Source organism: Calonectris borealis, chromosome Z (genome assembly GCF_964195595.1).
Source record: "Calonectris borealis chromosome Z, bCalBor7.hap1.2, whole genome shotgun sequence".
NCBI lineage: Eukaryota > Metazoa > Chordata > Aves > Procellariiformes > Procellariidae > Calonectris > Calonectris borealis.
In genome coordinates, this window is record NC_134352.1 from 60,295,299 (window position 1) to 60,583,656 (window position 288,358).

At 42.8% G+C, this 288,358-nt stretch overlaps 6 protein-coding genes across 7 annotated transcripts; 5 read left to right on the top strand and 1 right to left on the bottom strand.

The window, feature by feature from the left end:
• Positions 1 to 17,826: 17,826 nt before the first annotated feature.
• Positions 17,827 to 148,221, top strand: IQGAP2 (IQ motif containing GTPase activating protein 2). Of its 2 annotated transcripts, XM_075137934.1 has the most exons (38): positions 17,827 to 18,003; positions 39,697 to 39,796; positions 83,647 to 83,803; positions 84,999 to 85,076; positions 86,625 to 86,701; positions 91,817 to 91,884; positions 92,248 to 92,361; positions 97,765 to 97,943; positions 98,612 to 98,699; positions 99,239 to 99,402; positions 99,927 to 100,014; positions 102,474 to 102,637; positions 103,190 to 103,350; positions 105,682 to 105,806; positions 107,957 to 108,120; positions 116,581 to 116,671; positions 121,402 to 121,563; positions 122,793 to 122,935; positions 123,910 to 124,080; positions 125,646 to 125,729; positions 126,433 to 126,504; positions 126,669 to 126,738; positions 127,059 to 127,267; positions 128,015 to 128,164; positions 128,957 to 129,120; positions 129,753 to 129,977; positions 130,583 to 130,723; positions 131,063 to 131,147; positions 132,458 to 132,690; positions 134,821 to 134,953; positions 137,604 to 137,706; positions 138,608 to 138,749; positions 142,103 to 142,190; positions 143,048 to 143,260; positions 144,627 to 144,787; positions 145,633 to 145,776; positions 146,687 to 146,795; positions 147,275 to 148,221. In XM_075137934.1, the coding sequence occupies exons 1-38, from the start codon at positions 17,958 to 17,960 to the stop codon at positions 147,386 to 147,388; spliced, it is 4,980 nt and encodes a 1,659-aa protein (XP_074994035.1). In that variant the 5' UTR covers positions 17,827 to 17,957; the 3' UTR covers positions 147,389 to 148,221. The 2 variants fall into 2 exon arrangements, with proteins under 2 accessions (XP_074994035.1, XP_074994036.1); XM_075137935.1 differs by lacking the exons at positions 99,239 to 99,402; positions 99,927 to 100,014; positions 102,474 to 102,637; positions 103,190 to 103,350; positions 105,682 to 105,806.
• On the bottom strand, positions 111,501 to 114,544 carry F2RL2 (coagulation factor II thrombin receptor like 2). Its single transcript, XM_075137937.1, has 2 exons — positions 114,396 to 114,544; positions 111,501 to 112,689 (listed from the first exon to the last, which is right to left on the bottom strand). The coding sequence occupies exons 1-2, from the start codon at positions 114,451 to 114,453 to the stop codon at positions 111,602 to 111,604; spliced, it is 1,146 nt and encodes a 381-aa protein (XP_074994038.1). The 5' UTR covers positions 114,454 to 114,544; the 3' UTR covers positions 111,501 to 111,601.
• Positions 148,222 to 152,356: 4,135 nt separating the features above from the next.
• Positions 152,357 to 159,336, top strand: F2R (coagulation factor II thrombin receptor). Its single transcript, XM_075136290.1, has 2 exons — positions 152,357 to 152,587; positions 157,878 to 159,336. Exons 1-2 carry the CDS (start codon positions 152,500 to 152,502, stop codon positions 159,071 to 159,073), a joined length of 1,284 nt encoding a protein of 427 aa, XP_074992391.1. The 5' UTR covers positions 152,357 to 152,499; the 3' UTR covers positions 159,074 to 159,336.
• Positions 159,337 to 192,913: 33,577 nt separating this feature from the next.
• F2RL1 (F2R like trypsin receptor 1) lies at positions 192,914 to 199,591 on the top strand. Its single transcript, XM_075136595.1, has 2 exons — positions 192,914 to 193,509; positions 197,677 to 199,591. Exons 1-2 carry the CDS (start codon positions 193,440 to 193,442, stop codon positions 198,777 to 198,779), a joined length of 1,173 nt encoding a protein of 390 aa, XP_074992696.1. The 5' UTR covers positions 192,914 to 193,439; the 3' UTR covers positions 198,780 to 199,591.
• A 29,004-nt stretch (positions 199,592 to 228,595) lies between these two features.
• Positions 228,596 to 230,225, top strand: S100Z (S100 calcium binding protein Z). Its single transcript, XM_075136796.1, has 2 exons — positions 228,596 to 228,889; positions 230,067 to 230,225. Exons 1-2 carry the CDS (start codon positions 228,596 to 228,598, stop codon positions 230,223 to 230,225), a joined length of 453 nt encoding a protein of 150 aa, XP_074992897.1.
• A 15,521-nt stretch (positions 230,226 to 245,746) lies between these two features.
• On the top strand, positions 245,747 to 254,842 carry CRHBP (corticotropin releasing hormone binding protein). The gene is made up of 7 exons (XM_075136666.1): positions 245,747 to 245,898; positions 246,320 to 246,413; positions 247,062 to 247,219; positions 249,311 to 249,521; positions 250,860 to 251,008; positions 252,358 to 252,475; positions 253,952 to 254,842. The coding sequence occupies exons 1-7, from the start codon at positions 245,818 to 245,820 to the stop codon at positions 254,107 to 254,109; spliced, it is 969 nt and encodes a 322-aa protein (XP_074992767.1). The 5' UTR covers positions 245,747 to 245,817; the 3' UTR covers positions 254,110 to 254,842.
• The last annotated feature ends 33,516 nt before the right edge of the window (positions 254,843 to 288,358 follow it).

Here is a 288,358-nt window from a genome sequence, read left to right on the forward strand (position 1 = left end):
GGTAGGAAAGGAGAGAAAATGTAAATGGAAGAGATGAACAAAGAAAAAAACCCACAAACATTTCCAACATATTAACCAAAACCTAAAGCTAGAATCTCCCTAACTGGTGAGCCAGTTGGCTCAACAGATTTGGAGTAGTGCACAAGTCAGCATCAAAGCTGTTTGAACAATCAATTGTTTGGGCTTGAGTGCAGTAAAGATTTACCTCATAAAGACAAAAGAATTGAATGCAATGTCAGGCTATGAGTACTTGGTTAGATAGGTACAATCCACAGGCTGGAACAGAAATACTTACTCTATGGAGATCTGGACACAAATGTTACCATTATAAGCAAAAGTGGTTTGGCTCGACTTTAGTGAACGTGTCTTTTTTTGCAGCTTCCAAAGCAATCTCAGGTAATAAATATTGGACAGTAGGAACTGCACTTCCTTTCTGTGTCTATTCACTTATATCCCACACAAAGAATCACTTAGTGGCCTGTTTAGATCCCTGATACACCACAGAGAACCGAACTTGATAACATTTGTGTATCAGAGCTATCAAACACACATAATCAAAACAGCTTATTTGTCTGTTTTGGTCACTGAACTGACTGAACACTAATGAAAACTCATTTCAGTCTAAATTAAAGTAGGATATAAGGTCTAGTACTCTTCTTTTGTAAAGCTGAAAGGCTCATCCCAATGACAGCAATGACGAAAAGTACCATGGCTCCTGAAGGCAGAGAAGACTGACATCATTTAGAATAGTATTAACCATGATGGTCAACTACTTTAAAATTTGAAAACTGTCCACAAAAGAGACCACATGTTTTCATTTTTGGCAAAGAAATTTTATTTTTATTAGTTTTACTCCTTACAGGTTGCCTGATAGTAGAGCATGACTTAGCAGACTCCTATTTCTTGAAAGTATCTTATTATTTGTGTTTGTACATTTTAAGCAGAATGGCTATATTCATGTTAGCACCTTATTGCTTGGAAGCATGCACTACAACATTTGGTATGCATTGCATTGATTGCTGAGTACAGACTCCTAGCAAGGGAACCAGGACTAGGTGTTCACAGTTTCTGGAGTGCTGAAGGGGATTGCTAATGAATGATATATTGGGAGCCTTCTTCCTCTATGCTTGATTTTAACCAAGGACCTTCCAGAGGTGTATACTACAAAATTTTTCGACACAGGTGGAGAAGTGTTAGCCCTCCTTCCTGATAGCTCCAGTAGTCTACTCTTTGTTCATCATCTTAGAAAAGTGGGGCAAAGACAGCTAACTAAAGCTCTGCTCTCTTTCTCTTCATGCCATTCCATTCATTCCATCCCAAATCGCTTTTCTTACAGAGGCCCAATCTTAAAGAAAATCAAAACTCACTGCTCCTGCTCTCACTTGCTTCTGACTTCATAGTAACATTCAGTAAGAAGGTTTGCCACATATGTTTTGCAATTTGGCCATCCCTTTTTAAACCAAGATGGAAAGCGAACTCAAAAGTCCTTCAGACAACCTCACCCTTTTATGGCAGCCAGACTCCACATTTCCCTACATATCCAGAAGGCTGACCTAATACAAGGAGGGGTCTCTTCTCAGAGTGGTCGTTGTTGGGTTCCTTCTGCTGTGGGTGCAGATATGGGGGAATCGCCTCGTCTGTACACCTAGCTCAACTCCATTTGGAGGAAATGTTATTCTCTGTTCTTGTTTTCTTTTTCTACCACTTTGGAGCCTTATCTTCATGTAACTGCTCTTGAGGCACAACTGCTGATTCCAATTCTTAGCAATATAATATAGTCCTCAGCCCCTCATATGGACAGCTTCTGTGTGCTGGGCTTTAGCTCTCTTCCCCATTGTGAGTTTAAAATGATCTTCATCAGTCAGAGAAAGATGTTTGCATCCAGTCACACCTCTTTACCTAAACAAGATGATATCATGCTAATACAACCTACAAGCCATGTCTCTGTTTAATAACCTGGAAATGCAATTGAAATTTCAATCACAATGTTAAAAAATGAATCCTTGCACTCAGGGGGTCAAAGAAACAAGAAGTGAAAACAGAAATGCTTCGTTCCTCTGGAGTCTTGAAAGAAAACACGTTTGGTAATCATATTCCAGAAGAAAACACGTCTGAGAGACTGCTTTTCCTCTGCATTTCCTGCCTTCTTGTTCATTAAACTCACTGTAAAATATTAGGTATTTGTCAGAATTAGTACTTTCCAATATTGCTACTTCAGGAAACGCAGCATGGGAAGACAGATTTTTGCCTGCTGTTTGGAGGCAAGAGGGGGATCAGGCAGTGATGTGGAATTAGCAGGGACATGTTAGCCAGAAAATCTGGAACTCAGTTCAGAACCTGAATTAAATAGAAAGCACCAATTTATAATTCTACTTGCTGATCTTCCTTACCATTACTTACCCTCATCTAGTCTACAAGTAGTCCATATGCTGAAATCATCATTATTTGCTTTCTTCGAACTTTGATAATTTCAACCAAGGGATGCAAAATATTTTTGGATCCATTATCGTTATCTGCATTCTTTGTTTTTGTTGCAGTGGTGAATACCCTACTTATTCTTGCAAAGGAAGGATCCTTCAATATTTAGTCCTACTCTAGATGTGTAAGATTATTATACAGAACTTCACCCACATTCAGGACCTTTCTTTGATGCAGTGACTTAGCATGTCAGAAACAGGAAAAAGACAAAATGGGCCTGATTGATTTACTTTTCTTACTTCATAGTAGGTTGAATTATCTCCAAAGACGCTGGCCTGTAATATGTAGCCATGCTTTCTAGCCCTTGGAGTACATCCTGTCCAACTAAAAATGAATAAAGCAGTAATTATTGGCAGTCTCCTCCCACAACATACATACAAGCTACATTTACTGGGACCAAAATACTTTGGAAAAAATGGGGAAAAATACAGGTGTAATTGCTTCCTGGGGTAAACGATCTTCCCTGCTTGACAAAGATCTAGAACATATTGCTCACTTCTGACCAGTAAACAGTCCAATAACCAAAGTTTCGAGATTTCTTAAGAACAAAAGTATTTGGATGAGGATGACCTGACATAAAAGTATTGTCCTTTCTACCCAGAGTATTAATGAATATGTATTTTAATGTCACATAACCGAGAAGATTTGTAGAGATCTTGCCCCTACTCTGGCCATCAACACTTCTGAGCTGTAGCCAGATACATCAGTCTGCAAGTGAGAACGAGAAATTGCTGGCAGGCTGGCTTTCATCACTCTCTCCACAGCTAGTCACCTAAGCTCATTTCTTTTGGATCCTAAGGATCTGCTTTTTTGCTCAGCCTCCTATTTTCTAATTTTGGACATCTACCACCTGCCACTCTGTTTTTATCAATAGTCCTGACCAAGCAAGTTAAAGCTACTTGCTGCTAATGGACAGCGCTCATAACTCATCGCAAGCACAGAACTCTGCAAGAGTCTGATGTCTTATGTGTTGTTTCCAGTTTCATCTGTTGTCTAGATCTAGAGTTGCCATGTAGCATTTCTCTCTGATAATACTGCATGTTTTCTAACCTATAATACATGTCTTCTACGCTCTTAATATCTGCCTTGTAAATATATGCGTGTTGCCCACTGGCTATGTGAAAAAAGCAATTTGTGAACCTCATGTAGGCCTGTCTTACCCAGTTAAAAGATGATCGTTCAAAAGAAGAGGGTTGGGAAAAAATAATGAAATGGAATCAAATTAAGTGCAAATCATGAAGAATAAGTTTTCAAGGCCCAGGGTTCAATTACTTTTATTTTTGTCAGCTGTTTTCCTTAAATACTAGCTGGCAGCTATGTAATACTGTATACTGTAAAGAAGAAGTATTACACAGTTAGAGGTGAATACATATACAGACACACGTGTGGGTGAGTATACACACATATATACACACACACCTCCCTATAACACAGGTGAATGTAAGACTTACAAACTGTATTCTCATCTCGCTCTCCATGATACTAAGTGTTACTTTCTGCATTATGCATTATGCTTTGAACACACATAACATCCTGCTCTGTTCCTTGTGCAGAACCCTTTACTTATTCATGCACAAAATTTTTTGGATGCCAAGATTCATCTTAACTGGCCATTAGCTTTCAATCATTGGAAGGGAACTCCTGAAATGGTCTGAAAAATGAGTTCTGACTTAGCTGTAGCCTTCCCCCGCCTGCTGCCAAACAGCAAAATAGCACATTGTGCAAAGGCCATGTTCCAGTGACTAGGAGACACAGCACTCTCGGATACGTAAAATCCTAAAAGCTACGAATTTTGTCTTATTCAGCTATAAGTCCTTCAAAATGTTCCATGTGGATTTCAACATGTTAAGTTCTGTGTAACGTATGACAAAATGTCTGTGTCTTCCTGTGTTGTATGTTTTTCATTGTTTCTGCATACATAGCTGCTGTTGTTCTAATAATGTGGCTAAACAATTGTTTGCTGCTGTTCTTTTCAGCAATCTTTGACCAGCCTGAAACAGAGCCATTGCCAGGGTGCCTTTCAATCAATGATTAACATCTATGAAGATCTTCTACAGGAATTAGTGCTGTATAAATTAATTGCATCCATAATTTGAGCAAATCCAGGGTGAAAATAGCAGCACACACACACAGAGCAGTGAGGGTGGAGAGAACTCTTTCAAAAGCTCTGGCAGCCGCTACACTTCACTTTCCCTTTTTGCAGGACGTCCACTCCTTCCAGTGTGCTTCCTCTGGTGGGGGACATGCACACATGCTACAGAACTAAGAAATCAACAGAAGAAAGGGTGTATTCCTTCCACAGGACTTAATTATGCATATTTACTATAGGAAAGCCAACTCTATACTAAGATTAAAACAAACAAACAAACAAACTCCAGCAGCCTGCAATTCTTTTTTTTTCCCCATGTGTTCTATGAATGGGTAAACTGAATACCAGTTTAAAACAAATCTTTGGGAGGACACTATGAATGGGTAGCAATGCTTATGTAATAGTACTTCTGCAAAGTAGTAGGTCTTCCCAAAAGGAAAACATACTCACTGAGTGAGACTGTAGCATATAGTTTCTAAGTGTGATCATGAATAGACAGTTTGAAGTAGAAAATTGCCATTCAGATTCAAAGTAGCAGTAGATAATACTATCTTCTATTTGGAAATTTGTAAACATAAACCAAAACCAATAGTTTAGAAGGAAAAAGAGAATATTAAATTTTGGAGAGCGATCTTACAAAACACAACCTCCCATCATTTTTGGACAAACCTTACAGCTCTTTCATGTTTCTTCTTGCCACAGATCCCTTCTGATATGGTGACTGATTTCATTAGTACTTCACTAATGAAATGAAAGGTTTTATTGACATGTGCAACAAAAATGAGAGCAGGCATGAAATTAGTGCTGTAGGAAAGCTAGCTCATTTATAAAGAGTTTAAAAAAAATGTGCCAAGCTGCTAGTGACTGTATTTATTGTCTTCCTAGTGGTTTAGTGTCCTAAAAAGTGTTACATGAAACTAGTATTGTTGAGTAAACTGATCCCTGTTTGAATCAGTGAAGCAATTTGCAGGATTGGGATCTTAGCTTTCTCTTTCAAAAATATTAAATACATGATTGTATATACTGTCATGCTGGAATTGCTGGTGTGAAAGAAACATGTTCATTTAGCTCTTCTTTTTAACATGAATAATTTTAGCCTGGCTTTTTCCTATGAAAGTAACGTTCCCCAAACAGTAAAAGGATTTTTAATAGCATCCCATGCTGCTAATGAATCAACTGACAGATCTTAGCCATTTTCTATAGAATATTGTATTTTAAATCCCAATTAAAACTTTCAAAAAAATTGCTCTATTACCCTCAGCTGCATAACATTCTGACAATAAATTGTATCTCATACTTGGCCTCAAATATATGTGGCAATGTACTATACATAATTAGATTTTTTTTTTTAAGTGGGCAGTTTCCTTTGCAGTGTAATGGCGTATGTGCAGAAGTCAGGCATCAAGGATGAGATACTGAAGGCAGAGCTTTTTGCCTTCACTGTAATTTATTGGCATTGTCAGGTTACTGGTTTTCTTAAAAGCTTGTTAGCATTTTCCAATGCTGAGCAACAGAAGGAAAACATATTCTTTGCTAGTTTTTTGTGAGCTATTTTCTGTTCCTGGTTTCTCCTACTAAGCTTCCACTCAAATTGCCAACTGTTCTAAGCCAACCAAGAGTACTATTTTCCAAACTGTCTTTAGTGTACAAAAGTGCAGGTGTGTTAGTGTGCATATGTTGTCAAGAAAATCATAACCATTTCTGACAGTCTCCATTTCTTAATGTGAGGAAACATGTACATATTGTATATACAGTAATGAGCTACTTTGAAGTCGAATTCCCATTTATATATGTTTACTTCCATGTCTGCTAATCTGCAACAAGATCTTGGCAATGGTCCTGACCTCTCTGTTTCTTTCTTTGTTTTCTTTACTGCAGTGTGTGATCTCCTGTAAAGCAGGTTACAGTCATCACTATTGCATATATGTGTTTGCATGTGTATGCCTTGATAAATTCTCTCTTTTGGAGCTCTGAATTTTTCATTTCAAGTCCAGCTGGTACAATTGTGAACTCATCTTTCCAGTATGCTCCTCTGTGTCAGATTGCCAACTTCCAAAATGTTTGACCAAGTGTTTTGATTAAGTCCCCTAAGGAAAGCTGTCTGTATACTTGTGAAAGGGCATGCTCTGTATAGGATGACTGTGTACAGTATAAATCTATAAAACGTGGAAGTGTTTATAAATTTATCTGCCAAATATTTATCATCCATGTAACAAATGCAAAGCTATTTAGTGTACATCAGATTAATAAAGGGGCATTTTTTGCTCCACTATATTCAAATAAAGATTTGTTCTCTGCAGTGAATGCACATCAGGTGTGATGATAGCTGGAACATCATTCTTCACTACCCACAAAATACTGAAAACAGTTTTACCTTAATTAGTTCTTTTACAAAGGCTCTCTATGTATCTCATCTTTAGTGCTTGTAATAGAGGTTGAACACGTATTAAATGAAAACATGGAACAAGTTAATAAAGTTAAAGAAATGTAAACAACCATAAAAAAGACAAAGTAAAAGTTACTATGGTTGCAAAAAAAAAAGTTCTTTAGCTAACCAATTCATATTTTTATGGTACGTAATTGCACAAAATAGACATCTGGCCTTTCACTACATAACTGCACTGCACGGGTATGTTATCACCCAAAGGGTCTAATCTAACTCTGTGTGAAAAGCATATTGCTGCAAGGTATGATGATCTACGTATCTGAAAGGCCAATGGGAATTTATACAATAAACTATGGTTCCATAAGAACTTGGTATTCACAAAAAAAAAAAAAACCCAAACCCAAAAAACCGAAGCAGCACTGCAAAAACATTAGTAGTTCATTGCATTTGTGCACTAAGGGCCTCCAAAAAGCTTCAACAGATCAAATGTGGTAGCTTTAAAATAACAAGAAACTGCTGAGTTATTTATATCCTGCCATCTCCATGGCTGGATCGGAAATACGTTTCCAAATATAGGTTATTCCAAACAGATGATGGACTAAACAAAACACATGAGCCTCTTCAGCTGTGTCACCAATAGGGAAAAGTTAAGCTACACATGAATTGAAGTGTTGTTCAGCTCAGGCAAGAGCACCATCTGCAAAACCCAACAACCAAGGACAAAATTCACGTTGCCCAGAGAGGTGGTAGATGCCCCATCTCTGGAAACATTCAAGGTCAGGCTGGACAGGACTCTGAGAAACCTGGTCTAGTTGAAGATGTCCCTGCCCACGGCAGGGGGGGTTGCACTAGATGACTTTTAAAGGTCCCTTCCAACCCAAACTGTTCTATGATTCTATGATTCTATGTATGATTTTGTGACTGTTCTTTGGCAACTGGAGTTTTTTGTGGTACAGTACAGAAGAAACTTTCTCCATTTATTAAGTACAACCAACAGAAGTACTAATCCATATTTTAAATGCCCTTAAATGTACACCCTCACCTACCTGCCTTTGAAGGGGATCGGTAATATAACTACACTGCTCTCGTCCTTTAGTGGAGACGAAGCTTTTATGCATGTGTCTCCTGGCCTCATTCTGGGAAGAAATCAACCTCTTCTGTGCAGAAGATAACAATCCAAAAGGGAGTGTGGGAGAAGATTTGCACATATTATTCACAGCTACCTTTCAGAAACTTCACCTAATCTCCAGAAAACCTTCAGTAACAGGGAATCTTGTACTGGACCACATCATCCTGCAAAAAGGACGTTTCAGCTTGTAGGACTGCATTTTTCCGAAGAATTTTGCAAGCTTACGTATATATACTCCTGGCTGACACAGTTATGCTAGCAAAAAGGTGATGCTTAATTCAGAGTAGTGTGTGTGTGTCTATACATTGTGTGAGACAAGACAAGTACATAGAGTCTGTGGATGCAAATGTAAAAGGAGGTGGCTTTTTGTGGTATCCAGCACTGTGTACACCTGAGACCAAATGTTAAAATAGATCATGTGCATCCTCCGTATGCTTTGGTTTCCACTAGGATGCCAACTATGCTATGATTATTATTTAGTCCATTGCAATTGTGAAGTTACGCACTTGATACATTAGGCTGATGTGAGATCAGTATCTAACCTGAACTGCTCCCCATCCCGTTTAGTCATCTGTGGAACTTTTTTATAGTGCTTTACATTGACAGCAGAGAAAAGAAACATTGACTTAAAGTTCCTCATAGACTTTCCTGAAAATATTAAGCTGAACTGAAAATCATACCATCCTATATGTTTTCTGGTGGCACCATATGGAAACTTTCACAGCATACAGGTGAATCCACGCTTTCTGCAGAAAACATACTTTCACATCATGTTACTTCTGGCTCTCAGAGTGGACCTAACTGGTCTGATTAGGACTGCAGTAATGATTTTGTGTTACTATAGCAGTCTAAAGCTCTATGTGCAAAATAGCTTGGGAAGACACCAAAAGCCATGTTACAGGAGAGGAGGATGGAGAGCAGGGTAGAGCTTGAAGAGGGATGGAGGGGAGGGTAGAGCTTGAAGTAAGGGCCTGACCACACCGGTTGCTGAATTATGCAAACACAAAAGTCTGTCAGCTGTGATCCGTGTGCCACTATAGACCACACTAGGGTACACTGCCATCTTCAAAGTGCTGTATGACCTCCGCTCAGAAAGCCAAATGCTGTCCCTACATTTAAATCCAGAGGCAGAAGCTGCAGCTGCTGCCAGCAGTGGTACTGCCTGAACAAACTACATCTGGAAATGCCTACACTAATCCATCCAGGTAATGTTTCCAGCTTTGAAAATGAGAAGACAAACCAGTGTCAGCCTTATCAATCCTTGAGTAACTTCTGTTATCCTTCAGAAAAACCAGACTGTGGCACTTCTAGCCACAGCATGGGAAATTGTCAAAGTATTCCTCAAACACACTGTCCAATGCTGAAAAAAAATAGGTACTTAAGAATCGTTAGCTACAAGAATGAAGTGTGAAATGCCTGCTGTAACCACTTAAAATGTTGGTTGGATATCCAGATAGTTTGGCTGAAGTCTGATCAGATACAGCCTAGGCTACAGATCTAATCTCAATTCTCCCACAGGCAAACGGCACTTTAATTAAAAAAGTTTCATGATAATGCACGGAGTTGGACTATTTCAGAACAACGGTCGTTTTGTCAGTGGTTACAACAGCTCGGAATTGTGCATTTTACAACAGGTTGTATCATAATGTATTTAATTATGTTGTGTGCCCATAAAGACTGCAAACCTCTTAACCCCAGGAATCTCAATTCCTGACTTTAAATAAAAACATCCTTTCCTTTGCAGTCAGACTGGACTTTACAGAGACTAGGAATGAGAAATCAGACAAAACTCAGAGTAATGCACCTCCTCCAGCGTCCTGGAAGTGAAGCCATTAGTGGACTCTGATATTTGCTACATCATTTAGCTTTGAGCGGCTGTCCTTGCACACAATTCACCCACGGACTCCCTTGCAAACTCCAGATTCTGCCTACAAACAGCATTGAAGCGTTGGTGGTAGAGCTAGACTATCTGAAAGGCAATCCTCCTGGTATGTAGGATTACATAGCAGTTAGGATCTTCTTTCCCAGGTTTATTTTTCATCCAGCAGGTCTGAGCCCTTAGTGAACTGCTGTCTGAACCTTAGTGAACATGAATATGTTTGCCCCTCTCTCCCATTCTGTCCATGAGGAGTTATAGAAATGATTGTTTTATTACTATCCAGTAAAATTATATGGAAAATAAGCTCAGGCTCCTTGAGAACAATGACTCAGCAGCCCAGTTCTCAGGGCTGGATGAGTTTGACTTTGTCCTTTCAGTCTTTAGCTAAAATCAGAGCTTTTTAAATTTGAATAAAATGGTGAATCTGTTCAGAAAAAAAGAGGTAATTAGTTATTAGTAAAGATATTGGAGTAGGACCGAGGAACAGAGAGATATTGTTATACCCTTGAGTTATATCCGTATTACACTGCTAGTGTGAACTCTAACCGGTCTTTTAGTAGGGCTGTCATACTGTGTTTTGTGAGCTAAAATACATATAAAATACGTAATTGCTAAAGACTGGAATATATGGGCATATGGAACCCAATTCCCAGGGAAAAACTCTGGACTTTGCTTGGCAAAAGCATATCAGAACTATTGACTAACCATAAACCGAAAGAAAAAAAGGTGGATAAGAGCACACATCTGTTTAAGAAGTCATCTGTAATTAAATATGTTACTTCGCATTGTTATTGTTACATGAATGTTCAAACCAAGGAAGAATATCTGTTCACTACGACACAGGACCCTCCCTATGTGGAAACACTAACGCTGGCCATATATTTTACTGCCAATAATCTGGTTATAGAAAATAAGCAGGCCCACGTTGAAACAGTGCAATTGCCAATCTGACCTACAGGTGGAGTAGGAAAAATAGCTGATGGAAAGGATCGGGAAAGACCTTGTTATATAAAGCTCGCACAGAGTTTCGGCTATCATTGCCCAGCAGCAGGCTGAGATCCTTCTCAGCGGGTAGACCCACTGCCCAAGTACCACGAGATGGGTGAGTGAAGTGTCCTGAGCTGGGGACTGGCTCACCTCTGCCACACGTTTTGGTGGGACAAGTCTCGAGCGGAGGGTAGTTCCGGGCCTCTCCGCAAGCTGTGCTGCCATAAACCCAATGAACTAGCATCAGGATCCCAGCGCTCCCCAACCTACACAGGCTTCTAGTTCATTTTTACCTGGAGTTTCACATACTGATTTTAATGCTAGAGCCGTAATTGATTTGGGATCTGGTTATCTGAGGCATACCCTTTTTTCTTAGAAAAACAACAAAACTGCTTCCAGGAACGTAATCCAAATTGAAGCCATTTTGATTTAAATAAGAGGAGGCTGCTGACACTGCGTTTCCCGTGAAGGGTCCTGCATGCTGGAATTAGCTCTCCTCGCCAAGCCTCCCGGAGCCTGAATTTGCCAGTCTTTTAGACATGTTCTTCATTTTTTTACACTAATGTGAATAATGAGGAGCTTTTCAAAAGGCTGGAGCCGTGCCAGTGGAAAAGTGGTGGAAATAAGAAAACCAGAATTAGTCTAATGGGAATCCATGGGAGTTCAGCCTGTGCTTTATCTGTGGGGCAACAGTTGGCAGGCAAGAAATAGTTGTAGAGTTGCCTTAGCTGTCACTTGGTACGCTGTAAATGTAAAGCTCCTAGTGCTCTGCCTCGAGAGTAATAAATAAATAATACATTAATGGGTGAATAATGCATAGACTTTTAGCAGAGTGGAAATATTACTAAGCTCATGCAATCACAAGGAAGCACACAGATGCTGTATTACAAAACCAAAAATCCCCCACCCCAAAACCCCAAAAAATCGCCCCCGAAAAGAAACACTGCCACAAGCAGACCACTTACAGCTTGTGGATAACATGTGAGAAAACAATCAACATTTTACTTTTGCTACATCCAACCCGATAAAGAATGCTTTTCTGCTGAATCTGCAAGCTGCAGCCGGGCACAGATGTTCCCTGCTTTCAAACAGTTCTGAATTCATTTTTATGGTCATTCATTATGTCTAGACAAGGAGGGTCACTCCACTCCGAAGTACTCTGTTAAATGAATAAATATTTATTCCAACAGACAAATCGAAAAAGCTCTTTTCTGGCAGAGTTCTTGCAGAAAGATTTCCACCTCTGTCTTGCTAAACTCTTGCCACTTTTGCAGGAACCAGGGCATTCGTCCAAGACATTTTGAACAAATACTTCTTTTTTTTAAAACTTGTTCAAGCAGAGAAACTGGTTTCTTAGGTACCTTGGCAGGCACGATTTAACCACATCTTGCCAGGATGGGAAAAGCGGAGGGACCCCTCACCTGATAGGAAAGGACATACAAAAGTACACCTTAGAAATGCACCTTAGGCAAGGCTAGAATGCGAAACATGAAGCAATTAGAGGTAGACACAGCAAGGTATGGTGTAACTTGGTATTCCCACCCCACCACTGCTTCTCACTTTCAGCACAGGACACATCACTGCCCCTTCTTTTATACTTAGGCAGCTCTTTGGGAGTTGAGCTGGCTTCTGAAAAATATCCCAGCTTTTGTGTAGGGAAGAGGAACATTAAGTCAGCTCAGTCCCATGATTGAGATGATGATGTGACCCTGCAGATAGCCCCAGGAGCACAACAGCTTTTCCCTCAAAACACAAGGTTTAGAAAGGCTCTTTTCCTCAGAACAACTTAAGTGCAGGTGCTTAAGCACCTTCTTACTTCGGTAGCTGCAGCTTTAAGGCAAACAACATGAGATTTGCAAGTGGTAGAAAGATGACAGATTTCTGACACTGAAGTAATTTCTCTGATCATGTTCTTTTTCAGGTGTCAGTGCTTTACAAAACCAGTCATTTGTGCACATTTCAAAACCTATATTCTGGTTTCTTTCTCTAAAACTTTGGCTCAAAGTTACCCACTTCTTTGTTTTCCTTCCATCCCACAAACTATTTATTTTGCTTTTAAAAACTGGGTTTTCAATTTCAAGATAAATAACAACATAATTATTATTTTTTATTTAGATTGATGCCCAACAGAGCTCAGTTAGCTGTATTTCCAATTACCTTGGCTCACTCCAGCAGCCGTTATAAAATCTGAGGAACACTTTGGTATTCAGTGTTGCCTCCGACTGTACACCAGGACAGTTCAGAAGTTAAAATCACTTCCTCAATGTGAAGGAACTGTTGCTGCTGAGACAGAAAAGTGCTTCAGCACTTCTGTTCTGTGTCTCCATTTTACCCGCCCATTCAGTTTGCCACAGTATTTTGAATTTGTGAAATCTCACATTCCTTTAGGATGCTTTGACTGACATAGCTCCAGTCTAGCTTGAGATTAATATATTTTTTTAATTAGGGTTTCTGCTGTGACCACAGGCCCTCACTTGTGGGAAGGGAAGGGCTGAGAGGGGAGTTGGGGAAGGTGAGCACTGGGTTGCACCGTCGCCTTTCCCCTCCAGGAGCACAAGGCAGGGAGTAGAGGCAAGCGATGTCTCTTGCTTGCTTTTCCCGAGCAGGGGAGTTACAGCCTCCCCACTGATGTTAGCTGTGTTTTTTCAGGGACCCCTGTGGCCAATTATGTGATGACGTGTTTGTTTACTTACCTCACGACAATAAATAATGCATAACACAAATACCATGCTGAGGGGGAGACTGTAACCCAGCCCGGTTCCCAGTGCTGATCCCTGCAGCTGATCCCCTTCCCTGTGGAGGCGGCCGCTTGCAAGACCTGCGGCAGACCGTAGAGGCAGCCGCGCTGGGGGGGCACTTCCCGATTTCGTGTTTCCTAACATTGCCTTGAGCGCCTCTTGACCTTTGGGTTGGATTCATAAACACAGCAGTCGTGGCCTTTTCACTGCAATTTATGCAAAATTATTAATCTGGGTTCACCTGGCGTTTCTGCTGAAGTCCTCATCAGCGTGCAAGGTGACCAGCTCTGCCACCATGGCCCCCATGAGTCACGGTCCCTTTGGCCACCTCTGATGTCCACCAGGACTGAGGGGGCCCTCCTGTCATGCGGGGTCCTGTCAGGGAAAGATCTGCTGGCCGCACAGGGAGCATAAAGGACGTCCGGATGTTTTTGGTTACGACACACTGTTATTGGGTCTGCATAAGTGCCAGTGTGGCAAGTCCAGCTTGAGCTTGTCAGCCTTTAATTAGCTGCATGAAGGAAACAATCAAAAAGGTCCTTGCGGTAACTGGGAGCCTGCCTGGAGCTAATCTCCTTCCTTATAGTGCTGCACAGATTCAGACTGACCCACCCAAGGAGCAGCTCCCCACTCCTGCTTACCGGGGCGATCTCTCCAGGCAAGGCTTTCTCTCCTGTGAAAAAAAAAGAGGATATTGTCTTTTTCTGCAATACCTGATAGAAAAAAAAACCCTCTTTTAAACTAGCATATGCAGTTTTCCTTTCTGTAGGACAAATGCAGACAGCCAAGGCATACAATTTACCAATAAAATAAAGGTATTGTCACAGAAAAAGTGACATTAAAGCTGCTGTTTCCAACAAAAAGCCTAGTGTCTCTAATTAACTGCATGTATTTGCGTCACTGCTCCATAAGCCACCCAAGAATTTCAAATATCAATATCCTTCACCATGTAAAATCCCTTTGTACACAACAGGACTGTCAGGAAACATGAAGTAGCAGAGGCTTCTGAAGTTTTTTTGATCCAAGTGGAGGCAATGAGGTGTAGGAAGGGTACATTTTCATCCCTTCCTCCTCTCAGTTTTCCGTCACCTTGTTTCCCTGTTACATCTGGAGCAGTCCATAGCTGCCTCTGAAAAGACAGTCGGTGTATTTAAATACAGCCCATTCACCCCGAGCTTGCTCCCACCTTCACTCCCTTTGGGGGCGTGTTGCTTCACCCACGGGCAGGTGCGGAGGCTGGGGCTGGACTGTCAGCAAGAATGCAGTGAGAAACACGTTATCCACAGCATGATGTCCTTGGTAATATGGTGAGGACATTGATCTTAAGCTCCATTAAAGGACCCAGAGTGTGAACAGGAAATGTTCACATTCAAACATTTACTCTAGATAGCTGACTACACTGATTTCTTAAGCCCGTGATTCTTAGTAACTACAAAAGCGACGCGCTTGAGTACTTAAAAGAGAATAAGGTCCATAGCCTTAGGTCTGGTGTAGGCTGACTAAATGTCTGTGGTTGATTTTACATCATTTACTGCAATCAGGTTCCCATAAGACGGTGGGAGAATGCACGGTGTGCTGCCTTTCTTGGAGGGAAACTTTCCGGCCAGCCGAGCAGGCGGAGAGGGAAGAAGGAGGAAGGAAAGGAGGGCGGTGCAGAAGGGCTGCTCCCCTGCCTGACATGCAGCACCGGCAGCTTGCAGGGGCAGGCTGCCACACCTCTGCCTGGTTCCTGCCAGAGGTGTCCAAATCTTCACGCCACGAACAGGTGATGGAGCTTGCCTTTCAAGTCAGAAAACCAGGGATTAACAAATCTAATGCAAAAGGTCGTGAGCAGACCCGCGTGGCTGCTGCTTGTTACTCCAATATTCTTTTACCTGTCTCATCTCCCGCTGAAAGCATTTGGTTCCTGTCGTGCCTGTTGTTCTGTGAGCATTACGGTCTGCCAAAAAACTGCTCTCACTTCTGCCTATGGTGGCCTTTCATTTCTCCCCCCAGGCTTCCCCCTGCTCTATGCTGGCACTAGCATTCAAGAGGCAGCTGGGTGAAAGTGATGGAGGAACTGCTAAGAACTAAGAAATAACCCTACCAAAAGAAAAAAGTTAGTTTTTAATTTGGATCAGTTAGCTGAGTCCCCATGGGCTGACAAAAACGCTGGTGCCAGTCCAGGGTAAGGGGACAGACCATGGGGCAGAGGAGGGAGAGGACATGTTGCAGGTACGGAGGCTGAGAGACAAGGATGAACATTTTCTCAGCAGCAGGGTCAATGTATGTGCACGTGACGCCACGGTTGCACACACCCTCATCTTTCCAACCACAGCGAGTGAGAAAACACACCAGAAACTGGCACCATCTTGCAGAGACCCTCCAGAGCTTTGTCAGATTGTTCCTCCAGGACAGAGACGTCCGGCCACCATGTCTCACCGCATCTACGCACACCCTGCAGGCCAGGCTGAGCACTTTTCAAGAGAGAAGGGTTGTCAGTTAAAATGTGATGCAGGTCTGTCAAAAATAAGCTTTTTAGGGGGACAAGAGCACTCGATTTTAGTCAGAAAAAATATTTTAAAGAAAACTTTGAAGTCTGATTTGACTAAAGAATAAAAGAAATGAAGGGGGAAAGTGTTCTTCAATATTTTCTTGACTTAGGCTAAGTATAACAGTATAAAGGCTGTAAAAATGGTTATTTAAAGCTTATGTAATGTTTTCAAACAACTCAAATGCACTTTAAACTGTGGAAGCCAATTTCTTCATTTCCATGTTGGATTTGGTCACACACTTTCTTTCTTTTATAAGAGGACAAGCAAGTAAATGGTTGATTGTTTAAAATTCAAGAAAGGATTCAGAAAGCCGAGGGTGGACTGCGGTTCTACCTGCCTCACACACCTTTACAGTAAGTCATCATCCCTGAGCTCTGGAGATGGAGGAAAAGGGAGCAGAGAAAATCAAAATGACCTCAAGAAAAGTAACAGTGTTTCCTGCTGGGCGTCATTTTTCTCCTGTACCCTTTCAGTTCTTTCCTCCAGAATAATCTATGTTTTAATTACTCTTCAGGAGTGTCTTCCCCCCCTCCCAGCATGTTTTCAACCTGTGAGCCATACCCAGCACAGCCAGAGACAGAGAATGAGCAAAAAGAAGGCCTTGCAAACAACCTACAGATATCCTCAAACCTGTGGAAAACCACAGAGGAGACTCCATAGATCCAGCATTGTTTTATTTTGAAACAGAAATGACTGAAATCTTCCAGACAATCTGCAAACACCCATTGAGAGTCACCTGGCACCTGGCTATGCATTAAACCACAAGCATGCTCAGCTGTGTTGTGTCCCATGGGCTCTGCGAGGCAAGTTGTGGCTGTGCACACTGTTTCACTCTCCATCTTCCAGCAAACTTCATGCCAGAGGTTTAGAGACTGCCAGGAAGATATGGTGCTGCCCTATAATACACCTCCATTTGAGAAACCCCTGTCCCTGCCCATCTCCAGGTGCATTTCAGATGTCACCTGGGAGCCTGTGGCCACAAAGCATGAACCTTTGACCCATGGATTTGTTGCTCTGCTGTCCAAAATCAAGCTCTCTCTGAGGATACCAGGGATGCCCTGCAGGGAAGCCACGAACACAGGCACATGCACCGCGCCCTCGCAAAACCCCTTAGAAAGGGGCACCAACGTGGGACAAGCCTGTGCAGGTGCACTCCACTCCAAAGATGCCCTGCAGATTGCAGCAGGCTTCCTGGCCCAGCAAAAACGCTGCTTGTGGAGGGTGAGATTTTTTCAAAAGAGTAAAATGGCAGGTGGGAGTCCTGGGCTTGTTTTTTCACTCCTCTTCACAAACTTGCACTGTCAAAACGCCAGAGGGGAGGCGCCTTGGCCTTTCCCATTGTGCAGCTGGGTTTTTTTTGTTGCTTTATTTATTTTGCCTTTTTTTTAGGGGGGGAGGAGACTTTTTTTTTTTGCTTTTTGGGGTTTTCGCTCTCTTTTGCCTTTTTCTTGCTTTTTGCTTTTTTGCCTCTTTTTTTTTTTTTTCTTTCTTTCTTCCCTTTTTCTTTGTTTTTCTCCCCTTCTTTTTCTGTTTCTCCCGGCCGTACCTCGCCCGCGGCACACGCGCGTCTCCCGGTCGGCGGCGCCCCGCGGCCCTGCGCGGAGCCGCCCCGGGTGGCCTCGGCCCCGCGCGGGGCGGTGGCGGCCGCGGGCGGCAGCAAATCAGCGGGGCCCGGGCCGCGCATAAGAAGGGCGGGCGGCGGCCGGCCCCGTCCCTCCCGGCGGCGGCGGCGGCAGGATGCACCATGAGGAGCTGGCGCCCCTGCAGCGGCCCCGCTATGGCTGTGAGTGGGGTCGGGGGGAGCGCTTCAGGCCTTCTTCTTTCTTTTTGTCCCCCTCCCCTGCCGGCTTTCTCGGTTTAATATTAAAAGAGGGACTCGAGGGAAAATAAAACCCGCCCGGCAGACGCTGTTGCAGCGCGCAGCGGCTTGCTTTAGGTTAGCTCGCAGCGAGCTCCGGCTGGGTTTTGAACAGGTTTTCATGGGGCTGGGTTTTGTTCCGAAACTTTCTGCATGGATTGTAGCTGCAATTCCGCGTTGCAACTTGGGAGTTTTAGGTTAGAGCTAGAGCCTTTAACTTTACAACTTTGTGTTACAGGTATCGCTTTGGGCTGTAACTTCACAGCTTGAGATTGTGACTATAGCGTCGGGTTGTAATTTTGTAACCTTTGGATTATCACTTCGGAATTTCGGATTATAAAATTAAAACTTTGCTTTCTAATTTTGTAGCTTTGGCTTAGAACTTTGTAACTTTAATTAATAACTGGGGTGAGGCGAGAAGCAGTGCAGGTACCAGGCATCTCTTTCCAGAGGAGGTGTATTTGCTTCCCAAACCTGTATTTAAGAAAAGACCTGAAGCACTTTCCCTCCTCCTGCTGCAGGGCTCTCTCGGCATTGCTGTGCTGTGCTGGGATCCTGCACCGGGCTATGCTTTCTCCCGGTTCCTGTGAGCAGAGCAGCACAAGCCCTTGGCTTTGGCACCCCTACAACAAACACCTCTGATATTTCAGACATCGCAAAATGTGAACATGCAAATTATTTGCAAAGCTCACAACAACCCTGGCATCCTGTGGTCTGATGAGCAGCTTCCCAGGTCTTAGAATAGCAGCTTTGTTTAAAACCGGTTCTGAAACATCTTTTTTTGAAAGAAGCACAAAAACCCTTGACAGTTAGGGGTCACCTCACTTCCAGCCAGGGCGGACAGAAAAGGTGGTGCTTGGCAGCGAGACCTTCAGCTTGGAGGATGCTGTCTATTGATGCCTGCCAGTTGGGGCAATCTGTGGACCCTGCCTGTAGGTTTCGTTTCATATTTGCACTACCTAGTAGGTGGATGAGAGACTTTTGAAGGTGTATTCACAGTTGTCAGTACTGATAGCATTTTTTGGAGTGGTTGGTTACTAGAGACGTAGGCTGGGTGCCCATGCTAGCGTGTTAGCAAAGGTGAATATTTTGCTTGTGAAGCGAGTCTCCCAGTCATCTCAGCTTGCTGTGCCATTGCCTGCATGGTAAGGCAGTGTCTGGGTAGCCTGCCGCATGGTGCTTCAGCCCCAGGTTGGCGCTTTGTCCACTTGCCTGACATGCAGAAACTCCTCAAATGTACGTGGTATGCCCATCATGCCCCCAGCAACAGGGGCTTTCCTGTTCAGATCTGGTCTGGCTGGTATCGGAACATGTGAGTCTGGACACATGGTACTAGCTGGTCTGCCATAAAGTCCAATATGATCAAAGATGAGGCTTTGACTTAAAGCAAAGGGCTTATCCTTTGTGCCTTGGTTCCTGCCTGGGCGCTAAGGATGATTTATTTACCTTATTGCCAGAGCTGCCTTGAGTATTTTAAGAATCTCAGGCCTTATTTATTGTGGGAAAAGAATGACCACACTAAGGATGCTGAATATAGTTTTGAAGATGTGGTCTGTCCTTTCAATATTTATGCTTTGCTATGATAGTTCAGAGCTTTTTGCTGCAGGGAGAAGTTGGTGTTTTGAGTTGTAGCCACTCTCCTGGTGTTTCGTCTTCTGTCCCAGGGACAGAAGTGGAGGAGAGCATCCTTCTTGACTTTTCTGATGCCACCTCCCCTCTGACCGATGCTACCTGCTTGCTCAGCTCCAGTGGCTATTCTGTCCTTCCCTGAGCAAGAGACTGTGGCTGCTGTACTGCACTGCATCCTGGTTTTTTTTAGGTTTGATTGGTTTGTTTTTTTTTTTAATGCAGGGACCTTTGAGATAACATTCCTTTCAAGGGACTGGCAAAGGCTCCTCAAATATGCCAGGTTGATGCCTATGCCTATAGTTTTTAAAAAATACACCAAAGAACTCCACAGAGAACTCCATACACCAGAGAACAAACTATGGCCTTGTCTGTAGTGCTATCACAAGCATGGGTGCATGTTTGGTTTTTTTAGCCTGTGTCTAGAAAACCAAATATGCTTTATCTACACTGTATTTGCCTGCCATTTTGGGAGGGGGAGAGAAGCAGCATCTTAAAAAGCCAAAAAAAGAACAGGCTCCCTAACTAGAAAACTTTCACCAGCATTATCTGAGCTCTTACGAAGCCCATCATAAGTTGTAGGTTCTCTGTATAACTAAAAGTGCACTTTGGATCACTGGCAAACAGTTCCCTATGTTGAACACCACATCTATGCTGGATTTCCTAGAAGAGTTAATAAGTTGTCCAAGATAGGCTATCAAATTGCTAAGACTCCTTGCTTTAGCGACCTAGTACTGTTTTAAACATTTAACTTAACTTGGACTTTTGACTTTGGCTTCAGGCTCCTGGCAGAGTTTATGTGTTGCTCTGAAGAAGGTTAGCATTTTACCGTGATAATTCTTTGCTAGAAAATATATGAACCAGTGCATGGTTATCAGTAGCATTTCATTTTGATAGTTAGAGAGGAAGACATATGCAAATCTTGGCTACATTTTGTAGCCTCATGGATAACACTGGGGAAAAAAGTGTCCCTGGGCATAAGACCTTGTAGCACAAAGTGAGTAACTGGGAAGACTTATGCCTAATTTAAAACTAGATTTGCATTACAAGTTTTGCTGATGTAGTAACTCAGAGATACGCATCTAGAAAAAATTCTTAGAGATGATTATTTTCATCTCTAAAGTCAGGAAATAGCTGAATGAAACCAAACAAGAGGATGCCTTTCTGGGTGGGTGCTAGTGCAGGATGAACACGGTTCATGGGAGAAACAGGAGCTCAGAGCAAAGTCTTTGAGCCTTCTCTTAGCCTGGTAGGGCCAAAGCCTTGTGGCTTCCTGGACCACTTATTGAAACTCTTTAAGTCAATAGCTTAAAAAAGATACAGAAGAAATTTCTGTTGGTGCTCCATTGAGTCTTTCAGATATTCATGGCCAGCACCAACTCAAGTGAGATCACACAAGTACAGGGAAGCAGCATATACAACAGAAACCATGTTAACAGGCACACTGCAACTGAATTTACATAGCTGGTTTCCAGTCTGGCTACAGCTGTTGCCTGGTTTATTTCTCAATCCCAGCACAATCAGATGCAGAGGTTCATAGAATTGCAGAGAATTGGGACTTGTAATACAACTCGAGGTATGAGCCATTTTTATGACACATGCTTGGTGCTGTTGAAGGTTACGAAGAGAAAAACTATAAATCTTGGATATGCCTCACAGATTAAATGTGAAGTTTTGAACATAGGAAGATAGCAAATCAGGCAGTGGTGTATCTTTGAGAACGCCTTTTTCCTAACACTCTCAGGTCCTTTATAGCTAGGTCTCCCTGAAACCTGTGTGCAGAAATGAATACTTAAGTTTTGTAAGAAATGTCTGAATGGCTTCACCACACTTCCAGGAATGTCATAAAGCTACACTGAGTGAGGCCATGAGTGTCTGGATTTGCAAAGGATTTCAGGTATTTCCATGCTCAGAGTAGCTGAATTAACGTACGCCCCAGGTCCCTGTATACAGAGTGGGAGAGAAACTAGAGGCTTCAGCATCATCAAACACATTCCTTGGAGACAAGCAGCTAAAGAAGTCGTCTTCTTTCCTGCCAAAGCTGGAAAGCCAGCTTCACTGGGCATAGATGGGTAAATATGGGAGAAACTTGACTTTGGTATCCAGTAATAAGGGCGTTACTTGTGCTTCTGGTCCTGGCTCCCAGGACTGCTTCTGGAGTTAGGAGACAAGAAAAATAAGCAGCATGAAGCTTTGTGAGGGAGAGCTGAGGCAAACCTAAAGAGAAACAGCCTATGCCTCTCTATGAAACTGCACCTAGCTTCTTACTTCGGCAGGATGTGAAAGCTTGCAAACCGGTGGCTTTTCAAAAAGTGTTTAACTTCAGAAACTATAAATTTGTCTGCATGTCTATTAAGCGCAGGGAAACAAATGGCTATTTTTCAATTGAAGAGGGAAAAAAAAATCTTTTGGTAAAAGTTCCATAGGATTTTTCTAAGTGAAAACAGATGGGGTTTTTAAAGCTAAAAAAAAAAAAGCTTAACTGTATCCTATGCATATATATTCTTTTGGGTGTATACGTTTTTGTAGTACTTGTGGCTTATGAGAACACTTTTCTTCTTTTTTATTGATGGGTGTAATTTGGCAACCAAATACACTGTTTATCTCTTCCACCCTTTTGTAGGTTGCTAATAATTAATCTGCTGAATGAGAACTTGAAAAGTTTAACTGCTTTGTTTAACCAAGTGCACATAATTCATCTGGTAGGAGTGGTTCTCTGTGTGCCTTTTGTACAAAGCAGGCTCATCTCCCCTGAAGTCTCTTGGTAAAGAAAGGACAGAGCTATGTTACAGCATGCTTAAAGCTACTTGAACACTGTTGAAACAGGAAATGTTAATATTGTGCTAGAAATGTGATTTATAGCATATGTGAGTGTGCTAGATCTAGTCCAATACTCGAGGCAGGGAATAGGAAATATGCAGATTTGCCAGTCGCCTCTTCTGTTAAATGGTGTTTCAGTTACGTAGTCGTTCTAGTTCAAGATTTGCTTGATACTGTTGCTGATTCAAGCTGACTATGATTTACTAGGAATAATCTTACATGTAAGGTGGAAAAAAAAATGCCTGGCAGTGATAGGCAGGACCGGTGGGTCATATTTCAGTAGGATGATAAGCGAGTGTGGTCTCCTGTGCTCCGCTCCTTGCAGGAAATGATTAACCTGCTGTGTTTGCTTCACTTGTTCAGGCTGTTTCAGTGTTTTTTTGGAATTGGGTATCCTTGAACTGCCGCATGTTGTGGAATGAAAGCGCAGGTGCTGGACAGGGGAGAAGCGATGCCCACCCTGTCCTGGGGAGCAGGGTCAGTGAGGGCAGGGGCCGGGTGCCCACACCCTGGGGAGGGGAGGCAAGTGGGGAGGAGTGCCTGCTGTGGGCACCTCGTTTGCTGATGCTTGATGAGATGGGCTGGGAGACAAGCTGGGCCCTGCACTGCTCATTCATGGGTCAGCACTTCCTGCACCTCAGCACTTGCGTCATTCACCTTCAGAAAACAACGACATCCTCTTCAGCCTGGTGCCAGTTGGGCTTTGAAGAGGGTCGTCTGCAGGATGTATACTGCCTTACCTTCACAGCTGGGGAGAGGAGGGGCCTGCTGAGTGCCTGGCAAAAGGGCAGGTTTGTGCTGGTGATGAACACCTTGCCCCTGGCACTGCTCCAGTTGTGTTTTGCCAGCTGCTATAGCACTGGCCAAGGGTACCCTGGTCCATGGTGGTGATGGGCTGGTGGGGCAGGCAATGCCTACAAGGTGCTGTGTGGTGGTCAAGGGCCTTGGTAGGGTGTTGCGGTGGACCATGTGGCAGAAGATGGAGGGGACGGGGCCACGGTCCTCGCATGGAGGTTGTTAGAGCGGAGAAAGGGGATGCTTCAGTTTGGAGATCAACTTCCCTGCCACCCATCAAGGGACATACTGAATCAGGTGGTGTTCATACAAACTCTGCATGGCTCCTAAATACCTTTTGAAATGTGTAAGCAAATAAACAGCTATTAAGAACTGGTGCTCATGGCCAATTTCAGTGTTAAATTACTGTTTTGTTCAAATGAGTATGCACTAGCAAGAAACACTTACCTGGAGGAATTATGTCAGTTCTTTGTTGTCACTTATTGCCCAAGTTAAGAGGTCAGCCAGGTATAAATTCTTCAGGAGTAAGAATCAAGGAGCACTTCACAGCTCTAATTCACAACTGCTGGCAAACCGCTGCCAGCCCCTAAGGACCTGCTGCCTCAAGGTGTGGTGCCTGCCCTGCCTGCCAACCAGGCTCCAAAGCTGGCAGAAACTACTGTTCTCACCCCAGGTGCTTCTCTTGGCTTGGGTGTATCAGGCTAAGAAGTCTGTGGCTTCAGCTAAGTGGGTGATGAAGGATGTGGTCTCTGCCAGTCCTCCCCTGTGGACTCTGACCTGCTTCTTTCAAAGTGCAGTAAAAGCTCTCGTGGCACCTAGCAAGGTATTTACACCGATTCTTACCAGGCTCCAAAGTCTGCTGGGAAATATGTAGTCATGCATGCTATCCATCCTCTACTAGCTGTTCCTCCTGAAAATTAAGGGTATCCTCCTGCATTTGTGCTTGATTCATAAAGCTGCTCAGTACACTGGTTATATTTGCAGGATCAGAGCCTCACATCTTCTAGGAGCACAACACAGATTAATCCAGGGACAGTTGTGATGGGAAATGCCCAAACTCTGCACAGCAATGTGCTTCCACTCTTTCACAGGGTTGTAATGTCAAACTATAGGCCAGTAAATGTTTTACTTGTGTTTTTAAAGGCGTGTTTCAAAGGTGTTTGGGGGAATCATAGATAAGTACAGGGGATATCTGTGTCTAATAGTCTCATTGAAGTGACTAGAAACAAGGTAAAAAGCTTGAGAACTAAACAAGGACACAGGTTTCCTTTGCTGAAAACATGATCCTGTATCTAGAGTCATCTTCTTTCATGAGAGAAGCTGCTGTTTTTAACTGATGTTAATTACATTGGGATCCCAGCTCCCCCCTTGCTGCAGACTGTTGCAACTGGTGAGGTTTCAGCAGTCTGAACTTGCCAAGGTGGCTTCAGCTGCTCCATCAGGCTGCTGTGGTCTTCACCTCTTGCTCACACAATGGCATGGAGACCTAATCTGCCAGGAAGCTAATCTCTCCTTGCAGAGCTGATTTGCATTGCTGGATTTGCAGTCACTTCAGGCCTCTGCAGGGGCTGGCTGCAGATGTCACAGCTGTGTCTCCGGCTTGAGGCGGAGGGGTGTGTGTGTGGACTTTCTGGCCAGGTGGGACTGTGGCAGCCAGAATTTAAATGTGTTTAAATTGCTCTGGAACCGCACCCTGAAGCTGCGGTTTCGCATGTGCTTTCAGTCAGCTCTGCTGGTGGAAGAAGCAACCTCGACTCCTTCCATGGGATTATTTTTGGCTGGATTAGGTCCCCGGTCTGGCTTGCAGCACAAACCCACAGGCAGGTCTGCCAACATGATGTAGTAGCTGGAGCAGGGATGAGCACAAGCAGTTGGGGGAACGGCAGGTCAAGTTGATTTGTGTTACTGCTGCACACACAAGCGTCTGTGCGGTGGGGTAGCAAAATGTGCAGGCAGCAAGGGAGTGTGGACTGGGGCACAGGGGAAGGAGCAGTGTATGTCACCATGGTGTCCCCCCGCGTGCCTCTGCTGCGGTGCCGCTGCCACCCCAGTGCCCTGCTGCCTGCCAGGGCTGGGGCTGCTCTCAGCTTTCCTGCCACCCAGGGAGTTTTGAGTTACAGAAATGTTTTTGAGGGAATTTCGTCTCTAGCGCTGTAGTTTCATAGAGCCATAAGTGTCAGTAAAGGCACTGCAGTGTTTGCCAGGCAATGCCGCAGTGGTAAAGAAATTGTAAGAAACTGTCTAAATACTAGACTACTTGAACAAGAAAGAAAAAGAAATGATGTTTGTACATAAAGTAAGATTCAATATGCTTTCCCAACACTTTTCTGCTGGTAAGATTACTCTTGACTTGCAGGGCCTCAAAACTGTAGGGATGAGATGTGACTTGTGGTATGTGCTGCTTATTTCTGGGATTTTTAGTTTTTCAAGCCCAACTGATTTACCCAATCAATAGCTGACTGGCCTCTGTTCAGTGGTAAACAAGTCTTAAATTCCATATGTTCTCAATACAGTATAGCAGAATAAATAATGCATTGAAATATCAGCATGGATATGTGGTGGTGTAACTGAAAAGGAACACGAAGGAGTCCTGGGGAGAGCAGGGATTAGATTAATCTAAATTAATGTTTAGACTAATCTGGGACAGAGCTTTTACCAAGGAGAAATGGTCAGCTGTTTTTACAAAACCAAGCACACAGTAAACGTGATTTCACTACATCTGAGCTCAGAAGTTGTTTTGAATACTGGTTTTCAGGTCACACCAGAGCACAGATTTCTTCACTGTGATTTAGTGGAGGCTGGGAGATGAACCAGCCTTGGTTTGGCATTTGAAGTTGCATGGCAGCTGACTACTGAAGGTGGATAGACAGCTTACCTGCAAGGATTGGATGTGACTGCCTGTGGCTTTCAGTTTACATCACCTCTGACTATGGCAATGATGTTTAACAAATGGGTTAGAATGCTCCAGAAAACATACAGATTTTATCACATGTAAAGCAAGCTCCTTGCTTGTGCTCCCATTTCTGTCTTCATACAGATCACGAGAAGTAAGACCACATGGTTTTGCTGAAGATTTCACTGATGTGAGTTATTTTAGAAAAAAATGAATCAAATTTCTTAGTATTGTGGGTAGTAGCAGGCAAAACAAGGGCTGGTGTTTCCTGTAATGCTGAACCATGGCAATAACACCCAGCAGTTTCCCCTATTTTTTGCCACACTTAAACAAAATTAAGTAGCTCCATAAACGTTTACAGGGGTTTCTGCTAAAAACAGAGGCAGATTTCTGCAACATTCATATGTACCCTTTTTCCTAAAACTGTGGGAGCGTGCTGACTGGTAGGCTGGTTCTGTCCAGGCTGCAAATGCTGCCCATTGACAGGCCTACCTGGACTCCCCAAAAGGATGAAGAAACGAGCAGTTGGGATTTTTGGGTTCCTTCAGCAGTAGCAGAATTGGTCTGCACTAGATTCTTGGGCACGTTTGAGATGCAAATTTACATCCAATCAAGTTATTTCAATTTAGTTTCCTCAAGTTATAAAGTATAGACTTTCTTGGAAGTTGACCATTTGCATGAAAACTGTTACCAATTAGGTAGGAGTATTTTACTTGTGCTCACTCTTGACAGCCTTCAGTGTGCAGGCCAGGAGAAGCAGAAATACTGCTGATGAACAAAGCTTGTTGTGACGCTGGGTCTCTACAGAAATAGTTCCCATATAGAACAGGAATGGCAGAGACTCACCTGGGCGAGATACTGCTGATGGAGTAGCTATATTTTCAGACTGCTCTGCTCCCTACAGCAACTGTAAATGCCTTATCATAAGGAGGCTGACCATAAGGCGTGAGCTGGAAAGCAGGACAAACCTCTTCTAGAGGAAGAACCATTACAAGTCCTAGCAAAAGTCTTGATTTTTTGAAGTAGTGTTTCAACAAAGGAAACAGACTGCAGCTATGCAGAAGATGATAAAAGTCAGCCCTTGAGGATGTGAATTTCCGTGTTGGGTACAGACTTCAAAACTTGCAAACACATAGCTTAATTTGATGTTAAGTTCATGCGTGTTGCTTGTACTATGGTTGCCATAACAGTGATTGAAAGCTAGTTATGCTTCTTTTGTTTTAGTGTTCTTGGTATTGCTATTTCAGGCGGAATGCTTGTTTTGAGGTGTTTACACAATGCTTCTGATATGCTCCTGATATTTTATTCATGATTGATATTTAGCGTTGTCACTGCAGTGCTTTCGTTAGTGGAAATGGATTCAAGGCAGCGAGGAGGCTGTCCTGTGGTCAGTATTTGCTGCATTAATCCAAACTTTATTTTTTGGAGTGGGCTATGGAGCAGACACAAGCAAGTAACCTGAAAAATTAAGTTCTTCAGGATGAGATTGATGAAGTTTTGTGTCAGTTTAGAGGAAATATGAATTTAGTAGAACTAATACAGTTATACTTAGAAACTCTTGAGTGTATGATTTGAGTGAAAACTTATCTTCTGTGTACAGCTGTCAGTGAGTTGTTCTGGAAATGGAAGTACTCGGTTTATTGATAAGTTAGGAGGAACATCTGCCTCACTCCGTATCTGATGATTTTGTAGTGATATGTACAATAGTAGATGTGTCCTTGTCACTCAGAGCAGTTTTGACTCTCAGTATTTAGGTACTGGATGTACTGAGTGAAAGGGTGGGGTTTGTCTGCTCTTTTCAAACCTAGCTCAAAGGTCTGTGATCAGAGACTTAAATCTTTTGTGCTTTTGTTCTCTCCTATGGTTTTAACTCCTGATGATGAAGGAAAAAGTAATTCTTACTACTGGGTATGTTTGTAAATGAGAAATAAGGGCCGGAGTTGTCCAGAAGCAGTGTGGACAATTGCCCCGCAAACAATGTCTGCCTGCCTGTGCGGTGTGCTCCCGAAGTGACCTAGCAAGGAGCGCTGGGAGGAGGTTACCCTGGTGCCAATGGTGCCAGCTCCAATAACTCTGCAAGCACTTGCTTGCCTACTGTGGAGTGGAGGCAGCCAAGATGGCTTCAGGTAATAACTGAGGTCATTGTTGACGTGGGACCACCTCTGAACTAGTTACCTGCATTGATACACTGAGTTTGCCGCCTTTCTGCAAGAACATATCCCCTCACCCATGAAGCAGGAACAAAGAAGGTGCACCTCCATCCCCGGTGCCTTTCTGCGCCTGTGTGGACCAGCACAGTTGGCAAGGCCAAGAGGTTGTAGGGCGAGATCCTAGCTTGTGAACCTGATGCTGCATCTCCATCCTTTTTTTGCGGTTCCTGCTTGTGCTGGGCCATCTCAGTTGCAGAAACAGCTGCTGAGTGCACAGCGGCTTTGGGATTTGTTTCACAAGCAATTCGGCTGCCTTCCCAGGGGAGCTGGGAATGTTGGAGGAAGGGCAGGAACTGCCATGGCTCTGTTCAGTCTCTGCCTCTGGGTGCCCAGGGGTCCTGCTCATCACCTAAACTTACCATAACTATATGTTGATGTTCTGCATCATACAGCATTTCTTTATGTTCTTGTGAATTTTAAGCCATTTTTTGTATTAAAATTGTTCAATCTCTTTCTATGGGTCTGTAGGTGCAAACTAAATTTTCAGAAAAAAATCCTTAAGTTTTTTTTTCCCCACTAAGATTAAAAAAAAACCACTGTGCCTGTAAATCAAAACTTGAATTACAAACTTCAAAAATATTGTGACTGTAATAATTATTTAGGAACAAAACGCAAGGCAGTCAGAGGGAAATGTGTTCTCCAAGTTGAAGGCTGCAAACCTCATGGCGTGCATACTTTTCTTTTTTATTCACATGCTTGTGTTTGTATCTTGAAGAAAAAATGTGCTGCAAGGTTTCAGACGTTTTCTAGAGCTCCTTTCAGAGTATGGAGAGAATGAAGCAGATTATTTGTTCGGACCTTGGTAGAAGGACTCTGCAACAAACTGGCTGGTGAAGGAGCAGGGCATGATGAATTGTCAAAGGAAGAATTAAGACCAGATGTCAGGGCTGAGGGTTTCTACACTGCAGACTTTCTCATGGTGATTTCAAATTTACTCAGTACTTAAGTGATGCTCTTGCTTATGGCTTTTCCTAGACAGGTGTTTCTGTCCTCTTAAGTCTTATGGTTCAGACCCTGAGACTCATGTAGCTCTTGTCTGAGTTACTCAATGGCATTCAGACACAGCTTTCTCCTCAGGTTCTTTTTGTCTTTCACTCCAGTGTTCCTGCTTGTCATCCTCCCTTTCTGTTCTTTAAGCTACACCTTACCACATTTCTTCCAGCTGTTTACTGTACTGTGAGTTTGCTGGTAGGAAGCATTTTGATGTCAGCCTCCCAATGATCTGAATATTGAATCCATTTGGCAACTGTTCCCTTGCAAACAGAATATCATTCTGGACTTCTTTCAGGAGGTGTGAGAGGCTATTCCCTTCCCGTCTCTCTCATTCCCCCTGCCCCTGTTGTTCTTGTCTTCCTCCTTTCTCACAGCCAAGAGTAGCCTCCAGGTAGTAGGGGTTTACTACGAGTGTATTTATAAATCACTGTTCTGGTCTCAGACTGTAATGCACATGAGCTTTTTGACACTTTCAAGACTGAAAAAGAAATCAGTCAAGGTTCTGATTTGGCCAAAAATCCCATGCAGCATTTGCAGGCTGTTATCTTAATTGGTTACTGTTTAAATGGCGATCAGTCTTTTGTATTTCTACCAAAGAGTAACGACAGTGACCAAAAAGCTTAGTGTTATGCTATTCCTTGTGGACTTCAACTAATTTGCCTTTTGGTGAAGCATCAGTGGCTCTTGTTAGACATGCTTAGCTTCTTCAGTCCCTAGGGTCCCCCTTTGCCACAGTAAGTCTTGTACTTCATTCTGGTCCTGCCTGTTGGCTAAGATGTCTCAAACAACTTAATTAGGGTGATCTTAGCTGCTGTTTGCACAGCAGAGTATCTAAATTGGCAGCAGTAGGAGTGCAACAGAGCCGTGGGTCAACACCAACATCTGCAAACAGATCGGGGGCGGACAAACCTGAATTTGGGTTTCATGCTGCCACCGTGATGAGTTCAGTCTGTGCCCTACCCTTCCTCCCAATGGTTTCCAGCCCCTGTTTCCTGTTCTTCTACTCTGCTTCTGCAGTGGCTTTCTTCTGCAGTGGCTTTCTGCCCCGTACTTGATCCACAAATGTTTATGGGTGGGGTTGTGGCCACAGGCAGCGGCGGTGGTGGTGTGACTACATATAATGAAAGTTGCCTTTGGGGTTCAGCAGAAGGCTGCAGGCACATCTCCTTTTGCTGTTAACTTGTTGTGCCTCCACTTCCAGCTTCTTGCATAGACATGAATGCCTTTCAGATGAGCTTTTCACGCATTTTGGGTGATCTTCGAAGTATTTTACTCTCCACAAGTCACTCCTCCTTTTATGTAGGTGTGCATATGCATTTAACTTATCGATATACTTGCGATTCTTTTCAGAGAAAAATGGAATATAAACTTTCTAATGCTAGAAACAGATTTGATGGCATTTGTAGGCAAGAGACTTAGCATTTTTCTTCTCACTTAACCCAATTACAGGATTGATACTGAGGCATGCTGTAGACGCTAACATTTTTTTATGTCTTTCATAGCTGAGTAGTGTATTTTACTAGCCTGGCAATATTAAACTGTCCTTTTCATTATTTCGTTTAGATTCTGCTTGTGTTAAGTTGAACTGAGGTCACAGTAAGTAAAATGTAAGGAAATGGAATCCATATGGTAGAATTTTTGGCTCTTTTATTGAAGATTGTTAATGTATATTGCTAATAAAAAGCAAACAGGTTAAAGTAATTCCAGTGAAATGAATGGAGCAAATGGTAAATGTGTCAAAATACATGGAATTCAAATCACAAGTTCTTTATTTAAGAAAGCTGACAGAGGAACGTTTCACGCTTTACTATTTGTTTCCTCATGCATTAACCTCTGGAGAAGGAAAGACTGTTGGGAATTCCTGCTGGAATGTGCAATATTATTTTGAATGCCTCAAGCCTCCAGTGATGTGCTAATCTGACCAACCAGCCTTTGCAAAAAATTGCTTTTTTTAAAGCCCACATGAAAAATGTCATCCTTGCCATAAGCCTGTGGAAACTAAGCAAACCTTCCAACCAGACCGACTACTTACCAGTGTAGCCTTTTCCAAGCTGCCTTCAAGCTTGGCCGTGTTAATGGCTTTTGGACTAGGCAAGTGGAGGTAGGATGGCCTGTAAGGGAAAGAAATAGCTTGTAATTGGTCTTCACTGCCTCTTCAGGATCCATCAGTCTGACTGCTTCCTTAGGCTTGCAACTTTTTTAGGAACACAGACTGAGGCTTTATTAGCAAAGAGTTTTAAGGTCAACTGGGTAGTTCATAGAAAGGAGCTAGAATTTTATAGGTGTTCTTTGAGCACCTGAATCTTGGTGAAACCTGTTGTGCCTTGAGGTGACCAGCTAGCAAAGTATGCAAAGATAAAGAGATACAATTTTATTAAGGAGTTACCTGAAGTATTGCTGGAAACAGTGAGACTGGCAGTTAAATGTAGGTGGAAGTGGTTGGGCAATAGGCTGATAAATTGCATTTCACGTTTGTAATCGTAGATGGCAATACCTGAAGCTAAGTGAAATTGTTTGGAGTTGGATTTTCATATACTTCCTTCAACTCCATTATTCTGTCTCCTTGTTCTTCCAAACATACAGAAAAATTATACGGAAGTTAAGATAAAATGAACCATGTTATTTTTCTGCACAAGGTTAAAGAACTCTACCAGAAAAGAGGTGGTCACGCTCTGGTATCATTATAGAATAAGATAATGTCAGAACTACTTAATGTCTCTTAATTTATTGCCTCTACTAAAGTCTCACTTGGTGGTACTGTAGAAAGCCTGAGATTTAAAAGTAGAATAAAGGACGTGCATACTTATAAGCAGAAAAATGAATGTTAAACATCTTGGCAGTGCATGTGGTTACTTGCTGAATGCCAAAGCTATCTTTTGTCTGTGTGGTTAAATGAGACTTTTTCTAAACTTTGTGGGAATTCAAGTATCTTGAGACACATCTGAGGAGTCCTACAGTCTTCTGCCAGTGTTGGCACTTGACAGACTGTGAAATCAAGCAGTTTTGACACTTGGCTCAAGGAGCATGGGCTGTGGTTGCTGTTGCATCACTGTCCCCTCAGTATGATAGTCCTAAGGTCCATGTATTATAATAGTGCTTGGTCTCTGTAAATGGATGTGGTTGCACTTTTGGTAGCAGATACATAAGACTGAAATAAGACCTTTTTCAAGGAAATGGGGGGAGGAATAATCAGCAAAGTAAATGCACAGGAATGAGGCTCTATGAGAAAGCTCAAGGGAAAGACTGGTTTAGCAAACATTTTTAATTTTACATCAGGATGTCTTTTTACTGGACTTCTGTTGTCAACACTCCCATGCTAATGGTGTTTGTTTGTTTTCCCTGTTCGTGCAGTGTCTGGCAGTGAGATCTGGTCCAGAACAGTGGCCCTGTAGATCCTGTGTGATTCTTGTGAGAGCAGTTAATGTCTCTGCTGGCCAGAAAATGTGTGTGTATTTCTGTATGAAAATCTGAGTCTGCATGCTTCGGACAAAGTAACAACCAGATTAGGAGAGACATAGCCATTTTTAAGGGAGGGGGAGAATAGTTCAATGTCGGAAAGATTTGAAAAATGCCATATTGAAGAGCCTTATAATATAATAAAGTGCATTAGTCTACTATCTCAAGTGAATCTGCCCTCCAAGTTCACAGCTGTGGTAGGTTTTTGAGTGCTTGCAGTGTTTGCCTTTGTCCAGAGCCCTTTCTTGGAGCAAATGTTCAGCGAATGGACTGAATTCCCTTAACTGGAGCCATAGAAAAAGGCTCAGGCCATCTGGTTTTATTGTTGTGGGACATGCGCTAGCTGCTTGTGACTGTGCTCTTTGACAGAGGAAGTCTATAGAAACCTGTTTTGATCAGAGCCTTAAATTTTTCATCCAAAGATAAATGTCTTCCAGCATAACAATAGACCTGTATGTACTAAATACCTTAATAACAGAACACCTGTAATAGGTGTGTGGCGCTGTAAAGCCATTTTTTCTTAGTAGCCTACTGAATGATTTCTGTTCACATAGTTAAAGTTGGTATGTTTTCTTCTGCATATTTAATAGACTGTTGCATTAGATATCTGCGAGTCGATATTGGGAGTGGAGGCTCCAGAGGGAACTCCTTCTGCCTCTGTAGCTTTGAGCAGTGTTTTTCTGACACGTGTACATGTAATCCTGCCCACCTATTTTCCAGCTGCCTGGCCGTGCCGTAAGCTTCTGCCCCAATTGCAGTGAGGGCAGCTCAGGTAGCAGTGAGCCTGGCTCAGAGCGTTGCCAGCTCAGACCTGCTCCAGTTATGGGGGTTGGCTGGTGCTGCGTTGGTGCAGTAGCAGCATGTTGGATTGCCAACCTAGGAGTGACCGCAGCGCTGAACTGCCCTGGGCAGGCATTACTGGAATGCTGGGTAGCTGAAAGTACAAATTTTACTAAGAATAATATACGGCACTGAATTTACTGGCCTCTTTCACACTAGGACAAAATAGTTATATGCTCTCATATAATCTACAGTTTTAAGTCACCTTGACCATTTTCTTGAAACCACAGCACTGAAGTGTGATGGCAAATGCTTCATGTTCGCAGGTCATACTCATGGTACAGGCAGATATAAATGGGATGCTGCCTAGAGCCTGTTGTACTGGGCTCAGCTTTCACCGGGGCTGGCTATGGCCAGCAAAGTGTCCGTCAGGAGTTTTTGTGCAGAAGGGGCTTGGCTTTTGTTTTTGTGTTTTCAGCTGTTACAGCATGTCCCTGTTAAATGCTTTTCAGTGCGCTAATACTGGGGATGCGGGGATGGGCTCGGGTGGAGGAGGCAGGAGGGGGGGGAAGGGGTATTTGCAGAATTTGCAGAATTTCTCACCAGTGAACCAGAGCACTGCATGGCCAGGACAGCACACAGCTGGGACTGCCAAATGTGGTTTAGCTAATATTTAATTCAAATACTCTAGCGAAAAACTTTTATTCCAGCATTTTACAGTATTTGCTCATGTATGTTTTTTATTCTCCCTCAATCCTGACTTTACAAATTCTTTTCTGTCACCGTAAGAGGATTTTGTTCTTTCCGTCCTCTGTTATGTCCTGTGTATTGAGCTTCCCTGTTGTAGTGCCAAAAGAGCTGCCCTCCTCCTTGCTCACGTCTCACTTTCCATGGGAAAAAGTCTCTGGTGGCAGGAAATTGAGGGGGATTGGCCCTGGTAAATAAAAGCCTCTGTTCCTTTCTTTACTTTCTTCAGTATAAGAAGTCTTTTGGTATGACTGTGGCAAACACCTTATTAAAGAGTCTGCCTGCTAGAAGCAGCCACGTGCTGTTCTTGAGCTATTGCAGATAGTCATATGTCTTGAGTGCAAATGGATGACCAGGAAGCCTTAAATGTTGCTATAGGTTTTGCAGGTTTTTTTCCCAGCCTCAGTTTTCTAAGATCACAAAAACTGTCTGTTTGGGGAATTGTTATCCCTGAGTAACTTAGAATTATGCCTTGTAAAGTGTTCTATAAGTTTGCATTAAGAAATTAAAACAAAAGTTATTTTTCCTTGCATGGTCTTTGGTTATGTATTATAGAAGTTTCAAGTTTAGCTTCATTTAAAAATACAATCCATGGATCCAGGGGCTCATTTGAAAACTGTTGCAAATTAGACCCGTAAAGCACCTCTTATTTAATGTCATCTCAAATATAAACATACTAATGGGAGAGATCGGGTAAGCTCAGTGTTGATGTGGATTATCTCTGTGACCCTGGGACCTCCAAAATCCTTGCCATGGTTGTAGTAAGAAGGTTAACCCTGAACCTGGGCAACATTTACACAGCCAGCACTTGTTCTTAAAACTCTTGTGTAAACTGAACATATCTTTTGTGAACCTGAAGTTTTGAATCTCTTTTTCAGATGCTGTTAGTAAGGTCCTGGCTCCAGTGGCTCTTGCACACCTGGGCTGATTACTAGTTTCAGTAATTATATTGCAGCTTCAGAAGTGGTGGCCCTATTTCTGAAAACTTACTCAAATCCAGAAGGTTGAAATGCTTTTGTGTTGCCTACCAATGCTGAGTCAGACTCAGTAAATGCTGCTTGTGCCATGTTGACTGTAGGCACATAGAGCACCTTGGGTTGCATTGGTAGCCCTGTGGTCAGCAGCTGACAGAGCTCCAAGTATTTGCCAACAACTGGAGTGGCTGTCTTGGATCAGGGCACATCAGAAAGTTTTTGCAATCCATAACCAAACCCCAAACATCCACTAGTCCTAGCTACTGCCTTGCCTGTTCTTCTGCTTCTTCTGTGATGGTGGTACACTGGACAAATATTTCAGACAAAGATGAGGGTGGATGTAAGTGTGATACATCAGCTGGTGGAAGATGCTCAAGTCTCTCAATTTATGAATAGTCCCTGGTAAACAGACTTATTTTTGTAAGAAATACGTGGAACAAGAATATGTAGTAAGTTCCTAGTAGAATGTGACTTTATTTCCACTGAATCAATTGTGGGAAGAATTTACTTAGACAGTTGTTGCATCATACTGCGTGCCAGAATAAGTCTGTTCTCGTGTTTGTTCAAAATTAGGTATGGCAATTTAAGCTTTACTACTGCTCACTGCTCCATGCAGTGTTTCCTACATACTCTTCCTTTAGTGTTTTTCCATGAAGGAATTTCTACAAAGCAGAAACTTGGTCTCTTAGCACACATGCTTTGTATGTATTGACTGTTGGCTAACAGGGTGGCAACATCTAAAATGAATTGAAATGGAGAGCTTTTAGGCTAGCTACACTGGCATTTTTATTAGTTCTTTAGTAGTCCAGTCTTAACATTCCCTCTTTGAGGGAATATTTAATATTTTTTTCCTCTTAATACCAAAACAATAGTCACAAAATTGATGAATTGAATCGTAAGATATTATTTTAGATGCCTTTTTTTTCCTGTGTAACTTCTGTGTAGTGTGCATGTGCCTCGTTCTGTGGCATTTGGATCTTTTCAGCTGCAACACTTTGTGTCTGCCTGGATCCTGCTTGGCCTTAGCAGTGGGCTGGAGGTCTTCAGGTGAAGCCCAGCCCTGCTTATTCTGCCCCGTAACATCCTTTATTGCAGCACTCTCTTCCCTCGTGAGTTGAGCACTATCAAGAAGTTACTGATATAGCAGAGATGTGTTTATTCTTTCATCAATCTCCCAGTCTTCTAACTAACACTCATCCTGTTAGGCAGAAAAACTGGGCTTTCTGTCTTCAAACCAAGTTTGTTTGTGTGTTGAACTTGGAGTGGCTGGATTGATGGATACACTCACAGGGCGTTTGTCTGAAGTTGTGGAAAGCTGTATGCAGGGCCCTAGTCAAACACTGAAGCCTTTGCCAAAATGTATTATAGTAGACTAGACTTTAAGGACCCAAGTCTTCAAAGTAGTTTCCTCTGCAGCTCAGTCCTGGGGCCACCTCTATCCTGCAGGTTGTCATTGCTGTTTCTAAAAGTGTCTGTAACCACTTATGTGATGTGATAGCACTGTCGCTTTGAAGCCGGTACGTGCTGGAGACGGAAAGCATGTAATCAGTCTTATCGGAAGCTGATGTTGCAAGAAACTTGTCTCAGCATAAGCACTGTAAGTGTTGGCACTCCCTGTGCTCTGTCGTTTCGGTGCTTGGATATTCAGCCCAGAAACAGCTGCTTTGGCCCTGGCAGGAAAGAAGCCTAACCTCCTATCTGTGAGCTGCTGATTCAGTATCTCTTCTAGAAAGGGTCTGGGTTTTCCACTTTTCAGTGTCTACAAGTTACTTGTTCTTACATCTTGCCCTTTTCCCTCATTATTGGAGGGTTTCCTAAAATAGGTATTACAATCCCACGATATCTGTCAGTGCCTTCATCCACCCTCTGAACTGATCTTTGCAAATAATTTTAATGAAGGATTTGAGGCTGGCCAGGGCTGCTTGATCTGGGATGTTCTTGTTGAGGATGGGAAGGCCCTGTGGATGTGTAGATCCAGGACTAGATTGTAAAGCATTAGTGTTATTCAGGTAAATTCCTAGACTGATACTTATCAAATGGGTTATGTGGTTTTCTTACTCCTACTTTCAGACAAGCTGCCTTCTTTGTTGCTTTGCTTATGGCTGTTGTGAGTTGTGTTTGGAGGGCAGGAGTAAATGGCTATTTAATAAGCTAAAAGGAGCAGGGCATGGGAGCTGTGTCATGGGGGACAAAGGCTTGGTCTGGTATCGGCTGTCCCATCCTGGCTGACAGGGCCATAGCACACTAGGGTGGTCAACTAGGCTCCTCTGATGGCACTTGTCTTCATCTGTGGGGCTCTCATAGCTGAGGGAGAGCTATGATGTTTGAAAAGTGGCCCTAGAACACAATGTCACAAGTAATGAAGTGATATATTAAATTCCAGCGTGATGGCTCATCGATACTTCTCCCTTGCTGTGGGGAGCCAGGACCCCTCCGCAGCAGAGGAGCCGTGATAGGGAGCGGGAGCATCCTGTCCTGGACGTGCTGACAGTGGTGTGGGCAAGAGCAGCAGTAGAGCAGCCTCCACAGCCAGTTTGCCAGGCTGTGTTTTACCACCTCCATCTCATGTTTACCTCCAAACTAATGTTTTGGTTCATAGCAAGTGATGCCCTAATTACAGTATCTGAGAGCTCATTTTAGAGTGAGTCATGCTTGTTGGAGCTACCAGACTTAAAAGGGACTTGGAGCAAGACATGTATTTGTTTTATTGGTGTATGAAACTTCTGGGTAATTAGGAAGAGGCATCTTAAAAACAAAGGAAGATGAGAGATATCAATGCTTGTGGTGATTAAAACTGAAACTACAAAGCTTAAAGTAGCTATATGATACGTTAACAAATGTGTGGTAACATTAGTCCAAAACATGCGTGAGTGTTGTAATTTCTTTTGTGTCCTCAGTAAACGTATGTGAGATCATTTCTGTATTGTTTTTTTTTTTTTGAGGTACAGCCTTGAAAGTATGCATGTATTTGTAAAGCCCAGGTTCTTGCTTTACTATAGTGCCTTTTACTTGAGTTGTCTGTATCAGCCTCTGGAAGATGTTTACCCACTACGTGAGGCAGCTGCGACATAAGAAATGCTGAAAACTTGCTTGTGGCATGCGCAATCCATGTGGCAGTTGAACTAAAAAAGCATCTCGGTGCATTTGAGGAGGAGAGGGGCTTGTGTTTTTTTTACCGAGGATGCATCTTGATGTTCTCGCTAACTGGCTTGTGGGGTGCCGCAGAAAATGGTTGGCCCAGCCCTTCATTTTTGCCCCCTCCCTTATGCCTGCACCAGTGTGCCCGTGGGTGCACAGCCGCTCAGATCAGGGACCTGATCTTCCTAAAAGCGGGTCTTTCATAGCCATTGCTCTTCGGTGAGGGTTGCCCCTTGTTCTGGTTCCCTGACACAGCTGCAGGATTGCCAGCTCTGACACAAGAGGTGACAGGAGTACGTGGCCGTGAGGGAGGGCAGCTGTTAGCACAAATAGGGTGTCATTTTCATAACTGGTTTATGCTGAAGGCCATTTCCAAAAGCCTCACATGCTGTGATTGAAACTTAGGCAGAAGTTAGCACTACTGTATGGTCCTTCAGATTCATTGCTAGAAACAGTTGGAAGAATTGCAGATTTGCTCACAGAGGCCCTCTGTACCCTACAAAGAGACGGAGACCAGTCATGGGGTAGTAGCAGCTGGAAATGTGCACAGAGTTGTCCTTAACAGGCTGGGAGAGTGGTTTTATGGGAGATGGTGTGGCTGCAGCAGTAAGTAGGGGTGTGAATACCACAAATTTTTCATTTGATTACAGCCCTTATCAGCCCCATCAGTGGGAGGCAGCTCTGTCTGTTGCAGTCTTACAGGTTGCTAAAGCTGCAGCTGGTTCCCAAGTTGCCCTTGAGAAAGGTCTGCAGAGCGTTGTTGTCTTCAATTCTACTGCTGAGGGTCTGCTTAGCACGGGTCCGCTCCATCTGCTGCTTGCTTTGAGCTTCCACATGGGAATCCTCAGACTCCTCTGAGGATGTGTAAGCTGAAACTCTGCTGGCTCCCAACTTCAGCCCCACATGTTTGAGTACTCCATCTTGCCCCCAAACCAGGCGATGGACAGAGAGCAACACATGCTTGGTTTTGAACAAGTGAAACTTGAGGAATTCACCGAATACAGCGAACAGCATCTTCTTAGTGATCTAAATATCTTTGTGCACCACATTATAAAAGGCCACTTTTGAGGAGGAGGGATAACTATTTTAATTTCTCTTCTGCAGTAATTTGCCTAGGTTCTCAGTAAAATTGCTCTAAGAATCACCCCTGACTTGTGTGTAACTTGATATGGATTTCTGTTTGCAGCTATTGTGGACGATGAAAGGCTTTCAGCAGAGGAAATGGATGAGAGGAGGCGTCAGAACATTGCTTACGAGTATCTGTGCCACTTAGAAGAAGCAAAAAGGTAAGTAAATGAAAGCATACTTATACCTGGCCTTTAAATACAGAAGTTCAGGCCTGTTGTGTTCTTGAGCATTGTAACCTTTAATTTAACTTCTTGAAGTACTTAGATTAACTTAATGTTGGAATTTTATAGCATTCAGTATGAGAAACTAATGCGCAATGTGAAAAGTTTAATTCAAAGAAGGATTTAGAAATCATCAAGACAATCTCCTCAGAGTTACTGCGGTGACCATCTTCAATGAAAGTAGGGGCCGGGTACTAAAACCTAAGGCTGTGGTTTTATGAGAAGCTGATTCAGGCCTATGCGACTAACTGGGGAAAGTCTTTTGTTCCTGGCTGCATGGTCGTGCTCCCTTCTTGGTGCTAGTGCTTGTGCAGTGGCTCAGATTGCTAAGATGGCAGAAAATCACCTGGGCTCTTACTGGGTTAATGATCCATATCATCTCAGTGTTTCAATTGTTGCAATAAGATAACCTGGACTCTGCTCTTCTCATCTCTTGAAGTGACAGCCTGTGATGAAGCACTGATCTGCAAGTGCACAGGGATTTTTTTCACCTTTGTGCAAATGTACTGTGCTATGTACACTTCATTCTCAAAACAAACATTCAACAATATTTTCATAATTACTGAGCAAGGAAACAAGGTGCAATACCCTTGTGCCTTTGGAGTAGCTTGAAGTGCTGCTATTATTGTATGTAAAAGCATATTTTACATTCAATCTGGTCAGAATTTTTCAAAGATGCCTGTTGTACTCAATTTATTGCCCTGGGCATCAGTGGTAAGTGTCTTGCTGCTTCTCGGTATTTGTTGATGATGGTAGTTTTAGTCCTAAACTTTAGTTGGATGACTTTCCTAGGAATTTCTGTAGAGAAAAGGAAACTCTGATTAGTAGTGCAAGCTAGCAAACCTCATGCGATGACAAACCATAGGATCTTTAGAATGGAGTAACCCAGCGTACTTCAGCCAGGAATCAATCAGAACAGTGCCCTGGGCTTTGTTTCCACACCGTTCCCTTTGCCATCACTGCGTGGCACTGAGGGTTACCTATTTAGCAGTCGCGGGGCAGCTAGCTGCCAATGATCTTGTACTAGGCGGGGTGTTATAAAAATCAGCCATTCTTACTTCCTGTTCACTGTGCTGTCCCATTTGCTGTAGCAAACGTTGCCTCCTTTGCTCTTTCTTCCTCTTTCCACTGCAGGGTGGTTCCCCAGTCACATATTTAAGATGGCAAGTGTCTTGCTGCTCCCAGAGAGGACTGTCCTGCTCCGCACACTCCTGTTGCCTCCATTGTGCAGTTGCAAGAGATTGCCCTTGGTCAGCTGAGTCAGCTTGCTACGCTGGCAGGAAATCCGTAGCGCTCTTGCTGAGTTAGTTTTCCAGTGGTTTAGTGAGCTGACTAGTCTGATCAAGGGGTCAGAGGAGAATCAGTGCTGGCAAGAGGAAGGGGATGGGGTGCAGTCACACACTTGAGAGAGGGGAGGGAGCAGGTCTCCACCTCACTTGCTGAGAGGTTAGATCAGCTTCACCATCTCAGGAAACCTCAGTGAGTCAAGCTTTGATTTTACTCAAGGTTCCTCCTTGGTTTGTTGCAACTCGTCTGGCCTGCTGGTTTCTGTCAAGATAGGAATAACAATTAGGATCCAAATCCAGCCTTTTTTCCTCTATTACAATTGTTACTAAATTATCTTCCTTGCTTTTTTCACCCTCCCCACTTCCCAGGGCTACTTGTCACTTTGAACTCAAGTCCTCTAGTTTGTTTGAAGCATCTCCCTTGATATTTCACAAGGAAATGTGAAGTTATTTTTACAATTAATGACTTAAATTAGCATCTGCTATGAGTAACCCCCTCCCCTTCCTTGTATTTGTTTTTATATGGGTTCATGCCATTAGCAGTTTTCTTGAAGAAACACTCCTTTAGCTCTGCCAGCAGGTGATGGGACTTTGCAGCCAGAACAGTCACTCCCAGGAGTGTTAGGTACCTGGAAGCATTTCTGGATCTCAGGTTGGAAAATTGGTATTTCCTGGTAATGTTCATGGCCAATGCTTGCTACTGCATGAGGGTGGGGTTGAGTGCTGCGGTGTAAGGAGCCTTGTGCTTCCCCCCGCCAAGGGGTTGGGTTGTCGTGGGTGGAGCTGATTGGCAGCCCAGAGCTGCTGAATGTCCTCCTCCTGGGCGTCAGCGTGCCGGCCCCAGCGCTCGTTAGGGGGGACAGGGTGGTGAAGGCTCTGGGGGTGCTCTCAGGTGGACAGAGCTGCTGTGGGGGAAAAGAGAGGACGAGGGAAACTTCTCCCTTCACAGAGAACTGTTGGGATAATTCAGTTGCAGAGAATTTGCCCCAAGACAGATTCTTACTAATATGAAAACATAGAAAAAAACTTGCAGAAACAAGCAGAAATATCTGTGTCTAATAGCTGTGTAGCCCCTAGTCCTGCTTCTGCAGGAGGTAAGTAATGCCATCCAGGGGGGCCCGGCTAGCGGCAGGGGCAGACTGGGGTAGCGAAGGTGCACAGCTGCATCTTCCCCAGCCCCAACCTGGTGAAACAGCAGCATGAGAAAATGCTGTACCTCTTCTCACTGCAGAGTTATCACCCTCTCTGTGTACTTGATTAAGGGTGAAACACGTTGGCATGTGGTCTCTGTTCTGTACTCGCACAGTCATAGCATTTTCTTTGTTGCAACAGAGCCTGACCAAAACCGGGAACTCTGGAAAGTGAGATAGCAGCCTCAGAGGGAGCAACAGGGTCGTAATTCAAACTGTGGAAAAATGAGACCAGCGCAAGCTTGGGAGGCTAGGGTGTAGGGTGCAGGCTACCTTGACAGCACACGGCGAGTCCTGCCCTTCAGCCGTGCGGGAGGTGCAGTTTCACAGGCGGTGCCAGCTAATGGACTGGCTTTTGCTGCTGCTGAATGGAGGGGTCCCAGCTGGGCGCTCGCCCCTGCACCCCTGATGCACAAGCCCCCCCTCCCCAGCTGTGCTTGTGGTGGTGGGCTGGGTTGGAGGAGGCAGGATGGTGCCTTTAGCCCCGGTGCTGCAGCCAGTTGTAAAACCGCCCAGAGCTGCGGCTGCTGTCTGCTTGTTCCCAGCAGTGCAAAACCTGGGAGTGGGAACAGCCTCTCTGACATACTTGATTTCTGTTTACTGTTGCAAGCTTTTTTTACTCCTATAAAACCTGAATGCGTGGAAAGGATTTTCTTAGTATTCAGGACACTACAGATAGCAATGACAATAAATAGACTGAAATGAGTAAAGCAAGGTGGGTTTTTTCATTCAGTTGGCAGCTGCTGAAATGACAGCAAATAGTGTTTCAGCTAATCAGCAGTGTGCAAACACTATGTGTTTTGGCCCATACTGAAGAGTAAGAAATACTGAAATAAGCAGTGAACAGCAAAAGATTGTGCAGAGCGTGGGCTTTATATACAGTACTATGGCAGGAGTTATGTTTTTTCTCACCATATTTGTAATCAAAATATTATTTTATAGCAGCTCTGCATTTTGAAATGCCAGAGTAAATTAAAAGAGTGAAGAATGTATACTTTCAGCTGCTTTTCAGACCACTGTTTGCACATTTACTTCCTGTAGCCCAGCTTTAATAAAAACTTTCCAAGATTAACATGAAAGAAGAATCCTGTTGCTGGTAGCTGATGCTTCTGCAAATACCTTCTGTGCTAGGCACAGTGCCTGTTATAAGTATACAGCTTAGGAAATTGTTTTTTAAATACAGTGAGCAGGCTTGTAATATCTGCAGAGGTCAGTGATGTTTGAATAAGGTGTTATATTTAACAATGGAGAAAAAACATTTTGTTCTCTTCAATTGCTGGTCCCTTTCTCCCCAAAATCACACATCTGATAAATTGAGTTTCTGGTTGCTTATATGTAATTTGGTTTATTACTTTTGTCTTTAAGGAAAGTTTATTGCATATTAAAAAAAAAAGTAGAGAAAAATGGATAGTCTCCAGTATCCTTGAACTCCTTAGAAGAATAAAATCAAGAACAATCAATTAGGAGTAGGGATTTACTCATTTCAAGCACTGTAACCATGGGTGCCTGGAATAGAAGCTCTCCAGAGATTACATGAATACATTTCCAGTATCGCTTGGGAAATTCTTCTGTTAAATAACAAAGGCTTAAGGTGGGCATGAACAGCTGTGTCAGAAGCCCTAATGTCTTATTGGTTAGGTTAATTTTAACAGATAAAATTTACCACAAAATTCTCCTTTCCAAATATTATCTTTGTAATACCCAGAACATCAGATTCTGCCTTGAGTTTGGCTTTTGCTGTTGCTTGTGTCTTTGCAGATGTGCTATTAGTTCACTGTAAATGATAATACAGATTTGAGGGGTTTTGAACTGTGATTGAAGCTTTGGCATTTAACACAAATCAAGTTTATAGTAAATTTGTTGTGGCTGGCTAGGGTTATAATCATCCATAATTAAGCAGGTACTATTTCTCTTTGCTTCTTGGAAATTATACCTTCTTATACTAAGCTTGAATTTGAACAATGGGAGGCCTCATTTTACTAACCTTGTCTCTCTCTGCATGAAATGAATACACTTTGTTTCACAATGTGTATGCTGCAATTTCATAACCAGAACTGCCAGCATTTGTCTTATTTCTTTTTACTTTCCTTACTTAGCTGTTCAATAGGATAGGAACTTGTGTGAAACACTGAAGCTTTAGCTTCAATATTTGGACAATGAAGACACAGTGAAGGAAAGCTATCCAGGAAATTTCTTTTGAGAAGCCATTTTTATTTTGAAAATGTAAATCCTCATTCTTTTCCAATTTCTTTACAATAGAAAATCAAACAATCCATTTTAGGTTCCAAAACCTGCCTCCTTTATTATATTGCGTTTTATTAAATTGCTTTGTAATGGCTAGTTGCAGTATTGGTCACTGATGAGATCACAGTTGGAAGCTGCTGTGTAAAAATGTATATGCAGTTTAATATACTTAAAAGGTCAAGCTCTGAAGTGCTTAATTGGCTTCAGTTAAAGCTAACAGTTTTGCAGTACCATAGCACCATAGAAAGCTCAAGTTGCTCCAGTTGTCAGGACTGTGAGACCATGGAGGGTTGCTCTGGAGCCCACCCCATTCCTGGAGGGGTACTGAGGTCCTACAAAGACTTGATACAAGTGAATTCTGCAAGGCTGTGTGCTGCTGTTTCTCCATGAGCAAAGTTGTGGTAACCATGCAGCCCTGGCAGCTCATGAATGAATTAATGCTACTCAAACGCTCTATTTTAAGTCCATTTCTTTCAGTCTACAGGAAATCTTTAAAGCATTGTGCTTAGAGGTAAATGCATAAAATTATAAGACAGCTGTACAACTAGTTGACTATAAGCAGAAAATGTTAAGATACTTCTTGGTAACCTGTTTTGTATGGGTTTGTCAAAAAAATAATTCTGGGAGTGGAGTCTACTGACACATTACAGACTCTGAACTTGAGCTCATCTCCCACCTCTGTCCGCCTTAAGCCTAATAAAGCGCCACTGAACATGTCTGGCAGCAGCTCTGTAAAGGCTAAATGTTCGAAATTAAAATGCTTCAAGAGATAAAATTCTTGGAAGAATCCTACTTAGCCAGGATATACCCGTCCTTGAAGTAGCTCAGTCTGCACAGAGGTATTGATCAGCAAGTATACTCGTTTCATGTTTTGATCCTCAAGAGTACTTACCTAGCAGACAGACTGCCAGCTATTGAGTTGAACAGTTTTTTGTTCCAGTATTGTGCAAGTATGCCAGAGTTTTCATATGCAAGTGTCAGTGATATCAATCAATCCAATAATTGCTTGGATAGCAGTATTTGCATATGGAAAGTCTTAATAGTAGGATCTGAAGGAGAGAGAAACCTTTGTGCTACTATGAGAGAACTCCTGTTTCTGTACAGGATGCATTGACCTGCTCACTGGGATGTTGAGGTAATTTGTGCGCATGTTATGGGTCATTGCTCAGTGTGTATAGTTGCTGGATAATGCTGCTGAGTAATGATGGATGTGACCTTTGTTTTTTGGAGACTAAACCATATGGCACTTATCCCATAGCATGCACTGAAGCTAACAGTACAGTCACTTCAGAGCGGTTCTCTTTCCCAAAGTTTTCCACCTTTGTTTTAGGCATCACCCTCTTGTGATTTTTTTGTAATAGAAGAGCGACAAATTTGAAGCTAGTTCATACTCTAATGCCCTCATATTGGTGTAGTTTGTAGGTTCAGCTTCACCAAGAGAGCGCACAGCATTTTCATTTCTCCTTCACTTTCCCCTTTGCAACTTGGATTATCTGTGGTGTAACTCGAAAGCCTGTTTGACTTTATACTCCACCTATAAGACTAGCTGCTTGTCAGATTAAACTGATGGTTTTATTTTGCACCCTGAGTAGCTCCTAGTTAACAATTAAGTGTAACCCGAGGTGACCTCACTAAGGTATCAGTAGTAGCTGAGTCACTACGGTACCGTCTGGAGCACACCAAGGAGTAGGGAAGTAGGCTGTGCGGGGAGGCTGGCAGGGATTCTTGCACATGACTGACCAAAACTTACACATCTGGAAGGATCGTAAAGGAAAGCTTGAGCCTGAGATGTGCAGGGTGGAACACAGCTGTGGGTATTAGAGGTAGCAGATGGACTTGAAGTTTGGACCTTGCCTAAGGTATTCATATGAAGTTGCTGTTGGGAAGAACCTGTGGCAGTAACTGTGGGATGGAAGGGCACTGTTTTATCCTTTGCTTAGTGTTGAAGGGCTTAACTGTTGCTCTTAACCTTTGGGTAGGTCCTTCTGCACTGTTTGGACTCTGCTCAGTAAGTCAGGGTGTAGTTCCTATTCATCTGAGAGCAGCCAAGGCCTTTGCTTCCCTGCATGTTAATGATGGAATAAATCGCAGCATGTGTGCCAGGGCATGTGTGCTGTATGCCTATGCCAGGCTGTGGGTTGTGATGGTTGCATGCTGCACTGCTGACCAACAAGTGGTGCATTCTGCCTGGCACGTATCCCATTGTGCTGCAACCCTAGTGTAGCATTCAAAAAGCTTTGTTATGTGGTTGTGTGTCTGTTTGCTTTGGACCAGAGGAGGAAATTACCTGGGCTGATGGAATCTGCTTTTTAAACAGCTCCCTTGCAGGAGCGTACTTCTCACACGCTGAGATCCTCCCTCCCCAACTGCCATGACCTGGAGAGCTGTTGATCTTTGGAAGAAGTGTTTATTCAGGCTCTGGCAGAAACTGCTGTGGGGAGATGTTAATAACTCTTCATAGATGAGAAGAGGTGAGGCAGCAACTTTACCTGGTGACCTTTATAGCACCACTTTGAGTAGCCCACTGCTGCTGGTGAGGAGTCCACAGGTGGGATGTCACTGTATTGGAAACAAGAAATTGAGTGTTCACAAGAAACATGCTTCTAGAGCAAGAGGGTTTTGCTATAGCTTTGTGGGTGCTAGAAATCCAGGTCCCTACAACCTGCTTAGCTACAGCTTTGGGACTGGAGATCATAAAATTCATGCAGTAATTGTGGAGATTTGTAAAAGAACCAATGTGCCACTATACCTCCAGTACTAGATTGGAAAAACAACCCAGAGAGTGTAAGGGTCAGTGCTCACTGAATGTGTAGGTGTGACTTTGCACCTGGATTTTGTCTTCCAGCTACTGCAGGCAAACACTTTATGGGGTAAGGCAGCTGCTGAGCATTATAGGTCTGGGTTACCTTAAAAAATCACTTTTGGTGCAAATATCTCAATTCACTGTGACAGTTTGTACCTACTATTTTAGGCATGGAGTGATGCTAGAACGTGCTTTGGCTGTTGATGTTGCTCACTACAGATTACGTGAATCCTATGTTAGTAGATACAGCTATTGCAAACCTTACAGTGTTCCCCACTATGAGATGAGTGGCAGTCCTCTGTGAGAGACTAGGTTGCTGACTGTTATGACTTGGGAAGATGCTTTTCAAAGCAACACATGGTCAGACTTATAACCAAGTTGGTTAAGCAGTGGGGTTGTGTGGCTTACTGTATGTACTGTCTGGTGCTTTTGATTGCTATTTGTCTCAGTGTTTCACATGCTTTAAGAAAGATGGCTTTCTACTCACCTGCATTTAAATTCAAGGATCTATTAAGAGGTGAGGCATAGCAGTGCCCCAGGGTTGCTAAGAGCACATGCGCACCTTGCAGGAGCTCCGATATTTGAGACCTTCTCTTCTTCTCTTTAGTGGACCCACTGTCATTTGAAGCTGACAGTGTGGCAGCCTCCCATTATTGCTTTTTTTGTTGATGTAGAGATAAGTATGTGCAGGCTTCTGTGCAGGGCCAAGCTAAACCTTCAAGTTCTCTTAGCTTGTTTTCCAGCTGCCCACACTTCTTCCAATTGCTTATGCACAGGAGAAAATATTTCAGGGTAATCTCTTCAATCCCAGATCTAACACTGACGGGGAAAAGGTTCTTTATGCCAAGCCACTCTTTGGAAAATTTAAGTGATGTATCTGTTTTTCAACCAAATTCAGGAACTGGCATGCATTCTTGAATTAGTACAACTTATTCAATCGTGTGTGCAAAGGAATGTTTTCTTTAAAACCCAAACAAAAAATATTCCTTGCCAAGGTTTTTATTTTGCAGTTCCAAATCACATAAGGTAGTCAGGGGACCTCTTAAAGGCCGGTGCATGTGTAGGTGAGAAAACAATCTATGGAGTTATCTGTTTCTATTTGTTAAAAGAGAAATGGTGGCCTGAAACATCGTTGCTGTAATTGCCCACAGTATATGCGTTTAGTATTAGCCTTGTGTTAGCTGCAAAATGAAGAAGTAAGATAGTGGTTGTCTGTTTCTGCAGTGGCAGCAGGACATGGCCTTGAACAGTTAATGTATTCCACTGTTTCTACTGTATGCTAGCATCATTCTTGACAACTAAGGCCTGAAATTGGTTTCAGAAGTAGAGATTGAGAGCTGTGAATGGGTTTTGAGCCTGACAAATTTCAGCCTGGGGCAAGGGCTGTGAATGAATCCTCTCAAGTGAATGAATTGAGCTGCTCTTGAGCTTTAACTGCTAGGAAGGATTTCACATGGCTTCCAGTAGCTATAAATGCTAGGCAGGTCTCCTGGCTTGGAAGCAGAGAACTCCACTAGTTGCAAGTGTAACAGCTCTACCAGCTTGAAGGGAAGAGAATCTTGCAGGATTTTGTTTTTATTCGAGTTGAGTTGAGAATTGTTGACAAGTGAGTTGTTATTGTGGCATTGAGTACAGATTTATTCTGGCAGGATGATGGTTAACAGCATGCATAATTTTCCAACTACCCAGAGGACAAACAGCTAGCCTGCCCTGGGATGAAAGCTCATAGATTTGCAACTGTAAAGATGTGCTATAAGTGCCTTCAGTGCAGGAGTACCCTCCTTGTATTGTTTTGTGTGGCAGCAGAGATGAAAGTCTGAATTCTGATCCTGGCTCTTATTGCTCCCACCTCAGTTAAAACTTTCAGGCCATTGGTGATGCATTCGCCCTGCAAGGGAACTGATAAAGCTAGTCTGACAACTTGAGCTCTTCTACCATTTGTAGCACCTTAACCATTGCGAGTATTATAAAATTTGGTGCAGTAAGTAGGAGTCTAAGAGGAACTCTTGTAAGGCAATGTCATTCATTAAAAACAATGCTTTTCATGACCTCTATCGTTCTGCTCCCTAACAGTCTGCCTGTTGTAGGGTCAAAGGCAGAATTTGTGCATGAAGGCGATAAAAGCTACAGTGGTTCCTGCAGGCAAGCACCCTTCACTGCACAGGAATTGCCCTGCTACGGCGTAGTTACGCTCAGGGCACCGGTGTGTGTGTTTCCCAGTGTGGGGAATAGGGAGAAGCAGTGGGAGCAAGGGAAGGGGAATGGTGCACTGGAGTTGTGCAAGAAGTACCCAGACTGGAGGCTTAAAAGTGGGAGGAATTTGTGGAGGGCCACTGAATGCAGGGTACAGATCCTGCCTGCTGCTCCTAGACTGCAAGGCTGGGTGGGTGCTTGGAGCATGCCGCTGCCTACCCAGTCATGTTTACCCACAGGGCACCCTGGTCTTACGGAAAGCATCAGAGCATCAAATGAAACACAAGTCATAACTCTGTGGCAGGACTGTCTTTAAAGCCTGGCTGTCAAACAGGCTCCTCTAAGGTGGGTAAATATTATGATTTACATCAAACATCTATCTACTTGTTGTGCCAAACCTCTTTTTTCCCTGTTAAAGAAAAAAAACAATGGAATAATGTGGCATCAGTGAACATTAAAAGCTGGAACATCTTCCTTTCCAGGCAGCTGCCAAGCTGCAGATTGCATCACCTCCCTTGTCATGGCCCAAGGAAAGCTCAGTGCTTTTTACTCAAGCGTGCCTGCACTTACATGATGTACAGACTTGGTCATGTGGGATTCACTTTGCAGCATGTTTGAGGGAGTGTCAGCCTTGGTCTCAGCTGCACTCTCTTTGCTGGAACAGAGTTCAATGGGATTCATAACTAAAGTTGGGTTTTAGGGCTTCCTGTTTTTCTGATTAACATCTACAGGGAAGAGTCAACTTGATACACCCAGTAACTCTCGAGTCGCACTTTCTTCAGTGCTTTCAAAAACAGAAATCAAAACTTCTTTGTTGAACATGAGCTGTTGGGAGAGGGTTTTTTATAAAGTATTGATGGCACTGAAAGAGCTGTGTGTTTGCAGGTTTTCAGACTTTTAATAGCATATTTTTACAGTATTTTCACATCTTCTGTTCGTGTCCCTTTCCCCTAATTTTCCTCCTCAAGAGAACTGATCTAATTTTGTGATTAACTTAATACTTTATACTGGGATGGCTACTATCGGTTTTTGGGAGAGCTTATACTTTAATTGAAGTCCTGGTAAATGCAAGAGTAAAGAATTGAACGGTATTGGCATATTTCTGTGTTCAGTTTATAAAACTGGCGGATACTTTTTTAATATTCCTGCTGCTTTCTGTCCCCACAGAGAGAGACCTTGATATGCTGCTGCTAAATAAATATACTTCTGTTGTGATTCCAATTTCAACATTTTCTCTACTTCCTCAAGGTCAAAGTGGTATCACATGATGGTTAGTAACACATACTGCCTTTCTTAGTGAGAAGTAATAGGAGAGAACATACTTTAAAACAGTATTTTTCTAGCATCTTGTTTCCTTTTAAAAGCTGTTCATCATCAGAGAAGACTATAACTAAGAAAGATAGGGTCTGCTTGAGTTTTCAGTGCCTGAAACTGGTAGGAACTAACCCATTTGCTGTGGTGGTTACTGGCTGAGATTGCAACAGTATTCTGAATGTCAACAGTAATTATTTTGTTTCTTAGAAAAGCATATTAAACAGCATTTTCAGACCTTTGTAAAGGTGGCTAACAAAAGGTTGAACTTGCTCATTGCAGTGCAAAAAAAGTATAGGAAAGCAGGGGTAACTGGAGGATTTAACAAGACTTTAATAACCTGAGATACCAATGAAGAGGCAATAGACTGCAGCTGCTGAATTGAGACCTCTTCTGAAATCTGGAAAGGGCTCCTGATGTACTGAGCATTCACTGGGGTCAGCAAAGCTGTTATTTATATTTACTCGGCTATCTGAAAGTGAAGCCAAAATCTGTATGTTGGCAAAAGATTGTATTTGATGCAGTTTTTATTTGGATTCTGCTATAGTGCAGAAAGAATTGGATGTCTCCATCTCTAAGGTCTTTTCCTTTCTTGTGGCTTGTCATTAGATTTAAAAATATACAGTTGAACTCTGCTGTGGCTTCACAGGCTTCCTAAAAACTTTGACACTTACATTGCAGTGCAGAATTTTATTAATCCTTTAGTTTCCGGCAAGTTCAGAGATGAAACATGCATGCAGTACTTCTGATTTGAACCGGTGTCAGGATCCATGTGTTGCAAAAGAAGCAACTTTCTCAGGGCAGAGTTCACAGGGTTCTCCAGTTATTGTGTTTCTGTGCTGTCTGTGAACTGGGTGTCACTGGAGGAATCATATCTTCTGTGAAGATCCTGCTTAGCTGGTACACTTTGATAACATGATTAGATTAATAATAAATGCTGAGTGTGCTGTGTGGCCTTTCATGTAACCCAGTATGTGAATAAGCAGGTGACCATTATTAAAAATTGTCTCTGCCTGCAGCATATCAAAGGCTTTGATTCATCAGCAACAAAAAAAGCATAACAAGAAATTTGTAGAATGTTTTGGTTTTACCTGACTCTCTAACTTTCTCTTGCTTACAGGAATGGCAGGGAGTAAGGCTGAGAGAAAGTGTGAGGACCATTGGGGAGTTTTCAAGGAACAGCAAATTCCTTTTGGCACCTGTAGTTCCCCTCTCCCTCCCCTGGTTGCTCTGCAATTGATGAAAATAAAACTGGTACAAAAATGGCTTTCTGGCCTTCCAGAAACCTTTAAGAACAGCATGCAAAATAGTCCCCCTTTTTTTTTTTAACCAAAGGAGTGACAGTATAAGATGAAACAAACATTTAATTTTTGTAAACTAAATGCTATGACAGCTTCTTGTGCTTTTGGCAGGCATGAAAACCCATCCAGTTCTTTGGAGAAAAAAATTTTGAGCTCTTGGCTGATGTTTGTGCTAAGAAAGCACTGAAGGAATGACTTCCTTTTGGTTTTAGGTCTCCCACTTCTCTGTTTCATTTTAAAAGATGGGTGAACAACGTTCCTGACCTTTCTCTGCTGGTCACTTTCTTTTTTTTTTTGTTTTAGCTATTTGTTTCAGGCCAGAGAATTGTGCTGGGACATGCGGCAGTACGATGGAGTGGGCACCTTGCAGGGGTCGCACTGGTTTTCTTGAGCATCTGTAGCAGAGCAGCGGAAGCAGATATAGCAGAAGAAGTTGCAGCTGGGGTTTTCCTCCTCCTGCTACAGAAGAGGAACATCTGTTCTTCTCAAGACTGGTTGAGCAAGGATTTGGGAAAAGAATGTCAAATTTGATAGCTGAACTAGGCATCCAAATATTTAACATGAGGCATTCAGATTTTTGAGTGCCACTATTAAAATAAACATGTATCTAGTGTAAAATGGCTATCACCTTGATGCAGTGAATCCTTTCACATGGCTGACTACTAGTAAAACTTCCGTCTGGGGAGCATTAGAGCATGCAAGCAAAACAAGAATACTGCTTTGTTTAGAAGTACAGCTTTGGTAATGTCTGATAAAGCACTTTCTAAAATAACAGTTGTTAGAGCTTTTGCACAATACCGTTTTCATCCACATCTGACATTTAAACGTTGAAATACTATTGAGTCAGTATTGCAGAATGTTTTCATGATGACCGTATTACTCCGAGGAGTCTGATCAAAGAGCCAAAAAACTGAATAACCTCAAGCATTTTTTCTCCTGCTGCATCATCTATTGGAAAGTTTCTCTCAAGGCGCACATTCAGAAATCGTGATGAAGTACCCTGACATAGTATGGAAAGACTAGAAAGTGACTTAATGAGTTTAAAGTGTAATCCTGACTTGAATAGAGGTCATGTTTTATAGGTCAAAAGTGCTCAAGCTGGTGATAAAAATGAGCCTTTGTTGTAATTCACTTCTGTTAGCTGTGCTGGCTTATGGTGCTACAAGGGAACTGTACTGGGTTTTCTTAGAGGTAAAACTTCAAACTACAATTTATTAATTGATGTAAACCTGTCAAGGCAGATTCAAGACTTATGACTTGATCTGCAGAAGTGTTTTTATAACAGCTGCAAATAATAGGTGAAATAGCTTGAATCCCATGGTGGATTTTCAAGGTTGGAGACTGGAAGAAGTGTTTTGAATTATAAACTTGGCATACCTGCGTGGGAGTCGAAGATGGACTCCTGCCACTTTCCTGAGCGAAACCGTGTGAGAAACACTCAGTAGGTGCTTTGTACTGAACCCGACCTGTTCTTCTGTCGCCCTGGGAAAGCACCAGGATATGTGAGAGGGGACATGACTTGTTCATGTATTCAGCGGGCCTGACAGTTTTCCATGATGTGAATGGTAAAGAAACATGCACCCAAGTTGCTAAGGAGACTGTTAACAGCTTTTTTCCTAAAACTTAAAAAATGCAGTCTTATACGTTCAACTCTGTGCCTGCCCTGTTCGAGTCAGCAGCAGTTCCATTCTTCCGGTGTGGAAGAATTACAGCTGGCAAATCTTTACCCCGATTGTGTGTATTGGAGGGACTAAAATGCTTTTAAGGCTACAGACCTGATGCTAGCTGCCAAAATATTTCACGATCTTTTTTTCTGCCACTTCTTTCCTTTCACTCTCATTAGGTCTCATATTGGAAAAGTGCTTCACTAATAAGGTATTACAACTGAAGATATAAATCTATAGATCATGGAGGTTAAAGGTTCAGACTTTGATATAGTCATTGCATTGATTAAATTTGCTTTTTTATAGGTAGTCACATTGATTGAGGCTTGTCTTTGTCATGCTTTTTCTGAGTACTCAAGAAAATACTGTATTCCAGATATCCTGTCTGGCAGTGGTGTGTGCAACACTGAACTTTGAGTGACCTAATTGAATAGATTAGGGATGAATACAGCGAATATCCTGTCTCAGTATCTATAAAAGACATTGCACAGTAAGTATGGCGCTGCTGTAATGCACATGGCTTTCTGCTTGCTAGCGGAGAATGAAAACTTTTGAATACGGTGCAGTACAGATGTTTTACTGCTGTCATTGTATGTGTCAAAGCATAAGATTTGGAGAAGGAAAAAGCAATACTTAGACTGGACGTGCATTGGTAAAAGAAACAGGTGAAAGACGTTTGGATGTTCCCCCTGATATTGCAACCAAATGGTTTCGCCAACAGTGAAGGAGGAAAGAAAGATGAAGCGCTCTGTTCTGGGTGTGAGGCTTGATCGGGCCCTCTTGTCCCATCAGCTGGATCTGAGGGTTAGGGACAGAGTCAGGGGTTGCAGTTCCCCAGCCACTGCTGATAAACCTGTTCCTGAGTTTGAAGAAGGTGTGTCTTGCTGTTCATCTGCTTTAGCCTCAGAGTATATCCTGGGAAAATCAGCTGGCAAAGTCGTGAATGGTCTTTATGGCAGAAATTAGACCAGGATGATGTCAGACAAACTGAAGTGTGAGCTTGAAGGAGAGGAAACAGATGAAGAGCAGAGGCAAACATGCGGCCTGATGGTGTGTGGGGGTAGGGGTGGCCCACGCAGGGAGCAGAACAACTATTCAGCAAAGTCCGCAAGTCTCTCCCAAGAGCCTGTCAAACAGTCCAAGAAGCTGGAAAAACAGTGAAGGAGGGGCTGGGAGCCTGAGTTTGGATGAGGCAAGAAGCTGCCTCAGAGGATGAAAATAGATTGTTCCTTCTCTGCCTTAAAAAGGCAGGCAGGAGGGGGATAGACAGGAGTGCAAGGCTGTGCTGTGGAGGAGTGGGCAGAAAGGGTTGGTGTTCAGTGTTATGAGACTTGTCATCTTTCTCCACCTGGTCTGGTTGGAGCTGCCACGAAAGGGATGGATAAGCACTCAGGGTGTAACATGGTGTGCAGGGAGATGGCAGCCTGGAGGGCTGTCAGGTGAAGCAGAGACTTGCCCTATGGTGGGCTTCCGGTGGTTGCCAGCACATAGTCTTACCGGAACCTTCTCTCAGTTTAGTAGCTGGGGTGTGAACATTTTATGTAATGCTATACAGCGATATTAGTCTTGATTTTTTTTTTTAAATTCTTTCCAATTTTGGAAATTCTGAATTCAGAACAAGTGCTAATGAGTGCTCTTTTCTGTACAGATGAGAAAGTCTTTGTTCTGCTCCACCGAAATGTTAAGCTGTAAACTTTGTCTACTCACGCTGTAAACAATGATTTGCATCTAATGATGAACTGCTAAAGCACACTGTGTTCCTTGCTTTTTAAAAGTAGCTTAGATGTACTTTAACTATCAGCATATCTATGCTAGCTATGTACTTGTTAGAAGACTTAGCTACGGAAAGGGGAACAAAGGTCCATCCTTGGCAGTGGGTCTCTAGCTTGCATCTCTTGGGGTGCATAAGACCTGATAGTCACTGACCCCTAGATTAAACAACTTCTGAATGTGTTAGATCATAAACAGTTTCTATAATCAAGATACCTGACAATCAAATGGTAATTTGCTACAGTAATTCTGACAGTTAAAAACATGGTGTTAATGCACTTAATGTAAATGTGTTTTCTGGCAGTGTTTTTTGTTTTGAAGATGTGCATTATACTTATAGTCAAGGATTGAATAGCCAAGACACTTAAAGCAAACACAACAAAATACCTACCAAAATAGCGCTTGAAAGACAGAGACTTGTGCTGCTTATAGAAGCACAGTTAAAAAGCCATCAAACCAATGAAGTAGTCTGGGAATGGGGAGAGAAGACAAAACCTAAGGAGTCATCAAAACTTGGGATGAGGATCATTCTTGGGTTGAATGGAGTCTGCTTGGCCAGTATTTTGTATTGTCCTGGTAAAATCTGTGACCTGTGAATTTTCTAAAAAGAAAACTCAGCCAGACAAAGGCTCATATGATGTATTCCCTGGGTCAGCTGTTCAGGATCACTCACTGCCTCTTGCTTAACTTTGAATCTGCTCCTGTCTTGCTATTTGTCATCTATGAGAAGTGAATGTGAAACTTATGTTCCAATTCTTGTACTGTGGTTTTTGTCTTCCCTTATTTTGACTTTGCATGGGAGGAAAACTTTAAGCATTCGGCTTACTGCAGATACATCTTGTGCAAACTCAAGCAATATTTCCTGAGTAAAATATAGGAAGTGTGTGTCTTCTTCCTGATTATAGCAGTTATTCTTATCACTGAGAAGCAGAAATATAATCTGTGCAAGAATATTGAGCATTTCTTTATGCTGTTTCTATTTTGCTATGTTTTCATTTTTTAAGAAATCCTAAAACCCAAGAGCTCTGTTTCTTACCTGCCATCTACTAACTGATGCAGAGTTTTACTCCCCAGTAAGCACAGCATTGCCTGCGGTATCCCTGCTTCAAAGGTTTTCCCTAGCTGCTGTCTTTCCCATCTGCCTCAAATCGGTATGCCTGATCTGAAGCAAGCTGAAAATCCTTGACTATTTGGGTAGTCTGAGCAATATTTAAAAAGCTGCTTGCTAGCCAGTGGCAAGCACGAAAATTAAAGTGTGCTCAGGGAAGCATCCTTTTAAGAAGTATGCCTCATCTGTGGGAAAGAAGATCCTGCGTTTTTCAACAGGTCTTGTTCCTGAAATCTAGGTAGTGTATTTCTATTTTTTTGGAGGGAAAAAAAGCAAAATCCAAACCTGAATTTTTGCAACTCCTGTTCTGCCTCCTCATCTTTGGTTTTAGAAAGAAGAGGTTTTCTTCTGGCTCCCCTCATACTATTCTGTCTTACAGTCACACCCAGTTCTTCCTGCTGTTGCATCTTCCTCAGCCTTTGCATTTGGGGTGGTTAAGAGACTTGCTACCTCTATATAACGGACTGTTAGCCTCCACCCTTTACTGATGTTCCCTGCTTTGCCCCAAACAGGTATGGGTTGGTCTTTATCCTGAACATCAGAAGCAAAAGTGTACAGAATCAATATAATCTCCCTGGTTTTGTAAAGACAGTAAATGGTGACTAAAGCATTTAGCAGTCTGTTTGCATGCTCAGAAAGTTGTGATGCTTTTAAGTTACGTTGCCTTCACATTTTTAAGCTTTTCGCTGTAATGAGAAACAGTAACTATATATTTTAATGAGATCTTAAATTCTAGGAAAGTTCATTCCCCCAGGTCAAACTTCTTGTTTGCAAGGGATGGAGGTTTGCCAACATGCTGTGCTTGAAAGGAATCATTGTGCAATATTTGTCCTTTTAAGCCATCCTACCCCATAACTGCATGCTATCAAATCGAGAATGCAGCTTTTTACATGAGAACAAGCATAATGACATGGAAAACAGATCTGCATCTGTTGATTCTCACTTGATGCTCAGACTGGGGCTTAATAGGTGCAAAATTTGTTAAAATAAATCACCTAGACATTCAGTTTATTTATTAATAAGCATGTGTCTACACCTTGGTGTAGTCTGTTTGCATGAGGTTTCTTTTTCATGCAAATCACGCTTGCTACAGCCTAAGTTTCCCTGGCCTGAGTAGCTTTCCTCCTCTTTCAGAGGTGAACCCCAGCAGCTGTGATGCAACCTGGGAGAGGTTTTCACCTCCCTGCTCCAACCGCTGGGTTCTGGGGAAGGAAGCGGTGGCCGTGGCACTGCTGCAGCTCCTGTGCCGTGCTCCTTGGTGGCTGACGTTGTTTACCCTTGGAAAAAAGAATCGATTTGGTTTCAGCACAGCTGTTCGTTATTTTGTGCAGGGCAGATACTATTGCTGTGGTGGTAGCAATATATTCTGGCAAGGAAAACCCTTGCTGAAATGAAGGTGTAAGCCATATGCAGGTCTCCTTACAATAGAGATGCATGCTAGGTTCACTTCTGTTTGCACAATTCCTGTTTCCCCCATTCCTGCTGCAGGCAGTCTTGTTGAGGAGGGATAAGAGATCTGTTGCTAGTTACCTGGAATTTATTTTTAGCTAGGAAGTCATCCTGAAATGGAAATCCGGGGTCAAATTACATCTGCTCTTTGCTCTTTGTTGCTCCAATGCTCCTTTATATCTGTCCTGTGGATTGTTAATCTGTGCAACACCTTTTGGCCCTACTGTGGAGAGCAGAAGGGAAGTATTATTGATGACTGATTTTTTCCAATTGCTGTACTTGAAGGTAGAAACACCAGATACTTTTGGTTCAGCTAATGTTCTCCTCTGAGCCTCAAAGAGCAATTTGATGGTAGCCAGATGTTAGTCATTGTTAATCTTCATCCCACACGTTCCAGGCATTAAAACAATGATTGCCTTTTATCCTTGAATTTGGAAGCTATTGCAATTCACTTGGTATTTCAGTTTAGCATTTGATGTAGGAATGGTGAATGGTGCAATACAGTCAGTGTGCTGGGCAGTGAAGAAAAGTAGTGCTGGCTTTCATTTCATCTAGAAATCAAATTAACATTCAATATTTCTAGGCTGTGGTCCCATCTGATTCTCCTCATGAGTGCACGAATGCTTAAGTCCACATACCCATCATTGACTTGCTGATAAGATGTCACAATTAAGTAGGAAGTGTCTAAATAAATCCCAGTATTTGTGGCCTAACTATTATTATTCATAAGTGCTATCTCAAATAATGAAAGGAGGTGTTTGGCTTCCCTTTTACTGGGAAACTCTGGTACAGTGGAGGTCAGTACTAGAAATGACAGTAGTGAGTCAAAGGCTGGTTTTAATATGTGGAAAAGCAATAATGAAACTTTATGAAATAACCTTCTGCTGGATGGCCAAGGTTTCTACTTAGGTGCTAATCACTTGTTCAAGGTTATTGCTGCTTCTATCAAGGTACTTGTGGAGATCTGGAGGTATCTTAGCAATTGTAGTAGCCTGTTCTGGATCAGAATGTTTCGTTGCTTTAGTTTGGTTGAGTAACCACACTTGGTTAGAGACAGTTGCCAAGCTCCTTTCTATCCAAGATCCATTTCCTCTGAAATGGATATATTAAAGAAGCCCTCTTTGTAAGCACTACTAGGCAGATGAAAATTTATCTTGAAGGGTTTATTTTGGGGCTTTGAAAGGAGGCAAAAAACCCACCCATATTCTCCTTTTCAGTCTTAAATTATTCCAAAGCATCAGCTTTCGGTTCTTAATAAAATAATTCTTGTTCTTTTAAAATTATTCCCATCCAGGATGCAATTAAATACCACTTAGTTACAAGAAAAAAGGTTTAAATACAGGTTAAGTATAAAAAGAGCAATATATCTGGTGTGTTCAGTGATAATGCTGAGCCATTTTATTGGAAAGCAGCCTTTGCAGATCAGTGTGCTTGTCACTTGAAAGGGTAGTGACAGGGGGACACAGCCTTTCCGTACTTGTTCTCACTGCTGAAAGTGGATGGGTTACACAGCTGTAGCATCTAACTTGCTGCGTCCAGATGGTCAACTTCAGATGCTGTGTATGTGGCATCACTTTCTTGTTAATAGTCCAGATATGGCTCATAAATTCCAGGCTAGGAATTCAGGCAAGAATGTAAACTTACCTTGAGCTGCACAACAGCTTAGCTGGCTCTGGCCATTTGTGCCTTGAGGGCAGAGTAAAGCATTTCCAGGTTATCATTACCACTGTTCTCAGACTCATGGCAATGCCTAGGTTTGTAGAGGAGATGCTAATAGCAAGCATACATAGAACAAGTATTCAAATCAGGTAAAACAGTTGATTTGTGAATATATCCCCTAATGAAACACACTGACCTCTTTAACAAAGAGCAAGCATGTAAATCTTCTTTAAGATGTTGGTGTAATGACCTATAATTTGGTGACAGCCTTTGTTTTCTGTGGAGCTGAGGAGTTCTCATCTGTTGCACTAGCCAAAAAAACTGAGCAGCAGCTGAGGAGAGCAACTCAACTCTCCTAAGGATAATTAGACTAGTCCCTCTTAGTCGTTTGTACATTCCACGTAAATGCAGGGAAAAACGTCTAGACGTATTTATAAAAAAAAATTATTGACTGAATTTCAGCCTGAAGTGGCTCTGTAAGTGCTGTGTTTCAAAGCCTTTAGAAGTAACCAAGTAACTTTGAGCCTTCAGTCCTTGGGAATGCTGCTTTTCTTGTGCACCATCTGCACACACCTGTGCGTTCTCAGAGTGCAACTGCTGGAATAAATGACTGTGCTCTCTAACAGCTGTTTGAATGGTGTCCAATACTGTTTGCGTGCAAAGAAGCCTGAATTGTTATACCTTAAATTTAGGGCTAATGGTACTCGGAACTGAAGCTAGTTACAAACCTGCTGCATTTCTTCAAGCTCTGGTATGCCTGCATCCACAAGTTGTCCATAGGTCTTATGAGCTGATCTTCTGAAGTAGGTAGTTCGGACAAACAACATGTTTAAAGAAAAAAAAAAAAATTGCTCTGTTAAGTTCTAAGAAATTGAGACTCAGAAGGTTTTGAGACTAATTCGTAAACATATTTGCACATCTTTGGGTTGAACATGCTGGGGGGCAACGTATAGAGCTATATATTGCTGGATCTGTTGTCCAGCCTGGGTAACTGTCAGTCACATTTATATTCTCTGGCATATTTCTGATATTCAGGCTGTTTTTCATTACAAAGCTTGAAACTGACACAAACATATCCCATTCAGAAGGCAACCTTTTAGACACAGGACTGAAATTGTCTTAAACTATTTGTTTTGAGTCTCCTGGCGGTGTACCTGCCTTGTCCTGATGGCAGGAGGAAATTGCATTGCATTGGATTGCTTTGTAAAATGTGCAATTAACTTTCACTTTTGGATACTGAGAGCCCAATACACTTGATCATGATGACAAATCCTTCTCTGAGAGTGACTTAAGAAGAATGTGAAATTAAGATACTTGCTCACGTACGTAGACGAGAACCTGCTCCTAAAAGTAACAGTATCAGATGTAGTCAGACAAAAAGTGCTTTTGTAAGTATTTGGAGAGGATTTAACAAAGCAGGCAACAGATCTGGCTAGTCCAGTGGTTTGACTTGAGTATCGGCCTTTGAGTATAAGAATAAGCAGTACATATAAAACTCTGCAACATTTTATTCTGGTTGACAAAACCCAAAATTGTGCTGCTGTCTAGCTTTTCTAGATCTCCAGTTTTTCATCAAAAATACCATGATTTCCTCTTGTGGTTTTAACTTGCATGTAGGTATGATAGATTTGACTGATTAGACTCAACTGACCCAGGTGGGCATTGGTTATTGCTCCTTTTTCAGCTAGCAGGCAACCTGTGGGACAGTTGCTTTTCAATCAAAGACCTGATCTGCCTAGTAAGAGCAGGAGTGCTTGCTGCACCCAGATTCAGGGAGCACAGGAATTAGACAAAGTCTTTCCTCCACTCCTTTGAGAGCCGTGCTCCTCTCATCTTCTACCATCTTCACAGGTGTGGAGAAGACCCATTTTTCCACCTTTTTGAAAAGTTATAAGGTCTATCTGACTTTGCTTTTAGCTTACCATGCAATTTTAGTGTGTTGGGGTGTAGCCACAGGCAGTGGTGTTCCATTTCAGAAAAGCAGATAGAAAACAAACCCTCAATTTGACTGTCTTGAAGGATTTGCTTTGAATAATTTGATATAAAATACAGGAACCAGTAGGGTTTCCTGGCATCAAAATGGTTAATGTTCAGAAATCCTCATTTACATTTTTGTTAAAAGGCAAACGGTGCGTTGGTAAGCCTGTTCCACCCCTGCATAAAAACACACCATAATGGTTTGATGGAATAATTTTTTTACTAAGGTTCAGAAACAGAGCTTTAAAGCACCTAAACGTATAGAACAGCTTAGCTCAGGGAGCCTTCCTAGCGACTATTTTTTAAAAGGAATTTATTGCTACTATAGCATTCCATGAGCGTAGCAAAAACCAAGAGGTGGAACTGAGGGGGTTTTTTGAACATGGTTGAACATGGTACAAAAACCAAAATGTGATGAAGGCCTCTGTGCTTTCAGTGACTAAATGTGAAGCGATGTTATAGCCAGTGGGGACGTTGGGCTGCTGGTCCCATTGCGATGTGGCAGCTTTGCACTTCTTCAGAGTAGTGCTGTGATTGATGTGACAGCTTGGCACATGTGAGTTTTCGCTTGTATATAGGTCTAAAGGCACAGATGATGAAGCCCCTCCACTGGTCTTCTGCTGTCAGAGGCACAGCTGCAGTGGAGGGGAGAGGTTGAGACTGTCTAGATGATGTCTCAGTGAGTGGTGTAGACTGACTCAGGGTAGGGTGGAGATGGTACAGGGCAGAGCTGGCTTAGCACCAGCTTTGCTCCGTACTATTCTTCTGCTGAGGACTTCTTGGCCCATGGAGGGCATCTGGTACATGTGTCTGAATACTGATCGAGCACTGTCTCTACAGGAGAAATCAGTATGTTCCATGCCTGGAGCCCAAAATACTTCAAGATGCTGTGCTCTCTGCTAGACTTGAAAGAATACAGTGTAGCTTTGGCCTCTTCTTGACTAGAGGTCAGAAAGGTGAAGTAGCAGATGACTTAAAAGAAAGTAGAGCGCACTATACGATGCTGTAACACGGGGGTGGCTTTTTTAACGGTAATTGTGTTGGTTTGTTAACCTCGTGAAGAGCAGAAACACATGCAAAGTACGTAAGTTGGACATAAATTGTCAAAATTGTGATTAATTTTAAGCAGTCGTTGCTACCTCTGGTCACTAAAGTAGTAACTTCTCAGTTTTTGGTGTCACGTGAAGGAGATGTACACGTGCATCAAACTCAGTCACAGCATTTCTGGCATTTTCAGGTATCCCATTATTTGGGGGCAGAGAAATGGTGGTTTGAGTCTGAAGTAGGGAGACATCAGTATGGCAAACCTGTATCTTGCTCCTGTATGCACCACTGCCTTCAGTGAACAGTGCTCCTTCTTTCTTGGAGTAGCTGTCTCCTAAATTTCCCAAACTTAAGCAATTAATAAATCCATCGTTTGCATAGCTTAGCATTTAAAGTGACTGATTCAGTGTGCAGTTAGCCTTCTTGGTTAGTGAATACTTTAAATGAGACCCTGCAATTGTGCAAGATCAGATGTTTCCAATATACCTCAAAAAGAGTTAGTGTCAGATCTTACCTAAGCTACAAAATAAAAGCAAAAAGGAAAATAATGTATGTTAATGTGCCCCATCCTTTTATGTATGGACAATGTTTCTAGTGTCTTTGTCAGCTGTAGAGAGGCATTTTAATCTTCTGCCTCCATAGTACCCTGGTCCCCAAACTGTCTCAGACTTTGAAACAAAGATTGGCTTTACAAACAAGATCCAATTAGTGACTAAAGAGGAAACATTCTTCTCGGGGTCGATAAGTGTCTGGATTCAGTGAAGAACTGGAAACACTTCTGTGATAATTAGCATTATTCCTCAAGACAGCCTGTAATGAGAAATTGTTTCCATAGTCTTTTGGGTCTCTTTCCATCTATTTCTCAGATTGATTAATTGAAGGGTTGGACAGGGTTGAGTAGAGAAGGCTTGTTGTAGTCCTGTGGCCCTGCCTTGTGCACAGGGTTAGTGAAACTGCTGTTTACAGCTGTGGAAACTCTCAGCTGGCAAATGCAGGTAAAGTAACTTGCAGCAGAATGTGTGCTCGCATACCTGCTGTGCATTGACCATTAATAAACCAATACATCCAAGCATGTGATCACACAGCTCCGGTTTTTGGGACTGTACAATAGTATCTGCCTGTTCGCTTCTTTAAGATGCTCCTTTTCATTTAAGTCCATAGTGTGTTTGTTAGCTGCTCTTCTGTACTGAGCAGTGACTGGACTTGCATGGACGCCACAGTCCACTAGAACAATACAAACCTTTGAATTGCGCGTTCTTCCCCAGTGTGGCTCTCCCCTCATTTTGGAAAGTGACTCACAGGCTAGGCTTGCCATAGTTGCCAGAAAATGATGTAATTGGGATAATGTAATGTCCCACATACAAACCAAAGGCTATTTAGAAATTGGGCTGACAAGAACAAAAAGGAAATAGCTGCATATCAGATACATATCTCAATTTTTAAATCAGTGTAATTGTGTGTGCGCTTATTAAATGCAGAGATAGTGCAAAAGGCATAAAGAAAGCTGCAGTGTTCCTTGAACCATGTTTTCAGATGACTGCAGGGTGGGTAATCCTGTCCTGCTGTCTGCCTTGTGCCAGCAGTAGTTCATGCAGCCAAGCTGTGTCAGACCAGGAAATTGATCTGGTCAAGCACTAACATATGTATCTTGTAGTCTTGCATTAGTTCTCGGCAGGATCAGTTCCCTGGTCCCTCTCTCCCCACAGCCCCTGGGGCACTGGTGTGGCCAAAAAGTGGAGGGAAAATACAGGCAAGAAAGAGCAGCGGAGAATGGGAAGAGAAGGGGGGGAAGCATGTTAACTTGTCTGGTGGCCACCTTAAAGCAACCCTGAAATAATGGCCTTAGCCTCATTAGAGTGGCTTGACATAATTTCAGATGCAAATGTCTAATGTATTGACATGGGATGTTTCTTCACATCCCCTTGCCCACCCTGCTACGTGGTCCGAAAAGCCGATATTTGCTGATGGCCGTTGCTCTGTTGGTAGGACCCAAGGAAGGGCTGCTCTGGGGAGTAACTTGCCATCCCCAAGACTCCTTTGCCGCAGCAGCTCAGGGTGGTCTAGCCCCGACACACAGCGGATGGGGCTCCTGGCCAGTGCCCGGCATGGGCGCGTGAAAAGCGGTGAACCTGCATCGAATAAGACTAAGGTCAAAGCCTTCTCCCTTATAATATGGCAAAGGCAAAAGAGGCCAACAGGTAAGATTTGGTGGGAAAATAAACAATCTTATAAGCTCTATTTTTTCCTTCTCCTTTTGTTCCTCTCCTATCACTGGCAGATGTATCAACTTGAATTCTGCTGCTTTGGGAATTAGGTGGAATTTCATTTGCTACTAACCATCATGCTTTCAGATACCTGACCCTGGCCTGAAAATATAGTATACAGTGTATCCCCAAGACAAATGAACTGAGCAGCATGTTTCTTAGTACTTCATCTCTGTCTCTGTAATCTGTATTAAAAACTAATCAGTGAATAAAAACTGGCGTGTAAACTGACCCACCTGTATTAAGCACAGCCTAAGCAGATAAGTGTACATGTTCAGCCTTGTGCACTTCATTTCCCTGTGTGATACAGTGCTGGCTCTGCCTCTTAGAGCACTGTGCTTTGCTGCTCCTGATTATTGCAACCAGAATACAAACAGATGTTCCTGGTAAGACCATTAAATATAGCGTTGAACAAATTCATCAAAATTTAAAACTGTTTCTGAAAGAGGTCTTTGCCCTTTGACTCTCTCTAACCCAGATCACATCTTGGACCTGTAACTTAAAAGGAGGTAGAGGGGGTCATTATTTGACTGCCTTCCACTTCTGGAGCAGGATTTCCCATTTACATACTGATGTGACAGGTACCATCAGAAAAGATTACTCTTCCACCAGTCTGTAACTAAAGAGCATTGAACATTGGATATCGTTCATCCTGATGCAGATAATTGCTCTTCAGAGGTCAGGTGTGCATTGCCCAAGAGGTGTCCACAGTGCATGGTTTTAAATAGGCGTTAAAAAAACAAAAACAAAAACAAAACAAAAACCAAACAAACAAAAACCCCAACCAAACAAACAAAAAACAACCAACCAACCAAACAACCCCCGCAAAAAAACCCCAAAACAAAAAAACCCACCAAGCCATATATCAAAAGTGTTAGGCATTAGGACTGAACTACTTGATACAATTTCTGCAAAACTAAAATGGGTTGCAATGCATTCCTCTTCTCAGTCATTTATTTCAAGCTCTGCCCTTGAGTTGCATCCATGTTACTTCAATATTTCTAGATGCTTTTGAGTGTCAGTAAACACTCTTCTTTCCCTTGACATGTGTAGTCTCCTCTCTGAAAACTCTGGCAATGAAAACTCTGGCAATGAAAACTCACATGTGTTGAACAGAGCTGAAACAATTCCAACACTTAGATGGAGCTTCACTGTGACAAGACTTGTGGATCTAAAACTGGGTAACTGCAGGGCTATTGGGCAGCCTTATGCATGTGCTTCTAAGCATACGTACTACTAATAGAAGTTACTGCAATACTATAAATTTATTTTTAGTCTTGGTAAAATAGCAATAGACTGAGTCAAAAATTCTGTAAAAATGAAACTTTTCTAGCTCTTTGAGAAGATGCAAGATGAAGGCAGTGGCAATTGCTGAAAACGAAGAGAACAAATAGGATTAAGATTTGTCGTGCAGGTATTTTGTCACAGAAAATTAAGTCACTCACAGAGGACTAAGGAGAGACAGAAAAAGACTTCCTTACACCAAAGAACTACAATTCTTTACAGGTTAGTTTTTGTTCTTACATGCAGTGCTGCTGATTCATCTAAATAGCAGAAATGGATACAATAAAAATAATACAAAAGCAGTGTTTGAATTCTGGCCACTGTTGAATGGCGGTAATTGGCAATATGAAAACAGTGTTTCAGTTTTGTTCATCATTTTCTAATAAAAATTCTAAAAGTAAAGGCAGACATATGGTTACTGCTATATAGCAATTACTCCAATGTATGGTGCTGCCCCTGAAGTAAGCAGATATCTTCACCTTAATTAAAAAAAAATTGTGCATCTAAAGTTTGTTTGATTAGGAGCCCCATAGAAATGATGCAAAAATTTGCATATAGGAAGGTCTAATTAACTATAACACCCAACATGAGAGAGATTGGGAGTTGATCATTTGTCAGTAAGCACTGCCAGTAGTGGAATATACTTCTACTGAAATCAGTTGAAAAATGCAATGTGTGAAAAATAACCCGAAAACTTTCTGAAAAATCTAACTTTAGTTTCCCTCTAAATCTAGAGTTTCCTTGACTCTGTTTCTTGCTCCACACAGTTGGTGTTTCTCCATTCAGTTGCGGTAAATACTCCAGCCTGAAATGTGGTATGCTCGTCGTACAGTGTTCAGTGGCAAGAGTATTTTTTTCAAAGCAAGCCAGAATGGAGCAGAGAGGCAGTGTTTATGTAAAGTAAGCTGTGTGAAAGGAGTGTGCTATAATTCAAAAATAACGTATATATTTATAAATGTATAATTAAGTTACTCAGGATTTTGCTAACAAGCTGTTTGTATCTTAAGGCTACGTCTGCCACCAGAGCGGTATTGAAAAGGACAGCCTATCTTTCGTTTAACGTGTTCGTAAAAGAATCAATTGGCAAAGAAAAAAAGAATTATTTCTGAAGGATAAATGCTTATGCTCTTTCCTTGGCCAGCCATACTGGACACAAAGCACTTTTGTGTAGGAATCTAGAAAAGAATAATTTCCAGCTCTTTGTCTGAGCGAAAGGGATATCTTTGAGGTAGGACATCATGCTGTGTGTATGCTGGGCACATTCTGCTATTTTTCAGTAGATCTAAGAGAACTAAGGTCTATGTACCTGCAGCAATCAGTTGATGGACAAAAGAATTAGTCTAGGATTTCTCTCAATGCCAGGTTCACTGTCTGTTACAGTGTATAAACATATTTTACATTTGTTGAATACCAACATAAGTTACAAGAGTATTAGTGGAAAAACTGTTGCTGTTAAATAATTTAGTTTCTAGTAGCTATCAAGTGAGTTCATCAAACTTGTTGCTCAATTAGAAGCTATGCATATCTCATCCAACCTACATATTTCCCATCCCGTTTGGCTCATTAGGTTGGATGTATGTTTCGTTTTACTTTCATACATTTCCCCTGCCCCCCATTTTAAACTGTCACCTTGATGTGCTTGCAGACTGCCTGTTCCTCGCAGCAGTGTCCAGCAGAGGTATAGCATGAGTGACAAATGTTGGTCAGATGCTGACTCACTGGGTGGGCAACACTTAGGCTTTGCTTAGCTCTTGAATGCCCTTTGCCCAGCCACTTGCTTTGCTTGACTGCCATGCCTCAGATACTTGTCTTGTACGTTGGCATCAAAATTCCTCAAACGTCTATATGTGTGTATCGATAAACTTCCTTCCCACCTAGATACTGGATTTTCAGCTTACCTTAAAGAATTTGGTAGTGCTGGTTTTGGTTTCTTCTGTATGAATGCTTATTAGTTCCCTTCATGAGAAGCCTACTTCTGACAGATCCATAACAGCTGAAATGTAGTTTTGATTTTTTTTTTTTTTAAATGAAGCTTTTAGCATGCTACTGCTCAGTAGGGCTTAATCTATGTATGGTGTTGGAGCTGGGGGGTACAAGGAAGGACACATGCAGGTATCTTCTGAATACAGTTTTTGAATTTCAAGGGACTGGACATTTGACATTAGCACAAACCTACAGTCCCCTGGTAGCAAATATGTTGAAAGTAGCTGAATGCTTAATTATAAGTTTGGATTCTGTTGCAAAGGTTTGGTTTCTTTGAGAATTTGGAGATGTGGGAGATGGGGTCACTTTGCCTTTGGGCAAGATATGATTTGGCAACCAGATGGAGATCTGCTTTTCCACTTTGGAGAAACTCCCCTTACTGTAATGTGGTGATGAAAATGCACCACCAATCTAGGCAACTTGAAAATGGCTGTCTCCGGAAATGTCTCCTGCTTGTAAGCTGGTACTGGAAGCAGCTGAAGTTTTAGTGGCTGACTCTGTTATGAGGGGCAAGAATGGCAAGAGGACCATGCTCATTCCCTTTTTTCATTTGAAATAGAGGAAAGTTGTTATGAGAGTCTTTGGGTGTTTTTGCAGCCTAGTGAGAAAAAACAACTTGCACCTCTGCACAGGAAAAATCTGCATCTGTGGACATGGGAGTTCAGCTGGGCTTTTCATTTCATTGCAAGAACATTTGCACTCCTGAAGTGCAGTCTTAGAGTGTAACGCTCATGTTCAAAATTAGGAGCAATTGGGCTGTTAAGTTTCTTTGAATATACATATTAGTTTTCCTGAGGAGGAAGAGAAGAGTATGGAGGCATTTCGATTATGTTGCATCTTCACATGGAAAGCTGAAGTAAAATATGCTGTTTAAGGATTTGGCTGGGTATCAAAGGAATTGTGCAGAAGTTCTGCAAGACATACTTTTTAAATCTTAGACGAAAGCAAATGTCTAAGGATGGAGGTGCTCTGTGTCACAGTTAGAACTGTGTATTCCTTAGTTTCAGGTTGTATCTGTTAGTGTAATTGTGCACATACTCCAACGCCCTCTTTCGGGCTCTTCCCTCTTTTTATGTAAGAGTTTTTTGAGCAATTCTAAATTCAGTATTTCAGCAAAATCTGTTGTGACCACAGGTAACTCCCCTCCCTTGGTCAAGCACGTCTTCCAGTGCTCATGTCCAGACTTCTCGTAACGCCAGTTGAGTTGATCTGGCTGTATAGATCTTGTGCATTCCTTACAGTTGGGCAAATCTTTCTTTTGCTGGGGTACTGCTGCAGCTTGTTCTTGACCTGGGCTAAGAGACACCACCCCTCCGCACTCCCTTTCAGACCTCTGTCAACATTGTCTCCCGGGCTTTCTCTTCCCTTCTGTAAATCTTGCTATCGTGGTGTCCATCCTGCTGGTCCCCCTTATCTGGCTGCTGCTGTGGTTGGTTCTTCCTGCCCATTTCTCTTGTTGACAGGAACCACATGGCATGGTGACGGTTGCAGTCCTCTTCCTCTCCCCCGTGGCAGTTGCTTTCCCAGCACTGGTGGATGACTAGTGCCTCCACATTCTCCATTGCCACCTTGCCTGCCACCCCACAACCTGTGATAATTTATTTGTATTGTTTTTCTAATATTCTGGGCTAAACTTTCAGCATGCTGCAGGAGATATTGCCGTGAAAGCTAGTAGCATCTCCATGGCCCTCTTGTACAGGAGGACTCGTACTACCCACGACAGTCAGGCTCTGTAGGCTGCAACTACAAGTAGCTCAAAATACTCAAGCCTTCTTAAAACCATACAAAAACAAATCCTACATCATCCTACATATGATAACATCATACAAAACATCATCCTACAAATGATAGGGGGAAATGGAGATCCAGTTTTAGGGTTGTGAGGCTTCTGGCTGTAACTGCAGCAGCATCTTCCCAGCCTCCATGACCAGCACTGTGCAGGCGCTGTCTTGCTTGGGATAAAGTGCAGAGAAATGGGGAGAGAAAAAGGAGGAACAAATTTGCAGGTCAAAATAGCAACCTAAGTCACTTAGGTCTTGATTCTTGATGTAGGGCTGAGAGTTAACAAGCTGTGATGGTTTGTGACTAACTTGATCGAAGTATCTACATCATTAATAGGCTTGGCAGCAAGGTAAATAAACTTAAAATAATTTTTGTTCAAGTTCATGGGTGTAGAGGATTTTTTTTGCTGTGTTTAAATTGTTGGCTGACTGCAGTTCAGAGACCCTGAATTAACTGGTGTTTATTAAGAAAACCAAGAGAGTGATCCTGTAAAACATTTTAGTGTTTGTTCTTTCTTGTCCTATTAATTTCTACTTCAGTAAACACAGTTGTACTAAGTATCTTTGGAGGAGTCTCAGTATAATAGTAATGTGCCATCTTTTTAATGTGAAATGGCATAGTAGCCCCTTATGTCTTTTTAAAATGGAGTAATCTTTTTGTGGCAATAGTAAAGGGAGCTTTAGCAGCCTAAAAATTAGTTTCCTAATGAAAGGGGGCTGATCAGGATGCCTGGGTGCTTGTCCTGTGTTTCATTTTGGTGATTTCAAAATAAAAATGACTGGCGCTACTTCTGTTTTCTAATACGGAGGTTTTTACATTAATTCCTGTGCCTGAAAGCACTTGGAGATCTTGGGGGAGGTCGTACAGGATTATTTCCAAATAGGGCACTGTGTTGGTTGAAGCAGTTTGCACCAGCTTTGTTTCCATTGAGTTTCTCTGTAGTTTTTGTTTTTCAGAGAAACGACTTCTATAGAAATCAATGAGCAAACCATTCTCTAGGGTTGTTGCACCCAAAGGTTTTCTAGAGGGTTAGTTAGAGCAAGCTGAAATATCTTTGGAAACACAGTCGTTGAATTACATAAGCTCCATAACTAGTTTGAAATAGTCTCTAAAACTTGTCAAGTTTTTCCTTCTGATTCTAAATTTCTTCCATTTTTATTTCCTCTTCACACATGAACAGGGAAACAAAGGAGCACTTTGTTTTACATTTGCCTCTTCGCGTAAACTACTGAGGTTTCCCGTAAGTAGTCTTAAACATCCCAAAGCGGGTTTAATAAGACTTTTCATGCATATGGCATCTTGTGTTTAAACAAGGTGACCAGTAACGTCTATAGTATTCTGGATGGGGTTGTGCAGCTGCTGTGTGAAACACTGTTGGCTTGGAGTCACCTGTCTTTTTGCTTTTCTGCTGGTGGTTGACGTGATGACACTGAACGTCCAGAGGCATTCACAGCTTGCCCTGAGTGGTAGCCACAGTGGGAATGGTGTTACAGGGCAGCAGAGCCTAGGACAGCTGTGGACGAGTGGTGGTTGTGTTACAGGGTAAGTTAGCCAGAGCACATGGGCTGGCTCGGGGGAGCCAGCCAACGACGAAGATGCTGATAGCTGGTTTGCCCATTCAGATTATTGAAAAACACTTTTTTTTTTTTTTTGGCTGGATAGAAGAAAATATTTTTATGCACTGGTACTTTAAGTCATGTGGCGGTGGGGTTCTTGGTTGGTGCTAGGTGCCATAAGCCAGACTTGATACACCATTGACCTGTTTGTTGCCTTTGAATCAAGTGGTGTCCTGGTAGCTCAGCTTTGCCAGTGCCTAATATCTTGTGTGGTGACTGGCAGGGTCTTGGCTGATTAAGTATTTCTTGAACCTCTCTTACTGTCTTGAATACTGGGGCATAGATGGTAGATTTTTATCACTTGGTGATTACGCAGATTGATAGAGATATTTCACTGTTTGTTCTTGGAGACAGATGGTCTTGTGTGCACAGATGTTGGGAACGGTGAACTCAAAACCCTTAAACTGAAGTCCTGTCAGCAGACACTGGGTATTTGTTGCATGAGATACTATTAATTACACTGTTAAATTTTTACCATACTGATCGTAATCAGTTTTTTCTTCCTAGTCTAGTCTTCGAACTACAGCTTCGCTTTCACTCTGTCCTATTGGTACCTAAGTGCATTAATATAAACTGTTCCAAGAGAAGATTTGAGAGTTTTGCAGCTAAATCAGCTTATTCTAACACTTAATTTCTCAGGCCCATTTTCTTAAAGGAATGGTTTTATTCGTGACTCTTAAATACTGTTTAGAAAGATGCGATTGAGATGCCCGTGACTATTTTATGCAGCTTTTAGTCATATGTCCTCAATAAAAAAATTCCAACTTGAATTCCAACTTGCACTGACAAAATTGTAGCTAGGTGTTCACCAAGAGCTCATATCTACATATTGCATAGAAATTTTGGATATTGACCTTTCGTGTAAATCAGTGTTAATTGGCTGCCTCAGCTCTCTGTAGAAAACACTATGTAGTTTTGAAACTGGGATAATGATATGGTCCTGGAGGATCCAAAGTTTCGTTCAACAATTCTTAGTTTACATTCTGATGATAAAGGTCAGGCTGCAAAGCACTTGTGATTTTTTTTGCTGTTTTTGTTATAGAAAGATTGCTTATCTTCACCAGTGTAAAGCAATACCGTGAATTTCTTGGGTTTTCATTTCTTTGTGGATTATTAAATGCTGTTCTACTGCTGCGTATCTTTTTCTCATCTACTGCAGGCCTGATTTGTATGTATATGCTTCTCAAAATTTTATAGATTGTTATTGAGTAGGTAGGGGAGTACTGTCTTTCCCACCGCTGAAAGTGAAAATGAGGGAGGAGAGTATTGCTTGCATAACCATGGGAAGAAGAAAACAGAAAAAGGTAACTGTAGGTGCTGTGCATGTAGTTTCTCACCTAAATGCCTGGGTTTTTACTTTGTTCCTCTATCTTGTGTTTCTTTTTGACATGGGACAAAGTTTAAACTTTGCAAACTCCCTCTTGTTGCTGTTTTGCAGTGTTTACATAACATCAAATGCTTTTAACAACAGTTCAGCCTTTTACAAGCTGGTTCTTTCCATCTTTTCACTTCTTTAACATCTTGTTCTCTCATCCGTGTCTTTTAATTCTTACTTGGCTGCTGTCCTGCACCTTTCTTTAAGAGCCCCAGCTGCCTGTCTAGTAGCTGTACTACTTGAGTTCTTTTTTTGGTTTCTGTACCTGCATACTTGCTGCTAGTTGCTTTCGCAAAAATAACCTTTGTCAGATGTTAGGCAGTAAAATATAAATACCTGAATCTGATCCAGTGAACTCGAACTGGTCGAGGAGTCAGAACAGCACCCTGCATCCTGCCATGCTTGAGTTTGGTTTCTTGCTCTGTCATAGGTCTCCTGTGTGGCCTGGACACACTCTTTAGTCTGCACCTCCTCTGGGGGTTTGTGCTGACCCAGCTGCATCAGTCGCCAAATAAATACGCAGGTCTGCAGGTAAAGCTGTATCTTTCTGTTGCTAGACCTGAATCATGGACTTGGCTTTAAAACCTGTACGACGTACAAGCTTTTATGCTGAATCTACACTGGAGGTACTTCCCTGGGTCACTTTTCTAGGGTAGAAAAGTGTGTCTATTATAGACGTGGTGGTAATGTTTATGCCTGTCATCTTACCTGCAAAGAAAGGTAATAGCATATCCCTCTGGACAGTTGAGGACTAATACTTGCATGGAAGACACTGTGCAGTGGTAACTGGCAAACACATAGAATACCAAATCTCAATGTAAAAATGACTGTGTTGTTTTAATGTTTCTTTAACTGTCGTTCCATGTATGGCTAGCTTGACAGCTGCTAAAAACAGCACATCTGGTGATGCACTGGAGTTTGGGAGAGGGTGAACAAAAGATGCAGGTTCCCTGATGGACAGGTTTGGTTTAATTTTAGTAGTAGTTTCATCACTGTTGGATAGATCACTTTGTAGAGACTACTGCTCTGTCTTCTATGGATCTGGATAGTAATTACTGCTGTGGCAGGGTGTAGACTTTGGGTAAAGACTTACTGTAACTGTGACTTAAGATTAGTAGGGCTACTGTGTGATGGAAGTGTGAAGGTTATCTGATGGACCCATTATTGGTTATTTTACTGTAACATTTTTGTGGCTTGCCAAGGGCACGTATCTTCTTCTACTGTTCCACTCAGGTGGGTTGTTTGGAGGACTATTAGATTATGCCAGGCCAGAACCGTTTAAACTGGTAAATCTGAAATACCATATGCTGGGCTCTTTGAGAGGGTGCCTTAAACTGTATTACCATACTGCAGCTGTAGAAGACAAATAGAGCAAAGCAAACTGCAGGAGCATGTAGCAAGACAGTATAATGTGTGAGTCTAAACTATGGTCTCGGAGTCTGCAATCACAGTGCTTTTCTAAAGCAAACATTACATGTTTGGAGGAATAACTTGTTTTGCAACACTTCCATACCAACAAATGCTGTACTGTATAAAAATGCTTTTATTGCTGTGTCTGCTTCTGTTTATCAAATCAGTGTCTATACAGACTGGCACTGAGTTTAGATAAATTCATATGCCAAATTCGTTTTCCCTCCTTTTCAGATAAAAGCATTATTTGATTTGTAGGGCTGGAGGGATACCCTTTGTGTTTGCATGTGGGACTTGCTATGGAGCTCATGTCTGCACTACCTGAAATTTCATTAGTGGTTTGAGTCTGTCATCTGTCTGAAATTATGCCTTCCAGAGGCCACTGAGCCAGCACAGCCAGACTAACACAGGAAAGACTTGTGTTTCTGCCGCTGTGGTCTCTGCTGCCTGTTGGAGAGAGGGTGTTTAAAACAGGTCTAGACTCTGCAGCCGGGTGATGCATGTCAATCTGAATTTGGTTAGCTTAATCGCACAGAGTTTGCAAGGTTTTTAGGAGAGGACTGATCTGTTTCATCCTTTTTCCCCTTTTCATCCAAACGAAAAAGCAATTCCTCCTGTAAAAAGGGATACTTTAGCCCACACCTTTCCCAGATACTTTTTGCTCCCTGAGCCATTTGAACACTGACTTAGTATTTCTGCCTCATTTGCTCAGGTAACCTGTTGGGTACTGTTCTTTCTGCTGAGAAGAATTAGGTGAGGTTTCTTAGGGAGAAATACTTGCTGTGGCTGTTCAGCCTCCACCAGTGTGGCGAGGTCCCTTCCCAGTACCGCTTTCTCTCCTGCCTCTTCAGCATTTGTCCTCAGCCGCTGGCAGCTTGGAGCCAGGCCAAGAGCAGGGGGATAAGATGAGGCATCCCTGTGACCACCAGCCTAGGCTTTGTTAGCGTTGGCCCCCGCTCAGCGCGTTATCTTGCAGAGCAGTTGTCGAGTTTATGGTTGATACCCGGTGCTAAATCTTAATGTCTCTGCAAACATAGAAGATGGCAAAACAAAGCCTGTTCTGATTGCAAATGTTGGGGGCCCATCGCGAAACGCAGGTGCATGTGCTGCTGTTGCTTGTAGGGGTGTTGCTGGAGAGTCTCTAACTATTTTTTTCCCCCACCTTAGAAGTGCTAAGTAAAGAGGACTTGGCTGCTGCTGAGTGCCCAGCAGCCTGCGACGGCTGCGGGGCTGTGCCAGGGCTCCAGAGCAGGTTTCCTGAGCAGCACCTTGCCTTGTGGACTCTAATCACTGATTAACCCACATAAGGGACAGCTGGAATAAAACAGATTAAAACAACAAATAGTATCTGTGCTGCCATCTTGTGAACCAGAATTTTATAACACCTTTAAGGTTATTTTGTAAATATGGCAGCGTTGCCATGGCAGCAGAAATCTGGTGTGGAAAAATGTTGCTGAAATGATTTATTGCTGGTTTAGCGCGTTGTACAGGGTGGGCAAGTCGTCACTGCTGCTCGCTTCTACTCATCTAAATTGAATATGAAGTGCATCAGAAGGGCTTTGATCAGAGAAATGAATGTTGCAACAAACTTCATGCAGGTGTGCGTAACTCAACAAAATGCAGTAATTTGCAGTGAGATCCGAATTATTTTAATACTTGTGCATCAAGAATCCATAGGTGAACGTTTCATAGTTTTCAGTGTAGCTTTTACTGAAAGTCAGTATCTTCCCTGGTGAAATCATAATCATAAAAATAAGTTGAAATGCTGCTAAATCTAACAGTAGCTGGAGACCCAGAGATCTGCAACTTCGATTTTGAACTGACTTATGAAAGGGTAAAAAATTAGAGCACTACAAGTTAATCCAAAATCTCTCGCTAAAGGATTTGACACTCTTTATACGTGCTGAATTTCTGAGATCTTGTGCAGCCAAGTGAGTCATGGTGTCCTCCACGACGCTATCTTCACATTACTTCTTGTATGCAACATGAGAGAAGTGGTGACTGGAATGACTTGCATCATGCCTTCCTTCCCCACACTGCTCCAGTGACCCACGATCACAAAATGATGTCTTCTTTCAGACAAAGTATGCTTTTAGGATGGTTAAAACTTGAGATTCAGTAAAGACTGTCACTGGAGTATGAATCTAGAGTTGCAAATTTAGAAGACGATGTTTCCAGGGTGTTTGGCTCCAGGAGTAAGTTGGCAGCAAAGGGCTTTGGCTCAAGTTAGAGCTTCAGCTCCCAACTGTAAGGAAGATTTGGGGTTGAATGCACCAGAATGTGAGAAAAAAGGTCTGAAGAAAGTAGTTTTCTCAGTTGCCTGCTCTGTCACTGCTCTCCACAGCCTCTAAGTGGAGCCTCCAAGTTTGTGCAGATTTTTTATACGACTCATACTTCTTGTTGTGATGGTATTCAAATTGTCTATATCTATTTTCAGGGAATGGCTTGAAGCTTTGCATGCTTTTGCTCTGGAGATAACATGTGGCTTTTTGTGAAACAATCTTTTTCTAAGGTTTCTGGTTTAGGAGATGTATCATGCTAAAGCTGGCAGACTAATGAGAACAAATTCCAAAGTTAACACACAGTCTTTCCTTATAAACAAACCAATGTCACCACCACCACTCCTGCTCAGCCAACCAACGCACCTAGCTTGCTTCTGCTGCTCTCACCCTCCTTTTCAAAGCACTATTTATAAGGCTGTTGGTGGGGGGAAAAAAAAAATATTTTTTGCATTAAAAAACAAAAGCAAGGGAAGACTTAAGAGCTGAGATTTCTTCACAAATCTTTAGATCCAGAAATTAGAGACATAATAATGTGGAACTCTAAATGGTGAGTTCTCATGCTTCAGACTATTGTATATTTCTAAGTATCTTCAAATAAAGGTTTTGACTTAAAAATAGCCCCACCAATTCACAGACATTTAAAGTTAGAATCTAACATTTTGCTTGGGGACTGATTGTTGTTACTCTTATTTTCTAGCAACAAGATTTTTTCACCCTTTGTTTGGAATGAGATGGCTGTATTGTAATCTCTAGGTCAGCAGCCTGTTTCACTTCCTCACAGTGTGCGTGTGCTGAACCAGACTGAAAGGCTGTGGTTGTGAGCCAGGGAGGTAGTAAATGGGTGGTAACTTAACTTTACCTTGTCTTCACTAAACCTTTTTCATAGCAGCATCCAGTGTTCTGAGTTTTGGCTCTGGAGTCCCGTCTTTGCTTCTTCAAAGGTCTGCTTCCCAGAAGGTAAAAACCTAGTGCCCTTGGATCTACATCTTGCAGCATAAATCCAAAAGGGCAGGGCAGTGCAAGTATAAATTTTGCTGCAATATCCAGTGTGTGCCAAATGTGACGAGCTTCTGGTGGGTTATACAATGTATTCTCTCTTCTTTGCTGAGCGCTGGCTCCAGCATTTCCAGACCCTTAGCCAGCAGCGTGTGCTTTGCTGATCACACAGACTGTCAATGACAACTTCATAACTGCTTAAGTTCACAGTGCAGCGCTGGTGCTTCCAGCTCCCTTGACCCTTGCCTTGAATGAAATTCAAGGGTTTTTTGCTTTTGAAGGGCAAGCCTGAGCTCATTATACTGCTGCTGTATTGCGTGGTCAAATGTGGAAACTGGAATCTCTTGGTGAGCAGCGTGATGTTTACTGCTTGTGGGTCTGGCACAGAAGTCATCATTGTTATCTTGCCAGAAATTCACTGCTGAACCATTCTGCCTCGGATTGCCAAGAGTCAAAACAGAATTGAGCAAAGCAAAAGGAAACTGTACCTCAGCACTCGCTCCTGGCAGGCTTTCCAGTATTATGTATTGGAATTAAAGTTTTGGAGATTTATTTCCATTGATGAGGTCTGGGTTTGGGTTTTTGTCTAAGGCAAATCAAAAAGCAGTTTCTGTGCTGGCAAGCACTGCAGTATTATGAAAATAAAAGCAGGCTGTATTTATGTGTATTGGTGTATGATCCTAAGTATCAGTATTGGTGTATGATCCCAAGTATTCAGGAAAACATCTGTTTACGCATGTTTGAACCCAAATGATAAGATTAAAACTGGCATGGGTGGCTCTGTAGGGCTGTACTAATGATTGCTAATTTTTGATAGTGTTACCCAGAACTTCAGGGGCATTGCATGTTTTGGTCTGCTTCCTGAGATTGTCTTTTGTCCCTCCAGCATGGAGTGGGGTTTGGGTTTAGCTATAATGAGTGACCAAGTCAATCATCACGTTCACCACTGTGGCAGTTTTTCGTGGCATACATCTGTGTTGTGGTTTAACCTGGCAGGCAGCCAAATACCACGCAGCCGCTCACTCACTCCCCCCACCCCCCCAGTGGGACAGGGAGAGAATTGGAAGGGTAGGAGTGAGAAAAACTCATGGGTTGAGATAAAGACAGTTTAATAGAACAGAAAAAGGGAAAATAATAATGATAATGATAGAATATACAAAATGAGTGATGCACAATGCAATTGCTCACCACCCGCGCTGACCGATAACCAAGTAGCAATTGGTACTTCCTGGATCACGCCTACCATTCATATACTGAGCATGACGTCACGTGGTATGGAATACCCCATTGGCCAGCTGGGCTGGCTGTCCTGATTATGTTCCCTCCCGTCTTGTGTACCTAGCTCAGTCAGTAGGCACGGGAGCTGTCCTTGGACTAGGAGGGCACTTAGCAACAACTGAAAACATCAGTGTGTTATCAACATTCACCTCATACAAAATCCAAAACACAGCACTAGGAAGAAATTAACCCTATCCCAGCCGAAACTAGGACAGTATCCACCCCTTATTCTGTACCGTTTACGTTGTGCTTAGGTCTCACATTTTTTTCGATACATTTCAATTAACCACCACTATCTTTCTTTTTATATATACACATATATATATGCACACACAGATATCATTCCCTTAGTCTATGGACCATCCCTCTAAAATGTCCATTGAGTTCATTTAGTCCACGACTTTGGGCTCCATTTGTCATAACAGTCTTTCAGGGTAGGAGAGATGGTGTGTGGTGTTGGGCTGTTGCATCCTGTGAAGCCAGTTCTCATCTCAGTACTGCTGCGCTCGTCCGGTTCTATCATCGTTGCACTTTGCTCGGTTTCATCGAAGTTAGTTCATTCTTCATTAATCTGGGTGATTTTTAAGTAAGTTTCTACTGCATTGTAGAAAAAGAAATGGCAGAAATGCACGTGCACATTTGATAGCTATAATAGTCTTATTCCGCAAGCTTCATACTGAAGAAAAACATACTGTCTAATATTGAGTTATAGGCCCTTCTTCTTGTATAGCCATGGTATTAACTAGTTTTTGTGGGGAACAGTTTCTGCAACAGATTTATATCTGGTGCTGATGCTGCAGTACTGTGTGCTCAGGAAAACAGTGGGCGAGCCAAAGGCAATGCTGTTTTTTTAGCCCTGAAGAAAAATAAATTGCTCCAAAGGTACCTATAAATCCTTATGGTCAGGTGGATATTATCTGTTTCACTTAAAGCAACAGAAGTAGAAGGATTTCTGTTTTTTTCAGTCCAGTCTACTGCTGCTGTCGGCACCATGTCATATAATAACTTCCATAAACTCACCAAACTGTATCTTAAAAAACAGAACCTCACAACCTTAAAGTAATGCTTCTTTCTGTTTAAAACCACAATTCCCTTTGAACCAGTGTAAAGGGAACAAAACTACTGTAACTGTAAGCATCGGGGAGAAAAGTGCTACAGATGTCTCAATAAATACTAGGACAGCGAGTAACAGAGTTGGGCAGCTGTTTGCATAACTAAAACTTAAAAGGTTGTTTGTATATTTGCAGGATTTCATGCAAATCCTGAGGCTTTTCTTTCCTCTGATTAAACATGTGCAAAATGGAGTAAATCCCTTAACAGTAGATCTTGTTGTAACTAAGTTCTGCAACTTTCAGACATTGGTAAAACTTGTCTTATGTGTAATATAGCTGTAGCTGTGTTCTCAGTCTTGGAGACTGATTCCCAAAAGCTGTAAGTTGTAGTTGCCCTATTGCAGACCTGTGAGTTTTTCTAGAATGGATATTGCTTATAGATTTTTAGCTATAAATTGAAAGAAACTCTTTGCGTCTTTCAGGTCTGCTCCACTTACTTCTCTCTATCTTTTTTCCTTTTTTCTACTGAGTTACCAACATTCTCCTTCTAAAAAGAGACTTGTTTGCTTGTATGTTTATCTAGACTTGTTGAATTGACAACGGTATTCTTCATTACTTTTTTTTTTTGCTGGTTTCTTTGCTTCCTCATACTGTTTCCTGTTTGTTCCTCAGTGTATTGCACTTACCCACTAAACAGGGTAGTCTCCTGTCCGGAATAGGATGATTCCAGATCAATCTTAAAAGCTCTTCACCACGCTGGAAACAAATCCAAAACAGCTTTGCTGTTGTTGAATAACAAGAGGTTTGAAAAGTTGAGGACTAGCTTTCACCTTCGATCAGCATCTCATTTAGAGCTTGGGGAATGACTCCGTTTTACACGGACTCTTTTATAAAACCAGACCCAACTCACCCAAATGTATCCTTTCCTCTGCCTCCCAAAACCAGCAGCAGGTTATGAATAGTAAGCTCTTTGCGTCACAAGAACAGGAGTTTGGAGGGTTATAAATTACAACCTACACCTGCTCTGAATGCTGCCATTCTCCTCTAGTTTTGTGCCCAGGTTGCTATTAGCCCTTCCTTCTTAGCCCTAAGCGATGCCTTGCTAATGACATTCAACTTTAAGACTGTTAAATGTTATACCTGGGCCGGTGCTGATATGTGGAGCTCTTTCTGCTGGTGAACCTCAGTTTTATGGTGAAGAAAAGCCTGAGCATGAGCTGCTTGTGATGGAAGGGCAAATAGCAGGCCTTGGCTGGCTTTTGAGGGGGAGCTCTTGCACCAGCTGGTTTTGGGCCAGGAGAAAGTTGCTTCTAAGTAGCCAACTTTTGTACCAGCAGGGAGAAAAGCAATTTGGGGGGGCACGTGTGTGTATCTTCAAAGACAGTTCAATGTAATCTTTTTTGGTGCCCTGGACTGAAGATGTCAGGAAAACATTTTCATACGAAAACTGAGAATTAGTAGTGTAAAGGATCCAGTCTTGGTAGTGCAAGGTACCTGCTCTGGGGGCATACAGTCATCTCACTGAAGATGGTCCATTGGACAACATGGTCAGCTTCAGCTCGTGCTGAATACCTCCTGTGGCTCAGCAAGCTCCTCCTGCTATCCGTACAACTCTCTTTCTAGATGACACGTTTTAGGAATTAAATTCTATAGAAAGAGCTAACTGGCTCAGGTGAAACCCACATTTGCTGGGAGTACACATTCTTTGTTTCTTCTTCCCACATTCTTTGTTTCTTCTTCCTTGCCCTCTGTTTTAGAGAAGACAAATGTGACATTTTACCTTGGTATGTATATCTATTTAGTCTATAAAATGTCATTAATAAGAATGACTTTTGGGACCCTTGGCATGGACTCATAACATGTGAACATGCAACACAGGACGGAGCGGGGAAACTTGTCAGGGATACGATTCCCCTCACCGAAGCAGCTTTCATACTGCAAACTACATTTCTCCTAATGACACTCCTCCATGCAGCTTTGTGTGATATTATCCCAGATTTATGGCTGGTGGTTTCCTGAAGAGCTGTTTGGGTAGTCCGTGCTTCAGTAAAACAACTTTCACATGTCCTGTAACAAATCCAAAAGTGTAATGGAGTAGGTAATTTGTCCTGAGTTTTGACGTGAAACAAAATGATATAGTGAGCTTTTTTCTTCTCTGTGGTGGGGGAAAAACTGGCTTATTTCAACTTGGATCCCAGCTTTCTGGTGTCTGAAGTCACCCCTGTGGAGGTGATGTTAGATTTGTAATGCTGTCTCACACAGCATACAGCAATGCTGCCTTAGTGACAGTAAATAAAGCGACCTAATGTCTTCAGCTTTGTTCTTGTACATTTGTAATGGTATTAATGTCCTCCTAACAACAGCAGAGATTGCCTAAGCAAAAAAAAAAAAAAAATTATATTGGGAAAGAACTAACCAGATTTATAGCTCTTATAATGTGATTAACTGCTAGAAATAAGAATAATATCACAGGGCCAAAACACTGAGACCACCAATGTAAGGAACTTCTGGTCCAGTGATTAGGATGCTAATCTTTTTAAGGAGTGCTTTAGTAGCAGTTTCTCTTGGCTACTGAATATAAACATATTGGATAATATGGTTTTATGTCTGTTACTGGCCTTCTGAACTGGTTATGTATTTAATAAATACTATTTTCTGTCTAGCACCATATCTATCACATCTAAGTCTCAAAAACATAACTAGTTTACCACCTTGAAGGATTTAGTCACTGTTTGATGAGAAGCTATCCCACCTGATGGGTGGCAGGAATGTTTCAACCAACTCATTGCCAGGCAGACCTCAAATGCGTAAAGTACCTTAGGCTGTTTCAACAAAAAGCTTCACTCCTTCCACCAGCACTGGCATCATGTGTTTCACAGGCGAATGTGGAGAGCTGCTGCGTGATGCTGGATGAGGATGAGCTGCAGGAGTGCTCTGTACCAGGATGAGCATTGCTGTGAGCTTGGGTTGCAGAGCACCTCGGCTACAAGAACCAACCTCGCCCAGCACATTGCTGGCCTTGCTGCTCTTGGGGTTCAGCCCTGGCATAGCTATCACAGAGTTTTTTAAATGCAAACATCAATAATACACAGCACTCCAGGTTTTCTTCTGGTTTCAGCTTAAATTACTGTTTATTTAAAAGCCTAGTGCTGTTCAAAAGATCTGAGCATTTTCACACAGCCGTGTGAAAACACAAAATAAATTAGACCCCTTAGGGGATGTATACTTCAAAGCACGTTGTTTGGTTATTGATTGCACGACCACACAGTGCAGATATGATTCTCTAGTCATTTTGATCTGCCATGTGAATGAATATGAGAATTTTCTCCTTAGCCGTAGTGCCCTTTTCTCTTACTGATTATGATTATTTTGTGGTAGTGACATTAAAAGTACGATGGTTGTGGTGAAAGATGTCACTTCTATTAAAATCACAAATAACAATGTTTCTCAAATGATGTCTCTGAAGGTGGATGGAAGTCTGCTTGGAAGAAGAGCTGCCCCCAACTACGGAGCTGGAGGAAGGCTTAAGAAACGGTGTTTACCTTGCCAAGCTTGCGAAATTCTTTGCCCCTAATGTGGTGTCAGACAAAAAAATCTACGATGTGGAGCAGGCACGCTATAAGGTAATAACTTTTTCAGTTCTCTCATCGATAAGACAAAAAATCTAGTGTCTGTCTTCCAACTCTTAAAGATACCCAAGCGTGGCTGGTTAACTTTCTGCATCTCTTTCATAAGGCTGTCAGGACTAGATGGAAGAAACGAAGAAGCCAGCGTGATAAGTTAGAAATGTTTAGAAAAACTATGTGAATATCAATTAATGTTTTTAAAGCTGAACAAATTACACTTCTGGCTCCAGGGAGGACATGAGCTTTACCATTTATACAACTATTTCTCATTAGGAATAGGAGCCAAAAGCAATTCAGTAATTAAACCTGATAACTATTCTGAATTTTCCTCATTTTTTATGGGAGGACATTCACTTCATTAGATCTGTGTGTTCAGTTTACCAAATGTAACCCTGAGAAGCACGAAACAAACTACCAGTAATTATGCTTAGCTTGCTACCTGTGCAAGCTGTTCGTTAACTCCAAGATCCTCAATAGTATAGAAATATATATAGGCATGTGCAGTAGTCCCACGATGGAATGCATTATCTCAACATTATCTCAACATGTAGAGGGGGCATAAAAAATTTGAAATGGATACTTTTAAGGTGTAATCACTGGCTGTTGTTGGAGAGTTGAGAAATTAAGCTGTTCTAGGTCCCATATGGTTAAGAGAACCATGGTTAAGAATCCTGGTTACATTTAAATGCTTTTCTTGAAAATCTCCAAAACCTGAGTTCAAGCTTCTTTTCCCCCCTTACCCTGACTCTTTAAAAATTAAAAAAAGATTAAAATACTTTCCCACTTTGCTCTTTTAACTGCTGCTTGCGTAGCCTGTAGGGAGGGTCAGATATTCAGGTAGATCTGAAGAGTGACTGAGAGCTCTCCTTATCTGTTCTCCTTCACAGTAGTGCTGAGTTATCCCTTCTGTATTTTGGAGGTAGTGGTTCCTGGTATTTGTCAGCCAACCTTTATTCCCAAAGACTACTGAAGGACTGTACAAATGGCCACTTCAGTCACAGTCCACCCAGATGGGTACAGGTCTGGCTTATGTTACATAAAAGAATGAGATGGTTGGTCTCCAGGTTCAAAGAAGGGAAAATTCCCTGAACTAGACTTCAGGATATGAAATTGGGAAGCAACAGGAGGATCAATAATTAGAGAATTTGCTTTATGTGATTTTTGTCATCTTTTCCTTCTATGTTTCTGATAGAGATCTGGCCTTCATTTTCGGCACACTGACAACACTGTGCAGTGGTTAAGAGCAATGGAGTCCATTGGTCTGCCTAAGGTAAGCCTTTAAATGTTAGCAAGGAAACTGGCTCAAGGCACTGCCTCACTGCGATCCTCTTTCATCTGCTTGAGCATAAACAGTTGCTTACAGTAAGTCTACGGGGAAGGGGTAATTCAGGAAGCAAATCTGAAGAGAAGGTAATGCTGAAAGCAGTTATGTGCTACTGCTGCCGGTGTACGTCAGTTGAGGCTGCTGTGGACGAGTGCTGTGGGTGGAAATGCTGAGGGTGCTTCTCATATGGGAAGACAAATGGGGATGCTAGCAGTGTTTTAGCTGTATCTTATTGCTAGTACAGTCTCTGTGGGGGCCTGAAAGGAATATGGTTTAAAACGGAAAACGTAAATATTTGCTTCCTTTAGGTTACTACCTCTCATCGTGTCTTTTGTTGCGTTTTCCTTCTAATGTACGTCCCAGTTTCTCTGCCTCTACCCTGTTTCCAGACTGTCCTTGCACACTTCAGTGCATCTGCGTGGCTATGCTGCTGCTCCTCTTCCACCAGCTGCTTTCTTGGGTCACCTCTCATGTTTATCTTCCTCCTTGCGGGTCTTCACTTGTCATCTCCTCCCTCTGCTGCTGTTTCTGGGCACCAGTGAGTCTCTTTCAGATGAAAATCCTTTAAGAAAGGGCTGTGTGGAAACACCTACTCTTCTTGCCTGGACATTTCAGCACCTGCATACATCCTGGGGCGAGTACTCCCTTGCCCAGGCTGCCAAGCAGCCACCCCTGCTGACCGATTTCCACCCTGCCATCCTTCCTCTGAAAGGTTTTGCTTCTGTTGCAGAGGATGGTCATGGCAAAAAGCTTTCTTGAGTCTCCCTCCCAAATCTGTTGTGAGCAAATGATGAAAAGGGCACTGCGCTCCTGACTTATTCAGTCTTGTCCTATTAACCGTGGGACGGCACAGCCCCGAGTGCCCAGCCTCAGCTGGAAGCACACTGCCAACTCTCACGGTTAGCTAAGTCTTTTACTTTATTTTTGTGGAGAAACAGTGTTTAGTGACTGGGACCAAGGCCAGGAACAAATTAGTGGTAGAACCAGAATTGGAACTTATGATGTGACTTTTTGGCTAAATTGCTTAATATTCTTCTCTGAATATCTTTCTCTGTAAATGATGTATTCACACAGTTAGGCGTGCTGGCAATTAGAATTTTGCACTTTTAAATCATACTTCATAGGTTTGGTTTGCAATGAGGCTTTGCAAATCGTAACTGCATCCCACGTTTTGGGTGTCTGTAGGAGGACAAGCCCTACTGGCTGAGCTCGTGCCGAAGGACGTTTCCTAAAAATCTTGCTGAAATGCTGTCTGCTTATCTTCCTTTTTTCCCCTCTTATTAAGTAGTTTTTATGTTTTATTAAACTCTTCCTTATAAAAAGTACTGATAAAGTTAAAATGACATCAGAAGAGACTCAATTCATAACTGTATAGAAGTAACAGCTGAACTTCTATATGTTTAAGGTAGATGTTCTGCAGAGAGGTCATTTTAGCTACTTTTCTGCTGAGTAATATGTCTTCTCCTTTAACTGTTTGCTCTTTGTTTTTTTTAGATCTTTTATCCAGAGACTACAGATGTCTACGATAGGAAAAACATCCCTAGGATGATATATTGCATTCACGCTCTAAGGTAACTGGTGATGGGAGTAAAAGTTAAAGTAACTGCCAAATCTAGGAGTGTAAGTCTTGAAATGGCTTTAGGGTAACCAGTATATCAAAATCTATCAGAATTTACAAGTTCATTAATTTAAAGTTGGAGACAAAAGTCCAGCTTTGTCAGGACTATTAGCCAAATTTTCAAAATAGAAATGAAGGACTATTGAATTTAGCGCCGACATCCCTCTCAATGAGTACACTTCTTCACAAAGTGCACATACCATTTCAAAATACTTATGGCAAGAGAAACCAAGTAAATGAACAACACCTTAGCAAAATATTAGCAAAAAAGTATAACCATGGGGCAGACATGCTGATCAGAGTGAAAAAGATGATGAACTGACATCCTTCTGTCCCAAAAGAGGAGCAAATAATTACTGTATTCTGAGGTCATTCATGTAAAAATTAACATTTTCCAAGCTTTAAAGTTCTAAGCAACGTGATTTTAAATGTGAAGTCAGGAAGGCTTTGACCACACCACTGAAGGTGGAGCTTAAATTTTTTTTTTTTATGTCCTGCCTTAAGTATTTTCTTGATGTTTAGCACTAAAAGTAACAAACATCTGCCTTGTGCTGTCCTTGGTGTGAAGAGCAGTGGTGTTGGCAAACAGCTCCTCCCTTTTATGGGTCTCTCATTTCCTGCACATGGAGACCTTTTACTTTCATTACTTTCTTGCATACTAGGCTTGCAGAGAACATAATTAACTTATGCCCCAACCTCCCATCTATGTTCCTAACAGTGTTCAAAGGCACATCAGCTGCTCCAGGGCTATAGGTCAGAAAATGTTCAATACATGCTGTAATTGAAATTTTTTAAGGTCTAATCCTTGGAATGATGTGCCCACTCTTGCATTCTGCTATGTGCGCTCACTGCCAATAAATAGGGCATGTCACCAAAGTTCATATTTCCTTCGAATTGTAGGTGTTCAGAATTGACAGCCCTGATATTTTGGTTTTTGTCATTTTTGACAAGTGTTGCCACTTGAAATTATTACGCTGGTGTAATATTAACTGGACAGTATCAGCAGGACTGTTTGAGGGTAGCTCTCGCCTAAAACTTGGTAGTGTGGTCTGTTCTGTCAGTGAGCGTCCTGTGTAAGCTTGAAGCGATTCCCTGAAATGGACGCATGGGGCTCTAATGTTAACCAGCTCGTGCTGACATGGTGGGCTGCGTGCCCCTCTGGCCATGTTATAGGCTGGGTCAGGTGTTTTGCAGGAGATGGAAGAACACAATGAGGCTTTCCAATATTTGCTTCCTCATGTATTGAGGACTTTATCAACTGTGGATTTGAATGCTACATGAACAATAAGCCTATCCATTAGATACCTTCTGAAGACCTGCCTAATCATTGCAATGGCAATAACTCTTTTTCATCTTGAACTGAATTTTGCAATGGGTTGACTTTTGGTAAAATTTTTCCTTTCTCCATCTTGACGTGCCCCAAGATTTATGCCAGTATCAGAATTGGTCTGTGTTGTCTCAACTTTCACTTTCAAGTTTGTCTTGTTTAAATTACTTTTCCTTGCTGCATATCAACACAAAGCTATAACTCTGTACTTACAAGCTATTATTTTAGAAATGGACTTCATATCAAATGTGTCATGCCACATTGAAGGGGAATAGGCCTGCAATGCTTACACTTTCCCATGAAAGCATAGAGTCTTCCAAATCAAACTACAGTGTCAGCATTGACTGGCACACAGCCTATGTTGAAAGCAGTCTGGGAAACAACAGAATCAAGGACAGGGCACTTGCTTGGCCAGCAGTGTTCCCAGTTGGGTTGGCATCAGAGGAACACTGAGCTGCAGGAGTCTGGTTCTCTTCCCCTTCTGTTGTTGTTTTAACTCCTGACCTGCTGGTGTCTGTCCCCCTGGCTCCATGCTGTGAAACCCACCCACTCTACTCTCTGGATCCGTCAAAGTATTCTCTCCAGGGAATCAGTACAGGGTTCACTGGCCCCGGAGAAGTCCATGTCCCTGTTGTTCTCAGGGTCCAGCACCACAGCGTCTAGAAACAGCAGTTGCAAGCGTGCTTGTCACCTTTGCAGCTGTAGCATATGCACACGACCACTATATGAAGAATCACCATTGGGTTTAAATGCTAAATTCTAATGCATCTTGGAGCACATGCTCAAATTTCAGAGGCTTATAACTTGGGAAAATTGAGCACTTTCTCAGGGAGATGAGGGGTTGACCTACTTCCCATTCTTTCTTAGTTGTTATCAAGTCATTAGTCCGAAGCAACATGATTCTTGAGCTTTCCAACAAAACTATGTAAATTTAAGACAGGATATTTTCTTATTCCCATTCTTGGAAATCCTGAAGCTATCTTTAGTTGAGATTTTTCCTACATGAATTCATTTATGCTCAGTCAGTGTGAGTAACTTAAGTACTTAAAATTGACAAGATTATTTTTAATTGCCCCTTTAGAAGAAACATGAAATAGCCTTAACTGTGGGTAATAGGAGTAAAAAGGTCCATCTATCCAAAGGGTCTATTTGACATCTGAAATGTTAACTTTTCACAGCGAAGGTTTTTGGTTATTTGGGGTTTTGCTGATCTTTGAGTTGCTAGAGCGCCTGAAGATAGACAATGACTCTAAGCAAAGTGGTTTAAATATATTTTTAGGATATATTGAAGTTCAGGATTTTTAGGATATATTTAAGTCCTGGTTCAAGTCTGAAATGAAGACCATTGCACTTACAGTATGTGGAACAACTTGCACTGTCAAATACAGCACTGCTCTGGCCAGGAAGGCGTGACTTAGCAAACACTTTCTAGACTGCCGTTGAATATAATTACCCTCTTGCTTTTCTCCTGTTGAAACATCAATTCTTAAAGCCAGACTTGAAAAATACAAAGGCATAGTTCTCATTTCTTACACCATTTTTCTTGTGAAAGCCGATTTGGATTTGGTCCTGCACTAAATGAGGTTAAGAACAGCTTCATTTAAATTAAGATGCTAATAGTGATTCTTTTTCCTAAATAGCAGTGCTTATGAGATCCCCCTCCGCCCCCTCCCCCTGCCCAAAAAAAATGTAGTTTTCAAATGGTCTTTGCAAGCAGATCACTGCTACATCCTGGACAAAATATCCCTCTGTAGCTGGACAGCTTCAAAACATTGTTTTCCTGGGAAGCAGTAGAATAACGAGCATATGTTCTTTAAAAAGCGCACTTTTTTCAGATCTGTTTTTTATGGCATGTTATACATGAGCTAAGCTTAAAACAAGACCCAAGAACCTCTGGCTGACATGAACTGCAGTTCTGTGTGGGCAATGAAAAGGGAACTTCAGCTGGGAACTGCCCTTTCCCCCTTGTTTCTCCCCTGCGCCTGATGCCTCATATCTAGCTTTCTTAACCCCAAGACCCCCTGCTTTTGATTTTATGTGGGTTCCCTGAAGTTCAAGTTACACTATAAAAGCATTAAGTGAGCTGTTTTAAGTGAAATTATACTTTAAGACAGAGCAGAAGCATCTTTTGTGTTCCCTGAAAGACTCGAAGCACATTTTCAGCACCACCTGGTGGTTAATAAGTTTATCCAAACAAAGGAGCGTAGGAAGTAACTCCCACAGCTCAGTATCCTCCTGGAAATGCTGAACAGCATAAACATGAGTCTCTTATGTTCATACCGCTTTTTTTCCTCTGTCTTTTTATTGTGGTGACCCCCAAAAAAGCCAGCATAGCCCCATGATTCTGCTGATCTCCGTAACTGTTTGTACGAGCTTCGGACAGGACTGTGTCCCTGTTTCAAACTCAAAGTAAAATCTCTTTAAAAGCCCACAAGGAAAGACAGGGAGGTAGATCAGGGTAACAAAGGAACCTGGTTCATTACCATAGTCATGTGGGTTTTTTCCTGCTATAGCCAACTTGCATTTAAGGCTGCTTTAAAAGGTGAGAATGGCAGCATCAATGATTTTGAGGGGCTGCAGCAGTCAAAAGCGTGTCAACCTATATGAGATGTGCTGTTGTGTCCATCCAGGTTGTGAGAGGGCAGAGGAGCAGCTGTGATAGCACGGAAGATGAAATGCTGATTCTGCATGCTCTGAAATGAATGTGACAGCTACAAATACTTGGTGACAGCTACTAATACTTGCTTTGAAATATCATCCTGTAATTTGTTAATAGCAAAAAAAAAAAAAACAACCCAAGAACAAAACACAAAAGGGAAATGTGTCCCTCTAGAAACAAAATGTGCCCCCCAAGCCACAATGCGCATTTGCAATGTATGAAGTTGGGGTGAAGTCATTTAGAAAAGAGGTGCAAAATAATCCTTTTGGAGGAATGCGTTATTTAAGTCTTGTTTTTAAAATCTACCTTTCTGATCCCTGCTTGCAAAACTCACTTGTTTTTTTAATTTCACTGATAAATTATAAAAACACCAGTCTTCTGTAGATAAATATATGCCATTTTTGGAAGATATGGAGAAAATATGTATGTACTTAGCTGTTTTTTCAGATAGCACCCCAGAACTCTAGGAGTAATAAGTATAGATATTTTTCATGCTATGTTGAAACAAAAATATTAATTCTGGGATAGCAGTTTAAACTGAGCTTACTTCACTTTCCAAAAGCTAAATAGCTAATGACACAAATATATTTGAGATGGGCTTGGATGGACTTACAGGTCCTTGTTACTCCACACTTAGTAAGAAAGGTGTCAGTGACTTGTGTGTCTTCAGCTATTAATTACAGCGATGTAATAACGCAGGTCAAAACAGTACATAGATCCAAAGCTGTAACCTGTACTAAAGTGCATTCACATCTTGATTTTTTTTCCCAATACCAGCTTTTGAATTTCTTCAATTTTCTTCCACTAAGGTTTTTGACTTATTTACACATGCCCTGTAATCTGAGATACACGGACAGTGCCTCTCTCTTAGAGATTCTTCTTTGAAACATCAAGTCAAGAACGACTCCTCCTTCTGCAAGACTTAAAAATACAGGATAAAGAAAACTGTAGGGTTAATTTATTCCATATTGGCCCATGAAAAGAGTTAAAGGACAAGCTTCATAAAAGCACTTTTCTCTTGTACAGAAAGCGAACACCTCAACCACATGCAGGACTTTAAATTCTAATTTTCTTCTTTGCAGTTTATACCTCTTCAAACTAGGATTAGCACCACAGATCCAGGACCTACTGGGAAAAGTAGACTTCACAGGTAATAAACTGCTTATCTAATCGTATGTTAGATGGTTTCTTCACCCAGTAAATCTGCTAACATTGTACATATTTTCTATTATGGTCTTTCTCCTCCCGCAAGGTTGTTCTGAACACATCCTAATTAAATAGGTGGGAGGCTGCTATTTTTAATGAATGTCAGTCTCTGAAGGACAGAAGGGAGTGAATTTGCATGCAATACTTGTCATATCTTAGATTCCTTCAAAATGGGGAGGAAAAACTGCGAAGAAGCCCTGGCTACAAGTGCTTTCAAAAACATTGCACACATATTTGTAGGTATAGTGATTCATAATGAAATTCTTATGCTTTTGTTCTGATAATATTTCTTTTTTTATGTGAACAGAGGAAGAAATCAGCAACATGCGAAAGGAGCTAGAAAAGTATGGTATACAGATGCCATCTTTTAGTAAAATTGGTGGGATTTTGGCCAGTGAATTATCAGTGGATGAAGCTGCGTGTAAGTGTGGCTCTTGTTCTGTTTTCTACTGGATAATTTGACAGAATGCTAACAAAATATTTTCTATGTTTTAATTTATCTAGTTTGCCACCTCTTAATAAATAACAAAAAAACCAAGCAAGTTTTCACTGACTATCACACGGCATCGTTCTTACAAGACCTCTTGCAATTTCTCAATCTGCATTTTTGAGCATCTCCATTGAACTGTAGGAAGTGCTACCTGAAACAAAGATTTCTTACAATTTTTTGCATGGGTTTAATGTTTTGGTAGCTAATTCTGCTCTAGAATGACAAATTGAGCTCTGCATGTGCCTCTGCACCGTAGGGGGTACAATGGAGATGCTGATAGGAACAAGGTGTCTTCTCTGTGTCTTCTTCCTGTGTTGGGCTCTTGCAGTTTTCCTCGAACACCTGATCAGGTTGCTGTGTTCCAGACACTGTTCCAGACAGACAGCTCTCTCACATAGGGTGGTGCATGGTGGAGGAACCACTTGCCTCCATGGGCAGCTCTCGATCTCTGAGTGCTGTGTGTGACCGACAGCATGGTAGAACCCTGCTGGAGGGCCTGTCCTGCTGGTGCATCTGAAATAAACTTTTCCTTTTTAGGGGGATTGATGCACAGTTATGGTCCTTTTGAGTCTGTCTTGAACAGCTTGCATTCAAAACCAAAATTAAATGCTTTTTTGCTGCCCAAGCCTATCCATCTGTAAATTTGTTTCTTCTCTGTTTCAGTTTATTTGTGGAATGAAGTTATATATTTTAAAAAAAAAAATTACTTGAACTTAAATGACATAAAAGGAAGTGTGTTGACTTAAATCCACACTTAAGCTCTGGTTATTTTGTTTAAAATCCTAGCCTTTTTCAGAAGGGCAAACTGACGAACAGAAGGGCTGGCTTGCGTATGTTCAATGGCACAGTGGATCATTGATACAAACCAGTAACTGTACCGCAGACTGTACAGAGGGAGAGGGGGGAAATAAAGGCTGCATTATAATTAAGTTCCACTGCAACTTTGTTAAACCTTGCAAAGTAGCATAATTGAAACAAGCTGATTCATGATGTTGCTTAGTGTGCTGAAATTTCCAGACCTTAACTTAAAACACACTTCCTTGTGTTGATTTTGCGTTTTCTGTGTTGTATATTTTGGAGCCTGCTATAGCTTAATATGTGCATACTTCTGCAAAGCTAGCTCTTAAAATACTGCCTTTGGATGTGGGTGTAGTTTGTCTCCTTTTTTAGCAAATTTTCAGAGATTTAGTGACTACAAGGCACTTTTCCAGGGAGCTTCTTTCCTTCCCTGAAAATGAAAGCACTGCAACTTCCTTCTCTGAAAGTTTTTTATAGTGTGTGTAGGGTTTCCTTTAACTTCTGAGGCGTTTTCAGTCTTCCATAGAAAAGCAGGGTTTCCTGATGCTGGTTCTGTCTCTTTGGGCAAGTAGATAACAAGCCCTGCCCCAGAACAGGAAACATCTGCTATGGGAACCTTCACACACTAGTGAGGTTGGATGTGGAGATCCTGCTGGAGGAAAGGGCCTACCACCCTGCTTCCAAAATGGGAGTAAGCAAAAGGATAAATGAAGTGAAACAACTGTTGATGACTCCTGCTGTGCTGTCAGCAATAGCAGAAATCAGCGTGCAAAGAGTAAGCTTAAGTGCTTTCAAAGTGAGTTATTCTGCACGTAACCCTTCTCTGTTATTCCATACCTCTACACTACTCTTTCAAGTCCGATCAGGTTTCTCATTGTTTCTTTTGGTAGATGGGCTCACAACATCCACCAATACATGTTCACATCTCTCCTAACATTGAACTACCTGTTGACTACTTTTTGCTAGACCCAGTTATGTCAGTGAGGCTTCTTACACAACTGTGGAAGAGATTATGTTCTTCCTATGTGTTGTGTTTTATATGAGGATGTGGGGATGCTTTGTGTGTCTAAGAACCGCAGTCCTCTTAGCCCCTTGAAGTTGATCTGGGTGTTCATAAAGTCATAAAATACCTCAGATTGGAAGGGACCCATAAGGATCATCGAGCCCAACTCCCTGCTCCTCACAGGACTACCTAAAACTAAACTAAAAGCATCGTCCAGATGCTCCTTGGACTCCGACAGGTTTGGTGCCATGACCACTTCCCTGGGGAGCCTGTTCCAGTGACCAGCCACCCTCTCAGTGAAGAACCTGCTGCTTATGCTTCTCCTCTGATGCTGTGCTGAACAGAGCTAGAGTGAAATCATTTCAGAACAACTTTCTAGCATGAATTTAATGCTAAGCAATGGATGATCCGCCAACAGCTAGGCAAGTTCTTCCAGTAACTGCCCTCTCTGAGAATGTATAGTTTCACTTCATGCTTCATTTGTCCATGTTGAGTTTCCAATGGCCTGCCCTTCTGTTCTACTTTCCTAAATTTGTACACCCCTTTACCTTTTTAAAAACTCAAATTTCCAAATCATTGACAAGCATCTTTCATTTCTTTCATATACTGAAAGAAACTGAAGGCTCTAAACCCAGATACATAGACACTCAGTTAAACTTAATCCAAAAAAGTGCTTTTTACTGAATGCTTTTCTCCAGTTTAGCAACACCATGCAAGGCCACGTAGCAAGTAAATACTGACAGAATAAGGAAAGATGGCACTCGTGTTTTCTCTCACACGTCTTTGGTGGCATGAAAGTAAATCCTAGACAAGCTGCTGTGGTGATAAGTGGGGAGCTCCTGTGTTCCTCCTTTGTGGTAGGATCTAGATAAACATTTATCAGGAATTACATTTTATAGAATCATAGAATCATTAAGGTTGGAAAAGACCGCTAAGATCATCGAGTCCAACCATCAACCAAACACCACCATGCCCACTAAACCATGTCCCTAAGTGCCTCATCTACACGTCTTTTAAATACTTCCAGGGATGGTGACTCAACCACTTCCCTGGGCAGCCTGTTCCAAGGCCTGACCACTCTTTCAGTAAAGAAGTTTTTCCTAATGTCCAATCTAAACCTCCCTTGGCGCAACTTGAGGCCATTTCCTCTTGTCCTATCGCTTGTTACTTGGGAGAAAAGACCAACACCCACCTCGCTACAACCTCCTTTCAGGTAGTTGTAGAGTGTGATGAGGTCTCCCTCAGCCTCCTCTTCTCCAGGCTAAACAACCCCAGTTCCCTCAACTGCTCCTCATAAGACTTGTGCTCCAGGCCCTTCACCAGCTTCGTTGCCCTCCTCTGGACACGCTCCAGCACCTCCATGTCCTTCTTGTAGTGAGGGGCCCAAAACTGAACACAGTATTCGAGCTGCGGCCTCACCAGTGCCGAGTACAGGGGCACGATCACTTCCCTACTCCTGCTGGCCACAATATTTCTGATACAGGCCAGGATGCCATTGGCCTTCTTGGCCACCTGGGCACACTGCCAGCTCATGTTCAGCCGGCTGTCAACCAGCACCCCCAGGTCCTTTTCCTCTGGGCAGCTTTCCAGCCACTCTTCCCCAAGCCTGTAGCGTTGCCTGGGGTTGTTGTGGCCGAAGTGCAGGACCTGGCACTTGGCCTTGTTGAACCTCATACAGTTGGCCTCGGCCCATCGATCCAGTCTGTCCAGGTCCCTCTGCAGAGCCTTCCTACCCTCGAGCAGATCAACACTCCCACCCAGTTTGGTGTCATCTGCAAACTTACTGAGGGAGCACTCGATCCCCTCGTCCAGATCGTTGATAAAGATATTGAACAGGACCGGCCCCAGTACTGAGCCCTGGGGAACACCGCTCGTGACCGGCCGCCAACTGGATTTAACTCCGTTGACCACAACTCTCTGGGCCCGGCCGTCCAGCCAGTTTTTTACCCAGCCAAGAGTGCACCTGTCTAAGCCATGAGCCGCCAGCTTCTCTAGGAGAATGCTGTGGGAGACAGTGTCAAAGGCTTTACTGAAGTCCAGGAATACCATATCCACAGCCTTTCCCTCATCCAGGATTATATAGCAATGTCTGTAAAATCTTTGAGATGGATGTGCCACCAGACAATCTTTTGTGGGGTCTCTTTGTGGCATGAAGTTCTAGATAAACTGTAGCTCTAGAAAAAGTCCTTCATCTAGACTGATCTCAAGGCCAAATGTGTGCAGGGAATACCTGGGAGGAGTGTGTAAGCCATTACTCTACACCTAATTCAGCTGCAAGTTTTGATTTTGTAAATTCATGTAAATTTGCTGTGTGGAAAAGAAAGAGCATTTCTGACTCTTAAAATCTTGGAGTTAAGCATTTATTGAGTAGTTGAAGTTTTCTTGTTTTCTCAAAGAAAAGGTTTAACACTTAAGCTGGTCAAAGGCTGTAGCGTGTCCTATGGCACTTTTTCCCCTTTTCCTATACAACAATGTTCTGGGAACCCTGCAAAGCCCTTTTTGGTGTTCTCCCCCCACACTTGAAGTTTGCTGTCCTGTGTCTTTGCATGTGACAGAAGCAGAGACCATTACATCGCTGTCGCTCTAGTTCCCCAGCTGCTCATGGTGATGCTCAGTTAGGAAAGAGTTCATCCCGGACAGACTTAGGGTTGCACCCTGCCTAGGGAATCTTAACTATGTTTTCTGGGGGACAAGTTTCATGGAGTTTGAATTTCCTTATTCTTGTGTAGTATCTTTTAGATACAGTTAGTTTAGACAATACTTTCATATGTCTTGTATCTTTATGGACAGAAGCTTTAACTAGGAGAAAAACTACTAAAAATGCTTTCAATTCCTGCATATAATTGCCTTCTAAATGACATAGGACTTGAACAATAAAATGTAACTCATGTTTTATTTTCTGTCAGTAAAATAGTAACCCCGAGTTGGGAGAAGAGTGACCATGGAACAGACAGCAATGTGCCACCTTTGAGCAGACATTGAGTACTTTTGTTGCTGTGATCTAGGAGTGGGAATCTTGAAGGGGAATATGTAAATTGTTGAACGCTTATTAAACACTCATTTTAAATCAGAAGAAATGGTGACAGTATTAATAATAAACAGATACAAGGAACATATATATGAGGAGGAAGGCTTCCAACCTGGTGTTCTGAAAGTGTCCCTGGTGAGGTGGGTGTCAGTCCCAGGGAATCAAGCTGAAGGAACAGAGAACTTGCATGTGGCAGCTGACCGAATGGGCAGGAGTTAGATAAGTTGCAGTTACTCACATGATCGTACATATATACATACACGCTGTTGTTCTTTGATTCTTTTATTGTTACTTCTATTAACAGAATTATTTTGTTGCCTTGCGACAACAACTAAGTGATTTGCTGTTGATTTCCCCAGACTTAATTAAGGAAGTTATATTTCTACTGTCAATCACATGTCATTTGCTTTTTCTTTTTAAAAGAAGTCTGGGGTCAAGGAATTAAAAGTATTTGAACTGAATATGTTTTGCTTACTGAAATTTTGGATTGTGCTTTTAATTTTAGTGCATGCAGCAGTGATAGCAATTAACGAAGCTATTGAGAAGGGAATAGCTGAGCAAACCGTTGCAACTCTGAGGAACCCAAATGCAATGTTGCTGAACGTGGATGAGGAACTTGCACAGGACTATCAGAATGAACTCTTTGAAGCTAAAAGGAGAAAAGAATCAAATGCAAGACTTAAGGTAGTGGTATTTTATTAGCACACCTAGTATACATGTTCCTTCATGTTGCTTCTCATGCTGCAGTATTACCGATTCAAAAAATTAAGTTAAATTAATTTTAAAAATGAGTGCAACTAGAGGGGGAAAAAAGCACTTTTAAGCTAAATAAGATAAATAATGGTAATGCAACAAGCCGACAGCCAATTTTGTAAGAATATGATTACTGTGAGTGTGATGTAGCTTAACTTTGACCAAAGGATTAAATACTGGAAGACTAAAACAAAAAAAAGACTGGTTTTCCTCTTTCAACTGCTTTAGAAAAAAAACAAATTTTCTGCTTAGAAAGTTGCCAAAAAAGATACATTTTTGAGCATAAAGTACAACCTCTGCCACAGATCTTTTAATGTGAAATTATTTACTTTTGTTTTTTACATGAGAGCTAATGCTTTCTGTATTTGAAAAATGCTACACTATATTTACATGGCTATTCTACAGGAAGCAAAATTGCTTTAAATATTGCTCAGCCAGTTTCCACAAAGTGCTAATTTCTTTGTTTCATGTGGTCAACAAATTCCTTTACAAATACATCCAGCAAATATTTCAGCTGATGCAGTTTTAATGACTCCCACTGATAGCTTTTCTCTCTGCAAAGTTTTTGATGTGTAGTAGCAACATTTTTGTTTTCTTAGAACGGCACAATCTCCGAGGAGGAGAGAGATGTCTACGAGGAGCTGCTGACACAAGCTGAGATTCAAGGCAATATCAATAAGATAAACAGTAAGCCATTCTGGATCCTTACGGAAGTGTGCACATAACACATGATCTTCCAGATTCCAGCTGAACACGACTTGAATCCACAGGAACAAACAAAACATTTCTGCAGAAACTTGTAAAATATGCAGAAGTAGCTAATGTCTGTCTACAACAGTTTTTTCTTGCTGCTCCTTCTCTACTAATCTTGTTTGTGTTTTTTGCTGTAAGGATTCCTCAGTTCAGAATCAAATCATTTATTGCCTGCTCTGTTTCCTTACGTTTGAGTTCCTTTTGTGTGCAGAACACTGTAAATTTTGACCCCCTCTTCTATATAGAACCAAAATTCATTCATAAGCTTCCAGTTAGCTGTGGTTGAACTGCTCCCACATGGGCTCGCACAGAGCCAGAAACTCCCATCGTAGGATTGGTCTCGAAATAGATAATCCTCTGCTGGATAAAGGCTGCTGCCCTAGCTGGCTTTTACAAAAAATGAGATGCTGACAGCAATGGACTTTTTTCCACAAAAGCATATTTGCTGTTTATGAGCATTGTTTTCATTTCAGTTCACATAGCTTTAGTCCAAGTGAATGAGGCTATTGACCGGCAAGATGAAGTGGCGCTGATGGCAGGTTTGAACCGTCCTGCTCTGAGCCTACTTGAAGTTCTGCCGCAAAATTCCTCATGGTACCTATTGCAATTGTGTGATTCTAAAGAACAGAAAATGCAGGTAATTGAATGGAACGGGTACTACGCATCAGTTTGCATTTTTTTAGCTGATTTTAATCCACGGAGAAATTGCCTTTACTCTACCTCCAGCATCACTTAATCAAACAATTTTATAAAGGTTTCAGGGTAACTGATGTACTAATTGACATCAAAGTAGCTGCATTTGCGCTACAGAGCATGATGCCCTTATAAGTAGTTACTAAGATATAAGAAGAAAATTTGGGATATAGCATGCAGCTCCTAATACTATGTTTGCTTTGAAAATGAGTTATAACTTGAATACAATAAAAGGCAATATTGAATTGTTAACAACAAATGAAAGAGTGAATTGGGTTTTAAGGAGAAAATTCATCATTTTGAGTAAAATGAAAATCACAGGGAAAGATTAATGCTGTGTTTACCGTGACATTGTAATTGATGCGCAGGGGATAGTAAAATAAATCCTAGTGTCCCATCAAGGGGTTTTATCCCTTGTCTCCCATCAAACTTAAAAGCATAATTAAATCTTTTTTTCTGATCTGTTAGATAGCAGGGGTTCCAAATATGCTCGACAAAAGTGAAATACAGAAAGAAGTTAGTGTTGCCAATGCGGAAGCTGAGGCTCACAAGCTTAGTGAGTAACTGTTTTAATACTCATTTTTTACCATCACCGTTTAATTATGTTAAGCTGATTAATTGAATCTACCATTCCTTGCATGTAAACGAGGTTTCTCAAACTGAAACCATAGGCGTTGCATTTTATTTTTGTAACTGTTCTTGTCAGCGTCACAATTGCCAAGTCACCAATCTGTGCTGCATTGGATATACTCTTTTTATCTGAGGTAGCTAACACTTTTTTCTTTGAATGACTTGAGCCACTGGTAAACACATTGGCTAAAACTGAAGACAATGCATGGCTTGATGGCTTGAACAAATATTTATTAGTGCAGTATTAATCCTCACTTGGGATGACCATCCTTGTAGAATTAAAATAGAATGATCACATGGAAGAATATTTTGCAGTCACATTGCAGAGGAAAATTATTCTCACTTTTAGACACATGTATCTAAATCTAATCTGTTCTTAGCCTGCTAAGACTGTCACAAGACACAAGTTATAGTTTGTAAAAAATATAGTTAAGGGGGATCTAAATTTGCAGTGCATGTATTGCTGCTTTTGACTGGAAACTTCTTTGCTGGGAAGTTCAGCTTCAGTTAAACTGCTGTCATTTCATGCTACATCTGGGCATGGCTTAGTGGCTGTTTTGTCTCTGGTATTACTTCCCATGCTTTGAATCCAGGCTGATTGCTTTTGTAATGTGACTTAAAGGCTGTACTGTGAGGTCAGCTTAAGCCAGAAACTAAGTTTGTCTTACTACCTCAAAAGTTAGCCTATTTTAGATTGGTTAGGCATGGTGAGCAGTACTTTCTCTAAAAGAGTTGTTCCTTGGTAAAGGAAATGAGGAGGAAAAATGTGATGTGTGAAAAGCAGTAACAGCGGTCTGGAGAGCAACTTACTACTTATGTTTGGTTTGAAAAGGAAAAATAAGTGGGTTTTGTTATTGGAATGTGAACAAGGTAAAGTGTGTTTTGCAAGTTGCATGCTCAGTTCCTGAATTAGAAATCAGTAGCTTGGTTATTAACTACAGAGCTAGTCTGGTCCATTTGTGGACTCACTCTTTTCCTCTTTGCTCTTTTCTCTAAAAAAGCATGCACACTATAGCTTTGAGAGCCTTTGTTTTTTCTAACCTCAGGAATAGCCAATATAGAGAACCTTCAAGAACAACATGGCCCCATATGACCATGCTTCAGAGCAATTAAAATGAGAGGCGAAGGGCTTGTTTAGGTGGGCTGGTTACCTAGAAAGGTTTTCAAAGTCTTTGTGTTGTATAAGAGCTGAGTATTGCTGCATACATGAACTGTGGATGATGTCTGCTGTACAAGCAGTCTTGTACAGACCTGAGCAGTCACTGGTGACTAAAACCATTCCCTGCATAATAGCATACAGAAAAGACGTAAGGTGGAGGAGATGGGGGTTATTTTGCTGATGGAAATGGCGTTTACATAATTTTCATGCTTTACTCTGCCACATGTGCTCTAACTTTCAAGGTTGTTTCCCTTTGTGCAAGACCAGAGCGGTGCCTTGTACAAGGTGTTCCTGGGTGTGTCCTGGCCTGGGTTTCTTCAGACTTGGCTCCTCCAGGTGTGCAATTACGGTGGCTGTGACTAAGCTAAGGGGTGTTGTAAGGTTTCTGCAGCTGCCCATGTGGGAAGTGTTTTTCAGCATTTTACTGCTGGAGTTCAAACCTCTGCTGAAGTCAGTTCAGCAAAAAGCAAAACAGGCGAGTTGTTCCGGTACTGAAAAGGGTTACGCTCATACTCCTCTACGGTGGTCAGTTTAATTTGAAACTTCAGTTGTAGAGAAGGGGATAATTTCTAGATGGCAGTGGTTGTGAGGACTGATTTTCCGCACTGTTAAACAAACAAACAGGTGATAGCATGCAGAGGAAGTCCTAGAAGCTTAGCATCTGGTTTTCCATCAGTTCAGCCTCTGAAAATCCCAACCCCCCAACATGTTTGGCTGATTTCTACCAGGCCTCCTGAAATGAACAATAAAAATTTTGTTGGTATTGCAGTACAGGCTTGTTCTAGCTAGCTAAGTTAGGTCCTGCCAAAAGGAGGAGGCGAGGGAGGAAACACGGTGCAGAAGGAAAGGAGCGTTTGGGGCGAAGAAAGACTGGTGCGCTGGAGCTGACATACCCAGCAGTACCTGCCGCAAGCAAACCCAGCAGGGATGTTAGGTCTTTCTCTGTGCTAGGATGGGGTCAGGTCCTTGTTTTGAGTTAAAGGTACAATAAGCAGTATTAATATCTAAAAGTCCAGAAACTAGTCCATTATTTGTTGCATATCTTTGAATAGACATCGGTTTTGCAACATTGAGCAGTTGTGTCTTGAAAAATCTCACACAAATACCTTTTTTCTCTAATGACAGCAAATTATATTCTTTGGAATAACCTAATTGTCATCTACATGGCATAAAGAGCAAACGGCATATGAAAATTAATAGGCTTTTCTTTCCCTGCTGTTCTCTAGAACTTATAGCAGTTGACAATATCAATACTGCAATTCGTAACTGTGATCCTAGTAAAACACTGGTTGCACTGATGAAACCGGAGGCGCAGCTGCCTGTTGTTCACTCATTTGCTGCTGCTGTCTATCAGACTGAGCTGTTCAACCTCCAACAACAGAATGCTGTGGTAAGAGTGAAAAGCTTACGACCTGCTCACTAATGTTACATAGTCAAACCATGAAAGAGCATAAACATAGCATGTTGTTGTGTAAAATCAGACTTAATTCTCTCGCCCTGATGTTACGTATTGCATGACTGGTTTTGGTTGAATAGGCAATATTGAATCACAGAATTTGTTTCTTGAGACACTTTGCTCTGGCTGAGCTCTTGTGTTGCAACAAATTGACCTTTTTTTTTTGTTGTTGCATGCTCTTAATGAGGACTAACTCTGTTTTATATATTGTGTAGAAAAGTAATCCCCTGCTGTGAGGGTAAGATCAGAATAGATGGGACTGTGGGGCAAAAGAAGGAAAGGCTGAAGAGATGTGTAGCAAACCCAGTGAACCCTACCATCAGTGTTGTGTTAATCTGACATGCCTGTGACTAGGAAATTTGCCAGGCTTTTTAAATCAAGTCTATCTCCTTGATGAGATCTAGATCTTTGTATCTAGACTTTGTAACTCAAAATTGTTACATTGCTTATTTAGCTTCCTGACTGCGGTACATTATTGTCCTACAGAACTACCTGGCACATGATGAACTGTCTATTGCAGTAGAAATGTTGTCAGCTGTTGTGTTGCTAAACCAGGCCTTGGAAAACAAGGACATCATAACAATAAAGAATCATCTCAGAAACCCATGCATTGGCTTCAATAATCTAGAAGAGGAAAACTTTCAACGGTAAAGGTTCATTTTGTCTTGTCTGGATGAGACTTGGCAACTTCTGCAAAAGGATAAGTAGGCATTTTACTAGGTGGGCTGTCCTGTGTGGTGGCTATGAACTTGAAAGAGCTGCAAGATAAACATCTATGTTATAAGTTAATAAGGGATGATGTGAATAATTTCTGAATTAGTTGTGTATCTGTAAATATAAGCAGTCGCACAATCTCAGATGTTTGAGGGCAGGGGGTGCATGAGGTGCAGGGAAAATATCCTCAGAAAGCAAACACTAAGATCTGACAAGAATTTTTGCAGACACTAACAAATGAACCAACCATAGCTGGAAACTGTTAATCAGTAACTTCTCTGCAGTACTGAAAGAAGATCTTTGGAATGAGGCAGTGTTTAATGCCTTAAGGTCCAGGAGGTCCCTTAAACCGTGGCTGACTCTTTTTGCTTGAGAATTGCAAAGGTCTGAAAAATGTAGCACAGTCCTGCTTGCTAAAAACCTGAGTACAGCGCTGTGGCACACGTGCATGTTCAACATTAAATTATAGCCTTCACTCAGCTGCCAGCTGCTTGCACTGCCATGTGCCTGACTTGTCACAGCCATGTGCTGCTACTTCTGCGCTCTTTTGCATATCTGCAAAAAATATCAGGCAACACTATGATTTGTGTGAGACCCGAGCCCCCAGCGTGTTGGGGAGAGCGTGGGAGCATGGACTGGTTCTTGCCTCTTGGTCACAGGTGGTGGAAACCTCCATGTGCTGCTGGAAGGCGTTACTAGGCAAAAGGGACAGCAGTGGCTGAAGATCTCATGTGGCAGGCTGCCACATGAATCCGAGAGCGGCCCTTGCTAGGTGTCTCAAAGCTGGAAGAAGGGCAGTCAGGATAGGAATAAGAGGCCAGTGTTTTGGTTATAAGATGGAGCAAAATTTATCTGCCACTTGGCCTCTGCTAATGTGAGGTGGTGCTTTTGGGCAAGAGAAGCAATGTTATTAATATACAGAAATGGTCCCCAAAGTGCAGCATTTTTGGCTGGTGTTACTCTGACCTGATCTTTAGATTAAGCTGCCAGCCAATACAAATGAAACACAGGAATTAGTTGGAGCAGAGAATAAAATAAAACTTTATTATGCCATTATGTAAATCAGTGCTGCCAACCATATGTTGAATATTGTGAGAAACTTTGATTGAACAATACCAGAAGGAATACAGCAGAGCTAGAAAAAGTTCAGTGAGGGAGATGGTGTTCAATATCTTTCTACCCAAAGAGATGAACTTGTTAGGAATGTGTTTCCTAGAAGAGAGAATTTAGGGGAAATATGACATAGGTCTGCAAAAGTGTGCATGTTGTGGGGAAGGTTAATAAAAGTTGCTAGCTTCTCTTATAACTTTAGTTTTTATTTTCTTATGAGAATTGGAATATCAAGTTTAAAATTTACATAAGGAACTGCCATCTCACAAAACACTTCAATAGTGGGACTCATTCCTCAAGAATATGTAAGATTTCAAATTAGAGTAGATAAATTAATGGAGCACAGCATTGTTTCCAACCGTTAGTGATATGTAGCCTCCAACTCGGGAAGCTCTTAAACGCAGGGTGCTGAATGCTGAAAGGGCAAATCAGAGCAGGAGATGATGATTCTCTCCTGTATTTTTCCTGGTAACCATTCATTTCTCAGGCTTCTGCTGGAAATAGAAGACAGGTATTTGATCTGACATATTGTGGCAGTTGTATGCTTGATTCAGGAATATGAAAATTATTAAACTTATGTATACATGAGTTTACACTACTGTGAAGGTTTCCAGCTCATCTTGATCCATGATCCTCCTAAGAAGGGTAGACACAGGCTACAGAGCCTGTGCTTGGAAGACCTTGAGTTGTGGGGAGAAGACCATCATTTTTTATGCCCTTCCTCTGCCCGTGGCCCATCATCCTCCACATAGAGGGAACATGGAGGTAGCAGGAGGTGCTGCTACCTGATGCTAGGGCAGAAACTCTGGTCTTTGACTTAGTGTAGCAAGAAGCTGACCATAGTTTCTCCCAAATTTAACTGTAGCGCCACACAGCAAAGTGTATGTCCAGTATATGTGTTACCATCATCCCACATTGCCAAGAAAAGTGCTCAGAATTAGTGTACAGGGCCATTTTTTCAGATCCTGAAATGCATGTGTAGAACCAGCAAGGCAGCTTGCATGTCTATATAATTTCTGGCAAGAGATGAGTTTGAAATTCATTCATTGAAAAAAATACTAGGCACTAAATGATGGATGATACGTCTGACTAATTCTTTATGGCACTTTATCTTGTATATGAAATACACTTATGTATTTTATATCTTCTTATAGTTATGCTGATACACTATTGTCTATTAAGTCAGAGGCTTCATCTCAAGGCCAAGATTATTTAAGCTGGAATGATATCCAGAACTGCATTGACATGGTTAATATGCAAATTCAAGAAGAAAATGAAAGTAAGTAATTCTTCCTCTACATCGCCCACAGAGATGATAGTCTCATCCTTGGTACATAAATTTCTGCACTGAATGGCCTTGTACAGACACTCTTCAAGAGAGAAGAGCGTTAAGTAATTTTGAACGCCCATTGGTCTTGAAATGTCCTTGAAGTACTCCTGGTTATGTTTTGGCTGGCTGAAAGATATCGTAGGATACCTGCGTTCTGTAGTGTTACAAATGCCATGGTTCTGCCACTTGGCAGTATCTTTCAGTACTTGCACTGGATGGTCTTGCTTTGGGGATTTTGCAGAAATTGTAAGCAAAGAGCATATTGGGGGATAGGGGAAGAAATTACAGGCAGTGTCCCGTGGAAAATATTTTTTTAATGTTAAGTGATTTCCAAGCTCTTGTTTTTCACAAGGGAGTTGGTAAGAAGTTATGCAGTGCCATTATCTGTCCTCCTCTCCTTTTAGGTAACTTGATTTCCTATCTAAGAGTAGCTTCTTGTGCCCACTTTTTCTAATATAAATGGGTTTAGAGTTTATTTTTGAAGCTAAATGTAACTGCATTGCCCTAAAAGGGTGGTGTTATATTAAATGTGATAGCTGGTCATTTGGGCTTCAAAAATGCTAAAGGACCAAGTTTCTCCACTGGATTTAGAAGTATGATTTTTTTTTTTTTTTTTTAAAACTAAAATTTCAGGCTATCAAGTTATGCCCAATTTGCTGGAGCAAGGAAAGAAGAGGGCAGCTTTCAGACTGCTGCCATTTGGGAAGCAGTCTGGAGTATAGTTTGGGAGTCTTCGTAAGGTGCAGGCTGTTTCCAGGGTGGCACTGACACATGGTGCGTGCGCCCTTCCCGCGCTGCCATCAGTGTTGCGCGTGCTACTGTTTCATACTGGTAAAGGAAGCTTCATATTACAGAAATACTAAAATTGACTGGATTGTTGCTTCCTAAGTCTAGTCAAGTGGTTGCCGCAGACCCTCGCAGCTTGCTCTCAATGTGCGCCCTCCGACAGGGTGGGATGCTAAGCAGTTCACTTGACTGGCATAACCACTTTTTTGTCTGAACCTCTACAGTCACTAGGAGTTGAAACAGGCCTTAAGAAAGGTGGTCTTACATTAGGAGAGTCAGTCCAAAATAGCTGCACTTGGTTTCAGTGACACTGGCCTCTGCCTGGTGATGGTTATTTGGGGCAGAGAGGGGAGGAAGAAGGGTGGCCTCTGTTTCCATAAGCAAGCCTCCATGTCTGCATGGTCCCTCTTTGGTAGCTACCTCTATTGGTAGCACCAAGACTCATTCCTGAAGCCTTATGAGGGTGTGGATCTATGATCCCGCCAGTTGGGCTGTGATGGGTCTGGGACAGGTTTGGTGAGAGATGATCTGCTGCTGGCAGGGAGGTCATCCCTCACAGGTGATGGGGAAACTCTTGGCTGGTGCCCTTCCGGGGTGGCTTTAGGGAGAAAGCACCCCAAGCATCGTGTTGCAGCACTGTTTGGGGGTGGGAAGAAATTGATTTTAAAATGTTGAGACCAGTCTGAAGAAAATGAGTTAGAGGTTTTATTAAATACACTGGGCCATGTTACTTGCTGACTGAAGTCCTGAATGCCACTGGTCTGAACAATCAAGTGATTTCTGATAAGTTCAACATTATCAGATTGGTTATTTAAGGTAAAATTTTTTAAAAATGAGGTTAAGTTTCTATGTAATGCTGTAGCTGGGAGGTCAATATGTAGTATTTTTCCAAATCAGGGTTTCAGGTAATCTGGTCTGAAATCACTTGAAAATAGTCTTTCAGCACTGTGAGCCAATATGCAGATGAACATATTTAGACGTGATGCCCAACCTTTCCTTAAGCTTCATGTAGATACTGCTGCCCTGAAAGTAGGTAAGCTTGTTTTCCTTTTTTCAGCAAGGATAAATTTGATTTTTATGAAAAGAGAGATTCAGATCAATCAGTAACTGTGGCAGAAAGGAAAACTGTACAACTTAATAGCTTCATATGAATATTTGAGCAAAAATAATTTTAAATCAGCTGCTGTTGCTGCCTCTGCTTCTTGTTACTTGATTTTTCTGTTCTTCATGTTACTGCTTTTTTTGTACCTGATGTAGGATAAGTTGCATCTTTCTTTGATAACTATGTCTTTAATAACTTTTCCATTTCATAGGAATCATTGCAATTGGCCACATTAATGAAGCAATTGACCAAGGAAATCCTGAGAAAACTCTAGAAACCCTACTGTTGCCCACAGCCAAGCTGCAAGATGTGAGACCAGTAAATGCAAGGCATTATCAAGATGTTCTGCACCACACCAAAGCACAGAAATGCAAGGTTAGAGCTTTGACTGTTGCTGTTTGTCAGAACTGAAATGCCAATTCTTTTCACGTACACGTGTGTCCCTGTCCTGTTCCCCCAATGTTTGGATTAGCTGTCCCAATGGGGTTGTAAATAAGCCAGTGACAACAAACTGGCACTAAGTAATTTTCCACTACAACTTATTCTGACTGGCAAAAGGGATTAATTCTCAATGTATTAATACTAAGACATATTCTGCATGTGTGTCACTATGGACTTGACATAACCTTGCTTGGTTTTGATTCTACTAGGTTGCTGTAGCTGCTACAAAACTTGGGCAGCAGCAGCCTTGATGTAGTTACGAATTTGTGCAAGGATCTAGTTACCAGACTGTGTCAGGCAGGTTGTTACAATATGGATGGGAATTGAGGTTTTTGCCAGAAAGGAGTCATAGTCATGCTGAAGAAGTCATAGTGTTTCTTAACAAACCTCTGGGAAGTACTTTGAGAAGTCTCAGTTGCTTAAATCTGGTGTTTTATAATAGCGGAGTTTTGTACGTATTTGTCTTCTGGCTTTATCATGCAACAACAAGCTGCCATCTTGTATGTGCCTTCAGTTTATATCTATCTCAGCAGGATATTGCAATCTGCTTCCCCAAAAGCAGTGCCCTGGTTAGCTTAGGGAAGCATAAACAAAGATCAGCCTAACTGCTTGCAGGATGTGACTGAACACAAGATTAGCTAAAGCTACTAGCACAGCACTTGATGTCCAGTGTTTGGAAAAAACACTTGAAATGCACATAACGCATTTCTAAAGTAATATCGTTGGCTGGAGAAAGTCCTTGAACTTTGGCTTGTAGAAATATCTTCCAGCTATCTTTCCACCTCACATGTGGTACCTGCTGTGAAAGAGTGTGTTTCCGCAATCCACTGTCAGAACTTTCAAAAGGTGTTTGCACATCTCAATTTCTTGCTTGGGTTCCTAGGTAAGGGCTGGTTTCACTGAGCCCTGGATCCTGAAAAGCCTCTTCCCTTGCTGTATGTGTTGGGGAGGGTTTCGTGCATGCTGACTGCTTTACCTGTCCTGGAAGGGCTAGGGTTGGTCTTTGAGTGCAGCGAGTGTCCATGCAGGTGGTGGCTACGCAGTGCTGGGCCAGGACATGCCAGACCCTTTGTGCACGCGTAGCGAGCTGGGATGTCCCTGAGGCAGAGACTGACAGCCTGCAGGCGCCCACGTGCCTGCACACAGCAGCCCTGCCCCGGCTCGCTCCTGCCGGCTGCCGCTGTGCTCCCCGGGTGCAAACCTGGTGCCTACTGCTGTACCTGTGTGAATGTGCCGATAGGATACAAATGGGTGTCTCCAAACAAAAATTGTGCAATCTTTTTGAAATCTCCTCATTCAAAAATTTGTGATGTTCCTAGAGACTTCTGTTGGCCTTTCTCTCCTGAGGTATTTTGTTTTTGCAACTTTGACAACTACTTAAAACATCTCCTCTGTAAACAGGAACATTCTTCCTGTTTAGGAAGAGAGCAAGACACTGTACTACTATATGTGCTCCCAAAACAAATATTCAGATGCATTAATCTGACTTACTGTCTATGCTGGTCAACCACACGACATGACAATTCTTTAGGTAAAGATATGATTTAGACTGAACTTTCCCTAAAAAAAAAAAATCCAAACAGAATGGAAAAGATAGTGCAATGTATAACATCTGTCTATTCCCCACTTTTTCTGAACCCTGTTTATAAAGCAGATCTGCCTTTAATTGTATTTAGCATGTTTTAAGAGTGAGCCATGGTAAAAGGAAGTATTTGATTTACAAGGATCAGATGGGTCTGCCTGTGAACTTCCTGTGTTCCCCGGCGTCTGGAAAAACATATGGGTCAAACCTGCTCACTTATTCTAACCAGCCTGCTGTCACGTTCCTGTAGCTGTGGTGGCTTCGGGAAAGCGGGGTCTGCACCCAAATCTCCCAGTACCCATTACAGGTCTTAATCTCAGATCACACCTACTTGTTCCTTGCTTGAAATTGAAAATGCAAGCCTGGAATTTATTTATTCCTGTAATCTTAAACCACACCTTCTAACAGTTCTCAAGGCCATTTCAAACCAAGTGTATTCAGGTCCCAGTGAAGAGAAACCTGTGTTTAGGGAGTGTACTATGAATACCTGAAAAGTTAAACAGATGTGCCAAACTCGGAAATGGTTCCTGTGGGGTTTTTTTTGTGATAGGCACACAAGTTTTACAGTTAGATTCATGTTTTTTGTATTTACAATAGTTGTATAACATCTGGATTATTTTAAAGTTATCTTTAAAATCTCTTCTCGTGCATGTTGAGGGAATGGCATGATTAAAACTAACTTAAATTAGGAGTCAGAAGAAATTGAAGAGGCGGAGTCTTACCAGGCTGCAAATTCCTTGAAGACGTTTTCCAGTGCAAATTATTTTATTTAAGTAAAGTTTTTTACAATACTATTATCAAACTGATGTAAAACATTTTTTCTTATCACTGTCTTACATGCTGCAGCTACAAATACAAATGCCAACCACTGAGCTCAATTTGTAGGAGCTTGGACTCGGTATATATGCAGCTTTTGAGTTTCTGTAAAGCTGACTCTTTGCTTTATTAATGTAGACAATAAATCATAACTAGCTTCAGTATTTGTAACACTGTAGGTATTTCCTGTGAGGATGTGGAAATAGAGAATACTACAAAATATCTTCCCTGTTTTGCTTACCAAGCAAGAATAATACATGCCTGGATTCACCCCTGATAAGGGTTAGCTCCCAGCAATCCTCATGGGCTGGAGGAGTGCAGGCGCTGACGAAGTGGAAGAACAAGTCTCCAGTGCAAACTGGTTAAGCAGCCTCACAGGAGATGCTGCCTTGGAAGCGTCAGGCTCCGTGTCTACGGCTGTAGATTTACTGTTCCTTGAACATATGGGGACTCTGGCTCTTTATTTCAAACATCCAAGGCAGTATTTGCTCTTGGCTACGTGACAGGGAGCTTCTGCAAAGCTCAACAGCTCCTGGGCACGTAGAAAGTGCTTTTATTTTTTCCCATTTCCACTGGGTCAAAAACTTGTTTTCACATCACTGTTCCTGCAGTGATTGTGGGCTGAGAGTTAATTTGAAGTATTTGGAAATCATTAATGGGCCTAAAAGTGCTGTTCAGATATTGATTCCTCTTCTGGTGTTCAGAGGCTGTGGTGACTGATATTCTGGTTTCCTCTCTGTGGCCATGAAAGTGATCTTCTCAGAAGGAAACGAAGGTGCGGAGCCACTTCCCTGAACCTAGGTATACCAGGTGTTGCAATATGCGTGATAAAATTATAGAGCTGGAGAAGTGTATTTCTGAAGATATTCCTTGTGTGGTGAGTGGAAGGAAGTAAATTTTACTGTGATTGTGTTTTTTAACACTTTTTAGGTTTAATTGTTGCACCTGAGGTTTGTTGCTGCCTGGGTTAACACTATACAAAATCATAATTCCACTAATATAAATATAGAACTAAATTCATTTTTCCCTGGATATTTTAACCATTGTTAGATAAATATTGGATTGACTTCTAATTTTTGACATCAGAAAATAAAGGAAAGGATCAAGACAACTGTTTAAGCTGCTAAGACATAAAGCAATTAGATAAAAAGAATACAACCCATCTGTGTTGTAATAGTAATAGTTGACGTGATGGATAATAAGGATAATATTGCTTGGCACAAAGCAAATAGCAAAGATGGTAAGGATCAAAAGACTGACTTTAACGTACCAGAACCATTCATGAGTCTTGAGCGTTCGTATAATCGAGACATAGCAGAAAACAATAGTTGCAAGAGGTATTAAAAACCCAAAGATAGCTAAAGAAACATAGTAGTAGAACTGGAAGGAAGATATCGTTTCACAGGCGTTGTGCACATCATGGCAGGTGTAAATGTCCAGTTGTTTCACGTAATAGCTTTGCTGCATTATGCAAAGCGGGAGCATGTACAAGAAGACGAAGGTCCACACGGTAGCACAGACCGTGATGGCATAGGCACGTTTTGGTAGACTCTTGTAGGTGAAGGGGTGAACGATGGCCATGTAACGGCTGACGCTGATGCACATGAGCAGCAGAATGGAGCAGTACATGTTGCCATAAAACACCACAGTGGTAGTTCGACACATCATTTCCCCAAAAATCCAGTTGTTCCCGTTGATGTGGTACGCTATTTTGAAGGGCAGCATGATGCAGAAGAGCAGATCTGAAACTGCCAAGTTTGTGTAGAGGATGGCAGTGCACACGGACCGGATCCTAAAGAGCAGCATCCATAAAATGATGGCATTAGATGGTACACCCAATAAAACAGCACTGAGGTAAACGGCAGGTATTAGCTTGGTGCTCAGAGAACTGGTCAGGTAGTGCAGCGTGGTGTTGTTCACTTCTGTTAAAATGGAGTCATTTGACTTTTTTGGAGAGCATTTGTGTTCTCTGATATGGGTGGTCGTTGTCTCCCCTTCTATAGCATAAGGGGGGATGTAATCATAATCTCTTGCTGAAATTCCACGGAAAGTCTTGATAAGAGACACGGTTTTAGTTGCGGAGCCATTCAGTGAAAATTCTGAAGCTTAAAAAAAAGTTAAAATTGTTAAAACGGGCAAACTGCTGGATTAGCAATATAATTCACTTTCAGGTACAGAGAAGGGTAAACATCTCCATGTGAAAAGCAATACATGTTTAAAAGATTTGGTGGCATTCCTCTTTGCTTTTGGTGTTCATATCAAATGTACTCAAGGGCAATCTTCACCTTATTTGTCATCTCACATCCAACCTTGAAAATTTAGCATGAATTTAGTGTTAAGCTGAGCTTTCTGCATTTTGCATGCTTTCAGTAATCTTTGGCAAAAAGCACCAGACACTTCTGCAATGTTTATCACCTGTAGAGGGTTTTTCCCAGTAGCAGCAACGTTGGTAATTCATCTAAAAGCAGCAGCCTTGGTCTAGGCTTGATCAGAATTTCCAAAGCAAACAGCAGTACTATCCTTGTCACTTCATGGATGAAATGTGTGACTGCAAAAGATATAAAAGCATGCCTAACACATGCTGAAACTTTCAAATTAGAAAATTGAAATAACTCTCAATTTTTTGGTCTCACATATCAGATTAAAGTTATTCTTCAGCTTCTGACTAAAGCAAACCAGATCTTTTCAGCTTCGTACATGTGAGGAAGGGCAGTTAGTCTCGAGAACTGAGAACAAATGCTTGGGCTGATATTAGATCAAATGTATTGGTAAATGAATAAAAATTTTCATGCAGCGGTAAGATTTTCAGTAAGTAAATATCGTTAGCACGTGGGCAAAGCCAATGATGCCACTTTTATTAATGCCTGTTCTTCAGTCTTTAGTAGAGAACTTGGTAGAGACATTGACATTTCCAGATGAAGCACAAATGTGTTCAAAATACTTTCTAAAACCATGTGTTGCAAAATAGATTTTGCAGAATAAACAGCTGTGTAATTAGTTTTGTCATTTAAAAAATTTCTTGGCTCTGTTTAATGGAAAAAGACTTAGTGTAAAGCTTAGAGCATGCATCTTGAAACTGGAATTCAGAAACAAACTGAAATTTGGATGAAAACCTGTGGGTTTTTCTTTTACCCTTCCATGTTGGAACAAAATATGGAAAACAGTTTTATCAGTGCTCACTGGCAGATTTATGGTAGAATGTTTTGAAATGATAATTAGTAGACTGCATCCCTTTTAGTAATTTTCTGCATGGTAATCCAGAAGATGAATTTTAGTCACTCGTTAAAAGACATATATGTGCATGCATATGCATATATATATATAGTATATATATAAAATAGCTTTTAAAAATGAGCTTGGTTTGAAAACAGCTTTAATTCTAGTGAGAAGAAAAAAAGGGCTTATTATTTGATTATTTCCTTTGGTTATTTTTGTCACGATACTTATCTGAGCATTTCCTTCTAATAGCACCATCTAAGAAGTCGTAATTCTGTTGAATGTTTCAAAGCAGAAAGAACAAGACTCTACAGGTTTATTATTATCATATGACTACAGAAATACTAGAGAGAAGATGCGTCTTCAGTAAGCGCAGAAAGATCCCTTAAATAAAATTCCTTATAGAAAGTGACTGGGGGGAGGTAAGGTGTCACTGAGATGGAAGAATAAAAATCTACCTTAAGTGAGACTTCCTAGAGTATAGTTCTCTGTAATGATGCATGTACAACCCATTTAAGCTGGGGAAGCACCAACATTATCAAAAAAACCATGTTATTGAGTAAAATATGGAATAGATACAGAAAGGAGGACTCACCTGTTGTGAAAAGACTGGAGGTAAGAGAGAGCAGTCCAGTGAAAACCAGTATCTTCATTGTAGTACGTGAAATCCAACTAGCCAAATAACGATGCTGTTCTAGTTCATCTCAAGTGGCATTTTGTGGGGGATTTTTTTCCCCTCAGTAAGGGACTAAAGAATGATTGATCTGTCCTCCAGAAGCATCCTGTAGACATAAGGTTTATGGTAAGGAGCTAGTTTGTTCTTTGTCTACTACAGCAAGAGGGTGTGACGTATCCAAATATGCACATATGACTCAGTTTCAGCCTCTGCCCAACACAGAGATAAAATTGCTTTACAGCAGCAATTTAACTCCTAATTTACCACAAGCCTGAAGCCGATGTGGGGGGTTCTCCTGGAATTTGTACATGCAGATATTTGGGGTAAAAAGGTGTTTTCTGGAAAAAATCAAAGGGTGTGTTTAGTAAATCCTCAAGGACCAAAATGCCACGTTGCTGAACTCTGTACCCTTCTTGAGGAAGAAGTCAGGCTTGGGGAAGAGTGTGGTAACCTCAATTTAGCAAATGCAAAGGTGAAAGCCAGCCACACATGCAAACATACCTTAAGAAAACTGTGCTGCTCTTTGCCTTCTACCTCCCTACCCACTACTAGCTGTCTGTGCTCCTTCGATCTGGCTGCCAGCGCGGCTCAGACAGTTCCCACCCCTCCACAGCCTGCAGCCTCTAAAACCTTTCCCCTATTTTCATCTGCTGCTTTGTTGATCCCTTCCTTTTTCTCTGGCTGGCTTTTTTTTTTTTTCCTTGAATGCTAAATAACAATGTCTTGCTTCAGCAGACAAAATTAGCCCAAGTCTTGGTCTGTCTTCCAAGCTAGCGGCAAGGCTCAGCATAAGCTGTACTTGGCTCCAGAGCAGTATTTGTATCTGTTCTTGTATTTAGTGTGTAAAAGCTGGACACCAGATAAGGAACCCTTTTCGGTTTCTCAATCCTTTTCTCAAAATTGTCAGCTGTAGTTTGGGAATTTAGTATACACTCTCTCAAGTGTTAACTCTAACTTTCTTGTTAGAAAAATTTGCGGTGTGTGTCCACTGTTATGTGATTTCCTGACATACTTCATTTTATTTAGATATTTTGCTACCTTGTTTACATATATAATGCAAACAGAATAGTCTGTCTTTAGGGATTTTTTACCCTGTTTTTTCTTTGTAATTTCTGTGGATAACAGATTTATTGGATTTTTGGCCTGGAGTTGGGCGCAAAACTAGGGATATTAATTGCAAAGCTGGTTCTTTGTCCACACTGGTTTAGCTTGAGAGAGTTTCTGTTTTTTTTTTCCTGAAATATTTTTGTGTATATACTCCTAGATCTTTATCAAATCAGTACATTCCAGTTTCTCTCATCATTAGTCTGTTATAGACCTGGCACTCCTATTTCCTCTTTAGAATGAATTTTGTTGCCCCACCTACTGGATTAGATTTTAAATGTCACTTTAGCTCCGAAACCCTATTCTCTTAGCTGAAGTGTTGGTTCACCTGTGAACTTGGGCAGGCGGAGCAGGGCTGGTTAGTGGGAATGCTGAGCCCACTTTCCTGCACCTTCTATTTTAACTTGGGTTTAGGGCCATACACTGTTAGCCTGTAGGAAAAGTGAGACCTGCTCTGCTGCTTAATTCCTGAAACATTCGCCACCTGAGTTAAGTCATCATTACCAAACCTGAGCTGTCTTTCTGTGTCAGTTTTCGCTGTTATTTTCTAACATAACGTGTACTTAGGTGTACATGCAGATCCCTTCCAAATAAGGGATTCTGAAAGAAAGCCAACTTCCTGCAGTATTCTGCTTTGTGCTCTTCATGCTGCTATCGTAGTGCTGCCTGATAATGTGTGGTTTTATTTGACACTCAGATTACTTTGCCTACGTATCATGGAAATGAAAACAGTCTAGCTTCACTCAAAATTTTTATTGATGTTAGCAGGATGGTGTCTTCTATATATGAAAACTTTCAGTGCTTTGTATTTGAATAGGAGTTTATTCAAGTCAGTAAATAGAATATGAATGTGTTTTATTGCTGATTTTAAGCAGTTAAATTCTTTTCAGTGTCCAAGGGCTTCTTAAGAGGAGACTGTATATCGGAGCTCTAACAGTACGTTCAGACAACTTTTGTTATAAGTCAGTTTTTTCAAGGCTTTTCTCTATCCTTTTTCCAGGAATCCCAAGATGAATCAGCGCTTCTGTGGCTGGATGAAATACAAAAAGGAATCAGTGATGCCAATAACAATATAAAAGAAGCGGCAATCTGTAAGCATTAACCTGCATCCGCATTACTCTTGTTTTTCTTAGTCCTGAAAAACTGAAATTGGTAATTTATCTTCTTCTCTTCAGGGAAGTGTGGCAGCCCTTTAAATAGATCAAAAGAAATGAATGCATGTTCTTTGTCATACTGAAATTAGGGTGACATAGATCTCCAGGGGTGCTGTTGGTTTTATCTAACATGGTAATCCTTAAGGCTTGGCTAATAACTTAGTGAATTTGGTTATATAGGTTAACATCATGACCAAGATTTCTAGTGTCAGTGTATCTTCACACAGCTGGTGAAACAGAAGAATATGTGAATGAGAAGGATATACTGTTCAGGAGCTTATTTTTCTTACATAAGACTAAAATCTTGATGCATGTTGTAAGAGCAAATTCTTACATGTTTACAACTTTTCTTATTCCTATTTCATTATAATGCCTTTTATTAAGTGTTAACAAAGAAAAATTAGGAACATATTAACTTTAAAAGTAGTGTAAAAAGAGCACTCAGGCTTTTTGGAGAAGTGCATGCTCTTCCAATCTGAAAAGAGGAGGAAATCCGTAGGAAAAATGCTGAAGCTTATCCTTTCAGGGCATTGTGTAATGAATGTGCTCAACATCTGTCAAAGTTTGGACTGAATATAATAACTTTAGAAAAATATTCATCATATGTAATATACTTTGGCAACTAATGTAGAAGGAAGTGTAGCTGGGTGTATGGGGCACACTGGAGAGCATGGTGGCGTCCCTACCTGTTCCTGCCTGGAGCCAGCACAGAGCAGCCGAGGCTGTTAGCTTGGCATCGGGTATTGGTTCACCTTCTGCTTGACTTGGCTTCGGGTGAGTCAGTGTCGCCTTCTTTTGCACCCTAGGAGCTTGTGAATACAACTGCTGAGGTCGGTGCATTCCTGCAGCGCTGCATTCAGCCTTCGTTAGTGCAGTGCAGCAGCCTGTTTACTTATAGGTAGGCTATGTCAGTAGTTAGTGCTTGGAAGTTGTGGGTGGAAGAAAACAAACACAGCTAGCTATTACAAAATCTTCTATCCCTGCTACAGAAACATTGCATTTAGTGTTACTGTTACTTTAGAATTGATTTAATCAATTAATATAGTCTTAATGTAATCAGTCAGATACACTGAAGTCACTTGAAGTACTCTTGTAGGTCACGCATCTGTAGTGAAAAGCACCTGGCTTGTGTTTTCTGAGACGGGGTCAGGCACACACACATTGTCCCTACCGAGCTCTTGTACTCAGGAGTGCGGATATCTTCTTTTCTGGACAAACGGCTTCCCATCAATGTCACCCAGAGGCATGAGGAAATATCTGGATGCAGAGAAGGGAAGGAAATGCATAGCTTATAAACAGCTATAGAGTTAAACAGTTAAAGCTAAAGAGCGACTTGAAAACATCCTCGTTTGTGTCCACTAGTGTAAAAGCATTAAGAATACATCTTATAAATGGCCTGCAGAAATTAACACAGCATTGTCTGTATACCAATACCATAAAATGTTGCTAATGATAGGCTACTGCTCTATCCACTAGCTAGTTATTGGAGCAAAATCTTTTCATATAATCTGTGTCTGTAGTGAATGCACAGCTCTTCATAATCAAGTATGATCAGTAGAGGTGTTTTAACAAGTCACTTGTGGAAATACCGACTAATCTCCTGTATTCTGCCCTCTGGGTTGAAAGGAAGCAGTGTCAGCACAGCACATTCTTCGGAAGAGCTCTAAGGTTTTGCAGCTCAGAACTGAGATTTAAAATTTCCCCATGGCACAGAACCTGATACTTCCTATAAGAAACACATCCTGTCTCAGGAAGTTAGCCTGTTGTGTTCACGTAGTCTAAACTTAAAGTTCAGCTTGATCACAGCTTGGAAACGAACGTTTATTTTGATCTATCTCAGAGATGCTATTTTTGAAAGACAAACAACTCCCCACATCCCATTCCAAAACTTTTGCAAGGCAGTCAAAGATTTATTTTTCAGTCAGAACAAAGTGTATTTTTGAGATTGCTGCAGTAATGGCAATAAAATAAGCAGTAAAATAAGAGCAAGTACTGATAGCTGTACTGGAACAGTCTTGATCCCTTCCAAACTAATTTTTAGCCCTTATATAAATATTAAATACTATAATATTAAAATTTTAAAAGGCTTTTACAAACAGTCTTCCCTGTCAGTAAAGAACTCTGTATCTTGTATCTTCATTTAGGAAGACATGTTCAGCAAATGCTGGTGTGCTTCCTAATTCTTTGTGGTGTTTGATGTGCAGTTTGCATCACCTTGCTTCACTTCTTGATCTGTTCAACCATCCTTATCTAAGTAGAGGACAAAATGAGATTGCCCAAATAACAGCTGTATAGCCTTCAGGAATAGACCTTAGTCTTGCACAGGAAGAGTCTGTCTGTCAAAGCAGGATCTGTCATGAGAGAGTCCATGTTATAGGAAAAAGCTGATCTTTGGCCCTGTTGAGAGTTCAGGCTTATCACATCAGACAGCTGCATCTTTGTATATCATAGCTGTTTGAAGGGAGGATGGGTGTGGAAAAGAGCCCTTCACAGTGTTGATCTGGTACTGGCATCCCAACTGCTGCAGACTGGACCCCACAGTTCTTCTGCACCTGGGATGGCTAAGCTCTGTTTAGCTTATAATTTTACAGAGTTCACATGGCCCTTCTCTAGTGGAACAGCCGCAGTATTAATTGCTAGCACTTCAATGGAAAGGAATAATTTCTGTTGAATTGGGTTTTTTTCCCTACTAAACGTTTTTCTTATGTTTTCCTTCAAAAATAAAGGCATAATTAATTAAAAGGTGAGGAAAAAGCCAGGCAGCAGGGGACCTACAGAAACAACTCATAGCTAGGTTGTGTGCTTTTTTGTCTTTATTAACAATAGCTTCCAGCACTTGTAACTATAGGATGAAAAGGAGGAAGAAAAGCATTGAAAAATAGCAGGATGCTATTTGGTAGAAATCCAGACAGTCGTGGTGTGGTGTTCTGTGTTCATTTTGTTTCCCAGCTGGCTCCTGATAACTGAACATCTTTTAGGTCAGCTCTGTGTAGGCAGAGGACTGATTGTGAGGAGGGACCTTTTTTGTATTGATCTGGATATACACAAGATATGGAGAAGCGTTTGGTGTCGCAGTGTGAAGCACAGCTGTGGGATACAGAGGTAGCCACGTTCACTTAAGCCAATATATAAAGTATATGTTCTAGCCATATGTCTATTAATTTGTTCCTCTGTACGTGGATCTTAAATTTAGATGTGAAGGAACACCATTAAAGACCAGAGCAGCCGTTTCTAAAGCAGCATATACCTCTAGTGTGTAAGGCACTTTGAATTGGCGTGTGCTACTGTCAGGTGTGGTGGTATCAGCTCCTTTGGTGATGGTGGGACCTGCACAAAGCAAAGGACGCTTAGGAAGTTGTCATGGTTTAACCCCAGCCCACAACCAAGCCCCACACAGCCGCTCGCTCACTCCTCCCTGGTGGGATGGGGGAGAGAATCGGAAGGGTAAAAGTGAGAAAACTCGTGGGTTGAGATAAAGACAGTTTAATAGGTAAAGCAAAAGCCGTGCATGCAAGCAAAGAAAAACAAGGAATTCATTCACTATTTCCCATCAGCAGGCAGGTGTTCAGCCATCTCCAGGAAAGCAGGGCTCCACCACGTGTAACGATTACTTGAGAAGACAAAACGCCATCACTCCAAACATCCCCCCTTTCCTTCTTCTTTCCCCAGCTTTATATACTGAGCATGATGTCATATGGTATGGAATATCCCTTTGGTCAGTTGGGGTCAGCTGTCCCAGCTGTGTCCCCTCCCAACTTCTTATGCACCCCCAGCCTGCTCGCTGGTGGGGTGGGGTGAGAAGCAGAAAAGGCCTTGATTCTGTGTAAGCACTGCTCAGCAGTAACTAAAACATCCCTGTGTTATCAACACTGTTTTCAGCACAAATCCAAAACATAGCCCCACACTAGCTACTATGAAGAAAATTAACTCTATCCCAGCCAAAACCAGCACAGAAGTCCTGAATCAGAGTATGGGTAACGTCATATAACCTCAAAGTTTGAACATGCTTCACAGCATCACCTCTCAGGACACTTTTATGTGCCCTGGAAGCAAAACCTGCATCCCTGGTAAACTCAAGGGCATGAATTTGCTGCATCAGCTTTAAACAAGCTCCCAGGGGGTGAGGACAAAGGGTCACTTCAGGATCCCAACTAGGATGCTGTTAGTGTTGCAAGACTTTGCTCAAGGCAATCAGTTTTTATTCCCATTTTGTACAGTAAAAGTGAATGTTAATGTTTACAGCTTGTAACCTAATGACTTCACGCATCTCTAGAAGGCTCCTACGTGATCAGCAGATGACAGCCTGTCTGTTAGGGCAGGCTGAGTGGGGCAGTACCTGCCATCCTCAACCCCTGCCCTAGTGTCATCTGGTATGTCACTTGGTGGGGGAGCAGCTATGCCCCCGGACCACCCCCAGTTGTGTTGTGGCTGCATCCCAGCCTGGGCGGAGTGCATGCTTTCTATCTAACAAGCTTGCTGTTCTCTGAAATACTTGTCCTTACAAGCATGAAGGAGGCTGCAAATGGGTGAAGCACTGAATTGCAGTGTATGTCATGCTGTCTGTGTGTGCCAGCCTTAGAAGTCCATTATCAAAGTTGCTGGAGGCTAGAGTTGTGGGTACATAGAGTATAAACCACTTAATTTTCTATGTCATTATTTTACTCTAGTGGCTGTTGGAACATCAATGATTAACAAGAGCTTGGAGAAGGGTGATTCACAGCCAATTCTGATGATACTGCAGTCCAAGTTTGGATTACGAGTCATTCCTGAATGTGCTGAAACCTACTTCAGGAACCTCTCCAAAGCCAAGAATATGAAAACTAGAGAAGGTAAGAACCTTCCTGAATAGGACAGTTCCACGTGTCCGTATCGCAGAGGCAACTGGAAAAGTAGCACAGAAGGTTACCTAAAATCACTGTAAACTGAGGAAGACAGTTGCTGGTTTTAAATCTTTTGAGAAATGTTATACTTGTCCAAGTGCTTTTTATGTGATGCTGAACTGTTGCACACATCATCCAGACCACAATACATGCTGAGAAACGAGTCTAGCTTTTTCCAGAGTCTAGCTAAGACTTTCTAGAGTCTCAAACTAGCCTTGAGCGAATTTAGGGCGGCTTCTCTGTGACTGTCAATAGACTAGTCCATCCTCTCAGAAAACCATATTACTCTCTGATTTATTTTTTTTCTGTTAGCAGATGCAGAAAAGAGTTAGGCTGCACACTTCAGCCTTACGGGTTACTGTCAAAGATCAAGCCAGGCTCTGCCAGAGTGTCCATGGCCCATTTATGGTCCCTGTGCATTGCCAGAGCAGCAGGTATCAGCAAAAGCTGGGGCTAGAATTTGCCCATAGCAAGATGATGGGATGTGTTGTCATGTTAGAGCTGCAAGCTAGTTATAGCTAACGCAGCCAAGATTAGCTAACAATTAAAAAAAAAAAAAGTTACCATCAATGTAGTACACTTTCTTACAGTAGATGGGCATGTTTCATCCTGCAACATGAGTTTTGAGAGGGCATTTTGCACAACTGACCTTATCAGTTTTACTTTGGGGCCTTTTGTCCATGAGGAAATGAGTCTTTTCCTGCCTGTCAGGATACAGCCTTGTTTACCAAAGCACTAAACAAGACAATGATGTGGATATAGGAAATGTCCCGTGTAAGCTAAGTGTCAATAAGGCCAGCATTTGGCCAGAAGACAAGAAAAAAACATTTTTTTATATCCATGGTCTCAGTTCCACTTATGTGAGTGGTGATGGAAGACGTAGCACACATCGTTTCAGAAGCAAGCACTAACTTGACCCCCACTAACGTTGGGGTTTGGAGAGGCTGGCAGTGGATTTGTACTAACCTCATAGCTGTTTCGTTCTAGACGAATGATCCTGATCCACCTAACAGGATATTTTGAAAACATCCTTACTACAAACTGGCCCAAGATATATAGTGACTTTGCATGTAAAATGGCTTCATAGCAAATGTAGAGATGGGAAATGGGTAGGGAGAGCTGTAATTTATCAGTGTAATAGGGCACAAATGTGTAGTAATGGTATGTATTGCTTTTAGATTCTAATGAAAGTCCATGGATTAAACTTGTAATGAAAAACACGTATGATTACTACTACAATGTGGAAACTGAGGACGGTACCTGTGTTGCCCCTGAAGGAGTTGTACCAAAAACTTCATGGTTAACTGGTGAAGAAATCCAGGTAGGTGGCTGAAATGTTTGCTTTTATTGCAAATGCAGCATAAACATTTGAGAGAGAGAGATAGCAAGACATGGTAATATCAAGGGAAGAGGCTGAAGATCACTTTAGTTCAGTACCTGCTTCTGACAGTAGCAGCAACTTAAGCCAAAGCAGACAGTGACAGAACTGCCTCCTGTCTGATGTCTGACAGTGATGCAGGGACTTCCTGACTGGAAGTTACAGCATTTCTTTTAATGGCCACTCGCCAACACTGATGAAGGAAAGTCTGATTGCTTTCATACACTTTTGAATTTTTTAGAGTTCACATGGGCCTATGACAAGGAATTTCATGATGTATTTAAGGGCAGGTGGAAGCACTGTTTTATGCTTAAATCTAATCATCTGACATCTATCTCCAAGATCAATAGGATGAGTGTGATACTTAAACTCACTACTTAAGCATAGAGGTTTTGCGTTAGCATGAGATATAACTTAGAACAAAGTAAATCACACAAGCTTCTGCAAAACTTTGGGTTTTTTTTATTCTGATGCAGCCTATCTAGGTTACAGGTTTACTCTGCTGCGCAAACAGCTCAAGTCACAGTGTAGGTCCTTCTGAAATTTTGACTGCAGTGATACTTGAGTGTGCTTCTCTAGAGAGAGCTCACTGATTCAGCTAGTATTTCTAGATGTCTGACTTCTAAAAAAAACTTGTAAGTATTAGGAAAGCAGAACTCTCCTAAAGTATAAAAAACCTCTCAAAATAGCATATCCAGCTGAATAACTGAGGCTTGAAAGGAGTTCAGTTACCCTTCATATAAAATTCAGCGGTAGCAAAGTAGCTCTTCCTTCATATTGATTAAAATCTAGGGGTAAATCAGTGGGACTTGGATAGGATGAACATAAGCTGTACAGATGATGGAGAGAATACAGACCAAATTCCAGGCTTGAGTTTTTTTGCTTTTAAATGACCTTTTTCTGTGATCTCTTAACAGAGCATTGTTGGGCAAGTTACAGCAGATTACAATCGAGAGCAGCTGTGGCTTGCTAATGAAAATCTGATTGTTCAGCTGCAAGCCCGAGCAAGGGGATTCTTAGTCAGAAAAAATTATCAGGAGAGAAAAGCATACCTTCAAAAGCAGGAACCATCTGCCATCAAAATACAGGTATTGTTCTAGAACAAGAAGGTAACATGGCTTAGGCAACTTTCTGCATGTGACAGGTGATGTGGCTGATTACTACCACTGATAAAATTCTCAAATAAGTCTGTCTTCCTGTTTTCATTAGCAGTAGTTCAAACTTGTACATCTGCAAATACGTTCTTGTCCTCATTGGAGTACTTGTGCTTTTAAATAGCAGATATCCAGTTTTAAAAGAATGGATCATATCCACCTGCAGTCTAAGTTACTTCAGCGAGAGAAGCTCAGAAGTACATAGCCCTGGTTTCATTCTGAGGTGCTCAGGTTTTGCATGGTACACCTAATCATGCACAGTACAAGATCAGAAGATATTTGTCGAGTATTGAAGCAAAAATTCCTTGGCAAAGCATGACTTAGGAAATACATTCCTTTCTAGACTATCTCCACTTGGAAGTGGTTTGCCTCGGCTCCATGAAGTCATAGCTGGGCAGGGAGTGGCAGCCGCTCTGGTGTTCTCGGGCTCTGGCAGTATTTCTTGGATGTCTTCTCTTTGCTGAACTCTGAAAGGAGTATGAAGGAAACTTTCTGCTGAGGGTGTGAACACTGACAAATGCATGCACAGGTTTTAAATGGTGAAATAGCCACCTCCTGTTACAAGCAATTTATTCCAGTCCTGAAAAACAACCAATCAACCCCCCCACAAAATTATAGAAAAATGTACAACTGATTTTGTTAATGTATAGTAACTTAATTTAACAATTCATGATGATAAATACCTTTACAACAAGCGGCTGTCATTGGGATTGGCTTTTTATTTTCTGGCATTGTGTCTGAGGCCAATAAAAGACTGTACTGCTCTTTGAGGAATTCAGGGTCTCTGAACAGGTTCAAAAATATGGAGAAATGTAGGTAAATAAAGTTGTTCTGATGGTTTTCTATGGGCATTAACACAGAAATGACTTGTGAAAAGACAACAAGTGGAGGACAAGGCTGGTGTCACTGGCTGGATAGGGATGAAAGGCAAAATATGGTAAAGGCAGTGAGAGTATCTGTGTTATCCCTGTCGTTGGGTTCCTTGCCAAGAGCTTGCTTCTGAGCTAGCAAAGGGAGAGCCAAGTCAGGGAACTGGGAGGTTGTTTTCTGTGGTACAAGATGATCCTGAGTGACTCTGGAAGAGAGACTTGGGAAGGAGGCCAGGCCAGAACAACAGGGGTCCAGCTAGGTAGGGGACAGCTTTTGGATATAATGGGCAAGAGCTGGCTGTCTTCCCTGCGTGGATGAAGCCAGTGACTGGGATGCCAAAGGATGTGGGTGTACTGGTGATAAGAGTAAGGATGGCTTCAGGGGAGGGAAGGAAATGACATTGGACTACAAAGTGTTTGTGCTGAGATTGGCCAAAATTAACATGAAATGTACCAGGGCACCTTAGAAATATACAGGCAAGCTTACTTACACCTTAGTTATCTTTTTACCACATGGCAGTTTTTCCTCTACAAGATAAACACTGTTAATGATTTTAGTGTATATATAGAGATTTTAATAAATATTGGTTTCTTATTAGTAATAATGGTCTCCTGTGTTTTATAAAATAGGCTTTCTGGAAAGGATTCAAACAAAGGAAAAGTTATGTTGACAGATTAAAGGTGCTTCAAGGCAATGTTGCTGCTATTGTTAAGGTAAGATCCCACTGTGTTTTGGGGCCTGAGTATGCTTTATCTCTTGGCTTGGTCCTCCACCACCTGGGAATCAGAGACTGGATACACAGGCTGGAGGGACTTGTGCTCCAGAAATTGACATGGTGTTGAAAGTTGTTTAATTGACAGCTTAAGTAAATTGCTTCTTGAAAACTCTGTGTTTGAGTTCTATCAGGCTTTGCTGAACTTCAGTGGCTCATAATAGAGATTTCCTTATGCTTCCCTTTCCATAATACTAAATTAGAAAATATTTGAGCTGGCAGTGTGTTATCATTTCATAAAAGCTGTCAAATCTATCTGTCTGAAAAGTGTTCACTTTTCTGAGATGCTAATGGGATACTATGTGATGAATAGATCATAGATCACAGATGGGATATTGATCTCCTGTCTCTGAAGGAGACTGGTTTACAACTGAGAGCTGAGACTTGAAGGTAGAAATTACTTCCAAAGATAATGCTACACATGGGTGGTAGAGCCTTGAACTCAACTTGCTATTCCAGTTGAAGCCCATTAACCTGGGTCACTGGACTGTAGGAGCCCAGTGGTACAGTCATCTATGGCCCTGAGCATGTGAGAACAGCATGCCTGCAGAAGAGGACTGTCAGAAGCGAATTTAAAACACACACACACAAAACAGTTTGTGCAGTGTCTGTTAAGTTTTTATTTAATTTTATTTAAATTTCAGATTCAGTCATGGGTCAAAATGTGGCTAGCAAAGACAGCTTACAGGAAACGGCTGCAATACTTCAAGGATCACGTAAGTCCCCTTTCTCCATTTTGAATATGAAGCATTAAAATAGGGTAATATGACTGCACGGGCAGTTTTGGGAATCTCAGGAAAGAGGGTGCACGTTCTGCAGTGTATTTCTGAGCAGAAATGTGTCATAACTAGATTCTTTGCCTAATCTTGGTCCCTTCCAGAATGACGAAATTGTGAAGATACAAGCATTTCTCAGAGCAAACAAAGCCAGGGAGGACTACAGAACACTAAGTAAGTGGTAACAGTTGAATGTTGTATGTTTTGGAAGAAGTACGTTACTGTGTTCTGTCTCTTTTTTTTCAATTTTCACCCAGGATTTCTCAGTCTCCTATTCCCATTCAAAAGCAGGTGCAAGTATTTGTAAACCAATTGTTTTACAGCTGAAACCATTTTGGATAGCTGTACTTGCACAGCATTACAAAAATATTGTTCTAACTGGCATAAACTTCTCTCTGCAGTTCCAAAATTTTCTGCACGGTGATCAGTTTCCTGAGGGTTTTAGGGATGTTCAGTATTATGTCAATTAACAAGCCTATTTACTTCAACTATAGTTGGTGCTGAAAATCCACCCTTGACTGTCCTGCGCAAATTTGCCTACCTCTTGGACCAAAGTGACTTAGACTTTCAAGAAGAACTAGAAGTAACAAGGTTAAGGGAAGAAGTGGTTACAAAAATTCGATCCAATCAACAGCTGGAGAAGGACTTGAACTTAATGGATATAAAGATTGGACTGCTGGTGAAAAACAGAATCACTCTTCAGGTCAGCAAGCTCTGTTCAGCGTCCCTTGGTAGCATCTACTGAGCACCTCCGTGTGTTGAAAGAGCTCAGGATTACACAATCATAGCACGATTGAGGCTGGAAGGGACCTCTGGAGATCATCTATCCCCAACCCCCCTGCTCAAGCAGGGCCACCCAGAGCAGGTTGCCCAGGACCATGTCTAGACAGCTTTTGAATATCTCCAAGGATGGAGACTCCACAACCTCTCTGGGCAACCTGTGCCAGTGCTCAGTCACCCTCAATTAGTTAAGATACTCCTGGTAAATTAAGTGCTTTCTTTGTGTGTCTTAAGTAATCTCGTCAAAATACCTTGTGGTAGAGGTTGTTCTGTTGTCCTGAGTGGTATGTCAATTTGCTAGTGCATGTCACTCTTTTGTTTTGCTACTTGTAGACAATAGCAATTGCTTGCCAAATTTTAAGAATCTTTTCTGTGGTAGAATGGAGTAGACTTCTGGTCATATTTGAGAGCTTGTTCATTGTTAACTAAACGATGAATGAGTCTGTACATGAGATCAGGTTTCCCAGACAACCATTGTTGGCAAGCCATACTAGTGACAAGATAAAGATGTTCAAAAGACTGGTTAGTGAATAGAGTAGCAAAATATACAAAGTTGCTAATAAAGGCCCTTGGAGGAATATCACATTTAACATGGTTGGGAAAATGTTAATTCTTCTAATTTGCCTTTTTTGTGAATGTATAATCTGGACTTTTGATCATCTGTCTGCAGGATGTGGTACTGCACAGTAAGAAACTTAACAAAAAGAGCAAAAGTCAGCTGGAAGAGATGGTTATGGTTGACAAACAGGGTATCAAAGGTTTGAGTAAAGAGAGAAGAAAAAAACTGGAGGCTTATCAACATTTATTCTACCTTTTACAGGTAAATCTTAATGTAAAAATTAACATGGCAGCATATTGCTAAAGAAAAATTAGAATATATTGCTTGCTTTGTTTAAGTGATTGTGGTAGAGATTATGAAAATATTTCCAAGGTAGTATGCAGACTGCAGCAAATACTATGATCAACTTCTAATATTTCCTGTAATTGAGAAAATCCTTGCTGTCTTTAAACTGCGCAAGAAATATAGCTGTTTTTTTCTTGAGAATAACTTCGGTCCATACTAAAGCCAAAGAGAAATGTTTTCCTCCATGTATCTTTTAGTCCATGTAAATTATTGTCACTATTACTGTGCATTATATCTGGTGGAAAGGAAGTTGTCTGCCATGCAGCTGACAGCATATAATGCGTCTGTTCTTGTGCTCTTTTTCTCATCTCACTGAAGCTTTTCTAGAAGAATTTTAGATCTTCCCAAGGCAGATGCCCTCTAATACTCAAGTGGACATGTAGTATGCAATGTCATCTTGATAGATAGCCATTGTCATTTGGTAAATTGTCATTGTCATCAGATACGTAGACCTGATGCACAGAAGTACTGTTAGGAGACTACAGATAACATCCTTACTGGTGCTACTCACAGATATCTAATTGTGCAGTATTCACTGTTTCTTATGTGTTAGGATTCAGAAAAAAGTAAAGCCAGTGTGGAAAAGTGACATACATGGGAATCAACATAAATACTTTTGGTATTAACGGAAATGTAGAGAGCGCTGCCCCCCAAGTGGGGGTAGTTTGTCCTGGACAGTAGTATTTAAGTAATTTGTTTGTTTTGTAGACTAATCCCACGTACCTGGCGAAGCTGATTTTCCAGATGCCACAAAACAAATCAACCAAGTTTATGGATACAGTCATCTTCACTCTATACAACTATGCCTCCAATCAACGAGAAGAATATCTGCTTCTCAAACTCTTCAAAACTGCTCTAGAAGAGGAGATAAAGTATGTGCACTCACAAGAAGACTTCAGTTAATTTGTGTTGCAGACAGTTCAATGAATACTTCATACCTAAAAGAATTTGATGGTTAATCTTTAAACTGTTGTAAAATTGTGTACCTATTTTTATTACTAGAGAAATTTGCTTTCAGAGTAACTTATTCATTAACTCAAGCTATTTCCAATTCAGAAAAAAATCTTTCTATTGTGGACAATATTTTTGTATGAAAAAAATAGACACTAGGTTTTCTTGCTTTTGTGCTTGAGTATTTAAGGGTGGAGAAAGTCTTTTCTTTCTCTATGTAAATGTATGTTCGGTAAGTGCAGAGTGGTGGCTTATCCTGAAAAAATAAAATCTTATTTTATACCCTTAACAGGTATTTGCTGAACAGGTATTTGGGCCTGAATCGGGTATATAATAGCTGCCACTAACTATGCTATGTTCCAGGGAAATTATTATAACACACATAGAATTCAGTACTAGTTTCTATAATCTTGTTTTATATGAAAGCCTAAGAAATAGACTGTATAAACACGTTTCAACATAGAAATAGGATAATTTTAAAAGAGTGGGTTTTGAAAACATGGATAACTGCATACGTAAGTCAGATCTGAGAACTCTTCCGTTCTTGATACAGCTCTAAGGTAGACCAGATACAGGATATTGTTACTGGAAACCCCACTGTCATTAAGATGGTCGTCAGCTTCAATCGAGGTGCTCGTGGACAGAACACTCTGCGCCAGCTCCTGGCACCGGTGGTGAAGGAGATCATGGAGGACAAGTCCCTCATAATCAACACTAGTCCTGTGGATGTGTACAAGTCATGGGTAAACCAGCTAGAAATGCAGACGGGTGAGGCCAGGTGAGTGAGGAAGCTGGACATGTTGTACCATTTAAACCCTTGAGGGATCCCTCAGTTCTGCTCTCACTTTCCTTCTCTGACAAATTGCACCTGTGCCCATGCATCCCTTCCCTACCTTCCTGCGGCACAATGAGAGTTTTTGGGGAGAGGTGCTAGAAAAACAGGTGCTTTAACCTGTTCTGAACAACAAAGGGATCGCTTTCATGGTCATGGACTTCCGAAGTCAATTACTTAATCTTTACAGGTGTAGTAGACTATGCCTGCCTTTTTCCCAGGTTTTATAACAGCATGTTAGTAGTGTCCCAGGCTTTTGAGGAGCTATGCTGGGACTGGGATGTGGACATGCATGCCTTTAATTCAAAAGGGGAATCCTAATTTAGGGAAGGTATATGGTGGTGTGTGCATCCCCACCTAAACAAACTGCCTGCCTCCAAAAAAAGGAAGCTAATGCATCTGAGACTTCCATTACTTAGCTGATACTTCAACTGTATTTGTCTAATGTTTTCTTCTGTTCACTGATGGCCCTTATGAAGCAAAAAAAAAAAAGAAAGAGTACTTTATTCTCAAATACATTTAGCCTGGTTTAATATCTGTTTGCTTTGCAGCAAGTTGCCATACGATGTAACCACAGAACAAGCATTAACACACACAGAAGTGGTCAATAAACTGGAATCATCGATTCAGAGTTTGCGAGCAGTAACTGACAAAGTTCTCACATCCATATTCTCTTCTCTCAATATGATGCCGTAAGTGCTGAGTTAGGACTCTCCAAGCTGCAGTTCATGTGCACAGTGAAGCTTCACTTGAAACTCAGCAATGGAGATCCTTTCAAATTACATGGCTTGTGATAAGTGCCTCTCAAATTACTTCCCCAGTAGAGGGAGTGGTTTCTCCACTTCTACTCTGTTTTAGCAGCCTCGTGAACGTCTCCCTGTACTTGAAACTTTTTCTATTTTCCATTATCATCTTGGTTTGTATTTTAAGTGGCTGGGGAGAAAGCCAATAACTTGGCTGACTAGAATGATGGTTTTGTGTTTCATCTAAGTCTTTCCAATATTTTTCCTTTTCATCTGTTCTACATGTAGTTATGGAATGAGATATATAGCCAAAGTTCTGAAGAGCTCGCTCCATGAGAAATTCCCAGATGCAACAGAAGATGAACTATTAAAGGTAGACTTCTGAGGGCAAACTGCCCACAGCTTGCTCTTCTAATGCCAAAGGGGATTTTTATTGCCACTAAGCATCCTAAGGAACTGAGAACACCAGCATTTACTGATGGAATTTGGCAATTCTTGGGTTGCAAAGGGGTGGTGGAAGGAGAGGAGAAGGGAAGTCTGTTGCCACAACCTAGCTATCTTAATCTGGGTGCTCAGCAATTCTTGTGGAAGACAGTTCAAGCTCAACTGTTTTGGAGAGTAACTGTTCTTAGAAGGCTGGAGTTTATCTGAATTATCTTGGGGTTTGGTTTTGTACTGTGGTCCTTACCACCAGCAATCCTTTCATGGAGAACACTCTGGTCTTCATTTTGGTTTTTTTCCCCTCACATGAAGTGGTTAACATATTAAAAAATAATGTATTAAAAAGATTGTATTAATATTGTAATTTAAATACAATGAGGGAGGGCTCTAAAAATTAATTGCAAGTAGATCATTACATTACACTTATTTAATATGCCTGTAAAAGTTGTAGGAATGACATTTGTACAGACTGAAAAGTAAAGTGTTAGTGATAAGCATGGTACCGGCACACTAAAAAAAAAAAAAAAAAAAACAGCCAAAAGAAAAAAAAAAAAAACACAAAACAAAAAACCAAACCAAAAAAAAAAAAAACAAAAAACAAACCAACATGTAGCTTTCACCCAGCTGAAAGCCTTTAAACGTGTAAGTTGGAAGTTCTGCAGGTGACTACACATAAGCTGAGGCAAACTGCAGAACGAAAAGTCCCGCCTGTTTCTGAGATCAGGAATGATTTGAAGCTGCCATCTGCACAATACAAGTTGCTGTAACATCATTATAGAAATTGCAGTTTGGAAAATCTGTTTTCTAGTCTTTTAGGGCTGCATGCAGTCCTCATGAGAAACAATGGGTCCCTTGTCAATGAATGCATTAAATGCTGGCAGATATCTGTAGCACTTCAGAGAATGAGTTTCTGGAGCTGAATCTTCCAAAATCTAGAATAAAGAAGAGTTGTATTTGTCTGCGTCCAATTCCATGCCTTGCATTAATCAACCTAAAGCCAGCACCAAATTGAAATGTGGTTGTAAAAGTCCATAACTGATGTTCACAGAGGTATTGTAAGAGGAACATCTTATAAAAGACCACAGACTCTTCCAGTTAGCCACATAAGTAACAAGTATGTCTTAGGGGTTCTTCTAGCACCGGTTCCTATGGTCTAATTCAAAAGTAAAAATGATTGATCATGTTTTGTAAAATGTAATTACTGTATGCAAAGGGAAGATCTCGTAATTTTTTTTCTTTTAGATTGTCGGCAACCTCCTGTACTATCGCTACATGAACCCTGCCATTGTTGCTCCTGATGGTTTTGATATAATTGATATGACAGCCGGCGGCCAGATACACCCTGACCAGAGGAGGAACCTAGGCTGTGTGGCAAAAGTCCTTCAGCATGCTGCTTCTAACAAACTCTTTGAAGGGGAGAGCGAACATCTATCATCTATGAACACTTACCTCTCACAGACATACCAGAAGTTCAGGTATGCAAAGCCCTCACAAATACCTACACACTAAGAGCTTTCCTCTAGCATGAGTAAGGCAGGTGGACTCCTCACTTATAGGAAGTCCCTGCTCAGAGTTAAAAATGTTGAGTGATCTGCCATAGAGAAATTCTCACTGCTGAGGAAGCTGAAGCAGGAGTAACAGGTTGTATTTCTGCCTGAGCATTACTTTGAGAACTGATCATCTCTGCTGGCTTAGTTGTAGTAAGGCTTCCTTACTGCAAACACAGATTGTGAGAGCAGTGTGAGGTGATTCATTATCTAGCAGAAATAATGTGTTCTTTGGGTCGGGAGGACAGCTGAATGTTTTATCTGAGGAAAAACTTACTGGTCAGGAAAAAATTCCGGCTTTTGCTTTTATTCTTTCATCTTTGCCGAGAGATTCCATGCAGATTTTATTCTTTCATCTTGCAGAGTCATAGGAAATTGCATGTTTTGCTACGCTCTGGGTCACAAGTTCTTTGGGATTATTGCCCATCTTTTTAGGTGATTGCTATTATTAGCCTGAAGTGTTGTTGAGTCTTGCAACAAACTCAGTTTCAGAACTTTTATCTTTATGAAAAAAAATGCACTGTTCATATAATGGGTTTCCTTGAGATATCAGTCATGAACACAAAGATACTTAAACTTAGTCATTCTGTTTATTGAAGTATTTAAGGGCATGACATAAACATGAAGACAAATAAATGCTAATGAAACAGAGAGTCTACTCTAGTCGGCCCTTTGATCACTACAAAAGGAAGACTCCCTCTCCTAATTAAGCTAACTTTATACAAAACTGAGTCTCTGGGTGACTGTGCTCTGTACCTTTAACTGAACACTCCTTAGACACCAATGGTGGCTGCTCTCAACTGCCACCACCTCCCTTGCACTCACCTAGCAACTGCAATTGCAATATTAGCTATGTTAAAAGCTACCAGCCCTGCCTAGATCTTTTACTGTGCATTTATGAACTTGTGCAGGAATTTGTCCAAACCCTTCTTAGACCTTTGAGATCACCTCCCTCCACATCCTCTTCCTGTAGCAATATTCAGAAGTTTGCTACCTGTCGTTTAAAACAGTGCTTCCTTTCATTTATTTGAAATTAATATTTTCCCACTAGTTTCACTGCAAACCCCCTTCTCCCATTATTGTGGGATTTGATGAATGAATTCTGCACCCATCTCATGCAACACCACCGTGATTTTGATCGTATCCCTCAGCTTTTCCTCTCCAAACTGAGGAATCCCAGCCCTTTTCTTCCCCTCCCCCCGCCCCCCAATACCATCTTTAAAGATCCTCTGAGCCTGAAATGTGCATCCTCCTCAACAGCACAGGGCTGGCACCGTGAAGGCAGGACAGCTCCTGCAGCATCCCTGTAGGCCTCATCCAAAACCCTGTTTCTCCCAGCTGCTCCAGTTCAGATCCTCTCACTTTGGAAAATAAAGTGGTCCTCTGACAGGAGGACCTTGGTGTTTCTTGGTTCTCTGTGCACATCCCTGAAGCTGTCAGTAGCTTGGAGAGACACCCGTTATTGTCTTGGGAAGCAGGTCTCAGCTCTCCATGTACATGCTAGTCAAGTCAAAGTAACACTTCAACCACACTTCACATTTTTTCCTCTCAAGATTCTTGCATTTATAAACAATACCACATTTTCCGTCATTTCGAGCAACTCAATTTCTGAGTAACAGCGATTTAAACATTTGTAGGCCAAGTGGTAATTTTGTGTAGCTATTTCAAATAATGTCTTCTCAGCACACTTAATACTTCATAAAATCAGAGGGTCTTTCTGTGGAAATGCTTTCCTGACTTCTAGAGCGTTAAATACAGACTTCTGTAAGTGTGTTTAAAATTTACCAGGTTATCACTCCTTGTTGAATAAGGAGAAAAAAATTTACCTTTAAAACAGTCTTCCACCAGCTGTCCAGGAAAGATGGAACACTGTCATTTGTATTGATGTGTAAATGCGTTGCCTCCAAAAGTTTCCTTCAAACACTAAGCGTAGATTGCAGATTGTAATTGAAATATAATGTATGTCAAAGACTTGAATGTGTGTTTTTTTTTTTATACAGGCTAACTAAAGTGAGTTTATAGGGGACAATTATTGAAGTCTTTCTCATTTTCTCTTAGGAATTTTTTTCAAGCAGCATGTGATGTTTCTGAACCAGAGGAGAAATTCAATATCGATGAATACTCTGACATGGTGACTCTTAGCAAACCTGTCATATATATCTCCATTGAAGAAATTATCAATACCCATTCAGTAAGTCAATGAAAATATATTAGTCAACAGACTAAAGTGTACAGGTTATGAAATACTTGCAACAAACAGTCTCTGGGGAAGGCTTAGTGTTCATTCTTCCTTTTGAAATTATTTCTTCAGTTCATCTTTAAAATGGTCTGGAATTGAGTATTAGACTGCATTTTTCCTAGAAGACTGCTTGCATGTAAAAGCATTATCTTGAATAACAATTCCCATTTTCTGATGGGAGGGAGGAACATTTTTTTTTTCTAATCTAGTGTGACATTTCTAACTTTTTACACTTACAAATACTTTCCTGTCTTGGCTAAGAAAGTGACACCAATTGGAATAAACTCCTTTGACTCTGGGAATAGAGGAAAATTCAGTGTATTTCGTGACTCTGGCATTCTGTCATATGTTTTGTTGGAAGCAGATGCAAATGTCTGATTTAGAAGGACTGAAGCTGTGGCATCCTGCCAGTTCTTTATTGTGGGTAAAGAACAGATTAACTGCAGTTTGTAGTATGACTCATAGGATGTAAGTTCAATGTCTAACACATGGTCCTCCTAAAGCTGGGATATTACTATCTGTTTCCTGGCTTGCAAACTGTTCCCTTCACCCCCTCCGCCCCTAAAAAAAAAGCCCCCCCAAAAACCAACAGCCCCCCAAAAAGCCCACAAACTCCATGAAGAACATCCCATAATTTTTGTCAGATACACTATGGAAAAGGTAGAATACCCAACTCCCAGTACACCACATTACAAGTTAGCTTTATTCAAGTGAAAACGAATAGCCTAATCTTCTAAAAACGTATTTGCTGGATTGTCTTTTCGCCTATTCTTTCTTTTAATCTTTTAAGGCATAGACCTATGCCTGCATGTTTATGATCAGTGGTTACATTTAAACACTAGTCTTGGTCAAATATTTCTTTTAGTGGATCTGTTGCATGTCTAATATGTTATGTGATCCTAAAGTGACAAAGTATTACTATGCAGTTTTATACTAGCTGATAAAATACTCTACAAAATATGAAGCAATTTAATGAACGTAAATTGCCAAAGGAGGTCAAGGAGATGGTCTTTTTTGACAACTTCCTGCCTAGAGGAAGCAAGCAATTACGTCTGAAGACCATACATTGTCTGCGTGCAGTATATTTACCAGGTGATCCTCCTTGTCCCATGCCACCTCTCCTGCCAAACCTCCTCGGAGAGCCTGAGTCTTCATCTGAGTTGTCTTCTCCCACTGCATCTTCCCTGCAAGTGTAAACTAAATTTTCCATTCTGGTCATACAGCTCCAAAAAAAATTAGTTTAAATAACAGGAGATGCATAAACATTTTGTCTGTTGTCATGTGTAGCTCGGCTTCAGAAAAAGTTCTCAAATCTGCCCTCTGTCATCATCTCTCATGGCACTTGCCTAAGCTTAATTTTCATTGCTCTGTAGGATGTAGCTGGAATGAGGGATCTGTTGCATTCATCAGCTTTGTTTTTTGGTGCTTCCCCGTGTATCGCTTGCCCAAAGAATTTGTCCTGTTAATGTCTTTTTCATTCTGTGCTTGTATACCATCAAGCATTGTGCAGTTTTAATCAGTGCATATAGTGTTTCTCAGCAGTTCTCATGGTATCATAGTCAACATTATGTACAATGTGGGGTAGCTGCTGCATTTAAGAGAGAAACTTGTTTTAAACAATGGTTATGGGCTTATAATGCTCACTTCTGTCTTGTGAGTATGTCTGAAATGCCTTTCTTTTCTGGACATAGGCTTTTTAGTTGTCAGTAAGTTTCTAGTAACCAGTAACTTTTGACTCACTGTAACTTGCAGTGTTTAAAATACTTAGAATCCTGGAATTTTTGCCTACTGTGCATGCTTTGCTGTGGCTAAATTTCAGTGAAGCTTGGTAACACTGTCTTTCCATCAGTCCTCCAGATAAGGAATATTGCTTCTATGGAGAATGGACTGTTGAATCTAGCAGTCACTAATGCTGCTGGCTTTATCTAACTCAGCATGAGGTTACTTTTCTCAAGGACAGCGAGAGCCTGTTTTCAAGAAAATGTTACTGCCCTGTTCATGTGCTTTATTAACTTGGCTTACCAGTATTTTTGTGGCTTAAAGTTTTGAGAATGTGCCCACATGCAATGGAAGTTATTGCGAATATGTTCACAAATCTCCTGCAACTTCCAAATCTATTAGAAATTATGCAGCAGGTGCTGCATAGCTGGTTTCTGACTTACCTTTCAGAAATGACTATATTTTGTATCATTGACACTATTGTAAGCTACTGGAATGGATATACAGAAAATAGGTATCTTTCTGTGGACCACCAACCCTGTCTTCATTCCTTTGTGTGCTTAGTTCAGGATGCAGCACTGAAATGCTCTGCTTGGGATTATCGCCCTTTACTCTGTGATACTTTGTTAGTTCTAAAGGCAAATCTTAAACTTCTGCTTAGCTGAGATGTTCAGCACTCCGGAGACGACTGCCGGAGGAGCACGGCAAGCTGTCTTACAGCAAGAGCAGTTCTAAACTCATAGTCCAGAACTGAGCATACTTCCCCACCTTGGGTCCTCCATAATCCTGATCACACTAGGTCTCTGTTTTCCAGCATGTAGTGTCCCGATTTATTTACAAGTATAAAGAATTGGATGGTGACTTCATTTATGTTTGTTTATAGCTACTGTTAGAACACCAGGATGCTATTGTCACTGAGCCAAATGACCTGCTGAACGAATTGCTGGAAGGGCTGGGACCTGTTCCTGATGTAGAGTCTTTCCTTGGTACGCTGTTCTTCATCTTTATGGTTAACTTCACTCGAGCGGCAGAATTAAATGGGGGCTTGATTTAAATACTCTTGTGTCTTTCATAGTGACGGCTTCTTCATTTACTACAGAATTCTTTTCTGAACACTTTTTGTAATATCACTCCTTATAGTTGAACCTCCTTCTAACTGCAATATTCATGTTAAAGATTAATGATGTGATTCAAAATCCAAACATAACTAATGTTTCCAGCAGAATGATCCAGTTGTGCTCAAATTGCAGATAGAAAACAAGTGATTTTTAATAACCTGATCTTAAGATTTGCTAGTGTTGGCTAGAAACTTACAAAAAGTGCACGGAGAATTCTTAAAATAGCCATCTGTTATTTTGACAATTAGCCAAATAAAAATGTTGCTTTTAAAATTATGCAAATTTATTAGACAGTTATAAGGAATAAATGTGACTGATATCTAACTTGCCATAATTGTAGTAAGATGTGAACTGTTTAGCAAGAAGCTAGGATGTCATGGATAATACCAGCTTTCAAGTGAATAGCCTGTTAACATAGCTGTGACTCTCTCATTTTTCACTATCACTGCATGTTAGGACAAAGGATGTTAAATTGTTTGTATTCTTCTTTGGGGAGAAGACATGTGAGTCTCTTGCACACCAGTAGCTTGAAAAGCAAGAAATGATGGCATTTCCAAAATATTCTAACTGGGTTTATAAGTAGCTGGCTTATGGTTTTGATTGTTCAATGTCCAAAAAAAGATTGTTTCTAAATGGTAGGAATAGGTGTGCTATTTAATAAACGTAATATTTCTGATGATTTACAGTGATTTATTTAGCTTCTTGTTCATTTCATGCATTGAACCATGGGAAAGTTGGCAAACTTGAAGTAAAAGATGTGTCCTTACAGGGGAAGGAGCTGTTGATCCTAATGACACCAATAGGGAAAGCACGCTGAATCAACTTGCAAAAACAGAGATTTCACTGTCTCTAACAAGCAAATATGAGTTACGAGAAGGTGAAGATCAGGATCTCAAAAGCCTGATGATAAAGTAAGTTTTGTTCAAAACCCTATATTCTGGAGATGCTTTTTTTTAAAAAAAAAACAAAGTTGCTTTCACCCTGCTGCCATGCCTGAGTGCATTTTTGAGGTGCTGAGTCCACTCAGTTTGCAAAAGCCAGTTTGTGTTCAGTTCTACTCAAACTTTTGCAAAAGTCACAGAAACTGTCAATTCTTCCAGAAAGCTTACAGAAAGATAAACATACTACCACTTGTCTTTTGGACCATTATCTAACCCAGCAAGTGCTTTTCCATGAAGTTGTAAAAGCACTCTGCTTTAAAACACCACAGCCTTGGGACAGCAGAGATGAAAAGCTGTCTAGCCTTGTAAGGGACAGACAGTATCACACGGTCCTCTCCTCCCCCTCAAAGAAAAACCCTTCCCTGACGTACTGCCATCAGGCGTTTGAACAGGATGCGACTGTCACTTCAGCAGGAATACTGCAAGCTTTTATCCGGGGAAAGAAAATTATGTTTATTCTACTTGGTGAGCAAATTAAGAAATGGCTACTGGGATACCCTGGGATATAGACTACTTTACAGTCGAAAATATTTTTATGAAAGCACCTCTCTTTTGAAGTTATTTCCAGCTGTCCAGAATAAGGATTGGCTTATATAAGATCCTGGTGCTTCCTGAACACGGGGGAGAACGGGATGCTGCTCTCCTCTATTACTATGCTTATTCTTACCCCACAAGTGTGAAGGTTAGAAGTTCAGTTTAAAGGGAAATACAGCATAAGGATTTTACACCTTTGCAAACACTAGCAGTGTAGATACAGGCTGTAATTCAACTCTAATCTGTTAGTATTTTTTTTCCAAATCAAAAATCAGTAAACTGAATTTATTAGGTAATATGTGAAGTTTTACGTCTGAAGAAAGTTCTTAGCTATAATGTCTGTAGTAAGTAGTGCAATTTCTATAAAAGCCATAAATGCCTGTTTAAAGTCTGGGAAAAAATCTAATTTTAAGTGCAAGAAAACTCTTACTATTTATCCTAAAAGGAAGGGGATTTTTCCACTGAAATTGTGCATATTTGATCTGAATCTTAAACAAGAAAACACTGAGGTTTTCCTGTAACTTGTTATCGAATATAATTCGTGATCTAAAGTAAAGGGACTGCAATAACAATGTCAAATCAAAACTGTGTTAGTCACTTGGTATTCCAGAGATCAAGACTCTAGAGCTGTTCCCAGGCCAGTTTTGTAATACGGATATGCCTGCCCCTGTCCCTTAAAAAAAAAAAGTGCTTCCTGTCCTTTTTTCCTCTGTGTAGGAGTAAAATGCTACCCCTTAATGGAATTCCTAAAAATATGCAAAATCAAGGCCAAAAGAAATGTCTTTAATCCTCTACAGTGTGTGGAAATATGTTGAAACAATAGCATGAGAATTGACGAAAGAATTTAACTTCTCTATTGCATAAGTGCTTTCAAGTAATATTTCTCATATTTTGAGGAAAATTAGTAAATAATCTGACAGAATAATTCGCAACCTGTGTTAAATTGCAGCCATATAGAAAGTTAAAATACTTAACGCTACCTTTTACACAAGAGATGTGCAAATACAGATGCTTAGCTTTTCTACCTTAGCTGTAGAGAAGTCTTTTACTGCAACTGTGAAATGTTAGCACCTGGCTGAAGTTCAAGTCACAGCTGATTCGCTGAATGTTTCTTGTTTCTCTGCAAGTGACACCCCTCTTCTATAGAAATATCATATATTTGCTTTTTAAATGGTTTTGTTAAGGCTTCTGTGAAGAACCCTGCGATTTGCTGGTAGCTGTGTCTAGAGGACTCTGTCAGGTGCCCGGTCTGCGTGGTTTGAGTGCGCGGGTGCCGTGTGCCATGCGGCAGGTGAAGGGGGATGCGTCCGGCCCCAGGTGGGGCGTTTCTGGAAAACAACAGAGCTGCGCAGGCTTGGTACGTGGGAAGAGGAAGCTGACGGCAGAGGAAGTGGCAATAAGCATTGTGTCTTATCGGCCACCGCAGCACCTGTTTCTAAGGCAGTGCATAAAACCACAACACTGTCCCATGTACGTTAACGTAGACCGTGGTGGTGGTGACCACCAAAGACTGACAAAGGTTGTGTCGGGCACAGAAAGCCAGCAATATGTTGATGTAGCCCAAATGAACCAACTTTAGCAAACCTTTCTGATTCTGTTTTGGGGTTTTTTTCCTGGCAAACTAGAGGGGATTCCAAGACAGTTTGTGAAGGAAAAATACATTTAACAGCAGTCCTTCAGAAGCTGTTGAATGTGCTAGAACCACTCAGTGCAGTTAACAGCAGCTCTGGATAAGCAAACTAGTTTCCAGGAGGTTTAGCACGTTGCCTTCTAACATGGAAGGAGCAGTGCTTCAGGTCTGCCTGCGCTGTCAGTCATGCCTACCCTGCTGCCCTTTCCATGGAAGCTTGGATCATACCCAAATACTCAGTGGTTTTGGATAATGTTGCCTGTATATGAGTAAATCTTTTGTCCCATTTCATTGCATTTTTATGAGAACTTCTAGTCTTGAAAACACCAACAAAAACCCCAACTTTACATAGGTAAACTATCATTTTAAACCAAGTCATGAGGTTTTATCACAGAAGCCTTGATCATATTTAGACATTTTCCTGGGAAACTTAAGCTGCATCTTCAAGTTTCTTCAATTTTTAAGAATAATGAGCTATATCTCATTTGTAACCGCGCCCTCTAAATTAAAAGAATTCTGTAGCAGGATGTTCTTGGAAGTATTATGGATGAAGAGGCAGCAGGAATGAGATAAATTCTTACCAAAAAAAGAACTGGTTTACATATCGGGGTGTACCAGCTTCCCTTTTTAGCAAGGAAATGCTTGCTGTCTGTTGCCGCTAGAGAAATATTTGCCCTTAAGTGGTGTGCATAAATGCACCGCGTCAGATGTAAAATTCCTTCAGAAGTTCAGCAGTTTTGAGTGCATTTCCACTTTATTCAGTAAATATGACCTTTAATGGAAGCGTGCATAGCTCAGGCTTTGCAAAGATTACATTCCTATCTGCCATTTTGTCATTATCATAATTAAAATCCACATGTGAGTTGTTGCTTGGATTTTTATTATGCTAACAATAACTGTTTTATTGTGCTAGTTGGTTAACTGTTTTCTAAAATAAAAGGGGGAAAAGTATGCATGTATTTCTCTATTCAGACCTGTGTAGAAACCAGATGTTCAACATTATTAATGGAAGCTCTGAAACATAAAAAGCTAGGAAACATAAACATTACCAAGTATCCATAATAAAGGGGGAGCTTGCTAGTTTTACCGTTTAAGAAATGAAATGCACAAGTGATCCAGTGACAACGGTTTTGTAATATCCATATATCCTTTTTAAAAGGACCAAAAGACTTATCGTGGATGTGATACGAACACAGCCAGGGGATACACTCTTAGAAATATTAGAAACACCAGCCACTGCACAACAGGTAAGTGCTATACTGTGCCTGAAAAGGGAAGAAAGTACATATTTTATTGCAGCTATTTGAAAGCCTTAATAGATCTCTGGCAGCTTTCTCCACCACAATGAAAACATTGTTGCTGGTTTTAGACTCTTCAGATCTAGAGTCTTCAAAATGTGAGACCTGCACATTTTCTTTTACTGTAAAATTGGTAACAGCTTCAGAGGAAAAGAAAAATTAAGTCTTGCTGTCAACTAGCACAACTGGAACAATTTTTTTTTGCTTACATTTTTTGTGTAAACAGGGTCTTTCCTTATGTTATAATACAATCAAATAGCCTGAGGTGAATCCTGCTAGATTTTTTTTTTTTTCTCATGAACTTCAGTATCTTAACTCAAGTTCCCTGATACCTAGTTTATTTGCTTAAGCAATACAAGCAAACATCTGCCTGGGGAACTACTGCTATCCTTGGTATGGGAATTGAGTGGGAAGAGCTTCCAGTTGAAGACTTCCCTGTAGATACTGACACACACAAAGCTACATTTCAATAATGTCCACATTTTAGCTTACCTCATTATGTGCGTATGCAAGCGACATCTGTGAGGTCTGGACAGTCCTTCCACAACTAAGTGAAGTCATTGAGTCGTCTGCTGATTTTAGACATGTTTTTATTAACTGAAATACATATCTGGGTGTTGTGATTATTACTTAGAGCATGTCAAAAGGCATGGTAAATGGAGCACTTTCAGACCATGTGGTAAGAGGATATAAATAAAGCCTGCACCTTGATTCTTGATACTCTCCTTTGAGAATTCAATGTACTTGAACACTTACCTATTATCGTGAGCTGGAAAATAATTGTTCTGAATTTTTTTTTTACCCAGGAATCTGAGCACTTGAAACTTGTAGAAAAACGTGCCATCTTAGATTCCAAAACTCCAGAGAAAATGAAGCACAGTCAGTCTATTTTTGAAGATGGGCAGCTACCAATAGAACAAAAGAAAAGGAAAATTCAGAGAAATCTCCGGATGCTGGAACAAGCAGGACGAGTCTCTTCAGCAACTAAGTACCAAGAAATTATAAATGAGATCGCTAAGGTAAACGGAACACGCGTCCCTGTATATTGATGGTTTTTAGGCATCTAGCCTAAATCCATTTCAGCTAGAGATGTACATTTTCCAGAGAATGCTAATTAAATCACTGAAGTATCCACATAAGAAACAAATCTTTGTTTTGCTGACAAAATAAGTGAGGGACAGTACTCTCATGCTAACTACCTGAACTGAATAACACAGAATTGTAGACTTTGTTATCCAGATCTGATATTGATGCTGTTTTAACTTCTCCAGTACAATGTGTTTCAATATAGCTTTTTATATTTTAAAAGGAATCAGAATTACCCATTAGAGTTTCCATTAATAATTAATGTAGTCTTGGTAAGGTTTAAAAAGACTTAACCCCAAAATTGATTGGTATTACACTGATTTGCAGTGGTTAGGCAGGACACAAGGAGAATAGTGGGCCAATGTGGTGCCCATCCTGGGGTTGAGAAAGCACCGGGCCTATTGCGTACAAATCGGCAAATCCTGTTCCAAATCCACACCCAATACTGGCTGTAAGAATCTTAGTGTATTGGATTGTCTTTAATTACTCATGAGTAATATTGGATTATCTTTCATTACTCATGAGTAAATTACTCATAGCTCACATGAGTGATTTACATATTATAAATATGTATTTTTTAAAGTTGCAAATATATTTCAATATATAAATGAGTAAATTACTCACGTGAGCTAAGTCTGTAATATAATTAAGTATGTCATGTTGCATCTAATCTGAAGTGCCATTTTAAAGCCCTGCTCGGTTCAGTTGTCTGCATCTGCTTCTACTTGAGACAAAACCATTCTACATATGTATCCAGTGCCCCATTCTTCTTTATTTCTTATCTATAAGCCCAATGCTTTGTTTTGACCCATTAAGGCAAACTGAAGATCGAGATGAGCCTTAGGACTGGAAGTTGCTTTTATTTCACTTTCTACTACCTCAACTCAACCATTACCTTCAACCCAAGCTTTAGTTTAGCAGTAGCTAGTTCTTACCTAGTAGAAGCCCAGGCTTTCATTTCGTAGGCATCTCACCAGAAACTAGCTGTGAGAAAGCTTCCATTTATAGCATGAAGACAACATCTTCCTAATGACTTCTGTGTCTGTCATGCCCTGGAGACCATAGCAGAGTTCAAGATACCACCACTTGCATACATGAGTAGCAATGTGATGTCTTCTGTACAGTCTCGAAAACTGTAGTACTCACTACTGCTATGGTGTTTGTGAGAACTAACATGGCAGTTCATGCTTTCTCTCAGTCATTAAGTCAGGTTGTATAATTACAGATTTGAATGGTAATAAGCTGAGACTTTTTCAAATATCAAATTAATAAAGCAATTACATTAATAAATTTATTTAGGATATCCGGAATCAAAGAAGATACAGACATCATCGAAAAGCTGAATTGGTGAAACTCCAGCAGACTTTGAATGCACTTAACTCCAAGACAGCATTTTATGAAGAACAAATTAATTATTACAACACCTATATAAAAACTTGTTTAGACAACTTAACAAGAAAGTGAGTTGAGTCTTCTTGTTTTTTAGTATTTCAATGTGTTTTATCAGGAGGGGAGAGCAGGTGTTAATCTGTAGTTGAAAGTTTTGATTCCAACAGATTTGACAATCCACGGATTTAAAAAGTCCTTGGGAGTTGTCACTGTGACCTGAGTCAAAACCTGGAAAGTAAAGTCTTGCATTTATTTAAAGCTGCCTTACAGAAAAAGGCCTGAGATGTATATGTGTTTTCAATATATTTAACTGGTGCTACTTTGCAGATCCATTAGCATGCTTTGAAGTCATGCAGTTTTGGGAAGTAATTATTGATTTTCTTCCTTCATTAAAAGGATTGGGTTTTCTCTTCAGTATGGAAAAGGGGAAATAAATGCCTAAAGAATTTTACTTTTCAGGTATGATGCAGTTACTCGAGAGCAAGCCAATGCCACTGAAGTGTCAAAGTGAAAACATTTTACTGACATAAACAGGAGTTTTCCCAGTGCATACCTCATTGATCCAAAAATGAACTCTAATGGCCAATCTCACTTAACACTATGTCACTGTATGCTTACAAATTGCTATTTTAAAGTGATGATTGTGGACTCCTTTGGATCAGTGTTGCATTTCACAATAGAGTTTAAACAAGTGCTAAAAAAGTTGATTCAAAATCATTGCCAAAATGTTTAGACTATTCACTGTGTGCTAAAGATCCCTCTAATTCTTAGATTTGTTTTGAATGTTAATTCTTTTCATTAATAGGAGTTCAAGAAGGCAAAGAGTGAGGGAAAGCTAAATATGGCTAGAAAAGTAGTTGCAGTATAAAAGACTTCATAGATAAATCAAAAGCCATTTTTCTTGTTCTCTTCCCAGAAATTCACGGAGGTCAATTAAACTAGATGGAAAAGAGGAGGTGAAGGGAAGCAGAAAGCTGAAGCAGGCCTCATTAAAATACACAGCTGCAAGACTGCATGAAAAAGGTGTCATCCTGGAAATTGAAGATCTTCAAACCAACCAGTAAGTGTGGTATAAAACAATTAAGAAGCTGTTGATTAGAAAATGCTCTGAAGGGGCCTGGCTTTTGTTAAAAGAAATCTTCGCAATTTCCTGTGCCACACCTAAAATTACCTCAGACTTTTAGATTCAGAAGAATCATAAAACCTAGTTGTCATAATTCATTTTTTCCCTTGGACCTCGCTATATGATTACCTTGGGAAAACATCTGAATAACCCTATTTTGGCATTAGCTTAGATGGAACCAGTACAAGTCTGGCAGCGCACTCACTGCTAATGACTGACTTGTTAAGCAGTTGTAGCAGTTATTTTTTTCATTTACTGACCAATTACTTTCATATAACTGAGTAAACATCTGGTTTTCTGCACTTCCTCACTATGGCAAGGTGAATGGATGTGGTGGTTTAACATCCCTATTGTATCTATCCATTTTGAGGCCGCGGTAGTAAAAACCTTCCATGCTCTGCACCCTTCCATCATCTTCTGCATGGAAAAAAGTTTTCCAGGTTGCAGTTTTTTTCCAAGTGGGTTCATCAGGCAGAGGAAGCCACATGAGGCGAACTGAAACCAGAGAAGAGTGTGTATGCACCTGCAAGGAGACACTAAGGCACAGCAGAACAAAAATCTGGCTGCCCTGTTCCTATGCTGTGGACACGTGGTCATTCTTGTTCCCCGAATTTCCCACAGCCCTTTTTTTTTTCCAATGTAAAAGACTTGAGAGCGCTGTATTCCATACTATATGTACACCAGAAAGTCTCCAAGAAGACACTGCAATAAGGATGGAGTTGTTCATTTGACACCATTTGCACTGCTTATGGTCAAAGTTCTTTTGTGTTCTGCATGCTTTTCCCCCAAACTGTCTCTGGACTATATAAATGGATACATAATCAATTACCCTTCTTTTTGTTTCGAGGTTTAAGAATGTGATGTTTGATATCACACCTGGAGAAGAAGTGGGTGACTTTGAAATCAAAGCAAAATTTCTGGGAGTTGAGATGGAAAAAGTGCAGCTCCATTTTCAGGTAGAGTTTGAATTTTTTTACTTTGCTATATAGTCACAGTGGCATTTTCTCTAAATATAAATTATTTCAGATCTTTTTATATGTATTCATGAACTATTCAATCAGCACAGAGCAGCAGATCATGTGGGGAATAACTATATAACCTCCATAGGATGCTGAGCACAGAGCTGGGTTCATGTATATATTAGGGCAACTGCATAAAACTAAATGCCACATTAGTTCAATGGCAAGCAGCAAATACCAACAGAAAATAAAAATACACAGGAAACAGCATTTCTTCTGGCTTGCTGTTACTGACAGTCTACAATTTCGGATCTAGAGGACATGCAATGTTTTCTACACCTATCCAACAGTTGCTTGTAATTGTTTAAGTTGTGAAAGACCTGGAGTTTGAGATGGTTATCACATGATGAAAATGACCCCATCTTGTTGCTGTACAGTACAGATTCAGAGACTAATGATTTTATTTCTGCTTACAGGACTTGCTTCAAATGCAGTATGAAGGTGTGGCTGTAATGAAAATGTTCGATAAAGCTAAAGTGAATGTGAATTTGCTTATATTCCTGTTGAATAAGAAGTTCTATGGAAAATGAGTGTCTTCAGATATCCTGAACTGCACCCATCAGTGGGAAGTCTATTCAGTATTTTTTTGCTTTTAAACATTTGTTTGAAGTTGTCGTTGGATGCTTTTTAACTTTAAAAAAACCCTAAAACACCAAATGTTCAGAGGAATGTACACAGTGCCTTTTCAGCATTGATAATGAAGCAGAAAAATAGGAAATAGATTAATTTAAACAGTTCCAGATTTCAATGGTGTTGGTACTTTCAAATCAAAATATTGTTTAGGACACTCAGCTATTGTGGTTGTATGGATTTTAAGGTAGGCAGAAATTGAATTTAGTTGAATATATAAACCTCCTCCTATTAAAACATTTTAAAATTACCTCAGATATATAATATAGTTCTTATTAGACTTTAAGTATTTACCAAAACAAATCCTAATTTGTTTCTAGGGGATAGTTGGCGCAAATATTTAGTTACATACTAAGCCTATTTTCTGGCAGTTGTCAGTTGTAAAGCAAACTTATTGTGCAATTCAAGAATTTTTATAGGTAATTATAAAGTGACAATAACGTCTTACTGTACAAAAATATATTTTGTGATTCATTCCTACTAAATGCACTACTGCCTCATGTAAAATGACATTTTCTACTTTCACAACCTTTGGAGTGGCATTGGGGAAATCTGAATAGTGAACAGTTGTTGTTCATTTTGAAGTATTTGAATACGTAAATTGTGCCTGTCTGTCTTTTTTGTAAGAAAATAAATGCAATAAAATCAGTATTTAGATTTTTTTTTTTTAATATTCTTTGGATATTCTTTGGAGATTGTTCTATGTAAAATAAACATTACCTAATTAAACTGGCTTGGTTCCTAAACTTCATTTAAAGGAGTTATTAAAGCAGCAATCCAGATGGCAGTGAAAGAGCCTTCTTTCAGTGGTTTTATAAAATTGAATCTAATTAAGGTTGATTGTCCTCGCAGTACACTTTGGGAAGGTTGCTCAGCAGTGAAGACTTCATGCCTTTATGCCATTGAACGTGATGATGATTTTGCTGATGAACTACCAATTATATCTACAGAGCAAAAGCGTGTACAGTAGGTAATGTGATAAATACATAAACCAAGAGAAAGTATTTCCTACTCTCACTTTCCTCGTGACAAACAAGGCATTCTGCAATGCATTGTAAAAGCAAATATTAAACAAATATTAATTCTGAAGGGGGAATAAAACACGATAAAGCCAGTGGCAGATACATAGACCACGAGTTTAGTTGGTATACTGACCTGTGGTATTATACAAGCTGAAAAAATGATTACACTTACTAGAGATATTCATTAATGCATGGCATTAAATTTGAACACTTGACGACCATAAAACAGCTAATATCCCAAATTAAAAGAGAAACAGCTCCTACGTGCTTCCATTTTTATTCTAGCTAGTTATGTATAAGCCATTTTAACATGACATAAATGCTGCAGTATTAATACCCTGGTTCACTTAAAATAGCTGGAAGGTGAAAGCAGCACTTTACTTTTACTTCCAAAGGAGAGAAGTGAATTGTACTTGAATATGAATTAAACTCACAATCGTTTGTTTCCCTTTTTATTTGTAACAGACTTGACTAAGCCCTACGTATTTTTGACAAATTCTAGCTGAGCCGGTAAGTCCGCACAGGTGAGATGTTGATCCTAAGACCAGACCTTTGAGGTAATGTGTCAAAAGCCTGGAGTTCTGCTGGTGAGACACACTAGAGCCCCACAGCCTTTGCTGGGAGTAAGTCACCCCTAGGTACGCTGTTTTGTGTAACACACTCGACACGTCTAGTGACTGCTTAGTTCTAACGTGAACAGCATGTCCCTCAGTTATTTCCTGATGTACGCAAGCTGAGGAAAGCTTATTTGGTGCCCAAGTAATGACACATGAAAGGTACAGTCTGTGTGCTAGCACTCACCTTTTCCAACCATTTCTTGGGCTTCCTGCTCTTCTAGTGCACATCAAAGAGTAATTTCCATTTAATGCCTCTAAACTCCTTTAGAAGCTTTTCTCTTAATTAACTAGTTCAGTTCAGGGCCTGAACCCAGCTAAACAGGACTGACCACAATGATTCCTACCTAAATATAAGATTGACAGTAGTACCAAGTACCACGCAAAGGAGCAAAGTAATTTTGTGCCCACCCACTGCTGTCCTATGCTGCTGACAGCTACTAAATACAAAAAAGAAGAAGGGCTTTTTGGAGGCTGCTCTAAGGTGCAATTTAGAATCTTCAAAGTTAGATAGGACTTGATGAAACCAGTTTCATTCATGAAATGGTCTTGTGGAAAGACTTGCATTGCTGGTGCAAAACCTGAGGAAAAAGCCAGTACAGCTGAATAGAGCCTAGGCATCAGTTGTCACCATAGGAGAAAATGCATTTTTCCTTGAAAGACTTGCCTATCTCTCAACTTTGTCTTCCTTAATCCGTGCTAGTGAAAAGAAATTATAATAGCCAATAGTCCTAGTCTGTTAGCCCCGCCATTTGCATTTTTCTACCGCACGTCTTTAGAGCTGACTGAGTGCTTGGCAGCTAACTTAGCTTATTTTGGAACTTACCCGTTCTGGTGGGGTTCTGAAGCTCCAAAACTACCTACAAAATTGCAGAACAACATCCTTCTTCTTTGGCCAAGCAGGCAGAAACACCATCACAAGCAACAGCTTTGTTCTGTTTCACTTTGCGTTTACCTGCAAACCTTCTTCTTTAGCTGACTTTTTTAAAAAGATTTCAGGGACAACACAACAAACTTCCCTCTAACAGCAAATCTAAAGAGTGACAGTCACATCTGATTTCAAAAAGTTTATAACTAGATAGACAACCCTCTTCCTGGAGGTCTGATTTTGCCTCTGAGATATGCTTCTAACCTCATCCTCTTCGAGCAGTAACTACCCACGCCAGGCATGTACCAGGCTAATCTGTATATTAAATAGCAGAAAGATGTCTCCTTCCCCAAACAGTAATGATGAAGCAATCTTACTAGATAGTTGTAGGCTTTTTTGGTAGACCTAATGTATTTAACATGAAGGAAGTTTTGTCCTGTAACTTGCTTCTGCCAAAAAACAAAGCTCTGAAAAAGGTGCAAGAAGTAGGATTAAAAAGTGGTAACTGGTAAAGTTCATGACTTTAAAAGTCATGACTCTTCACCTCCGTTACAATCAGTTTATCTAGAGAGAAAGCGGCAAGCAGCAAGCTGACTTGCGTAACTACAGGATACAAAAATTAACTTCAATTCGGTTCCCATATGCAGGCAGAAAATTTAACAAACAAACACAGGGGTTTTTTCATTCACTCGCGTATGTTTACAGTAATCTAACTTACAAAGAAGAAAGGACATGGCCCTATGACTGTTCCTTACATCTGCAACTAACTCCCTGCAGATACAATCCGAGTTTCCTTTCATATCTTTCACAAAATCAGTAGACTCGTTTATCCCTCAAGCACTGGCCCACTGGTTAAGGCTTCTTGAAACTTAAATAAAAATACTGGAAATGTATGCTTTTCTGATGTCTGGTATAACATTTGCAAATACACATTTATTTTAAGAAAGACTGATATTTTGGGTTTAGAAATTTTGAAGTGTTACCTTCGGGTACGTTTATAGAGCTGTGAGACCACAGGAATGCCCAGGAAGAGCTTCACTGCCTTCTCCCAAATAGATGAAATTATCTCTGATTAAGGTATTTTCTCAATAGATGAAGAACAACAGTTCATGATTAAATATAAGGTGTTTTGTGTGCATTCCCTAGTGTTTTTGGGATGACAGAGCTGTAGAAAGGCTGGCCAGCTGTAAAACTTGTATTTATAACTTGCCCTACACAAATCGATGTCAGCCTTGCCAGTGCTGTAACGTAGCAAGTGGTAGAATTGTGGGAACAACATCACAGACGCAGAACTTACTGGGAACCAGTACTTGCGATCAGGAGTATTTATTTTCCATGGTTTTTACTCTCAGTTAAGAGCAAAGGTCAGTGCTTCTGCAGTAGTAAAGGCACTTCATACGTATGAACAAGTTCTAAATGAAGCTCCCCCCCTGGCCTTTTTTTGTCTGTATTGCTGTAAACAGAAGGATATACCACTGAGGACAGGACAGCATACCCTAGCAAACGAAAGAGTGTAAAGCTTTTGTCTGTGTTATAGGCCTAAGAAATACAAAGCACTCAAACCACCAGTGGAATAAGTATTTTCAAAGAAAAGAGCCTAAATAATAGCTGCAAAGTTACCAAAATGTTTTCCTCTATAGCTTTCATATAGGTTTCAGTTCAACCAGCTCTTGATTCATGAGCAGCTCTGAAGGACAGCACAAGCTTTCTTGTCCAAGGCACTGGAGTTCAGGAGTGGCACCGCTTCCTCAGGGGTCTTGCAAGAACAGGCACGAGGACTGCAAAGCTGGGCAATGAATCGCTTTTAGGTTGCCCTGTATTTGCAAGAGCAGTCAGTTTACTGAACACATGCAATATAAGCAAGCTTTGATGTTGTCTGCTTTATACAAAGCAGATCCACGTAAGAAGGAGCTTTTCCGAATGAGTGTGATCTTTCAATTATGAGCAATGCACATATTTCAGCTGGCCTTGTAACTGTACTCCTGTGGGGCATTAGCAATTTGGATTGCACAACAAAATCTGGCAAATTTAGCCTAGAGTAATTCCTTGCGAACGACCTCTGCACCTCCTGCCTCCTCCCCCTGCCCGAGCCCACGACCCCTTTCCATTTTCCGGCCGGGTGCGAGCGCTTTCCGCTGCCGTTTCCGCAGCGCGGGGGCCGCTGCCCGGGTCGCTGTGCTGCGGGGGCGGCCGGCTCTGCCCCCGCGCCCCCCACGGACCTCCCGCTGCCGCCGAGGCCCGGCTCCCCTCCCCGCCCCCGCGGCGGGCGGCGCGGGGCCGGTGCGCAGCCCCCCCCTCCGCCGGGGCGGCGCGGCAGGAAGCCACCCCCGCCTCCCCCGCCGCCGGAGGAAGCCTCGGCGGCCCCGCGGCGGCCCTTCCCCAGCCCCAGCCTCCCGCCGGTAGCCAGCGGCCGCGCCTCGCCTGCACTCGCGTCCCCCTGCGCTGGACGGACGGAGGGAGCGGAGGGAGCTCCCGGTGGCCCGGACCCCCGCCCCGGCGCGGCGGCCATGGGGCCGCGGGCGCTGCCCGCGCTGCTCTGCGCCCTGGCGGCCCTCGGCGGCCCGCGCCCGCCGCCCGCCGCCGCGGCCCGCGCCGGTGAGTCGCCGCCCCCCCCCGCGCGGGGGGGCTGCCCGGGGGGGATGGGGGGGATGGAGGGGAGAGAGGGGCGCCCCCTGCCCGGCCGGGTCCGAGCGCTCCCGTCCCGCCTGGGCTCCCCGGGGAAGCGGTGGCCGGGCGGCCCGGCGGGCGCCGGGCGAGGAGCCCGGCGGTCGGCGGGCTGCGGGCGGCGGCGCCGGCGCCGTGTGCCTTGGCAGCGGTGCCGGAGCCCTGCCCTCGGCAAGGGAACTAAAATACGCGTTAGCGCACGCGTAGCCCGGGGAAGGGTCTCCCGCTTTGAGGTTTTAACTGGAGCTTAGGATCGCGTTTTCTTTGGCGTCGTGAAACGCTGCTCTAGGTTTTTTCTCATAGCAGGGGCAAGAGAACAGGCTAAAAGATAGTTAGCCTGGGTAAGGCAATGCCAGAGAGGTGCTTTTTTGAGAACTATAATTCTTTCTGAAATACATAGATCTGAGAAGGACGCAGTGCCACAGGTAAGGTTATTGATGGTGAAGAATGGTTTGCAGTTGTCCCATGGCTAAGGCAGCCATGCAACACCAAGTTATGATGGAAAGAAGTGACCTGGCTGGTGAGACGTGCTGGTGGACTTCCTTAAAAAACTGACATTGCCTTTCATTAACAACTTCAGAAGATAGACTGCCAGCTGAATTTGTAGGTAGTGCAAAGTTTGGAAGATCTGCCAGCATGAAATAGTGCAGAATATCCACCCCAAGTAGATGACCTTCATGGTTATTCAATTAGAAATAGCACTAATGGCAACATCAGTGCTATAACTGCTGAGACCTTGGATCCGTCTAGCACAGAGCTTGTCTGACAATGCAGATGCCGAGGGAAGGAAGGTAAAAGAAGACCTGCATGCATGTAACCTCCCAGTTTCTGGTAGAGGTACAGCAGTAGAAGGGGCAAGATTATGCATTTAGAGATTAGCAACGATTTTTTCTGTAAAATTCAGTTTAACATTTCTTTCAATCACATAGTGATCATAGCGCCGCTGTACAAATAACTTAGCCCCATGAGATGTCTGCTGGGAAGACTTGGTTCAAGCTCTATGTACAGAAGAGGGCTGATTAGACGAACAGCTAGGGGAAATTTCAGAGCGTGGTATACTTTGACTGCGAAAATGAAGGCTGAAAGGGACAGAGCTAGTGTTTGTAATTATGCTGAGAGAGCAGTATCAGAGAGGGCAAATAATTTTGGCTAAACAACTTTTTGGCACGAGGACAAATGGGAGTGAAGAGACCACACCCATGTTCATATTGGAAGTCTAAGGAAAATGTCCTTACAAAGAAAAGGGGGGAGAGGGGCAAAAGACAAACTATAATGTAATGCTGGAAAAAAGATTGTACTGTGAGATGCTATTCTTCCAGTTTATGGAAACATTCAAACTTGTTCTCCTGCCTATTGCAATTATAGTCTTCGTTAAAGAGCACCCCAAATTACCCTATTTATTTGCTGCTTCATTAGGAAATAATGATCGAAATAGTTACTGTATTACATCACTAGGAAAAGAAAAATTCAATACAAGTTACTTTAGGCCCAATAGGACTAATAAAGCCTGGCCATCTGAACATGTTTTCTGCTCCCCTTGTGCTCGCTCCCACTGTAGTAATATCATTTCCTCACTGTCCCAGATAAGCTTCCCTGTTTCCACCAAAATGTACTTAGTTCCCATTGCCTGTGCACTGCTGTATCCCCAGGTCTGCTCTGCCCTTGCACCTGCGGCTTCTCCCCCCGCTTTTCCCTTGGTCCTTCAATATCCACGGTTCTCACCTTATGACCTGTGCCGCTCCTGCGGGTGGGTGAAAAAGCAATGGCTTGGGAGCAAGTTGGCGCTAGGTGGTTGCAGATTAGCCGACCAGGTGCTGCCGAGGTGGCTGGCTGAGATCTGAACCTGCCCAGACTTTCCTGCGTTCAGAAAGCATGAAGTGCACGACTGTTTTTTCTAGTAATACACAGATGCTGTGTCATACAAACGTACAAGCAGCTTTGCAAAGGAAAAGAACTGATGTGTGGCTATCAATCTTTTAAATTAAAATTAAATTGAATTTCATCAAGTTTAAATTTCCACTATATTATCAAGCGGCAAAGAAATAGCAAGTTTGAGGTCTCATGGCATTTTTCCATAGAGCTGGCTTTCAAGTAGTACCTCATGTCATCTAAGGTCAAGGTGGAGGCATGGACTGAGCACAGGACATCAGCATGGAGGTGTTGTTAACAGCATCAAGATTGAGTTCAACTCTGAACTTAGAAAGTCTTTGCTTATACAAAGAACATGTAGTTTTCACCGAGTTAAAGTATTATTCCAGAGAATTTTAACTAAACTAAAATTATTTATGAAATGTCCTGAATTATTGTAATAGAATTCTACTTTCAGAAAAGTTTGATAATGGAGTAATGCAGACTCTAAATCCTTTCATCTAAGAAAGCTGTGAATACGTTAGCTCCGAGAATTCAGGATATAATTAAAATTATTAGCAATGTTCGAGTAACTGTAAGCAATAGCTAAGACAAAGGTCAGTAGTCGATAAAAGATAACTGGCCCAATCATCATTTTTTTCCTTTAGCGTATTTTCATACTGTTCTAAGTTAGGAGTCACTGACGAGAAATGGGTTAGGTTACCAACCGCTTCCGCATTAAGGAGACTTAACCTCAGTCATTAAGGGTCAGTGGGTCTGACTGGTTTGCTCACTAGTCCTCAAAAAGTGAGGCACTGCAGTGCTTCCTCTGTGGCTTCCCTGCAGCACTGCTAGCTCAGGTGAGACAGCACAGGCGAAGCCCTTCAAAGTTCAGGGATACTGGGATGAGAGAGGTGCTTGCTGGAAGCACCCCAGTTACCACGTCATGCAGAGTCATCTTGGCAATACAGTTCCTGACTCCAGATACAGGTTTACCCTCCCTTTCATCAAGTACATTTATATCTGAGTTCCCAAAAAACATGCTTTCCTCACATGAAACCATGTCACCTCTTCACTTGGTTCTCCACACTGTTCTTCAGTGGTGGAGGAACCAAGAAGGACACGTGGACCTTCGGGGACTAGGATCGTCATTGTCTCCCATTTCAGAAATTTTCTATTTTAGAAATGTCAGTGGAAGAAATATGTATTCACAGCATTCAAAGTCCTGAATTCATAAAACTTGTATGTACTAGAGATACCAGAGGTGCTGTTCAAGCTTTTTCATCACTCTTACTGATGTTTTTACCATGGAGACTTGCCAATGGGCATGAGAAATTTTTTTTTTTCATTCAAGTATAATTACGATCCTCCCAAAAGAGATGAATACCAATGGTGTCAGTTGTGACAGGTTTCTATTGCAATGATCATTAAGTACGGGAAATCACCTAACTATTCAATGTCAGCCACAGGCGAACGGATGAGTATCGACCACAGGCTGAAGTTAAAGGTGTTAAATATAACTTGTGCTGCTCCTGAACTGCTGAACTAGGAGCTGACTCCTTGAGCCATCCAACTGCTTGGACTAAACTTTTAGTGTAAGGTTAAAGATGAAGGATCTACAGTTTTGCCTTTTGTTACTGTTCTCTTTTAGATGGCAGAATAGACTCTTCTATAAATTGGTTTAGTGCCCTTCTGTGCAAACACTGAAATCTCACTTACTTCTGTGCATTTGTGTTTCAGTATAAGTACTAAATTGTTCCCATTGCCGTCTGTGCAACAAGCTCCCAGGCTCAAATTCTCATCCAGCATCTTTTTTTCTGGCCTGCAGAGGTTGCAATCTAGTCACTTTGCGAACAAAAATCATTATCTCAAACACTTCCCCTCTTTTGTCCCCTCTGCCCCTAGAATGCTGCTGTGACACAGCATGGTACATAGAGTACAGCAGCTTTAAAAAGTCCCCAAACTTCCCTACCACTCCTCTGATCTCCCCCCACATTCAAGTCTGAATCTCACCAAAATTCAAGCTGGGCAGGGCCCTTCTCGCACAGCCTGCGCACAAAGGGAGGTAACTGCCTGCTTAAAGCTGCAACCACTCCTCTCTTTGCCCTCTGCCTCCTTCAGATGCCTTTGTTCTCATCTGCATAAAAAAAGGGTTTGAATTACTGTTGAACAAATGATTGCTTCTAACAAATAGCATCTTACACGGGTGAATCATGCCTACGTACTTTCAGCTCACTGATTTAAGCTAACCTTCATTTTTATTTTAGTTGTCTACGATTCAACAAAGGATCAGTTGCACAGCTAAGTAGATGAATGATTATTTAAGTAGTAGTAACTCTGTCACTTCTGTCTGCCCATAATATGTTTGAATTATCCTATGCCTAACTAGATTGTTAAAGCCGAAAACAAGAGTCTTCCAAAATAAGTCTCCCTACAAACACCTTTTCTGAAATAATGTCTAAAGTAGCTCTTCTGATTGTTTGTGGGGTTTTTTTTAGATAAATAAATCCATACCACACATTCAAGACTTTGTAACGCTAAATTCCTAATTTGTTACAGCTACATTCAAAAAGCAGAGATACGCTGTCCTGACACTTTTCTTCGCAGCCACAGTCACCAAACCATGCTTTAGAAGACTCTGCCATAGAGGGAACACTAGTGGCAGGCTTCAGGAGTGCCGCGAGGGCACACTGGACACATGCTGTCCTCCATGCACACTGTAGGGCAGGATAAGTAGAACTGGGGAAATGTTTCAGTGCAATCTGTGGGTACCTGTCTGATGCAAGCAAAAGGTCCACGTCTGCCTTGAGAACCGCATGCAGACTTCTGCTATCTGTCTTGATGGGGGCTGTCAGGTTGAGAAGGATGTCTCCAGAGCACAGAGAAATATCTCAGTAATTTGATGTTTTAATTACACTTTAACTTTTTGTTACTTTGGTGATGAGTACTTCTAATGGGAATTTTGTGTATGAATACCAGTATTTATCCAGCACATCATTTCTTACAAACTGTATGAAGGGTCTGGCAAAGACAGTTCAAGGGTGGCAAATTTACTGTTGTATTTCTGTCAAAGTAGTCCAAAGAGAACATAGATGAGATTGGGTCCTTAAGCACAGATAGAGTCCCTATCATAAAAAGCTTCCAAACTAAGAGATATGAGACAAAGGAGGACATCTTACCCAAACTTCTAGCAGGAGCTAAAGCAAAAAGGGCTGGACTAACATCTATAGGCAGTCTGTGCTTTGAATCAGGAATTAATCTTATTATTTTGTGTTGCTAATATGATCTTAGCTTTCCTTTTTGAAAAGTGTTTTTGCTTCCCCATAGTATGTAAACATTTGCTTATTAATCTTTATACTTTCTTATTTTTCAGCCTTCCCATATAACGGCAGCATACCGCAGGTCAGAAGTTTTGTACTCTCTTTCGTAAGTCACCAGGATGACCCTATACCTACTTACGGTGACACTGAAAATGACTCAGAAGTCGGATCAGGAGCCACCAATCAGACTGGATTGCCCCTACGTGAACAACGAACAGTGTCAGTGCGAACAGCAAGATACCTCACTAGTCCGTGGCTGACGCGTTTTGTTCCTTCAGTTTACACCTTAGTGCTTGTGCTGAGTCTCCCTCTGAACATTACAGCGATACTGGTGTTTCTGAAAAAAATGAAAATTGAAAAGCCAGCTGTAGTATACATGCTGAATTTGGCCCTGGCGGATGTCTTGTTTGTAAGCGTGCTTCCTTTCAAGATTGCTTATCACTTTTCTGGAAATGACTGGGTTTTTGGACCTCAGATGTGCCGTTTCATCACTGCTGCCTTCTACTGTAACATGTACTGTTCAATAATGCTTATGACGAGCATAAGCTTCGATCGCTTCTTGGCAGTGGTGTATCCCATGCAGTCTCTTGGCTGGCGTACATTAACACGTGCCTCACTGATTTGTTTCATCATATGGCTTGTAGCAATAACTGGGGTTATACCTTTTCTCATCAGAGAGCAAACGATGGAAATACCCAAGTTAAATATAACTACTTGCCATGATGTGCTAAGAGAATCTGAACTTCACGGCTATTACCTCCACTTCTTCTCCATCTTCTCTTCTGTGTTTTTTGTAGTGCCATTTATAATTTCTACTGTCTGTTACGTGTGTATCATTCGATGTCTTAGTTCTTCTACCATTGTTGCAAAACAAAATAAGAAGACACGTGCCTTGCTCTTGTGTGTGGCTGTTTTTTCTGTTTTTGTTATTTGCTTTGCACCAACAAATGTCCTCCTGTTAATTCATTATATCCATTTTTCTTATGACAACAGCTTAGAGTATCTCTACTTTGCCTATCTACTCTGTGTTTGTATCAGCAGCATTAGCTGTTGCATTGACCCCTTTATTTACTACTACGCTTCTTCTCAGTATCAGAGACAACTTTTCAGTCTCTTCCATTGTAAAGAGACTTTCGATCCTAACAGTAGTAACAGCAGTGGCCAGTCAATGTCTACCACTAGTAGAAGGGCTACGTGCTCTACTAATGTGAATAACAGTGTCTACAGGAAATTACTAGCAATGCATTGAGATAATGTGTCTTACACATGCTTAATTTTTAGACAATTTCAGACAAAAAAAGACTGTATTGTATCCAAGAAATGCAAAACCTTAAACCAAGTTATTGTATAATACATAGTTCTATGGATTCAATTATAGTAATGCACAATTCAAATTGTAACTCTGTATATGTATATATATAGTATATGTAAATAGGTTAATGTAGAGGGGAAAAGTAATCTCTTAATAATAGTTTTGAGTGTTTTTCAAATAAACTCCTTTTTTCAGACAAATCCTTTGCATTGTTAATTCAGTTTATTGCAGGGGTTTTATGAAATCCCATTTTAGGATTTTTAGCTGTGTCAGGTTGATTAAATTCTTACTTAAGGAACCACTCCATCTATGCAGTACTTCCTGAAGAAAGTGAAGATGTCTTTCTGGGCTTTTTTTTTCCCTGTATGTCATTATTTCTGGAATTATCTGTAAACTTAATTTTCTTAGCATTACTTCAGATCTTGGACCCTGAAACTGCTCGTTTTACATTTTTATACATTCCACTTTAAAACAGTATGTTTTTAGGAATGTAAGCAAATGAAAACCAGCTATTGATTGGTGTAATGTGTCAGAGGAGATAATTCTCAGCAGCTGGAACTAGCTTTTGTTTTGGTGTTCCTGCCATTAGTGTATGCTAGGCATCTTGGTTAGGAATGTGGTATTTTTCACAATTAATTTAATGAAAAATTGTGAAATTTTGTTTCACAATAAATCAATGTTGAATGGCTCTCCAGAAACTATACTGAAAAAGCTGTATTCATCATCTTGTTATGCAGTTTGCAAACGTGTGCTTTCTTGCACATGATTAATCTTCATGCACATGTTTAGGACTTGGAAATATCCTTTATCCCTGCCAAGTCTGGATGTTTTTTGTATTTTACATTGTGTCCACGTCTACTAAAATTGCAGTGGTGTAAAGCCCAATAGCTAACTTTATTCTGTGTAGCATTCTTTTACTACAAAGGACGCTAAAGCCAAATAACAGGAAATCAGTTTTAGAAATAAGCGTGTAGGTAGTAGGACTGTATATGAAAATGAAAACTAAACTAAGCAGGAATTTGGTTAATGTAGGATTTGCCATAGGAATCTGCCAGGAAGTACAGCAATGGATAAAAGCTGTTTTGAGTCCAGCACAAGTGTTAAGAAACCTAATCTTTCTGCATACAGTGTGACAGTGAGAAACTTCTTTCTAACCACGTCTTGTTGGTTTGTGTCTGTTCCTTAACGGACTTAAGCATAATTAAATATTGCATTAGCAGGGTCTCTCTAGACTTTTATTCTCAAGTATTTCCCACTTTCTAAGTACATGAGCGCTAAAAATATATGAATATACAGTCTGTAAGGCTAAAACCCCACAAATGTTTATGAGACATATTCAGATACATTCTCATTTTGTTTAATATCATATTGGGGTGGGTTTGGTTTTCAGCAAAATCCAAATGCATCCTAAAACTATGGACATCCACTTCCTGGCAGCAGAAAAAATTACCTCTGTGCTTCCTGTAGGTACAGGCTCGGGGACTGCTTTTTAGATCTATTACATAGTTGGGATTTTTTTCAATGTCGTGATACTTTGTTTCACGATAGTGGTTTATTTTTAGGAAGCCAAAAGAGACTGTCTAGTCTGCTTTGCAAGGGGCAGTATTACGTGCTAGGAGGCAGGGAAAGGTATGTGGAAAACAGCTCGGCAGTCATAGCGATTACTTACTTCGTTTTGCTCTGTGCTTGGGCAGTTTCACTTGCGACCTCTTTGTGCTCGAGAACATTTGCACATGGGCAATTTCTTCCTACCTTGTAGGGTGAAAAAATGAGAGGGGTGAATGCAACTGTTTATCCTCATGGCTAAGAGCATCAACAAAGATCCTGAATAAGAACGACCAAAAAAGATTTTATGCATGTTTGTAAACCAGCATCCCAGCTCTGCCACGCACACTGCTGAAGTTGGGTTTGCTGACGTTTTTGGCTTGCACAGAAAAAAAAAAAAAAACACAAAACAGGAAAGGCTGTTACAGCACAGAACCCTTAAATAAAAAGGACTTACAAATCTAACTAGACTACTTGACTTCTTCGTAACTAGCTAAAGTGCTGAAGTTGCCTTTAGAAAGTATTTTTATGTTGCCTAAGCATGTTTGAAAACACAACCCTTGACAGGCTTGAGGAATGCGCCCATGTGAACCTCATGAGGTTCAACAAGGCCAAGTGCAGGTTCCTGCACCTGGGTCGGGGCAACCCCCAGCATCAATACAGGCTGGGAGATGAAGGGATTGAGAGCAGCCCTGCTGAGAAGGACTGGGGGGTACTGGTGGATGAAAAGCTGGACATGAGCTGGCAACGAGCGCTCACAGCCCAGAAAGCCAACTGTATCCTGGGCTGCACCAAAAGAAACGTGGCCAGCAGGTCGAGGGAGGTGATTCTGCCCCTCTACTCTGCTCTGGTGAGACCCCACCTGGAGTACTGCGTCCAGCTCTGGAGCCCTCAGCACAGCACCCGGTTGGAGAGGGCCACAAAAATGACCAGGGGGATGGAACACCACTTCAAGGAAAGCTGAGAGAGTTGGGGTTGTTCAGCCTGGAGAAGAGAAGGCTTCGGGGAGACCTTATTGCAGACTTTCAGTATATAAAAGGGCTTATAAGAAAGATAGAGGGAGACTTTTTACCAGGGCCTGTAGTGACAGGACAAGGGCTAATGATTTTGAACTGAAAGAGGGTAGGTTTAGATCAGGAAGAAATTTTTTATGGTAAGGGTGGTAAGACGCTGGAACAGGTTGCCCAGAAAAGTTGGGGATGCTCCATCCCTGGAAGTGTTCAAGGTCAGGTTGGACAGGGCTTTGAGCAACCTAATCTAGTGAAAGATATCCCTGCCCATGGCAGGGAGTTGGACTAGATGATCCTTTCCAACCCAAACCATTCAATGACACAAGCATAGGCATCCTACTCATATTGATCCTCTGCAAGTGCTTCTAGTAAGCTTCTTGCTAGACTGCAAATGTGTATTTCTGCTACATATGGAGAGGTGATTAACAAGTCAATTGCCGCAGAGCATAATACTTGCTAAAACATAGAGCAAATATCACCTTTTCATAGCAAATGAAGCATTAATAGTTATTCCCTCTTTTAAGCTAGTGTCACACCTCTGCCTTCTGTTTGTATTTTGTTGAGGCTCCAGCCTCGATGGATTGCAAAAATAAGCACACTGCTATGTGACTGGGGAGTCTCATACCAAGGCCAATAGCAGCTCAGCTCTTACTGAATTTGGCATTTCTGTGCAACCACTTAATTGGAACGTGCTACAGGTCTCAGTGTCTGCTTTTGCTTGATGGCAAGATGCTGCTTGTATTCGATTTGGTGGTCCTGCTCAAGCAGCAGCAGTTTATGGAGCCAAACTCAGGCACAAACAGCATTTGCAAAACAGGTTATAACCACTGAACATGGCCATGCAGCAAAGCACAATGTGGTAGCCTTTCAAGGAAGCTGAACCAGAAAAGTACTGCAATTTAGACTGACATGCTTAAGCTAACAGGAGAAGCTAACCATTTCTTCATGCTTAATGCACCCTTGCACTGCTAGCTGGGAAAGAAAATGAATGGCTTGTTTCAGGGGGAAGGGGAAGGAGCGAAAATCCGACCAAAAGAAATGAAACCCATTGATGTTACACGCTGTTTCACCCATACCTTCTCTTCCTCATTCTTCTTTTTTTTTTTTTTTTGTAATGTCAGGGTTAAGCTGCATCATTTTCTGTATGAAGGAAGCTAACAAACTTGTGCCAAATAACATTTGTAGGTGAGGAGGCGTCAGGCACTAAACATGCATATGAAAGCTTGCTAATATTCCAGACATGCCAGCTTCATGTTGTAGCAATATTGGCAGGGGCAAGATTTGTAATCAGTGTGGCTTCTGTTGGCAAAATACCTCATATAGCGGCTGTCACTAGTATAACTTATTTCACAGGGGAAGTGTTGCTTAATTTAGCATGGCAAGGATTTTGCAGGGATTGGTACATTCACACTAGAAGCATTTTATCAGTTAACGCCAAGCATGCATCTGCCTTATAACCTGCTCCCTGCAGCTTGACTGCAGACAAGAATGGTCTTGCTGGCTGTTAGTTCTGTTTCCCTATTTAGTTGAACCCTAGCCAGAAATGTGAGCATGGCTGCAAAGTGTGTTCATGATGGTTTGCATCAGGCAAACTGGATCAGGTGACTGGATCTCTTCCTACCTGAGATGGGATCCAGAAATGGAAAGAAAGTATGAGCCGGCTGGTAGATCACCAGCTACGGCTCCGCACCTGAGCTCTCCGAGAGCTCAGGGAGGAAAGAGAAGGGCTTGGTGTGCTGGGTGCAATATTTAAGTAAATTCCTGGGTAAGGCCTTTTTTTATTGATCATTTTCATCTTCTTTGATCTGATCACAGTTTGATCTTGCAAGAGGCTGAGCAAATTAAAAAAGGAATGAGACCTCTCATATGTTTAAAATTAATGACCGACATAAGTGCTTTTTCATGGCATTTTGCATTTTGCAAGTGCTATAGAAATGGTTTAGTGATAGCTAATGCAGCTGGAGCAGCTGACCAAACAACATGCTATAATCCAAGTCAACACTAGAGAGCATTAAAACAACTAGGTATGGCTGTTGTAATTTGGCTTGTTGGGGAGGAGACCATTAGGAACCGGATCTAAACATCACGCTGAACTGCAAAATACTGATTAGCCCTCTAAACAAACGTGGATTTGGAAAGGTGAAAAAGTATTGGAATTGTGTTGGAAAAGAGGGTGACTTTATTTTAAACAGAACCTGTAAAAAGGTTCAGCAAAGTTTTGGGGAATAATTTTTCTTATCTTTGTGCTACCAGCCTTATAATGGTGGTGCCTGTAGAACCACAAACAAGACTCTCTCCTCAAAATCAAGGCCTGACTTTTAAAGCATGGCACTAAGCTCAAATGCATCGCACACAGCGATGTAACTCCATCAAGGTCAGAGCTGATAAAATCACCCTACAATGAAAACCTGGTTTGGTGTTCCCTCACCAAAATAAAAATGAATGACATTGAGACAAATTCATCTCCATTCCGTAGTAAGCCTGGGAAAGTCACTGTCCTTGCCTTTGTTTGATCGGTTTTGGGTTTTGTGCTAGGAATTTGGGGTCTTTGGGGTTTTTTTGTGCCACACTATTAGGTACCAGAGACAGCAATCCTTGGGAAGTTCTCATGTATGTTTTTTCATCTTCGTGGATGGAGCAGCACGTGCCCTGGCAGCAGGGGCAGATATATGTTTAAATATATGTTTAAATAATTCAATTTTTTGGCTTATAAACAGGAAAGAACAATCACCATCAGCAATACGGGAAGCAGGTTAGGATCCTAAGACCAAATCTTTCAAATCTCTGTTTCAGCCAGACACCGAAGTCCGTCTACTCAGTTTGTACTCCAGTGGGTGTGGAGCCTCCCTTGGACCCTGTGTACCTGCTAGAAGGGGATATGGTGGTACAGAAGCCAGCAGTACCACTGACGGGAAACGATGCTGCCGAACACATGCCGTGGGAGTCTGCTTCCTTTTCTGCAGAAAGGCACTTAATTGGAAAGAGGTGTCCAGCTCTGGAGGGTGCGTTTTGTCACTGTCACCTCCTACTATAATGTCCTGTTTACTGATACCTCCCTAAACACTGAGTGTTTTTTGTCCAAGACCATATTCCATACAGTCCTCCTCACCATTTACACAGCAAGATGCCTTGGGGATCTGCTCTCAAATCACAGAGGTTTTACTGTCACCTAGTTAGTCTTTACTCATTACAACTTAACACACTGATTTAAATGTTTCTTTTCTGATATGGTCACTCTTATAATTTTCCTTTTCTTTTTTCTCTTCTACAACGAACAATTTTTATTGCCTATTCCAACCTTTCATTGCTCGTCAATATTGTTGCAAAGCCAAATAAAAGAAGATGTGTTCTTGCCTGTAGCAAACTTGTGGATTTGTAAAGTGATACCACTCACACCTGACATGTTTTCCAGGAACCACAAAATGCGAGAAATCTTTTAAGTTCAAAAATCCGGTCAACTAGCATAACCGGAATAATTGCACAGCATGTATGCAGATAAAGCTTTGCAGCTGCCTAAAGCACATAGTACTGAGAACTCAGTCCCAGATGAGGAAAAACAAAGAGAGGAAGGGAGAAAACTTTGCTATCCAAACTTTTACATTGTTTTATCTGCCTGTTCAAGTGCTAATAAATCCCTCTCCTTCAGACTAGTATTTTAATTGTATTTCCAAGAATATTTTTCTTGCATGCTTTTCCAATAGGTCACATAAGGAATAAACCTGTATATCAGTGCCACTTGTAGAAATTCTTTCAATTTGTTTTTACACTTTTTTTGTGTCCACCTTTGATGACTCTAAAAGGTACATGCAATTCTACCCAGCAAAGAATATAATACATCTAGTTAGTTATCACAGCTTTAATGCCCAAGGAAATGAAAAATATGCTGAAGATTTCTGCTTTCTATCACTCAAACACAAGCTAGGGGTGACCAAGAAAATAGTACTCCTACCACTGAAAACTGTATTTACAGAAGCTCTGAAATTCGTCTTAGATCTCTTACTTTGCTTTAACATTTTTTTCCTACTTTTATTTGCATATTATCTTTAGTAAAAATTTTTGAAAGGAGGGACTTACTGCACTTGCTCACTAGATGAAACGTATTTGTAAATTTGCTGTGAACTAATGGACATTTTTCATTAAATGGTTAAATTAAAATATTTCTAAGCCTTTTCTATCTCTCTATTGTATCAGAGACACTGACCTTTATTACTGAAAATTCTTTCAAAATTACATTTAAAATGTTAAGACTGTTTATGAGACAGGCTTGTCTAAAGGTATATTAAGGTACATTATCTTTCTTTAGCCCGACTGATACATTGTGGTGGGGGGAAAAAAAAAAAAAGACAATGTTTTGGGTACTTTAAATCATTCTGGGTAGCTTTCCAGCTTTGTATTTTCTTATCTTAGTTCCTAAACTAAGATCAGTAGTGCAGCAGACTCTGTACAACTACTGACATGTTCTGTTAAAGCAGTGAAAATATTTCCTAACTTGAAAATCAGTCATCAAGAGCTATTGCTATTTTGAGCAAAATATTTTATCTTTGCTTGATCACAGTATCTCCTGTTCGTACTCTAATGAAATAAGATGATTTTTTTTTTTCTTTCCTCACCCCCTACTTCCGGACTAGTATGTAAAAACCAAACTGAGCAAAGAGCAGCATGAAGGAGAAGCCACTTCTCCATTCAGTGCTATTTTTTGACACTGGGGGTAAACTGAGGTCTGTAGAAGCATTGCCCAGAGATGAAGGTTATAGTTCTCTTATGAATATATGGTAAGCTCTAGAAAGATATTAACAGTGTCTTCTTTTAAACTTTCACGTGCTTAGCCCGGTGCTTGAGGGAGAGAGGTACCTGTAGTGGCTGAATAGTGATACTGGAATCTAAATGGGATTTTAAATATTTTCTTTAATTGTCAGGATTTTCAAAACCATTGAAGAAAGGCCAATCTATTCTTGCAAAACTGGCGAGATGCTTCTCAGCAGAGCAGGCAGACAATTTGTGGCTAAGTTGAGAGCTTCCTGTACCCAGCCCAGCATCACCTCCCCAAGCTCAGGCTGGGGACAAGCAGCCCCCAGGTCTCTGGGGACAGCTGGGGCAGCAGCGGGTGCCTCTGCAACTGTGGCTCAGCTGTCCCGGCCCTCCTGGCCCTTCAGTTGCCCACCTGCCCAACTCTCATGAGCACAGTCACACTCCCAAACTGAGGAGGAGGAGGAGGGGCAGGCAGGATGAAGGCAGCCTCCACCTTCCTCCATCCCCATGGCTAAAGCTCTCTGCTACAGCCTGGGCTCTCACATGCAGCACTATACAAGCTCTGGCGTGTGCAGCAAGCAAGCCTGTGCCTCACATTTTTCTGGGGCTCAGGAGCTTTCCCAGCCTCTGGCCCCCTCTGGCATACACAGGGCAAGGATTTTTGCTGCCCCCATTAGTAGGCAGGTGCTAGCCTTGCATATGTTACAAACCAGGCACAGCTCTTGAGTTTCACAAGACTTCATTAAGATTTATCCACCTCTGGTGAGAGGAAAGAGGACTCAGCTTAATGAGACAGCAAACGAGCTCCTCCTGCCTAAAATCATGTAGGTTTGCCCATGTGAGTGAACTTGAATAGGCTAATTTAGGACTTTCCTTAACCTCTCTTGGTCACGGTGCCAAAGAAAAAAGCCTAGCTGCCTCCAGCTTTCCTTCAGCATCTCGTCTTCCTGCGTGAGCAATGTACAAACAGCCCAGGTTTACTCCTCTCCTAACAGGAACAACCTGCATCAGACCTTACCATGGGGGAGGTGGAAGGAACTACGTGAGGAGGGTGGGACCATGGAGCTAGGGCTGGGTTAGTGAATTGGTACAACCTCTCTGCTGGCCTGGGACCTGCGGGCATGTAGGGTTACAGAGCAATGCTACCAAATGCTGCTGATGCCCAAGATGCAGCCACTCTGGAGCATATGCAAGATGGGAACCCACCCTGACAGCCCCGTGCCCAGCATGTGTATGTCTATGTATTAGTTACTTATCAGAGTTTTATTTTAATCCTTCGCTCTAACTGTGAAAGCAGCACTATCAAGCAGGCATTTCCTGTATTTCTTTCTCAAATACAGAAACCAGACGTTTTATGAGCCATAACCAGAGTCAATCACTTTTTATAATGACACTGATAAAGACATCCAGCCCCACAGACTAAAGCCAGAGCTTCTCTAGCAAACCACAGTTACATTCTGCAGCAATGAGACTGCATGCAACAAAAGGAAGAAATTTTTAAGGATGATCTTCCAATACAGTTCACGGGGAACAAACGTCACATGGAAAAACATCTGGACTCACTTTTATAAGTAACAAGTTGAAACATCACGTGTGAGGGTCCCTGCAGGCAGCGGTAGCTCCTTAAACTCATCAAACAAAAGCTTTGGGACAATAGCAGGGACAAAGAGCATTGCTGTCCTTTGTGTAAGAGTTTGCTTAGAGAGTTTTTCACTCTTGCTTGTTGTATTGGACAAGAACCTACTACAATTGTAACATGTTTTGACTGGAGCATAGTAAGGACAGCTTGATTTGCGCTATGACCAGTGCAGCTTGTTACCACAGCCCTGGTTTTCTAAACAAATTTCAGCATATCAGGGCTCGTATCAGGGATGTCACCAAGAGGTTACCGAGCCTCATACAATCCACTGACTATTATCCATGCTGTTGTTTCCTGTGGGCACCAGTGATACAGCCAGGAGTAGTCTGAGGACTTTCAAGGATTACAGAGCGCTGAGAGCGATGGTAAGGGACTCTGGAGCACAGGTAGTTTTTTCATCAATCCTCGCAGTCAAAGGGAAGGGGTTTGAAAGGGCCAGTCAAATCTGCCAAATCTAAAAATGGTTACAGGACTGGAGCACAGCCAGAGGTTCGGCTACTTAGACCATGGAACTCGCTTTGAGAAACCTGGTCTACTAGGGGCTGATGGGTCCATCTGTCAGAGAAAGGGAAGAGCCTCTTCAGTCATCTTCAGTCAGCTTGCCAAGCTGGTGAAGAGGACTTTAAACTAAAGTTGCCGGGGGAGGGGAACCTCAATCCACCCCACTCCTACCAGTTTGATGCCAGTGCCAGCAATAGATGCCCAGAGCCTGAAGGATCACAGGTCAGCAGGAGAGCACCTGAAGAGCAGCACAAAGGAACCCCAGCCAGTAAGACAGCTTCATCGGGGGCCCAACTTAAATGCCTCTGTGCAAATGCACGTAGCATGGGGAATAAACAAGAGGAATTAAGAGACGTGCGCACGCCTGCAGGGCTACAAACTTATTGGCATCACAGAGACGTGGTGGGATGGCTCCTACGATTGGAGTATTGGAAAGGAAGGATACAGACCCTTTAGGAAGGACAGGCAGGGGAGATGAGGAGGGGTGTCACCCACTATGTCAATGACCAGCTGGAGTGCATGGAGTCTGCCCGGGGATGGATGAGGAGCCGACCGAGAGCTTATGGATCAGGATTAAAGGGAGGACAGGGACAGGTGACATTACAGTGGGGGTCTGCTACAGGCCACCCGACCAGGAAGACCGAGCGGATGAGGCCCTCTATAGACAAATAGGAGCAGCCTCATATTCACAAGCCCTGGGCCTCATGGGGGACTTCAACCACCCCGGTATCTGTTGGAGGGACAACACGGCATGGTATAAGCAATCTGAGAGGTTCCTGGAATGCATTGATGATAACTTCCTTCTCCAAGTGATAGAGGAGCCAACGAGGACAGGTGCTTTGCTGGACCTCACCAACAAGGAGGGGCTGGTGGGGAATGTGAACCTCAGGGACAGCCTTGGCTGCTGTGACCATGAAATGGTGGAGTTCAAGATCCTTAGGGCACCGAGGAGGGCACACCGCAAACTCAGTACCCTGGACTTCAGGAGAGCAGACTTTGGCCTCTTCAGGGATCTGCTTGGTAGAGTACCATGGGATAAAGCCCTGGAGGGAAAAGGGCCCCAAGAAACCTTGTTAGTATTCAAGGATCACCTCCTCCAAGCTCAAGAGCAATCCATCCCAACAAAGAAGTCAGGCAAAAATGCCAGGAGGCCTGCATGGATGAACAAGGAGCTCCTGGACACACTCAAACACAAAAAGGAAGCCTACAGAGGATGGAAGCAAGGACAGGTAGCCTGGGAGGAATACAGAGAAATTGTCCGAGTGGCCAGGGATCAGGTTAGGAAAGCTAAAGCCCTGATAGAATTAAATCTGGCCAGGGACATCAAGGGCAACAAGAAAAGCTTCTACACGTACATTGGGGATAAAAGGAAGACTAGGGAAAATGTGGGCCCTCTCTGGAACGAAACGGGAGACCTGGTTACCGGGGATATGGAGAAGGCTGAGGTACTTAATGACTTTATTGCCTCAGTCTTCCCCAGCAAGTGCTCAAGCATCACCACCCAAGCTACAGAAGGCAAAGGCAGGGACTGGGAGAATGAAGAACTGCCCACTGTAGGAGAAGATCAGGTTCAAGACCATCTAAGGAACCTGAAGGTGCACAAGTCCACGGGATCTGATGAGATGCATCCACGGGTCCTGAGGGAACTGGCGGATGAAGTTGCTAAGCCACTATTCATCAACTTTGAGAAGTCATGGCAGTCCAGTGAAGTTCCCACTGACTGGAAAAGGGGAAACATAACCCCCATTTTTAAAAAGGGAAAAAAGGAAGACCCGGGGAACTACAGGCCAGTCAGTCTCACCTCTGGTCTGGGAAGATCATGGAACAGATCCTCCTAGAAGCTATGATAAGGCACATGGAGGACAGGGAGGTGATTCGAGACAGCCAGCATGGCTTCACCAAGGGCAAGTCCTGCCTGACAAACCTAGTGGCCTTCTATGATGGAGTGACTACATCAGTGGACATGGGAAGAGCCACAGATGTCACCTATCTGGATCTCTGTAAAGCCTTTGACATGGTCCCCCACAACATCCTTCTCTCTAAACTGGAGAGAGATGGATTTGATGGGTGGACTGTCCGGTGGATGAGGAATTGATTGGATGGTCACATCCAGAGGGTAGCGGTCAACAGCTCAATGTCCAGCTGGAGACTGGTGCGAGTGGTGTCCCACAGGGGTCCGTATTGGGACCGGTACTGTTTAATATCTTCATCAATGACATAGACAGCGGGATCAAGTGCACCCTCAGCAAGTTTGCAGACGACATGAAGCTGAGTGGTGCGGTTGACACACCTGAGGAACAGGATGCCATGCAGAAGAACCTGGACAAGCTCGAGAAATGGGCCCATGTGAACCTCATGAGGTTCAACAAGGCCACGTGCAGGGTTCTGCACGTGGGTCAGGGCAACCCCCAGTACCAATACAGGCTGGGGGATGAAGGGATTGAGAGCAGCCCTGCCAAGAAGGACTTGGGGGTACTGGTGTGTCCTGGTTCCAGCTGGGACAGGGTTAACTTTCTTCCCAGTAGCTTGGGGGGTGTGCTGTATTGTGGGTTCGGTGTGAAAGGAGCGTTGATGGCCCATTGATTCTTTGGCTGTTGCTGGGTGATGCTTGCACCGGGGTGGTGGACCCAGCTGGCCAATGGGGTATTCTATACCATGTGACATCACGCTCAGTATAAAAACCGGGGGGGGGGGGCTCGCCCCCGTTTGTGACACGCGGTCGGCGGTCGGTGAGCAGTTGTGTTATGCATTGCCTGCTTTGTGTATTCTGTTATTGTTGCTGTTCTCATTGTTATTATTACTGTTCTACTTAGTTTTATTTCAATTATTAAACTGTGTTTATCTCAACCCGGGAGCTTTCCTACTTGTGCCCTCCCGATTCTCTCCCCCATCCCACCGGGGGGGGGTGATCGAGCGGCTGCGTGGCGTTTATTTTTGCTGGCTGGGGTTAAACCATGACATGGTGGATGAAAAGCTGGACATGAGCTGGCAATGTGCGCTCGCAGGTTGCCCAGACAGGTGGTAGATGCCCCATCCCTGGAAACATTCAAGGTCAGGCTGGATGAACTCTGGTCAGGCTCTGAGCAATCTGATCTAGTTGAAGATGTCCCTGCTCCTTGTAGGGGTGTTGGACTAGATGACCTTTGAGGGTCCCTTCCAACCCAAACCATTCTATCCTATTCTATCCTATTCTAAGATGCCCCTGTTCATTGCAGGGGGTTTGGACTAGATGACCTTTAAAGGTCCCTTCCACCCACACTACTCTCTGATTCTATGATATAGAATGATATTTGCTGCTTATTCTAAGACCCTAGTGAGTGTTGTGAGCAGTTCGTCTGGAAAGGTACAAATGATGAAGACGGATGTTTAACGTGGCAATTCTGTTCATTGCACTAAAAGTTTTAATTGCACAAAGACTGAAGGTATTAGCTAAAGACTAGCAGGGCTGTCTTTCTCTGCTCACAGCTCCTGTTGTTGTATAGTCAGTGTTCAATCCAGAAAAAGCTTTCTAGGCTTTGTTGCTGAGGTTTCTGTTGGAGTCACCACCAACACGTTTTGCACATATCTTGGTTTTGGTATCATGGGCCTGTGTGTAGGGTGTAGCAGCCAGATCTATCAAGTATAACTGTTTCTTTAATTAAAGGCAAGTTGTTACACCCTGCAATTTCAGTGAGATTCAGCACAACCCAGACCAGCATTGCCAAGTGTGTCAGAAGTACTCACTCTGTAATAGTTACTCTAAAACTCACTGCCAGGTAGAAAGCATGATTTCATAACCATCCAAACACTAAGCTGTTTTGCAGATTACTTCCTTCCACACGTTATTCTTGCTATGCTTCTTGTCCCTGTATTATGACTCCACAAATAAGCAGGCCTGGGAAAAGTTGATAGTAGAAAAACACTCTCTACCAGTTCATAAAATAAATTTATCTTTTGATCTAAATAGAGGATATGGTAATCATTAATAACCATGAGATTGCCACCCTTTCACTAGCTTTCACTACTGCATTCAAGGGATTTTCCCTTCTTTTCCCCAGTCTTGGGCAGGAATGCAGAACCTTTTACCTGCTGAAGGTCTGCTCTGCTTTCACCATGTGCTAAACCGCAGCTCTTGCAGGTTTCTCAATTGGTACCACAAATAGACTCTCCTTCTACTTAAATGCACAGATCCTGGGAAGCCTCTCCCCAAGTCAGAGTCCAGCTTAGTGCTCTGCACACATCTCAAAGTTCCTCCATAGTCAGGGAGAAAGGAAAAAAAAGCAAGCGTGCCTCTGCTGATGGGAGAGGTTTAATTATTTAGCCCATTCCCACTGAAGTTTCTGGAAGAACCAAGATGCCTAAACTGAAGAGGACAGCCCTTAGGGCTCCTGTCCAAAAGAGGAGCCTCTCTTCGACTGTCACCATATACTAGTTATGGGGACTCCTCTCTCTCTTCTCTTTCACCATGCACTCAGGAGCCACACAGGAGCACAATTTCTTAAGAAGCCCTCCTGACTTCAAATGCTGTAGGAGCAAGTCTGCATTCACAACTCTCTCCTTATTTCATCATCTAGCCAAATATCGATGAACTCATCTGCTCTAATATTGTTGTTACCCAGAAAATGTACAAAATAAGTGGCTTACTCAGACTATTGTGTAACGGCAGTTGTCTTAATGAATCAGAAAAGCTATCACTCACGTGTATGGTAACACAACAAAGTTAACAGCCATGAAAACCTCTTCCTCTAATAAATGCTTAGTCACCCCAGTTTTAGCCACGTTTATTCCTGGTTCTGGAGCCCAGCTGTTTTAGAAATGTCCAATTGCCTATAGGACAATAAATGGATCCATAGCTAGATATGCGCTTTGAGCAGGGTCAGGAGTTACTCAGTCCTGCTATATCCAAGGGATAGGTTCAGCTATTCCATTTCTGTAGTCTGTATGGCAACAAGAAGCACAGAGGAACAAAGCTAGAAGACAGGTAGAGCTCACAAAGAGCATCTTGGCATCTCATGGCAATATGCCCATCTCAGCAATTATGGAGTGCAGAGGAACAGTAATGTTCATGTGCTAGAGTCACTAAAAACAGGATAGAAGGAAGGCTCTTCAGGAAAGCATTTGTCTATCAGCTTGCCACAAGACAGGATCAGCTGTCCCTACATCACTCCTCATCGATACCTAATTCCAGAAACCTTCAGCGATGGAGACTCCGAAATCTTCAGTGATGGAGACTCCACAACCTCTGTCAGCACCTGATGGTGGCCTGTTTATTTCCCTTTTTTCTTTCCCCCTCCCAATTACCTTTTGTGTATTTAAAGATTTCTACTGGTCTTCTCATTTCTAGATTAAACAATTCCCATCCTTTCAAATCGCCTTTAACAGATTGTTCTCTAGCTCTTGCATTCTCCTTCCCTGGCCTCTCTGTTCTGTCCGTATCTTTCCTGAAACATGGTGCTGGCACCATACTCCAGCTGAGGCTTTGTTGATGCTGAATACATTTTGCAGTTTGTGCTCTTTCTCCTACACCTAGTATGGTGTTTGTCTTTTTTTTTTGCAACAGCATGATCTAGCTGACTAATACAGCTTTTGTTCCTCTGCATTCCACTCTGGAGATGATGCTAATTGGACTTGGAAGCTCAGTGGGGGAAGAATTGGTTCAGTATAGACAGCCCTTTTGATAAGAAACTTGGTGAGGCTACAGAGCTGCTTATGTACAAGCATAAGAAATGTACATGTACAATCAGTGGGGGAAATCCAGCTGTAGTAGGATCCAGAATCAAATTAACCATCAGTTCCACAGATTTTCTTAATTCATCTGCCTTAAAAGAAAGCCAATAGACTGTAGTTTGTAATGGCCTTGGTGTGTATTGTCAGCGATCGAACAGAGGAACCAAACCATGCTGACCTCTCTTGACAATTGTCTGCCAGCAAAAACTAGTTATTTAATTTCTCTGTCTTGCCATTCTACTTGTTGTAACAATCGTGAATAGTATTGTTGGGACTAAGACATTTTTACCACTGTAACTGTATTGTAGCTTCTTACAACACAGCTATTTCCAGTGGCCACTACACTATCAGACTGAACACAGCACAGGCTTAAAAATAGTGGTGGGAAAAAAATGGTGGGAAAATTTGTAGTGTATCTTAACTGACTAATTAAAATACCTTAATCTCTATGTTTGGATTTAACATTTCACAAGCGTTAAATCAACTGCATTAAAAAAACATATGCTGAAAGACAGAGATCTGTCCCTTTGAACTTCTGGGAGGACAACAGACTGTTCAGGGTCTGGATGCATAATCTGGAGTTACTGTTCATGCTTTTCCTTTTTTTGTTCTGTGAGTATCATATTCAAGGTTATGTTTCCCAGCCAAATTCAAAAGCCTGTCCTTTTTTTTAAAAAAAACAGTTCTAGTCATAACTGGTCACTCTAGTAAACCACATGATTAAATGAAATCCACCCAATCCCCCAAAATATTTCATCACAATTTTTATCATGTCGTATATCAGAATTTAGTAATGTAAGGTTTTTCTGAATTATCTGAAAGTTATTATTTTTATTTTGTGAAGCACTTTGAGATAACTGTCTTCCAATTTAAGCACAATAAAATATCCTTTTCAAGCCCTTTGAAAGCAATTAATAGCTACAATGTTTAATTTTATTCTTTTATTATTTTATTGATAAATAATAAATTATTTATTATTTATTTTATTATTTAATCCATAAGCCTCAGTTCCTTAGATGCCAACTCCAGTAAAGGATCAAGTGTGATATTTTCATCCCTCAAAAGTTAGAGGAAACACTCCCATTAGCCAGGTTCTATTTCAAACATAGTTATGATGAATTGACAATATACGGACCACAGGAAATGCCGATGATTATGCCGATTAACATCTATGGGAACCTTACATTCGTTATGACAAAAACAGTGAGATAATAAACCATTCTGAGGAATAACACTAACTACAAAAAATAGTTCTTTTAAATCTAAGAATTTACAAATATAAATAAAAGAACTGCCTATTATAGAACCATAGAATCGTTTAGGTTGGAAAAGACCCTTAAGACCATCGAGTCCACCGTAAACCTAACACTGCCAAGTCCGCTGCTAAACCACGTCCCTAAGCACCACATCTACACGTCTTTTAAATATCTCCATGGATGGTGACTCTACCACTTCTCTGGGCAGCCTGTTCCAATGCTTGACAACCCTGTCAGTGAAGAAATTTTTCCTAATATCCAATCTAAACCTCCCCTGGTGCAACTTGAGGCCATTTCCTCTTGTCCTGTCACTTATCACTTGGGAGAAGAGGCCAACACCTCGCTACAACCTCCTTTCAGGTAGTTGTAGAGCGCGATGAGGTCTCCCCTCAGCCTCCTCTTCTCCAGGCTAAACAGTCCCAGTTCCCTCAGCTGCTCCTCATAAGACTTGTGCTCCAGGCCCTTCACCAGCTTCGTTGCCCTCCTCTGGACACGCTCCAGCACCTCCATGTCCTTCTTGTAGTGAGGGGCCCAAAACTGAACACAGGATTCGAGGTGCGGCCTCACCAGTGCCGAATACAGGGGCACGATCACCTCCCTGCTCCTGCTGGCCACACTATTTCTGATACAGGCCAGGATGCCGTTGGCCTTCTTGGCCACCTGGGCACACTGCCGGCTCATGTTCAGCCGGCTGTCAACCAGCACCCCCAGGTCCTTTTCCTCTGGGCAGCCTTCCAGCCACTCTTCCCCAAGCCTGTAGCGTTGCCTGGGGTTGTTGTGGCCCAAGTGCAGGACCCGGCACTTGGCCTTGTTGAACCTCATACGGTTGGCCTCGGCCCATCGATCCAGCCTGTCCAGGTCCCTCTGCAGAGCCTTCCTACCCTCGAGCAGATCAACACTCCCGCCCAGCTTGGTGTCGCCTACAAACTTACTGAGGGAGCACTTGATCCCCTCGTCCAGATCATCGATAAAGATGTTGAACAAGACTGGCCCCAAAACTGAGCCCTGGGGAACACCGCTCGTGACCGGCCGCCAACTGGATTTAACTCCATTCACCACAACTCTTGGGGCTCGGCCGTCCTGCCAGTTTTTTACCCAGCCAAGAGTACACCCATCCAAGCCATGAGCAGCCAGTTTCTCTAGGAGAATACTGTGGGAAATGGTGTCAAAGGCTTTACTGAAATCTGGGTAAACAACATCCACAGCCTTTCCCTCATCTGCTAAAGAGGTCACCTTGTCATAGAAGGAGATCAGGTTAGTCAAGGCAGCACCTGCCTTTCATAAACCCATGCTGACTGGGCCTGATCACCTGGTTGTCCCGTACGTGCCGCGTGAAAGCACTCAAGATGATATGCTCCATAACGTCCCCCAGCACCGAGGTCAGACTGACAGACCTGTAGTGCCCCGGATCCTCCTTCCAGCCCTTCTTGTAGATGGACGTCACATTTGCTAACTTCCAGTCAGCTGGGACCTCCCCAGTTAGCCAGGACTGCTGATAAATAATCGGAAGTGGCTTGGGAGCACTTCCACCAGCTCCCTCAGTTCCCTTGGGTGGATCCCATCCGGCCCCATAGACTTGTGTGTGACTAAGTGGTGTAGCAGGTTGCTAACCATTTCCCCTTGGATTATGGGGGCTTCATTCTGCTCCCCATCCCAGCTCAGCGTGCTGGGTGCCCCAAGAACAACTGGTCTTACTATTAAAGACTGAGGCAAAGAAGACATTAAGTACCTCAGCCTTTTCCTCATCCTTTGTCACTATGTTTCCCCCCGCATGCAATAAAGGATGAAGATTCTCCTTAGCCCTCCTTTTGGTCTGAATGTATTTATAGAAACAGTTTTTATTGTCTTTACAGCAGTAGCCACATTAAGTTCTAATTGGGCTTTGGCCCTTCTAATTTTCTGCCTGCATAATCTCATGGCATCTCTGTAGTCCTCTTGAGTTGCCTGCCCCTTCTTCCAAAGGTCATAAACTCTTTTTTTTTCCTGAGTTCCAGCCAAAGCTCTCTGTTCAGCCAGGCCAATCTTCCTCCCCGCTAGCTCGTCTTTCAGCATATATGGTTTAGTCGTATTTGACTGCTGAAAACCATCAGAAGGTGCAGATAGTGTACTCGGGCATAGGCTTACTAGGTGAACTCAGAGACCTCAAGTCCTTTCTCTTAGCACTGTCCAGTGGGGAAGGGATCCTGTATGCTGTGGAAGGGAAGATATGGTATAGTATCATCTGACTCATTTTACTGTAACAGGAATACTTACACATGGGTGGGGAACAGAAAACAGAAAAGAGAAAGGTATATGCAGCAACGCGTATCCCGGTTGCCTTCTGTGCACAGTGAGCTCTTGTGCCAACAGCTCAGTGATGACATCAGCACACACTGGCATCACTCCAAGCTACCTCTTCATTTCTTCACTTCAGGCTGGGTTTTTCCTCTAAGTGAGCTGAATGTATATTTTGATAGCAACTAGAAAACTCAAGCAAAAACAGTGCACCTACTGAGTAAGCCACTATACAATCCTTGCCCTGAAGAGCTGATAATTACCATCCAAGAGGCTTTATTATGAGGATTACAATAATTACTTCTTTTTCCTTGAAGTTTTAATGCTGAACTTAGTTACATGAGAATCCAGCTTTTGTTTAAAACAAAGAAGTCCTGACTTTCCCAGAAGAAATAAAAATGCTTTAAAAATGCAACTCGTGTATATTCTAAAGGCTCAAGCTACAGACAATAAATGAAAAGCTGATGCTTATTACTCGCAAAGTAATATGAACCTGGGTGGGGACTGTCAACACCTTCTTTTTAACTCTTGACTACAGACATGCTGTTACCACTGTCTAGTTTTCAACAGATGTGATTTTTATCCAATTGCCTGGTATGTGGTAGTGTTTTGTGAACTAAAGAGAGAGGCTTAAAAACAGGGAAAACACATACTAGTTAAAAAGCCATAAACTATCAAGCTCAAATGAAAGGCAAGCATTATTTTACAGCTCCCCAACCAAGCACTCTAAGAAAGGCTGGTCCTGTGTGGGTATGTCATGTTTGCCATTATGTTAGGAAGTCGGTGAAAAAATAGAAGAATTCATTGCTCTTGGGAATAAACCTGAAAATTTTGTGAAGTTTTTGTGAAGTTAATTGTTCACTTCATTGTCATAGGTACTGAGAATGTGGAAAGCAATGCACAGATTGTCCCTTCATGTTTTTACTTCACATTTTTTAAGATTTTGTGGCGTTAGGTCACATCCTGCCAGGTCACTGTTAATAAATAGGATGCGAGATGCCAGTGTGCCAATGAACACCTACGTACTTTAAGCGAAGTGGAATAGTTTCACTAGGAGAAAATGAAAATGTCCAAGCACTACAGTATCTTTTAACTTGGAGATAGGAACTCTGGCTTAGGATAAGGAGATACGTGAGCTGAAATCTCCCTTATACATTGATCCTAGATCTTCACAATCCTTAAGGTAATGGGTAAAAAAGAGTGCTGTTCCTCTTCCTTCTCTTTCTCTGTAGATTTTCTTTTGGGGAAAAGAAGGTTGAGAGCAAGCACAACTTTGTTTTGCCTCATCCAGTGGCAAAGCAGAAACAGGATTTTCTGGATTAGACACTGATGTCTCTTAGGCATGGGGCAGGCTGCACCTTTCCCCTCAGCAGTTTCCACCTGAGCCCTTAGGCACCGAGGGCCCTAGCTCAGTGCCTGCAGGAATCGCACTCCAAAACACAGCTGCTTTCCTTGCTGGTTTTTTGGCAGTCAGGGTGTTTACTCTGGTGTCAGGCTCTCACAGAGCAGAGACAGCAGGACATATTGTCCACTGGGTCCACTCACACTAATTGTCTTAACCTCTCTTCCCCAAGAGGATACAGATAACTTCCAATAAGGCCAAAGGAAGATGGTTTTCTGCAGCAGGGACAGCCTGCTCCTGCAGTTCACCCAGAGGTTACCAGCGCTCATGCCCAAGCTCGCTGAGGCAGCCCCTGCTCTGCCCAGTGTGGGAGGCTGGCAGGAACAAGGCTACACTCTTTGCAGGGAGTCAGAAGCCAGATACCACGAGTTTTAGCTCTTTGGAATGGGTCTTCTCCCTGAATCACCTAATTACTTTTCACAAATCCTTCAAATCTTCATACAGTACTTCATTGTAGTCTCCTATGACCTGTACTGAGTATTTAAGTACATATCTTAAATGTAATTTATCTCTATAAGTAGAGGTAATTTAATCACATTTCAATTATTTTCATGTGTAGGCCATGATATATATGCTATAAAAAAAAGAGATCTATAATCAGGAAAGGTAATACAGTAATGACTCCATCCTAGAAAAACCAGATCAACCAGCTTTTCTGCCAGAGCATAACAAACCTAAACACAGTGTGGAGAATAAAATCCAACATTTTCTTTATTTCAAATCCCTGGTACCGCAGTAGGGAAAAATAGGTAGAAAAGCATCGCGCTTCATTTTGCAGAAAATGCACAGCAATAAGGCTAGTGTTGAAGCTGTCATCATCAAGTGATATGTTGCATTAAATATGGGGAATTAACCTTTGCAACCCTAAGAATATAGCTTTCACTGAGCAAACTTTTGTGGAACATTTAGACCTACTTAATTCTCACATCCACAGTCCTAGTTAATTTGCCATCAAACCCAGCGATGATAGGTAATACACTGAGTACCTGTAACAACCATGCAGAATTTTTATGCAATTAAAATGCAAGTACTGTTGCTTTTCACTTCAGCCTTTTATACTGTTTTGCAAAAAGACATTCCTTGACTGCTAGAAGGTACACAGAGGTAACATTACATTGTTTAAATTTAAAATTATTAATTGTTGTGTAAAAGGATTTACTTGGATTTAGCAAAGGAAGCTGGTGGGTGTGAGCTCATGACCAAGTCTGAGGGAGCTTCCCCCAGCTGTGGGGGAATCTGGCAGGAGATCTCTGACCTCACCCTGCCAGAGCAATGGTCTGTTGGGAGGGAGGGAAAGAAAGGGGAAAACAGCTCCTCAGTCAGCAAGAGCCAGAATCATGAGCTTAGTTGCTGTAAGCGCAGCAGAAAGAGGGTCCCAGGAGGAGCTGTGCCTGTGGAAGCCAAGCCCAGGCTTACAGCAGACACTGAGCCAGGACCTCAGCAGCAGCAGGGACCTCCATAAGAGACCCTGGTTGCTGCCAAGTACACCACCGCCTGGGAACTGGGAACAACTGGCCAGCACAAAAAGGGGGTTATCGCTCACATGAAGCAGGTGAAGGACTGGCTCTTACTGAGCGTCGTTATGCCTGTGGCTTGGAGTGAAGCATCTCACTGCAAGGAGCAGTCACCTGGCCACCAATGGGTTGAAAATAGCCTGGGACTGGTGCAATCCAGCGTAACTGGAATAAGCACAACTGTCAGAAGAAAATACTTCACTCATCCTGAAGGAATTAACTGCTTGCTCCTCGTGTTAGGGGCTGATTAACAATCCAAATCCTGCTTCCACCTTGTGCATGCCCCAAAGCGGGGGCTTTAGGCATAAAGAAGGGAAAAGGAAAAGTTTCCTGATTCTGTGCCTTGCAGCAACAGCCCCACATTTGCAGTGGGCTCCTGTACTGTGCTGTGCTCAGGAGATCAGGGTAGGGCTGTTGGGATACAGTATTGTGTGGAATCACTTTTCCCTGCACCCCGAAAGGAAGCCCAGGCAGGAGCAGGGACAGTGTGGCATCTAGAGGTTGCAGCAAAGTTCCTAGATGGCCCTGCAGGAAGGCAGAGGGAAGCACCTTTTTCTGTCCTTCCCATCCTCTCACGGTCTTTCACTTTCACCTCTTTAATGGTGAAAGCGGCTGCCTTGCAGCAAATAACTTCCAAATCCTAACAAATCTGTTCACTTAACTTCTAAATGCGCATTGACTAAGCATTTTCATAACATCTAGATCATACGAGACTGTAATGTGTCTGGAGTTTAAATGTTTGACAAGTTTCAGCTAAGTAGAAGAAAAAATACCTTTCTAAATGTGAATAATAATTATGGCTATGTTGCTCATTAAACTTAAAAAGAAATTAAAGAATCCAATCGCAAATTAAATAATTCAATCACAAATAGTTATTTTACAAAAATAGAACTCCCTCCTCAAAACGTCATGATGGAATAATGAAATTATTTTTGGTCATAACACCAGCTTTTTTGATAGTGTGGTGGTCCTCAATTTTGGGCCAAATAACAGCATTGGATCTGATAAAGTGTTTGTGGTTTTCCCCTGATCATGGAGACAGTGGGAGGTGGGTTGAGATGCTGGAAGGGGACAAGGCTGGATCCAGCCACACTGAATAAACACTGCGAGAACAGACAGCATGGCTGTGTAGAAAGCGTGTGACTCAGCACAGCTGCGTGGATCTCCTCACATCCTTTCTCAGCATGGGGAGTTTCCAAATAATTTTCTGGAGTCCCGGCTAACCGGCATACTTTTTCCATTAAACTCACTTCTTTGTGGACACTGGGCTCTGCTTCTAAGCAGTCCCCTTTCATCTCAATGACAATGATGGCAAGAATTTCCAAAAAAGCAATTTGCAAACCTCTTGAACTATGGTAAAACAGCATTTATTAAAGCTAGAGAGAGGGGTGACATTGAAAGTATGAAAAGACTATATACTCAAAATCAAACAAACACATCCCTTCCATGTTAGAGAGCTGGGAGGTGCTCCGTTTCTAGCACAAATTCTTTTCTCCTTCGGCTTTTCTAATTCTCCTGTCCCCAAGCCACAACTAACGGTATCTGTTCTCAAACTAGCAGTAAGGTATGTCACAAGGTAGTGTGGACAGATCTGCCCTATCCTTCCTTGGATAACTTATGATGCAGGGAGCTCTGCAAAGGCAAGTTAAGAAGGGCCACCACCTCCCTTGAATTGTGACCTTTACTGCTGCTGCAGGATTTGGCTGTGCTCGCTCATCCGAGCCCACAGGTCCTGCTGACGCATGACACAGTTGTTCTCCCTGGAGAACACAAAGCTGCTCCAGGAGTCCTCTCCATCAGCAAACTGCGTCTCTGCCAGGCGCGCAGGAGGAAACACAGAAAAGCACTGGAGGATATCACAGTGGAACCTAAATGACATCCATAACGCCACATGGCCATATTAGCAGCTGACAAACTCGGTAACTCAAGTTTAACTTACACCTCAGAAGAGAACTAGGGCAAATGACCACACTATTCAAAGGAAGGCCCGCTGGCCTGCACACCAGCCACAACAGTGACCATAAGCAGATGCACAGAAAAGAAAAAGAGGAGGACAAACATAAATGGTATTTCTGCAATTACTCTCTCACTCTTACACTACATTCTGCTCAGGGAAATTCCCAAGTCAGTTATGGTTTGTCTCTTTAGTAATCCCCAATGGATCTCACTTGCAAGTGTTGCCCAGTCTTCCCTGGAACTTATGGAAACCTCTTGTATCCCCAGCATCCTTTGGCAAGGAGCTCTACAGGTCTCCTACCTGCTGGTGTCCTTTGTGCAATGTTTTCCATTATTTCAGCGGATGGCGCCAGCCCCTAGGTGTGTAGTAGAGGATGTGCACAGACAGACTGAAGTGTTCTCGGCTGCTTAATCAGGTCTCTTACAGAAGTTATTCAATACTTTCTATCATGTGTCTTAAATATTGTTGGACTCTGTCAGAGCCTAAACTGTTAATGTGACCATTCAATCTAGCTTTTAAGAGATATTGGTGTGTCTGTTGCTTAACTTAATTTTAATTTATTGGCATAAAACTGCAATAGGTAAGATATTAGTCTCTGCCAAACCAGGCAATGCCAAAACCATAATTCCTTCTACTTGCCATGCTGCCTTTTGAACTCTAATGCCATGTACTATTTAAATGTCATAAGCCAGGACTGCTGCCACATGAACTGCCCAGCTCACTCAGTGCCCTTGGACTTTTGCACCTGTCTTTGAAACACTCCCTCTTTTACGTCAACACAGGCATGCCATCAACTAGACTGGAGAACTGATCCTGTTAAAATTCTGCCTCTTTTGGATGAGTATCCCGTGATCCTTGTGTGCTTGTACCAACCTATGGGCCAGCACACAGGGGTGGAGTGGGATAGTACAGGTGCACACACATGGTAAGAAAAAAAAAAAAGCAATGGCCTTACAAGTATTTACCTTTTTCCCCCATACTCCTACCAGATGGCTGTTGCAATATTTCACTATCATGATAACTAGAAAAGTTATAATTTTTCATATCTTATTTAGATCACTGATAAATTAAGAACATAAGGATACAACATGGATGAGACTTCAGAACACATCACAGACACGGACAGATCAGCTAAACAGTCAGGTCAAATGCTCGAAATGGAATTCATGGTCAGAAATTAATAAATGCATGATTCTCTTAAAATTTCCACAATTAGTCAGGAAATGTGGTCAAAATGCCATATTTTGTACATGCAACTTACAGAGCAATTCAGACTACCAGCATATTATAAAATACCAAAGAGTGCAGAATAAAAAAGGGGAGATGGATTGATACTGCACAAACCTTTAATCAGAGGTTTCCATTTAGGAAAATGATACTGTGATTCAACAAACCACGTCTTCTTATGTATTAAAGCAGTTATGACTATTACAAGTACCAATTTTCAAGGAAGAGGAAAAGACAGGTCCTAAAAAAAGAAATTTGATTAAGCAATCACAAAATCACAAAGACAAATACTATTTAGAGTAAGAGGGTTTTCAGATCTAGAAATTTTGTTCTGAAGTCCTCCTTTACACAACTGAGAATGGCGTTACTGCTTGGGCAAATCCTAAGTTCCTCGGGAGTCATCAACAATTCTCAGCCAGAGTTCATCCATCCCTACAGCTGTCCCAGGCCTTATCTACACCAAGATGTTTATGTAACGTCAATAAAACTGAGGTAATTGAAACCAACACCTTCTGAAACTGAGACAGGCAGAATGCATTGGCCAAATCACAGATAAAATTCTATTGCCTGTTCACTTCAGCAGTCCCGCAGGTGTGAAAGCACCACCTGCCTTTTATTGACTATGGTTAGGTTAGAGCAAGCCTACAGCTTTAACTTGGTGTACATTTCATGAGGCTGTTCTGAGGAGGACTGTTTTCCTTTCACAAAACTCTTCCTCCAGCCATCCCTACAACTCCATATACACTTTCCTCCTCTGTAGCTCTGCCATGGATTTACTTAAAGGTTGCACAGTACGTTGTAATTCTGGCAAGACCTCAACAGATGAGGGGATCTTGAGGGGAAAGAAAAAAAAGCACTTCCAGGTCACCACTCATAAATCATCACTTTTTTTCTTGGTTTGTGGGTTCCTTTTCCATAGGCATCCCCTAGAGGTGAGCTAGAAGATGGAGGGAAAAATCCTCTTCCGAGAGTGTTCTGGGAACTGTGGTGTGACGATCAGTAACTGTGTGGTAGCAGAACAACACTAGAAAAATATGCATGCTTCTACTAAACGGAGAAACACGGAAGGGCTGGTGAAAGTAGATGCATACGGTAAGCAATCCCATTCTGCAGGCTGGCCGGAGCAGGAGAAATAATGCAAATGAACAATGGCAGTAGGGAAGCCAATAGTACGGCTAGTAACCGCATTAGTGTATCTGTAGGTTATTTCTACTGTGGGTTACTCTTGCTAATAACCTGAGACATATGCCCACAAGACAGAGAAGGGATCAGTTCAAAAAGGTCATGATAAAACCAGGAAACTGTGTCATAATCCATTTTGCTTGTATGGTGTTCTCCAGAACACACATAGAATTCTTCATACATATAAGAACTATTTATGCATTTAATCTTACTGCCCAGAAAGAGAGGGGAGAGGTTACAGTATCCCTTAAGTGCCATAATAACCACAATTTTTTTTCAATAGTTAAACACCCCCCCCCCCCCCAATATATTGGCTATCCCTCTGGAGAAAAATGTAAGTCACACGTGACTATGATTGCATCTGTTTTCTACACAGAATTAATTTCTTATAATGCTCTATCTTGTCAGAGGACTACTGAAATGTCTGGCAGAACTGACTGCCCATGGCCCTCTACCCAGATTTTGGTTTGTGTCTCCCCACTTTCCAAAATCTGGCTATGATGTAGTCAGCTCCCCAGCCTCTGAGACCGCGTCTTGATGCTGCTCTTTGAAGGTGACCAGGCGGTGTGATTCAATGTCACTCTCTTCATGCTCTTTATCTCAGACTCACAAAGCACAGTTCTCCCCAGTGTCCACCAAACTTTGTGGTTCGTGATTGGCATTTTTCCACACCTGTTGTCTAGCTCTTCAAAATAGGTACAAATCCCATGGGATTTCCTAGAGGTCTACTGCCACCCCGAAACCTGGCTGGTTTTCTTCTCCCTCAGTGCCCCACCTGGATGCTTCTCCCTCTGGGTTCCTGGTCCTTCATTTGATTGGAAAACTGCTGTCATCTGTGTAGTGGGTAAGCAAGAATGCAGAGGGGCTTGAACAAGCTCCTCTCCCCAGAGGCAAACACATGATGGATCTCAGCAGAAGACCTTGCTGTTGCCTGAATCATGATTGCTCAGTAATGATAAGCATGACCGAAGGATCTGAACTCTTCCTAGCTAGAATCAGATAAGACAGGGCCTAGATAGCGTTTCAGTAGCATTTCTTTTTGAACAGAGGTACATGAGTGTAAAACCACTGAGGTTGACTCACAATGTAGAACACAAATCTTATTGTGTTCAGATCCCAGACAAGACCACTGAGGTCAGTGTAATAAAGGGCTGGGTTTTATTCTGCTAGAAACATTGTCGTAGAGTCACTAACAGCTGGGCTGGAAGAGTTACTCAAGGCATCACCTAGTTCTGCCAGGATGAACTATATATATCTGCATCATTTCTATTTCTCTAAACCACTCTAAAACTGCCAGTGATGGAGGTCCTACAGATTCCCTAGAAAGTGAGAGCTCAGTAAAACTAGTGCCAATTGTTAGAACCTTTTTTCCTAATATCTAACTTTGCTAACATTTCAGCCTACTCAGTAAGCATGGAAAACATGCTGCAGCCTCGGACATACTTTAAGTATGTCATCATGTCTCTCCATGATTTTCTTTAGACCAAACAAAATTAATTGCTCCAAACATTCTCAAGATTGTTCTGATTGCTCTCATCTTCTCTGGACTTTGTCCAGTTTTCTTTAAGGAAGATCATGGACTGAGTTAAAAATATCCTCCAACAAATAACTTACTGGTGCTGAATGAAGGAAGGACTTCTTCACATACGTTACAGCCAACAATCCTCTTTGCTGCAAGGCAATACTGTTGACTCCCATTGCATTTGAGATTCGCTGTAATGACTCAGATTGCCTTAAGAGGAATCGTTATTTTATCCACTCCACCCTATATTCCTTCCAGTGCAAATGCAGAAACACTAGACAAGAACTGTAATAGACCCATGCTGACAGTAACTTTCAACTCCCTTCAAAACAGTTTTACAAACTAGTACATACAAATAGTAGCTCAACTGAAATGGAAGGGAAAAAAGGGAAAAAAAGACCCTCCTCAGTTTGGTCAATGTATCCCAATATTCACTTAATTCATCTTCAGAAGGAAAACCTGTTTACGTCTTCTCACTGGCTAGGATTAACATTTCACTATACTCATCAGACTTTGCAACCTTTTCCTGGCATCAGAAAGGTTTTGTTGTAAAATTTAAGTTAAATCACTCCTTGGAACTGGTGTGGTTTAATTATATTACTAAAAGGAATACAGACAGAAGAAATTATCTGAGAAATGTTATGGGCTTTTAAGATGTTTCAGAATGCTTTCAACATTTTCAGTTATCACTTTTAATGCTTATCTAATAAAGATTTGTTCCGAAAAGTAATTTGCTGTTTGGACAGTCCCATAGTGTCAATACAAACTGAGTTATCTCTGTGATAAGCCATCAATAAACTTCCTATGTGAGATGGACCAACAAGATTCTAAAAGAGAAAGATGTGGAAAATCCTTATCCAATTCATCACAATACTGTGATTAATTTTCCATCACAACCTTCCCCACTATATTTCTACTGCAAATAGGTTGTATACCTAAGCATACATTTCTTCAATAATCTTGTTTCCCTTGTTGTAATGCTGACCTTATTTTAAACTCCATGTGTTGATGCAAGCTCGCATTTATCATTGTCTGCTTGCAGGTGGTTTGCTCTGGAGACTAGTTGGCTATTACAAAGGACACAGTAACACCCACTCTAACAAACATGCCAACACGTAACAATGTTTCATTTTGTTGAGCTATTACATGTTTTTATCCTAGCTTAATAATGATCCATTGTTTCATTTCCTCAGCACAGGTAGCAGAACGGCACTACCTACATCAGACACATACAAACTCAGCCTAAACTAGTGGTTGCACTGATGAGTTGCAAGCAACCTGCACATCCCTTTCTCTGCATTCCTATCTATGCAGAGAGAGTACTTCCCCAGTTTACAACAGTGGCCAGATAAGAAGTCAGTACTAGCTAAATGGTGGTATCTTCAGTATATCTATATATGTATGTAGAGGCGTAAGTACGAGATTATCTGTTTATTCATGAGCACACTCCACGGAGTGCATCATGGAAAGACTGGATATGACGTCATAACTAAACCCCTTTCAAAATGCATACGCATAAGCATGCTGAATTAAGATTGCACAAAAAGCCCAAATTATAGCATTTCCTAATTTTCAATTGCTTGACCTTGGCACCTAAACATGCTTTTTTTCATGTAGCTGTAGGCACACTTTAAGACAGACATACCACAGGTTAAGCAACTGTCAACACAAGTGCAGAAGCACTGCTTTATATTCTGCTTAGACCAAGCTGTTTTGTTAAATTTGCATGTCCTCTGTTACTGCAAGGTCATGGTGAACAAGAATCACAGCTGTACTTCCATGTCAGTGTGAAGTCAGGTTTGGGCCATCTGTATTTGGGCCATCTGTGTTTCTACCCCTCAGGCACTGGGCATACCTAACATTTTGTTCTACACCTTTTGCCACTTCTCTTTGTCATGCCTCCAGCCCAAGCCCTGGATCTCCTTGCTTTTGAGAAAAGTGAAAATACAGGACGAGTTAAAGGCCAAACACTGGACACTGCTGACAGAAGGTCAGAAAAATCACAATGACACCTAATAACCATTAAGGGACCGCCTTAAAAACCAACCCATACTACCTATCCCTTCCCCCAACACAGTGACCCCAAAATGCCATGAATTAATATGCTACCCACACTGGCACCCCAAGTAGTAACAACACAATAGCACATCAGCACGACATGCTCGTAAAGCACATATTTGCCATGGCCAGAATTTCCAAAAACTGCAAGAATCTTGGGGTAGATGGGGTAAGAGAGGGAGTGGAACTGAATTCCTAAATACAGAGTGAAATAAAATGGATCTTTGCTACTGGAGAAACAGAACAATATACAGCTGCTGCCCATAACCCCTCTTGTTTCCTAAGATCCTTGCTGGACACACATAGAGCATCAAGGACATTAACGACAACCATTACGTAGTACCTAACAAGCCTGCCAAGCAAGGCCAACAAGAACTGAGCCGGAAATAGAGAGATCTGTTCAAAGGCTCAGGAAAAAAAGCAAGAGAGACTGCTTAAGATGGCACAGGGGCTTTTATAAACGAGAAACACAAGGAGGAAGGATAGAGGGCTTCATTGTGTTGAAATAAGTTATCAAAAAGGCTTATTGTACCCAGAGACCTGGTCTTCCACTGCGAAAGCAAAGCCTTGCAGTAACTTAGTACACAGGTACTCTCCTAGTTTCTAAGATGCCAGATGGCTACCCTGAAGTCAGGCTAAAGCACAGAGAGAATGATGCATCAGCTTCTTCTGAATCAAAAACTAAATTAGTTTTTAAAATGAAATTATTCACATTGTTTCATTTGAACCAAACTTCACCATCCCTCCTTGAACCCTTGCACTAACTGCACTGTTTGAAGGATATTTTAAGTGCTTGTGCCATCCCTACAAAACATGTTGATTTTTAAAGTTAGGAGGTTTTTATTTCCTCTCCCTTCCAAAACCAAGCTCTTCTTGTACCTTAAAAAAAAACCCATATATTTGTATAAGACATATGGCACAAACAGCCAACCCTTACCTTCTCTCCCAACATACATGTGGTATGATTACAATAAGCCTTACACTGAAAACACATTTGCCATCTGAATTCAGAAATTCCCACGGAGACACAAAGCACACAAAACAAGCTCTGTATACTGAAAATGCTCCCACCCGTTTATCCTAGCACAAACTGCATGAGTACTGACAAGTGCCTTGCAATGAAACCACATCCATTTCACATTTAATAAAGGGGTACCAAGTATCTTTGACAGTCACACATCTTCATGATTACATCACATCATTATGCTGTTAAAAATGAATCAAGACCTAAGCGGTATAACCTGCACGGTCCCCTCTGGAGCCCCTGTGCTAAACTGTTAACGCCACCTCACCCACCAGCTACTCAAAGTGCAAGGAAGAGCACATTTCCAATGATGCCCCTTGCCCAAGGTGCACAAGACTCTCCTGATAACATGCCCCAGACAAACATTGCTAGAGCAGGAAATTATGAGCTGATGCTCACTTATCTTTTTGTCAGTTTTGGGTACACTTTGATAATCAATAACCAATGAAGTGCACGTTCAAAGCTCCCTTCAAGCCACCATATAAAGGTGCAAGATCATTCTTCCCAATTCATTATAGTATAACATAGCAATATATCTACACATACACACACACACATATATTTGTAGCAGAAAAAATTGTATAGCAGAAAAACCAAGAAACTAGCAATTTGTAATGGAGAATTGAGGTTTAATAAGCATCTATAGTCATGTACTTATTCTTCTTGTGGCAGTTGTATTTATTGCAATTATTTTCCAATGATAAACAAGTGTGAACAAGAACCTAATTGTTTCGTGTTTATTTACAAATCGTTAAATTTTCTTTCCAAACTGCTTGATAAATGGCACACTAGAACTGTAAATAGGTTTGACAAATCAGCTGTCTTCAATAAAGGCAACTAAAAATCATGAAGGCTTGACATTGCTCTGTCCCAGTGATTTGAACAGGGGCGAGACCATTTCTAGTTTCTATTAAATATTTTTTAAGTCATGAGGCAGAACTCATTTGTAGACTATAAATGGGTAATCTTCCTAACAAATATTATCCCTGCTGAAGATGTTCGCTAGGAACACCAACTTCTCAATTAAAGAAAACAGAACAAAACCAGAACAAAAGCCTTGTTAGCAAGGCAGAGAGAGAGCACCAGGAACTACTGCTTACAAGTGCCAAAGACCATTAGTTTTAGAATCATAGACTGGTTTGTGTTGGAACAGACCTTTAAAGATCATCTGGTCCAACCCTATTCCATGGGCAGGGACACCTTTCACTAGGTCAGGTCGCTCAAAGCCCCATCCAACCTGGCCTTGAACACTTCCAGTGATGGGGCATCCACAACTTCTCTGGGCAACCTGTTCCAGTGCCTCACCACCCTCATAGTAATTTCTTTCTTATATCTTATCTAAATCTACCCTCTTTTAATTTAAAAATGTTACCCCTTGTCTTATCACTACAGGCCCTGGTAAAAAGTCTCTCCCCGTCTTTCTCATAAGCCCCCTTTAAGTATTGAAAGGCTGCAATAAGGTCTCTCTTATAAGGCAGGTTGATAGAGTTCTCTGGTATTAAAGTTGCCTGACACTCCCTCTTATAAGCTCCATTTTTAATTGCTTGGGAATCTAATCAATTGTTTATAAGATTTTGAAGGGAGATGATCTTCACATCAATTACATGTTTCTGACATTCCTATGAAAACCTAGCCAAATTATACACCTCTGTTAACAAGGTTTCCTTACACTCAACAGAGGCTAAGTCCAGAGCTGCATTTCCAGAAGAAACACTTGCAGTGACTTGCTTCTACACACAGCCACAGGACTTCTCCAGTTGCAGCTCTGACCTGTCGTGGGACAGCGTACAGCAGATTTTGTTTAGTGACAGCAATAAATCCTTTTCCCTTGCATTCTCAGTCCCTTCCACTGTGACTGGGTCCAAGCAAAAGAGGGAAGGGCTGTCTGCTTTGAATGTAAAGGGGACAAAAAGACAGACAGGATGGAATAAATCAAGAGAAAACAAACAGTGAAAACTGGGACTGGGTGCTGGCAGGAGAGCACCGGCTACAGGCGAACCGGATGCAAGAACGCCTGACCACTCCCTAGTACTAGAGATCTGAGAGGGAAAACACTGTAGAGACCAGTAGCCGGCACATACATACATGCCTGTTTGAAAGGCAGATTAGATAAAAAGCCAGATGAGAAGACTACAACTCACTGGAGAAGGTGATTAGGAGCAGGAGGTTAAGTACCCATGAAGCAGTTTGTAATGGTAAAGTAAACTAAACAGCACTGCAAACGAGACAGAAAGAGACAGGGAGGGAGTCTGAAGGGATGGGCTATGACTTTCCCGGGTGCTTGGCAAGGAAGCTGAGACCAAGATGAGAAATCTGTAAACAGTCTTAGCTGGGTGGATGACGAACAGGAACCGTGCTTTGAGCATGGAGTAACTTACAACAAAGACTCAAAAAGGAGAGGTCCTTAATGTCACTCAGACACCCAAAACTTCCAAGTGCATTTACCTTCCCCTCTCTGTACTCCATTGTCTATCTGTAAAATAGGAACGCAGACCTCCTCAACTCACAGCCATGTCATGACCACCAGAGAAAGCCCACAAAAAGAACAATTTTCGTTTCAGAACAACACAGAACAGAGTATATTCATAACATATTCATTCAAAAAAAGGAAAAAAAACCCAATAATTTTATCACCAACTGAACACTGAGCATTTTGCAGACTGACAGAGGCAGAGGGAGCACTACCGATGTAACTGGAGAACTGGTCTAGAGATGTGAACCAGGGTTGAATATGTAGTTTTAATTTTGGAATTTAGTAAGTTGTGTGCTTGATTTTACAAAACTAAAAACTGTTCTTAAACTCATATTTACGCAGATAAATAGAAAACACTGCTGGCATTGCATTGTGCTTAATTTTGTTCTTGAAATCCCTATTTGCTAAAACAAAGACAAGTTGGTGTACTCCAAGTTTAAGCGAGGCTGACAAGTGAAAACTCCCCCTTCTTACCCTGGGTCCCGCCAGCGCAGTACCACAAATGCATTCGGGTTAAGCAGCCATTACACGTTTTCCTCCCCGTCTGTCATACGACAACGTACCGAAGAGCAGGAAACCTAGCACACACAAAGCACCAGGAGTAACGCTGTCCCACGAAACGCCCCTCCAGCCGGCTTCCTCGCCAGCTTGCCCCCAGCCCCGCCCGCGTGCCCCAGAACCAGCCTGCTCCGCTCCAGCAGCGGCTTAGGCGTCAACCACGACCGCCTCCAAATACGTGGCCGCTCAAACTGTACGCCTGGCTTTCTCAGCTACAAGCTGGTAGCAGAGCACCTGCCGCGGGCAAGAGCCGCCCCCGCCCTGCGGCCGGGCTCCCACCGGCGGGCTTAGGGCCGGGTGACCGCCGGAGAGGCAGCTTGAGAGGGAGGGGGGGAGGTGAGGGCTGAGGCCCGCGGCACCTGCTCAGCTCCAGAGCCACGGAGCAGGGACACGGCGCGAGGGGAGACCAACTACCCCCTCGGGGAGGGAGGGCGCGCCCCCGCCATTTTGAGACGGGCGCAGCCGACCCGCCAGCGAGGCTCACCCGGCCATTTTAGGGGCAGCCCCACAGCCCTTCGGGGGTGGGGGACGTGGCCTAGCCTAGCCTAGCCCAGCGCAGCGCAGCGCAGCGCAGCGCAGCCCGGCTCCGCCCGCCGCCAGGCTGGTAGCGGCCAGACCGCGCCCTCCGCCCCCTCCGAGCTCAGGTATCAGGTGAAACTGGTCGGGCGCGCGGGACAGGCAGCGGTGGCTGGAGCGCGGCGGGAGGATGGCTGGGCGCCGCGGGCTGTGCCTGCTGCTGCTGCTCTGTGCGCTGCTGAGAGCCGCCGCTCCCGCAGGTGAGGGGAGTGCGAGCTGTCGCCGACGGGTGCTGGAGCCGCCGGCTCGGCTGGGATCAGCTGGGGATGGCCGAGCCCTCCTAGGGCTCCGCGGGCGCCGCGCGGGTTGCTCGGCGCCCCTCGGCTGCGGGCTGGGCCGCGGGCGGTGGCGCTTCAGGCGGGGAGCGGTGCGCGGGGCACGGCTGGGTTCTCGGCGGGCGAGGCGCGGCGGCGGTGGGGCTGAACCGCGCCGAAGAGCAGGTTTCTGGCCCCCGGCTGGGGTGCGGGAAGCCCGGAGCCTGGGCGAGGTTCCCGCGGCGTCGAACCGGTTCGGAAAACTCGGGCCGGTGGCTGTGGATCCGCCGGACCCGCGGGGAGGGCGCTGCCGGCCGGTAGGCCCCCCCGCCAGGTAGGGGAGAGCAGCTCGACGGGCAAGCAGCCGGGCTCGGCTTTCAGTCCCCTTGGACTTCTGGGGCGCACGGAGCCGGCGCGGAGGGCTGGGGCACCGCAGGTCCTGCGCGGGCTCTCCGCGGCAGCTGCCTGGCACGCGTGGCCTGGCTTCACCCGCGTTGGTGCTGTCGTCAGCTAGCAACCTGCCTAAAAGCTGTATAGAAACATAAAAGACTTTAAAGACCGTGTTCTCGCTTATTTCCCAACTCTGAAAAGCTAGGATTTTTTTTTTAATCCTAATTATTATTTTTGTAGTTTATAGAATTGCTTATTGAACATAAGCGCTGTTTGGGGAAAAAAAAAAAACAGTCATATTAATATTTCACCGCCTTAAGGTTCATGTTTCACTACCTTTTATAGTAAACCCCATTGCCATATCTACGCATGTCTTTGCACTGTGTCCATTGTGTATTTGTTCACCCTGGGCTCATTTACATAATAAAAGTATATGCGTAAAGATTGTGTAAATATTGAAGCCAAGCTCATGGTAGGTGCTATTTTCCCAACAAATAAATACTAGATAGGTGCAAATTTTGTTGTTCAGAGCAGAGTTTCTGATATTAGACTGCCTCTTAATATCCTAGTTATCTGACCTGGGAGGAGCGGGGGCAATTTGGAATCATCTTGCGGGAGGGAAGTAGTCTGCTTAAAAGTTTTAGCTGGGTGCTTGATCTTCTGAAGTAGTGAGGTGAAATGAGCTGGAAGTGTGATCCCATCCCAGCCAGGGAACATGATTGTGGCTGTTTTCAAACAGGCTAATGCCATTATGGGGTTGCGGTGAATCTGAGCTGCAGATCTAAAAACCAGGGTCCTCTTAACCTTAGTCCTGTATGGGTATTACTACCATGATCTAAGCTAGTTAATTTGAATACTCTGTGCTGCTGTCACTTTTGTGTCTGCAGGGTAGGCATAATCCTTCTTTTGGTATGCAGTGGGTTATATCTTCTGGACAAATGGCAAAGGTGTTGAAACAGTCTTTTGTTGTGGGAGGAGAGTACGATTTTCCCTGTGATGCCAAGGAAGTTTTTCCCGTGGGCAGATTAACAAGTCAACTGCATTCTCTGTATGTGAGTCAGGCAGGGTGAAACTCGGCTTGGAAAAGAACTCGATTGTTATGGAAAACTGCAAGCACAGAAGGAGTAAGAAAAATGCACATACCTAACAAGGGATTGGTTGCTCGGTGAGGGAGTGTTAACAGCAAAGAGAATCAGGACACTGAACTGTTTCCCTATATGGGTGCCAGTTGGGCTAACAAAAGCTGCCCAGTATCGGCAGTCAGAACTTTTGAGGCTGGAACTACTTAAAGTCAGCATAAAAGCAAGACTTGGTCTCTGAAATCACTCATTTAGCTTGACTATGTCTTCAAAAATAGAGTAAAACAATCCTTTACCTCTGTTCTGTCGCTCCTGTAATACTCAGTCCTGTCTGTGGGTCATATGTCTGTCAATCCACTTTATTATAGCTCTTACTCTTTTGTGTCACGCTAACACTTTTGGGCTTTTTGGTGAGCATTTTTTTTTTCCCCCCAACCCAACCTATGAACATCAATTGCAAAGCATTGCTTTCTATCTGATCACAAAACATTAATAAGAACAAAGTGGTAGTATTTGCTCTACCAGTTTTCTACAATAATTTAAGTCTTTGGAATGGAATACAAATAGTATGACTGCAATTAGATTATATCAACTACTTACTGATGGACAGCTGCTTAACATAGCACTGTACACTGCGCTTTGTTACTGTACTCTGAGAACTGCTGTCAGCTTACAATAAAGGGTTTGCTTCCAAGCATCTCCAGCATCTCTCTCAGCTAACCTGTAAGCCTGCTTAGCTAATTATGATTTACGTTATCTGATGTCTATGTAAGCTATGTTCTTCCAGCTGGTTTTATGGCTTCTAATATTCACAGCTTGGATTAGGGACCTGGGATTTCTGTATTATACAAGTAAACCTTGCAATCTTTAATAGTATTGCTGCCATAATCATGTGGCTTGAAGATCTGAGAGCAGGATTTGTATAATTCTGCCCTGTTGTAATTATACTACATATAGGCCAAAATGGCTGTTTGGCATTTGAATTAATTTTCTTTAGGACTGTTGTTTTGTTGGTGTAATTTAGACTTCAGTCTTCATGCAGTCTACTGCCAAGATTTGTCCATGTCATTGTAGTGGCAAAAAGTTTTCTTACACCTCACTTTTCCAGTGAAGCGTGCCTGTACCTGGAGCTTGTCAAATGCTTGTTAAGCGGAGCTAGGGTAACTTAATTAAAAACTCTAAAGAACACCAATATATGCTGTATTTCTGTTTACCTCTTCAGGAGCTCACACAAGTCTAGACAGGAGGCTAATGCTGTACATCTGACTTTCTCAGTAATAGCTTGAACAGCTATCTGAGGTTGTGCTACTTTTGATAATCTATACTGGGCAACATGCATACTTGTGTATTTACTAGTTCTTATGTGAATTCTTTTCTTATACTTTCTTACTTCTTATACTTTTCTTATACTGTAAGGTGTAAGCATTTTTCATTCTGGAACTGTATCAAAACTACAATTGAATAACAAAGGGGCCATCCTTCAACACTGTTCATGGCTTGTGACCTGCTTGCTCAAGGAGACTCTCTTATATACTCCAGTTGGGATTTTCTGTGGCTAAAATAATCCACAAATATTCATAGAAATTGAGATAAGGTTAAAAATACTTCTCCCACAGACAGTCAAGTTCCACAGTTTAGCTTAGCAGATGTCTGACTTTTTGGAACAGGGGGCGTTCATGGACGGTATCTGCTTGTGCAGTTTAATTTGTTAGCGTGAAAGGACTGTGTTGGGTCTGGATGGTGTCTTGGGGGGTTCTGGACTGAGCCATCTGAAGGCTGTCGTACAAGACAGAGCAGTCAGGAATGGCTGGCTTGCCCACATGGTTTGTAAGTCCCTGTGGCATTTGAAGAGGCAGAGCAAAACTTGAAGTGATAGCTGTCTGGTGTACGAAGCAACCATAGCTGTCGGCTTTACCACCTAGCACTTGAGTAGAAACTGCAGAGATTGTCTCACCATCTTGGCTGTGAATTTGAAGGAGATCCCAGATGACTGGCCCTGTTGCATTTTCATGCACAAAATTAGTCTATTCAAGTTTCAATTCAGATATAGTGTAACGTGCGTGTTTCTTTCCCTAGAGATCACTTGTGCATAGCTTTTGGCATTATATTCTGACAGTTCAGTTCTAGCTCGTCTGAGGACAGCATGCTTTTTTTTACTGCACACCTGATCTTCAGGCGATGTAAAACTGAGAAAACTTCTGCTGCAGCTATGTTAACCTGCTGCAAAGTTTTATGAGTCCCAGCACTTGGGTAATCTGGCACTGCTGTGTGAAAGGATAATGGTGCCCTGGGGTACTTGAAGCGGTTTCTATTGTAACTGTTCAGATGGTAGGAGTACCTGACAGCCATTTTAACAAGGTATTTTTAATATCACCAGTGAAATGGAAAAGCATTTTGGTTGCTGATGCAATCCTTGAATAGGGATATAGGTTGTCTTTTGGATAATAAAACAAAGGTAAGAAAAATTGCCAAGTATTTGAAAACCAGTCTTAATTTTTCTGTTGATGAGGCTCTCTTTAATTTTTCAGAGTGAATCATGATGTGTAGTTTATTTTTAAAAAGGACAAAAAGTCTGTATCCATACTTCAGTAACAGCAACTTCTTAATTTTGGGTTTTTTTGTTTCTTTTTTTTTTTTTTTTTAGAGAGTAGTGGAACCAGTTCAAAAGGAAGAAGTTTTGCTGGCCGGAAAGTTCCAAATACAAATAATGCCTCTGAAGAGTTATATGAAGTGGATGAATTTGCAGCAAAAGCCCTCACAGGAAAGCTGACTACAGTTTTTCTTCCCATTGTTTATATAATTGTCTTTATCATTGGTTTGCCAAGCAATGCCATGGCCCTCTGGGTCTTTTTTTTCCGAACAAAGAAGAAACATCCGGCTGTGATTTATATGGTTAACTTGGCATTGGCAGACCTTCTTTTTGTTGTCTGGTTCCCACTGAAGATTGCGTACCATGTAAATGGCAATAACTGGCTATTCGGTGAAGGTCTCTGCAAAGTACTTGTTGGATTTTTCTATGGAAATATGTACTGTTCCATTCTCTTCATGACATGTCTCAGTGTGCAACGGTATTGGGTTGTAGTGAACCCCATAGTGCATTCAAGAAAGAAATCTGAAATTGCCTTGGGCATCTCGCTTGCTATCTGGATACTGATTTTGTTGGGCACCATTCCATTGTATCTCGTTAATCAGACAGCATACATTTCAAATCTTAACATCACTACTTGCCATGATGTGTTGCCTGAAAATGTTTTGGCTCATGACATGTTCAATTATTTCCTCTCACTTGCAATTGTACTCTTCTTAATCCCTGCTCTCCTCACTGCTGTCGCTTACATACTAATGATTAAGACTCTGAATGCTTCCATCTCTGATATAAGCACTGGGAAGAAACGAAAAAGAGCAATCAAACTCATTGTCGCTGTCCTGTCTATGTATCTCATCTGTTTTACACCTAGCAATGTGCTGCTTGTTGTGCACTATTTGCTCCTCAAAACCTACAGCCAGAACTATCTGTATGTGTCCTACATAACTGCACTGTGTCTTTCTACTTTGAACAGTTGTATTGATCCATTCATCTATTACTATATTTCAAAAGACTTCAGAGACAACCTTAAAAATGCTCTTCTTTGCCGAAGTGTACGAACTACACGGAGAATGCAAGTGTCTCTCTCATCAAGCAGGTACCCCAAGAAATCAAATTCTTATTCTTCAAACTCAGATGGGACCACTAAATCAACTTACTAATTTTAATCCAAGAAGAAGAGTGAACTTATATTACTACTGCTGAAAGGACGTAAGTGACAAGAGAGTTGTTTTGTACAGGAGAGTCTGAAGAAACATCTTTGCTTTTTAATTACATTGAAGCCTGAATTTGAGAACCGGCAGCTGCTTACCCTGTGTAGAAATGGTGAGCAGTTACATCTTCCCACTAGACTGGAAAAAAAATCATGACATTTCTGATGCTCTGCAAAAATGCTGCTGACTTGGAAGTCAGCAAGTTGAAGACATGGTTGAAGACATTTTCGTTCAGTATCAAAGTTGTTAAAAAGCAAAATGTCACTGGAATGTTATGTAATTTTGCTAGTATATTTAATTAACAGAGAAATCTGTTTTGTTTGGCTTTAACTGTAATGTATTAAACAGTTGAACAGATTGTGTATGTAGAACCTTGCTCTGTGTAGTTGCTTACACTGAATGTTATATTGGAGAGAAGGAGAGGAGAATCCATTTCACCATCTTGGTGTGAGTCCAACAATGTGACTGCTTATTATCTTTAGTATAATGTAGGTTTATATTGTTTTCCAAGTTTTCACATTGTAAATACTAACGTTGCAGAAACCTGTAAGGTCATCCTATTGGTTAACAAGATGAACTTGTTATCAGCTAGCACTGAGATAAAATGTAAGTTGAGATTATACAGTTACTTAATGCTTGCACGTACATAATCTTAAATGGGGATATTTAACAAAGTTTTGATGAATAGCTATTTGATTTTTATATAATATGCCTTGTATTTTTTAAGATATCTAAATAAGATTTTTTTTTTTTATATAACACATTTGAGTTGGGTGCTTTCTTTTATGCTTTTACATGCTCTTCAAAATGCTGAGTAGTTCAACTTGCTTGTTTCAGGTAACAAAGATATTATTCCTAATAGTGAATTAGAAGTCTGACAACTGTAGTTCTAATGTCTAAATGGGTTAAGTAAAATTTACCTAATGAAGCATTTCATTCTAGCAAAACTGTTCCCTTACCTTATTAGCAGATAACTAAACCAAACAGTTCAGAATTGTGGGGGAATAATGAAATATAAACAAACACATTAACAAGATATCAAACTTCAGCCCAAGTGGATTTCTATAATATCCTAAATCCTCTTCCCTCACCCAGAATATTTGTGATGACTCAGGAATATAGAATCGCGTGTACTTTTCATCTGAAATGCTGAGGGGTATATGTTTGGATGTAGGATTTAAATGCATTTTTTTCAAATCTTGCAGTCCTGATAAGTTTCACCAAGCTGTACATTGAACTTGCATCCAAGTGACCTATCTGAAACTTAGGCGTAGCCAGGTCCTTACAAATACAAGCAAATGGAAAAGCCCTCAGTCCAAAAAGTACTCTGAGACAGCTGGTATATACATAGGAAATATTCACCATTTCAAATACGGAGAATAAGGAAAGGGGATAGATTGAACTTTAGCAAGAATTTGAGCAGTCTTGTACAGCTTAAAGGCCCTAGGTATTTACATAAATTATTTTTTTCTGTGTGCTAGTCTGTTCCTTTCCTTGTCTTGTTCTTTGGTTTCCACGTTCTCCCCTACTTTGGTAAAAAGTTTTTTTCCCCCCATACATAATAAAGACTAAGAGGTTTGTTTAATGCATTTGATCTCTCATTTCAAGATTAATTAAGCTCTAGCTCTCCTTTTATCTGCTGCAGTCCTGTCTGCTAAGTCTTAGCAGGTGCTTAGCGTGAAAGTAGGATTTTGTGTGGTGGTATTTCAGAGGTCCAAGCTAAAATAGCAACTTATATTAATGAGTGTCTCAGTGAGGAGCAGAGAGTTTACAGCTGTTTAGATGATGTGGAACACAAACGCTTCGCAGGCATAAACAGTTTGCTCTTCCTGTTTCCTGGCAAAAATACAGGGAAATAATTGTGTATTTATTACTGAACTGAAGATATAATGCAACATCCTTACTGGAAAATGACTGTATGTAAGAGGGCATAGTCCACTGAAAGGATTTGAGAAGAAGGGGGTTGTACCATCTTCACAAACTGCCATCTGAACTCTTCCCGTAGCCTGTGTGTGGTAAACAAGAGTATGAGAACGTCCTTTATCTTGCTGAACAGCCTAGTGTGCTTCCTGCTCTGTATACGGCAGTGAATAACATGAAGGTGTCCTGGTTTCGGCTGGGATGAGTTGATTTTCTTCCTATTAACTGGTATAGTGCTGTGTTTTGGATGTAGTATGAGAATAATGGTAGTATGAGGATAATGTTGATAACACACTGATGTTTTAGTTGTTGCTAAGTAGTGTTTACGCTACTCAAGGACTTTTCATCTTCCCGTGCCCTGCCAGGTGTGCGGGGGGCTGGGAGGGAGCGTGGCCAGGATAGCTGGCCCAGCTGGCCAATGGGCTATTCCATACCATATGACGTCATGCTCAGCATATAAGGCTGGGTGAAGAAGAAGAAGGGGAGGACATTCGGAGTGATGGCGTTTGTCTTCCCGAGTAACCGTTACGCGTGACGGAGCCCTGCTTTTCTGGAGATGGCTGAACACCTGCCTGCCGATGGGAAGTAGTGAATGAATTCCTTGGTTTGCTTTGCTTGCGTGCGCGGCTTTTGCGTTCCCTATTAAACTGTCTTTGTCTCAACCCACGAGTTCTGTCACTTTTACCCTTCTGATTCTCTCCCCCGTCCCACCCGGGGGGAGTGAGCGAGTGGCTGCGTGGTGCTCAGTGGCCGGCTGGGGTTAAACAACGACAGAAGGAAAGGCATCCAGTTCATGTGATTACAGCACTACCTGTGTTCTGCCAGGAGTCCAAAGGTTACAGGTTATATGTTGTAAAGATGATGAATTGTCTGTGTGTGTCTATATAATACCACAAAGAGATTGTTCATGATTCATGAATCACTGTTAAATTGCTGAAGAAGAATATGCTTAATACAGCCAGTCTTTTGGGGGACAAGATTTATTTCTTGTCATTACTTTATCAGAAGTACACCAAATAATGCTTGTATCTATACTCTCACTCTTTGTTCTTCCTTTGAAGCAAAGACAGATTGGGGGAAATTTTTCCCATCTGTAGCTGCATTGCAAATCCTCATCCTGAATTTAGTATGAATTATTTTGCTCCAACTAACAGAGCAGGTAGACGAGACTGGTTGTTCAACCGATTTGAATCAATTCCTTGAATTGGCAATTGTGTGCCTGTGCAACCAGGTAGTGATGGGGCAAGAACATGTAGCCCAGGAGTAGTTTATGTGCACAGTGTCATGGTTTCACAAACAGCTCAAGCACGTGCTGCAGCTAGGAGAGGTAGACTAGTCTTTCTCCTACCCCGACTGCTTGATCACACTGTTCCCTCGTATGTCAAAGCATGCGTGACCTTGGAGTGGATTGGATCAGTCCTGGGTTAAAGTTAAACCAGGACGAGGGAGGAAAGTTTACTTTTGGCTTGGAACAGTGTTTGGCTGGTTTGCTGGATGAGCTCTTCGCTCAGCACGAGGGAGAGGGTCAGACTGCATCTTTCACCACCACACTGTGCAACAAGGCAAGTTGAAGCACAGGAGCTGTGAAGCCTCTGCCTAATCTCCTAAGCAGCAGGGAGCAAGCCTTCACCCGTGACCGTAGGAATGGCTCTGCTGGCTCAGACCGAGGGTCCACACAGCTCGGCCAGGGTAATCTGTTCACCCATATCTTTGGAGGTTATGACAGCAAGGTCTCAAGGGACGTGTCAGGAAACAGTGGGACTGCTGCACGAGGCACCTGGCCAACGTACCAGATGCACATAAGATCTAACTCTATCACAGCCAAAACGAGGACACCAGGGAAGTTTGTTGCTTTGCACCATGTGAGTGCTGTGCTATGGGACTGTTGAAATGTGCTCTGACGTTCAGAAAAAAAGGAGACGAAGGCTGGAGGAGCTAAGCTCATTGGCATCTGCGAGGAAAGCTGCTGCTGAAAAGGATTAATCTGTAACTCAAAAAGCATGCATAACAGCAACAAAAAGTTACAGGCAGGTACCCTGGGAGGAGTAAAAACAGTGCAGGCATATATCATATCCCCCACAGCACTCTCCCAACATCCAGCTATTCTCAGCGTGAGAGTTCCCTTAAGTCTAATTTGGCTGGTCTAATTAGTAACACCTGTTGGATGTCTTGGTGTGAAAATCAACCTCATTGTATTTGCTTTAAACCAGGATCCACTATCCTCATTTGGTGGCTCCTGGTTCTTAAAGGAGAAGAGGATGTGAACGATTCCCTAACTGTCTTGTCTAGCCACTTGCAGTTTTGTAGGCCAGTATCATATTCCTTCTCTCTCAGCTACTTTCCAGGTTGAGGAGTCCTAGCCAATTCAGTCCTTCCAGTACAGGCACTATTTAACACAGGATAATCCTGTTTCCTTTCTCTGAGATCTTCCCATTCCCGTACACAGTCACCAAGCTACACACAGTATTCAAGCCATGGAAGGTACAGTGATGACTTCTGTTTTGCTTCCTGTTACTTTCTCAACACCCCTATCACTCAATTTTATTTTTCTTTTTTTCCTGCTCCTGAGCATCGAGTTGATGTTTTCATGCAGCTGCTTGTAACTACATCTCTTTCCTGAGTGGTTACAGTAATTTTGCAAGCCATAGTTTTGTATGTCAAGCTAGGATGTTTTTCCCTCGTGCACCTCACTTTACAGTTATTTATCCGCAATTCATCCACCAATTCATTGCTCAGTCAGTCTTACAAGGTTCTTCTGCAATTCTTTGCAGCCTGCCTAAGTCCTTACTCTCTTGACTAACTTTGTGTTATCAGTGATGTTTTGTTCCTCACTGCTCAATCCTCTTCAGACCATTTATGAATACGCAGAACAGTACAGGTCTGGCACCACACTGGTGAGTAACTGGCATTGTGAAAACTGACCATTTTTCTGCTACTCTGTATTTCTTTTCTTGTAATCACTTACTTTTCCATGAGGGGATCTCCTCTCTTATTCCATGGCTGCCTAGTTTTCTTTGAAAGCCTTTCGTCAGGAATTTTGCCAGAAGCTTTTTGGAAATCCAGGTAGACTGGATCCGCTGGATCACCCTTATCTCCATGTGCGTCTGGCCTCTTCCAAGAACTCCACAGGTTGTTAAGCCCAGACTTATCTTTGCAAAAGTCGTGGTGGCTTTTCCCGGAAAGGTCCAGAAGTTCCTTAGTGATGTCCCTTCTTAAACTCTTCACTAGCTGCTCAGTACAGATATTGGGCTCACAGGACCGTACTTCCCTGGACATCTCAGAACCTTCTTTTAATTATTGATTACAGCATTGGCTCCCAGTATTCAAGTATAATTTTGGCAAGAGGTAACACACTTCTGTTACCAATTCAGCTATTTTGTCCCTGAGTTTTCTCGGAACTCGACGAATACCATCTGGGCCCACCAAGTTTAACATTCATTTTGTCTAACTAACTGTGGTGTGATGACTGAAGACACGTAGCACATGTCTAGATGTGTAGCTGTCCTGGGAATCAAGCAGCTTAATGCCCACCTGCCATAACAGCCCTTTGGGACGTGAGTTTCATTACAGATGTGTTCGATTTGTCATGGGCATTTTGAACAAGGTTAATATACAGCATCAATGTTAAATTCAGCATGAATACAGTAGTCATGGTCATTTTGATTCAAAAACAGCCAAGAGAGTATGTGTTACTTACATTTTTTCTCAGGAGTGATAACCTACTGTAGGCTTGCAGATAAACATTCTCCAGGCACTGTTTGCTGGCAGGACCAGTACAACAGGCTGACTACATAGTCAGCTCTCTGTCATCTAGGCCAAAGGAGGTGGAGATGCTTCAGATAATGGAAAAAAGACCAGTGATTGTGAAGGATGCATGGAGCGCTGTGCAGAGACACTGTGACAATTCCCTTGGATCCATCAGAACTCACTGATTCAGTGCTAGCTTGTGTGACTTGGGCTTCGCAGTCATTTAAGTGCGTCTGCAACCAGCTTCCCTGGTGGTCCAGCCGGATCTTTGGTGGCCAGGGAAAAGGAGAAGGGCATATCTGCCTGTGTGTACATGGAGGTAGGTAGGTTCATAGCTGCACTGGAGTTCATAAACCACCTGGGACTGGTCATGTGGTGCAAACACTAGAACAGAGCCAGCTGAAGGGTACCAAGGTCTACCTGGGTACAGCAGGTCTGTCTCTGCCATAACTGAGCTACGAAATTCTGTCAGAGCCAAGCTCCAGTGTCTACACTTCAATATAGAGGCTGCATTCCCAACTGCAAAGATAATTAAAATGTGTCCACTCCCATCTCTCTGGGTACCCTGCTTCCCTGTCACATACGCTGCCAGCTGTTGAATGCTGCATGCTACCTCTGTCACCTTAATGCTCACCTGGGTATTGCATTTTGCCACAGCATAGTGCACCCACGGGAGAGAACTGGTGCAATCTCATCGCCAGAGCCATGTCAGCAAGAGCCCTAATGTAGCTGTAACACAGAGACTGCACCTTTGCTGGTAAAACTTGCTCCATCTGGTCTCCATGGGATTATTACACGGGTTGTAAAGCATAGTCCTACTGCTAAAGTTATGTCTGTTTGGAGTGCTTTACCAGTGCAGTCTGCTGGTAGCACACTTGTCACATGGACTAAGCCTTGTTCCTTTGTTTTGAAGGTGTTATAGTGATGAGTACTATTGAGCTCTGTGGAAACAGTGGACAAGAGGGATGTTGTCCGTATTGCATGGCAGTTCTAAAAATCCACATACAATAATTCTTAAGGTTGGCAGGATTTTAACTGCCAAACCTTGCATGCTGAACCTTGCATTCATCAAGTGACAAGTGCTCTGGCTGAGAACGAGCATGAGCTGGCACATGAATGGATGTCTCTCTATTGCAGGTAACAGCTACTTGGTTCAGCAACTGCACTCCGACTTTGTGCCTCACCTTCAAGAAGCAAACTGCTGGGAATTGAGTGTTCAGCGTGTTTGGGATTGAAATCTTAGTGCAGTTTATTTGATTCCCTCCCCCCCCCATTAATGTGCTTGCCAGCTCTCCGTGCTGGAAGGAAGTGATGCATGGATGTGATGCAGTGGGGAATGCCATTAGCATTCATGCTTTCTCTGCATTAAGTCTGAATTCTGGACGGTATGTACTCCTGGTGCTGTGGTTTAGCAGCTGGGTTCATGCTTCCCCAGGCTGAATGGGGAAGTCTGTGATGGGGACTGCGCTGTCACATAATCCTGTGGACTGCGGGATGTGGGGAGCTAGAGCCCTTTTGCATGGGGCCTGTGTCTGTATTTCTGAGCAGTTGGGAAAATGGAGTAATTTAACATGGGAAAACAAAGGATATGCTACTTCTGTAGAGACCCACAGAATAAAAGGAAAGGAAGGAAATAATTAACTTGTAGAACATAAATTTAAAAAATAAGATGCAGTGGGTAGAGGGAGTTTCCTGAAAATCCTGAAGAGTCTCCTGTGTCATGCATTTACAAAAGCTGGGGGGATATGAAGAAAACACAAGCAGCAATCGATGAGTCAAAACAGCAGTGTCAGCTGGGGAGGGAACACCATGCTCTGGTGCTCACTGGATTTAGCTGGCAGTGACTCAGGACTAGTGCATGCTTCCAGTATGACACATCATGACCCCTTGACATTTCATCTTCAAATCTCAGTCAGGCAAACCTGTCTGGCTTTCCGTGAGCAGATGAACCGAGCGACATGGTTCACAGTGTGAAATATTGAGGGCGAGCCCTTAGCACTGATTCACTGATTCAGGACGTGTTGGAGGCAAGTGGTGCTGTATCACGTTCAGATGATGTTGCCTGCTTTTGGCCAAAATCACTAATGTCTCTCCATTAACTTCAGGAGTTCAACTGGAAACACTGGAGGGGGCTGTATTGTGGTGATGCGAGCTGGGGCGGAGGGTGCTGTTGCTGTGAAGAGTGATTTGATGGTAAAATGCAACGCTAAAAGGAAATTATGGAACTGCTCTGTCATAATTTATGAAGGCTGTGTTGTGTGTGTTAGGCTGGTTGCCTGCAAGCTCCCCATGTCATTATATGTGGTTAAATTGATAGAGTCGTGAATACTAAATAGTAGCCAGTAAGACAGTCCTCAGTAAATGAGTTGCTGCCAGACCCTGGGCAAGTAGCCAAGACCGAGGAGCCTCACGCAACTCCCAGAGTCCACCAGCGTGAGTTTTTGGTTAGCAGGGCCAATGATGGAGAGCACAAAGGAGCTCTCTAAAGGTAATGGCTGGTAAACTGTTTGTCACGGGGCTGTTTGGTCTGATGTCTCTGAAGAGTGCAGATGTCTTTATTTGGGTTTGCTACTGAAGGATGTAGAGCTGGCTCCAACATGGACAAAACGTAGCCTAGGGTGAGCTCTGCAGAATTAAATTTTGCAGCAGGAGCCAAGAAGGGACTGCAGAAGGAGAGATGGCAGGAGAAAGGGGAGAGAGAGAGTCCTCCCACAGCTACCTTCACTTTGGTAACTGTGTTATGGCAGGGCATGGGCAGGCGGATAAGGAAGGTCCCGGCTCTAGGACATGGGACAGCAGGGAGTGGAGATACCTCTGCCAGAAGTGGGGAAATGGCAGTGCCTGACTCTGCTGCTAAGGTTACAGCTTCCACTGCCTACACCTCAAATCGAGATAGCTGAGCTTTAGATAAGAGTGTGGAGGACTCAATGCCTGAGAGTACAAAAGCAGTATCATAGCGTTGGTAAACAAGAAGCCATGGGAAGATGGAAAGTGAAAGAAGCTGTGGGAAAAAGGGAGATAAGAGGTGGCAGTTAATGGTTCTGAGGGCGTGACAAAGGTAAGGAAATTAGCGGAAGAGTGTCGAGATGACCTTTGCTTAGGGGATGTACTAGGGAATTCTTTGAAGTGCATACGTGGCATAATGTGAGGTATAAAAAGGCGCTTGTGCTGTATAATAAAGGGTTTTTTCGTCTTCGTCTTCGTGCCCTCTCAGACGGAGTCCGTGTCCTTATTCGCCACATAAGAGAGATGTCAGCAGCCCTGTTGTTTCAAGATCCTTTTGGCTTCCATGTGTGGTTTAAGTTTAAACAACATTTGGTATGAGTATCAACCCTAGAGTCACTGCTGGTCGCAGGTACCCAAAGACACGGAACCAGACCTGTCAGACGTGACCAGGAAGAACAAGAGCTTCTCCACAGGGCACTGTGGCCTGAGGACCATTCGAGGGGCTTGTCCACTTAGTGGGGTCACTGTAGTGTGCACGTGACTTGTATCCTATGCCAGCTAATGCACAGTTTCCCTTACCATGAACTTGCAGTGCCTTTGTGCTGGGTAGTTCCTTCCCTCTTCAAAGGAGAGTGACCTCTTCATGGTTAGTTTGCACTCCGGAGGGGAGTCAAGACACACATCTCTGTTTTCGTATCTAAGCGTCCTCTATGGGCAGGTAGACATCTGCGGAGGGTAGTTCAGCATGTCTAACCTAGCAGCCTCCCTCCTTCCTCCTAGAGCATCCACTTCTCCACCACTTACACGAGCAGCCAAAGCTGCTGCACTGAAGTCAGAGATGGAAGCATCTGCTTGGCTCCTAGTGTTTTCACGGAGTAGAGCGTCCACCTTGAATTCACATCCTCACTTTTGCATATTACCCTCCTAGCTTCAGGACACTTGCAGTAGGGGCAAATGGTACCATCTCAGCAGACAAAGGGCGCAGAGCGTGATGCAGGAGTGTGGCTTCTCAGCCAAGGGGCAGAGGTACGTGTCACATACCAGCCAAGCTGTCTGCCCAAGCCCAGAGAGATTGGTGGTATTCAGGAACTGGCCCTATTCCTCAGCTGGGGAAAGAATTTTCCATACAGAATCATGTTGTTTCATTTTCGAAAAACTGCAAAAAGAGCTGATACTGTTATTAAAGGCTCTCTCTTCTGTTTCTAGCTGCTATTGCACATTTTCTTTAACAAATACACAAATGCGAAAGACTTAATCCAGGTTTCTCTGTGCTGTGCGAATAGTTTTCTAATTCCCCATTTCAAAACACACATATATATCTGATGTTAGAGAAGGAGAAGGACTTAACAGGTGATATTAAATACCCCTGCTAAGCTTGGGGTCAGGGAAGCAGATGGCTAAGGAGAGATACAGGGCTCCTGGAGAGTATCTTTTGAAGCAGGATATTCTCACGGTATCTTCCAGTCTTCCTTATTTTTCTTGGGCCTAAAACACTGTCAAAATGAAGTCTTCCAAGCATAATCTTATCTCAACAAGAAGAGGTGTTGTTGTTTATCTCCTGTAATCCCCAGATTTCTGAAATAATATGACATGCAGAAGTTTATTGTCAGCGATAGCTGATTTTTTTCATTATTTTCACAGTGTCTGAGCCCACGTGAAGTTTGCCATCATGAGAATGTTGCCTCACGTGCAAATATCTGCCTGTAACTTAATGCATGTTTACCACGGCCATTGTAGCTACAAATTACTTTGTGCTGGTGAGCATGATGACTCAGGCTGCTTCATAAGAGTGAAAGTAAGAAATAAATGTATTTCTTAAGTAAGGGATGAATCTTCTCCACCCTTTGAGCAAAGGCAGAGTCCCATCTGTACCGTTTTCATCTTCCTCAGTGAGGAATTGTAATACTTGTGCAAGATGCTGCAAGTGCACTTCTGTTTGGTATCAAAGGCAGGACTGAGGCTGGGATGCAGCTCTTGAGCTGCAACCCATCATGTCAGGTGAGTCAGGGACAGCTGAGAGTCCTGGACCATCAGTGGGACTGCACCTTAGAGGGGATGGTGAGAGCATCTGCCTTTAATTTTACTGCAAACTTCTCTTGAGAGTGAACTGAAGAATGAAGAATGGGGAATGCCTGGACTCAGTCCCCTGACAAAAAAAGTCTAGATACTTCGTGATATCATCATTTAGGAGCTTTCCATGGGTCAACAACATCTGTAGTTTTGGTTGTTGGAAAGTAGTTGTTCATTTGCTCTGTGAGTGGCATAATTTTACTTAGATAACCCTTAGAACAAAAGACATCAATGCCTGTTATACTTGTTGTTTCAATAACCACTAGAAGACAGAGCATGTGAATGTAATTAATAAAGGTACCATAATTAGAGGGCTGTACAGTTAAGGCAGCAATCCCTACTGATATGATGCTGGTTTCTGCCATACTTCTGCCACTTCTTAACACTCTCAGGTGTTTGAGATTGCTTCTTTCTATCTGAAAACAAGGATACTTGCACTTTGTACCACAACGAACATAGTTAAACACTCAACACAATGGAAACAGGGTGGTAGCATGTACTTGCTCTTGAGAACCTGCCACCCTTTTCTATCTACCAATTACCCCAAGAAACAGAAATTGTGTAGAAAAAGAGAGCAAGGAAGGATGGTGGTATCATCATCATGCCTTTTTAGTTCAGGGATGGCAATGCTTTGCATTATCAAAAGTACATCTGAAATTTCATTTAATACCAGTCTCAGCATTTGTGTCAGTGTATTGTCCTGCATTCTCTGGAAATACCAGAGGGACGATGAACTTTTAAACAACCTTTAAACAATGGCAAAAGAGTTAGTTTGGAAAAGACTTTCCGCAAAGGTAAAATCCCATTTCATTCTAAAATCACTGCAAAAAAGGCCGAAAAATACTTGCACAGGAAATAAAAGCTTAAATTAAAAAATGTTGCACATTATATCAGTCACTGACATTCTCCTTTTCATAACTCAGGGTCTTTGGTCATATATCTGAAAAGCAGATAACAGAAATTCATATAGTTTTGATTATGACGGAATTTCTTTTCACAGAGATGTAGGCTTCTTAGAAGATACAATATAAATGTTATTAAACTCTTAAGGATTATGAACGTAGAAAGCTCACCGGAATCAGAGAGTTTGAATGCAACCTCGGCAATGTTCTGTGGCTGAGAAAGGGTTTAAACAGTGTTATGTGGCTCTTTGAAGTAAAGAGAAGACCCACTGATCAAAGGTGGAATATTGTTCAGCATGGCAGAGAGAAGATGAGAAGGAAGCTCTGTGAATGTAACACCAGCTCTTTCAAGGCCTTGTTGTAGGAGGACTTGGAAAACTAAGAGCAATAAAACATTACTCATCCTTTTAGAAGGCAACAGAGCAGTAAATTTCTAAGTGGATTTGTGCACAATTGCTCTGTTTTCCACAGCACACACTATGACTATTTTTAGTGGCACATAGACTAAGTAGATAATTGCTCTGTGGGCTTCCTGTCTGTCAAAACTTTTACTCACCTGTTTTAACTCACTTAAGTGATTTTATTCCAGTTTATTTCCAAATTTTGATAACTGTGATGTGTATCAGTTGAGTAATAGTTCTGCAGTCACTTGTGTCTACTTCTTCTCTTCCAACATCTACCTAATGTTTTTGCCTTTACGCACTAGAGATGTTTGCTGAAACCAGTTCCATTTAGACTACTTCTGTGCATCTAATGTAGCAGACTTGAAAGTGAGCTAACTGATCAGCCACAAAAAACAGGCTTCCCATGGCAAGACTGTGGGAAATGATGCACAACCTCGTAAGAGAACCTCATGCCACAGAGTGAGACCCGATGAGGTCTGCTGGAACTGAGGGAGCAAATGCAGGGGCTAAAAGGCTGCATGAGTGTTATGCTTGGGAGGCGCAGAAGCAAGGATAAAAGCAGCAAGGAGAAGTGAAACGGAGGGATCAGAACAACACTCCACGGCAAGCGCTGGCAAAGGCTGGAGAATGGGTTTTGCCGTTGTTTGAGCTGTGTCCAGGGACGCGCAAGTGCAAGTGTATTCTCTGTCACCATGCCAGGCTTACATCTAGCCTCTCAGCGTCTGACATGCCAGGTGACATAGGACTGTGGTATGAGACAGGAGAGTGTGTGACGAGGATGTGAGCCAGGAGACCAATATGAAGCCCATGGGCCTTCAACACAAAGGAACCCCACTGCTGGCCAGCGGCTTGGATGAGGTACCTGCCAGGGTTGATGGAGCCAGGGGCTCCTGCTACTGCCCTGCAAAGGTGAGGGATGGAGGCACCACAGCAGGGTGGTGTATCTTGCTGATACATTTGAGTGTATCTGCACAGCGCAGTGTATTCTTAGTTTCTCCTCCAAATGGACAGAAGACATGCAGCCGAAAATTCTAAATAAACTCTAAGGTGTGAAGAGGAAATTATGCCTGTTGGCTTTCTCTGTTCCTCCCACCATCTTAGCTGTTTTTGGTTTGCACATGCATGCAACATGTCTCTGGGCCATTTATAGTGTTCATTACATTTGGAACAACCACCTAATTTCCTTGTCTTTTAAAGACAATTAAATCAATTGTACCTTACAAACATCTACCTCTGGCTCTTAATTTACATCAGCTTTTAACACTCAGGCTGGCTCCTCCTGAGACATGCAGACATTGCTCCTGTAGTCTTGGTCGAGCTCCACTCCTAGTATGATCAAAAATTTACTTTTCTAGAGCAGATCCCTCAGAGCAACAGCAGCTGTAATAGCCATAAGAACATCCAGGGAGGATTGCAAGTACTTGCTGCTTTCAGAGTTTTGCCTTCCTGTAACCTTGTCCTGGAAATTAATGTTTTGTCTACCTTGGACTTTTTAATGAAATTTTTCCCTATTCCAATATTACTGGGACAGCCATTTAAACCACACAGTCCTCTAGGAAAGCAGAGACTGTATGTCAGAACTAGTGCTGGTCCCACATTATTGTTGGGAAATTTTTTTTTTCAGATAACATAAGAATATAACTGGCTTTTCATGTCAGGCAAAAGCTAGTTCTCACCTAGTAACCTGCTAGGAACAGTGGCTGATGCAGGTATGTAGGAAAGAGGACTAGAGTGGGGTAATGCTGGTACTTCCCAGAATATTAACCCAGACTCCCATGATTTGTGTTTTGGAGATGTCTTGATGATACAAGCTTTTGTATTTAGTAGCTCTCAATAAGTATTTCCCAGGAATTTGTCACAGCAAGCAGTTTAGCAGCTTAAAAATGTTCTGTTTGTTTTGAACTAGGGTGGGGTGGTTTTTTTTGTGTCTCCTTATTTTTGTATTGGAAAAGACCATGAATAATTACTTTTTACTCACCTTCTCCATGCCACTCTCGAATGTATGGACTTCCTTTATATCCCTTCTGCAGACTGAGATGCCTTGTGTATTTAGCTCTTTCTAACACAAAAGCTGTTTCTTTGCTGCTTTTCTCCTTACCTCTTCTAATCCTGCTGTACTGTTTGTAAGATGAAGGTAGGAGGACTACCATGATATTGAAGAAGTGGGCTTCCCTTGGACTTATTTAGTGGCATAAAAACACTTCTGTTTTTCTGTTTTCTATTTCTTTCCTAATCCTGTTTGTTTTCAGATTCTTACTGGGCCAACATTGTCACTTGCAGTAACCCCAAGACCTCATTCATGAATCCTAATAGTCAACTCAAAGCTCAGAGCTGTGTACAAAAAAATGATTTTCCCCACATCATTTTGTGTTTATCTGTGCTGAATTTATCTGCCACTATATCACCTAGTTCCATAAGGTCCTTCTCCGTTCTTCACAGCTGGACTTTAACCTCCTCTTTCTGTATAGCTTTATATCAACAAAAAACTTTATCGTTTCATTATTCACTCACTTTCCCAGATCACCAATGAATATGAATAGCACTGACCACAGGACAGATTCCTGTGGGATGCCATTGATGGTGTCAGTTCGCTTGTAAAACCCAGTAATTTATTCTTTATTTCCTTTCAGTTAATCATTTACTGTGTGAGCCTTTTCCTTGTATCCCATGCCAGCCTAATTTCTTTAAGAGTGAGGAATGCTTTCTGGGAGCAAGGTGGACAGTAATCAGGGGGTCACCCATCATGGACTCCTTCAGGGAACACTGGTAGATTTGCGTTATGATTCCTCTTTACTTTTCCCCAGCGTACTGTGTTTAGTCATGTTCGTACCCTTCTGGTTTTCAGGCTGGTCTCTACCTCTTTAACCAATATGGACAGCAGACTTAATGTTCAGCAGCTCTCTGGATATTGCCTGGCACCTCTCCACTTGGCATTGTACCTGCCAGGTTTCTGTGCTGTGGTCCTGAGGCAGATTTCAGCCAGTGACTCCCATCGTTCATCCATCTCAAGCTCCTCTAGAGCTCCGGGGCAGATACCATCCAGTCCTGGCTTGTCATGGCTTGTTTTGAAGATCTGCCCTACAACATCTTCTACCCAAACTTCACTTTGAGACAGATCATTCAGCATTTCCCTTTCTCTGTCCTGTGGGAACTTCCCCAGCTCTACCATAGGGAAAACACATGCAAAATACTTATTTAGGTTTTCTGCTATGACCTTATTTTCTTTAAGCACCCCTTCTATACCCTGACCATCTACTGGCCCTCAATGCCCTCTTCAGGCTTCTTGATCCCATTGCATTTGGACAAGAATTCATGGCTATTTGCAGATTGCTCCTGTAACAGCTCTGGAGGAGATTACATTACGCTGGTCTTTTCTTCCATTTACCCACCCTTTACAGTGGCATTGGCCTTAAGTACTTCTGAACTTTCTTTTTCCCACAGCAGGTGGTAAGTTCGGGATACATTATTAAGGGCCATTAGTGGAATATACAGCCTGAATTCAGTAAAGTGTGTGCCTAAATCCCATTATTTTAATACTGACCTGTGTTAAGCACTTAAATTCTCTGCAGAGTTTATAGCTCTAGCTAAGAAGCTGTGGGCAACAGGTATTTCTTTTCTCTGTAATTTTTAATGATATTACTTCTTGTTTGGCTTGTTGTTGATAATGCAGACCCTTATGTGGAGCTTGCTGTAGTAATGCGGTGATGAAACGTCTACGTGTGTCGTGGAGCAGTGGGATTCTGTCTCCCTTGGGCCCTGCAGCTTGAATCATTTTGGTAATCGTTGCTAGCACGAGATCTGGAAACAGCAGTTCTTCAGCAAGACACTAAGGGGCAGCCCCAGACCAAAAGAATTTTTCCTCGTTTTTTTATATATATTCAAACTAAGAGAAAACTTTATTTGCCTCATTTTTCTATATTGATTTAACATCAACAGTGCCCAGGAATATTGAATCAGGTCAATCATCTGGAGTGTTTTTTTTCCATTGCATCTTTTGGTAGGTATTTATTTCACCGCTGGTGATAAGGAAGAGTTTATTTGCCAGTTATCTCAAGGCAGGCCCACTTGAGCACATGGCTCGCAAACAGGGCAGAGAGGATGCAGTGAGCTCTGCATCTGGAGCCTTGGTGGCCACCCGCACATGATGGCATGGCCAAGCGCACGTACAAGCATGTAGTTGTACGAGCCAGGGGCCCTTGCTGCTCAGAGGCACTCCTTGCCACCAGAAAGCTAGTTACAACAGCCCTAAGAAACCGAAGTAATAGCTGCTGCGGGGATAGTTAGAGACCAGGAAGGAGAAACTGAGGCAGGCCTCACTCAACAGCCCACTCAGGGCCGGGGAAAACCTATGGAAGGTTCTCCTACCACCACAAGCTGGTAGGTGACTTGGCCACCATCCTGTGACACAGGATCACGCCCTGCAAGGAGAGGTCCCAACAGTTATGAAGCATAACCTGAACCGAGCTGCAAAAACCTTGTGGAAGGAACTGGATGTTGAAGTGAATTAGGATGAAGGCTGCTGCACATTGATACGAGTTCAAATTAGGAAGAACATGAGTTGGTCAGAACCAGCGTGTCTCAAAAGGGTGGATTAGCCTTCTCGAAGAGTGGCTTTAACACAAAGGGAATTACTGGCTTGGCTTGGTTCAGAAGGTGATGTATTGCCAAATACCAGCTGTAACATGAGCTACCAAAGCCAGCTGGTGCTGGGTGTGGGTTCTCTGGTTACAGGGTGGGGAGGGCTGCTCTGTAACAGGACTCCCTGCTGCTACCTGAGGCAGAGCTGGCTCCAACTCTATGTCTACACGGGAGTATTTTACACAATTTTGGTATCCTTCCTTGGTGTAGATCGACTGCATTAAAGTAATAAATGATTGGCTGATTGGCTTGGCTGCTACACCACTGGATAGATACATTTGCTTCAAAGGCTTAGAAGGAAGGAAGGATTGCATAGCCAGAGTATCACTTCAAAACTCCAGTTTAGGGTTCATGAAGGCTTTCTAGGCTATTTTCCAGGTAACAATACATTCCTATACAACTTGATATTGCCTTCACAGGCTACTAACGCGTGGTTGCTTACAGAGGGAGGAAATGGTGGCTGATTTTCTAGGAGGAGGAGAAGGGACCAGTAGGCGGTAACCCAACTCAGTACCTCAAGTACAAACAATGCTCCAATTTCTGTCCTAAATGAGTATCACAAGAGAAATTACCACTTTGGGAACAAACAGAGTTCAATGATCTGGACATTTCAGTGAAAAAGTCATTTACGTATTTGGAAAAGTATTATACAGTCTTGTCCAAAACAGAGAATGAGATCAAGATACACTTCAGTTGGGCAGCCTGTCCTGGTTTCGGCTGGGATAGGGTTAAATTTCTTCCTAGTGCTGTGTTTTGGATTTAGTATGAGGAGAATGTTGATAACACACTGATGCTTTCAGTTGTTGCTAAGTGCCCTCCTAGTCCAAGGACAGCTCCCGTGCCTACTGACTGAGCTAGGTACACAAGGTGGGAGGGAACATAATCAGGACAGCCAGCCCAGCTGGCTAATGGGGTATTCCATACCATGTGACGTCATGCTCGTACATGAATGGTAGGCGTGATCCAGGAAGTGCCGATCGCTACTTGGTTATTGGTCAGCGCGGGTGGTGAGCAATTGCATTGTGCATCACTCATTTTGTATATTCTATCATTACCATTATTATTTTCCCTTTTTTTCCCTGTTCTATTAAACTGTCTTTATCTCAACCCACGAGTTTCTCTCACTCTTACCCTTCCGATTCTCTCCCCGTTCCGCTGGGGGTGGGGGGAGTGAGTGAGCGGCTGCGTGGTATTTGGCTGCCTGCCAGGTTAAACCACGACAGTCCTTTTTGGCGCCCAACGTGGGGCTCAAAGGGTTGAGATAACGACACATCTGACCCGAACGGGTTAAAACAAATTTGTTATAAGCATTCATTATATCAGTTTAGTACTTGATGTTCACAATGTTGATTTATTTGCTCTCAGAGTTTTTGGATCTGTTTTTGGAGTTGTGGTATGTAGCACCTTACTGGCTGTCTATACTGCTGATTATCAGTTTGTATGTGGGGTTGGTCATCTCTGGGAAATGGATTAAGGTCACCGCTTTGCTATACTGTGTGACCTGGCTTTATGTTATGATAAAATTATTGGTCACGAGCCTGTACTCAACACTGCCATCATTCCTGTTGTTCAGGAGCTATCTTTTGGAAACTATTAATAATTACACTTTTTACGTCTTCACCTCAGAGGATGAATTTAGTGGGGAGACAGGATGGGACAGTTTCTCCCACTTGTTCACCTTCCCTTCCATATCTTCAGAAACTCCTTTTTCTTCTATCCTTTTCATGAAGACGTCCACAATATTCCCTGAGAATTTTGAATATCCTTGGGATGTTCAAATGAGCATGTTCATATTGCTATGTCTCCTGAATGTGGTTCAGGCCTTGTTTAGAGTTAAACAACTATTCAGGAATACTGTCCAGAGATCAACCCCAGCAACAGACACGGTGACTACTCAAACCCCCACGACAGGCACTGTAGCTACTTCAACCCCCACAACAACCACTATGGCTACTCAGACCCCGGCAACAGTCACTACAGTTACTCCAACCTCCGCAACAGGCACTGCAGCTACTCAAACTCCGCCAACAGTCACTGCAGTTACTCCAACCAGTGCGACAAGCACTGCAGCCACTCAAACCCCGGCAACAGTCACTACAAGTACTCCAACCCCCGCGACAGTCACTGCAGCTACCCAAACCCTCGCGACGGGTACTACAGCTGAACCAGAAGACCAACCGTCGCTGGTATCCGTTGCCCCTGTACAGAAGAAGAAATCTTTGAAGCAGAAGTCAGGTCGTGTAGAAAAGGATGGTGGAAAAGCAGGGCCATCACGAGGAGGGGAGGAGGAAGAGGAAGAACTCATAAACGAGACGGAAACCACCCGATCCCTATCCCTGAATGAGTTGCGAGATATGCGGAAAGATTTCGGCCGTCGTCCAGGCGAGCATATTGTTACCTGGCTGCTCCGATGCTGGGATAATGGGGCCAGTAGCCTGGAATTAGAGGGGAAGGAGGCCAAACAGCTGGGATCCCTTGCTAGGGAAGCGGGTGTTGACAAAGCAATTGGAAAAGGGACACAGGTCCTCAGCCTCTGGAGGCGACTGCTGTCAGGCATAAAGGAAAGGTATCCCTTCAAGGAAGATGTTATATATCGCCCAGGCAAATGGTCCACTATGGAGAGAGGTATCCAGTACCTGAGAGAACTAGGCATGCTGGAGGTGGTTTATAGTGACCTGGACGACGTCCAAACACCCAAAGATCCAGATGACGTCCAGTGCACCCGACCCATGTGGCGGAAGTTGGTACGGAGAGCACCAGCATCGTATGCCAGTTCGTTGGCAGTACTGTGCTGGAAAGAGGAAGAAGCACCAACGGTGGATGAGGTGGTTAGCAGACTTCGGGATTTTGAAGAAACTATCTCCTCCTGCCTTGTCTCAGCTGTGGAGAAACTGTCCCGGGAGTTCCAGCAATTCAAAGAGGATATGTCCTATTCTCCACCTGTACGGACCAGTATCTCAGCCATTAGGAGTCAGCGTTTTTCTCCTCAAGAGAGAGGATATCGAAAGTACACATCACGGGGCACCCTGTGGTTTTACCTGCGTGACCACGGAGAGGACATGAGGCAGTGGGATGGAAAACCTACCTTCATCCTAGAGGCACGTGTACGTGAGTTGCAAGGAAAAACAATCACACAAGGGGGTTCTCCCAGGAAAAATGATGCTCCAGTTCTCAGGAAAAACCTGTCTCACGACGGTCCAGTTTCCAGTGAACAGTTCCCCAGACAGAGTAGAAGGGCTGATCTTACTTTGGATTGTAATTGCAATGAAGAAATTCTTGACTCACGTTTGCAAGAAGTGAGAGATGGATACTATGACCAGAACTAGAGGGGCCCTGCCTCCAGCCAGGTGGAGGAAAGGGACAACCGGGTTTACTGGACTGTGTGGATTTGATGGCCTGGCACATCAGACCCACAGGAGTATAAGGCTCTCGTAGACACCTGTGCACAGTGTACCCTGATGCCATCAAGCTATAAAGGGGCAGAACCCATTTGTATTTCTGGAGTGACAGGGGGATCCCAAGAGTTAACTGTATTGGAGGCCGAAGTGAGCCTGACCGGGAATGAGTGGCAGAAGCACCCCATTGTGACTGGCCCAGAGGCTCCGTGCATCCTTGGCATAGACTACCTCAGGAGAGGGTATTTCAAGGACCCAAAAGGGTACCGGTGGGCTTTTGGTATAGCTGCCCTGGAGACAGAGGAAATTAAACAGCTGTCCACCTTGCCTGGTCTCTCGGAGGACCCTTCTGTTGTGGGGTTGCTGAGGGTTGAAGAACAACAAGTACCAATCGCTACCACAACAGTGCATCGACGGCAATACCGCACCAACCGAGACTCCCTGATCCCCATCCATGAGCTGATTCGTCAACTGGAGAGCCAAGGAGTGATCAGCAAGACTCGCTCACCCTTTAACAGTCCCGTATGGCCAGTGCGAAAGTCCAATGGAGAGTGGAGGCTAACAGTAGACTATCGTGGCCTGAACGAAGTCACGCCGCCACTGAGTGCTGCCGTGCCGGACATGCTGGAACTTCAATACGAACTGGAGTCAAAGGCAGCCAAGTGGTACGCCACCATTGATATCGCTAATGCCTTCTTCTCCATCCCTTTGGCGACAGAGTGCAGGCCACAGTTTGCTTTCACTTGGAGGGGCGTCCAGTACACCTGGAACCGCCTGCCCCAGGGGTGGAAACACAGCCCTGCCATTTGCCATGGACTGATCCACACCGCACTGGAACAGGGTGAGGCTCCGGAACACCTGCAATACATTGATGACATCATTGTGTGGGGCAACACAGCAGAGGAAGTTTTTGAGAAAGGGAAGAAAATAATTCAAATCCTTCTGAAATCTGGTTTTGCCATAAAACAAAGTAAGGTCAAGGGACCTGCACAGGAGATCCAGTTTTTAGGAATAAAATGGCAAGATGGACGTCGTCAGATCCCAACGGATGTGATCAACAAAATAACAGCCATGTCCCCACCAACTAGCAAAAAGGAAACACAACCTTTCTTAGGTGTTGTGGGCTTTTGGAGAATGCATATTCCAAATTACAGTCAGATCGTAAGCCCTCTCTATCAAGTGACCAGGAAGAAGAACAACTTCAAATGGGGCCCTGAGCAACGACAAGCATTTGAACAAATTAAAGAGGAGATAGTTCATGCAGTAGCCCTTGGGCCAGTCCGGGCAGGACAAGATGTAAAGAATGTGCTCTACACCGCAGCCGGGGAGAATGGCCCTACCTGGAGCCTCTGGCAGAAAGCACCAGGGGAGACTCGAGGTCGACCCTTAGGGTTCTGGAGTCGGGGATACAGAGGATCCGAGGCCCGCTACACTCCAACTGAGAAGGAGATATTGGCAGCATATGAAGGGGTTCGAGCTGCTTCGGAAGTGGTTGGTACTGAAGCACAGCTCCTCCTGGCACCCCGACTGCCGGTGCTGGGCTGGATGTTCAAAGGGAGCGTCCCCTCTGCACATCATGCAGCCGATGCTACGTGGAGTAAGTGGGTCGCGCTGATCACACAACGGGCCCGAATAGGAAACCCCAGCCACCCAGGAATCTTGGAGGTGATCACGAACTGGCCAGAAGGCAAAGATTTTGGCATATCCACAGAGCAGGAGGTGACACGTGCTGAAGAGGCCCTACTGTATAATAAACTACCAGAAAACGAGAAGCAATATGCCCTGTTCACTGATGGGTCCTGCCGCCTTGTGGGAAAACATCGGAGGTGGAAAGCTGCGGTATGGAGTCCTATACGCCAAGTTGCAGAAACTGCTGAAGGAGAAGGTGAATCGAGTCAGTTTGCAGAGGTGAAGCCATCCAGCTGGCCTTGGACATTGCTGAACGAGAAAAATGGCCAGTACTTTATCTCTATACTGACTCATGGATGGTGGCAAATGCCCTGTGGGGGTGGCTGCAGCAGTGGAAGCAGAACAACTGGCAGCGCAGAGGTAAACCCATCTGGGCTGCCGCACTGTGGCAAGATATTGCTGCCCGGGTTGAGAACCTGACTGTAAAAGCACGTCACATAGATGCTCACGTACCCAAGAGTCGGGCCACTGAGGAACATCAAAATAACCAGCAGGTGGACCAGGCTGCTAAGATTGAAGTGGCTCAGGTGGATTTGGACTGGCAACATAAGGGTGAATTATTTATAGCTCGGTGGGCCCACGACGCGTCAGGCCATCAAGGAAGAGATGCAACATATAGATGGGCTCGTGATCGAGGGGTGGACTTAACCATGGACGCTATTGCACAGGTTATCCACGAATGTGAAACGTGCGCTGCAATCAAACAAGCCAAGCGAGTAAAGCCTCTTTGGTATGGAGAACGATGGTTGAAATATAAATATGGGGAGGCCTGGCAGATTGATTATATCACACTCCCACAAACCCGACATGGTAAGCACTATGTGCTCACCATGGTGGAAGCAACCACCGGATGGCTGGAAACATATCCTGTGCCCCATGCCACCGCCCGGAACACCATCCTGGGCCTTGAAAAGCAAGTCCTATGGTGACATGGCACCCCAGAAATAATTGAGTCAGACAACGGGACTCACTTCCAAAACACTCTCATAGACACCTGGGCCAAAGAGCATGGCATTGAGTGGGTCTATCACATCCCCTACCATGCACCAGCCTCCGGGAAAATCAAATGATACAATGGACTGCTAAAGACTACGCTGAGAGCAATGGGTGGTGGGACATTCAAGCATTGGGACACACATTTAACAAAGGCCACCTGGTTAGTCAATACCAGGGGATCTGCCAATCGAGCTGGCCCTGCCCAATCAAGACTCTTACGTACTGTAGATGGAGATAAAGTCCCTGTCGTGACCATAAGAAATATGCTGGGGAAGACAGTCTGGGTTACTCCTGCCTCTGGCAAGGGAAAACCCATTCGTGGGATTGCTTTTGCTCAAGGACCTGGGTACACTTGGTGGGTGATGCGAAAGGATGGGGAGGTCCGGTGTGTACCTCAAGGGGATTTGATTTTGGGTGAAAATAGCCAATGAACTTAATTTTGATGTCAACTGTTACATGATATTGTATATCATTATTTCTATGATATAGCAGTGGTATAGCAGTGAAAATCACCCAGATTAGTGAAGAATGAACTAACTCCGATGAAACCGAGCGAAGTGCAACGATGATAGAACTGGACGAGCGCAGCAGTACCGAAATGAGAACTGGCTTCAGGATGCAACAGCCCAACACCGCACACCATCTCTTCGGCCCTGAAAGACTGTTATGACAGATGGAGCCCAAAGTCATGGACTAAATGAACTCAGTGGACATTTTAGAGGGATGGTCCATAGACCAAGGGAATGATATCTGTGCGTGCATATATATATATGTGTGTATATATAAAGAAAGATAGTGGTGGTTAATTGAAATGTATTAAAAAAAGACGTGAGACCTAAGCACGACGTAAACGGTATAGAATAAGGGGTGGATACTGTCCTGGTTTCGGTTGGGATAGGGTTAAATTTCTTCTTAGTGCTGTGTTTTGGATTTAGTATGAGGAGAATGTTGATAACACACTGATGTTTTCAGTTGTTGCTAAGTGCCCTCCTAGTCCAAGGACAGCTCCCGTGCCTACTGACTGAGCTAGGTACACAAGGTGGGAGGGAACATAATCAGGACAGCCAGCCCAGCTGGCTAATGGGGTATTCCATACCATGTGATGTCATGCTCAGTATATGAAGGGTAGGCGTGATCCAGGAAGTACCGATCGCTACTTGGTTATTGGTCAGCGCGGGTGGTGAGCAATTGCATTGTGCATCACTCATTTTGTATATTCTATCATTACCATTATTATTTTCCCTTTTTTTCCCTGTTCTATTAAACTGTCTTTATCTCAACCCACGAGTTTCTCTCACTCTTACCCTTCCGATTCTCTCCGCGTCCCACTGGGGGTGGGGGGAGTGAGTGAGCGGCTGCGTGGTATTTGGCTGCCTGCCAGGTTAAACCACGACACAGCCCTTGAAGTGTAACCCATTAAAAAAGATGCCTACAGAGTAAACCACCAAATTTAGGTGGTAAAAGCTATTAGCAAGAGCTTTAATAGCTCTTTGCTATTCTGCTGCCTGTGGGATCGCAGCAGTTAAAACAGTCTTGAAGATGTGAACCAGAACCTGTGGGGAAGGGACACATGCCTGATGTAAAGGGATCAATCAATCAGCCACCCAGATATGGAAACAAAACACAAATGAAAATGCTAACAATCCTAAAAATGTTAAAATTCTCATTATAACTTAAAAAGAAATACTGCTTCACCTGTAAGTCCCTTATGCGCTCTTTAGTCTATATTGATAAACTCTTCAGTCTAACCTAGGCTCTAATCTAATGTAAGCTTTATAGTGAATGGTGTATCCGTCCTTCCAAGCCTTGCAGTGTTCCCTGTTGCTTCCCATCACACCTTTTGCCACTTTGGGGGTACAACATTGATTCAAAACACATGCATCCCAAGAACAATGTGAGTCCGGGAAAAATAAATAATGACAGGATGTGGGGGGAGGTCGTCTTGCCTTTCTCAGTGCAATAATTATTTGTGAGAAAATATTCCCCACGTGCATTCTGGCAAATGTTGAAAACCAGATGCCCTAAGTATGAGATTCCTACTTAAGCTGAGCAGCATTTTACTGTGGCTTAGACTGTCACTGTATAGGCTGCTCTGGCTTAAAGGCAGCCTGTGTTATGTTGTCTCAAGAAGAGACCAAGGGAAAATCCTGGTGAAGAAGCCAAAGCTTCTCCTTCCCAGCTGTGGAGGAAGAAGGCTGCTGAACTATGTCAAGGGCTGACTGCTCTCACACAGGGCAGAACTCTGCTCAGTTTTCTGAGGAGCAGAGACCAGCGATAAGATTCTCTGCCTGTGGTCTGACTGTCCCATCTCCATGTAGGAGGGGAGGAGCAGTCCCATAGAGCCTCCCAGCTGGGTGTACCTCTACATTACCGCAACTAAAGTTAAAGGAAGCAGTCATAGCTGGCTGGGTCCTTTCTCAGGTTCACGGGGCAAGGAACAACCTCTGCCTCTCTCAGCAGCCTCCGGTGAAAACAGATGGCTCACTCATTCTGTAAGCCTAGCATCTATTACTCCTTGAGCAAAGAAAGCAGAATTTGGCCCTATAGAGTATTTGTGCCATGCCAGCTGAAAAATCTGCCCGTCTGCTTCTGACAGCCATTGATTTGGCAGCGCGCACTTTAATATTGAAATACTCAGTAGGAGAAGGGCACAGCTGGAGCAGTCTGCAAGGGGCAAACACATAACATGAAGGGCACAATAAACATGGAACTAGATTGGGTGAGTTGGGGGACAGGCTGCTTTCAAGTTTATTTCTGAGTTTGAGTGAGGAGCCATGACTATTTGAAGGGAATTTATAAAGTCAAACAAAGTCAAACTCTTTGTGGTAGTGGTAGATGGTGCAAAAGGGGCCAATGGCCACCATTGCAGCTTGGGATGCTGTCGCAGAGGCTCACAAAATCAAATTAAGCAGGTGATAGATTCAAAAATAAACTTTATTTAAACCAAAGTTGTTTAGTAGAAAACTAACTAGAAATGAGGCTCATCAAAATCGTTCAACACTTCGACAACATCAGTAAACTGATAGGTTCAGGATGGTGTACGAGGAATTAGTACTGCACAGCCAGCTTTAGAAATGAGGATCCAAAATGTGCACAATCACTCATCTATAAGATGAGGGCTCTCAACCTCAAGGAGTTTCCTTGGGCAGCATCCCGACGCAAGGGGAGAGTCACCAACTGCAGACCCGCTGCTCCGAGGAGGACCAACTCAACTTGCCCTCCGGCAGGGCTCCATCTATACCCTAGTCAAATCTGAGCTGTGGTCAACTCTAATTGGCTGAGGGTCTTCACTTTCTTACTCCTCGCCTGAGGTGTATACATGACTGTAATTACTGACCCAAAGTGTGTACGTGACGGTTGGCACTTGCCAATGTAAAGGTGCAAAAGTAAGGGTGCGAAAAGTAAGGATGAAGCGGTCCTGATGCCCCCAATCTTTTAAAAGGGCGGGTGCACCTGCCACAGATGCTCAGACTGGATAGTAGGATAAATATCTTCCCCAGAGAGTTAGTGCAGCACTAGAGCAGGTTACCCAAGAACTTGTGAAATCGCCATCCTTGGACATTTTAAAGGTTTAACTAGACAAAGCCATGGTTGACCTGGTCTGGCATTGGTGAATAACCCACTTTGAGCAGGAGGTGGGACTAGGCATCTCCAGAGGTGCCTTCCCACCAACACTACCATGATTTGACAGGTTGTGACGGACAAAGTTTGGTCATGAATGAGGAAGGCACCGATCTTCACCATGTCTACAGTCATGCTGCAGTCCTACTCCCTCTGCCAGCCACATGTCTGGTGCTGCTCCTGTGTTTAGCCTGGTGGAAACCAGAGGGCACGGGAGGATTGATGGGGGAATGGTGGTTGCTCACATGGAGTCAGGTCTTGCTCTGATACAGAAGTGCTCGCAGGCTGCATTGACTTTAGTTATCTTCAGTGCCTATTAGATACCATACAAAACCAGATTGTGCTGGAGTTCTGGATGAAGGATTAAAAACTGTTGATTGATAATCATGAATTTTGAGTAGCCTCTGGGACCTGCCCTCACAGAGGTTAGGAGATCTCTGCTGTCACTGGAGCCACTGGCAGGATTTCACTAGCTGGGGAGGAAAGGGATGGACACAGCAAATTGGATGGACCTCTTAACAAACAAGCTGAGTGCAGCCGTTCCCTGTGTACATGTAATCAACTAGTGTGGAATAGAGTTTCTTACACAATTAGCTGGAGTGAAAGTAGCTATTGAAAGAGACTGCACAGATTATATCACTGTATAAGTTATTGAGCTGATGTTCTGGGTATGATAGAGGAAACCCTTCTTTCTTCTGTCCTGAGGATGGCAGCTGTGAAAGTTTATACCTGCTTCCTGGAAGTTGTACCTCCTGTAGACTCTGCTTAGATAATTAATTTGCAATATTCATCAGCCAGAGGATCAATGTAATATATAGACAAACAGAAGGATTTTATACTTATGTATTGACTCAGGGGTGGTTTTGTCCTGGTTGTGGGTGAAACTGTTGTTGAATAAATGGCAGAAAAAAAACCCAGTATTTTGATGTTTATCTGGTTAATATTTCTGAGCAATAGTTATAAGCTTTAGTGAATCACAGGCAAGATATAGCCCTGCCTGGCTGTAGCTACATAAGACACTCCATGCTTTTTCTTATCATCTGCAAAGATACAGAGAATACCCAGGATCTGAGTGAGAGAGCTGTGCTGTGCCTGATATCACCTGTGTTCTTCTCCCATGTGCTGCATACGGTCCAGCTAGATCCCTGCTTGGTGGAGCACAGGGACTCCCTCTGTACAAAACCGGGCTCCCATTAGCTACCCCCAAATACAGAAGAGGTATGGAAAGCAACTCTCCTCCCCAACTCTCCTCTGACTCCAGGAGGGATTAGGTTCCTCTTGTTGCATTTCCAGGCTGGTTTCCACCTGGACCTTTGCTAAAATTTAGCTGAGCGTTGGCTTACCCCATCCCTGCCATCGCAACCGCAGTGATGGGAGGTGAAGACATATGCCTTGCACGTGGTGTTGTGCAGGTCTGCGGGGACCTCTAACCAGAAAAGCCTGCCTACTGTTTCAGAAACAACACTTTATACACAGTCATCTCCCATATCACTGGGATTCAGCACTTTTATGTGGCTCCCCCCTTCAATCCCCCTTCTCCCAGAGGCACAGCCAAGACCCCTCAGGTTGTGGACACTTGTCACAACGGCACAGACGGAAGAAGCATCATGTCTTGAGGCAAAGGAGGCAGGCAGAGGTGTGGGCTGAGATCTACCGTGGCACTCAAAATTACGAGTGCCTGGAGGCTTTCAGAGCTAAAAACAATGCCCATCTCATTCTCTTTCCCCCTGGCTGGAATAAAAGAGAGAAAGAGCTGCGGCTGTGTGCCCTCTCGCTATTTATCTGCACAGTTGTACGCACTGGACATGCACGTGCAGCAGGTGGAAAGCTTTATTGAGGGAAAGCAAACCCAAAGCAAGCAGTTTTCCATTTCATGTAGCTATCATGAAAACTGTGGTTATTTGGTATTTCGGGTGGTAAGTAGGCCCTACCGCGATGAAGATGCTGTTTCTTGCGTCACCCAGCCATCACCCCTGGGGTTGGCAAGTCCCTGGGGCCGGGGCAGGGGAAGCCCTCCTGGGGGAAGATCACTTATTAAAAGAGCGATGCTGAACTGCAGCTGTTGTGCAGGACTGATAACAATGAAGCCAAGCCTGTTGATCAGTGCACACTGTAATTTCAGGCACACCTTCCTCTGAAGCTGGTTTCCTCGCTTCCTCCTGAGGACACATGTACTACAGCAAGAATTTCATTCAGCAAGAGCCAATGTTTTAGGCTTACGGAGACATTTGACAATAACGGTAGATTTCTTAAGGGATTTGTAGCAGACTCACCTACAAGCCTACCACTAGGTACCCAAATATCTTTGAACACTGGCTGCCAGTGCTGAGGCATTTCAACTCTCAGCTGTAGAAGTGCAGAGAGACAGATTAGAAAGAGTTGAAAATGGGGGAAAGTTGTTTTATACTGACCTGGTGATTGTTAGCATTTTCTAATTTTGACCTTCAGGGGCCCGGATGGGCATATTTGTAAAAGGTCAAATGATAAAAAATATCTCGTGTGTTCCACACACAGCCCTCTACTCTGCCTAGTGAATATTTTAGTGACCCATTTACAGCAAGCTTTTATTGAACAGAGTAGGCAAATGCAGAGGGAAACAGAAGCCCTGTCATCCTTATAACAATTATACGTCTGTCTCTATTTGTGTAATCTACCCTCTCAGCCTGATAAACAAGAGCCTGTACATAGGTTTTGAAAGGAAGGTGACCATCACCTTCTGGGATCTGAGTATTTTCTCGCATACACCTCAGCTAGCCTGTAAAGCAGGTAAGTCTTAGCCTTTGCACGGTGATATTGTTCAGGACTCCAGTCTTACCTTGAATTTCATTCTGGCTTTTTAATCTCTCTCCCAGGGCTTTATCAACGTGTTTCTCTTTCACCTGATTTCTATTTTTAGCTATTTTTTGAGTCAGCTACTCAGCAATTAACTGCATTTCCATCTTTTTTCTTGGTGGTGCTTCCCTGTGTACCTTCTTACTGTGTGTTCGATGAAGCAAAACCTCGGGGGTGCCTGGCTCACATTTGTTTATTCCAGATAATTTACAGGAAAAAGGGTCAGCCCAAGAAAACAGGACCAAATAAATTGAAAGCTGATGCTTTTATCCTGATTACTGGTGACTTTCCTTTAATCACCTAAGGAACTGTTGCGGAGCCTTCCAGATAAATGCGCATCCACTTTGGCCATTCTTATTTGTCGATCTCATTTTCTTGAGAAAACTTACAAATGAACAGGTAGGAGAGTGTGCCTTCATTTTCTGTGTGTTTTCAGCTATGGGTATGAGAGATTTCCTTTTACAGTGGCTTTGCAAAATGGATGCACACTAAATCACTTTCTTAAATGAAGACGTTCCTTTCTGTTTACCTTTTTAAAGTAATTGCTAGTGAGTTCAGGACAATGTTTTATAACAGTCTAGCCTTGCTCACACACAGTTGACAGGATGGATAAACTGAAAACCCATTTTTTCAGTATTGGTAACAATTTCTCTCTTCAGCTAGCTCTCCATCCCTTCCCTAAGACTGGCCTTTGGTTTGGCTCCTGTGCAATATCACTGACTCTGGATCTTTGCCCCGCAGCTCTCCCGCTCACTGCTATGTCCACACCGCTGGAGGACGCGATGGACACCTTGATCAGGATTTTCCATCACTACTCTGGCAAAGAAGGAGACAGATACAAGCTCAGTAAAGGAGAACTCAAGGAGCTCCTCACCAGCGAGCTCACTGACTTCCTTTCAGTAAGATGCAGCTCCTGAATGTCTTGAGTTATAGTTTCATGGGTGGGATAAGCAGATATCCAAGTGTTCAAGAATAACATCTCCTTCTGCAAGGCACATCATTCCACAGCCTCTCAGATGACAGTTGTCTTTGTGGAGCCAGACAGAAGGAGATGAGATCAAATGTCCCATTTGAGAAGTGTGTTTTCAGAGAGTGGTCCAGCCCCAGTGCCGTGCCATGTGCCACCAGCAGCAGAGCCGGGTACCTGTGCTCTGCCTACTCCGCTGCCCTTTTGAGCAGGAGGGCAAAGGCAGCAGTAGAAGCAGCAGTAGCAAAATCAATGCTAAATCACGCTTTAATCAGGGTTTTTTTGTTTGTTCATTTTTAATAATACGGCGTAGATAAGTCCAACAACCAGTTCTCATGAGACAAGAAAGCAGCTTGTGCACAACGGCCACAGACACAGTACAGCGGCTTGTGTGCCCTGCAGAGAGATGCTAAGAAAATCCTGTCAGTGATAAGCTGCTGATCTGAATTCTCTTTGCACGTTTGTTATGTTCTGCATTACACAGCATGGAGGTTTTATGGAATAATGACCAGATTCATAGTTGTTTTCTGTTTCCTCTTAACTGTAAAAATTGTCGTGAACCCTATCACCACCAGCAGGATTTTTTTCCGTTTCCTTGAATTGGATTTTCTTTTATTCTTGGCTATTGATTTATTATTATGCGATTCACTGTTCTTACTCCCACTGAAAAGGATGTGTTGTTTGCTAAGTAGAGATCTTCTGAATGTGATGAATGGATGTATAATATGACCACTTATGAATAGTCTGTTGAAAATCTAAGTACTGTTCGTTAAGGGATGACACAGAGAAATTCACACTATAGATCCATCTTGTCAAAAGAAATCAGTGCTCAGCAGCTCCTAAAATCTGTTTGATTCGTTTCAGTGCCTATTTAGCACCTGTATTCCTTCTTAAGAGCTGCACAATTTCTGTTGCTGTGCACTTTTGGGACTCCAGACAGTTTTTAATGCTGTGGCTAGTGGTATATTACTATTCAGGTGCATATTTCATGCAGCTTTTTATGTAATAGCACCGGGGCTTGCGACATAGCAGTGGATTGCACCGCTGGGTGTGTCAGAATTATGCATTCAAGATCTGCACAGCTAAGTCACGCTTTTCTTTCTCTTTAGGGCCAAAAGGACCCCCTTCTGGTTGATGAGATTATGAAAGATCTGGACTGCAATAAAGATAATGAAGTGGATTTTAATGAATTTGTCATTCTGTTCGCTGCTTTGACTGTGGCATGTAATGATTTCTTTGAAGAACAGCTAAAAAGAGAGGGATTTTAAAAATGCTCAATATAATCAATCTCCTGGTCACAAATGCAAGCAAAGCACACCTAGTTAGGTAGCCCTCATCAGCGTTTAGTGAATGCAAACCATCATCCCTACAACTGTTACTGCTGTAAGACATTTACGGACCAGATCAGCAGCTGATGTAAGCTGGACCAAAGCCAGTTTATACTACTTGAAATCTGGCTTTTAATATTTTCAGCCTTTGCGCTGCATGCATCTGTAACATGCATTCATCAGTTGCCCAGGTCAAGGGCTTGGATTGACAGACCATTTGGCAGGAGTTGAGACTTCTATTTCTTAAATGTCAGTGGGAAGTAAAAGGCAAAGGAATGTTACTTGTATACTTTCTGAATTGGAAAATTCAGGATGAGACATAAAACTTGCAATTTAGTTTTCAGTCATTCTGTAACAACCATATTTTTGCAGCTCAAAAAGAGCAGCTTGTCTTTTGCTCAACTCTGCTTATTCTAAAGCCCTTTTTAGATGCTGCTCTGTACCTCCCCACACTCTCGTATTTCAAATGTGGTCACAGCTGTCTCCTGTTGCCTGAGCAGACGGTACCGCTTGCCATTGTTACGGGTTCATTTCCCCCACCTCCCCAGCTTCAATTTTGTTGTGTTGGCATTACTGCATCCCAGTAGTCCACCTCTTCGTTCAGCATAAATGAATTTATTCATATGATAAATTATTCAAATACATAGAAGATTTAGTCAGCAAACTGCTCTGAGGGCTGATGGAAGGACTGGGTCTTCAGGGGAAATGTAAATGCCTTCTGCTTTCACCATTCTGGCATCCCTAAGAGGAGGGCTTTTAGACGATCACTTGTGGGGGATTTAATGATGGGATCCCAGGGTACAGCTTTGTAATGTGAGTCATCTTATGGAACAGTGATTTCATCTCATGCTGATCCAACCCACCGCATGGAAGTGGTGCAAAAGGGGCAGTGGGACCCCGGGGCCAGGTGTGGAGAGAGCAGGACGATCCCTTTCAGTGTTAACCTGCTCTTGGGTTGTATTAAGAGTACTTCTACACTCCTGTTTGAATTAAGCATACTTCCAAAGCCCTGCGAATCCTCAACGGCAGGGTGTCGTAGCTTTTTTCTTGCAGTGAGCGCTCTCTTTGTTCCTTGTTATTTCGTTGGTAATTTCAAACTATAATAAAAGGCATCTGAATTAAATGAAGATTTTCTGCTTGTGTAAGAGGTTAATAAAAACCCATTCCCCACAAAGACATGCCCTGCTAGGCAACATTTGAAGAATGCATTTCACATGTCTGTCCTCCTCAGACCCCTGGACATCATTCAGTAAAGACTATAATATTTATATAAAAACATACATCATTAAGACAATGTAATTTATTATAAGAAGGGGATTCTACAGGGTCTAATAAATATAACAAGGGACAGACATCATCCTAAAAAAGGGGCCACCACCAAATGATGGTATCCCGGAAAAAAGGAGACTTTGCTGTAGTGGCAGAGCCACAATGTGCTGCCTCTTTAACTCTTCAGTGACAGAAGTTATACAGGATTCACAGATCTTCTTAGGGAACACAGCAAAAAGTATTAAAGTAAAACTGACAACAATTGCACAACTTTTTGCCCTCTGCAATGTCATGCACCTCAATATCATTGCAGTTGTTGGACCAGGATGGCAGGAGTATCACCCAGAAAAAGTAAGACTGCTTTTATGGTTGTGCAGACTGTTGCTAGTCTCCAAGCCTTTCCCCTTCTTCCAAGGGGAAGGGAGAGGAAAACAGCTTAAAGCTTCAACCCCAAGCTAAAAGGAATAAGATTGTCCCAGTAAGGACCAGTTTCTTCATTATGACTTCTGAGCAAGAGGCTTTTTGGAAACAAGCTCCAGAAAGTTCATAAACCCTCTGCTCATCCTTGAGGAGCCCCTGGACACGTAGCAGTCCATCTGCCGAGCAGAATTATGCTAAGTCACAGCTGGTGGCAGCGACATGCGGCGGGGTCAGGCAGGGAGAGCTGCTGTCGTGATGGAGAGGGTCAATGGAGCCATCTCATCAGCTGAATTTACTAGGGATTAACTGCAGCCTAATTCCTCTGCGGAAGGGGCTTGCTTGCACACAAGCTATGGGTGAATCAGAGGAGAATGACTCAAATGATCTTTATTCCAACAGAAGTTTTATAAAGCCTCATAAATAACCCTTTTTGGCTTGGCTGGTTAGGTTTTTCTTGTTGCTGTTTTAACTGCAAGGACAGCTGTTAAACTCTATCAGATTTAAAGAAGAAAGCTTTTTGCCCGAAGACTGGAGACCAAGCAGAAAAGGAAGAAAATGCTGCAAAGCACATTCAGATGCTTGAAAACACAAAACCTTGGCACAATTTGGGGTCCTGGGGTAAGGGACTTGCCATCCTAATCTTGGGCTAACCGTGGACTGACCCACTGCACCAGTGGGTCGTTCCTCTGCCATTCCTCTCCCACAGGAGCCAAGTAGGAAGATACCTGAAGATCACCTGGAAGTTTTGAATTGCCTCTGAACCAGAAAAAGCTGTGAGCAATCCTCTTTTCTGTAAGCAATCCTTAAGACATAGAACTGCATTGAAGCCATTCACACTGGCTGTGCAAGATGGTGCTTGCACGGCCAACCTCGCTACGGCCATTTTGTCATGCAGATGGGAACATTTTGGTTTTAGCTTCTCTCAGAAGGGAAAAATGTCTCCTTCAGACATAAAGGTAGTATTTTTTTCTCATTGTTTACTGACACTTTTCCTGCTGACTTCAAGTTTGCCTGTATTTCATGAATCTAGGAAGCACTTTAAAGTTTCACATGCAGAGAAAGCTTGCTGTGTGGCTTTCTGCAAAGTCCCTCAGCTTTAGGAATGATGTCTAATTACAGGCATTTTTTTCATTTGTGTTATCAGACTGTCTGGAAAATCGATAGAAAATTGAACACCAAAATATGACCTAATATTTTCAAGTTACATTAAAGAACAATAAAAATACAGTGATGCCAGACAAGATCTTTTCTAGCTATTGTGAAGTTGTTTTGCCTGACATCTAAAAAGCAGATTTTCAGAAGATAAATTATATGATCTTGAAAGCCTCAGCCTCTGCCATTTGCTTTTATTTCAGTTCAAAAGAGACTTGAAGTGCCAGTGCAACTGGGTACACGAAGCTTGATGCACTATCAGTAAATAAATTTACAACCTCTTCAGAGTCGGTATCCAACTACAGATCTCGAAGAGCTGTGTATGACACCACTGTGATGACAAGTGCTTTGCAATGGAGCAGTCCCTCCAAGCTCTGACTTACCAGCCAGGTGCACTAGGAAGGCACCACCTTTTTTGCTCTTCAGCAGTGTAGAGGGTATCAAGCCCAATGGGATAATCATCACCCTACAACATCCATTCCTCTTCGTAAAGATGAGAAACAAAGTTGCCTGGGGTTGTGGAAAGGGAGAGAGAAGTGACACTAGGAGACCCCAACAGAACAGGTGATGTTTCCAGCAGCCAGAAATGTCATTAATTGCTTTCCACCAAATGCCATTTGAGAAAGTTATTGCCAGTGATGATTTTATATTTACAGATATGAATCCGGTGCTGCACTTGCAGGGACGCCTTCAATATGTGGAGTATCTGTGTTAACCTGCACTCTCTAGCAAAGGAAATCCAGCATCTTCAAAGCCTGTCACAGCTGCTGAGCCGGCGCAGAGCAGCGCATGCAGCATGTGCAACACAGCCCAGAGCTGCTCAGGGTGGCACAACAGTACAGCAGTGTGACATGCCTGCCTGCTTGGTCTGGGAAAGCTGGATGGGGCTGCCTTTCAAATCCCAGTGGCTACTAGCGCATTTACTTCTTACGCTTGGCACCCTGACAGACAGGCTGGCAAAATCCCTGCTCTGTTCAGGTGTGCACGCTTTTCCCTTAGCAAAGCAGATATTTCCTCCTGGGGCAAAGACTACGGGGTCTTCCCCAGCACAGCAATCACTGCCATGGGTGCACGTCCACAGCAACATGGTGTGTGTACGCAGTGTGCATGGGAGGGACTATATCATCTCAAAACCTGGTGCAGATATCTCAGTGAAGCATGGCCTCAAGAATTCACCAGCAGCCAGGGAATTAGTGCTGTGGTACAGACAGACCAGAAGAAGGGGGAGAAGAGCTCTCCTGTAGAAATGCAGATCCACCCAAGGTCACTCATCCGTCCAAGGCAGAGCCCCTTTCCAGGTTCCATGCCGCAGCACAAAGCAGAGCGTGGCCAAGAGGGAAACTCTTAGGGACAGCCCAGAGCCCATCTTCCCAGCTTGGCAGCATACAGAAAACATTCAGCTCCTCTCCAATTTCAGTCCCGAAGAAGTTGGGTAAAAGGTCAAACACAAAACTTGCCTCTGAAATCAGATTAATCTAAATAAAGGTTTTTGACTGGCAGGAAGATTTGTTAGACTGTGATGTGATGTCATGTGCATGTCTAATAAGGGTTTTTGATTGACAGACCAACAATTAATAGATGTCTCTTTAGGGATAATTAAGTCTGTTGAATGGCACTGTATTATTTGAAGAAAAAAGAGGTCACCTTTTCAATTTTATCTTTCTTCTGCCACATGATACGGCATGAGAAATGATGTTTCATTTGTGATCTGGTAACCTGTTTTCTAAGCTAGCTTTCCTCTGAGTTGGGGTATGGTGGGTTACAGGCCCTGGGCAGCCATCAGAGAGAGCACATGAATGAACTTCACCAGATACATTAAAAAAAAACAAAAACAAAACCCAAAAAACAACCAAAGAAACCAAAAACTTGTCCTTTTTAAATATCAACTCTCAGCCACCTGCAATCAGTTCTGTATGAGGGACAAATCCCAAGGAAGAGAACTGCAGCTGCATCCACTTATTTTGCCCTCACAAGTAGATTCTCAGCTGATGTAAAATGACAGAGCCTATTGCACTTAGTGGCATAATTTTGCAACAGCTGAGGACATGTGCTTGAGACTTTAAATTAGCCTTCAATGGAAAGTTGTGTTTCTGTTAGCTGGTTGGCTAAATAAGGACACGTCTGTAAAATTGCAAATGTTGCAACAAGGCAGCTGAGAGGAAGACATGAGGAGTGGTTGCTCAGAGCACAGGTATTGGGAGGAAAATTTGTAGAAGGTGCTCCTGTGATATATCTGCTTTGAATTCTAAGCTGTCCTTTCAGGTCCTGGTTGACTTAATGGATTGCAGAGCAAATTGTCATAGTGTAGCTCTCAAATACCTATGTGTGGAGTCTGCCTTAAAACTCCATGTATTGCTCTGACTCTGCATTCCCAGCAGTTGCATGAACCCAGAAAAGAGCTATGTGGAAACACAGAATAAAGCTACAGCAGGAAAAAAACTGTGGGTAGAACTTTTTGCAAAGAGCAGAAAAGCAACTGAACCACCCGGAGCATCAGTTAAGGTTGAGTTTAGGGAGCTGAAAAATGGCAAGAAGTTGAGAATGCTATAGAAAGATGTAGATTCCCCAGCTCCAGCTGGGGACATCAAGTGGCAGCAGCAAATAAATCCCTGTGGCTGAGCAAAGGGTGGCTGGAAGAGACGCAGCATTGGAGAGCTCCGTCCCATTAAACGATTAACGCCTTGGCTAGGTGAAACCAAAGCTCTTTTTGCCCTTGCACTTATGACCTAATTCTCCAGTTTTCACTCAGGGAAAAATTTTTTGTCATTTTTGGTGCCCCAGGAATAATATTACGTGAAGGAAGATCATGAGCCTTTGAAAGCCAAGTATTGTTTCTGCTTGAAATTAAAAAGCCTGTTGGCACACCTGAGGTAAAGATGGTCTGTGACATTGTTATCAAAGGCGAAGCTGTCTTTAAACTTCGGAAGGTTGAAAAATGCTGACCAGATGATCTCAAAGTCCTTCAATGTTTATGATTTTTACACTGACACAAAATATTCCAGTACTTTCACCTAAAACTGTTTGGAGTCTAACTGGTTGGGGTGTTTGGCACTGCAGCCTGTACAGTACTAAGGATAACTAGTAAGGAATCACATTCATGTGAAAAATAGAGGACTAAGTGGTAGGAGCAGTTGAAAGGATAAATATACCATTATGCTGGATATGCTGGCATCTCTTATCGGACTCATATGGACTAGCTGAATTGTGTAACTACTCCACAGTGTTTCTGAAATGGGACTATTACTGTGATGCCTAACACTCCTAGAGACCATCGTGTTGAATCACAGTTTTTCCCCAGATGAGAAAAACTCAATCAAAAAGATATAGTCACTTCAGCTGAGAAATATTTGTCCTTGGATAGGAAAAATATCTTAAAAATATCACTTATCAAAGTGGTGCTTTATCAAAGATGAAGTTTGTTCTTCGTAGTAACCCAGATCTAACGAATTTTGGAATGTGACGTGTAAATACTAAGATTTCTCAATACATTTGAAAATTATATTCTGTATTATAAAGTGACCTCAGCATTGAAAATAAAGTGACAAATGTTCTAGTAACTCAGAGTTGAACAGGAAATTTGGGAGAGGAGGAACAGGAGCTGTGGCTTGGGGCAGGGTCACTGGGAGAAGGCTGCAGTAGTGGAAGAGGTTCCAGCACCTTGTCCTCTGCAAATCTGGCACAGAACCTGACCTGGGCCATGAGGGGTAGGTCTCCAAGCAAAGTCCAACTGCAATAACTGTGCTGTATTTTGGAAAGGAGATTGTTCTTCTGCAAGGGCACTGGGACTGATCAGAGCAGCTGCTGCAGCCGGCAAAGGCAAACACGACCCACTTTGGTCTATAGGCGTGGACCAAAGGAGGCATCTGCCAAGGTCCTTTGCCTGGGAGCCACGCTGACACCTGTGTGTGGCTCTGGTGTTGAGGTCTTCCTGCACCAGCCCTCGATAGAGGAGGTAGCATGTGGGGGATCCACAGAGGAGGCAGGTCCAGGCTAAAATTAAACAGCTCTGTGAATGTCCAGCACCTCTCCTAACGCCAGAGCGATGGCACGCACCTTCACCGGTCGCTGCCTCCCACATCCCTTCTCTCCTTGCTGGGAGAAAACTTTCCTCTGCTCCCACTTCTTGGCCCTGACTGCTTTGTGTAGATGCTGGGTTGAGTCACAGGCAGAGCTGGTAGTGATAACCGCCCTCAGGTAATCTTGGTGTCTGAATACAATGTTTGCTTGATTATTTGTAACCTGCTAAACTGCGAGCTTCACAGTTCTTGCTCTTATTCAATGCCATAAATAGTGTTAATGCAACACTTATCATCAAGCCTGCATGATGCTGATAGGCTTTCAGTTCATAAATCACATGCGTTTGTCATTTCTCTAAACCATTCAACATGACAAATCACACATCTCTTATGTCAAACTGCCCAGAGTTAACAAGCTACGCTTACTTCACCTTACAGAAAGTTCAGCTCTATTTAAAGCCAATTTAGACACACACAAAGAAGTAATAGAAGTGTTACAGGGAGATGTATGGCAAGGCTTGCCATACCCAGCACAGAGCTGGGGCAGATGGGTAGCGACAGAAGTCAGTGACGGAGATGCCTGCTGACCACAGAGGGGGAGTCCTGGGCTCAGGCTGGATCACGGACTGTTGGGAAACCTGCCTGACACTGAAACCAACACAAGAGTAAAGGAATGAAGCACAAAATGTGATCTCAGACTTGGTGTTTCTGCTGCTGGGAATGGTCTCCTTCAGCTCTCATTGCAACTCTGATTCAGTTCCTGCAAAAGGAACATACCAAACCATTGACAGGTCCGATTTACTTACGTTAGTTGTGTTGAACACTACCTTTCCTACTGTATGTTCATAGCCTAGCTGCTTAAACTGTGTTTCCAGTGGTTACCCATCAATAACTGCCATGGCAACAATCAAACTCATTTCTCATAGGTGACAAACAGTCCCCAAATGTAGTCATGATCACAGCCATAGTTACAGACCTGAGCAATCTGGCAGTCGCAGTTTGGGTCCTCCAGACAACAGGGACTTTGGAGATGTTAATAACCTCCACATTTGTTTTTTTCTGGGTCTGCTCTAAGTGTTGCCTCTTGGCTGGGTCTGGGCAGGGCAGTGACCCATTGCAATGGGATGCGGTGGTGGGTGCGTGTGCTGGATACACCGGGTGATTTGGCAGCAGGTGTCTTGATAACTAATTTGCCCTTATCAGCAATGCTAACGCGAAGCATAGTGTAACCTCATAGTGGAGAGGGGACCTGATGATTACTGACAGGATGTGGCTGCAAAGTCCCTCAGGACTGGTGTGAAGTATTTGGTAACAGTTTGCAAGTACTGAGTATGGATTTAGTTAATCGAATCATAGAATTATAGAATCATTAAGGTTGGAAAAGACCTCTAAGATCGTTGAACCAACCATCAACTCAACACCACCATGCCCACTAAACTGTGTCTCTAAGCGCCTCATCTACACGTCTTTTAAATACTTCCAGGGATGGTGACTCAATCACTGTTCCAAGGAAAAACAAAATTTTTCCTAATGTCCAACCTAAACCTCCCCTGGCTCAACTTGATGCCATTTCCTCTCGTCCTATCGCTTGTTACTTGGGAGACAAACACCCACCTCGCTACAACCTCCCTTCAGGTAGTTGTAGAGAGCGATGAGGTCTCCCTTCAGCTTCCTCTTCTCCAGGTTAAACAGTCCCAGTTCCCTCAGCCGCTCCTCATAAGACTTGTGCTCCAGGCCCTTCACCAGCTTCGTTGCCCTTCTCTGGACACGCTCCAGCACCTCCATGTCCTTCTTGTAGTGAGGGGCCCAAAACTGAACACAGTATTCCAGATGCGGCCTCACCAGTGCCGAGTACAAGGGGACGACCACCTCCCTGCTCCTGCTGGCCACACTATTTGTGATACAGGCCAGGATGCCATTGGCCTTCTTGGCCACCTGAGCACACTGCCGGCTCATGTTCAGCCGGCTGTCAACCAGCACCCCCAGGTCCTTTTCCTCTGGGCAGCTTTCCAGCCACTCTTCCCCAAGCCTGTAGCGTTGCCTGGGGTTGTTGTGGCCGAAGTGCAGGACCCGGCACTTGGCCTTGTTGAACCTCATACAGTTGGCCTCGGCCCATCGATCCAGCCTGTCCAGGTCCCTCTGCAGAGCCTTCCTACCCTCCAGCAGATCAACACCCCTGCCCAACGTGGTGTCGTCTGCAAACTTACTGAGGGAGCACTCGATCCCCTCGTCCAGATCATTGATAAAGGTATTGAACAGGACCTGCCCCAGTACTGAGCCCTGGGGAACACCGGCTGCCAACTGGATTTAACTCCATTCACCACAACTCTCTGGGCTCGGCCGTCCAGCCAGTTTTTTACCCAGCGAAGAGTGCACCTGTCTAGGCCGTGAGCCCCCAGCTTCTCTAGGAGAATGCTGTGGGAGACAGTGTCAAAGGCTTTACTGAAGTCCAGGCAGACCACATCCACTGCCTTTCCCTCATCCACTAGGCGGGTCACCTGGTCATAGAAGGAGATCAGGTTGGTCAGGCAGGACCTGCCTTCCATGAACCCGTGCTGGCTGGGCCTGATCCCCTGGTTGTCCCGGACACGGCTTGGGAGCGCTCTCGAGACGAACCACTCCATGATCTTCCCTGGCACCGAGGTCAGGCTGACCGGCCTGTAGTTCCCCGGATCCTCCTTCCGGCCCTTCTTGTAGATGGGCGTCACATTGGCGAGCCTCCAGTCGTCCGGGACCTCCCCAATTAACCAGGACTGCTGGTAAATGATGGACAGTGGCTCGGCAAGCTCCTCCGCCAGCTCCCTTAGCACGCTCGGGTGGATCCCATCCGGCCCCATAGACTTGTGAGTGTCCAGGTGGCATAGCAGGTCATTAACTTCTTCCTCTTGGATTATGGGGGGTTTATCCTGCTCGCCATCCCTGTCTTCCTGCTCAGGGGGCTGAGTACCCTGAGGATAACTGCTCTGACTATTAAAGACTGAGGCAAAAAAGGCATTAAGTACCTCAGCCTTTTTCTCATCCTTGGTGGTAATGTTCCCCCCACATCCAATAGAGGATGGAGATTCCCCTTGGCTCTCTTTTTGTCATTAATATACTTGTAAAAAGATTTTTTGTTGTTTCTCACGACAGTGGCCAGGTTGAGTTCTAGCTAGGCTTTTCCTTTTTAATTTCCTCTCTGCATGACCTAATGAGATCCCTGTACTCTTCTTGAGTTGCCTCCCCTTCTTCCAAAGCTGATAAACTCTCCTTTTTTTCCTGAGTCCCAGCCAGAGTCCCCGTTCAGCCAGGCCGGTCGTCTTCCCCACCCATTCTTCTTAAGGCACATGGGGACAGCCCGCTCCTGCACTTTTAAGACCTCCTTCTTGAAGAACGTCCAGCCTTCCTGGACCCCTTTGCCCTTCAGGACTGCCTCCCAAGGGACCCTCTCGACCAGTGTCCTGAGCAGGCCAAAGTCCACCCACCGGAAGTCCATGGTAGCGGTTTTGCTGGCCCCCTTCTTTACTTTACCAAGAATCGAGAATTCTATCATTTCACGGTCGCTAAGCCCAAGACGGCCTCTGACCACCACATCTCTCACCAGTCCTTCTCTGTTGGTAAATGGCAGGTCAAGTGAGGCACCTCCCCTGGTGGGCTCGCTTACCAGCTGCGTCAGGAAGTCATCTTCCACACACTCCAGGAACCTCCTCGACTGTTTCCTCTCTGCCGTGTTGTATTTCCAGCAGATGTCCGGAAAGTTGAAGTCCCCCACAAGAACAAGGGCTAGCGATTGTGAGACTTCTGCCAGCCTCTTGTAGAATGCTTCATCTGCCTCCTCATCCTGGCTAGGTGGTCTATAACAGACTCCCAGCAGGATATCTGCCTGGTTGGCCTTCCCCCTCATCCTTACCCACAAGCACTCGACCTTATCATCACTATCATTGAGCTCTAAACAGTCGAAACACTCCCTAACATACAGGGCTACTCCAGCGCCTCTCCTTCCTCGCCTGTCCCTTCTGAAGAGCTTATAGCCATCCATTGCAGCACTCCAATCGTGAGACTCATCCCACCATGTTTCCATGATGGCGACTAAGTCGTAGCTATCCCGCTGCACAATGGCTTCCAGCTCCTGCTTGCCGCCCATGCTGCGTGCATTGGTATGGAGGCACTTGAGTCGGGCTACCGATTTTGCCCCCAACATTGACGTGCCACCCCTAGGCTCTTCTCTAGTGAGCGAGTTACCCCAGTGTTTTCTGTGGTGTCTTACGGGATGAGGGAACTGGACCAAAAGCAGGAGCTCCGTACACATTTGGCTCTAGGTTCTTGATCACTCAGGCAGTTTTTGAAGTGAACTCTTGTGTGAGTCTGTATCGAGGATATGGTTTCCTAATGGCCTCCAGGACTGTTATTTGCAGTAGAGCCTCCTCTTTACTTCCTTTTCTGTGGTGTTATTTCAGAGCAATAACTGATAGCTAGCATGCAATTTAGCAAGGACGGGATCAAAAATTTAGCCCTCACTGTAGCATTTGTGACGCTTCAGAGACACTAGATTTCTTTCTCGCCTTAATCTGGGCTAACTGATCCCACTGTTCAGAAATAATATACTGTAGGATTTGCAACCGGTTGAATGGTATACGTGTATAATAAAATACAAGTGATGTGCAGCAATCCCCTACCCTGCAAACACACAGACATCGGTGTGAGACCTGCAGCCACATGATAAACAGCAAGGACTGGGTAGTACTACATCTCCCAGACACCGTGGGGGAAAGGAAAAGCTAGTCCCTGAATTGATTCTGAGTTACAGTGGGAATGAGCAAAAGGAAATAAATGTAGCTCAGCACAATGTTTAGCAGCTGACACCATAGGAAGTTTAAAGTCCAGCCAGACGTCTCACACTGTGCATCACCCCACATCTCTTCACTGAGCAGCAGTGAGAAATCAGCATCAACAGCGGAGGATGGAGTGCCCGAGGCAGGAGAAATCCTCTGCACTTGAGCAGTCGGTGGCGTAGCACTGCAGACTTTCTGCTGCTCCCATCAGTTCAAGAAACCACCAAGCACAGACAAGCAGAGGGGCCCCCATGGGATGTGCAGCAGCCGGGCTGCTCCCTGTGGCGTGGAGTCGGAGCCTGTATAGGTTGTGCCTATACAGCAAAATTAGCTTTTGTTTAAGGTCCCGGAGCTAGAGGGAGATTTGGTCTGCTCCGGCTGCTTGTGCCAGCAGTCAGGCTGCAGTTGAGGAGGGAGGTGCTCCGGAGGGGAAGAAATGGTGGCTTTAAAATACAGCCCGAACCAGAAGATTGTCGTTTTCAACAAATAGCTGGTAGGAAGTCCAGGAGCTGTGTTTTATACAAGCTCTCCAGAGTCAAAATCCTCAAGGTTCATGCCTTTACCTGGGTGCAGGGAGAGACGTGCTGCAGGTGCAATTTCCATGTTGAGTGGATGGACTGGAGGCCACTGCCTGCAGTATGTTTGTGATGAAACAAGTGCTGAAATAAAATGATCTTTTGCAGGAATTAAAGCATGGCAGGGTGCTGTGTTAGTGAGCTGGGGATTTAAGGGACCCTTTTGGAGAGTAGAAGGAGTTCATAACACCTGGCCCTCTTCGCATCAGGGAGGGATCCCTAAGGAATGTCTGTAGTTCAAGCACTGCTCACTAAGAAATCTCCATACCAAGAGCGTCATTCACAATCTTCCTGTACCAACTACCTTACCTTTGAGGAGAAGAAACTGCATTTACCACCTGTATTATAGCACAGAGCATTGCTTGATCACCACGGGGGAGGGTAAATGGGGTTTGTTTCACTACTCTCTTTATTCGGCTGTATTTTCTCCACCTCTCACTGCAGCTGGGATCTCTTCCCTGCTATAATAGCTGACAAGACACCTACAAGCTCTGAGCACAAGGCAGAGGATTTCCACCATGGGGCAGGCAGGTCCTCCCAAGCACATAGCTGAATGGCATGAAAAATGCACCCACGAGCACTGCTTTAACAACCTGAGACTCTGCAAAGGCTGGGGTGCCCCAGCAATATCCCCCTGAGCTGTAGCAGAGCAGCGTGGGTGGTACCCTGCACACAGCCCAGCCTCTCACCAGCATGGTGGCATCCCATCGCTTGTGCCAGGGCAAGGGGCTGCTCCCTGGGTGAGTTACGGTTGCCAGAAGAGTGAAGGTGTCATAACATGAGAGCATCTGGATTATCTAGCCCCTAGCAGGGTCAGACTGGGAATGCATTTCACTGTGTTACGTAATTTGATATTAAGGAAAAAAAATGTCCTACAAAGTGTTAACATGACTCAACCCCATGAAAGAAAAATGACACCCTCCTCATTCGCCCAAGGGTTTGTATCGCATTGAAGGTGCTTTTCCCTTCTGAAATGCTGCAGGGACGTTTTGAACCCTGTTTAAACTGCTGATTTTTCTTCACTTTGTTAATGCAATCTCATCTCCTGAAGAGCTCAGTCTCTGCCAGTGGCCTTAAACAAAAGCAGTGCTGAAGCGGGCAGAGGGAAAAGGGACCTGTGATACTCTGTGAGGAGGCAGCAGTGTCGAGTGAGGAGTTGGTCCCCCATCCTCTCTTGCCTTCTGACAGTCGGGATGTAGGGCTGAGAGATGAGACCCTTCCTTCCCCCAGGAATGGTCCCCTTTGGGGGGTCTATCTGCCCAGGCTCCACCTGCGTCAGGTGTGGAGGCACTGCAGGGCAGAGTCACTGCCAGCAGCAGCAGCTGCACCTCTCTGCATGCGGTTCCCTATCCCCATCCCAAATACTTGCCTTCCACAGGCATGAGAGCTGCACAAAGGGAAGCATATAAGAGTTTGGGGGCTGAGGGTAGCCCTGTATTTGAGGACACAGAGAATTACCCCAGTCTCTGGGAGGCTTTGCGATGAAGCTGGGCAAGATGTCATCATGCTTCATCGGCTCCTGCTGAGCCCAGAGCCAAAAGGCAACACAGAAGATGACGCAGAGTAGATGACAGGTTGCCTTAGCGCCTCTGTTAAAACCAAGATGCACATCCACAGCAAGGGGTGTGTGAGTTTAGCTTTTGCACTAATGTTATACAGAATATTTGTAACACTCAAAGCAAACTCTTGCAGATGTTGCATGGGAAATGCAAAGCCTTCATAGGGCCCGTGTGAGTAAGAAATTGCAACAGACGTAGAGGTGGCTCCTATCCTCCCCACCACCACCTTGTTGGTTGGAGAAGGACAGTCCCCCACACCTCATCTGCCAGGATGTCCTCCAGCCCCTGGGGCTACCTGCTTGTCTGGGTACCTTCACCAGCAAATGTTATGCTAGCCCAGATGTCAGCTATTCATGGGCAATTGAATAGCATTCATTGAATGCAATTGATGTCAAAATTCAAAAATAATGTTTTCCATTTCCTTAGTATTTTTTATGCTCTTGAAACCCACAGAGATATGGCAAATTCACAGAATTGCCGTGTAGATATGGAGCAATATTATAGTTTACATTAAAGTAAACCATAAGAATAAGAATTACAGCATAATAAGGTCAGAGCCATAGGTGTATAGACAGAGTAAGATTTATTTATTTGTTGTTCAATCAACAAGTTGGGTGAAACAGCAAGCAAATATTTCCATCCACAAGCCCTAACAATGAAATCAGAAGCAGCAAACTTAAAGCTTTGCAAGTCCCGATCATATTATTTCTAAGTTTTGCTGAACCAAAGTGACAATTTGACAGGAAAGCATAGAGCAGAACGAGACATTAGCAAGAAGCCTGGGATAGGGAAATGGTAGTTATTGTCTGCAGGGTATTGATGGTTCATCCCGGGTCAGGGGAAAACAAGTCTATACCCTAAAACTAATATCTCTGCTCAGTTCCTGATTTTTAGTACTCTGCAGAGTTGTGAATTTTCATTCCCCAGTTCATCTTTTGAAGGTCTTTCTCAGGTTTCCCTTGAGGATCAGGGCTGGAGCAGTATCAGCTGTTTTGTGGGAAATACACCCTTGGGAACCCCAAGTTTTCCTAATTTCTGTACAAAAGCTGCGTCTGGTGGGGAGAGTCGTCTCGTTTTGCCTGTGTACTTGCCACAGAGCCCTTATGCCCCAGCTGCAGGCACAGGACCTGGAAGCCAGCGGATCCCCCAGCCCTGGGGGATGCTGACCCCAGGCTGCAAGCCTGGCTGGGATGCAGGGACGCCCACTCAGGCCTGGCTGGTGGGAAGCACCTGGCACGGGGGCTGCAGAGAGCTGCATGTCATGGAGCAGCAGGAGGGAGGCAGGGAGCCCTGCAGGTCCAAAATGCCCCAGGACTGGAAAGCAGGAGAAGAGGAGGAGGGAGTGATGCTCCTTGTTCCTCACTTTGGAATAACTGGAAATAAACACACCGCGTGAGTGCCTCGCTGCACAGGGACCTGCTCTCCTCCCCAGAGCTTTTCAGCTCCACCAGACACATAAGTAGAAAAGACATCTGCCAGCGAGGGGAGTTCGACCGGCTTGGAAATTTGTGGCTGTGATTTGGACCCTTGTCATGCCCACATACTGTGTCACTGCAAGAGGAATTCAGTTACCATGGGTTACCCTATCAGTACAGGGACCCAAGTGCCTCCCCTCCCAACAGCTCTATAAAAAGAGTCTCTCCAAGATACCCCAGCGGCTCCTGCCTACCGGTGCAGACTGGGAGAAACTTGGCCGCGGGGAGAGAGGGAGGGCTGCCAGAGGAGGTGTCAGCATGCCGTCTGCTTTCCAGTTTCAGTGCCACTTCATTCTCATCTTCCTGGCAGCCTCCAAGGGGGAAACCAGATACCTAGAGGTGAGCAACGGGGCTGACGACTAAAGTGCCTTGCTATGCTTTTAGCTGCTGTCTTCTAACTTGTACTCCCAGCTTTCGAGCATCGTGCTTTCTCCTCTCTCCTCTCCTATTCCCACTCCTCCTGCATTAAACCTACACCTGATCCCACCACCCCCCATTTGTTTATCCTCCCTTTTCTCAAAATTGCATTTTTGCTGAGGATTTAAGAGACTTGCTGTGCACTGAGCTGTTGAGCTTACCTCTTAGGTGCCAGGTTTGTTCCCCTCTACTGCAAGTTGGCAGCTTTCTGACTGAGCTCTTCTACAGCTGCTCCATTCCTGGAGGAGGGATTTAATCTGCTGGTACCTGTTCTTGAGAGGTTCAGGGAGGGGGCTGCAGTTCACTTTGCTCCAGCCTCTTCTTGCCCTTTTTCCTTCACCAGGTGAGGGATGCTGGCGAAGATGAGCCCTTCCTACTCCTCAGTGAAGATCTGAAGCGAGAGCTGTCTGCAGGGCAGATCTACCGGCGGTCGCTCCGTGAGTTTCTTTGGTGCTCTGGTGGGGACCATCAGTGGGTGGGAGAGTCCTGGGGGGAGCTTGGGGCTCAGGGAGGGGAAAGGGGCTATTTGGGAGTGACAGAGCTGCAGGCGCTTTTTGCAAGAGAGGGGAGAAGAAGGACAAAGTGTTAAAATCTCAGAAAAACTGTGGTTGAAGCAGAGGGATCGAAACGGGGCTCTGAAAAGAGGTTGGGGCTCAGAGTTGAGGGTCCCCAATAATGGGAGGAGATAATGGGGGATCATCCACCCGTGTCCCTGGGCAGGGTCATATCTTCAGGGGATGGGGCAGGTGGAAAAACTGTGATTAGAGAGAAATCTGAAGCAATGGGGGGGTTGTGCGCTTGTGCACATACACACAGAGTTTTCTGCTCAGAGATGCTTTGACATGTCATCCCTCCCCTGCACCCCCTCCATTGCACGCTTGTGCTTACACCTGCAAGTTATTATTCATCTTCCAATGCTCAGCAGGCTCCTAATTGCTCCAGCTAGGTCTCCCTCTCCTCACTGCCAGCTGGGTCTCAGTGTGGGGGTCTCTCCTTGCTCCCCCTTTCCCTGTGCTGCGGGAGCTGGTGCTGGGTCTCCCCTCCCAGCAGGCTGAGGCAGCAGCCCCGTCTCTCTGTTTCTCCAGGGTGCATCGACATGCTGAGTATAGAGGGGCAGTTCACCTTCACTGCAGAGCAACCGCAGCTACACTGCGCGACCTTCTTCATCGGGGAGCCTGAGGAGCTCATCACGATAGACTATGACTTTGTAAACATTGACTGCCAAGGGGGTGATTTGCTGAAGGTAAGAAGCTGGCAAGTCGTGCTGCGCTACCCCTTCCCTGCTCTCATCTGACATGTGAGACATTTGCTATGTGTGGAAGGGGCAGGCGAACCTGTGTGTGCACGAGCGTGTGTGTTTTTGTGTGAGTAGAACAGACTTTCACAAAGCAGCCATCTCTGGGACGTCTGTTCCTCCTCCCTGAGGTGCTTTGGGTACATCCCCGCCCATCATCTCCCCCCCTAAAGCAAAGCTGGATGCAGGCTGAGGATCCCTCTCCAAACTGCAGCACCAGCTGTTCTAAACTTTTGCAGGAGCACGTCTTCTCAGTGTCCATTCCTGGGGGACTGAAAAAGTTTGGTCAGTAAGAGCTGAGCCTCTCAGCCCCGTTAGGAGTGTTTCCTCCTTGCACCATGAATCACACGAGCCCTGCAGATAATGATACAGCTCCCTGAATGGCTGTTAGTGCTCCAGGACCTCCGCTCACAGGTCACTTAACATCAGCTTATTAATGAGTGGATCGTTGCAGGCTTTCTTTCAAATGCCCCCGCTAGAGCTTTTCAGGACGTTGGCTCTGAACAGAAAGAGGTTCATGACTCAGAGCTGTTTATATTCCAGTATCAAAAAACTTTACCAGCATATTTTGCTGGCAGGCAGAACTGTTGACCAAGATCTGAACTCGGTTCAGGAGAGAAGGGGAGGCTCGACAGCCCCTGGCTCCTCCCCTCACCTTGCACTCTGCCCTTTGCGCTGTGGTGGCCATGCACAGCACAGACCCTGTCCCGCCTGCTGGCGAGCTGAGCTCCAGGGAGTAGGAGGAGGAGGAAAGCTGCCCTTCAGCCCTTTCCTTGTCAATCTCTCTTGGAAAGATGCTGTCCCCCTGCTTGCTTTACCCTGGGGAATCCTGTCCCTCCATCCCATACCCCTGGCTGGGATCTCTCCCCACCTTGCTACAGAGAGGCTGATTTCAGCCTCTTGTGGGTCCAAGGATTTTGCACCTAGACTTACAGCCACTTATGGAGGCTAGAAAAATGCCAAGAGATCTTTAAGGCTTTATAGAGGTTTCCTTCCATTGAACATGGGGTCCCCAGCTTCTGCATTATACTATTGTATTTATACAGGCAGCTTTTCCCTGGGGTAATTTGAGCACGTATCATTACTTCAGAAAATTTACAGTTCTGGCAAATCCAGAGGCTGATCCTGCAACTTTTCCATGAGGAAGTCCCACACATGCTCATGTTAGGACTACTCACTGAAGAGATGGCAGGACCAGGTCCTTGGATTTTTGAAGTGTTGACTGGAGCATGGAAGGAATTACCGGGTAAGAGCGGCTAAGAGGGAATTGAAACAGCCAGGCAGGCAACTGTGCAGCTATGCTAGCATTAATATAGATTTCTAGTTCTTACACATTTCCCTGAAGACGGTGAGGGCAAATTGTTGCTATTTTTGTTGTGAAGGAAAGATTTGCAGAGGTTGCTGCTTAAGGTCCAGCCAAGTAGGCAGCATTTGTTCTGCTTTCTAGTGGTTAGGACGAGCTGAAATAACAGAGGCAGGAGAGAGCAATACCTCTGCCAATAATTCCTCCCTGAAGCTTTATTGTATTCCAATACCTCTGGAAGGCCTCCGGGCCAATTAATGACAAGCTGCAAAACATGGATGGTGGAAAATCATAGGCCAGATCAATGGACTTAATGCCCAGAGTTTGAGAGGGTGACTTATATTTCATGTGGCTTCCAAATCAAGCTGGTCAAAAACTTCTCTTCAGAACAATGAAATTGCAATAGTAAGAAGAAAAAAAAAATGATGCAAATGTGATGATGAAGGAGTAACAGGAGCTGCTTCCCTCAAAAAAAGGTCACCAGAATTGTCACTTGAAGGAAATAAAGACAACATTAAAATTTAAATGTATCCCTTTCCTAAGTATGGATTGAAGCTTGGATAATTAGTTAAATGCTAGGAAATGGATAATTACAAAGAATTTTTGTTTTTAATTGATGGCTTTGAACAGGCCATCTGGTGTCAAAATAAAACAGTGTCTGTAATACTTCATGTTTCTGTTCTCTGCTAACAGAGCGATAAGCAAGAGCCTTATTTTCAATTATTGAACCCCTGTAGGTATTTGATGGCTGGATACTCAAAGGAGAGAAATTTCCCAGTTCCTTGGACCATCCCCTCCCCACTTCCCAAAGATACGTAGACTTTTGTGAAAGTGGCAATATTCAGAGGAGCATCAGGTCATCGCAGAATGTGGCAATGATCTTCTTCAGGATTCACCAGCCAGGAAATGGATTTACCGTCACAGTCAAGAAAAACGCCAACCTCTTTCGTAAGTCTGCCTTTTATACCATCAGATGGGCTTGTGTTTGGGGCAGGAAGCAAAATGAACGTGTTGGTTTGCATTGAATTCTCTCACTGACGTTATCTCACTGACACGGCTCCAGTCACATCAGTGGAGGCACGCACACCTGCACGCCTGAGGATTTGATTTGGGCTTAGTGTATGTCTCAAGAAAAAAAAGTAAGTGAAGCGTAAGAGAAGTTAGGCATGGCTTCAATATTCAGGACCAGAAGGCTCTTTCTTTCAAAGAAGATCTCTTCCAATCTAATATTGTCACGTTCCAACACATTTGGCTAGAACAAATAGTATTAATTTAGAGTTTAATCTCAGTAATTTCTAGATCTGGGTGAACAATGAGGAAAAAATATTTGAAAAAGTTCAACAGCAAAACCGGTGTATTGAATAGTTATGTGACAGTTATGAGTGGATACATGATCCCAAGGATCTATTTGCAAGTTATTTCCCTAAGCCTGTGAGCTGGCAAAGGCGCAAATAATGGTCACTTGCCTCATTTTTCCAAGAAGGGACAGGACGTTTAACAATTATTGTTCAGGCCAGTCTGATTTATCTGCCTCACCATGCAAAGCATGAAGATGACAGCATGTCTGCCCTGTCCTTACTCCGAGTTGTTCAGACACAAGCCTGGAAGCTGGGTCTCCATGCTGGTGTGGCTTCATGCCCGTGGATGTGATTATTGTGTGCAGCTGCTGGAGGTGGCTTGTGTCCTTCACCAGCCTGCTGATGCAGTTGCAGGCTTCCAGGTCTGCGAGGAGGATCCCTTGGGCTGCACACGCAGGTGATAAGCTACTCCCTTATCTGAACTCTTAAGTTTGAACTCTTAAGTTTAAACTTAAGTTTAAACATGTAGCTACTCTAGTTTCAATGAGATGTTTTGCAGGGTAAGGAACTCCAGTTATGAGGAGCAGGATATGACTTAGGGGTTTGCTGGCAATATCAGGTGATAACCAGCCAAAGCTAAGCAAAAGCCCTGCATCCATATTTAGCCTCCTTCAAACTGGCAAACAGTACGAGCCCCCGACAACACGAGCCCCTGGTGTATGCATTTGGGGTGTGAGCTCTCCCATTGACCGCTTCACCCTCAAGTTCTGCCAAACCTCAACCTACAGGGTAAGCAATGGGCAGGGAATTTTTAGGGAACAAATGCCATGCAAGAACCCCAGAAAATGCCATATGCATATTTTTCAGCATTTGGTTGTAACTCTCAGTAATTAAATCATCTGTTCTTTGATAGTACTGAAAGTACATCATTTTGCTACATGCAGTGATGACTGCACAAGTAACTCTTGTACCTTCTCCCGTGCCCCAGCTTGCAATGTCATCTCTCAGACTCCTTCAGGAAGGTTCACCATGGTCATTCCTCATCAGTACAGAAACTGCAGCTTCTCCATAATCTACCCAGTGGTGATAAAAATATCTGATCTTATCCTAGGACATTTAAATGGCCTCTTTTTAAAGGTGAGTTGATGTTTCCTAAGAAATTACTACCATGTGCAGTTTTCTTGGGCATGGGAGAGGGAAGGGGGTGAACCATCAGCCTGTGGCACTAGCTGCTACGGCACGTGCGCTCCGGGCCATGTGCGCGCATGCAGAGGACTCTGGTTTCCCCCCCTGAGATGAGAGCTGGATCTGTCTCTGCCGCTATTATCTCTAATGTTGCAGAGGCAATCAAATTATGCAAAGTACCATTAATGCATGTAAATATTGCTTGCCATAACAAAGGGTAAGAATTTCATTAGAAAGACAGGAGTGCTTTCCCAGAGAGCTGTCTGTCTGTATTTAAACTAATGAAAGCAGCAAACACTCTGAACAGAGAAAGGAGACACGAGTGAGATAGTGAGGTATTAGCATGGAGAAAATACAAACATGCTCACAACTGATTCCCTGCTTGGCATGCTGAGGACCATCTGCTCTGATGCACAGCACGGGGTTGGGGTTTGACCACAGCATTCGGTGCTTGGTGACAACCAGACAGGAGAGGACAAGAGCTGTTGATGGCACCCTGTGCCTGAGAGGTCTGAAAAGATGCAGATTCCAAAATATCCAGAAGGATAGGAGCAAGAAAGTTTGTTTTCTGCTGCCAGTGAGAGTGGCAGCCTAGGTCCTTCATGGGGACTGCCAGTGTCTGAGCAAACCAGGCTTTGAGAGACGGTCAAGTGAGTTGACTTATTCAGCAGTGGACAGAAAAGGGACAACAGCAGGAGGATGCTAAAGAAATCAGGCAGCATATGGGTGACAGCCCAAAGGTGCACAAGGTGTCAGTGCAAGATTTTTTTGGCAAACAGCATTAATTTTCAGGAAAAGAACATTTGTGGGTCTAATACACCTTGAGCCATTGTCGTCATATAAAACTACTCTTTTGGTTAACTCCTACGTTAATTAAACTTTGCCAGAATAGCGCATTTTAGCCACGCTTATTGCTTAGGAATAAGTATAGTATAGTGGAACTTAAGTTCCTGCCTGCCAGCTGAGTGTGGGCACACATACAGCCCATGCCTGTATTAATTTGTTTACATGTCTAAGCATCCAGAATCAGATTGCTTATCTGCACTAAAAGCAGTTGAATCTACACCTTAACTACTTGTCAGTAATTTTCAGAGCCAACTTAGGGCTTTCTTTGGACTCCTTTAAGGATATTGACTGATTAATGTCAAAAAAGTAGTGCTGCTCAGGATGAGAACAGCCTGATTTCACACAGGTTTGAGCACAGAGGACTTCCAAAACCTACTGTTGGCTGCAACCATGTCTAGACAACTGCTACCTTTTGAAGATAAATTATAAATAACTTTTAATCTCTGCCTTTTTAGAAACCATCAGCAGGCTGCGCAGGAGTGGGAGACTTTGTAGAGCTGCTAGGAGGAACAGGCTTAGACCCATCCAAGATGTTTCCACTAGCTGATCTCTGCCACTCTTTTCACGGGTCTGGTAAGAACTCCTTTTTCCACTTACCTCCACCTGATAAAATAATTAACCAGAGGGAGTAGTGCAGAGCCCCTCCAAACCAGATTTCCTGCTAGACTGGTGAACTTCACATGTAGCAGAACATGAGACTAAAGCTATTTGAGCCTGCAGCTGTGATACAGCACACCCACTTCACTTGCCCTTGCAGTAATCATTATAACAAGGTTAAATTATACATATTTTTTAAGTGCTTGTCCTATGACACATATGATTATTATTAGAGTGTCAACAGATAAATAAGCCTGGAAATTCATAACAAATGAAGGTAGAGTGGTTACATTTTCAGTTAAGGAGTTTCTTCTCACTTACTGAGTGTTTCCAAAGCCTCCTTTTCTGCTGCAGCAGTACACATACCCCAAAAGCCTCAGAGCTCCCACTCTCTGCTTTGAACCCTGGAGGAGCTCTGAACCTGTTTCACTACCATGCCCGGTCGGTGACCTTTTTCTTCCCATAAAAATAAGAATTCCCAGTTTCCCTAATATTGAATACAGCAGAGTACAAAGTGCTGCAGTGATGTGACAGACCGGTCCCTGTGGCACATATCTTGTACCTCGGGAGTATGAACGGGTGCACTGGAGAAGTGGCAGTTCCACAGGGTTGGAGAGCAGGAACGTGCCTGGCACTTGGCCTCTGTGTTTTCCCTTGCCTTTCATCACACGACAACTTAATGGTCCAGGGACTGTTTAAAGCTTTTAACTGGCAAGCGCTGGTGCGGAGTGAATACTAGCACTGCGATGAGGTGTGAAGGAAGGGAAATCCCATCTCAGCAGCCCCCACTCTTCTAATGACCCATGAGATTTCTTCTCCAGAGAGGAAGGTGCTCCGAGTTCCCCAAATGAAACAGGCTTTGCCAAACCCCCCGCTCAAATGGCTCATCTAAAGCAGTGGTTAGTGATATGCTTGATTTCCCCCAGAGTGAATCCATATGCTGGGCATTGCCATTTGAGTTTGTCTTGGTGGGACTCTCACATGCCTTTGTTACTGTGAAGAACCCCCTTATGCACAAAACCACTCATCCCTCTAACACGAAACATCTCAATATTGTTAATTTTGGATATCTCCGGGATAGGGTGCCATTACCCTTAACCATTGCTCATGGTATCTAACAGTAGCGTACCTTCCCAAATGCAAACACGTACAGACCTCTGCATCATGTCTACTTATACATACGTGAGACTGGGAAGTGAGCGGCATTTGCATGCGTAGCAGTTAACACTTGATTGAATACCCACGCCATTGTAAAGTAAAACTAACAAATACAAAAGAAGGTATTTGGTCAGCAATACAACCACTGGCTGGTCTTTACTACACACAAACTTGCTTTGTTTCCAAAATTGTATGTATCAGTGCCCTGTAATTCCCAACACTATATATCTCTTTTCCCTCACTGTCATATAAGTGTACCTTTATATCTCCTCTAATTCTCTTTTCCCTAACTAGCCCAAATGAAGATTGGCTGTGACAATACTGTGCTGCGAATGGTCTCCAGTGGCAAACACATCAACCGTGTGACATTTGAGTATCATCAACTCGATCTACAGGAAACAGAAAACAGAAAGGAGAACAGCATTGAGGAATTCTGCTTTCCTAGTATCTGAGAAACCGGGCCACACATTTTCACATAGCTAATGAAAATAAGGCTCTGGTGAATTTAAAAAAAATGTATTTTTCCTTTAACCAGCTGGTATTATTGAGCCTTTCTTTAGTACAAGCATATGTCTTTTTTCATAAAAATCAGTCATTCCTATGAGCAAGCAGGAAAAAATCAACTAATATATTAGTCTTTGTTACTATCATTATTTTTTTTCTGCAGTATTTAAGCTCATTTACCACATTGAAAATCAATAGTAAGAACAGATGTTATGTTTCCCATATAAATATTATTCGGAAAACAGACACAAACCCTCTGTGCATCTAGTCTGAGGACATACGAATAATAAGTATAAATAATAAGTGTAAACTTCATGCAGCAATTTATCCTTTTATATCAGGTATAAACAAAAAAATTAGATGGTGGAATACACTTCCAGTTTTGTAAGAGGAAACCCAACATTAATGTGTGTAAAAACTACTGGTTTGTTTATGACTATAATTTATTTCTAATGACATGTTTTTAATAAAAATTTATAGCATGGAAACTTCCTTACACAAATCCAAACATGAATAAATACATTCAAAGAGTTGGCAAAACGTTATTATGTTGTATTTTTCTGAAGAGATCTTTTAACATTCTGGTTAAACTTCCTAAGTCTTGTGCAGTTTTCTGGAAATGATAATTTTGAACATACGTTGCTGTAAAACTGTGGACTATTAAAGTAACATTATGGGCAGAAATTTGGTTTGCCAATGTTGCATACACCTTCACGTGGAGTATGTTCCAGCTGTACACTTACTGGCACCTTCCCTGTTTAAGGTTTTTGGTCAGGTGCCCTGCTGTCCCGTGGAGGCAGGGATATACAAATGTAGGTTAATTTTTTCCAGACTGTTGGTGACCCAGAAGAAGAGTGTAAGCCTGGAGGGCTCTAGAAAGCGTAGTGCAGCAGCCGACCAGAGCTGTGTCCTAGCTCGGAGAAAGGCAGATGGACTGATTCGTATGTTTTCTGGGAGTGCTACCTGGCAATAATGAGAGCAAACTGTTACTTCTCAGACGTTCAACTAACGATCAACACTGATTAATCCATCTGCATGCCTAAGATCTTCCGCACTGATTTCTGGCTCTTAATCTCACAGTCAGTTACCAAAAATCAAGTGTTTTGAGTATTCAGCAACTCTGAAATTAATCTCCCCCGACTGAAGCAGGTGAAAACTAGAGGATGCCTCAGACTCTCCCTCTGTAGGGTTTTGGGAGCTGACTCATGAACAGAGGGATGTGTTTGGTAGCCTGGTCAGACTCGGGCGAGCCCCTGCAGGGCTGTGTTTATGGAAAAAGTGGGGATTGTGGGAATATTTCACTTTGTTAAAAAAAAAAAATCAGGCAAAACCACTGCTGGCTACTCCAAGGCATGGAGCAGCCCTGGCTCAGGGCTCTGAGTGGGGGCTCCTTGGCCAGCACATCCCTGCTCTGGGCCCATGCAACCCACCGTGGGCTTTCTGGGCCCCCAGTGCTGTGCTGGTGGTGCTGGCATGGCCACCCAGCACCAGAGATATCGAATCAGGGAAAAAAAATCAGGGCTCAATGAAATAGCTTTTTTCCTGAGGGAACTTGCAGTGACAGAGGATCTCTGTCCTCTAGCATCCCCTTCAGCTCATCCTTTCTGGGTGCATGTTATTGTCAGGGCAACCCTAATCATGTCCAGCCTCACCAGCCTTTCCCTGGCACTCTTCAGTGAACCAGGACAGGTTTCTGGGCTGGGCAGTTTGGGAACAAGCTCGTGGGCTCCCATATCAGACCATACCTACATGACTACCTTCAAACTGGGGAGAGGGAGAGGTCTTTAAAATGCTGCTCCTTGGTCACTAAGAAACACAGGAGGAGTTGAAACATCAACAGATCTCAGGTCCAATGGCTCAGGACTAGATCACCAATGATGATAAACTCTCTTGCTTAGTGCAGTTTCATAGTGGGATTTCCCACCTTTCAGCTTTATGTGTACTTTTTTTTCCATCCTAACATGACTTAAATACCTCCACAACACCAACACCTTATAGAAAACATACTTAATGTCCAGAGATTTGAGATTTCTCCTTCCATAGGATATAGAAGTGGACTCTAAGAAAACTTACTGTTATAGATGGAGGAGAATGAAAAACAGCATCATCTATCGCTATTGCTCCATGCGTAATACTCGAGTACACGGTGGTTTTCCCAGAACTGGTTGTCACTTCACCTACTCCTTTTAATGAACATAAATTTAGGAAGAACCACCAATCACATCATCCACTCTGTTGGCTGTCTTGGAAAAAAACAGACCCCGGCCAGCCAGCCATTCTTTCGTCTGTGCTTTAAGCTCTACCTCATGCAGAAAATCAACAGTCACTTCAATCTGTGTACCTGTATTTACGGAGGCCCTTGTCATTTCAGGAGTTGCAGAACTTCAGTCACAAGAAGTCAGTTCATAGATGTCAAAAGTCACAACTCCTCCAGGGTTTAGTTCTGGAGAAGTAAGGAAATAAGTATCCTCATGAATGAAAAGAAAAGACAAGGCAATAAAAGCACTGCAAGGAAAAAAAAAAGGCAACTGAAAGTTTGTAAAAGGAAAAAAAAGAAATCAGAAATATGTGAATAACATGAATATCTGTTGAAAGAAGCAAGAAAAGAACTTATCAATTAAAAAGGTTGTAGCCTGGAGGCTTACAAGAGCTGGAAAGCCTCCTAAGAACTAAAAAAAAAATCAAGCTCCTAACAATAAAAATGGAACAAAAGTCTTTGAAGAGGCACTGTCTGCAAATGTTGGCTTTGAGAAGAAATTGTACATCCAGGATTTAGACACCCTGACATCTGTCATTGTAGGCAAAAATTAATGTTAAAACCTACAAAATTGTCAGGAGAAGATGTGAGTGACAGGCTTAGTGCAGACTCTGATGTCCGAGAATGAACCACTTGTCTTAATCTTTTTGATTCGTCATCACTACTGACTTTCCCCTAAGAAGTGATGTAAAAGGTGGCATGATACCACAACAGCACTACACAGCATAGAAGCACCGTGCTAGATTTAGAAAGAAAACCACTGAACTTGGACTGATGGGTCAGCCAACACTCAAGCAACGACTGAAAAACCCTTCGGCACCACAAAGGAACCTAGGGTTAAAAATTGTCATTTGTGGGGAAAAAAACAGCAATTCTTACTGGAATCTCAACCTTGGAAGACAGAGGGATACAGGACATGAATCAACTCCTGCATTTCTGTACTAACATGAAATCTAGGGTGGCTGTTCAGAAAAAATAACATAGTGAATTGCCCAGAAGTGGAAATTTCCCACCTTAATTAAGATTTAATGATTAAAAGTCTTCTACTTAAAGACCATGCAATAAATCTTCAGCTTAAAAGTTATTTCCATCTTTACCAGGTATAAATGAAATAAATGAATAACAATTGCAGAGTGGTAAGTCTTTGTTGTTGAAATTACCCAGAAGAGAAGATGGAAGTACTCCGGAGGTAGTGGGAAAAAAGCTAGAGCACCTGTCCCTGTAGAAGTGCCCCTGGGCATTTGACAGAATCAATCATCTGAAATAACGTTTGTCAAGAGTTTTCTGGCAATGGAAAGGGGAACATTGTTACGGGACCTACGAACACAGACCGTGTGCCAAGAGCCATGTAAAATAGGTCTTGATACAGGAATAGATACAGACTTGTTCAATCTTCGGGATTTTTAAGAGCAAAAGAACTGTTCATGAATTAAGGATTATTTTCAATAAGTAAAGGTGAAGTAGAAATGTTTTATTAAAGTTAGAATTACTGCCTTTGGAGGTAAAAACTCAGCAGAACAATCGTAACTTAGAAAGACTGACAATAGTGAGATGTCACAATGATTTCTTGTTTTGTAAGGTCACTGTCTGTCCCCAAAATTAAATTCTTCATTCTTAAAGCAGTGACAAAAAATCACAGACGTCTTGGCAGTAATGTGCAACTCCCCGTGATGATATGCAATGATTTTTTAAGTTAGATTTGTTCTGCTAAACTAATGTTGATTTTTATCTTTCATGACTGACAATGAAAATAAGCACTCAGACAAAGACAAGTGTGGTCTTTCTGAATGGCGGTCTAAACAACTTTTAAAACATCTTCTAAATATCTGCTCTGCTAACATTGATTCTACAAAATCGTGCCCTGCTTTCGTTGTGTGGAAGTTTTGATCAATAGTTAGGAAGGAGTCTTCCGGAGGCTGAATAATAAGGAAAGCAGATTTGCAGAACACATTAGGTGCTTGATCATATAACCTGCTTCCCACTGAATATCTACTGCTGCAAATTTAAAATACATCTCCAGGGCCATCACACTGCACTGACTTCACACACCAAGTGGATTTTATGCTACCTGCAGGGATGACATTATTTTGTGCACATAGGGTGTAAAAGGCTCCGAACTCTGTTATCCTGCACTGGAATATATGCAGCACCAACTACGTATCAAGGACCAAACTAATTCTTAAGAGCTTAAAGAAATTTCACTTGCCTTCATGAAATGCACACTTCTTAGGACCTCAAAGCTGTACTTACTCAGTTCTAAACACAAGCTAAATTACACTTCAAGGAAGTGATTCATTATAGTCATTTTTATTCAGAGCCTCATTACTTCTGGTATCTGAGTAACTTTCTTGTTGATAAATTGACACAGTTTTCACTTTTTTCCCCCACTTTGCTTCTTATCTTTAAAGATCAGCAACAACTAATCATAGCAACTATGGATTTTGTACGCACATCATTTCCTATTAAAGGAAATGCAGTGTATTACACGTGAGTCACTACAAAATGAAAAGTTTTCATTATCTGTTCTTTTGAATAAAATTGATATTCATGGTACCGTGCTGCTGCAAATTACCATCAAACCATCAATTACAGTGTTGACTAATAGTTTTTTTATAACTTTGCCCCTCAACAGAAAAGCAAGCAGTTTTATAACCAAAATTTGCCTTTTGTCTATACGCTGGTACTCAGTGCCCCTCATCGGGACTCACACAGCATTTTGAAGGACCCAGGCATGTCCTTCAGGTCAAGCATGTAATGCCTGTTTCATGCGGGACACTTTGCTTACGGATGTCCCACCACGCACAGTCCCACCTTGGGGCTGGTGGTTCCCAAAGCAGCATGGTGCTCAGCAACACCACCTCCTGCCAGGACCTGAGACCCCAGCACTGGAGAAGAAACATCCTCCGGCCTTCAAGCTTACAGGCACCAGCACAGCCCCTCAGCTAAACTCTTTCCCTGTCATATCCCTGGCTCTGCCTTGCCCAGGCTCCTGGAGCCCCATGGCAGGAGACTACTGCGTTACAGCCTCCTGCTCTCCAGGGCTCCTGGTGAGTCTGAGCAAACTCTTGTCAAGCTAGGGCCATCTCAGCTCCTCTCCCATGGGAGATGTCCAGGCTGAGCCACTGGGACACTTCCCACTGCTGGTGGTGAGGAGATGCTTGGAGAGGGCTCTTCTTTGTGCATGAGAGCAGCAGAAGCTGCCCTATCATCTGGTCTGGCCATCAGGGCCCATTGGCCACTGCACATGCCTTGGACATGGGCAGCTATAGGCAGGAAACTGGCATATATTTAAATAAAACATTATGTAAAGCTCAGTAATTAAAACAATCTGAGGCAATAGTGAAGGGTATGATTGAGTATTTATCACACAACAAAAATAAAAATTATAGAATCATCACAACAGCAGGTGATAAAAGATCATAATAATTTGTCTGAAGAACAATTATTCTGTCTTTGGAAAACTCAGCTTTAATTAACTGACAGATATTGGCGAATAACTCCAGCAGAGTAGAGCTGGCTGAACTCAGACACAAAAGCTGGGTGATGATGACTCCTTCTGACATCTTGTTCAGATGTCATCTTGTTGACATCTTGTTCAGATGTCAGAGCTTCCATTAGGCTGATGGGGGAACTTGCTGAGGGTCTCAGCTGATCCTACCTTGCTGCCCCCAGTCTCAAATCACTTCTGGTGGTGGTAAGTCGCAGGAGGTGCCTGGCCCAACTGGAGCTGGAGACAAGCAGCTCCACAACCTGCAGTTGCCACCAACTGCAAGCCAAACCAGGCACTTCCTGACATCAGAAGTAGCTGGACATGGATTTTGCAGATCCCAAAAAGCCCCTCAGTGTGGAGCTGGGTGCGTGGGGAAACAATTAAAACCTAATCTCTCTGGGAAGGTTTCACAAGCTTTTGAATTAGTAAGTCTATATTTGCAAGGAAAAGATACTCTTCTGATGAGTTTTGTGGGCTCAAGGACTACGCCCAGCAGACAACACAACAAGCAGGTTCAAAGCATTTTTGTTGTAGCTTCTCTGAGGATACTACAAGACATGACAAAATGAGCAACGTGTCTAAGTAGCTCTTGGTTTCAATCCCCCTCAAATTTAGGTGCTGTAGTAAACTAAGCTTTAAACTGGCCACCTCTTGGAGGAGGTCTGAACACAGCCCCAGGTTTCTGGGTTCTCTTAAAAATATTTTGGTTTGGAAATCTGGCTCTTTTGCAAGGCAAAGGAGGTTGATAATACATGCTTCTAACTCTGCCATAATTTAATTAGAGTTACAGTAAATTCTCCTTCAGTTCTGCCAGATACAACAATTAATTGGAAGCCAAAATGAAGTGTCCCAAATGAAGAGATAACCAAATGGGGTTTAATCAGTCAAGCTGCAGCCTCACCTTTGGGAATGTGTAGGCAGTTTCTTATTGTACAAAAGATCCTGTGTTTTCACGCTGCTGCAAGCTCCTGGGTTGAGCTGAAGCTTTGAGAAGAAGCAACATTACTGGTGAAAAAAGACTCCTGTTAAAGTACACTGGGTTCATTTAAGTAGGGGAGATGAAGAAAACTAGAAAAGACCAGCTTGGAGGCAGAAGGAGCTGGATCCTCAAAATAAGAGGCAGAGAAGAAGTAAATCTGGGAATCTTTACAGAGCCATCCCCGCATAATAGAGTCCATTCTTAATGCAGCTGACGCACACATTTATCATCTCATTACATCAAAACATGCAGCTATCTTTGGAAGAAGATTGTTTTTGGCTGATCCATTTGTCACTACAGCAGTATCAGCCCTACCTGTCTGAATATAATATTTTTTATGTCAGAAATAGATTCTTCACAAAACATGGAAATTGATGTATGTTTACTATCATAATTTGGTTGGTTTGAACACAGATAATGGGGATTACAAAAATAAGAAACCTGCTCGTTCTCAGCCCATCTGAGCTGTTAATCTCTACAGTCAGTGGATGGTACAAATTTCTGAGGAGCTGAGGATGCAGTGGAAATGCTGTTTAGATGATCCAATCTAAAATGAAGAATGGGCTAGATTGAATCCTGGGAGATTTGCCCCAGTGGTTTTGGCTTGTTCTTATACCATACTAGCTTAATTCAGGAATGTGATCCATCAGAGTTTGTTCCCACATCTTTTCTTTTTTGGACAGTTGTTCTTACTGTCTTAGCAGGGAAAAGTGAAGCAGGAGGGGAAAGTTCTGGCAAGTGTGTATTTGCATACTTTACAGAGGACACATCAAAGTCAAGAGTTTGGAGCCTGCATTGCATCAAATGCAAAAGGAAAATCAATTGGAAAAGGTCAGGCTGGTTCATCATAACCCAGGGGTACGATTATATTACTACACAGATGCAGAAGACCCCATCATTGAAAAGCCAGCAGTTCTCCCACTGACTTTAAAAGAACTGTCACAAAAACTGCAGCACTGCTTAACTCTGGATAATAAGATCACACACATAGATCATACTTATGCTCATGTTTCTTGTACAATTGATTAATTGCTATGCATAATTAGTTATTGTTGGCTAGTGGATTAACTACTAATTCCTATATAACCTATTATTACTATTATTACTGCTATTTTTCATGTTTGGATATTGTTTCTTCAATGTTTTCTAATTCTGTTTCTTCAATATTTTCCAATACACAGAGGTGTAGTATAGGATGCAGTAAGCTTGCAAAACTCAAAACTGGAGTAAAACTAAAAGCAGAAAAATGAAAGCAGACACCACAGCTAAACTAGCATGTGTTTGCCATAAAAGCAAGAGAGGAGCAGCCTGATCTAGTGGGCACAGCGCATGCTGTGTGCAGATTGCATACTGGTTTTTAAACTCCAGCAGAACATCAGCAGGGGAGACTAGTGGGAAGGGTGGAGCAGGGAAAGAGGGAATCACAGCCGCAGAGAAATCCTGGTTCTTCCTTTAAGAGAAAGGGGAGCCTTTACCTTCAGTGAGATGGGGTCCGGTGCAAATGCCAGCCCCTTGCTGGGGCCCTTGCGGGGCTCCTGGCCCCACGGACAACAGCTGTGTGCTCACTGCGGTTCCCAGCCTCACATAATTGTTCTGGCTGGAGAGGACCTCGACAGATCATCTGGGAGCTTGCTTCATAGTTGCACCAAGTTGCTCAGGACCTTGGCCAGTGAAGGCTGGAATATCCCATGGATAGAGAGGCCACAACCTGGCTGGTCAACATTATCCGGTCCCTCCAGTTGTTTCCTAGGTCTAAAACACCCTCTCCATCACAAGGGGGCTGGGGCAGCAGTGAAATGCACCCTGGCCAACACCATGGATCCCACCAGGCAGCTGCCATCCTGGCATCAGCCTAGCATCACAGAGTCTCAAAACAGATGGACAGCAATGGTGTGCCTGGGGAGCGTCAACTTGTCCAGCTTCAACACGAAGGAAGAGGCAGTCTGCCAGAGAGGTTGGAGGAGGTTCTGGTGCAAACATAAGGACTATTTCAGTGGCATCTCAACACTGGCAACCTGATGCAAGATGGGAACTGGATGCAGACAGCGGTACTGTCACATCATGTGCTGAGCACAGGCTGTGGGAAGGGGTTTCCCGTCTGTAGCGACCACTGGAGTGATTCTGGGGCTGGGAGATGTGCTCTAAGCCAAGACCGTCTCAAGATCAATCTCACTGAATGATCAGTTTTGGGCCCCTCGCTACAAGAAGGACATTGAGGTGCTGGAGCGTGTCCAGAGGAGGGCAACGAAGCTGGTGAAGGGCCTGGAGCACAAGTCTTATGAGGAGCGGCTGAGGGAACTGGAACTGTTTAGCCTGGAGAAGAGGAGGCTGAGGGGAGACCTCATCGTGCTCTACAACTACCTGGAAGTAGTGAGGTGGGTGTTGATCTCTTCTCCCAACTAACTAACGATAGGACGAGAGGGAGGTTTAGAGGTTTAGATTGGACATTGGGAAAAATTTCTTTACTGAAAGAGTGGTCAGGCCTTGGAACAGGCTGCCCAGGGAAGTGGTTGAGTCACCATCCCTGGAAGTATTTAAGAGACGTGTAGATGAGGCGCTTAGGGACATGGTTTAGTGGGCATGGTGGTGTTGGGTTGACGTTGGACTCGATGATCTTAGCGGTCTTTTCCAACCTTAATGATTCTGTGATTCTGTGATCTGCATAATTGGAGCCATCCGTGGTGTCAGGGCCCTCTCACTGGTCTGCAGGGAGAAGCGGTGTCCAGGAACTGCAGTTCAGGTTTTCCTGAAGCAGGCATCCAAAATGGATCAGGTGAGTGGCACCAAAAACCTGCCTGTTTGGCTCTGCTGGCCAGGGGACCCAGGATTGTCACCTGCATTGCAGGCATCCTAGTTTCTCCACGTGCACTGGAGATATTACTTGATTAAGTCATAGAGATGTTTTAAATTCAGGTAGCAGTTGATAAGTAAGCTTCTGCACAGCCATAATAAATATAAGAATGTATTTGTTATTTCTCCTACACAAACAGTCACTTTCACTTCAAGGAAAATGATTCCAGATTGAGATTTTTGGAAAGTACCGCCTGGGTCAAACCCTACAAGTGAGTATTGAAATCTCCAAAAAAGGGACAGGAAATGCTGCTCACTCTGTGACTGGTATATCATCTATAGGAATGGAGGGTTAATACAGTTTTCTGAGACAAGAAACTTAAAGAAAGGGCATTGCGCATACATAGAACAAGAGAACTTACGTAAATTCAAAGTGATGTTCTATTTTTGCTGCTGTTAATTAAATGTTATCTTGTGTGCTTCATGCTTACAAATCACTTCAGCTATTGTCAGATCTCAAGTAGCTTCCCTTCATTTCTTCTTCTTCAATGAAAACAATTTGAAAGTCTCTTTCAGCGATTTGCTTTTAATTGGAAAGCACTCCCAAATGCAAGACCGAACAATGTGGTCACTGATGTGCATTGATACTGATAAAGCATTATTTGTCAAGTCTGTGTTTAAAAGGGAACATCTGACTGGAATCTGTAGCATGGTTTATTTTCACCCTTTTGCTTTTTCTCCCCTGAGATGGGGTAAGCCTCAGGAGCTGTATGAAGGCAGGCGAGCGCTGGGACTCTGCCGGGGAGCACAGAGACCCCAAACCAGGTGCTAGGAGCCTACACAAACACACCAGCAACTGAGGCCGGCGGGTGAGTTTTGTGCATCTCATCATCATCTCCTCTTGATGATGGAGACAAGGGGGAGGGAGGGTCTCAAGCTGTTTCCTTCTCCTCTAAAAATAAAAGAAGCCAGGAAACAAGTAGGTTTTGACTGCTGAGCTGTCAGAGGGTGCTAGTGACTGAGGCTGGAGTCACAACGCTCCTCTCCTCCTCTGCCTCCTCCTGCCTTCTCTGACCCTCCTCTCTGCCACTCACCTGGCTAACCCGTCACATCAGTCCACTGCCGAGCCAGGGAGATTATTCAGCTCAGCAAAGGACCCGTTGAGCCACTGCAAATCAGGGGCGGGCGCAGGCAGCTGAGGCTGGGAGAGGGTGGAGAGGGTGGAGAGAGCTCTCCCCTTGGTGGCAATGGCAAGTCACTGGAACAGCCTGAGCCCTCCCCGGTTTGTTGGGAAGAACAGGGAACCACAGCTAATTAACGATCTGATAGTGCTTTGGGATCACACGCAGGGTAACCTTTGCTTTCCAGGGACAACCCATGAGACAGAAGGTTGTAAATGGAATATGTTAAAGGAGATGACTTCCCTTTGCAAGCCTCAGAGCACAGTCTGGGCATTAGCCATCCATCTGTTTTGTTTTCTTTGGTACTAATACCTAGGAAAAAGATTCAGAATCGACGTCCCTCTCATTTTCTATTTATGTGGCCTTCTCAGGAGAAACAAGGAGCAACTTGAAGCTGCAGATACCATAAGGCGAATGGCTCCACTGAGAAATGGCTTATTAATTCTGTCTCGATGTTGCACACCTTTAACAAGAGCTAGCAAGAGGTACAATCTTAACTGAGCATTGGAAATAAGTCTCTTCTTCTAGCTAATGTTGTTTCTGGATTAATAGCACTCTTGAACAGATTATCTGTTTTTTTTAAATAAACGCATATTAATGATTCTTTTCCTTTTTTGCAGGACTGCCATGGAGTATTTTTAACCCCAATAATACATTGCTCAGTGATAATTCTAATTACACAGATAGCTAAAAAGCCACTTGGTCAGTTTTCATTAGAAATTCAAGCAGTCCTTTCACTTGTCTCGTCTTCTCCAAATTGCCTTTATTAGCCCTTATCGTCCTCATAGGTTCCAGCGCACAAAGGATTCACTGCTCACGTAGGTCGTGCCTGCCTGTAGTGACCACTGTCACAGGAGCAGAAATGCTCAGCTCCTCACAGATGTATTCAGCACCCAGTGGGACCTCGCTCTGTCTGACTCAGCTGCTATTACTCACACCTCTCTGTTAAGGGATTAGTCCCACCTCTGGTTACCACAGAGTTTTCCCACTGCTACTTACATAAAACATCTTTTATCCCACTGGTATTTGTATTTTCAACATTGTCTGTTAAATAATGAAAAATAAATTGGTCTTTAATAAGGACCCTGGCAAGGGTCCAAAATCTCCCACCCTTCTTCCCTCCACGCTGAATTAAAGAGAATGAGCTCAGGGATACAAAGTGAGATCATCTTTTAGCTGTAGCGGTATTAGGTTTTTCAGTCCATTTATTTTTGCTGATACATGGATAAAGTGGAAGGAGCTAGTACTTTAAGATGTATGTAGGAACTGGAGTCCAATGGTACAGGACTTTATTTTTAATAGCAAAGATGTTTCAGATAGATAATGTAGAATTAATCCAAGCCACAGCCTGAGTTCACATCCATCAAATAAGGTAATTGCAAAATGGGAAAATCTATGGGCCAAAACTGTATGCTGAAATACAGCTATTCCTTGGTGGGCAAAACTCAGAGAAGCCATTTTTTCCTTTTTAGGAAATTCAGTGCATAAAGCAGGAGGATATGTGAATAGAATGGCATAGATTTAGCCTGGATGTTGACTTTGGGATTCACTGGAAGTATTTATATCATTTAATCAGAGAGTGCCAGTGACCAAACAGAGCTGATGATCCACCTGCCATCCACACTGGGCAATTGTTGACTCTGTTGCTGGCCTCTGTTCTAGAGCAGACCTCTTTAGCACAAAACTTGGGCGTGTTTCAGAGAACAGTTTCTTCCAGGGACCTGTAGCCCCAGGCAGCATGGACAAGCCTGCATTGGACTAGTTTACTTTGCCAAAAATCAGTCTCCAGCAGGATTTGTACCCTCAGACGTCCTTCAGACACCACCTTCGGGAGCTGTAAAACCATGTTATGATTGCAGGCCAAACTAACATGCCCAGTAGTAAAACAGAAAACAAATATGTGGCTGAAAGTCCTCATCCAGCTGAGGTCAGTGAGAGGTGCTACCTCCATTCTTGTCCCTTCTCTGCTGTCCCCTTTATACCAGCCTTGCTGAGGATGCTGCAGTGGCTGAGGCATCTATGTAAACTGTGGTGAGGTAATTGGTATGCTCTGGAGAAGTCACTGGGCCCCAAGGTCTGGAGACCCCGGTGGCCTGCTCCAGCCTGGGGGCTCCCAGACTGGCGTGGCCTCAGTGGCCAAACGAAACCACCCAGAACTGACCGCTGTGGTCAGCAAGATGCTGCCAGCTCTTGTGGACACAGCTGTGTCCTCAACAGGGTGAGAGATGTGAGTTGCCCTCCTCCTCACAGATCTTCTTTCTTTATCGTGTTGTTATTTTTTTTTCTTCTGAGCATGCCCTAGTCTGTATCTTTTGCCAGTCAGCTGGGAGCCTGTGACCCAGAAGCCCATAGGATGGATGACCTTAAAAGCTCCATATGAGCTTGTAAGACCACAGAAAGTCTAATAGGGTTAAGTGTTTTACACCTGGATTTTGCTTGCAATGAAGAGAGAGGGAGACTTGTCACTTACAGAGCTGAGGTTTCTGTCCTTGCCTTTCTTTCCTCTCGCAGTCTCTGCATGTTTGTCTTGTCTCAGTCTTCACAGTCAAAAGGATGCATCAGCTGCCTCCCTAATCTTTCCTCCCAGTATCACCCATACTGCCACTCCAGGGAGTGGCCAACAAGAGACTGCTCCTTACTAAATCTCTCAACTGATGAATACATACAAATGCTGATTGAATGAAACCAATCCTTCACATTTCAGATGCCTTTTACTGCATTGGCAGAATAGGCAATGGGAATGAAAAGTGTTTTTCATAAGCAAGCTGTTCATTAATAGCAATTGTTTTCAATTACAAACCCCTAAATCTTACCTAACTTTCAAAGAAGGTGATCATGTCAGGCTAATTTACCTTTGTGAAAGACTTGATTGTGTCTTGCCCAGTACCTGGTGAAGACAAAGCCTGAGATACAAGGCCAGAGACAGCTGACTGCTGTGCCAACATTTTCAGTTCCTGAATGCAATTACTACTACTCCATTATGATTAGAGCTACGACCAAAGTGTTTTTTTAAGCAGCTGTGAATATGTTTTTATTTTAAGGAGCAAGAAAACCTCAGGTTAGTACCTAAACACTCTGTATTTGTTTAACTGCTTGTGAGTCATGGAAATAACTTTCTTTTACTGAATTGGGGTGAATGATCTCCAAGCCCGTACAATGAGCAGTGTAAACAATGAAGAACATTTAAAATTTGTGTTTCTTTCTAACCACCTCTCAGTGAGTTTCTTAGCAAATGTGGTTGAAAGGCACATTCATGACATTTTGATCTTTAAAAGAAGCAAATGCTTTTTGTGCTCAGGAGAAGGAAGGGGGTTGGTATTTAGTGCATCTGAACTGTTACTTCAAATGGCTGAAAGATATTTCATGTTTAATTAGCTTCAATTTTTTTTTAATTTAAAATTCTTTACTTCTAAATTGGCTGTGCATGATATTTCAGTTCCTATTTATTGTATTAATTATTTTAGTCAGAGGTGGAGTTAAAAAGCCAACACAATTCAGGTCTGAATTAAAACATTTTCAATTAGATTATAGTATAGCATCACTGTAGTTAAAAGCAGCATTTTAAAGCCACTGAGTCACTAATCAAGTACCAGAAAACCATTATAATAGTTCTAGCACAGACATAGAAAAGAAACAGGACACAGATAAGCCATACCACTGGAACAGGAAATGTTAGCCATGGCCCTGCCATTAGTGATGGAAAATTGGCCATTTTATCCTCTTTCTGACCAACACCTCAGCTCCCTGGGTGGCAAACCAACATTTGCACTTAACGAGAAGCACTTGGTGATGGAGAGGACCCAGCTTTTCTGTTTCAGAATCATGCCTCACCAAGTAAGGCAAATTCAGGGACCTGCTACCTTCTGCACCTGAAACAGATCTTAATATTAGATACACTTTAAGGTTGAATAAAATGAGTTTATTGAACAGGCAGACAAGGCTTAAGAAGTTAGGGATGATATTTGGGGGCAGCTCCTGAGAGCTGAGAATCACTGCACTTCCCAGCCTCGCCGCAGCCTCGCCAGGTCCCTGTGAGGTCCCTGCTTGCCCTCAGCAAGCAAGGCAGGCTCCTGGCTCCAGCCCCCCCACGATCGGGCCCCTGAGCTGAGAGCCTCTGCACCTGCCCCTGCCTTCCCCCACGTGGCTACGGATGTAAATCTAAATCCTCTTCTGGGGAACATAAGCATATTCTGGGGCTTCCTGCAATTATTGGCTCTGATAATTGGTCCAGCCACATGTCTGAGCTCTTGCCCGGCTGCATCACAGCTGCAGCAATTGTTAGGGCAAACCATTCTGAAATCCCTTTTTCTGCTGAGGGGGGCTTGACTGAGTTCATCACCCGTGACATAAACCTATGGCAGTACTGGAAATCTCATCCGACTACTTCCCACCACCCAGCTGTGCTGACACAGATTTTCATGGGGCGGCACTCTACAGCAGAACAGGAAAATGGGGCAGAATAAAAGCAACCTTTTTTTTCTAGCTATTGTCAGAAAAGATTGGACAGACTCAAACAAGGGGATGCACAATGGGATGGTAATATGTGGCTGCGTGTGGAATGTGGGAATGCTTTACGCTGTCATTGCAGCAGAGGTATCATTGGAAGCTATGACTGAATCAGAAAGTCCTTCCAAAATTCAAATTAATCACTTGTAGATACGACAAAGCCCTCAGATCCCAGCTGATGTCTTTGCATTCTCTGAAGCATCAAGAACTGATGAGGACTGAAATGAAGTAACATCCTGCAAATATAATGTAAGCCCACCTCTCCGATGTCCTTTCCTGAATGCACCCAGGTGTTCACAATGGACTAACTGTTCATGAGTTCATAGTGTTTGGGGTTTTTTATATCTGTATCTTTCCTTAGGCATTAAGACAAAAAAACTAAATCAGACCAGTATTTATTGATATTCAGGCATTATCAGTCATGAAGGTATCCTTGAAAATGGTCTATTCAGTTTTAGTTCCCTAAAGAGCCAAACACAAACAAACGTGTACAGGCAGCACACGCAGCAGTGATCCTTCCCCCAGGAGAAATCATGGGCAGTGTTTTGGTAAGATGTTTGTGAGTTTCCCTTGAAAAGATCATTCAAAAGGAAAATGCAAATTCCAAGTAGTCATTATTTTGTTGGTTAACGTTTTCTGAAGCCTTTTATTATTAGACAACTAAAGAAAAAAGAAAAAAACATCCTTGGTTCCATGACAAAATCCTGAGGAAAAGCCTTAAAAAATTGTATTTTTGTCAACTGATTAGCTAAGGCTATAACTTCACATAATTGAATATATCACATAAGTTCTACAGCTGAAGGCATAATTTACTCATTTATTGCCTTGTGAAGGCTTTGGGTTTAGCAGCTTGTACCTTAGGACAAAGAATCAGATAGAAAGTATGAAATTTGATCAGTCAGACTCCAAAGAAAAAGGCCCAGAGCTCACATCAGGAATGCAGAGCTTTTCCTTTATTTCCTTTTTTTTGGCCCTCACACCAGCTTCTTCCAAGAGCTACTGAATACATCTTTCATTTTTGCTCTTTTATGCCAGAATCTTAAAATTCTACAGAACAAATTGGAAAGCTGCTACATATGCTTGTCAGCTAGTCTGGAAATCGAGCCTGTTTTCTTCAGGTTTAGATAGGATGTTGCACAGTAAGTTTCAATTTCCACATTAGAAAAGCATTTAGAAAAATATACTGTATTTCTTGGGATGTAGCTGTCATTTTAATATGAATGTCTCCAAAGAAATATATTTTTTATATAGCATAATTACATTTTGTCATAGGATCTGCTTCCCAATTCCTTGCACATATTTGCTGCAGTGCTACCTCCTCTACTGGCTGGGTGATAACTTTGTGATGTCATTGGTGAAGCAGATAAGGGGGGGAAAAAGAATCCCTACATTTTACAGGTTTTAAAAATGATTAGTTACATTTCTGTTGTCATATGTCTTATGTACAGGCTTCTTCTGGAAACAATTATCTTAGTCCCCAGAATGAGATTTCAGCTTGAATCCTGTGTGATTTATATTTCTTTTTTACCCACTGTAAGGAATAATGCAAATTGTTTTCATTTTTAATAGTCATTTAAATGCTAGTCAAAACTGGATTTTATGTAAGGATTTCTATTATGACTAGTAAGTCTCTCAGGTACCCATGAAAATGTGTAATTTTTGATTTCTCACCAACAAACAAAGACAAAAAAAACTCTTCCTAACTCTTATTAGAGAAGAACCTTATCCCTCAGACACCCTGTTGTTGAATGCAATTTCTGTAGATGAATTGTTTCAGCAACTGTTCTTTTTTCCTGGACGCTGTTTCTATGTTTCCTGAATTTAGGGAATGGTGCAAAGACTTTGCAAAGGCAGTCTTCGTTTGCTCAATGGCAAATCTACCACACCTTTCCATACCAGCCTGCAGCAGGACACAGCAAAATTATGTGAAAGCCACCAGCGCACCTCAGTCTTGGTTGTCCAAAATGTGGCCTGTAGATAGATAATCAAGGTAATTTCATGATTTAAAGACATTCCTCATACGCACGGAGAGAAAGGGATGGCTTATTAAAGTTGCTGTGCAAAAGGGTGGCAACGTCAGCTCTGAATGTTTGTGGTCTGCAGAGCGGTAAATGTTTCACAGAAGTTGTCTTGCTATCAATTTTTCTTCCTATGCTAAGTCATTCTAGGTATATTTTGGTCTTGTCCAGACCATATTTTAATCAGCCCTAAGCAGATGGATAAGAACTGGAGTTTTGCCTCTGAAAAACTTTGAAAGCTCCCTGACATCTGGTGGAGGATAATGATTAAGACTCATGAGGATCTTGAAATGTTTCTTCACATAGGTCTGAGTCATACTTTCAGCCCAAGAGGAGAGTGTGCTTGGTATGCAGAAGCTGAAGAACAGGCAAAAGAAGTTGTCTGACTGTTTCCTCTTAACTTCCAGCATTGGTAACTTCCAGCATCAGCACTACCATTTTCAGGCAGCCGGGAGCCGAGTTCTTTGAGGCGGGAGGGGAGGGCGCCCAGGCTGCTTCAGTTCCTCATTTTGTTCAAAGATCAATTCCTGCACAGAGAGGAAGGACTGGTGTTGACTTGGAAGTGTTTCTGCAGGTATTACATTAAAGATGTACCATCAGTAGCTTAGTAATTAGAGGTATCTCTCTGAAGTGCCTGAAAGTATAAAATAATCTATTTAAGATCTTTCCAAGGAAAATAAATGATGTGGCAGGCGTTGGTGGAAATAGAGTAGCAAATTCGTACAACCCTGTAATTAACTGCCAAGCTGGACTGCGGTATCAACAACAGACACCTCTGATCACAGAGAAAATAATCTGGAAGCCTGTATTTGAGGACATAAAAAAGACATATGTGAGAGATCTGTCAAGCCCATTGCTCCAGACCTGCTGCTAGTGTGCAGCTCAGAAATATAATTATGCTGTATAAAAAAAAAAAATTCCTTTCAAGACATTCATATTAAAGTGACAGCTACATGCCAAGAAATACAGTACATTTATCTAAACACTTTTTAATGCAGAAATTGAAAGCTACTGTGTGAGATCCTATCTAAGCCTGAAGAAAGTTGGTGACGCAAGAATCAAAACTAAGGATGAACTGAACTTATTTAATTAGGTATGAATGAGCACAGAGGCATTTTGAGTTGTGTTTTCCAATGTTTTGCTAACACATATATTAAACAATTTAGTGCAAACTTAGGAGACTGTCTTGCCGAGTGTAACATCTGTATGTTATTCCCCACACTGGGCAGGAAGAAAGGAGGTGAGGGCAAGGATCAAAACTAAGGATGACCTGCATAAAACTTTTGCAGAGACTGATGCACATGGAAGTAACTTGACAAATCCTGCATAACCTGCTTTGACCTCGTAGCTGACCCTGCTCTGAGCAGGAGTTTGCACTAGGGATCTCTGAAGGTCCCTTCCAACCTGAATTATCCTACAATCCTATAATCAGACACAGACTATAGGGATATCATTGCTGAAAAGTGGAGACCACCACATTTTTCTGAAATCAGTCACCACAATCACTAACTCCTTCACTTTATTTATAATTGTGATCTCTATATTTAACCTCGTGTGCAACTACACTTCTGAGTAATAGTGACGACTCCAGTGACAGCTACCTCATCAGACAGCATCTTGCTGATGTCGGAGCTGGAGTCAGATGTGCATTCAAATGCTGCATAGCCTATCAGTACCTGTCATGGCTTGACAGGAAAGTTTTACCACATCACAGGGCTTTAGGCATGTGACTGCTTTTTAAGGATTATTTTAAGAAAGGAAGACACCTACATTTGGAACCCTCTTTGTACAATATCTTAATTTAGCTTGCAATTAAAGTATGCAGCTGGGGATTTAGCTAGAGTCATTATAAGCTACAGTGGTGGCCTACCTGTCGCCCACAGCCTCAAATTCACTTGTGGTTGGAAGGAAGTGTCCCCTGCTGATCTTTGGTTCAGATAGACACAGCACAAATCAACATTTCCTTTGGTCTTCCTAAGAGAAGGCAGTTCCCAGCCTGAGCAGCTGGTGTCGGCTTTAAGCCAAAAAAAGGCTGAATGGATGGATTTACGGACAGAGTCATAAAATGACTAATCGAAACAGAAGTGCCTAACTCTCTCAATAGTTACATGCTGTGCTGACATTTTCGGGCAGGTCAACTCTAGATGGCCCAGTTACTCTGTGGCATTCAAATCAAACCTTACAATGTGGCCCTATTAAGACCAATCATTAATACCCATTTTTGCCAGTGCTAAAACACTAGATGAAACGCCAGGTGACTCTGCAAGCTTTCAAGACAAGAACTAGTAAAGAATGTATGACCTGCTGAGTAATGAGGCCATTTCTAGGTAAAGATGAATGTTTGTTTGGGAGCAATCTTATGGTTCACTTCACCTGAAAACCTTCTCAGAAAAATGCAGATGCTGCCTTACTGGATTCCAAGGGGAAACATCACCTAAAGAACCCTCAGAGGCTCTCGATTTTAAAAATTTTTATTTCAAAGGATTTCACAGAGACATCACTGCAGGAAAGGGCTTTGTAGACATCTGCTTGATCAGGATTTTCCAGGATGTCTATAGAGCATTTTATTAGGGAAGTTACTGAAGTCATCTTCTCAGCCATACGAAAGAATACATAACTTGTGGGACACTACCACGTCCCATTACCATGATGGCTGAAAAGATGAGTTATAGGCACTGATAACATCTGCACAGCGCACTGAACATTAAGAATTTGCAACTTATAGCAAAAGTGGAATTCAAGCTGCCCTGCATTTTTATTTTGAAAAAAAAAAAACAAACCAATCTGGAGCTGGAATCTTACATAATGGAGACGAATGTTTTCGGTGGAACTTAGAACATACGGTATTGTTTGCATTGGCTCACATGGGCTTGTATGAGGTGTGCAATGACTGGCCATGCCCTACGCACATAGGACGTGCCTTCTTTGAGCTACTGACACCTTGGCTTGGCACTGATGTGTTCTTCCACATGTTGTCTTCTGCATCTGTGGGGCATTTCAGGGGAACTGATCCCTCTGATTTCTTGTGACCTGGGAGATCTTTGCACATCAAAGACCACTGATCATATGAGTAGCAACCTCCTTTTCCCTCCAACCCCTGCGCCAGCCTTCTTTTTTCCTCTTTCAATCAGTGACTGCCAGATTTTCTGGCTATGACTGAAAATACAAGCCTGATTACCAAATGACTGTCCCTGTTGTCACCCCATTAGAACTGCTGCAGTCCCACTGGGACTCACAGGCCAGGGGCTGGGGTTCACCCGGAGGGGTGAAGCAAGCTCACATCACCTTGGAAAATCATGCTGTCAGCAGCACATGCTTGGACTGCAGTCTACCAGCACCTAACAGAATCAAAAGTTCTTTCTGAACAGCCTGGAACGATCATAGTTGCAACCACTGGAGTCAGATATCTCAGAGGTATCTCAAGAAATACCATGTACTTACATACTAAGTAAGTTTCTATTTTATTTACAGGACAACTCTGAATATCAGTCCTTATTGGGTATTACCACCTTTGCATATCAATTCTGTGTAGGGATAACTTAAAGAATTAGGATCCGTATATGTAACTTTATGTTTAATCTGCTGCTTCAAAGAAAAGTATGCAAAACTTTTCACAATGTGCTTAAACTAGTAGGCAAAGGCAGAAGACAGACACAGTCTCATTTGTCTTCAATACTTTAGCATGGGCTTTCTAATCTGATTAGAGGAGCAACTAAAAGGGTATCGCAGCTGTTGCTAGTGTGTGTTGGGTGCCTGTAAGATCTGCTTCTGAAGCTTTATCTGTGCTGTGCAGTGTGTCTTGCATTAGTGACTTATATAGCGGTTGCGAGCAAGCAGGTTTATTTACAAAGCACGGTGCTAGCTCTGGTGGTGTGCTACTAGTCTGAAGAGTGGCTCACACTCACCAGTTAGTGTGATACCTGCCCAGATTAAATTACATTTCTGTGCATGGTCTAGGTCCAGGCACATTACAGGCAGCAGTAAGAGCTAGCTCTACCTTAAATCTGTCACTGAAGGATGTGGATTTCAGCTAAAGGTAATTTTTTTTTTCCCTGGATGAAGATCTGGAGTATGTGTGTACAAGACTACGCTAATTATTTAAAGGCAGTTAGTCACTGGTTATGTCTGTAATGTTTTGAGGTTTAAAAGTTAGGGAGAACTACAGTTCTTCACTTAAAAGCTGGTGTTAGTCACAGATGAAGAAGGGAGACCAGGTACTTCCTGAGTTCAGACATACAACCTTACTGTGCTCCTACAGTCTTAACTGCTGTCCTTCACAGCCACTAGATCCTGCAAACCACCCTACTGGTAAGATCTTGCAGCTTTAAGGAGCAACATGCTTTCTTCTGAGAGACAGAGCAACTCAGCAGCCCATGTGAGTCCTCAAATACTCCCCCTGACAAATTGTATTTGTTAGAAATCCCTGAAAAATTCTCATTAATCTCAATTTTACCACAATGCCTCAAGACAGCAGGTCTCAAGGGGGGAGAGTCACAAGAGCCTTGAAGAGTCCCCCCACATACGGCTATGCAGGGGGAGGAAGGAGGAGGCTTGCTTGTGTAACTCCAGAAGCTGAGGAGAAGCTGTGGGAGGCTGAAGAGCAATACAGCACAGCTGCACCGACACTTATAAATTCAAGCACACCTAGGGACAGTCCTGAGCACAATTCCCCAGGACGGCACCCTTGCACATTGCACCGACTGTGCCTGTCACTCCGTTGCTCCTACGTAGGAGAGCAGGACCCTGCTGGCCACCCTTGTCCTGGGGTGGTGGGCAGCTGGCAGAGGAGCTGGTGCCTCTCAGCTCTGGCCATGGCAGAGGTGGGAGCATGAGGGACACAGAACCACTGAGGAGCTGTTTTTCCCTTCTCCATTTGATTTCTGCAAGTGCGAGAGGCAGTCACAGGATTGTGCTGAGGCTGAGGACTGGGGCCATGCAGGATGCGGCCACTGCTGCAGCTGCGGACTCCGCCTGCTCTGTCAGCTGCCCTGTTACTGCTGCAAGAGGACTGCCTTTTCTTGCAGGCACCTTCCTGGGCACTACTGCCAAAGCAGTTGAGGAGGATCTCAGTCTTGGTGAGCAGACTTGTGCACTTTGTTGCACCAGGCTCACTAGAGAAGAGCCTAGGGGTGGCACGCCAATGTTGGGGGCAAAATCGGCAGCCCAACTCAAGTGCATCCACACCAATGCACGCAGCATGGGCGGCAAACAGGAGGAGCTGGAAGCCATTGTGCAGCGGGATAGCTACGACTTAGTCGCCATCATGGAAACATGGTGGGATGAGTCTCACGATTGGAGTGCTGCAATGGATGGCTATAAGCTCTTCAGAAGGGACAGGCGAGGAAGGAGAGGCGCTGGAGTAGCCCTGTATGTTAGGGAGTGCTTTGACTGTTTAGAGCTCAATGATAGTGATGATAAGGTCGAGTGCTTGTGGGTAAGGATGAGGGGGAAGGCCAACCAGGCAGATATCCTGCTGGGAGTCTGTTATAGACCACCTAACCAGGATGAGGAGGCAGATGAAGCATTCTACAAGAGGCTGGCAGAAGTCTCACAATCGCTAGCCCTTGTTCTCATGGGGGACTTCATTTTCCGGACATCTGCTGGAAATACAACACGGCAGAGAGGAAACAGTCGAGGAGGTTCCTGGAGTGTGTGGACGATAACTTCCTGGCACAGCTGGTAAGCGAGCCTACCAGGGGAGGTGCCTCGCTTGACCTGCCATTTACCAACAGAGAAGGACTGGTGGGAGATGTGGTGGTCAGAGGCCGTCTTGGGCTTAGCGACCATGAAATGGTAGAATTCTCGATTCTTGGTAAAGTAAGGAAGGGGGCCAGCAAAACCGCTACCATGGACTTCTGGAGGGCAGACTTTGGTCTGGTTGGGAGAATCCCTTGGATCTGGAGAACAAGTCTTATGAGGAGCGGCTGAGGGAACTGGGACTGTTTAGTCTGGAGAAGAGGGGGCTCAGGGGAGACCTTATCATGCTCTGCATCTACCTGAAAGGAGGTTATAGTGAGGTGGGTGTTGGTCTCTTCTCCCAACTAACTAATGATAGGACGAGAGGAAATGGCCTCAAGTTGCACCAAGAGAGATTTAGACTGGACGTTAAGAAAAATTTCTGTACTGAAAGAGTGGTCAGGCCTTGGAACAGGCTGCCCAGGGAAGTGGTTGAGTCACCATCCCTGGAAGTATTTAGAAGACATGTAGAAGTGGCCCTTAGGGACATGGTTTAGTGGGCATGGTGGTGTTGGGTTGACGGTTGGACTCGATGATCTTAGAGATCTTTTCCAACCTTAATGATTCTGTGATTCTGTGATCTGCATAATTGGAGCCATCCGCGGCATCAGGGCCTTCTCACTGATTCTATGATTCTATGATTTGCTGTGACCAACCAGCAACTTCTGCTTTACTTGCCACAGTAGCCCTGGGACACTGTCACCGGAGAGCATAACAGGTCCCCCTTCCCCTCCCCTAAAGAACAATTTTTGCCTCCGTGTAGCACCAGTTTCACCAAGGACCTGGTCTCAGAAGATGCCAAGTCCCATCTGGGCAATCAGGCAATCCCAGTTTCATTCACCAAATTCAGGCTTGAGGGCCTGGATTCCCAGTTGCAGATGATGACTTTTGAAAGAGCTAGCCCCTGGCCGCAGGTATCAGCCCTGAGCAGTTCAGAGAAGGTCTTTTCCACTAGTTATCACCACCTGTAGTCAGACCTGGCAGTCCCTCTCCAACTCCTTCACACAACGCTGTAGGGTATCAGAAAGACTGAAGAGAGATAAAAGATCAAAGTGGTCAGGAGAAAACTTCACCACCCTGTGGTACAAAGAGGTCTGAGAGGCTTGATGATAAGGAAAAATTTTTGTGTTGTGAGATTTTCCATATTTCTCTGAAGAGTCATTAAACAAGGGTGCATGTATCAAATTCACAGACCTTTGCCACTGGCAGCCACCTGGCCCCTCTGGGAATTTTAATGGCTTGAGAATATATTTATTTCTTGGTACACTACAGCTGTTGAAATAAGTTCCTATTCTTACTCAGTTTCATATTCAAAATTACCCAAAGAGTAAAGCAATATTTTTATATCTCTGTCCCTGATGGCTACTCTGGTAAAAGATAAATTATTTGTTATCAAAATATCTTGAAAAATGAAGTTAGCACAGGGCAGATTTTTTTCCTCTCATCTGAAAAGGTATTAGTATGTTCCTCAGGGAAGAGGTGATTAGTTTGTATTGGCAATGTGATAAGAGAATTCTCCCCTAAGCTTTCTCATTAGGCAGTGGAAAATATAGACATTTGCCCCAGAATTATTATGCTGGGACTAGTTAATGACCAAGAAGTCATTTGAACAGAGACATGACAGTGAGTAGCATTACACTTTCATACTACAGCATTACTGACGTGAGTAGCTGAGTTATGAGCATCATTACGAGCATGAATAGCAACTTTTAGAAGTGTTTGTGCTCCATCTGCAGTGGAAAAGAGGGCTGCTGAAAGACTCATCATAGTCAACACTAGCAGCAGGGGACAGGAAAGTAAAGAAAGAGGGAGAAAAAAGCTAGCGGCATCATATATAATTTAAGCCTTCATTCAGTTTTGGTACTATTTCAAAGTTGTTTCATCATCACTAATTCAGTAGCTGGATGAGGTATCAAACACATCAGTAACGGTGAGAAGATTGATTTTCTGTTGGTCTCACTTGTAGCCAGACTCACACTCCTTCAAAAACTGGGCCTGCAAATTAGCACTCTGGAATTTGATCAAGAAGTCCAAAAAGTGAGTTTTGGTGTGGTTAATAACAAGAGGCAGCTATAATGCTTTTCAGTTGATGGGGATCTTACCAGAAATTTTGTGGTGACTTGTGTGTGTATATGCATATGTAAATCGCAATGGAGATTTAAGAGAACAATATAGGAGAAAACAAGCAGTATAGGCTATTCATTATCAAGATAATTCTAACAAAGGAACTTAGTGTCTCTGTGTTGGAAAAGAGAGAATAGTGGCCATTACCACCTGGGGAAAAACTGTCACCTACATGTTCCTTTTCACACTCACCCTGAGTTGCCATGTCCCCTTCTCTGGGAGCTTGGAGGCCAGTGAAATCTCCACTGAGAGCTACTGCACAGTACACATCTGCACGAGAACTGTGACTTATTTAAGTCTTAACTTGTTAAGTCTTAATAAAAAAATATCTTTACGGTAAACTCATCACCTGTTGTAATAAATTTGCATTCACCTCCTTTTTTACATTGGAAGTAAACCTTCATTGTGGTATGCCTCCACTGTATGTCACCAGAAGGACAGAATGACAAAGGAAGATTTAATAAGGATTACAAAGTTCTAGTGTGAGGGACCCCACTATATCCAAGGTAAGAGCCACCTATATTAGTAAATATGGATTGAGAACAATCAATCGCTGGATCAGGGATGTAGTAGAGCCCCCATCACTGGAGGTTTTCCAGATGCGACTGGACAGGCTGCTAGGTAATCTCATCTAGGCTCCCTTTCCCACAGCAGGTTGGACCAGATGATCTTTTGATATCCCTTCAAACCTGGGCTGTCTTATGATTCCATGAAAAATCCAGGAAAAGTGCCTGAGAAAAAGACAGCTAAGAAATACCATTTAAAGAGAAGGTCCTGATTAAACCAAAGGTTTGGAAGCAACTGGTTTGCAAGAAGAATCTCCATTTGGAAAGAAACCATTGTAATAGTCTCTGAGGAAGGCAAAAAATGTTTGAGTTGAGAACTGCTTTGAAACCATGGTCTTGGGGGAATTTTCACTGCTAACCTTCCTGATCTCAAAACACAGATGCATTCCTGCTTATTTGCTCTGCTTTTCTAACAGACAGCAAGAAGAGAACTTCTGCAGGCCTCTGCTCATATTAAAAAATGCTGATGTTCATGGTTTCTTAATGTTTGGGAAGCCAACTAAGCAGGGTGGTGAGGAAAAAAAAAGACACCACAAGTTTCAGCACAATGCAGAGCGATCCCCCCGAAACATCTGCTACGTCTCCCTTCTCTGGCTTTTCAGCAGCATTTTTAGAGGTGAGCTGCACCTCAGCTATTGACCCAAAGTACGGTATGTCCCTCCGAGAGCACAGCCTTCCTAGTGAAGCTTTGTGTCCTCCTTGCTATAATATTCTTCCTGATCTGTTTTAGAACTTGATGGAATATTTTGGGAAGATTATATAAATATTTCTAATGAGGATTACAAGGGGGAAATAAAATATGTCCCTGTAAGCAGAATGATTCAAAAAAAATTGTATTTTGCATGATAAAAGCACTAAGCCCTCTTTAGACTCAAATGTGTGTGTGTGACATGCAAATACAACTTTACAGTTAAATGCAGAGACAAGTTCCTACAGTACATCCACAAATACCTTTTTAAAGTTTATACTGACAGACCCTGTTTCAGAGGGAAAACTCTGAAAAAACTACAGCCTGAATGTTCTCTTTCAGGACACACCAACCCCCAGAGGAGAAACCACAGGAGAACCATAAGGGCATAATTGGAAACAGGATATCATGTTGAACATTGCTTATTTGACACAACTTTTGTTCCGTTCCAAAGAGGTGGAGGCTGTTGTGGATGTGAGGAATGAATCAGAATCAAGAGGCTGCTGAGAATGAAAAAGAGCTAAAAACCCGCAACCCTAAATGCTACTTTACCCCAGAATAGAAAAGAGAGTAATTTTTGCAGAAAAAAGTACATACTAGATAAGAATCAGAGGTATTGCCTATGTCGCAGCCCAAAGAAATACAAAAATTAAAAATTTTGCTTCATATCAAAACCGCTGATGGCCTGGACATTGAGTTTCATTTGGATCTCATTTAATTATCTAATAATTAATAGTAAAAATTGAAAAAGAATTGTTTTTTGTTTTAAATAGATAAAATCCAATTTGGCTCTTATTCAGATAATAGAGCTACTGAGATAATTTTAATTCATCAGGCTTCCAGTGGAAGATCAGGTAATTCATATGGCATACTTACTAAAATAGGTCACATCTGATTTGCACTTAATTAGAGTCTCAACGTAATGCATTGCAATATGAATAGTTACATGCATCTCTCCATGGCTATAAATGACTACAGTAGTTTTGTGATCATCTCTCCAGTTATTTTTTAACTAACTGATAATATACCTATAGAATTTGACATGAAATATGAGCCAGTTGAGCAAAGCTGCCAGTGATGAGATTGCTTCCTACCTTCCCTCACAAAAACATCTCTATTTTTTTTTGCCACAATGACCCAGGTAAAAAAGGACTGCATTTGCTAGAAAAATTCCTTTAAAGAGAGCCTTTTAATTTTCACAAATTTGTTTACAATGTGTAACAAATTCACACTTGCACACCATCCAATATTTCTGCATTCCTTTTGATTCTTCATTAAAACCAGAACTTAAAAATTATGCAACCCGTAGCATGACCATAATGGGGCGAAGTGGGAAGACTGCAACTTGCACAGCTAATATTTAAGTATTGCACATCAAATAGGCATAACACCCACATGTTCTCGCAGTGTGGTTGGTCATGGAGAGGTGGGCACTCTTTCCCCCCCCCATCACATGATAACTAAGTCACAGGCAGTTTTCTTGCTTTTGAGCCATCTGGTTCTATATTGGCCTTTGTGACTGTTTCTCTTCTTATAGCAACCACAGTCATCTTGATTTCTGGTGCATGCTACAGGCAGAGAAAGACCCTGTATACAGCATGCAGGCAAACCACACGGGTCTGTGTCGTTGCCCAGCCCTTGTTAGTTTAAGGTTTGCCAGAGGCCAGGGTGAGGAGCATGAGGAGCGTCAGGAGGGCTGGTGCAGAAGTGCAGATGGAGCGGATGGAAGTGGGACTGCACATGGGTATCTGGAAAGAGCAAAGTGGAAAGGCACGTTCCATGGGTGCAAACATACCACGGATGTTGGAGACCATAACAGCATACCCCAAGAAAGAAAAGAACAATCTGTCCTGCTGCTGCACTGACAAGAGGGCATGCATGACACAAGCTAACAAATCCACCATGATAGTCATGCCAGTGGCATCCTCGTTAGAGGAGGCTGTGGCATCCCAGAAAGGGTTAGCTGCAATAATTTTGGCATCATTAGTGGCAGATGTTCTTTCCGGGATCTCCAGCCTGAACCCCTGGTATTGAGCTCTGCTCTCTTCAGAGAACAGCCTACATTTACTACTGTGACTCTTGACTGCTTTAATCTATTTTTGCCTTTGCAACTGCGCAAAGTTGTCAGAGTTTATTTGTAATCATTAAGTGAAGATGCTGATGTTTGGCAGCTTTATGCCACTGGAAAGAAGTTGAATAGCCTTCATAAAACATGGAACTAGAGTTAGCATCTAAGCCAAGCAGTTTAGGTTGGTGCTGCCTCTGTGACCTGCACCTGCTGGCAGGTGGACAGTGACTCACAACAACAGCTCTGTATGTGTATGTGCATGTGCTGTTTGAGACGAACTGCTCAGGGGGTGATGAGAAAATACAGGCAATGCTATCACTTGTACAACAAGAAAGGGTCATCCATATTTATTCCTCTGCAGTTAACATCAATAACAAGTTCAGAGAAGAGCCTTCCAACTTTGGAGCTCCTTGGGTGCCTGTGTTAAGGTCTAAGGTTCACTCTACAGCACTAGAGATACGGATATCTCCCAGCAGCAGCGATTCCTGAGGAGAAGGGTACAAAGAAGCTGACTGTCTCTGAGATGCGGGTGACTCACTCTCTCTAGGGTACCAATTACTATAGAGGCGACAGGCAAGCCTTGCTCTATTGTTGTGCTGGCAGCCCTTAGATCAGATCATCTCAAGAGACAGCAACAAGCCATTTTCAGTGGCTGTCTCCAGCACCAGTTGATTCAACAAAGCTAAGATTTGCTATTTTTTTGCATGCACTGCTTTTTCCTAGCTCTTTAAGAAAACTTAGGTGAGATTGAGGAGCATAAGGCAGGCTTCCACAGCTCATTCAAGTCAGCTTTATAGCCCTGTTTTATGTGCTTCTATATCGATTAACTCACTTATGTACCCAAGCCCAAATTGCATGGAGAGAGGAAGAAAATTAGGTTAGAAATCCATCATTTTGCCTAGTTAGGCAGTTTTCAGGACTGTGCTTCAGGGCATTTAAAAAAACACAATCCTTACATGCCATCTAGTGGTAAAAGCTACTTTCTTTTTACATTTCTGCTTTACAGAGAAACGCAACTGGAAAGGAGCACTGTGCAAAGTCATGGTTAGACCTATTTGGATTTTCTGAGTTCCCTTCACATTCTTATCTTTGAATTTGTAAGGTCAGAAACACTAGGAATATTGGAAATATGTTCACAGGACTTAAGCTCTGCAGTGCCATGTCCTGTGGTGTCTCACTTTTGAGTGCTCAACATGGGAACAGGATCCCTAGCTGTGAATGATGAGCCTGTCCTTGCAGTAGGACAACAGGTAGGTCTCCTACATGCAGTAGGTCTCTGTGTGAACCCAGAAGCCTCAGGATGCTGGGAGGGGAGATGACTACACATTATGCAGGGACAAAAGGAACCTCACGTGCAGAAACCTTAAAGCCAGGATATGCTTTATGGTATCTTAAAACTGGTTCAAAGATGCTGCAGCAAGACTGTAGCAAGCAGAACCAAGCAAAGCACCAAGATGTAGTTCACTGATTTTATTTAAAATCCCTGTGCTGCCTCAAAACAAGCTGTCAACATTGGCTGAAACAATCTACATAGCATGTATTCCAACTAAAATTACTAACCTCTTGGTGGTACCTGGCAGCCTTTTGCAAATACTTCCTGGTCCTGCTTGACAAAAACCCTGTGCTCCAATGTCTTCAGTACCTACCAGAAGAGAGGTCACTGACCAGCTGCCCCCTGTTTGGATACACAGTGTTTTGGGGCTGCATTTCTGCAGAAATACTCCTTGTGTCTCTGAGAGGATGCTGCTGGGACCCCTGGCCAGCCCAAGATCTGCCCAAACTTTGAGGAACTGGATGGAGTCCCCTGGCACGACACAGACATACTGTCTCCTGTACTTTCAACTCCACATTACAGCAGAGGAGTCCTTACTCCATCCCCAGGCAATTTGCCTCCTCCAAAGCAGCACCATGGCAAGAGGTAGACAATGTGATCCCAGTGGATGCACTAAGGTCAAGCACTTGTTCTCCAATGCCACTCTAGCCAATGCCCCCACCCTTAAGAAAGCTTCGGACAACACCAGAGAGCCTAGATCAGGTTTGGAGATGTCTGTTTTTCAAGCAGTGTACATCCATATGAGAAGGAGCATGGTGGGAGAGGAGAACAAGCCAGTTTCTGGATTCCCTGCTGAAAAGAGCTGCAGCTTGTTGTGCTGCAACTGGTTTTCTCTTTAATTTCTTTTCCCCGTAGCTGAGTTCTCTTTAAGACATGCATGTAGGTGCACCACATAGGTGGTGTCTGCAGTAGTGTTGTTATTATTACTAAAATAGGTTGTCAGGGCACTGAACTTGGCATATGTCATTGCCTGATCAAATGTGATAAGCTGATGAAAGAATCATAAAGTTCCAGGAAAACTTCTGAGGATTTCCCTGTGAAAATGCAAAGCTCAAGGCATGTTATCACCACCTGGACAACTTTTTGAAGAATTTCCATGTTGTTGCAAGGCTAGAAACAAGTATCAGTCAGGCCCATCATCACCACTTCCTAAGAAACCCAAAACCAGAAAAGAGCAGCCAGAGATCTACCCCCAAACCTGCAATGCAGCGGGGCTGGCTCCAGCAACCCACATGAGAAGGAGATGCACGAGGATACAGGATAATGAGCATCAAGCCTACAAATCACATGAAGTTGGGAATTGCTATGTTTAAGCTCACTTTTATGACAGAGAACATTTGCATTGCCACACACGTCAAATCACACTCACAGAAGCCTTTAAGATCTCAGAGGTGGGACAAAGGAATTGCCTCAGTCAAAAGAGGCACTTTCGATCGGACATATGACCCTCTACTGAAATACCAAGCAAAATCGTAAAGACCCATTTCTCTTCAGAGATTCCCTCATTTTCTTCATCCCAAAGCAGTCAGGGCAGCTAATTTGATGTTACACATAAAGTGACAGCTACTGCAGGCAAGCAAGCTGTATCTGCACAAGTGAACAGAACATGTGGAGGGACAGAAAGCTGAGCAAAGCAGCTGAGATGTGAGGGAGCAGGGGGAGGTCCGTGGTTCACTGGCAAAGGCAGATTGTATGAGACGTGCAGGGGCAGACAGCAAGAAAGAGCCAAGCAGGTCCATTTTCACAACTCACTGTAGAGGAAGGTGGAAAGGACTTAATGATTTGCTGCTGTAAAAGGACTGTGGTCTGACCAGGCCATGAAGACTGTGATGGCAAAGCTCGCTTCAAGCACCCCTCCACTTCTTTCATCTCTTTGCGCTGCCCCTCAGGAGATGGAGGAACCTGGAAACAGCCACAGATGAGGACTACATCCTCCGCTGGGGTAGGGGAATGAGGGAGCAGGGAGAGCAACCCTGGGGCCATACATGCTGGGCTGGCACATCTCCCTGCAGCTCCTGGTTGTTCCTGCACGGCATCAGCCTGGGTAAAGAACAGGCAGTGATAGACTCTGTGCCCTCACCCTTCCTACCCCTCCAGGCCCTCCCTGCAGGCTTTGGGCTCCTGTATTTTGCTCATGAGCATGCACAGTGGCATTTTCTTCCATGCAGGTTTGGGCTCATGATAGCTGTGTGAGTAGGAGAGCTGTCCTGGAGATCTTGCCCTTAGCCAGACAATCTAAGCCATTTCATCTTCCTTCCACTACCCCCTGCCCTTTGGTGGCAAATGGCCCTGCGACTGAAGCCCTCCCCTCCCTTTAATACAGAAGCTGCAGGAACCAGGTATCTGGTTTCTGTTTAGCTGGATTGGGATGCCACCTATACTTGCAAGTGTAACTACCCCATCCCAGAGGGGACAGGGGTGGCTGCAACAGCAGCTTACCAGCCCATGTCAGGGGCCTACCAAGAACATGGGCAGCAAAGGGGCACATTCAGAGGCACCGACCGATTGGCTTTATCATGAGATCAAAGAAGAGCAGAACTGAGACCTTAGACCTGTGGCTGAACCATTCACCAACCAAGAGGTCTGTCTGGAAGTTGGCTGGTTGTGGTGACAGGTGCCACCTCCTCCTTCTTCAAACTTAATGCCACTGCACATAGATGCAAATCACACTCTGCACAAGCCGTTCCTCCACATGGTCTGCTGCTATTCCCATCTGCTGCTTCCTGACAGCAAGGCACGGTGGAACAACAGCCTGTGGTGACAGCCAAGGCATCCCAACACATTTCCCCAGCTGGCAGGGATGTTCACCTCCTCCACCCTCTCCATTTTCATCTGCTGCAAACCTTCAGGAACAGGCACAGTTTGAAGTACTGGCATCATTTTTAATCCTCTTTTCACTGCATAAACTTTACAATCCATTATTTTTACAACGAAATACATGAATTGCAGACCAAAGGTCTGAGATTAGGCCAATCTTGTAATAAGAAGATAGCGCAATTCCCTGAGCTTAATACAATTTCATTCAAGACAGTGGATGAAATTTCTGCTCTTTCAGGAAGTATCTTCCTGCAGCTTAGGTACTTCTTTATTTATACACATGAAGTGAAACCATCTTGATACAAACAAAAGCATTACCTGAAATGACACACTTTTTGATACAGACAATACACTAATTCTCAGCCCATGAGAAACTCTGGAGGAGCAAAACTGAGGTCTGAAACTGTGTTTTTTGTTTTAACATCTCTTAGGACCTACAGTCCAAACTAGAGCTTTACCCCCTTTTACAAAATGCTTTATAGAAGACAAGCTACATATATTTTTTGCCCATTTCCTTCCAGTTAATATATGAATAGATGTAGATTTGCTTCTAGATAGGCCACCCTCTGGAGTTCACGCATTTGGTTCTGGCAGTTTCTGGTCAGGACGGTACTTAATGACCTGCGCATGAGTGCATGATCCCATTGCCTTTGCAGAAAAAAGTAGTGTTCATGCTAAAATAAGACTGCAACATACTGTGATTTTCGAGCTCACATGTCTTTGGGCTTTTTATTTATTGGAAATAGGGCATTATTTCAGCAGCTGCAAGAAGCAAGTGAATAAAGGTAGCACTATCTCAGCTTCTAACTCATAGACTGAAAGTGTTGTATTATCTGCTATCCACAAGAGCAATGTAAGATTCAAGCTTGCTTGTGTTGAGTGAGGTCTAACCCAAAACCTATTGTAGTCCCATGTTGCTACCAAGCTTTCATAAGTAATGGCATAAGGCCACACTAAAAACATTTCAGAAGTGCCTAGACAGATTGCAGTGGCAAAAATAATCACTAATTTGATGCGAAGACAAAAGTTTGACAGGCAAGAAGCCACTCCCTTGTATTCAGCAGCCAAAAAGCAGGCCACAGAAGCATGGCTACAACTTTGTGGCCTGCACATGACACACTGCAAGCTTTAAAGCCCTAACCCCTTTGGAGATTCTTTCAGCATCGTGAAAACCAGCAGTCAAGGAAAGGCCAAAACAAAAAGTTATATGAAATATATATGTGAAAACATAGGAAAAATCTATATACGTATATATGAAATGTATGCATTACTTCACTTCTTCTAAAGGTGGTGCATTATTTGGGACATATCTGCTAGCAGGAGTAGATGTCCATGTATGCAATTGACGTTCACTCTTGTCAGGTCTAAAAACTATTAGGCTATGATCTACTATGATGTACTTCTTGTTTCTGGAGCAAGGTGCAAAAGTAACAAAGGATACCACACTTCCATTTTTTTTAACAACTGAGAAGCATTGTGCTCATCAGAGGCAAAGCACTCCTAAGAAACAGAAGCCTGTGACGTCAGGGTTTGAAAATTACCATATTGAGGTGCGGCTGTGGGGGAAAACCCAACAACCCCCTGCAGCTGCCTCTAGAAATCCCAGTAACAGAATTTTATACAGGACTGCAATGCTGCAATTCT

Coding starts and splice junctions, on each gene's coding strand:
- IQGAP2 (XM_075137934.1), top strand. CDS start 17,958: ATGCACCATGAGGAGCTGGCGCCCCTGCAGCGGCCCCGCTATGGCT. Junction 127,268..128,014: donor AAAACAGAATCACTCTTCAG/GTCAGCAAGCTC, acceptor ATCTGTCTGCAG/GATGTGGTACTGCACAGTAA. Junction 128,165..128,956: donor ATTTATTCTACCTTTTACAG/GTAAATCTTAAT, acceptor TTTGTTTTGTAG/ACTAATCCCACGTACCTGGC.
- F2RL2 (XM_075137937.1), bottom strand. CDS start 114,453: ATGAAGATACTGGTTTTCACTGGACTGCTCTCTCTTACCTCCAGTCTT. Junction 112,690..114,395: donor CTCCAGTCTTTTCACAACAG/GTGAGTCCTCCT, acceptor CTTTTTTTTAAG/CTTCAGAATTTTCACTGAAT.
- F2R (XM_075136290.1), top strand. CDS start 152,500: ATGGGGCCGCGGGCGCTGCCCGCGCTGCTCTGCGCCCTGGCGGCCCTC. Junction 152,588..157,877: donor CGCCGCCGCGGCCCGCGCCG/GTGAGTCGCCGC, acceptor CTTATTTTTCAG/CCTTCCCATATAACGGCAGC.
- F2RL1 (XM_075136595.1), top strand. CDS start 193,440: ATGGCTGGGCGCCGCGGGCTGTGCCTGCTGCTGCTGCTCTGTGCGCTG. Junction 193,510..197,676: donor GAGAGCCGCCGCTCCCGCAG/GTGAGGGGAGTG, acceptor TTTTTTTTTTAG/AGAGTAGTGGAACCAGTTCA.
- S100Z (XM_075136796.1), top strand. CDS start 228,596: ATGGATAAACTGAAAACCCATTTTTTCAGTATTGGTAACAATTTCTCT. Junction 228,890..230,066: donor AGCTCACTGACTTCCTTTCA/GTAAGATGCAGC, acceptor CTTTCTCTTTAG/GGCCAAAAGGACCCCCTTCT.
- CRHBP (XM_075136666.1), top strand. CDS start 245,818: ATGCCGTCTGCTTTCCAGTTTCAGTGCCACTTCATTCTCATCTTCCTG. Junction 247,220..249,310: donor AAGGGGGTGATTTGCTGAAG/GTAAGAAGCTGG, acceptor GAACCCCTGTAG/GTATTTGATGGCTGGATACT. Junction 249,522..250,859: donor GAAAAACGCCAACCTCTTTC/GTAAGTCTGCCT, acceptor CCCGTGCCCCAG/CTTGCAATGTCATCTCTCAG.